This window comes from Microtus oregoni, unplaced genomic scaffold, assembly GCF_018167655.1.
Source record: "Microtus oregoni isolate MIOR12 unplaced genomic scaffold, Mior012 000019F_ref0000042, whole genome shotgun sequence".
NCBI classification, from domain to species: Eukaryota; Metazoa; Chordata; class Mammalia; order Rodentia; family Cricetidae; genus Microtus; species Microtus oregoni.
The window spans coordinates 19315350-19603707 of record NW_024543078.1 but is presented as its reverse complement, the minus strand read 5'-3'; the positions used below and the strand labels follow the sequence as shown (position 1 = coordinate 19603707).

General features: G+C 39.2%; 3 protein-coding genes and 1 non-coding gene across 8 annotated transcripts; 2 read left to right on the top strand and 2 right to left on the bottom strand.

Annotated features, from left to right (window-relative positions):
• Positions 1-36742: 36742 nt before the first annotated feature.
• On the top strand, positions 36743-77310 carry Xpo1 (exportin 1). The gene is made up of 25 exons (XM_041669420.1): positions 36743-37526; positions 43716-43847; positions 50927-51028; positions 54383-54455; positions 58673-58734; positions 59118-59162; positions 60446-60627; positions 60719-60767; positions 60843-60962; positions 63292-63420; positions 64071-64229; positions 65456-65653; positions 66472-66610; positions 66781-66962; positions 67071-67227; positions 67634-67797; positions 68254-68388; positions 69291-69474; positions 69809-69915; positions 70664-70858; positions 72024-72192; positions 74250-74384; positions 74466-74625; positions 75044-75140; positions 76255-77310. The coding sequence occupies exons 2-25, from the start codon at positions 43722-43724 to the stop codon at positions 76399-76401; spliced, it is 3216 nt and encodes a 1071-aa protein (XP_041525354.1). The 5' UTR covers positions 36743-37526; positions 43716-43721; the 3' UTR covers positions 76402-77310.
• Positions 77311-89139: 11829 nt separating this feature from the next.
• On the top strand, positions 89140-275229 carry Usp34 (ubiquitin specific peptidase 34). Its single transcript, XM_041668910.1, has 80 exons — positions 89140-89349; positions 105661-105748; positions 120016-120436; positions 128790-128840; positions 128977-129126; positions 134310-134377; positions 138741-138933; positions 141201-141262; positions 145765-145846; positions 145928-146020; positions 155655-155780; positions 155954-156083; positions 157209-157244; positions 157688-157818; positions 158380-159020; positions 161917-162131; positions 166261-166376; positions 166463-166590; positions 168193-168282; positions 169888-169983; positions 174242-174324; positions 177384-177538; positions 179250-179363; positions 181793-181892; positions 182409-182568; positions 185329-185455; positions 185574-185721; positions 187818-187918; positions 188135-188344; positions 194086-194211; positions 195643-195765; positions 195894-195977; positions 197329-197415; positions 201219-201419; positions 204370-204452; positions 208042-208082; positions 208213-208337; positions 209626-209778; positions 211026-211130; positions 212875-212930; positions 213019-213139; positions 216213-216396; positions 216787-216947; positions 220067-220132; positions 220990-221136; positions 221223-221279; positions 221373-221450; positions 221779-221873; positions 225115-225287; positions 228472-228625; positions 230046-230124; positions 231904-231957; positions 232060-232155; positions 234881-234945; positions 235035-235110; positions 235198-235245; positions 235352-235417; positions 237981-238061; positions 239709-239794; positions 240414-240582; positions 240683-240757; positions 241955-242106; positions 245176-245224; positions 245313-245417; positions 245496-245540; positions 246518-246622; positions 247890-248037; positions 251959-252593; positions 255298-255455; positions 257832-257910; positions 259412-259538; positions 260541-260648; positions 261583-261687; positions 261804-261928; positions 262898-263021; positions 270793-270872; positions 272617-272757; positions 272878-273021; positions 273981-274140; positions 274380-275229. The coding sequence occupies exons 1-80, from the start codon at positions 89307-89309 to the stop codon at positions 274985-274987; spliced, it is 10671 nt and encodes a 3556-aa protein (XP_041524844.1). The 5' UTR covers positions 89140-89306; the 3' UTR covers positions 274988-275229.
• Positions 99142-99245, bottom strand: LOC121459937. Its single transcript, XR_005976006.1, has one exon. It is a non-coding gene; the product is annotated as a U6 spliceosomal RNA (small nuclear RNA).
• A 599-nt stretch (positions 275230-275828) lies between the features above and the next one.
• Positions 275829-285778, bottom strand: LOC121459324 (activator of 90 kDa heat shock protein ATPase homolog 2). 5 transcript variants are annotated; one of them, XM_041668911.1, is made up of 9 exons: positions 285531-285778; positions 284428-284618; positions 280740-280825; positions 279283-279397; positions 278195-278283; positions 277384-277497; positions 276962-277063; positions 276431-276482; positions 275829-276335 (listed from the first exon to the last, which is right to left on the bottom strand). In XM_041668911.1, the coding sequence occupies exons 1-9, from the start codon at positions 285608-285610 to the stop codon at positions 276163-276165; spliced, it is 1002 nt and encodes a 333-aa protein (XP_041524845.1). In that variant the 5' UTR covers positions 285611-285778; the 3' UTR covers positions 275829-276162. The 5 variants fall into 5 exon arrangements, with proteins under 5 accessions (XP_041524845.1, XP_041524846.1, XP_041524848.1 ...); XM_041668912.1 differs by having other exon boundaries at positions 277384-277491; positions 285531-285776; XM_041668914.1 differs by having other exon boundaries at positions 284428-284613; positions 285531-285769.
• Between the last annotated feature and the right edge of the window lie 2580 nt (positions 285779-288358).

Genomic DNA, 288358 nt, shown 5'->3' with positions numbered 1-288358 from the left:
TCAGAAATTAGAAAGGACTAAACGTCATTGGGACCTTGGGAGCTCAGTCCGGTGCTCCAGTGTGGATCTCTGACTCTATCTCCATCCATCACCAGATGAAGGTTCTATGGTGATATACAAGATATTCGTCAGTATTGCTATAGGATAGGGTCATTTCAGGTTCCCTATCCTCAGCTGCCCAGGGAACTAACTGGGGACGTCACCTTGGGCTCCTGGGAGCCACTCTAGGTTCAAGTCTCTTGTCAACCCTAAGTTGGCTCCCTTAACTAAGAATTGTGCTTCCGTGCTCCCCCATCCAACCTTCCTTTATCCCAATCATCCTGTTTCCCCAAGTTCCCCCCATCATCCCCTTCTCACTTTTCTCTCCCCATCTCCCCTTACCCCCATCCCAGCCCACCCCCAAGTGGGGCTGATCTATTGGGAGCTCACCAAGGCCAGCTGGACTGTGACTGAAAAAGCATGGGATAAAACCGGACTCTCTGAGCATGGCGAACAATGAGGGCTGATGAGACGCCAAGGACAATGGCACGGGGTTTTGATCCTACTTCATGTTCTGGCTTTGTGGGAGCCTAGCCAGTTTGATGTTCACCTGCCTAGACATGGACGGAGAGGGGAGGACCTTGGACTTTCCACAGGGCAGGGAACCCTGACTGCTCTTTGGATTGGAGAGGGAGGGGGAGAGGAGTGGGAGGAGGGGGAAAAGAATGAGAGGAGGGGGAGGGAAATGGGAGGCTAGGAGGAGACGGAAACTTTTTTTTTCTTTTTCTCAATAAAAAATTAAAAAAAAAGAAAGGACTAAACGCATGTGTGTACACACACACACACATACACTCAAAAAAACTGGCACTATTTTTTAACATCAGGTGCAAAAAAAAAAAAAAAAGATCAGGTACAACTTCAGGATGAGACTCCAGAAAATTTTTGTGCACTACTGCCCGTGAGTCAGCCCAACGCTGCCTGTGAGACAGCCCACGACTGCCTGTGAGACAGCCCAACACTGCCTGTGAGACAGCCCATGACTGCCCGTGAGACAGCCCACGACTAGACAGCCCACGACTGCCTGTGAGACAGCCCACGACTGCCAGAGAGACAGCCCACTGTTGTGCTTTCCTGTCGCTTTAAGGGACAAGCCATGCCCACTTTCATTACCTCTGACCTGCCCGCTGCCATCTTGGGCCCTTCCTTTTCTGCTTCCTTGACGTACGTGCTTTTTATTATAAGGAAGACCTGGGAATGTTATGGTTTTGGTCTCTTTAAGAGACAAGCCACACCCATTCCCCCTCCCCATCCGCTGAGGCAGGCTGATCTTCAGCTTCCGGCCTGAGCTCGCTTTCTTTTCCATCTTCCTCTCAGAGAGGCAGCTTCGTTTCTGCCTCTCTCCCCACTTCTCTGCTTCCCCCTTCTCTCTCTTTCTCCTCCTCCTTCTCCTCCTTCTCTCTCTCTCTCTCTCTCTCTCTCTCTCCCCCCTTCACCCCTCCTCCTCCATAACCCCCTGAATAAACATTCAACCTCACCCTGCATGTCGTGTTTATCCATGTTTCTGTCTTCTGCCTGCCTGACATGTGTCTCCCTGCCTGGAACCAGCCATTGCTCAGGGACCAGCAGCCATCTCTGCCTGGGGCCCACTGCCTGCTGCCACATGGCCCACCACCACTGCTCTGAGACCAGCAGCCGTCTCTGCCTGGGACTGGCTGCTCCCAGGGCCTACTGTCTGCCTCCACATGGCCCACCGCCACCGGTCAGGCCACCACTCTGGGACCGGCAGCCATTTCTGCCTGGGACTGGCTGCTCCCAGAGACCGCTGCCTGCCACCACATGGCCCGCTGCCACCATTTAGGACCTACAGCATTTCTGCTGCCTACTGCTGCGGGGGATCTTGCTGCATTTTTAAAAAAGAACAACACCCACGACTGCCCTTGAGACAGCCCACGACTAGACAGCCCACGACTAGACAGCCCACGACTGCCCTTGAGACAGCCCACAACTAGACAGCCCACGACTTCCCGAGAGACAGCCCACATGCTCCTGTATCAAGGTCATTGTTATTTTACCGCTCACACTGGAGACAACACCCTGTCTGGACAGCTCAGCGCGGAACTTCTGGTCTGATTTCCCTTTTTGTCTCTATGATCTGCCCTAGCAGCTCAGCTTCATGTTAAATATGTGAAACCTTAACAGAAACGTAGGGAGGCCTTCCTTTCTGCCTGTTCTTGACTGTGAGTGTGCGGTGCCTTCCTGTCTATATCCCTGCCACCTCACTTCCCTTCTGTAACCAGGAATTGTGAGCTAAAGTAGCCATGCCCCTTTAAAAAAACAAGAGGTGCCTAAGAGAACCATGAATGCCTTATAGAATACTCAGGACATATTCTAAGGGGGAAACATCAGCCTAATCTGTTGAGATTAAAGGTGGTTTTGATATTCTTTTTTGGGTTCATCTATAATTTCACATTTTTCTACAGTGAGTGCTGGAGAGATGGTTCAGTGCTTCAGATGCTCCTGCAGAGGGCCTGGGCTCAGCTGGCCCCCGGTACCTACATCAAGGAGCTCATAACTGTAACTCCGATTCTAGAAGAGTTGAGGCCCTCTTCTGGCCTCTACAGGCACCTGTCCACGTGTGGTACAAACACACATATACAAATTTTTAAAAGTATTTTTAAAGCTACAATAACTAAACCTTAAAAAAAATCTTTCTTTTTGAGACAAGGTCTCTATTTATGTAGCTCTAGCTGGTCTGGAACTCACTATGTAAATCAGACTCGGCTGTCTTTGAACTCACAGAGATTCACCTGCCTCTGCTTCTGGAGTCCTGGGATAAAAGGTAAGGGCCACCATCCCCAGCTCAAGTCATTTTTTTTAAGCCAAAGTATTCTCTTAAATTACTTTTATTCTGTTTCTAGTTAGAAAGTTAATTTGATTCATAGATGAGTCCAGTAAGATACCCCATCCCTTTCATTCTGGCACTCAGGAGACAGAACAGACGTGTCTATGAGTTTCAGTCTGGTCTACATAGCAAGTTTCAGGCCAACCAGAGCTACACAGACTCCCTCTCAAAACAACCCTTCCCCATGGCTAGATAAGCATACAGACTCAAGTATGTGCACCCCCACTAAGATTTCGTAATGTAGAACACTTACTGAGTTCTAGGTATTGTTTGCTTACGTTGCCTCCTGGGATCCTCCTGAGAGCCTCATGAAGAAAGTCTTGTCATGGAGCTCATTTCAGGAGTGAGGGAACTGAGAGTCATCCAGAGTAAGAGCATTACTAGCCGGGGCTCCAAAACCAGCCCCTGTCTTTAAAAAAGCAATAGGGCACAGGATGGGGAGACAGCTCAGGACAACCGTGCCTATGCTGAACTGGAGACCGGGGTTCAGTCTCCAGAACTCGTGAGAGGTGGGAGTTGCTCTCCGACCCCACACATGAGCTTGGGCACAAGGCCGTCCACACTCACACACACATTAGTAAATCAATACGACTTTTTTAAAGAGTCATGTGATGTCATGCACGTTACTTCTCTGCCGCTGTGCAGAGAGACAAAGGAAGACAGCCTCGGGGGTTCTAACTGTATACTTTGCATAGTGGAGTTGGGCAGCTCTGGTCACCTCACCAACTGCTCCCAGCACTCCGCTTCCTATTTCTCTTGGTCGTCTACTGACCTGCTTCAGAGAACGGGTGCCTCACCCCCCTGTACCTCCTCTCTGCAGTTCCTAATTCAGGCCTTTCTGGTCAGCATCCCTTCTTCTTCCATCCCACCACAACCTCCACAACATGGCTGGTTTTGGTTTCTTTTCCTCTTCTTTTTTCTGTTTTGGTTTTACGAGACAAAGTCTTTCTGTGTATCTCAGGCTGGCTTTCAACTCAGTGCAATCCTCCTGCCTCAGCCCCTGAGTAACTGGGATTACAAGTTTATACTACCGAGTCTGGCTTATGTTCCTTTATTTTAGCAGTCCTACATAGACTCCCAGCCATCTTTCTCTCTATCTCTGCGTGTATGTATGTGTACCACACGCGTGCCTGGTGCCCTCAGGAGTCAGAGAGGGCATTGAAACCCTATAACAAGTCTTTCTCAGTCCTGCCTTCCAGCTCCCAAATAATTACACAGAGACTTATTATAATTATGGAAGTTCTGCCTTAGCTTAGCGTTGGCTAGCTTGTGCCCCAAAATAACAACACACAAATTGTATTCATTTAAACACTGCCTGGCCCATTAGCTCTAGCTTCTTACTGGCTAATTCTTACATCTTGATTAACCCATTTCTATTAATGTGTGTAGCACCCCAAGGTGCGCTTACATGGAAGATTCTAGCCTACGTCCATCCTGGGTCGGAGCTTCATCACGTCTGCTCCAGAGAGCAGAGCTATCGAGCCTGAGCTCACGTCCTCTTCCTCCCAACATTCTGCTCTGTTTACTCCGCCCACCTATGTTCTAACCTATAAAATGGGCCAAGGCCGTTTCTTTATTAGCCAATGACCTTCCTCCATCAGCTTAGGCTTGTCCCACTCGTTCTTAAACTTAAACCATTTATTTTAATATATGTGGCTGGTTACTTCATCTCCATACTGCCCAAGCTGCTTCCTCTGCCTCTGACTGGAGACTCCTTCTTCCCAGAGTTCTTTCTGCCTGGAAGTCCCGCCTAGTACTCCTACCTAGCTAATTGGTCATTCAGCTTTTTATTACACCATATAGGTGGTGATAATGAAACCCCAGTCCTCTGCTTGAGCAGCAAAATGCACACCAAGGACGTGTGTAGTGCTCATGCCTGTAATGCTAACCCTCGGGAGGTTAATGCAGGTAGATTGCCTTGAGTCTGAGACCAGCCTGGGCTACAGAGTGAGACCATGTCTAAAAATAAAAAGTTAATATAAAGATTGAGAAGGAGGAGAGGAACTTATCCTCACCTAATCTTCTAATCACTGGGCCAGGAGAGATCTATCATGTCAACCACACCGCTGCCTTCTCCCAGAGCAAATAGAGACCAGAAGAGAACATCAGATCCCCTGAAACTGGAGTTACAGTTGTGAGCTGCCTTGTGGACGCCAGGAATCAAGCCTGAATCCTCCGGAAGGCAGCCAATGCTCTTAACCACTGAGTCATCTCCAGCCACCAGCTTGGGGCGGTGGTATTTGGGCCTGGCGTCATCTAGACTCCTCCCTCTTCGTGTCCTCCTCAGAAACTTGGAATAGACATAGAAAGGAACCCTCGCCTCTCTCCATCCTCTGAGTCTGGGCAGCTGAGGTCCAGATATCCCAGAGCTGCAGCAGCCTGTACCCTAGGAGACGCATTGCCCTGGTTACCCATCAGCAGCGTCAGACGTAGCCTCTGCCTGAGGCTGTCAGCACACTTCTCCTGTATCCCTGACACTCAGCCCCAGGGAAAAGGAACTCTACTGGGGCTAAGGGTGGAGAGCTTGCTAAACATGCATGAGGTGAGTTCTGGACTCAGTCCCTCGGACACACAAGAGAATGGGGGAAAGACAGCCACCTATGGGCTCGTTGCCGTTATCAGGGAGGCACTGAGGTCCCCCCAACCACATGCCCACATCCTCTGTACTGTTTCCATGTCTATCTCTCCTGGACTACGGATTCTTTTTCAATTTTTGGCAGGTGCGTGGCACTGTTGAAACAGGGTCTTAGGTAGCCCAGGCTAGCTCTAATTCACTCTCTAGCTGAAGATGTTGGCGATAACACTGAGGTCCTTGTCTTCCTGCCTCCTCCCCGTAAGCACTGAGCACTGAGATCACGGGTAATGAGCTACCACACTGGCGTTTTCCTTTGGTGTGTGTGCTGAGGGATGTCTTTTGTTTTGTTTGGGGATTGTTTTGTTTTTCTTTTTGGTTTTGAGACAGAGTCTTACTCTGTAGACCAGGCTAGCCTGCATTGAACTGTGAAGGTATCCCTCAAACTCTAGGGGCTCCTCCTCCATCAGTCTTCCAGGGACTGGGGTTTCAGGTGTGAGCCACCACACCAACGTCCCAATCCTTTATTTATGAAGGGTTTATTATCTCATTTTATTTTTAGTGAAGGATTAAACCCACAGGCTCACGCATGCTGGACAAGAGTTCTGTCAGTGTGCTAGGCCCCAGGAACAATGGAAGTTTTGTCGCTGTTGTTTTCTGAGACAAGACTTCTCTGTGTGGGCCAGGTTGACCTCAGACTCCACACTGCTAAGATTATAGTCACATGTCACACCTGGATCCCAAGAGAGGTAGGGGGTTTGTTGTTGTTGTTTGGTCAGTTGGTTGGTTTTGGTTTTAGTCTTTGGTTTTTTTTTTTTTTAAGACACGATTTCCCAGTAGCTTTGGAGCCTGTCCTGGAACTCATTCTGTAGAGCAGGCTGCCCTTGAACTCACAGCGATCCACCTGCCTCTGCCTCCCAAGTGCTGGAATTAAAGGGGTTCATCCCCACTTCCCAGCCCTAATAGAGTTTTTGGTATTTTTAGTGTGTAGGTGTGTGGCCTATCTCTGTGTCTGGGTAGGTATTCATGAACGCATGTGCTCCCGGAGACCAGAAGAGGGTGTCAGATTCCCTGGAGCTAGAATTACAGGCAGTTGTGCCACCTCTTGTGGCTGCTGAGGATCAAATTGGGGTTCTTGGCAAGAATATTAAGAACTCTTAACCTCGGAACTGAGTTTTTAATATTAAGCCCCCACCAATATAATGTATTATCAATCCAAAACAGATATGCAATAATAAAGGCATAAAGATAAAAGCTTCCTGAGCTGGGGAGACAGCTCAGTTGCTAAGTGCTTGCCTCTCAAGCAGAGGACCTAAATTTGATACCCAGTACCCATGTATGAGGCAGACTGATCTCCACACACGTGTGTAAACACACAAACACACAAACGTGCACACAAGCACAGTTCAGCTTGCTTAGTGATTGAGAGCACTTGCTGTACAATCATGAGGAACAAAGTGTGGATCCCAGCATCCACTCACATAACAAGCCAGGTGTCCTGCACATGCCTATAACCCCAGCTCCATGGGGGGGCAGGAACAGGTGAATCACTGAGCCTTGCTGGCTCCTAGCCTGGCACAGACAATGTAAGCCCTGGGCTCAGGAAGACATCCTGCCTCAAAAGGAAGAGGTAGAGAGTGGAGGAGGAGGGCACCTGGTGCCCCTTCTGGCCTGCGCCAGTGAGTAAGCATGCAAGCATGTATGTAAAAATAAATAAGGCCAGTGAGTAAGCATGCATGCATGCATGTATGTAAAAATAAACGCTTTTTAGGAAACCCCTCAGTTGTGGTGATATTTTGCTTGTGTTTTAACAAATAAAGCTTGCCTGAAGATCAGAGTACAGAGCTAAGCTACCTGAGGCCAGGCAGCGGTGGCACACACCTTTAGTCCCAGGACTCAGGAGACAGAGGCAGAGGGATCTCTGTTAGTTCCAGGACATCCTAGGCTATACAAAATTGATCCACTCTAAAAGAGAAACAGAGCTCACACCAAGGTGATCCCAGCACTTGGGGTCCCATGCCTTTAATTCCAGTACTAGGGAGGTGGAGACAGGAGTGATATGGCTGGCAGAATATAAGGGGAAGGAGGCCAGAACTCAGTGCAGTCTGAGGCAGCAGTCTGAGGGCAGGATCGTGCCTTTGGTCTGAGCATCGGTAGAGGTAAAAGGTCTCTCGAGTGGCTGGCTGCACTCTGATCTCTCAGCTTTCACCACCTAATATCTGACTCCGAGTTTTTATTATTCAGACCAGCTAGAACTCATGCTGTGCCATTATGCTAGAGAGATGACTCAGCAGGAAAGAACACTTGTTGCTGTTGCAGAGGAACTGGGTTCAATTCTCAGTATCCACATGGAGGCTCACCATCTCTATGACTACAGCTCCAGGGTACCTGACACCTGCTCTGACTTCTCTGGGCACCAGGAACACATGGTACAGAGACATACATGCAGGCAAAACACACACACACATAAAATAAAATAACAAATCTTTAAAAAAAAAAGAAAGAAAGAAAAACTGAAACAACAAAACTAGCAATGCCATACACCTCAGGGTGCCCAAAAGTCCAGAACACGGATGACATCAAATGTACATAAGGGTGTGCAGCAGGGAACCGCTAGTCTAGAAGTCTTTGTTTCCTTCCTTCCCTCCCTCCTCCCTCTCTCCTCTTCTTCCTTCCTTCCTTCCTTCCCTCCCTCCCTCCTCCCTTTCCCCCTTTCCTTCTTTTCTCCCTCCTCCCTTCTCCCTTCCCCTCTTTCCTCCCTCCTTCCTTCCCTCCCTTCCCAATTTCTCTATTTCCTTTGTGTGTTTGGAGAGGTAATCTCAATGTAGCCAGGGTTACCTCACAATTGCTAGCCAGGCTGACTTTGAACTCATGATCCCTCTGCCTAACTGTCCTGAGTAGTTGGGATTGCAGGCTAGTGCCACCAGGCCCAACTCTGATAATTTTTATAAAATGAGATATATCCGCCAGGCGGTGGTGGCGCACGCCTTTAATCCCAGCACTCGGGAGGCAGAGGCAGGCAGATCTCTGTGAGTTCGAGACCAGCCTGGTCTACAAGAGCTAGTTCCAGGACAGGAACCAAAAGCTACGGAGAAACCCTGTCTCGAAAAATCAAAAAAAAAAAAAAAAGAGATATATCCTAACAATCAAATTCAGTAATCATGTTCCCTGTATTCACCAAAATGTATTGAAAACTCATTTCCATAAAATTAAATACTTAAAGCAAAAGTAAATGCCTATTTATGCCTATAAATCATGATTTTTTTATGTAGAAGACAGACAAACTTGTATATCAGACAGTGGGGTCTCATTCATCAGTAAAAGAATCGAAGCATTTGAAAAACAAACAGGGAACCAGACACTTTAGCTCAATGTGGCTTTACTTTTTGTTTGTTTGTTTGCTTGCTTGTTTTTTTGTTTTCGAGACAGGATTTCTCTGTAGCTTTGGAGCCTGTCCTGGAACTAGTTCTTGTAGACCAGGCTGGCCTCAAACTCACAAAGATTCGCCTGCCTCTGCCTCTCAAGTGCTGGGATTAAAAACATGCACCACCACCGTCCGGCTTGTTTGTTATTTTGAGACAGGTTCTCACTGTGTAGTCCTGTGAACTCTTACTGAGTAGGTTGGCCTAGTGATCATCTTTAATGTGTGGGAGAATTTTTCTGGAGAGACACATCTACTCACCCCAGAAAGGAAGCCCTGGAGATAGCTCTGTGGCCCAGGCCCTAGGCTGGCCTCTAATCTGCCTCTGCCTCCTGAGTTTTGAGATTAAAGGCATGCACCACCACTGCCCAGCTGAACCAATGAGGTTATACTGGGGTTACTAATAGGAATATGAAAGAGAAGTTACTTACAGGAGCAAGCATGGCTCCAAAAGAAGAAGAAGAAGAAGAAGAAGAAGAAGAAGAAGAAGAAGAAGAAGAAGAAGAAGAAGAAGAAGAAGAAGAAGCAACTAGAGAGAAGTTTGAGCCATTAAGAGTTTGTGCTGAGCCGGGCGGTGGTGGTGCACACCTTTAATCCTAGCACTTGGGAGGCAGAGGCAGGCGGATCTCTGTGAGTTCGAGGGCCAGCCTGGTCTACAAGAGCTAGTTCCAGGACAGGAACCAAAAACTACGGAGAAACCTTGTCTCAAAAAATAAAAATATAAAAAGAGTTTGTGCTGATTTTGCAGAGGACCTGAATCCAATTCCTACCACCAACATGTGGCCACTGGACACTTCAGCGTATGTGCACATGTGTGCACAGGTACAGACACTAGAAGATGGTATCAGCTGTTCTCATCTCTCACTCATCCTTTTTATTATTATTTTATCTTTATGTGTATGGGATGCTTTTCTTCATGCGTATCTGTTCACCATGTCTGTGCCTGGCACCTGCAGAGGCCAGAGGAGGGCTTCAGATCCCTAGACCAGGATCTGAGTTACAGATGGTTGTGAAGCACCATGTGCGTGCTGAGATGCAAACCTAGGTCCTTTTGAGGAACCGCTGTGCTCTTAACCACATGGCCATCTCTCCAGCCGTTTGGCCTACAAGTGTCTACCTAAACTTGGAGCTCACATTTTCTGCACTTGGCTAGAAGTCAGCAACCCCTACAGATTTCCCAGCTTCTGTTCACTCAGCGCTGGATTTACAGGCTTGTGCTGGATGTACATTATTTATGTGGATGTTGGGATCTGAACCCCAGTCCTCACGATTGTGCAGCAAGCAGTCTTAGCTGTTGACTCGTCATCCCTCTGCCCTCAGCTCCCAACATGATTCTTTCCTCTTTTTTCTTCTCTTTTTTTCTTTTCCTCCTTGGTTTTTCGAGACAGAGTTTCTCTGAGTAACAGTCCTGGCTGTCCTGGAACTCACTTTGTAGACCAGGCTGGTAGCACGAATAATAAAAACCCAGAGACAGATATTGGGTCCAACCTGAAAATCAGAAAACAAAGCAGCCAAGCCACTAGAGAGCTCTTACCTCTAAGAAATCCTCAGACTGAACGAGAGCAAGTTCCTGTCTCATCGCGCCTTATTTTCCTCTCTAGTGCTGGGATTAGAAGTGTGAGCCACCACCACCTGGATCTGTTTCTGCATTGATCTTGTGTAGCCCAGGGTGGCCTCTGCCTCCCACATGCTGGGATTAAAGGCGTGTGCCACCACACCTGAATACTCTGTCTTTTTTTTTTTTTAAGGACTTTCTCTAATCTTTCAGATGTGAATACTTTACTGAGAAAAAGCACAAACCCATGTGGCTAACCATAGATAAGAATTATGGGTTAACTTAAGTTGTAAGAGCTAGTAAACAATAATCCTGAGATAGTAGGCCTAACAGTTTATAATTAGTATAAGCCTCTGTGTGCTTCTCTGGGACTGAATGGCTGCAGGACTGGCTTTCTTTAGAGAGACACTTCTTTGTAGGGGTTAGCCCTGATGCTCTCTTTATATAAGTGTAGTGATTGTTCTGTCCCTTTAAGAGACAAGCCACGCCCACTCCCTCTCCCATCTGCTGAGACAGGCTGATCTTCAGCTTCCAGCCTGAGTTCTCTCTGTTTTCCATCTCCCTCTCTTTTTTTTAAATATTTATTTATTTATTATGGATACAATATTCTGTCTGTGTGTATGCCTGCAGGCCAGAAGAGGGCACCAGACTCCATTACAGATGGTTGTGAGCCTTCATGTGGTTGCTGGGAATTGAACTCAGGACCTTTGGAAGAGCAGACAATGCTCTTAACCTCTGAGCCATCTCTCCAGCCCTCCATCTCCCTCTCGAAGAGGCAGCTTCTGCCTCTCATCTCTCCCTTCTTGATGGAGGAAGGTCATTGGTTAAAAAATAAAGAAACTGCCTTGGCCCATTTTATTGGTTAGAACATAGGTGGGTGGAGTAAACAGAACAGAATGCTGGGAGGAAGAGGAAGTGAGCTCAGAGATGCCGTGCTCCCCTCTCCGGCCCAGGATGGACATAGGCTAGAATCTTCCCGGTAAGCGCACCTTGGTGCTACACACTTTATTAGAAATGGGCTAGTCCAGGTGCGAGAGTTAGCTGAGAAGGGGCTAGATATAATGGGCCAAGCAGTGTTTGAAAGAATACAGTTTGTGTGTTGTTATTTCGGGTAAAGCTAACCGGTGGCGAGAGCTGGGTGGCGGAATGCAACCCGCAGCACCCCACGACACCTTCTCTCTCCTCTCTCCCCCTCTCTCCTCTTCTCTCTTTTCTCCCTTTCCTTCCGTACTTCCATAACCCACTAAATGAATATCCAACCTCACTCTGCATAGCGTGCCTATCCATCTGTCTCTCACCCACTGCCACCATGTGGCTCGCTGCCCGGGACCAGCCACCTTCAAAGACATGAGGCATGGTCTTGTGTGCAGTCCTACTCTCAGCACCTGCTGCCCCCTGCCTGCTACATGATCCACCACCTGCTGCCTCTTGGGGGACCTGCAGCATTTCTACCACTGCAGCTACTTGGGGATCTGCAACAATTTTTATTTATTTATTTACCAGTGGTATTCACATCATACAAAGAGGAATCCCACATCATAAAAATCTATCTAAAACAAAGAACCAGCAACAAATTAATAACCCAAAGCAAACAAACAGTGACAGTTTATTCATACACATATCTGATAATTCTGGGTTTGGTTTTGAATGTTGAAGTAATAAATTGGTATGACTACTTGTTTTATTTTACAAAGTATCACAACAATTCAGAAAGACATGAATTCTAGCTGGCCTTGGTGGCACACACCAGTACTCTAGGCGAAGGCAGGAGTTCCAAGTCAGCCTCAGCTACAGGGTGAGACCCCGTCTCAAAACAAACCAACCGCTGCACGGAGAGCCCAACGCTCTGCTTGAATTCCAGTGTTTATTCTTAGTTGAAAAAGTCCCTGGGGACTACAGAAATGCTCTTTTTGGGGAAAAGGAAGTTTTAAAAATAGGGGTTCAAGAGTATGTGTTGTGAACTAACTGGCTGAGCAGGGAAAGCCCCAGGCTCTTTTTAGACTAGCAGGGAGCAGAGACCGCTGGCTTAAGGTGCCCGGCCAGTGGCTGAGCTGGACAAAGAGAGGAAGCCCAGAACAATGGGTCCCTTCCACCTCTGTTCTGGGAGGGCCTACTGCAGCAAGAGTGGGATTGACTCAGTGAGCTCAGGGATTTGAAGCCACCTTGGAGGAGCTTTCAGATCCCTTCAGATTCTAGATGTGGCTGTGAGGGGAGAACAAGCACCTCTCAGGACCAGGTGCTTCTCCAGGCCCTGCTTTCTGATGGGGTCCATGAGCTGGGGGGGTGGGGGGGGGGGGCGATGAAGAAGGTGACACTTCCAGTAGTCTCTGTTTCTGTTTCTTTTTTTAGTTTATTATTATTTTGTCTTTTTGAGTTAGAATTTCACATAGCTCAGGCTAGGCTGAAACTTGCTATGTAGCTGATTTTCCTGATCCTTTTGCTTCTACCTCCCAAGCACTGATATTTCAGACAATATGTGACCACACTCCATTTCTGCTCAACAATTTTTATGGGGGTCAAATTTGTCAGTGACATAATAAAATCTTTTCACTGAGAAAGTTGCTCTTAAACCTGAATTCCCAGCATTCAACAGTCAGAGAGAGGGAGATTTCTGCAGTGCTGAGGCTGGGCAGAACTGCAGAGCAAGACCCCATCTCAAAAAAGGAAGGAAGGAAGGAAGGAAGGAAGGAAAGAAGGAAGGATTCTTCAGAAAAAGAAAAAAGAAAGAAAAGATTCTTTTTTGTTGTTGCTGTTGTTGTTGAGATATGGAGTTGTTTTTTATTTTCTAAGACAGGCTTTCATATAGCCCAGACTAACCTCAAACTTTCTGTACAGTTAAGGATGGCCTTGAGCTCCTCATCATCCTGTTTTTCCCTCACAAGTGCCAGAGTCACAGGTGTGGCCCCTAGCTAGAAAGTTGTTTTTGCTCGACTTAGTATCTCAAACCTGTAATCCTGAAATTTGGGAGGCAGAGACAATGAGTTCCAGGCCAGCCTGATCTACAAAGCAAGTTCTAGGCTAATCAGGGTGGGCTCCATAATGAGATCCCATCTCAAAAACAAAACAAAACAATGACAGCACAGAAATAGGGAGATGACTCTGTCATTAAACTGCTTCTCACGCACACAGGAGACTAGTTTGGATCCCAGAACACATATAAATGTCTGGTGGACACAGAAGCATCTCTGGAATTCTGCAATTCTGAAGGCAGATATAGGAACTCCCCCAACCCCACCGCCAAAAGCTGGCTAATGAGCTCTGGGTTCACCTGAGAGACACCCATTCAGTGAACAATGTGGAGGATGACTGAGGAAGATTCCTGATATCAACCTTGAGCCTCCACAGGCACGCACACTCATTTGACTCACACACGTGCACACACACACACACGCACAGGCAAACACAAATATACATCACACACACATGCTCAAAAGAAAGAAAGGGACAGTGCTCTGTGTGTTGATTTTGGATTGTTGTTCATCTCATCATCTGAAAAAGCAGTACTGTCTTTCCTTGTCTGGGTCAGAAATCAGGATATTTCTCACTTGAACACCTCATTTAACAGGAATTGGCCCAGACTGCGGCTACCATTGTGCCAATGACCGTACATGATTTCTCACTTACTTTTATCATGTTTACCTTGTCTGCAAAAGGGAGGCGTTAAACAATTTCTCTGCTCCCAAGTACTCAAAAATCTATGATTGATCCCATCTAGTTAGAGTATGATTGTCAAAATGCTCAGAAGAAAGCTGCAGGTCGGATCAACCATATGAATCACTCTGGGAAAAAAATTGACTAAAATAAGTTGTGTCCCATTTGGATGTATTTCAGGCTGAATTGTTTATTCTGGTTTGTTCTCCTGGAGCTATTAGAACAGGATCCTTTGGGTGGATGGAGGGAACTCACTTGTTGGGAGCTCTGTTTGACCTTGGTGGGCCCCTTCAGAACTTAAACCCTCCTCTGCCATTCAGTTTGCTCTATACACACTGTCGAAGCAAAATAGTCTTTCCAGCTCAGGTCTCAGCAATCCTCACAAGTGCAGGACTGGGGAGTACAACCCAGCAGTAGATTGGGAGGATTAGGAGATAACCTAAGCAAAATCTTCTAATTTTATTTTATTTTGGGGTTTTTTTTTAGACAGGGTTTCTCTGTAGCTTTGAAGCCTGTCCTGGAACTAGCTCTTGTAGACTAGGCTGGCCTCGAACTCACAGAGATCCGACAGCCTCTCCCTCCCAAAGGCTGGGATTAAAGGCGTGCACCACCACCGCCCGGCTATATGCCTACTTCTTACAAAGTGCTTAGCCTAGTTCAGTGGTGGTGGCACACACACCCAGCACTCAGAAGGCAGAGGCAGGTAGATCTCTGAGTTTGAGGCCAACCTTGTCTACAGAGCTAGTTCAAAGTAACCCTGTCTCAAAGCAAAACAAAACAAACAAGCATACAAAGAAATGCTTAGCCCAAAATATATCACCAAGTGAAGCAAAATATTTGAAGAGAAGTTTCATAAAATGAAAATCTTTAATGATTGATAAACACAAGAAGAAGGACCTCATTAGTCAGCATAGAAGGAGAATTGAGCAGTGCACAATGGTGAGCTGTCCAGATGGGGCACATCTACAACCCCTTGACAGAAAGAAGCAGGCAGATCAAGAGTTCAAAGCCAGCCTGGGCAACATGAGGCTTATTTCAAAATCAAAACAAGGTAGAGTTGGGCATGATGACTCAGCACTATGGAGGAAGAAGAAGGACACCTGAGAGTTTGAGCCCAGCCAGGGCATCATAGCAAGACTGTTTCAAAAACCAAATACAAAGTCCGGTGTACTAGTGCATGCCTGAAATTCCAGCAACTGGGAGACAGAAACAGAAGGATCAGGAATTTAAGTTGAGCCTTGTGTGCATAATAAAGTCAAGGTCAACCTGAAATACAAGAGACTGTGCCTCAGAAAACCAAAATGAATGCTAGGCATGGCAGCTCACACCTTTCTTTAATCCCAGCAATCCAGAGGCAGATGCTGAAGATCTCTGTGAGTTCAAAACCAGCCTGATCTATCTATACAACATTTCTGTGGTGAGTTTCAGGTAGGCCTTGGGCTACATTAAGGCCCTGTTTCAAAACAAGGACAGAAAGCCAACAAGACAACTCGGTGGGTAAGGTCTCCTGAAGCCTGGAGGCTGGGGAATCTGAACCTTAGAGCCTACAAAGTGGAGGTAAAAGCGCCAACTCTCAAAAACTGTCCTTTGAGCTGGACAGTAGCGGTGCACACCTTTAATCCCAACTCGGGAGGCCGAGGCAGGTGGATCTCAGTGAGTCGGAGGCCAGCCAGGTCTACAGAATTGGTTCCAGGACAGCTAGGGCTGTCGCACAGAGAAACTCTGTCCCAAAAAACCAAAACCAAACCAACCAAACAAACAAAAACAACTTGTACTTACTCAGACCCTGCTAGATATCAGACATCTGTTGTGGTACAAATACACCCCAAATGTAAAAAAAAAAAAAAAAAAAAAAAAAAAAGACCAAAAGCTGGTATTCAGGGAGAGAGAGGATGATTAACATGGAAGCCCAGGCCCAAGGGTTGCCTGTGTGCTACTCAGCATAGGTGGGAAAGCAGGGCTAATGGGTGGACAAGAGGGGGTTGTTTTAGAAGAAGGAAGCTAGGGAAGCTTCTTCTAAGGACTTCTGTTTTCTCTGAATTGGAGAGAGGTCGCTCATGGAGGCAGAAGCAGGACAGTCAGAGGTTTGTGCAGTTCTGAAAAAGCTAGCATGGATCATGGGAAACAAGCGGTCTCATAGACGGGGGCATCGAGCAGGTGGCATTGCAGAAGGGCAAAGGTGCCAGCAGTCGGTTATTCCGATGAGCCAAGAGCAGAGGCTGGAGGAGGAAGAAAGGAAGGCAGAGGGAACGTGATCTGGAGGGAGAAAGGGACAAGAGTAACCTATGGACTCAGTCCCATCTCTGTTGTTAGTACTGTGTAACATTTACGTCCTTCCTCACTGCGTGTACATACGTATTCATTTATTTGTTGGTTGTTTTTTTTCGAGACAGGGTGTCTCTATAGCTTTGGAGCCTGTCCTGGAACTTGCTCTGTAGACCAGGCTGGCCTTGAACCCACAGAGATCCACCCGTCTCTGCCTCCCAAGTGCTAGGATTAAAGGCGCGCACCACCACCACCCGGCAGACGTACGTACTTATAAAATACATATGTGTCTTGGTCCGTATGCATTTACATTGTACATATACCTTTACATAAAAAAATCAAGGAAAGCCTGCCTCTGTCTCCCCAGTGCTGGGATTAAAGGCCTACACCACGACCACTCAGCAACAAAGGTATTTCTTACTGGGTGTGCCTATAATCCCAGCTCTGGGAGTTAGAGGCCGGAGGATCAAGAGTTCAAGGTTACTCTTGGGCAGGCTGATCACAGCTCTAGGAGACCTAGTCTCCATAAACAAAACAATGACAATAACAAAACTCAAGGAACTTCTCAGAAGAGGAATAGAGACGACGCAAACCGGTTGGTATCCCAGGAGGACGGCTATGAATGCTGTCTTCTGGGCAAGACCGCTATCCAGTCAGAAAGACAGAACTAGGTGCCTGCACTAGCACTGCACGATGGATCAATCAACGGTCAGGCGTGGGTGGAGGAGGGCTCAAGGGTCTACACCTCTGTGCCCAATCACACGGATGCTGGGAAAGACATCATTCTGCACAGTTGTGCACCCACTGGTGACCCCATCCGGCTCCAGTGACCAAATATACGGTTCAGGTTAAACTAAATGGGCCACAGCAACAAAACCAAAGTCACGATTCTGGGAAAGGCTGGTGGTGGGGAGGGTGTGACAGGGATGGGGAAGAAAGAAGGAGAGAAGAGAAAGGGGAAGAGAGCAATCACGATGCGCTGCACACATTTATGTAATTGTCAGAGTGGTGTATGTGTGTCTCCAAGTGAGGGCATCTACCTGTAATTCCAGAACATAGACGGTTGAGGGAAGAGGAGTGGAAGTCTGGGCTTCTTGAGATAAGAGGAACTGAGAGAGAGGCTGACTAGAGAGCTCAGGGTTAGGAGCACTTACTGTTCTTGCAGAGGACCTGTAACACACACACACACACGCAAATAACTGTTTTGTTTTAATTTCATTTGAATTGGTGTTTTGCTTGCACATTTGTCTGTGTGAGAGTGTCAGATCCCCTGGAACAGGAGTTACAGACAGTCTGAGCTGCCATGTGGGTGCTGGGAATTGAACCTGGGTCCTTTGGAAGAACATGCAGTGCTCTTAACCATTGAGCCATTTCTTCAGCCCCCACACAAATAAACGTTTTTTTAAAAAGTTGACAGGAGGTTGAGATGTAGGCCAGTGGTAGAGCATTTGTCCTATGAGGCCGCAGCTTTGTGTTAATCCTAGCACTCAGAGACAAAGGCAGGTGGATCTCTGATTAACACCAGCCAGGTGACTAGTGGGACACTGTCTTGGGGGGAATAAAATAAACAAAGAAAAACTTTAAAGCTCTGAGATCAACCTTAGAAACACACATACAAGACTTTGGGGGTTTTTGTTTGTTTGGTTTGGTTTGGTTTTGGTTCTCTGGGTTTTTTGATTGTTTGTTTGTGAGACAGGGTTTCTTTGCGTGTAACAGCTCTGACTCTCCTGGAACTCCCCGCATAGACCAGGCTGGCCTTGAACTCACAGAGACCCACCTGCCTCTAGCTCCCAAGTGTGATATTAAAAGCATGGACCACTACTGCTCAGCTTTGAATCAAGTTTTATACAGTTAACAAATTACTAATCAGATGGCCAATTAAGTGTGATGGTACGCATTTGTAATCCCAGGAGGCAGAGGCAGGCTGATCCTGTGAGTTCAAGGCCAGGCTTGTCTGCAGGTGAAGTTCCAGTTCCAAGACAGCCAAGACAACGTAGTAAGACCTGTCTCAAAACAACAGCTGCTTGCCAGGCAGTGGTGGCAAACTCCTTTAATCCCAGCACTCGGGAGGCAGAGGCAGGATCTCTGAGTTCCAGGCCAGTCAAGGCAACAATCACCTGCTGGTGGTACAATCTAAAGTAATAGCTACAAAGTCCCATGTGAAATTCTATCTGTTCATTCATTCCTTCCCCAAACACTATTGAGCACAGTTTCTTGATCCCAAGAGAAGAACATTGGCTGGGCCTTTAATTAGAACTATAAAAGACACTGTGGTAGAGTGGAAGGAGCAAGAAAGAAAACAAGCAATTAAGACAGTCTGGTGAGTCCAGTGTGGTGATGCCCGCCTTTAATCCTAACCCTCGGGAGGCAGAGGCAGAGGCAGGTGGATCTCTGTGAGTTTGAGGTCAACCAGGTCTACAGAGTGAATTCCAGGACAGTTGGGGCTGTTACACAGAGAAACCCTGTCTTGAAAAACCAAAAATAGAAAAAGAGAACTCTGGTGGATTTAGCTCAGGTCGGGGGTAGGGGGCAAAGCTAAGCCACCCTGGTGGCCAGGAAAGACTGCCAACGGGCAGTGATGCTTCAGCGGTTCTTTACAGATGAGACGGAACTAGCTAGTACCTCAGTGGCAGAGTGCTTGCCCGCTTGACCCTTGATTCAGTTCTCAGGGGAAAGAAAAAAGATAAGTGGGAATAAGGCTTCTGGAATGACATTCTAATGGGAATAGCCAGAATTCCTCCTTTCTACTCTTAGAATCCCAGTCAGTGTTCTAGGGTCTAGAATTGTAACAGCGAACAAGACGAAACGTCGAAGCCCTCCTATGGAGAAGTGTCGCGTAAGAAGAGGACATGGGAATGGCCAGAGAGGATCTAGGGCAGTATTGTTCAGGGGAGGGACTCCCTAAGGATGTAGCATTTGAGTGGAGGACAGGAGGAACCTCAGGAGGGACAGAAAGTGCAAAATCCCTGAGGTTGGTTGTGAATCTAGAAACAAGTGGTTAGACAGAGAACAATTCAGTCAGAGATCATATCCGAGAGCAATCTGGGGAGACACCATGGAGAACCTGGCATTTGTCCCAAGGGACTCTGGGGGGTCATCAAGGAAATGACCGTGGAGTTAGAAGAATATTTCAGAACTGGGACTTATCAATAGATACAGGTTTCGTGCACCCTTGGTGCGCACTCTGCCGCTGAGTTTCTTCATTATAGAGAGTAAGCACCATAGGCTCTGCAGTCAGGTTGTCCAGGGTGAAGATGGTCGCTTCCTAGGTGTCTGTCTAACCTTGAGCAGGTCACTTAATGTCGCCCCTCAGTTTCTTTATCAGCTAAGTTTCACCCGTCTCCTAGAAATGATAAGCTAACTAATTAAACTGAGGGAAACACTGACGTATTTTGGAGTCAAGCACCCTCAGACCTGGAAAGTAGAGGCCAGAGAAGCAGATCAGTGCTGGGGAGATGACTCCATCAGTAGAGTTTGTCCAGCAACCATGAAGATCTAACATCAGCAGTCACATAAAGATAAAAGTCAGTGCTGGGCATGGTGGTATATGCCTTTAATCTCAGCACTCAGGAGGTCAGCCTGGTCGACAGACCAGGTTCCAAGCCAGCCAGCGCTGTCTCCAAAAGCTGTAAGCATTGGCAAAATGTGTGCATTTATATAATATATAATTTACATAAATACTATATATCTATATAAATATATAGAAATACATACACACATAACACACATATATGACCAATACTGGGAGAAGAGACAGCCAGCTCCCCAGAGATTGTTAGCCATCAAATTTAGCCAAAACATTGTTTCAGGATCAGTGAAAGACCTTGTCTCAAGGCACTAATTGGAGAACCATACTGACAGACAGACAGACACATACACACACACACACACACACGCACACGCACATACACGGTGGAGAGCAATAGAAAAATGTACCTGATGTCAACCTCTGTCCTCCAGGGTTGTCTGCTAACACACACTAAACCAAAAACAAACAGAAGTTCAAGGTCACCTTGGTTTCAAGTTCAAGTACAGCAGATCTTGCATCAAACAAACAAAAACAGTCAGGCTTGGTGACTCACACGTGTAATTTGGAGGCAGAAACAAGAGAGTCACCACAAGTCCAAGGTCATTTGTTTTCCTATCAAGTTCACTTGTAGAGGACAAGTTTGGTCCCAAACACCAACGCTGGGAGGCTCACAACTCCAGGATTCCAGCTCTATGAACATTGGAAACCTCTGGCCTCTTGGGCACAGAATTCAAGTGTGCATACCTATGTAAAGACTCACGCATATACAGAATTTGCAATAACAAACAAACAACATCAAAAACTAAGACTAATGGCACATAGCATTCAGGAGGCATAGTGAGTTCCAGGAAAGCCAGGGCTATATGGTGAGACTCTGTCTAATAATAATAATAATAATAATAATAATAATAATAATAATAATAATGATGAAAGAAAGCCAGACTAAGATTGTGCATTCAGAAAGAAGGAAATAAAACCTCCTAAACTGAAGGCAAATACTCAACCTCTTTTATAATGAGAAAAATGTGGTGGTGCCATTTTTTTCTCCTTCAGCTTGGCAAGTTACCAGCAGGTTAGTAAAACTGCTGCCAGGCAGAGGTGGCACACACCTTTAATCCCAGCACTCGGGAGGCAGAGGCAGGCGGATCTCTGTGGAGTTTGAGGCCAGCCTGGTCTACAGAAATAGTTCCAGGACAGCTAGAGGTGTTACTCAGAGAAACCCTGTCTCTTCGGGGGAAAAGGCTGCTGAGAAGTTGTGGGGCAAAGGTGCTCTCACCTAATGCTGATGGGAATGTAAATTGATTTAAACCTTGTAGAGGTCAATTTGGCAATATCGGTCAAAATTACAAATGCATATACCACTTGACTCCTGGGAGTTTGTTCCCGAGTTGTATTTGCGCTCATGCTAACCGATCTATGAACAAGGTTAGTCATCAGAGCAGAGTTTGAAGAAGCAAAAATTTGGAACTAATTTAAAGGCTTCCTAGGAATTGGCTGAACAAATGCTAGTATATCCACTAGATGGAATATTATAGCACCAAGAAAAAGCAGTACACTATAAAAGAGGGGCAAAGGCATATCCAAGAGCCTAGCATGACACAACTCTCTTGTAATCCTAGCACTTGAAAGCCTGAGGCAAGAAGATGGCATTGCCCAGGATAGCGAGGGCAACACAGTTCAAAGTCAGTCTATGAGATAGAGCAAGACCTTCTTTCAAAAAATCAAACAGTGGGATGGTATGATACCTCAGCGGGGAAAGACACCTGCTACCTGAACTAACAACCTGAGTTCAATCCCTAGGACTCACATGGAAGAAGGAGAAAACCAGCTCCCCGAAGCTATTCTCTGACCTTTACAGGAGAACATACACATCACACCACACCACACGGAAATACACACATACTCACATACACACAGACACATACACACACATATACCTACACACACACACACACACACAAATTAGAAATAATAAATGCATATAGTCAGTCTTTCTTTGGATGGTCAGCTCCCAAATAATAGCACAAAGGCTTCTTATTAAGCATGAAAGCTTGGCCTTACCTTAGGCTTGTTCCCAGCTGGCTCTTATAACTTAAATTAACCCTTTTATATTAATCTACGCTTTGCCACATGGCTTGTTAACTCTCCTCTGTATAATACATCCTACTTTCTCTGTGTCTTACAGGAAAGTCACCTCCCCTCCCCAGGTCCTTCCCCAGTTCCTCTCTTGCCCCAGATATCCCGCCTATCTTCTCCTGCCTAGCTATTGACTAATTAAACCAATCAGAAGGTGTTTTAGGCAAGTGAGATAAAACAGAGACACCTTCAAGTGGTTTGATCAAATATACCACAACAAACAAATAGATAGATAAACTCCTGATCCCCCTGCCTCCACTTCTCAGATAGAGTAGAAAATGTTCTTAAGCACTTGAATCATGAGAACGCAGGGTCTACTCAAAGTAAAATGTAGCAAAAGCATGTTTCAATGGCATGCTGGGAGCCCCTTTGGAAGTAGTTACCAGGCCTAGGGAAGTGACTGCACACATATCCACAGGGACTTGCGGAGCTGGTGCTGGTGTGTGCACATGTGTTCTGTTCTGTTCTGGACCCAGAGGGCCTAAATACAACTGGATATGAATATGGCTTTTATTGTTTCTAGGGTGTGTGTGTGTGTGTGTGCATGTGTTGCCTGAATGTATGCATTGCATCACGTACATGTCTTGTGCCTGAATAAGTCAGAAGGTATCAGACAGTTGTGAGCCCTCAGAGAGATGGTGGGAACCAACCCCAGGTTCTCTGCAAGAAAAGAAAGTGCTCTTAACCACAGAGTCATCTCCCCAACCCTATGGGCAGGTATGACGACTATTCTTGGTTGTCAACTTGCCTGAATCTGGAATGAACTACAATTCAGAAATGGAGGGCACACCTGTGATTCGGATCTTGAGGCAGAAAGACAATGTACCTTAAATCTAGATCCTGAATCAGGAAGGCACACCTTTAATCTGGGCCACACCTGCTACTGGAAGCCTACATAAGGACAATGGACGAAGGAAGGTCCATTCTCTATCCACCAGCTTGCCCTCGCCTTGTCTGCACATCCATTCCCTCCCTGGAGCCTCCTTCTTCGGGACTCCAGCATATACAGAAGACCAGCTGAGACACCAGCCTTGTGGACAGAACATTCTGAGACTTTCCATTCACAGGTAGTCACTACTGGATTAGTTGGACAGAAGCCTGTAAGTCATTCCAATAAATTCCATATAAATAGATAATTTATAATTCCATATAAACTCAATCATATATATATGTGTGTAGATAGATAGACAGACAGATAGATAGATAGATAGATAGATAGATAGATAGATAGATAGATACAGACAGACAGACAGACAGACAGAGGAATTCATCCCATAAATTCTGTGACTCTGGAGAACACTAATATAGCTTATAGATAGGGTGGGGTTTTTTTGTTGTTTTGTTTGTTTTTCAAGAGAGAGTTTCTTTGTATATAGCCTTGACTGCCTGAAACTTACTCTGTAGACCAAGCTAAGATCTGTATCTGCCTCCCTAGTTCTGGGAATGAAGCAGTACACCACCACCTAGTTATAATATTTTTAAGTTTTTTTTGTTTGTTTGTTTTTCGAGACAGGGTTTCTCTGTGGTTTTTGGAGCCTGTCCTGGAACTAGCTCTTGTAGACCAGGCTGGCCTCGAACTCACAGAGATCCGCCTGCCTCTGCCTCCCGAGTGCTGGGATTAAAGGCGTGCGCCACCACCGCCCGGCTAAGTTTTTATTTTATATACGAGTGCACTGCCACTGCTCGGCCTGTTGTTGTTCTTAGGATTCATCTTGTTTTTATGTTTGTCATGAGACAAACATAGCCAGAACACGCCTGGAACTCCTGTTCCTCCATCCTCTGCCTCCATGCTGGGATGACAGCTGGGTACCGCCACACCTGACCTATGACATTAAGTTTTCTAAGAATGGAGCAGATATGAAGATATTTTTATCCTGGCTCATTCTTGTCACATTGCAGGTACATAGCTCCTATAGTAGAAGCAGAATTTGGAATGCAGATGTGTATTCATAAAGGTTGTCTTAAGCCGGGCGGTGGTGGCGCACGCCTTTAATCCCAGCACTCGGGAGGCAGAGGCAGGTGGATCTCTGTGAGTCTGAGGCCAGCCTGGTCTACAAGAGCTAGTTCCAGGACAGGCTCCAAAACCACAGAGAAACCCTGTCTCGAAAAACCAAAAAAAAAAAAAAAAAAAAAAACCATAAAGGTTGTCTTGTCCCCTGAGCAAACCTTGGGATTTTGTTGTAAACCCCATTGTTTCAGCTGTTTGGCAGTCAAGGATGCTATGTCATGTACAGTCAAGGATGTTATATCATGTACAAGGATGTTATGTCATGTACAGTCAAGGGTGCTCTGTCATGTACAAGGATGTTATGTCATGTAGAAGACCTTGGTGGTCTTGTGTCAGTTGTCTTCATAGATGTGTCTATGATTCTATTTCTTTCTCAACATTTTAGTTAGTATAGGCAATTTGAATTTGAAACGCCATCACTGTGTCATTCCCCACTGGTTCTTTTTCTGCCCTTTATTTATTTTGTAGTACTGGGGACTCCAAGGACTCCTGCATGCTCTGCCACTGAGTACACTCTCACCTCCTTAAAGGTTGGCCTGTAATTGCTTATGTAGCCCAGGCTATCCTTGATCTCTCCATCTTCCTTCTTCAGCCCCGAGTCCTTGGAGTAACTGTAGCTGTGTCTGGACTCCTTTTGGATCAATTTAATGATTTCCCCCCTATCTTTTCTCCTTCCTTCTCATGCTACTTTTGCTTCAGAAGAAATGTATTTGCTAGCCAGGTGATGGTGATGCACACCTTTAAGCCCAGCAGTCAGGAGGCAGAGACAGGTGGGTCTTTGTGAGTTCAAGGCCAGCCTGGTCCTCAGAACGAGTTCCAGGACAGGCTCCAAAGCTACAGAGAAACCCTGACTCAAAATCTTTCTCCCAAATATATATATTAATCTTTTGGCCCTAGTGTAGCTTTAATGCTTGAAAATATAGAACCAATCCTACTTCATGAGTGAGAAAAATGGGTAGAAGTAACCCTGGTCTCAATATCAGGTTTTATCACTTAAAGGCGGGGATAAACAGATAAGGTGCCTAGGAGCTGCCTGGTAATTACAGTTCTTTGGCTTCATAGGAAAGAGCTCATTTAAAGTGTGGAAAGGCTGTGGTGGGCTGAGCAGGTCACAGCTTATGCAAAAGCAACTCCCACTCCAGGGATTCAGCCAGAGGATCCAGATGACCCTGGTGAGCTCAACAGAGACAGCAGGAGGCTAGAAGCCCAAAGACTGAGTCTACATTCTCTATCCACAATCAGGAGCAGGCGACCCTTCATGATATATGTGGAGCTGTTTAAATGTTCGATTGTATATTGCTAAGAACTCTGCTGGAGGCTAACTTCCGGTAAGGGTTAGATTTGGTATCCTGTATTTTTCTATAACATTAGAGCCCCTGCTACTATGAAGTAATTCTGACACAGCCGAACAGAGATTCCATTGACTTGCTTCTAGGTTTCCTAATAGTGGAAGCAGAAACATGAATTCCTCAGGCAACTCAGGCCATTGGGGACAACTTAGATTCAACAAATGCCGGGATAGACGAGGGGCTGGAAAGATAGCTCATCAGCTACAGCACTTGTTGCTTTTCCAGAAGTCCTGAGTTTGGCTCCTACATCCACATCAGACAGCTCACAACAGCCTGTAACTCCAGTTGCAGAGGGTCTGACCCTCTCTTCTGACCTCTGAGAGCATGTGCATGCACATGTGCATCACACACACACACACACACACACACACACAGACACACACACAGACACACACACACAGAGACACACACAGAGAGAGACACACACACAGAGAGACACACACAGACACACACACAGAGACACACACACACAGACACACACTTTAAATGAGCCTTTGGAAAATTAGATGTAGGACCTTGAAGCTTTCGGAGCCCTGGACTAATCTGTATACCATGAATTTCTTGGCCTGCAGAATCACTCTTCCCCATCAGAAAAGTGAGGCCTTTGTACATGGTAGGGAACTTTACAGTTTGTATCCTGGTATAATAGGAAAAAGTTTGAACTGTTTACATTGATGATATTGATAAAATGGCATTTTAAAAGTTTCTATTGTTTTTTTATTTAAATATAAGTTTTATTAATTCTTTGAGAATTCCATATGTGCGATGTATCTTGATCCTATTCACACACTCACGCTCACTCACACACACACACACACACTCTAAGCAGTCATTGTTATTGCTGGACATGCCTGTCTGAGATGCCAGCTCTTATGAGGCTAATGAAAAAGGACCATGAGTTCCCAGCCTGGGCCTCTGCAGGGGACCAACACTGCTTTTTCGTTTTTTTAGTATTGAAAGCTGCAGGCTTGTTTTGTCCCAGCCTCCTGTGCAGCATATGGTTCTTACTCAGCTGTCATGTTATTTTAGTTATTAAGACAAGGTCTCATATATCTCAAGCAGGCCTGGAGCTTTCTATGTTGCTGAGAAAGATCCTGAATTCTTGATCCTCCTGTCTCTACTTCCCAAGGGCTGGGACTACAGGCATATGCCATCCACTATATCTAGTTATATATATCTATGTCTATAAATAGTTTATAAAATGGCCTTGAAAAGTATATGTTGTTTTTTATTAAAAAAATATAAAAATAACCTTTATTTTTACTTTCTATATTTGGGTGCTGTCATTACGCAGATCTTGTTTAGGCAATCGTATTGTTGAGACTCTTCATGGGTGTAGCTTCCATGTCATGTCTAAAAGACACTTTCTAGCAGCAGGTGTCCTTGGCTTCTGGCTTCTACAATTTTTCTGCCCCCTCTTCTGCAATATTCCAAGAGCTTTAAGTGCAGGGATTGTGTTGCAGATGTATTAACTGATGTTGGGCCTCTGCACTCTGACCAGCCATGGGTCTCTGACCAGCTGTGGGCATTGCACTCTGACCAGCCATGGGTCTCTGCACTCTGACCGGCTGTGGGCATTGCACTCTGACCAGCCGTGGGCCTCTGCACTCTGACCAGCTGTGGGTTTCTGCACTCTGACCAGCTGTGGGCATCTGCCCTCTAACCAGCTGTGGGTCTCTGTACTCTGACCAGCTGTGGGCCTCTGTACTCTGACCAGCTGTGGGTCTCTGTACTCTGACCAGCTGTAGATCTCTGCACTATGATCAGCTGTGGGTCTCTGCACTCTGACCAGCTGTGGGTCTCTGTACTCTGACCAGCTGTAGATCTCTGCACTCTGACCAGCTGTGGGCCTCTGCCCTCTGATCAGCTGTGGGTCTCTGCCCTCTGACAAGCCGTGGGCCTCTGAGCTCTGACCAGCCATGGGTCTCTGCCCTCTGACCAGCCGTGGGTCTCTGCACTCTGACCAGCCGTGGGTCTCTGTACTCTGACCAGCCGTGGGCCTCTGCACTCTGACCAGCTGTGGGTCTCTGCCCTCTGGCCAGCTGTGGGTCTCTGCACTCTGACCAGCTGTCAGTCTCTGCCCTCTGGCCAGCTGTGGGTCTCTGCCCTCTGACCAGCTGTGGGTCTCTGCACTCTGACCAGCTGTGGGTCTCTGCACTCTGACCAGCTGTGGGTCTCTGTACTCTGACCAACTGTGGGTCTCTGCACTCCGACCAGCTGTGGGCATCTGCACTCTGACCGACTGTGGGCCTCTGCAGTAGCCCCCATGTGCTGAGAAAGAAGTTCATCTGAAGAGGGGAAGAGAGCGGCACCGACCCGTGGATGTGAGGACAGCTATTGAAAGCACATGTAGGACTACATTTATTTAGGATACTGATAGCAGTGGGCTCTCTACTGAGGCCTTTAGCTTCTCTAGCCAGATTGGCTGTAGCATGAATTCCCTCCTACTGAGCAGATCCTAAATCCAATTAGACAGCTGTTGGTTAGCCCCAAGGGAAAAGTGCTGCATCACCACTGGGGATGTCTTGCCAGGTTGCTCATTATTGTGGTTCTCAGGTTCAACAACCAGGCAGGACTATTGAGTCCTTGGGCACAACTCCCGATACTATGAGAGCCAGTCCTCAGGGAAGTGGTCAGTTCTAGCTTGATTCCTCCAAGTCCTATGGTGTCTTCAAGAACTTACCTTTAAGCTCTAGGCGACAACCAAGGGCCATGACAACAACCTCTACTGTTTTGATAGCTTGGATTTCCCACTCCTACAAGGAATAACCACTATGATGTGACTTCCAGGAAATTATTGTATGAGACAAGATCTCACCTTTTACGTTTGAACTGGAAATTCTCTTGTGTAGGCAAGGATGACCTTGAATCTCCTCATTCTTCTGCCTCTACTTCCAGACACTGAGATTTCAGGAGGCCTGCAATACCCAGCTTAGCTAAAATTCTAATTTGTTTTGTTTTGTTCTGGTTTTTTGAGACAGGATCTCACTCTGTAGACCAGGCTGGCCTTGAACTCCCAGAAATCCAGCTGCCTTGCCAGAGCTGGGTTTAAAGGTTTGTGCCACCATACCTAGCTCTGTTCAAATTCGCATAGTCTCTGTCTTCATTCTACCCCAGAGGACACTTCATTGGCATAGTCTAGGGGTCTTTAGTGACTAGCATCATCCATGGACTAGCATCAAATTGCCTGAAAGTTTGCTGGAGTGCAATTTCAGGCTTGTGCCAGATCCAGATCAAAATATGCATCCCCACAGGTCTGCAGGGTGGTTCCTGTTTATGGCAAAGTTTGAAAAGAATTAATCCAGTGAGTGGCAGCTTTCTCTTCCCTCCTTCCTTCTCCCAGGGTTAGAATAATTTCAAGCATCCTGTATTTCAATCCAGCGCTGCTGGTAATGTTTTGGGTGGAATAACACGGGATTTTGAGTTTTTGAGGGAAGGGTTGACTCGTGTTATTTTACACCATCACTGGCCTCTATTAGATGCCAGCAGCATCTCCTGGACCAGCTGCAACCCTCTAACATGTTGCCAAGTTAGTCATTTATTACACCTTTTTTTTCGAGACAGTTGCGTCACCACTGCCTGGCTAAAATTGCTTTTTAAAAAACATTTATTCAGCTGGGTGGTGGTGGCGCACACTTTTAATCCCAGCACTCGGGAGGCAGAGACAGGCAGATCTCTGTGAATTTGAGGTCAGCCTGGTCTACAAGAGCTGGTTCCAGGACGGGCACCAAAGATACAGAGAAACCCTGTCTCGAAGAAACCAAAATAAATAAATAAAAATTAAAAAAAAACATTTATTCAATTTATTTTATGTGTGCTTTTGTATGTGTATCTATCTACACACCATACATGTGCTGTGGGGGTTAGAAGAGGGCACTGGATTCCCCTGGATCTGGAGTTAGAGAGGATTGTGAAGCACTGTGTGGGTTCTAGGAAATAAACCCAGGTCCTCTGCAAGGGGAACAAGAGCTCTTAACCACTGAGCATCTCTCTAGCCCATTAGTATGCTTATTCTTCCTTTTGGTTTCTTGACACGGGATCTCTCTACATAGCATCAGCTGTCACGGAACTATTATACTTTCTATTGCTTGTCTTCACTTTTGAATAGCTATCATGTGCTCTGACTCGGACACTGCAGACAGCGTTGGGGGCTTGTTTTTGTACTAAGGACTGAACCTAGGGCGCCATACGTGCTAAGCAGGTGCGCTCTTGCTGAGCATAGCCTCAGCCCTTTTAAAATTAATTAACAATCTGTTTATTTATTTGCATTTTAGAAATCGGGTCTCATGTAACTCAGGCTAGCCTTTCTTTTCTTTTTTCCAGTTCATGGGCAATTTTAATAGAATTTAAAAAGAAAAGCCCCTCGTGCAGGGAAACTGAGGTCTCTGGGGAGAATGGGGAAGGTAGAGCCATGAACTGACTAAAGGCCCGAGGTGGAGAGGAAGCTTCAGAAGGAACGGAGTACAAGAGCTCAGAACAAGCATCCTTGATTTCCCAAAATTGGCCCAACCCAGGAACCTCATGGTGGCTGGGAGGGACTGGCTTTTTATTCTTTTTCTTTTTTCTTTTTTGAGAAAGGGTCTTACTATTTTGCTGTTCTAAAACCCATTACGTAGATCAGGCTAGCCTTGAACTCATAGAGATTAATCTGCCTCTGCTTCCCTATTAAAGAGTTGCATGACTGGGCCTGACTGCCCTGAACCTTTCTACAAAGCTGGTTTTGAACTCCTGATCTTCCTGCCTTGATCTCCTAAGTGCTAGAATTACAATGAGAATGTCATGCTGGCCTTTTTTTTTTCACATTAAAAATTCATGTTTTGTATCTATCAACTGGGGGAGGGCATGCCACTTGTGTATGGAGGTCAGAAGACAACCTTTTAGAGTTGGTCCTTTGTTTCCTACGAATCTAACTCAAGTTGTCAAGTTTTGTAACAAGCACCTTTACCCACAGAGCCATCTTTCCAACATAATTCTTGTTTGTTTGGTTTTGGTTTTTCAAGACAGTTTCTCTGTGTAGTCCTGGTTGTCCTGGAATTCACTCTGTAGACCAGGCTGACCTCAAACTCAGAGATTCACCTGCCTCTGCCTCCCAAGTGCTAGGATTAAAGGTGTGTGCCACCACTGCCTAGCTGCCAACATAATTTTTAGATAAAATTTTAAATTAACTGTGTATGTGTGTATGTCAGAGGAGAACTTGTGTGAGTGGGTTCTTTCTACCATGTGAGTTCAGGATCAAGTTGATGTCATCCGGCTTGGTGGAAGGTGCTGAGTCACCTTGCCAGTCCTTAATTTTTCATTTTTGAAACATTAAATTTTTTGAAAATTGCCGAGTTAGCCTCAAATCTGTGATAACTTCTGCCTCAGACTCCCATATACTGAACTGTGTCAACATTAAAAACAACCACTCTCATCTTAAAGGGAATGAGAGATGGTTTATTCTGCAGCCATTTTGAGTGGCCATGGCCTAGTACACAGATTTTGGTTACCCAAATTTCACATTCCAATGTGGAAGCAGTTTCATGAAGTTTTATAGATTTACAGAACAATGACAGTCATAAGTTAAGGCAAGTTTAAAACACATTAGTAGGTACATCAGAGAGACAGGTTCAGAAAGATGGGGGAAGCTTTTCTAAAGGCCCAAGCAGCTGTCTGACAACATTCTCTGCATTTGAGTTGGTCTAGGCCAGTGGTCTGCTATGTTTAATAGATTCCAAACAGTTTTTATCTACTAGTCATAAGATGTTCGTTTCTTTGCAGAGAAAGATAAGGAAGTTTTGGAGGCTAAAGCTAGCCTAACAAAGGTAGTTAGTTAACTTGGACCTGTAACACTCCAGGCTCTCCACAGCACTGAAATTGCATGCAGTCAACCAATCTCTGCAGACATGGCTTCTTGTTTTCCTTCACAGCTGAAATCAAAGTGTGCACCACCACTGCCTGGCTGGAAATGCTTTACTGATTTTGAGACAGAGTCTCATGGTAGTTTATAATACAATGCTCAGGGGCTGTAGATATGGCTCAGCAGCTAAGAGCATCAGCTGTTCTTTCAGAGGACCCGGGTTCAATTCCCAGTACCCACGGAGTGGCTCACAACTGTCTGTAACTCCAGTTCTAGGGATCTGACACCCTCATACAGACATATACAGGTGAAACACCAGTGTACATTAAATAAAAAAATAAACCTTTAAAAATAATACCATGATCAGCTACTGACTTCTCCTATGGGTGCAAGATGATCCTATATCCAAAAATACTGAAGAAATGGTTACTTACACCTATAATCACCTCTTAGGGTGGGTGGTTACTGGACTAGATGGGTCTATGCAATAAGCTCCAGACCAGCAAGGGTTATTGGGTTACTCCCAGCACCCAGGAGGTAGGCACATCTCTGTGAGTAGAAGCCCCACCGTCTGCATAGTGAGTTCCAGGACCTCCAGATCTATGTAGAGAGACCTTGTCTCAACAACAAATGGTCAGAGCAAGTTATCATCCCTTTCTCCAAATTCCTAATCTTTTATTCCCTGAGCTAGGAAACTTACTTGCCAGTCACGGAGGCACATACCTGGAAACTCAGTACTGGGGAAGCTGAGGGAGGAAGTTTATTAAGTTTGAGGTCAGTTTGGGACTCAGCTCAGTGTTAGGGCTCTTACCTAGCATATTCAAGATTCTGGTTCAAGACTGAGGGATGGTGCAGTGGTCAAGAGGGTGTGACCCTTGGGGTCACAGTTTGATTCCCAGCACTCAGGCCAGATAGCTCACAATTGCCTTTAATTACAGTTCCAGAGGATCTGAGGGGTGCTTCAGGGGACCCGAGGGACACCGCCATTGTCTTTGAAAGCACCCACATACATGTGGCACACACAGAGACACAGATACATACACAAGATCAAAAAGAAAATAAATATTTTTCAAAATCCTCACCAGGTGTGATGGCACACACCCACAATTTCCTTCACTGGGAGGCAGAAGCAGGTGGAGCTCTGTGAGTTTCAGGCCACCCTGGTCTACAGAGTGAGTTCCGGTAAACCCAGAACTATATAGTGAGATCCTGTCTTGGAAGGTTTTTTTCCCCCTCATTCAATGTCCAGTACTGCAGGTGAAAACAATACGAAACAAACCGTCAGGGGACTGGAGGTGGATCTTAGCTAACAGTGTGCTTGCCTAGCGTGCAGAAAGTCCTGGGGTCCACCCTCAACAACACATAACCTGGGTGTGTTAGAGGACACCTGTAATTCGGAGGCAGAAGTAGGAGGATCAGAAGTCAGGATCATCCTTGGATACAGGCAGAAGTGGAGGTCAGTCAGGGACTGTGAGTGCAGAGGTGGTTCAGCAGCTGTGGCACTCATGACTCTTTACAAGCACCCACAAGGCGGCTCATAACCATCTCAGAAAATCCCAGACCCAGGGGATCCAATGCCCTCTTCTGACCTCTGTAGGCACTGGGCATGAACACGGTACATGGAAGATGCAGGCACATCATACATACACAAGTGCACACGTACCCACTCCCGCACACGCAGACATGCACAGGAACATGAGCACAAATGAAATTACCAGAGGCTGCACATCCCTGCGAGCTCAGCCTTTTGGAAGCTGAGATAAAAGGATCAAGGCCATCCTGGCCTACACCGTGAACACAGTCATTTCCAGACCAGCCTGGGCTATGGAGCAATACTCTGCTTTTAAAAGGGGTGTAAGGCCGGATGGTGGGTGGCGCATGCCTTTAATCCCCAGCACTCGGGAGGCAGAGGCAGGCGGATCTCTGTGAGTTCGAGACCAGCCTGACCTACAAGAGCTAGTTCCAGGACAGGCTCCAAACAGAGAAACCCTGTCTCAAAAAAACAAAAAATAAATAGATAGATAAATAGATAAATAAATGACTAAATAAATAGAGGGGTGTAGTAGGGTGGTGGCGGCACACACCTTTAATCCCAGCACCCTGGGAGGCAAAGGCAGGTGGATCTCTGTGAGTTCAAGGCCAGCCTGGTCTACAGAGTTCCAGAACAGCCAGAGCTGCAACTGGGGCTACACCAAGTCACTGTCTCAAAACAAAACAAAACAACCCACCGAAACAAATAAAAAAAATGCTCATTCTAACCCAGTTTGCTGGCACTTTTAATTCTAGCACTCCAGAGGCAGAGGCAGGTTGATCTCTGTGCGTGTAAGATCCCTGTTTCAAAAACAACCAAAAATATAAGGTCATTTATAAGCAATGGAAGACCTTATGTCAAAACTGATATAGGCTTTTAGGCAACACTTTGGCAGTATCTATCAAAACAAATATGCAATGGCCTTTGACACTGTAATTCCGAAATATTTAGGACTTTAACCTAGAGATATGTCCATATTTGTGCCAGAAGGTAAATGTATGGGATTACTAACTGCAGCCTTGTTTGTCACAGGGAGAGCAGGAAACACCTTAATTATCCATTGTGAAGAAACTGTTGAATCATTGATGACATTGAAAAGATGGGAGAGCTGGCATAGTGGTCCATAGCCATAATCCCTGCACTAGGAGGTGGGGGTAGGAAGATCAACAGTTCCTGGCCAGCCACAGGGATCAGCATCTAGATTACTCATGAACTCTTCCTTTACAAGCACCGGCTTGCCTGGGCTACAGGAGACCCTCCTTAAGGGTATGTGGGTGCTACAGAGCTCTAGTAATAAGGCTTCAGTGGACTAGACACTGGGTGGATCAGAGCCAGGCGGTGGAGGTGTACGCACGCCTTTAATCCCAGTACTCAGCAGGCAGATTTCTGTAAGTTTGAGGCCAGCCTGGCCTCCAATTCCAGGACAGGCTCCAAAGCTACACAGAGTAACCCTGTCACAAAAAACTGGAAAGAAAAAAGAAAGGGAAAGAAGAAAAAGGATAGGAAAAAGGCAGATGTAGGGGAGTTTTACTTTTAATCTTTTGCCATTGTCACAAATGTTAACCATGATCAAATATAGTTTTATTTAATTTTTTATTTCAGGCTAGTTTCAAAGTTGCGTGGTAATCTTCAGGCCTCAGCCTCCTGAGCCTTGGGGTTAAAGGCTTATAGCACCTTACTTGGAAAATACTATTTTTTTTTTTGTTTTGTTTTTGGTTTTGTTTCTGAGACAAGGTCTCACTATGTAGCTCTGGCTGGTCTAGAGCTCTATATAGATCAAGCTGGCCTTGCTTCCCCAGTGCTGGCATTAAAAGTTTGTGCCACTACAACCAGCCACAAAAAGAAAACTATTTTTCCAAAGGGCATATACTTGTAATCCCAGCCAGCACTTAAGACAGGAATATCATGAGTTCAAGGTCAGCCTGTACAATTTATCCTGACCCTTTGTGTAAAAGACACTGCAACTAGTAGTGGCATATGGTGGCACTAGGGAGTTAGAGGCAGAATGACCACTGCCAGTCCTAGGCCAGCCAGAACTATACATCAATACCCTGTCTCAGTGGGGCAGGGGGAGGAAGGAAATGACAAATTAACTCAGCAAAGGCCTCTGATTCCTCACCTGTGCTGTGCCGAGTAGCCCCTAATCCAAACAAACAGGAAATCTGGGGTAGTATAAAATTGGGGTGGGGTTGGGGTAGTTCCTGCAAAAAAATAAATTTATGGGAATATAAAGCACTTAATAAAACATTTCACAAAAGATCTTCCATACCTACTGGATAGCAGGCACTCACTTTTCTTTATTTCCGTATCTGTATTCTTGGGAAAGGATTGATTCTAACTATTGAAGGTAATGAAAACTCAGAGACAGTGTCAGATCTGTGTTCTGAGTATTTGTTTTTGTGTATCGAGATAGGATCTTCTGTTTCCAGCTGATGTAGAATTTACTCTGTAGCCGAGAAGGGCCTTGCATTCCTGCTACCTCCTCCCAAAAACTGGGATATCAGACCTGTGCCATCCTGCCAGGACATGTTAGTTTAATCTATATTTATCCTCCTCTGGTGGGCTGCTGGCTGTTTTTTCCTGGAGACAGCTCCTCTATGTAGCCCTGACTGTTCTGGAATTCTCTGTAGACCAGGCTGGTCTCTCTCCATCTCAGAGATCCACCTCCGGAGTACTGGAATTAAAGGTGTCTACCATCACCACCAGGCAGCTGGCTGTTTTAATTAGGGCTAAGGATGGGCGTCAGAGGTGCACGCCTTTAATCCCAGCACTCAGGAGGCAGAGGCAGGCGGATCTCTGTGAGTTTGAGGCCAGCCTGGTCTTCAAGAGCTAGTTCCAGGACAGGCTCCAAAGCTACAGAGAAACCCTGTCTCGAGGGGGAAAAAAAAAGGCTAATCAGCAAAGCTGACCTGGCACTTGGGAGCCACGTGTTTGACTTTCATAGACTGTACTATGTCAAGAAGTGTACAAAGGGAAACTACCAGAAAGAAAAACTGAGCGTGGCAGATTAAAGGCACTAAATTGAAAGAAACTGGCACGGACTGCAGTCTATACGTGTTGTTGAACCAGTAACAGGAATTTCAGTGTTTTAATTTTTAGGATGGACTCCTTGTTGAAGCAGTCTTGGGAGTTAAAATTTTAAGGTAGCTTACCCAGTAACTAGCCACCGTTTCCAGGGCTCTGAGATCACAAGGCGCCAAACTTGCACGCCCTACAGTTCAAGCCAACCTCTGCCCGGGTTTTCCTCGCCCCCCCAGCTGCAGGGCCCATACCCAGGCCTCTCACAATGGATCCCAGGCCCAGGGCCTACGACCCGGAACCTTCGTGCTCCTTTCGATCGGGTCCCTCGCCTCCGCCTATCCTGATATAGAAACAACAGGGTGTGCCCTCCGTGTTCAGAGCGCAGACCCAATCCGAGGGGCGGTAGGGCGGGTGCTGGGGCCCAACGCCGAGGGCCCTTGAAGTTGGCGGGAGCCCGAGGGGGGCGGGCCACCAGGGAACACGAGAAGCCGAACAGAGACCGGCGAGCGCGGCGCTCAAACTCGCGCCGCCTGTAGTTCACGCACGGGCCCCACCCTCTCCGTCACCAAAGGCGCCCAGCCAATGGGCGAGCCGGAAAGGCCGGGCTCGCAAGCGAGGGACCGGGAGGGGGAGCAGCGCGCGGGGGAAGGGAAGGCGAAGGCGGGCTGCGCTTGACGGACAGCTCCCTCCAGCCAATCCTCCTTGCGGCTTCTCCGCTCTCTTCTGTGCTGGGCTCTGTTCTACGTCCCACCTTCTCTTCCTCCTCCCCCCACCCCTCCGACTCACTCCTCTGCGTCCCGCCCCGCCTCCCCTCCCCCACTCTGCGGGCAAATCACTGCTGGAAAGAGGCGGGGGCCGAAGCGGCAGGCTCGTGTGGAGCCTTGAGGCGGAATTGACGGGCGCTCGGACCAATAGGAGGTAGGCTGGTGGCGCGGCTGTGGCCGGGTCCGACCAATGGGCGCGCGGCCTGGGGGCGGAGGCCCAGGTTCCAAACGCTCCGCGGCGCCATGGGCTGAAAACTCAACCGAGATGGAATCTCCCAGTCTGAACCGGTTTCAACCGGTTCCGAGTTTGAGGCACTAGGAGGAGGGGGAGAAGCGGCTGCAGCGGCCGCGGCAGGAGCAGCGGGAGCTTCAGCATCAGCAAGAGCAACAGTAGCTACAGCCCCGGTGGCCGTGCCTGTTCCAGCCTTTGCTGCAGCAGTCGTGCAACCATCCCGAGGGGGAGGGGGGAGCCACCAGCCGCCGAGGAGCACGCGAAAGGGGGAAAGTTTAGGCGAGCCCGGGTGGGGGACCCGGCGCCGGAGCGGCGTGAGCGAGGGAGCCCTGAGTGGTAGGGGGAGCCGGACTGCAACTGGCGGCAGAGCGGCCCCGGCCGTACGGACTCGCGCTACTGCTCCCGCCGCCGCCGCCGCCTGTGGCTGGAGGGTCCTGGGCTCTGTCTCCCGGACTGGCCCGCTCCCCTCCCCCTTTCTTCCCTCCCCAGCCGGGCGGGAGCATTTATTCCTCGGATTAATTCCCCTTTTTGGTGGGGCGCGTGTGTGTGTGCGTGCGCGCGTGTGTGTGCGTGAGTGTGTGTTGGGTGGAGTTGTCCCTGGAATAGTAAATATTGAGCTTTTTTTTTTGCCCTTCTCTTCGTTTTTTAATTTCTTATTTTTTTAAAGGTGGGAAAATTGTGAACCCACCTTGATCTCCTCCCCTCTCCCTCCTCCCCACCATCCCTCGCCCCAAGCCCGGACAAGGAAGGAAGAAGCAGTTGGCTGAATTTCTGGGTAAGTCGGCCGTGTGCTCGGGGCCGAGGGTCGGGCGGCGGCGCGGCCGGCGTGAGGCGAGGCGGGCGGGCGGGCGCGGGGCCCTCGGCGGAGCCTGCGATTGAATGGAAGCGCTTCTGTCGATGGAGGCGGGGAGGCGGCCGCGGGAAGGGAGCGCTTGCTGGGTCATTGGCGTGTGCGGGTGGCGGTGGAGGAAGGCAGAGAGCGTGGTAGTGAGGTAGAGCCCCTGCGTGTGGGTGGAAGGGCTTCCCCAGTCCAAAGGGCTGGCTAGAGTTGGGGTGATTTCAGGAACGTCTCTGTAAATTATTAGGAGTGGAAGTTTCCAGAAATATTTAGTGCAGCAGCATTGAAACGTCCGCCTGCATCACGTGGCCCCTCGGTGGAGAGCTTGGGATGGGGGAGGGAGGGGCTATCGAGTCCCTTCTGGTGGGGAAACTAGAAAGCCTCGTGGGTGGTTTTTTGTTGTTGTTTTGTAGTGGAACAAGAAGTAGGAAAGATGAGTTAAAAAATTTTTCTGGGATCAGTAAGTGGGGTTCCGCGTTGGAGGATTTTTTTCTTTTCCGTCCGGGGCTTGTGTGTCTTGGTGGTGGAATCATTTACAGCATCATCGACTGTGAATGATGCCCTCCCAGATACTCCTTCTAGTCCCTTGAGTTTGGGGTGGAGAAGAGGAAGTGGTGGTAGTAGAGGCTGCACTAAATACTCGCCGAGGCGGGACCTCGGAGCACTCAGAGGACATGCAGCCTTGAGAATGGGGCGGTGAACTTAAGGCGCCGGGTCTGGATGCCTCCTCCGAGTATGGGCGGGGTGAGTGCGTGCTCCTGTGTGCTATAGTTAGAAGTGCTGAGAGTCGTTCGGGTGGGAAGCCAAGGGAGGGCGGGCCTTCCTAGTGAGGCGTGTTTCTGAATGAAGCAGGCGGTTGCCCACACGCCGAAGTAACAGTCTTTTGTAGCGTCTTGTTTTTGACCTAATGTGAAGTTACCTCCAAGCTTTGGTTAGGATTTTCAGATTTTTGGGTGGCAACTGGTAGGTAGTGTGTCGCTGCTTGCTTGAGGTGACATTGAAGGTATATCAGCAATCACTTGTTAGAGTCAAAGCTTTGGTGGATGGTTCCCTATTGTACACAGTGACTGCGAGTGGAATTTAGGATTAGGGAACACCAACAAAAAAGGGTGTTTCTGGTGAACGCTCTCCCTCTATGGCTGTTACTTAGTGCATGGTCTTCGCCTGGTAGTGGAAAGAATGTTTTAGAAGCTGTTTGATTTGGGCTACTAAATGTACTTGGCATTGACCACAAAGCAGCCATTTCTGGGTTACCTGTAGTTGAAGAGAATAGGTTGGTCATTTGGAAGATGACTGGTAGTTCTGAGGATGGCCAGCATCTGTATTTAAGTATCCTTAGATTGTACCCCTCCCCATAAGAGTCTAGTATTGGAACTCTTGCAGATGACCAACTTGAAAATGAAACTTGAGGGGCACTTTGACTAATAATTATTTCATGTAAATTGTGGTAGTGTCGAGAAAAAGTTAATTGCAACTTTTAACCATAAAATTCTGTTTTACTTTGTTATGGCCCTTGAAGGTAGCAGAAGCATAGTTCTTTGTTTATGGAATTTATTTCTCTTGTATATTAGTATTTAGATCTTATTGAGGTACTATCTCGCTGTGTACCCCAGTCTGGCCTTGGTGCTTTCACCTCCTCTGAGGTTACAGATGTGTTTGCCCATTCAATTCTCACAGGGTATTTTTTTTTTTTTTGAGCCTCATGTAGATGAAGCTGCTGGCCTGCCTTTTACCTTAGAAGTGCTTGGTTGATGGCATCGTGTTTCTTTTTTTTTTTTTTAAACTTTTTTTTTTATTTATTTACTATTATGTTTGTTGGTGTGAAGGTGTCAGATCTCATGGAACTGCATTTTCAGACAGTTGTGAGCTGCCATGTGGGTGCTGGGAATCGAACCCGGGTCCTCTGGAAGAGCAGTCAGTGCTCTTAACCGCTGGGCCATCTCTCCAGCCCCGGCATCGTGTTTCTTTAGTTTACATTAATGGTGTTTTTTTTTTTTTTTTCCTCGAGACAGGGTGTTTCTCTGTAGGTTTTTTTTTTTTTTTTTTTTTGGTTCCTGTCCTGGAACTAGCTCTTGTAGACCAGGCTGGTCTCGAACTCACAAAGATCCGCCTGCCTCTGCCTCCCGAGTGCTGGGATTAAAGGCCTGCGCCACCACGGCCCGGCTCTAGTTAACGTATTTTTAAGTGTGTCTTTATCAATGTGACAGAATGTTTGGACTCTAAAAGAGCAACCAGTGCTCTTAACCACTGAGTCATCTCCAGCCTGAAGGTTTGAATAGGGACATAGGCAGTTCTTGAACCTGTTAGCCTCCTCTTGCCTTTATCTGTTGAAGTAGTGTGCTGGGTTCATCCTCTGGACTTCTGTTAGTCTCAGCCTGATTATTAATTCCTTGAGACAGGGTTTCATAGTTGAGGCTGGCCTCAAACTCTGCAGGTGAGGATGGACTGGATCTTCTGATTCTCAAGAATAGTGGGGTTGCAGATACATGTCGTAACCACACCTGGTTCCAAACCCAGAGCTTCATGCATAGTAGAACACTACTAACTGAGCCAAGCCTAATCTTTGACTTATTGCAACTAATTTATATCTCAATAAAACCTTCAGCACAACGGATAAATGTGCAATTAAATAATGCAAAGAAATAAAATGTAGAAACTACTGATCTTATATGTGTTTTGAGACAGGTCTTAACTCTGTAGCCTTGGCTGGGATGAAAGCTGTGGGTGACCACACCTGGCCTTGTTCTTCATTCAGGATCTCTGCAGTTCAAGATGTCCTGAATTTACATCTCCACTTTCACCTCCTAGGAACTGGGTATAGGGCTAAACCACCAAGCCCTGCTTGTATAGGTTTCAAACTACTGTTTTCAAAAGGGATCGTTGAGGGTTTGGACTGAATGGCCCAGCAGAGGACCCAGCACCCATTCTGGGTGGCCCATAATAGCTGTCACTGTAGCTCAGGTGAAATCTGACATCACTCTGGCCTCTGCACACAGCTGCACTCAGGTGCACATGCCCACACAAACACATACAGAACTAAAAAAATAAGATCTTAACATTTTTTCTTACCTCGTTCAGAACCTGTAATTAAATATGCTATTCATTTCCTGGTCCTGGAAGGTTTCCAAACTGTTAAAAGGTGTCATGGATACTTAAGGTATCCTCTTTAAATGCTATGCAGTTGTTTTGTTTTACTTTCATTTTATGTGCATTGCTGTTTTGCCTGTAGGTAAGTCTGTGGGAATTGTTAGATCTTAGAGCTACCGACAGTTGTTAGCTGCCATATGGGATTGGGATTTGAACCCAGTTCCCTTCAAAAAACAGCAAGTGCTCTTAAACACTGACCCATCTCTTCAGCCCCTGCAGAATTTAACTTTGAGCTAGAAGCTAGGTGTGGTGGCTCAAACCTTTAGTCATGGTGTCTGGAAGTTGAGGCAGGAGAATTGCCTCATAAGTGATGTTCATAGGCAGCTCTCTACTTCTAAGAGGATTCTACTGCTGAGGCACTAATACAAGCCAGGCCTGTAATCCCAGGCTGATTTGGTTCTGCGACAGAGGATGGCAAGTTCAGGGTTTCTTGTGCTACAGTGAGTGCCAGCTAGCAACTGGGAAAGTCTTTATCTGAAGATAAAACCAAGGGGTGGGGAGAAATAGCTCTATGTGGTATGCGGGCCTAACATTTACAAGGTTCAGCCCCTCAGCACCACAGAAACAAGAAGAGTTGGCAGTATGTTTTATTTGCTTGTGTGCACTCAAAAGGTCAGTTTGTGGAGGTCAGGTCTTTATTGTGGAAGGGGGATCTCTTGGATTAAACTCTGGTTATTTGGCTCCAAATACATTAGCCACTGAGCCATCTTGCCAGCCACTGTTATCCAGAATTAGAATACTTTTTCTGTTGCCTTACTTATTTTTGTTTGGGGGCGGTGTTCATTACGTGGTTCTGGTTGTCCTGGAGTTGTCTGTGTAGACCAGGCTTCACAGAGCTCCACCTGCCTCTGACCCCCTAGCTTTCATTTCACCAAAGTACAGGCTTAGGTTTTACTTTTTTGTTTATTTGTTTTAGACAAGAATTTGTTTTAGACATGGAATTTACTGTGTTGCTCAGGTTGACCTCCCATGTAGGAGGTATGGTTCTCTGACCTAAACCTTCTAATGCTGCGGGATTAGAGGCATGAACCACAATGCTCCTCTCCCCTGGCTAGGTCTGCAAAGCCAGTGCCACTAAGGATTGACTGGTTAAATCAGTAGTGCTATACATTTTGGTGGGATAGTCAGAATTCCTTATAATCAGGGGAGCACCTTAGCTTTACCACCACCAACCCTTTATTTATTTATTTTTCTTATTCATTTTTATTTTATTATTAATATTTATTGAGCTCTACATTTTTTCTCTGCTCCTCTCCCTGCCTCTCCCCTTCCTCTTTAATCCTCCCCCAAGGTCCCCATGCTCCCAATTTACTCAGGAGATCTTGTCTTTTTCTACTTTCTACTACCTATGTAGATTTTTTTTTCTGCTGTGTAGTACTCCATTGTGTAAATGTACCACATTTTCCTTATCCATTCTTCGATTGAGGGGCATTTAGGTTGTTTCCAGGTTCTGGCTATGACAAAGCTGCTATGAACATAGTTAAGCACGTGTCCTTTTGGTACGATTGAGCATCCTTTGGATATATACCCAAAAGTGGTATTACTGGGTCTGAGGAAGGTTGTTTCCTAATTTTCTGAGAAATCTCCACACTGACATCCAAAGGGGTTGTACCAGCTTGCATTCCCACCAGCAATGCAGAAGTGTTCCCATTTCCCCACAACCAGTCTAATTTTTTATTTTTTGTTTTTTGAGACAGGGTCTTACTCTAGTCCAGGCTAATTTTGGAGGATTCGTGGTAAAAATTATTCTTGGTTTTCACAGTGTGTTTTTCCTCTTGATACGTATGCTTGAAGATTTTGATTTTTGTTTTTTGAGACAGGATCTCTCTGTAGCTTTGGCACTTACTTTGTAGATCAGGCTGACCTTGAACTCATAGAACCTCCTGCCTCTGCCTCCCGCCTGGGACAAAAGGCGTGCACCACCACCGCCTGGCACTTGTCAGTAGATGTAGCCCAGGTTTGTTTCAAATTAGAGACTTTGTCTCAATCTTCTAGTGCTGGGATTATATGCATATGATATATACTATGCTCTTGATGTGGATGGAAAGTAGTAATGTATTTGAGTGGTTTGAATGTAGAAAATAAATTCTGTAGGGGTTAAGGGTATTGGATTCTAATATGTTAGACTGATTCTTAGCACTACTATGTACAATACAAAATAAATCTTTTAACACTATGCTGTTTGAGATGCTTATACTAAGTTATTCAAAAGAATCACATAGGATTTTTTTAATCCTTAAAATCACGTTTAAAATTTGAAATAACTTTTAAGAGGGCTGGGCATAAAGGTGGTAGAGGGAAGGCCTAGCATGCCTTCCCTAGCACTCTGTAAAACAAGAACTGGAGAGGGGTGGTAGTAGAAGTTCAAGGTTGGGAGGTGATGGTGCACACCATTAGTTCCCAGCACTCTGGGAGACAATGACAGGCGGACTTCTGTGAGTTCTAGGGCAGCCTCCCTCCCTCCCTCTACCCCCCCTCCCTCTCTCTCACACAGAGTTAAGTTCAACGTCATTGTTGGCCATGTGGAGTTTCAGGTGAGCCAGGCCTAGAAACCACAAAACAAAAACTAGAAAAGTCAGACAAGCAGGAACCCATAGGTAACCTGGTCATGGTCACACACACCTGTAGTCCCAGCACTTGGGAGACTGGTGTCTTAGATGGTGAATCCCTTTCTGCCCTCCATACTCACACCCTTACCCCCAAAAGGGATTCTGGAATTATGATGGGTTCACCTGAAAATTAGATTGGTATAATTTTATAAATGTAAGTGGGAAATGTAACTAGGAAAGTTGAATGGGTTTATTAATGCAGTTATAGAATAGCTTGTTAATAATTTTGTTTTACTAATTTCATAATAATTAGGTTAAAATGTCTTTATTCTAATTGTTTGTGTGAATAGTGCTGAAGTGAAATTACTCGGATAGATCGTGTGTTAGCTGATGTCCAAACTTAAGTAACTTCACTTTTTTTTTCTTCCAGTAATCTATGCCAGCAATTATGACAATGTTAGCAGACCATGCAGCTCGTCAGCTGCTTGATTTCAGCCAAAAACTGGATATCAACCTCTTAGACAATGTGGTGAATTGTTTATACCATGGAGAAGGAGCCCAGGTAATGTAGATGATTAAAACTTTATGAAGTTATTAAAATGTAACAAAGTAGTTGAGTTTTTCTCCTTAATATAAAATGTATGCTATAATTTATAAATTTGGAGTTATTTACTAATGTGAATCAGTCTGGAAAAAGTATTATTAGACTGGTCAAGAAGGAGACTTAGGAATAGACTTGTCTTTTTTTTTTTCTATATTTTTTTTCTTTTGGGACAGTCTTAACTCTAGAGCAGGCTGGCCCCAACTCAGCAGAGATCTGCTTATATGTAGGCGTGAGGGCTAAAGGGTTAAAGGTATTTGCCACCCATCCCAGCTTTTGTTGTTTTTTCCCTAGGTTTTCTGAGACAGGTCTGGCCTTGAACTTTAAGAGATCTACCTGCCTCTGTCTTCGGAGTGCTGGTATTATTTATTGTGTTTAAGTGGGTGTAGGGGTGCCCTTAAAAACCAGGTATCCTGGAACTGGAGTTAAAGGCAGTTGTGAGCTGCCCGATTATAGATGTGGAAGTCAGGGAACTACTTGGTTCTGTCATGGATTCTGGTGGTGAGATTCAGATTGGACAGATTTGGCCACTAGGCCATCTGGCTGTTAATCTACTACCAGTTTTTTAAACATTGAAATTGCAGGTGTTTCAGATACTTACCTGAAATTCGATTAAGAGCCAGATGTGGTGCACTCCTTTAATTCCTGCACTCAGACAGAGGCAGGAAGATCTCTTGAGTTTGAGATGACCTCAGTCTGCATAGTGAGTTCCATGCAATATGAATTTTAGTTCGTTTAATTTGTGTGGTTGTAAAAGAAGTCCTGTTAGTGAAGTTAATTATCTCACAGTAAGCTATATTTTGAAGATTTAAGACTTAATTATAATATAGGTGTTTGTTCTGTGGTCCTATCACTTGTGAGGCAGAGGCAGGAGGATCTTGGGTTCGAACAGAAGAATTTTGAGTAAAGTTCTATGCAATTGGCCTGCTGATGTATAAACAACCTGAATTAGTCCCTGGGGCCTGCCTGGTAAAAGGAGAGAACCCACTTTGGAAAGTTAATTGTCTTCTGATTTAAATGTTCTGAAATTAGCAAAAAAAAAAAAATCCTTTTATAATAAAAGTTGGCCACGGTGGAACATGGTTTTTTATTTTTGTTGTTGGGTGGTCTTTTGTTTGTTTTTTGTTTTTGGATGTGTGTGTGTGTTTAAATCTTGGCACTAGTGAGACAGGAGGATTAGAATTAAAGACGGTGTCTTGTGCGTGCCAGGTTCGGAAACTATCTCAAACATGCTTTTGACCCCACAGTCTTGCAACGACCACATGTAACAGAGCAAATATTGTTTCCAAACGTTTGATTTCTTGGACAGTTTCTGCTGGAAGTTAATTGTGTTTTGTGTGGTTTTTTTTATGAGGGTAGAGAGTTGGGGGGGGTTGAGACAGGGTCTCACTGTATAGCCCTAGCTGTCCTGGGACTCACTGTATAGACCAGGCTGTCCTGGAACTCCCAAGGTATTCGGCAAGTCTGGCTTGTTAAGATATTTTTGTCTGACCTTGGGTACTATCACACAGTTTATAAACTTTATATAAAGAGAGGGAAGGCTGGAGAGTTGTCTCAGCAGTTAGGAGAAAGAGCGTGTTGCTCTTGAAGAGGACCTACATGGTAATTCATTAACAACCTTGAACTCTAGCTCTAGGGGATCTGATGCCTCCTTCTGACCTCTGAGGGCACAAGGCATGAGTGGTGCTTATTTATACATGTAGGCAAAACACTCATACACATAAAATAAAACTTACTCTAAAAAATTTTAGGACTTAAAAACATATGAGCAAAGATTAAAATTTGCCATGGGCTTTTTTTAAAAAAGAGATTCATTTATTTTACATGTATGAATGCTTTTGTACTTGCCTATGTACATGTATGAACCATGTGTGTCCCTAAGACAAGTTACAAAGGATTGTTAGCTCCCATGTTGGTAGGTGCTAGTAGTAGCAACAGTGCTTTTAACTGTGAACCATCTCTGCAGTGCTATGCCCCTGCCCCTTATGTTTTGAGACAAAATTTTTGCTGTGGGTGTTTTGCTGGCTTGAACTTCTGTAGCCCAGACTGGCCTAATCCTTCTAAGTACTGAGGTGACACACACCTTTAATCCTGAACTGGAGACAGAGTCTCTGAGTTCAAGGCTAACGTGGTCCACAGAGAGAGTGAGTTCCAGGATGGCCAGGGCAACAGAGTGACCCTGTTTTGAAAAAGAAAGAAAAGGTAGAAGCAGGGACATCAGAGTTGAAGGCTAGCCTGAATCACGTGATAACTTAACCGCAACAGAAAATCTCATCATTTTTTTGTTTGTTTGTTTGTTTGGTTGGTTGGTTGGTTTTTTAGACAGGGTTTATCTTTTTTAACAGCTCTGACTATCCTGAAACTCACTTTGTAGACCAGACTGCCCTTGAACTCATCCACCTGTGTCTGCCTCTCTGGAATTAAAGGCTTGAATCACCACTAGTCCCAGCATAAGCTTTTTCGTTTATGAGAGCAATAGACTAGCTTTTCTAAGTAAAGGACTTTATTTCCAGTAATAAGCTGACAAGTCAAGTGTAGAAAATGTAATCTATCACATGACTTAACTGTTTTTTTTTTTTTAATAATGGGATCTTATACCATAGGATAATGTGAGAATAGACTACAAATGCAGCTCTGGGTGACCTCGAACTTCTGGTTCTTCTGCTTCCGCCTCCAGAATGTTAGGGTTACAGTGACGTGACACCATGCCAGGTTTATGCAGTGCTGGGACTGAACCCAGGGCTTCTGCAATAAGCATTCCACCAACTGAGCATTATCTCCAACATTTTATTGTTTTTAGGAGGCAAACTTGGAAGATTCCTTTAAGTTGCTCTTGAATTCATGATCTTCTGCCTCCACCTACAGTAGTGAGATTGCACGCAGATGTCGTTTATCATGCTCTGCTTTGTTAATTAATTTCTTCATAGATTCCCTAGTTGTATCCTTAAAACTCCATGTATAAAATGTTGCCTATATTACGAGATTTTTAGTGATAAAGTCTATAAAGGACCTGTTTCAGACATTCTGGTTAAAAAGAAAGGTATTATTTAAGTCACTTAGTGGTGTATAGACCTATAATCTCAGCTCTGAACGCTGAGGATGCCTGTGTAACTTAGTGAGATCTGTCTCATAGTTTAGAAAAATCTGAAAATATTAATTCAGTGATATGAATTTGGTTCAAACCCCAGTGTTGTAGAAATGGAAAAGGAAAGATGCATTTTGGCATGTATTCTCAGAGAAAGGATTTAAGCATGGTTTGATTTGATCATTTGCTTTCTTCATTCTTGTAATAGGTGGTTAAGTAATGTAAAATAAAATTTATGCACTTTGGAATATGGATCCTAGCTTGTAATAAGCATTGTTTAAATGACTTACCTTTGATAGGCTGCTGGTACTAATGCACCATTCAGACCCTTGTCAGTGCTGTGCACAATGCAATTAGCTATCCCTGTGAGGTGTCCCATGTAACGATGCCCTTGTCCTCCCTCAGAGGACAGAAGTAGGTCACTAGGGACAGGCCTAGAAAGTTACATGTCTGTTTCTCTTTCTCTCTTTTTTCTGACAGTTTATGTAGCTCTGGCTGGCCTGCAACTTGCTTTGTAGACCATAAACTCGAATCAATGTACCTCTGCTTGTGCATGCTGGCATTTAAGGTAGATGCCATTGTGCCCAGCAACACAAAATATATTTTTCAAAATAAATGGTCAGAACCTACAATTTTTTTTTTTTTGTAGCATGAAATAATTTATAGACAGAACCTTTGCCTGTATGGGGATTTTGGTAAGATTCTTAAACTGTAATGGTTGGAGACTGAAGTGTTGGCCTAGCAACCAAGAACGTGCTATTCTCCAGAGACTGAGTGGTTCAGAGTGCCCACTTTCGGCAGATCCCTGAGGGAATCCCGTGCCCCCTTTCTGGTATTCACTGGTTACTGCACTAAATGCAACCCCCCATATACACATAATTTTAAAAGTACTAAAATATTGGGTATTTTTCTATTTTTAGCCAGTTAGCCCAAAGAAAAAGAGTGAAGAGTGGGTGTGTTTTCCAATGTTGTGTTCTGTTGGTTATTTTGAACTCTTCTATTACTAAGGAGTAGAAATGCTTTTGCTTTTACTAGAAATTTGCTTTTACCTTTCCTCTTTTTGTTACTGTTTTGTTTAAACCCTTTTGGGATTTTAGGGTAATAGAAATCTATTAAAAGAAAAATGGGAAATAGGGCAAAATAAAGAAGATAACTATGGTACAAACAGTGCTGTTAACTTGGAAGCGTGAGGTTATAACCAGTAGCAAAACACATGTTATCTGTGGGGGCTGGAACCAAAGGTTATAATGTGGAAAGTGCTCTGCACATCAAATGACCTGACTCACCTGAAGCTGGTGTGACTCAGGAAGGAGACTGAGGCAAGTGGACCTTGACTTCAGGCCATCCTAAAGAGCTGGCAGTAGTAGGACCAAGTAAGTTTTACTAGGTAAAGATTCAGGATATGTACTGTTTTGTTACAAGTTCACACTCAGTTATTCTTAGGGAGAACATTAAGATAGATACTACCCAACGCGGGTGAGGTAAAGGTCATCTATAATCTTAGGCAGAAGCAAGAGGATTGTTGTAGCTTCATTTGTTTTTCATAATTTTTCTTAGGACAGGCAGCTGTATACCATGGGAAATGTACATAAGTGGCTGGGCACCATGGTATATCTACCTGTAATTCAGTACTCTGGAGAATGAGGAAAGAGGATCCACAGGGACAATGCCAACATAGGCTATGCAGCTAGACCCTGACTTGAAAAACAAAACAAGGGCCTGGCGGTGGTGGCTAATGCCTTTAATCCCAGCACTCAGGAGGCAGAAGCAGGCGTATCTCTGTGAGTTTGAGGCCAGCCTGATCTACATAGCAAATTCCAAGTCAGGCTCCAAAGCTACAGAGAAACCCTGCCTCGAAAGACAAAAAAAAAAGGGGGGGTGGAGGTGTTTGTTTTTCTAGACTACCCAGGTTCATTCCCAGCACCCATTTGAAAGCTCACAGTCATCGATAGCAGGCAGAGAGGATCTGCTGCTTTCTTCTGCCATCAGGCACACAGTATGCTTGTGGCACACATAGACAAAACACTCAAATACCTTACCAACAAATAAAAAACTTCTTCAATTTTGCCTAACTTCTAACCCAAGATCTTCATGGCAGGATATAGGTAACTTAGTTCTTCCTAATTCCACAGTTGCTTTTGGGTGAGTTTTAGAACCACAATGTCTGTTGAGTATATTTGGTGTGTGTGCACATGCCCTCGGGCTAGAAGATGTGCCTAGAGTTAGAGGCAGTTGTGAACTGCCTAATATGGATGGTGGCAACTGAACCTGTAACCTCTAAGCCATCTCTCCAGATGCTAAAAGGTGGTTTTGGTTGTTTTTGTTTTGTTTTTCAAGACTGAGTTTAACAGCTCTGGCTGTCCTGAAACCCACTCTCTGAGGCTAAGAGCACTAGTTGTTTTTCCAGAGGACCCAGGTTCAGCTTTCAGCACATACGTGGTGGCTCCCAACTAGCCCAGGGATCCAAAGCACTCTTCTGATTACTATGTGTACCCCCCCCCAATTTCTAGGATTACTGCTATGTGCATTTTGCTTGGTTCCAAAAGTATATATTGATTAGTAAGATCATAATAAATAATGGTTATGTTTGCTTACTTCAAAATAAACCCTCTCCCTTTCTTTTTCCCCTTTCTCGAAGCAAAGTCTGTCCCCGTGTGGTGGTCCAGGCTGGCAGTCTTTCTGCTTTAGCCTTTTTTGTTGTAGATTTATTTTTACTTTATTTGCCTTTTGAATGCTATAATACAGGTTAATACCACCATGCCTGTCTCATGCATATAGATTTGTAGAAATGGAGGAAGGATCCAGTTTAACTACAAAATAACAAAGTCAAAAAATGTGAAAAGAAGCCTGGCGATGGTGGCACACGCCTTTAATCCCAGCACTCTGGAGGCAGAGGCAGGCAGATCTCTGTGAGTTCGAGACCAGCCTGGTCTACAGAGCTAGTTCCAGGACAGGCTCCAAAGCCACAGAGAAACCCTGTCTCAAAAAACCAAAAAAAAAAAATGTGAAAAGATTAAGTTGATTAAGTTGTCAGTAGACTACAAACTTTGGTGAAATGTATTATGAAAATGGGTTATGGTTAAACCAAAGAAACTAGACATAGTAATGTTTACATGGATAGATCTTTAAAACCACATTAAACGCAAAAGACAAATTGCAGAAGACATTACATATTCTGTTTATTTGAAACTCTGGTAGCCCAGGATGGACTCAGAACTCACAGATCCTCTGCCACTCCTGCTTTCCTTTTGTGATATTAGACAGTGAATCTGGGGCCTTGTTTTATTTTAAACTTGTGTTTTGCCACATAGTTCTTACCAAACCCCTCCTTGATTGAATGCAATTTAAGTTTAATAAACCAGATTTGTGAAAAAGGCTGATATATTTCAAATTAAAGCCTTCCCTCTCTCTCCCTCACCTTTCTAAAAATCCCTCCTCTCCCCCTTTCCTTATAAGGTCTCTGTAGCTTTGGCTGTCTCTGAACTCAGAAGCCATGTATCTCAGTGTTCTTAGAGTTAAACTTGGAGACATGCCCTGTGACTTTTTAAAAAAAGAAAAAAGTGTCTATCTTTTGTGTCTATGTGAATTTGAAGGTCAAAAGACAGCCTGCAGGAGCCGATCCTCTGTACCATATGGGTTCTGGGGATGAATATGTGCCATCAGGCTTGGTGGTAATGCCTTCACTTAATGAGTGCTCTCCAGGGCATGAGCTCACTAATGGAGTGGTAATAGAGAACTAGGGAATCTTACCTTGTCCTATCCTCCTAAGTACTTGGGATTACACCCTGTACCCCAAAGCCTGATGAGCTTTTACTTCTGGAATAGTTCATCTCTCAACTGTTTCCAGAAGGTAGAGGTATCACTGTGCTGTTAGGTTTGTACCTTTCTCTGTACTTTACATTTTAATGAATTCTAAAGAGCACAGTATCTTAATTCTTTTTGTATAATGTTTTAGCAAAGAATGGCTCAAGAAGTACTGACACATTTAAAGGAACATCCTGATGCTTGGACACGTGTCGACACAATATTGGAGTTTTCGCAGAACATGAACACGAAAGTAAGCAAGTGGTGGTTTTAAAAATCTGTTATTCTTTTCTTCCAGTCGTAAACTTTGAGGAAGGTATCTCATTTTTAGTATTAGCATATGTTACCAAATCATTTTATATTGCTAACTAATTTCAAAATTATTCTAGACCTTAGAATTAATTCTTGCAAATAGTCCTAAGAATTATGGATGAAGTTTTTGTAATTGGGACTAGTATGCAAGGTGTTTTTTTTTCCTTTTGTGGGTGGGAGTTTTTTAGAGCATGTATATAGGTCTTAGTAGCATAAGTTTTAAAAGTTATTCAGAGATGAGACTTGACAAATTATTTTGGGCAAGTAATCAATATAATACAGGTTAGGCACCATCAACACCCAGTAAGTGTGGACAGCTTAAAACCCTTAAAACTCCATGGTACCAGTGTTTTCAATGAGACAGCACTCAGTTCTTATTTGCAATTGAAAATGTTATAACTCAGGGCTTTTTTTTCCTTGCTTTTTTTTTCTTGAGTTTGAACAGAAGGGTTGATCAAAATGTGTTTTGACTGTTTAATGCTTGATGATTCACGCTTCTCTTTAAACGCCTTAAAGTAATAAAATACCATGGCATTCTGTTTAATACACAAAAGGCTTCTACTTGATATACATTGTGTTAAAACAGAAAATAGCCGTGTGCACATCTGTTTATGAAATCAGAATGTGTTAGTTAACAGTTTAAAAATATTAATTAGTTTTGACATCTTGGTAAATTTTAAGGCAAAAATACAGCCCAGAACTTCCTCAAAGTGCTAACCTTAAGTAACATAACAGTGTTTGCCTGTTTGCTTGCCTGGTAAATTTTGCTTTTTATACTGACAGACATTACTAATGTTTAAGTTGATTTATCAACAGTATTTTTAAAAACTCAAATTTGTCTTGTGAAAAATGAGATGATTAGAGGAACAGAAAGAAAGCAACAGGTAAAGAATTCTTCAATTTACATAAATTACAAATGATTTGGTGCTAAATTTATGCACTATGACATTTGGCTTTTATGCAATCATTTTTTTTTCTTTAAAGATGTTAACACTACCTGATATTAATCATAATGTTCCATTATGTTGATTGCTTGTAATAGGAAGAAAAGGGGTGTCTTCCTGTGCAACTACACAGCTAGGCTTTGACGGCAGGCCTCCACAAGGTCTACCCTTTTGATTCCCTTTAACTGAATTCTGTTCATCAATTGTTTTTGTTTTATGGGTGGTGGGAGGGGAAGGGGGACTCAATGCATAAAATAAGTATTTCTAAGGGCTCAGAAATTTCTGCCATAGGGATCATTTCATGCGTTTGTTTTTTCATGTAGTCTTTGCTGTTATCTGTCCCTCATCTTCATAGCTCAGCATTGGATAGCTCAAGTTCTGAGATTTAAAGTAGAAGTAGGTGTTTAATTTTTTTGTTACTTTTTTTTTTATTAAGGACTGGCTGTTACTTCACATTTATGAAGAACATTATTTTCCCAAAGGAACAAGAATTCTCTTTCCAAGTTTCATACGCAGAGTTGTTTTTGATGAGGAGAAGTTAGAGCTTAGACTGTAGGATGGACACACCGTGTGTGTTCCTTTGACCACGTGTGTGGGATGTTTTTATTTCAAACTCTTTGTTAGGGAGTTTTAAAATATGAATTGTGTGTTCAGCAAGCTGATCCTACTTTTGTAATTGTAGAAATGACTGGAGCTAGTAAATCAATACAACATAACGAGAATGTTAGTAAAGGGTGAATAAATTAATATGATAGTAATGGAAGGGGGCTTTTTCAGTTGAGAAATAAAAATTAGGTCAAGTATATCTTAAAAGTCTTTTTTTTTTTTTTTAAGTCTGACTATGTTGTTTAGTTCCTTGGTGCTTTGTGAGTCTTTTTAAATTGGTTATTAGCAAGAGGACATTTTGTAGCACAATGGTGTTCTGCCTTGATTTTTTTTCTTTTTTTCTTTGGGTCCTTTAGGGAAATAGCTTTTATGCTAACTTAGAGAAACTTTTGTCTTTTGTATGCATATGAGCACCCGCTTTCTGCAACTAATGACCAGAATAGTGAGCTTCACTACTGCTGATTGGGAAATACTGTAGGGACATTTAAGTTCTTAACATCAGAATTTGTTTTGGCCTTGTTCTTATTTTAGAAGACTTTAAGGAATGTTCTGCAAATGTAGAGTTTGGTTAGATATTACAGAGGAATTATTTTTGTAAGGTATAAAATATTAAAATGAGAGAAAACAGCAAAAACATTTGAACACAATGTAGTTTGGGACAGTCTATATTGTGCTTTGACTAAAATGAGCATTTATATGATCCCTTTGGTTGAAATACTAATGCTCCTATTATTGTGTAAATGACTAACAATTTTAAAGATGAACTCTTATTCTCAGCCAAAACTTGCAATCTGAGGCTATGTCTGTGTGAATGAGTTTACCTTTCAGGTATTAATAGCCAGTTTTTAGAATCCCTAATTCTTGAGGTGAAATAAAATGCATTTTGGTTCCTTTTCTTCCTCCTGCCTATTTACACTAATTGGTAATAATAATAATAATGATCAATAATAATTTAGGTAATAAATCCTAGAGTATTATAAATTCTCAAATGTTGACTATTGTCCATAATCAGCAGAAGGGATAAAATGGATTCAAAGTGGTCTCTGTTATTTAACTTTTTCACATATGTAGTTACAGCTTCCATGTTTATAAAGGGATACCTGAAAGGTAGACACAGATTGCAACATGGATTTGTATTTTATTTTGACTGTGCACAAAAGTTTATCTTTAAATTAGTAGAAATAGAAACTGCATAAGGGTGGGGCTAGAATGGAAAATGAACCTGTGGGTTTGTCTTGCTGCTCCTTAAGTAACACACCAGAGACGCTTACACTTGTGTAGAAAGTTATCTGTGGCAACACTTCATGTATGGCTGCAAGCTTGTAGCTCCTAGAGGAGAATAGGGAGCTTGACAGCATTCAAGTTACTAAATTTAGGAGCCTGGTTGTGTTAATAATGTATGCAAGCCTATGAGCAGTCTTATGCTGAGAATTCATATCTGGCTGTTATTTTTCCTTCTACAGATAAGCCCATTTGGCTGCTAAAGGGCTTTTTATTTGGTTCTTCCTGGTGTGAGCATGTATAAACAGCAGGACGTTACATAGAGTAGTAAACAGTAAAATGAGGAAAATGCATGAAATTTCAGCTTATGGGTGAATAGATCCTTGTTTAATATGTGTAATTAAACTTGATAGCATAATGTTTTTGAAATATTAGCTATAAATGTGTGTCTGTCCATTTGTGAGCCCTGAAAGGTCCTAGTCCTATGACAAGATACTCACATAATTCTATTCTCCAATTTTCAGTATTATGGACTACAAATTCTGGAAAATGTGATAAAAACAAGGTGGAAGATTCTTCCAAGGAACCAGTGTGAAGGTAGGAAAATAAACAATTCAATTTTGGGTCATGATACTTACTCTTTTACAGTTGAGTTTATTAATGTTGCATGGCAGGGTTTTTGTGTAGGGAAAGAGGAGTCGGCTATTTTAGAGGAAAGAGGCAACCATCACTTTGAGCAAACCTTGATTAGAAAATAAGAGATTATGCACACGGTTGGGCAGGGTGATAAATCCCCTTAGTTCCGGCACTCAGGAGGCAGAGGCAGGTGGAACTTGGTAAATTTGAGGATCAACCTGGTCTACAGAATGAGTTCTAGGACAGCCAGGGCTATGTAGCGAGACCCTGTCAAAACAGAAAGAAGGGAAGGAAAGAATGAATGGACATAAATACCAGGTTGAGATGAAGAACTGGAGTAGAGTGTTTGCCTAGTATTTGGAAGTGGGAGTCACTGGGCCATCCTCAGTTTCACATGCGCACCAAATTAATACATACCACTTGAGCTACTTTGGGGCATTGCTTGAATTGGAATGTTTTAAGATCATGAGACGAGTAACCAAAAATATTGTTTATGTTTAGCAGCTTGATTGGATTAAGGGTGGAAAGCATCGAATCAGGGCTTTTTACCTTGCTATTTCTGAGGTTGCTTTTTATGTTTTGGTGCTGGAGGTATTAGTGATTCTGAAACTTACTAAGTCAGTACTAAGAACAGAGCACAGGTCCTCTGTAAAAGTAATAGGTGTTCTTAACCCTTGAGTCATCTTTCTAGCCCTGTTCCTTTTTATTTAGATGGTGTCCTCTGTAGTTCAGGTTGTTTTGTAGGTAAGAATGGTGTTGAATTTTTGGTTCTCTTGCCTCCATCTGAGGACTGGGAATACTGACCAAATTCAGGACTTTAAACATAGTAGACAAGCACTCTACCAACTGAACTAGTCTTTCCCCTAAAATTGGATTGAAAATGAACAAGAATTCACTGTGTGTAGCCAGGTGTTAGGACTGAATCAGCATACTTGGCTGAAGTTTAAGTTTTAAAAGAATATTTCTTAGTATTTTAAAATAGTAATTAAGGCCGGGTGATGGTAGCGCATGCCTTTAATCCCAGCATTCGGGAGGCAGAGGCAGGCGGATCTCTGTGAGTTCGAGACCAGCCTGGTCTACAGAGCTAGTTCCAGGACAGGCTCCAAAGCCACAGAGAAACCCTGTCTCGAAAAACCAAAAAAATAAAAAAAAAAATAGTAATTAAGTTTACTGTTTGGCACTTTTTAAAAGTTTATATGCACAAATTTTATTTTCGGGCAGAGGTATATTTTTAGTATGTAAGAAGCTTATGAAATTAATGGTAAAATTATCATCAGAAACCTACAGAACAATGAGTATAATGTGAACAAGCCAAACATGGTGGTTCATATCTTTAACCTCAGCAGTGGGGAGGCAGAGCAGGTAGATCTCAACTAGAAGCCAGCCAGGGCTACAAAGTAAGACCTTGTATTGATTTTTGAAGATAATATAGGACTGGAGCACTGGTTCGACAATTTTGAGCATTTGCCAAGGACTTGTTTGGTTTCTTCTAATATGTATAGACAGTGGGTGGGTGACTCCGACTCCAGTTCCAGGGGATCCAGTGCCCTCTTCTGGCCTCTGAAGGTACTTTGGACACATGTATACATTTAGGCAAACACATGCTCTCATAGGGCAGAAAAGAGCTTTGTTGTTTGATGTGGTGCTAAGAGCCAAACTTGGGTCCACTTCTAACTGCTACTCCATCTCTCCACCCTCTAAAAAGCCATCTTAATAATGAGAAAGACATTACAAAATATGGGACAAAAATGTAAAATGTGTTATGAATTTTCTGCGTTACTATGATCATTTAGCCTGGGGCCAAAAAAATAACAGCTGTATGTTTATGGGTTTATGTATTAATGATTATTAAGTTAGTGATTTGCTAGTAATGACTGAATTATTTTTCGGGTTAATAGGTTTCTCTCAATTCATTTCTTTATATTAAGTGCTGTTTTGAGAAACTAGCCCAAGGAGACCAAGAAGTTCTTATGCTCTCTCCCCCCTCTACCCTCAGCAACCATCTCCTTCCTTAAAAGTCCCTTTTCCACATCGACACCATTGTTTGTGACTCACTGAGTTAATCTTGAGCTAGCCAATGAATGTGGGTGGAGCTGTCATTGGAGACTCACGGGCTCAACCCATGAAGTTCCCCCAGTGACAATCAATGGCCAATACTTTTTTGTTTAGTTGGTTTTGTATGCATGAAAGTGAAGGTTAAGACAAAAACAGAAGACCCAATAAAAGTAGATCTATTTGTGTTCAGTGTTTCTTTATTATTAAACTATAGTTTTAACTGGGTTTCTAGCACACCTTATTCCAGCTGCTTCAGTACAGCCAGGACTGCACACCTGAGACCCTGTCTCAGGACAAAAAGGAAAAAACATAAACATCTTATTTTTAAATTAAAAGTTTAGTTTTTGATTCACCAATCCCACCACCATTATCTCCCCCTTCCCAAGGTAGACAGGGCTAAATTTAGGGGGTTTTACCATGCCCAGCTTCAATCCAGTCGATCCCATAGCACAAGGTCATTCTTTTTCTCCCTTTCCGTTTCATTTTTCCTTTTCCTTTCCTTTCTTTTTTTGGAGACAGGGTTTGTCAGTAGCTTTGGAGCCTGTTTTGGAACTTGTGTAGACCAGGCTGGCCTCTAACTCACAGAAATCCTCTTGCCTCTGCATGAGTGGCACCACCACTTAGAAATAGTGGAGACTAGCCTGAACTTAAAACCCTGTCTCTCAGAGACTAGAGGCAGAGAGTGAAAGGAAACAAGAGTGACTTATCCCAGAACTTGGGAAACTGGTGCGGAAAGATCATCAAATTCAAAACCAGCTCAGTATACTACAATGTTTATAAGACTAGTTAGAGACCCTCAAAGATAACTTTGGAGGTAGAAGCAGAAGGGTGAGTTTTAGGCCAGTCTAGACTGCAAGAAACACTGTCATTCACTTACTAGGCAGAAGTCAAAGTGATTATTTTAAGACCCTCCCCCCTAAAAAAAAGAATAAGTGCTAAAAACAGTAAGTAATCCTCTGGAGAAAATGTACCTACAGTTTTAAATGATATGTATTTTATTCACAAGATATATATCAGTTGCAAAGGAAAAATCCTGGATTGGAGATGACCTAGCAATTGCAAAACTCGGTGTACTTAGAGAGATTCTAAGTTCAGTTCCCATCATCCATATTACCTTGCAACTCTGGTCCTCTGATCTCACTGGGCATTTGCACACAGGAGATAGTCAATCACGAACACACATGAATAACAATGTAAAGACTAAAAATGTGTAATTTAGTCATGCTTTTACTCCTCTATACTCCCAGGACTTTGGGGGCAGGATCAAAAGTTCAAGTATGTATAGTTCAGTGTTTATATAAGATTGATATGGTGTTAGATGGGCATAGTAGTGCATGCGTATAATCTTACAACAAAAGAATAAACGGGATTTAGGAGGATGATAGCTTATTGTTAGCATGGGACTACTGGTTTCTGATTTTTCCCTTTTGGTTTTGATTCCTCCCCCCGCCCTCCCTTCAAGACAGGGTTTTCCTGTGTGTCTTTGGGTGTTTGGGAACTTGCTTTGTAGGCGAGGTTGGCCTCAAACTCAGATTCGCGTGCCTCTGGCACTGAATGCTGCTGGGATTAAAGGTGTATACCACCACCATTTTGCTTGATTCTGATTTTTCAAAGCTTAAAAAGTTCAAAAGTATAGAAAGCATGGTATGTTAGGCAAGAATGCTACAACTGAACTACATCTAGAGTCCTATTTGACACTCTTTGAAATTGCCAGCACCTGTGAAGGATTTGGAGCCTAAATCTGACTGATTACTCTGCCCTCTCCTGGGTCCTGAATGTTTGTTAGCCTGTTGTAAAAATATGGCTTTCTTTTCTTAAATTGAGTCACATTCTGGCCAGGTGGTGGAGGCTAACTAACACCTTTAATTCTAGCGATCAGGAGGCGGAGTCAGGCAAATCTGTGTTCCAGGACAGCCAGATCTCCACAAGGATACCTCGTCTTTAAAAGCAACAACAAAAAACCAAAACAAAACAGGAATGATAATGTCTCCTTCTAGTTTGGGATGTTGTGACAGTTCCTTTGCCTCAGGCTCTGAAGTGATGGGATTATTTATAGGCATAAATCACCATGCCTATTTTTTTTAAGTTTAATTTTTTATGCATTATATATATTTTTTTAATAGGAATAAAAAAATATGTTGTTGGCCTCATTATCAAGACATCTTCTGACCCAGCTTGTGTAGAGGTAAGAAAATTCTTAATTTTTAAACTTTATTTTCTTTGTGTGCACATTTTTTTTGACACACATGAGAGTGCCCGAGTAGCACAACATGAGTGTGGTGATCAGAGAATACTAGGGAGGGAGTCAGTGCTCCTCTTCTTCTTCCACCCTGTGGTCTGGAGTCCATATAGGCCCAGAGAATTGGCACTTGGATTGTTAGGCTTGGTGTAGCAGTTGGCTTTTCATGCTGAGCCACCTCCATGGTCCCCAAAGAATGTGTTCAAGAAAGAAACACTTAAATTTAGTCTACTCTTAATAGTCATAAAAACATATATTATCTTTTTCTTTATGTTTGTGCTGTATGTTTGAGGTACTTGTTTAACCTGACCCCTTTTCTCCTTTCCTAGAAAGAAAAGGTGTATATTGGGAAGTTAAATATGATTCTTGTTCAGGTAAGCTTTCTAATATCATCTTCCTAGGAAAAATTAAATGATTGTTAACACTTAACATTTCAAACTTCCTTTATCCCTAGATAAAAATATTTGTATTTTTAACTATGGGTAGGATTGGGGTGTGTGTGTGTAGGTGTGTGTGTCTGTGTCTTCCAGTGGGTATGTGTATGTGAGTGAAGGTGCCCACAATGGCCAGTGGTATTTGAAATGCCTGGACCTGGAATTACAGGTGGTTGTGATTGACATGGGCTCTGGGAACTGAGCCTCCCCCGAGACAAGGTTTCCTTGTAACAGTTCTGGCTGCCCTGGAACTTGACTTCTAGACTAGGCTGACCTCAAACTCAGAGATCTGCCTGCCTCTGCTTTCCAAGTACTGGGATTAAAGGCGTGTGTCACCACACCCAACCTGAGCTCAGCTCTTTATTTAACATCTGATATGAACCTGTGGTGGTAAGAGTCAACAATTATCTTAAGACTTCAGTTTATATGGCTTTAGTGTAAATTGGACTGCATACTGGAGTTGGATTCTTAGACTCTTATTTGCTGATGCTGTGCTTTTCCCTTCCATGTGGCTGGTCCAGTTCCAGTTTATATATCCTTACCTGGAATTAGGCCTCCTAGATAGATACAGTACCGACCTGTTTTCTTTACTGACCCCCAACAGGTCATTCATTTGTAGAATGTTTGGAATATTCTTGGCTATGACAGTATTTGAACTTCAGAATTTTAATGTATTTCATTAGGAATTTAGTAGAAGATTCATTCCCTGCTTGTGCTGTCTACTTCAAGCTTGTAAAATATCCACACCCTACTGTAATTCAAGAACAAGGGCTCAGTGGCATCAATTTAATTTGGAGGCCCAATTCAACTTCACTGCGTTAGCAAATTTGAGATAATATAAGGACTGGATTATATCCAACAGAAAATGTCTTTTGTTAGCTTTGGAGTAGCAGGGATTGATTCCAGGGGTCCATATACTAGATGAGCATTCTGGTTAGCCCCTAAATCTGTCTACTTAATCTCACCCTTTATCATTTGATTAGATTTCAGATGTTCTGCCAGGGAAATATTAATATTCATACATTCTAGAGCCATATTTAGCCATCAGGGTGACTGAGTGGGTCTGTGAGTATTGAAGCACCATTTTTTGTGTTTGTGTGGTATTGAGAATGACATATTTCTGCCTTAATGAAAAGGGTAAAGTAAGTAATATTTACTCTGGTTTTGAAATTGTTTTGTCTTTGTCAAATGAAGTGAAATGGACATATCATCTTTAATTTTAGATACTTAAGCAAGAGTGGCCTAAGCACTGGCCAACATTTATCAGTGACATTGTTGGAGCAAGTAGGACCAGTGAAAGTCTATGTCAGAATAACATGGTGATTCTTAAACTCTTGAGTGAAGAAGTGTTTGATTTCTCTAGTGGACAGATAACCCAAGTGAAAGCAAAGCATTTAAAAGACAGGCAAGTAATTATCTTTTGCTATATGGAGCTCTATGTGTAAAAGTGTTTGTGGTCAGCAAGTTTTCCTAAATCTTTTTTTTTTTCTCCTTAGCATGTGCAATGAGTTCTCACAAATATTTCAACTCTGTCAGTTTGTGATGGTAAGTGGTTTCAATTTTCTTCTTTCTGAAATAGAGTGAGAGTAAAGTATATTCATGATATGCTTGCCTTTGCAGGAAAATTCCCAAAATGCTCCCCTTGTACATGCAACCTTAGAAACACTGCTAAGATTTCTGAACTGGATTCCACTGGGATACATCTTTGAGACCAAGTTAATCAGCACATTAATTTACAAGGTAAAGCCAGTACACTTCAATTTTGTCTCTGGATAGGCACAAAGAGTTTTTCTTCGCTGACACTGCTGTCAAGATTTTTATATGAATAGTATTTGTTTGAAATGATTCTTTAAATCCTGGTTTTTTGTTGTTGTTTTAAACTTAGAGATAGTGGTATATGTGTATGTAATTCCGGTACTGCAGGGTCAGAAGTAGGAAGTTTTTTATTTTTTATTACATCTCTTTGTTTTGTGTGAATGTGGAGGGGGGGGGTCAAAGGACGATTTGTTTGAGAGTTGATGCCCTCTGCCATACAGGTTTAGGAGATTGAACATCAGGTGCTTCTCTACTTGCTGAACCATTTAAGCAGCACCAAGTACAATGATTTCAAGGTTGAGGGGTGTTCTAAATTACTTACCTAGGAGGGTTTGTCTAAGAAACCGACAACTAGCTAGGTCAGTTTGATTCAAGAATCAGGTATGAATGTAATTTAAGATCTGTGTGAAAGCTTTTCTTTTTTCGGTGTGACAGCTGGAACTTACTTTGTAGAAGGTTGGCCTTGAATTCATATAGGAGGTCCTCCTGTCTCTGGAGTGCTGAGATTAAAGGTGTTACTACATTGGGCTGCAAATTGAAAGCTTTAATACCAACACATTTGGAACCTCTTAACCCAGTACTGCAGGACTGGGGGGGTGGGGTAAAGTGAAGGCTGGAGATTATAGCTCATTGGGGAAGAGCTTGGCTCCTTGGTGTTGTCAAAAACAAACAATAATGCTATGTTGGGTATATCTCTAGTGGTATATTTCTTTCACTTGAGTTACAGTGAAGAGATCAAATGATCCCATTTTGTATGCAATTGGCTGCGCGCCCCCCCCCCCCCAGGATCAGATGTAATGGCAAGTGCTTCAATACTGAGACCATGAAAATCTATTTTGCCTGAAAAATTTGAATGCTATGCACTTCCTATTGTTACTCAGTCATAGATAATTGCTGTTATGAGTAGGTGGCATATTTCTGTCCCAACTCCCTGCTCCCAAATAACTGACTCAGAGACTTAATAGATATTATAAATGATCTACTGATAGATAGCTCAGGTTTGTACTAATTAACTTACATTAAAATTAACTTATATTTCTCTTCTATGCTTTGCCATGTGGCTCATGACTTGTTACCTCATTTTCTACATGGTTCTGCTTACTTGGTGGCTGGCTGGGGTCTCTTGATTTTGCCATTCTCCTGTTCAACTATTGGCTTGTCAGCTTTTCTATTAAACCCATCATAGTGACATATATTCTCGTAGTGTACAGAAGGATTATTCCACCGTAGTTGCCAGTGCATTGTGTGTTGTATTATCTTGATGAATGTTACAGAGGTGTTTATTGAACCTTAGTAAAGATAAATTACTAACACATGAACCTTGTAGATCAGTTATTAATATTTCCCAAATTTACCACCAAGGGTATACAGAATTTATAACTGAATTTCTCCATAATATATTAATCTCAGTTTTGTTAATTGTCTCCTAAAGACCTTTTTTCGGGGAAGAGTGGTAAAGCTATCTTGGTTTAAGTTCGCCTTAAATTCAATGTAGCTGATGTGGCATTGACTATTTTTCAGCCATTGTTTATTCTCGTCAGAGTAGGTTTTGTTTTGATGTTATTGGTTTATTATTATTATTAAGACAGGGTCTCAAGCCAATCAAACACATTGTAATGATTCCAAGAAAGCTACCAAACAAGTTTTATTATTACTATTATTTCAGATGTCATGGGAATGTAGCTCACTGTTTGCTTAGCATGTGCAAACCTTAGGTTTAACCCCAGCGTCCCTTATTACATACCTATGATGCAAGCAGAGGGATCAGAAGTTTGAGGTTATTCTCAGCTTTATAGCTGCTTTTGTCTCCTAAGATCCCATCTCAAAAAGCACAAGCATATGTGCTTTGAGTATATGGTGTTTCTTCAAAATGTATATGCAAAAATAAAAATCTGTTATTCACTGTTTTTAGACTGTATCCTTGTTTATGATTGTAAGTCTCCTTTATTTGTAAATTTTTTTGTTTTTGTGTATGGGGGGTGAGTTTACTGTGTGCGTACCACGTGTGTTTATCACATGAGTGTCTGGTGCTCTTGGATGTCAGAAGGCATAGACTTCAGAGGGTTTGAATCCCCTTGGAGTAGCTACTTGTGAGCTGCCATTGGGTGTTGTTGGGAGTAGATAGAACCTGGGTCCTCTACAAGAACACCAAAAGCTTTTAACCACAACCAACTCTCTAGCCCCCATACATACTCCTTTGTCATTTTTAAAATAAGATGTTTCTTGAGATTAATTTTGTTTTCTCTTTTAATAGTTCCTGAATGTCCCAATGTTTCGAAATGTGTCGCTGAAGTGCCTCACAGAGATTGCTGGTGTGAGTGTAAGCCAATATGAGGAACAGTTTGAAACTCTGTTTACACTTACAATGATGCAGCTAAAGCAGGTAATTGATAGACCACTGCCTTGAAAATGAATGATTTTAATGCACTAGAAATGGTTACATTCATGATCAGTAACATTGCCAAATAAACAAAAATGGTTGAATTAAGTTAAACTATAGAACAGTTAATGCACATTAGTTATAGTGTGCTTATGTATATTATATACAATCTTAGGTAGAAGTGGTTTTTTAACTTTCTTCCTTGTAATATTAAGGTTTTATGGGTTCCATGATAATATAGTTCTAGAAATTTGAAGGCTGGATGATGTGGAGACTTGATCACACAATGGGGTAATTGAGAACCTTCTAGGACCAACCTCCTTTTTCCGTCTAATTTAACATTGCTTGTCCAAACTGGCCAACCTCTTTTCTAGACTAAGGTCTGTTGGTACAGGTGTGAAAGAATTGTTTGAAGACAAAATTTGATCATCTAGGCAGTTAAACATGATGCTATATTACTGTTTGCCATTTGAGTGCACCTTTATATTTTTCCGTGTCTTGGGAAAAATCTGATAGCAAAATTCAAAGAATATATATGAGGCAGTTAATAGCTGTTCTTTGTATGTTGGTGTTAGCAACTGGGTCATTTTAGAGTTCAGAGTGTTTTGTTGTTGGTTTCGTAACGTTGATTGATAATGGTTTTCAACTTCCAGATGCTTCCTTTAAATACTAATATTCGACTTGCATATTCAAATGGAAAAGATGATGAACAGAACTTTATTCAGAATCTCAGTTTATTTCTCTGCACCTTTCTAAAGGAACATGGTCAACTTTTAGAGAAAAGACTGAATCTCAGGGAAGCACTGATGGAGGTAGGTTTGGTTCCTGACATTTTTCTCTGAAAAGGGAAAAAAAAGGGTTCTTAAATATGTGCTGTTCTGTATGTGGATATTGAGACATCTTGTTTGCTCTCCACCTGTGGCTTTTGTTTTGTTTTGAGGAAAAGTGCCTTTATTTTGCCCTGACTGTCCTTGAAGTCATACTAGAGAGATCCCTCTGCATCCCTGATACTGGGATTAAAGGCGTACCCATCCACTCTTTTGTGTTTTGGAGAGAGTGTCTCCTACCATTCATTTCCTAGGTTGGTGTGAAACTCTGTAGGGGCATTCTGGTGTTGAACTTGTGGCCAATCTGCATTCTTTAACTTTCCGGTTCTGAGATTATACGCACGAGCATACTTTGTTTCCAAACCAGATTTCATTTTTGGTTTTTGGGTCTCACTCTGTCGATGTGTTTGACCAGGCTGGTCTTGAACACACCGTGATCAACCTGCCTCTGCCTCACAAATCCTTGGACTATGCCTGACAAATTCTTTTAAATTGGAAAACTGTTAAGATCCCAGAACAGATAGAAAAGTCATACATTATAGTGTTGTACATTTGAACCCACACAGGACCACATGATATAAATATATTGGGACAGCCTGAAGAAACCTAGTTTTGAAACGTGCTTGTGCTATAATCTCAGCACCTGGGAAGCTGAGGAAAGAGGATTCCCAGAAGTTCAACATCAGAGTTCCACACCAGCCGCGGAAATAGTTTTATTGTTTGGATATGTGTCTGAATGGTATAACCAACACCAATTTGGTTTCTGAACATTTTGTCTCCACATCAAATTCTGTACCAGTGTTTTAAGATCATGTTCTCTAGTCCTGGTTTGCACTAAACTTGTTTATACCAGGCCATCCTCAAACTTGTGAAGATCTTGTATCTGGCACCAAAGGGCCCATTTATGTTGTGGAGGTTTCTGACTCAAAGTGATTACTTGAGGATGACATGTAATTCCTGGTCCTCTCGCCTTCCTAAGTGCTGGGACTAGAGCTGTAGGCCATGCTTTCCAGTTTTAAAGGTCTGTTCAAACAGACTTGATTATAACTCGGTTATGTATACTGGAAACATTCGTTTGCAGAGCACTCTGTTCAAGGCATGAGGATCCTGATGTATTTCAAACTAATAATTTTTAGTCCTGATTTAAGTGCTAAGAGCCTAACTTGGAGATTTGGTGGTAACATTTTAATTTTGCTGGTTTTAATGTGTAGGCCCTTCATTACATGTTGTTGGTATCTGAAGTGGAAGAAACTGAAATTTTTAAAATCTGTCTTGAGTACTGGAATCATTTGGCAGCTGAGCTCTACAGAGAGAGTCCATTTTCTACGTCTGCTTCTCCATTGTTATCTGGAAGTCAACATTTTGATATTCCTCCTAGGAGACAACTGTACTTGACTGTGTTATCGAAGGTAATGATCAAGGGGTTGGTGAGTGCTGTTTCTTACTGTAATGTTGATGGTTAGTAGATATTGGAAGTGGGCAGAAGAAGGAGAGGTTTTATTAGAGTGGACTCCCCTATCTAGTCAGTCAGTGAGGTACATGAAATCTGTAGGCCAGAGGTTGATTATTTATTGATAGTGTTAACAAACAAAAACCCAGATCAGGTAGGGCTCTGAAATGCAGGGTTGCAAAGTTAACATTCAAGTTACGTTTTCCTTTTTAGAATTTTTCATTGTTTTGGAGACAAGATCTTGAATCTAGATCTTTCTGCTTTTCCAGTGCTAAAATTAAAGGTGTGTGTCATCATTAGACCTAGCTTTTTTAAATTGAAACATTTGATAGGTCTGACCTTGACTTCTTGATCCTCATAAATCAGCCACCCAAGTGTTGGGATTATAAGCATGTATGACAATACCTTATTTGAAAGTTTGTTTTTGGGTTGGTAGCCAGTCCTAGCATCTGACTAGTAATCACCCAGTATTCTCAGTCCTGAAACTACAGGAGTGTGCCACCATCCATGACTAGCATCTTAATTGAGTATATGCTTTTAGCTGGGAGGTGGTAACACGCTTTTATTCCTAGCACTGGGGAACCAGAGGCAGGTGTCTTGAGTTTAAGGCCAGCCTGGTCTACAGAGCAAGTTCTAGGACAGCCAGGGCTACAGAGAGACTCTGCCTCAAAACCGAAACAAAAAAAGTATGTGCTTTTAAATGTCTTCCACTGATTCTATATTTGGCATGGGTGTCAAATGTCTTAACAGTTTCTTTATTGGTTCATTGATATGTAGGTCCGTTTATTGATGGTTAGTCGCATGGCTAAACCAGAGGAAGTACTGGTTGTAGAAAATGATCAGGGAGAAGTTGTAAGAGAGTTCATGAAGGATACCGATTCCATAAATTTGTATAAGAATATGAGAGAAACATTAGGTGAGTTAATAAATGACAATGATTTATTCTGTAATTTTTATGTCTTGTGAAAATACTGTTTGATCAAAGTTCCACAGTTAACTGAATCTTTAAGTAACTATACTTAATAGTATAAATCATTCAAGTTTTGGGTGTCAAACATCTGTGTTTGTGGTTTTTTTTTTTTGTAGTTTATCTTACTCATCTGGATTATGTAGATACGGAAATAATAATGACTAAAAAACTTCAAAATCAAGTGAATGGTACAGAATGGTCATGGAAAAATTTGAATACGTTGTGTTGGGCAATAGGCTCCATTAGTGGTGCAATGCATGAAGAAGATGAGAAGCGGTTTCTTGTTACTGTTATTAAGGTATGCAGCTAATAGGATGAAATAGAACCATAAATAAGTATGTCTTATTTAACAGTATTTAACCATAAAAACATCTTTAACAATAAATACATTTGTCGTATTTTACAGGACCTTTTAGGATTATGTGAGCAGAAAAGAGGCAAAGATAATAAAGCTATTATTGCATCGAATATCATGTACATAGTAGGTCAATACCCAAGGTTTTTGAGAGCACATTGGAAATTTTTGAAGACAGTAGTAAACAAGCTGTTTGAATTCATGCATGGTAAATCACATTTACTCGTATTTGTTGAAGGAGGCCTGCTTGTTTATTCCTGGCTGCTCAGTCCCGAAATAATCACACCATATTATTTAGATCACTGCTTGGCCCATTAGTTTCTTATTTGCTAACTTTTACATCTTAATTTAACCCATCTCTATTAATCTGTATATCACCACGTGGCTGTGGCTTACCAGCAAAGTTTCAGCATGTTTGTCTCTGGTAGCTCCCTGGCTTCTCTCTGACTCCACTCTTCTTTATCCTAGCATTCAGTTTAGTTTCCCCCACCTAGCTCTACTCTGTCCTATCAGACCAATGGTATTCACAGCATACAGAAGGGAATCCCATATCACGTATTTAATTTTTGTTGTTTTGTTGAACAAAAAATAAATAAGTGTATTTATCTTGATAGAGACCCATGATGGAGTCCAGGACATGGCTTGTGACACATTCATTAAAATAGCTCAAAAATGTCGCAGACATTTTGTTCAAGTTCAAGTTGGGGAAGTAATGCCATTTATTGATGAGATTTTAAACAACATAAATACTATAATTTGTGATCTTCAGCCTCAGCAGGTATGTAAGCCACTGTGCTGATTATTTGCTGTGTTTCGGGTTTTTACTTAGATGTATGTGTGTCTTGTGAACCTCCTCTTTTCTGGTTTCTGCAGAAGCCAGAAAGTGGGTACTTGTGCTAGAACCTGAGTCTCTGGGAGGATAGCCGGTCCTCTTACCACTTGAGTCACCTCACCAGGCCAGGCCTTAAAAGTGTATAAAACTAGTATGTACATGGATGGAAAAGTGGCTCTGATTTTTCTGAGGATTGTAACTGGGATCCCAGCACCCATATCCTCAGGCTCCTACACTTGAATTCATGTGCCCCCGTCTCATTCTCACAGAATCAAAAATACAGGAACAATTTTAAAATGGGGGCATTAATCAATACTATATTAATATATTATCTGCTTACATGTGTTTTCCATTATTGATGTGTGAAACCATGAAAATAAAAATGCTTGCATTTTAAAACAGGTTCATACATTTTACGAAGCTGTGGGATATATGATTGGTGCACAGACAGACCAGACAGTTCAAGAGCATTTGATAGAAAAATACATGCTGCTTCCTAATCAAGTATGGGACAGTATAATTCAGCAGGCAACCAAAGTAAGTTTTGAGTGTTTTGTGGGGTTTTTGTTTGTTTTGAGTTTTAATGGGGTTTAAAGTATAAAATCAGTCTTGGTGCTTTTGAAAAATGTATGTTCATATATTTTGTGTACCTATTGCACACATATAAGATAGATAGCCTCTGCTGTTGGTCCTTCCCTGCAATATTGTTTGAGGCAAGGTCTCATCACTACTACTTACCTCGGAGTGTTTATCCTGTGACTTTAATGATACTATTGTCTCCCTATGGGTTCCCTGGGAGAAAGCATTTTTGCTAAGCCCAGCTTTACTCCTAGGGATCTGAGCTTAGGCCTTCAAGTATTGTGTGACAAAGCCCTTGCCCAACACAGCCATTTTCCTTACTCCGTGAATGCTTTAATGTGAGTTTGGACAATTGAAGCATTACAGAAGACAGGCATGGAATTATATGTAATTCTAGCAGTTAGAGGCAGGACTAGAAGTTCAAGATCACCTTTGGCAACACAAGTAGTTTGAGGTCAGCTGAGACCCAGAAGCCCCTGTCACAGAACAAAAAAAAAGAGCCATTATAAGATCTTTTCTTTGTGGAGGCATTTGCCTGTTTGAGACAGTTTACGTGTGGAGCCCTAACTGTCCTGGAACTTAAAGATATACCTCTCAAGTGCTGGAATTAAAACCTGTGCCACCATGGCTGGCTTTAGGATATCTTTGTTCTGTTTCGATCTTTTGGTGAGACTATTAGATACTTTTTTTAAAATGTGGGTTTTAAGTAATTTAGTTTTAGATCTCATTGGGTTCTAAGAACTAAACTTGGAACTTCATGTATGCAGCACATACTCTGCTACTTAGCTGAAGCCGAGTTCCAGTATTTGTCTTGAGATGTTTTGAATAAGCAAGATTGTATTTTGTTGTTATAATTCCAGAATGTGGATATCCTGAAAGACCCTGAAACAGTCAAGCAACTGGGTAGCATATTAAAAACAAACGTGAGAGCCTGCAAAGCTGTTGGACATCCATTTGTAATTCAGCTTGGGAGAATTTATTTAGACATGCTCAATGTATATAAGTGCCTCAGTGAAAATATTTCTGCAGCTATTCAAGCTAATGGTAAGTGATTCTGGCTTCTGGGGAAGTGAGAGAATTTTAAGTCCACCTGAGTATCTGGGGCATCAAAGTCCATGACCATTTCTCAACAACTCTTTGCCCTTTGCCCTATTAGTATTATTCTTGCCTACAAGTATAGTTTATTGACAGTGGCTGCTTTGAAAATACGCAAAGCTATGTTGTTTAGTCTTGCATATTTTGCTGTTCCCATTTTATAACTTTGTCCTGCGTTAGTTAGACTCTTCATAAATGGTAGTGGTAACATCTGAGGTAGACCTTATCACTGATGTCTGTCTGTCAAGTTAGTTTATATTTGATTTTTTTTTTTTTTTTTTAGGTGAAATGGTTACAAAGCAACCACTGATTAGAAGTATGCGGACAGTAAAAAGGGAAACTTTAAAGTTAATATCTGGTTGGGTGAGCCGTTCCAACGATCCTCAGATGGTAAGTTTTTCTCCTTTTTAGTCACATTAGCCAGGTGGTGGTTGCTCACGCCTTTAATTCCAACACTCGGGAGGCAGAGGTAGCCCTGGTATACAGAGAGTTCTTGAACAGCTGGGCTTCACAGAGAAGCCCTGCCTCAAAACCAAACAAACAACTTGGTCACAAAAGGTCAATGGAATTGATGTGATATGGGTCACATTGAAATCCAGGCATATGGTTCCTAAGTGGGTAGGACTATCATGACTTTGACCTTGTAAGTTAAAGTTTTGAGCCATCTCAACAACCCCCATCTTTGATATTGAGATTTGATGGTCAAAGTAAGAAAATGCCCTTACTTCCAACATAAAATTACATGAATAACACATACATATTCAGTAAGTCAGAGTCCTAAATTGGCTACAACCAAATACTACAAGACCAAATTTCTTGATGTGTACTGTAGAGTGGACTTTAAGATTCTGACTCACTGAATATGTATGAAGCTGGTGTGTTGGCATACACCTGTTTGTTTTTACAGCTCTGGTAACCTGTGGCAGGATGAGTGCCAACCTGGCTATATGACAAGATTCAAGAATATATTCAACTTATTTCATGTCTGAACTGTTTGTGTATGTTCAGTTATATTACTATTTATTTTAACTTTACTGGTTGCTAAAATTTTCAGCACGGTATCTCAGCAGATAATCTGAATTTAGACGGGAGTGACCCATATCTTAAAAGTAAGGACTTTTTTTTTCCTTCCCAACAGGTAGCTGAGAACTTTGTTCCTCCTTTGTTGGATGCAGTTCTCATTGATTACCAGAGAAATGTCCCAGCTGCTAGAGAACCAGAAGTGCTTAGTACTATGGCCATTATTGTCAACAAATTAGGCGGACATATAACAGCTGAAATACCTCAAATATTCGATGCAGTTTTTGAGTGCACATTGAATATGATAAATAAGGTAAGTGGTTTGTGTTTTATTACATAATGAAAAAATTTTAAGGCACTAGAATTAAGTTGTATTATAGTATAAGTAATAATTGTCATCTTAATAACAAAATCTTGACATCAAGCAATAAATTAAGACTGATCATGGAAAAACACGAGGCAGAGATGGGTGGATTTGGATCTTTGTACATTCAAGGCCAGCTTGGTCAACATAGCTGGAGCTACACAGTGAGACCTTGACTTTAAAAAGTGGATAGGGTGGGCATTAATGCTGGGCTGAGGCTCAATATGGTGTAGAATTTAAAAATTAGGGGCTATCAGATATTCTGTTAGTTTATTTCATTGGTCTCAAGGTGTAGCAGGATGTAATTTAGTGATGAAGTTTTAAAAACTTTTTCTTCTTCATGGATTATAATACATAGACCAGGGTCTTTAGGGGGGTGGCCTATTGGTAGGGAAAACAGCATTTTGTTGAAAAGTACACTTTGGCCTCGGAATTGGAGCCATACACCTTCCCCAGGCTTCTGAGTACTGAGATGATAGGCATTCACCACCCAACCTGGTTATGTTTCCTAGTTTAGTTATTTGCAGAGCATGATATTTTATTTGCAGAGCATGATATTTAAACCTTTAAAATAGGAACCCTAAAATGTGGGGCTGCCAGCCTGCAGATAAATTACGTTGGAGACTTACTATTAGTTAGGGAAGCCTGGCCTTAGCCTAGGCCCTTTCCCAACTAGCTCTTATAAGTTAACCTGTCTTTATTAATCTATATTAATCCATGTCATTCAGTTAACCTTTCCTGTATGGTATGTTCAGCTTTTTCTGTGTCTTTTCTTCGCAGAGAGCTCTCTCTCCCTGGAAGTTCCACCAGTTCTCTCCTGCCTAGCTAGCTATTGGCCATTCACCTCTTTATTAAGCCAATCAGAAGGCACCTTTGGCAGAGATACAGTTTTTTTTTTTTTTTTGGTTTTTCGAGACAGGGTTTCTCTGTGGTTTTGGAGCCTGTCCTGGAAAGAGATACAGTTTTCAAAATGATTATCCCACAACATGTGGGTTTCCCTTTGGGGGCAATAAATATATTTTACAGGACCTGTGGGTAACTCTGAATGTGTGTGCAAATACAGGCTTGCTATTTCCCTCCCCTGATAATGTAATTTTGTTCTCATTTCTTTTAGGATTTTGAAGAATATCCAGAACACAGAACAAACTTTTTCTTATTACTTCAGGCTGTAAATTCACATTGCTTCCCAGCATTCCTAGCTATCCCACCCGCACAGTTTAAGCTTGTTTTGGATTCTATTATTTGGGCCTTTAAACATACCATGAGGAATGTTGCAGATACAGGTAAATACATAGAAGAAAGTAGTTTAACTCATTTGCCTCATGAACCAGAAATATATACAAAGTTCCACTCAATACCTCTTTAATTTCTGATGGTTCACTTACCAGAGGTTAATGAAGTTTCTAAAATACTGAATAAATTTAAGGAATGAAAGTTTATTACTTTTAAATCTAACCATTCTAGCATCATTACGAAAATCTGGGCCATGTTTCGTCATCCTTTATAGAGCTCATGCATTTTGTGTATGCTCTGTGTCCATTAATTAGATTTCAGTGGCTATTTCATAAAAACTAGCTTATAATTATGATTGTTGGTTTTTCTTGCTCTCTTTTTGTTTTTTTTTTCTAGCAGAGTTTCTCTGTGTAACAGGCGTGGCTGTCCTGAGTGTCAGGATTAAAGGCATGTGCCACTATTTCCTGCATTAACTTTTCTTACGTGCCTTTTTATGGTGGTTTTGTTTTGTTTTTGCTTAATCTCCACCCTCCCTCATTTCTGTGCCTGTGAATGCAGGTGTGTGTGTGTCATGGCTTGCATGTGCAAGTCCTCACCGTCCACCTTGAGTAAGACGAAATCTAAAGCCTGGAGAATGGCCCAGAGGTTAAGTGTCCTTTATTGCTTACCAGTGTACTCTCCAAGCTAGAGGACCTGCTGGTTTCTTGGCATTCTCCTGTCCTACAGTCTGGATACTTATGAGTAGTTACATAGGTGCAAGAATTTTTTTTTTTTTTTAAAGCTCTTTGCGTGTCTTAGAGTAAGTTGTGTTTGTAAAGCTAAAGTGGCCTAAAATGGTGGTTCCATAGCTGTTTTGTCTTATTTAGGTTAATTATTAAGGAAGATACCTGGTCAGTCATCTTAGACTTAGACCATGAAACCCAACATGGACAAATTGGTTCAGTAGAACAGCTTCGGTATTACCAGGGCATAATTTTTTTTTCTTTTTTTCTCAAGCTAATTTATTATTATTATACATGTGTTGAAATTGGTTCTCAGAGACCGTTCTAATATTGAGACTCTTTGATACAGTTTTTTGTGTTGGTACAACCGAGCATAAAATTATTTATTTTGGGGGGCTGGAGAGATGGCTCAGCAATTAAGAGCATTGCCTGCTCTTCCAGAGGTCCTGAGTTCAATTCCCAGCAACCACATGGTGGCTCACAACCATCTGTGATAAGGTCTGGTGCCCTCTTCAGGCATGCACGCAGACAGAATATTGTATACATAATAAATATTTTTTAAAAATTAATTATTTTGCCGGGCGATGGTGGCGTACGCCTTTAATCCCAGCACTCGGGAGGCAGAGGCAGGCGGATCTCTGTGAGTTCAAGGCCAGCCTGGTCTACAGAGCTAGTTCCAGGACAGGCTCCAAAGCCACAGAGAAACCCTGTCTCAAAAAACCAAAAAAAAAAAAAAAAAAAAACTAGTTCCAGGACAACCTCTAAAGCTACAGAGAAACCCTGTCTCGAAAAAAAAAAAAATTATTTTGTTTGTTTTTTGCTTATGGCATATTTTGGAGTTTGTAAGCTCTATTACTAATCCAAGGTTAATACACAAAATAAAAGTAGATGGTAAAATATTTGCTGGGGGATGTGGGAAACACAGCTAGGCATGATTGTGCACTTAATATCAGCACTGGGGCGATAGAGGCAGGAGGCTCTCTGAGTTTTAGGCCAGCCTTGTCTACAAAGAGAAACCCTGTTGGGAGGCTGGGGTGAAATTAAGAAGTACTTAGGAAGGGACATTAAGTTGTAACCTGTGGTGGTAGCCAAACCATCAGTCAAGAAAGGAATTGCCACGAGTCAACATTAGCCATTAGCTATTTTGTGAGGGACCACATATTTAGAACATATGTCAATGTATATCTGTTATCCATTATAAAGGAGATTAATTAGATCTCATCACCAAGACCCCCTCACATAAGTCAGTCTCTCTCTTAATTAGATCTCATCACCAAGACCCCCTCACATAAGTCAGTCTCTCTCTTTTTCTATTTGTTTTAAAGAATATCTGTAGTCATTTTAAAGCAATCTATCAGTCTGTAACGCTGTTCTATTAACTTTAGGCCTACAGATACTTTTTACACTTTTACAAAATGTTGCGCAAGAAGAAGCTGCAGCGCAGAGTTTTTATCAAACTTATTTTTGTGATATTCTTCAGCATATCTTTTCTGTTGTGACGGACACCTCACATACTGCAGGTAAGAATGAGACCCACGAAGCTACGAAGTCCTGGTGTTTAACCTTCATCTTTGAATTAATAAATTTCTTCTATTCAACAGGCTTAACAATGCATGCGTCAATTCTTGCATATATGTTTAATTTGGTTGAAGAAGGAAAAATAAGTACACCACTAAATCCTGGAAATCCAGTTAACAACCAAGTGTTTATTCAGGAATATGTTGCTAATCTCCTTAAGTCTGCATTCCCTCATCTACAAGAGTAAATACTTTTATTACTATATGGGGGAGGGGTTTGTGCATGTGAGCAGGTTTGTGTTAAGACGAGAGAAATCCATCTTCCTGGAGCTGGAGTTATAGACAGTTGGGGGAAGGGTGCTTCGGTTTGTTTTTAATCTTAAATTTTGTGTGTGCATGCATATGGTTGTGTGCACTTTGTACATGTATAGGGTCAGAAGAATACATGGGAGTTAGTTCTTTTCCTCTACTATATGGTTTCCAGTAATGGGTCCTAGACTGCCAGGTGCTGCAAGCACTTAAACCTCTTCCCTCAAGTTCTGTATTATTAAATCTTCCCAAGTTTTGAATTTGGCAGATGTGCTGGTGATAAACAAATAGTCTTAAAAACTTTGCTTTAAGTGTTCAGTTTTTAAAAATGGTTATTTTGTTTTGCTTTGTAGTGCTCAAGTGAAGCTCTTTGTAACAGGACTTTTCAGCTTAAATCAGGATATCCCTGCATTCAAGGAACATCTAAGGGATTTCTTAGTCCAGATAAAGGTATGTTTATATTTTTATTTATTTATTTTTGGTTTTTCGAGACAGGGTTTTTCTGTAGCTTTGGTGCCTGTCCCGGAACTAGCTCTTGTAGACCAGGCTGGCCTCGAACTCCCAGAGATCTGCCTGCCTCTGCCTCCCGAGTGCTGGGATTAAAGGCGTGCGCCACCACCGCCCGGCAGGTATGTTATTAAGTTAAGGTTTTTGGTTTTTTGAAACAAGGTTTCTCTGTACCTTTGGTGCCTATCCTGGAACTCCTGGCCTCCAACTCACAGAGATCCGCCTGCCTCTGCTTCCTGAGTGCTGGGATTAAAGGTGTGCACCATCACCAACCGGCTAAGTTAAGGTTTTTATTTTGGCTTTTTGTGACAGGGTTCCTATGTAGGTGAACATCCACTTGTCTTGTTCATGCATCTGGACTTGATTTTAATTGGTATACATTGATGTTTAGCCTGCATGTCTGTTTGTAAGGGTGTAAGATCCCCGGAACTTGTTAAGGACAGTTGTGAGCTACCATGTGGGTACTAGGTATTGAACCTGGGTGCTCTAGAAGAGCAGCCAGTGCTCTTGATGCTGAACCATCTCTTCTGATTAAATATTTAGCTTATTTTTTTTATTATTTATTTATTATGTATACAATATTCTGTCTGTGTGTATGCCTGTAGGCCAGAAGAGGGCACCAGACCTCATTACAGATGGTTGTGAGCCACCATATGGTTGCTGGGAATTGAACTCAGGACCTTTGGTAGAGGAGGCAATGCTCTTAACCTGAGCCATCTCTCCAGCCCCTAGATTATATTTTGTGTACATCCAGGCAAGCTACATTCCACCACTACCTCCATCACCACCCACGCCTGGAACTGAAACAGTTCCTCGCTGTTTTGGAACTCAGTGTATAGACCAGGCTGGTCACTAACTCACAGGATTCATAATCCTCTGCCTCTTTAGTGCTGGGAATAAAGGTGTGCAGCACCACTACTTGGCAATAATTTATATTTCTATTGCAAATGGCAAAATGGTTACATAACATGTCTGCACACAGCTCCTCCCCACTCCAACCCCCACCCCCAGTCTGGCAGCAACTTGAAGTTTCATTATGTTTGACCTATGTTCACAGGAGTTTGCAGGTGAAGATACCTCTGATCTATTTTTGGAAGAAAGAGAAACAGCACTTCGACAGGCTCAAGAGGAGAAACATAAACTTCAAATGTCCGTACCTGGGATTCTTAATCCACATGAGATTCCAGAAGAAATGTGTGATTAAAATCTGAAGTCATGCTCGGGTTTTTTTCTCTCTGCAAGATATGTACACAGAAGAAAACAGCATATGGATTATTTGTCGACCAAAATGATGCCATTTTGTAAATTAAAATGTCACCTAGTGGCCCTTTTTCTTATGTGTTTTTTGTATAAGAAATTTTCTGTGAAATACCCTTACATTGTTTAAGCTTCTGTTTGGTCATCTTTAGTTTGCATGAAGTTTGAAAATTAAGGCATTTTTTAAAAACTTTTACTTCATGCCTATTTTGTGGCAAGGCTGGGGGGAGGAAGTAAATTAGATTTGAACATATACTTGTAAATTCTAATGCAAAATTAATTATAAAATTCTTTTCCTGTAAACAATGCCAATTTTAATTAGGGAGCATTTTCTTTCTAGCCTGTATTTCGGTCTAGAAGAAAAGTAATGAGTAAAACCAATTGCGTTAAGAGGGTTGTAGAGCTGCGTTGTCTGGAGTTGGCACCTCGAGCTGAATTGTCTGTCTCTAGACTTACATGTATTAGAGTCTGTGTGTCGAGTTTGCAGCAAGATCATGTGCATATCATCCCATTGTAAAGCAACTTAAAAATATGGGAACAGTTAGTTATTTTTACACAGTTCTTTTTGTTTTTGTGTGTGTGTGCTGTCGCTTGTCGACAACAGCTTTTTGTTTTCCTCAATGAGGAGTGTTGCTCATTTGTGAGCCTTCATTAACTCAAAGTGAAATGGTTAAAAATATTTATCCTGTTAGAATAGGCTGCATCTTTTTAACAGCTCATTAAAAAAAAAAAACAAAACAAGAAAGAAAACAAACCTCTGGCTTTTGAGATGACTTATACTAATTTACATTGTTTACCAAGCTGTAGTGCTTTAAGAACACTACTTAAAACGCAAAATAAACTTGGTTTACATTTATTTTTCCCTTCACTGGCTTAAAATTATTCCTACATTACGGAAGGTAATTTAATTTAAAAACTGTAATATTTTTATCTGAAATTTTGTTCTTGTCTTACAAATAAGATTGGTAGCTTTGTGTGGTGGTGGTGCGTGTCTTTAATCCCAGCACTCAGGCAGAGAGGCAGGTGGATTTCTGAGCTGGAGGATAGCCTGGTATACAAAGCAACATCCAGGGCAAGCGGGGCTACATAATAGACTCTGTCACAAAAACAAAGCAACAACAAGCAAGATGCCCAAAGCTACTGGTACCAACCCACAAGTGTGTCACTTGATTTCTGAGGTGTGCCTCAGGTTGCCCACATGCATGCACAAACACTCAAATGTTTTAGAAGACAGTACTGAAGGTGAACTACTGGTGCTGTAGCCCGATCTTGTACTTACCACAATAGTATTGAGGGAAAGAAGCTGGTGGTAAGCATTACTAAATTCAGCGCTTAGGATTTAGCAGTTAAGACGTCGTTCTAGTTCTAGCCAAACACCTTAAGTACCAAATCATATGCTAGTATACACCATGTGTGAGGCGTGAAGGAGGGGCATTTAATTCATAAGGCAGGTAGCAGGACTTTGGAAATCAAAGGCATAATGTCACACACCTGTCATGCCAGCACTAGGCTCCTTAAACTGAGGTACTTTACCAGACCAATTCTAATCTCCCCAGATCCCTGAATTTCCAACTTGTCCATACAAATAAAGTTTCTAGGAATGCAGTTTTAGCTTAAATTAGTAGAAAACCACGGTAAAAGCTCTCTTTATAGACCCAGCTGACCCAGAATTGTACATTAGTCTGACCTTCAACTCCTAGAACTCTGCCTCTTGAGCAGTACCACCGTTTCTGCAGTGGGTCGTACAGATAGGTATTGGGGAGCTTTGTTGCTGCTGGGAACTGAACCAGGGTCCCCTGCAAGAGTGGACCTCCAGTCCGGTGAGTCATGTTTTTACAGGAGCATGTGATGGTATTTCAATATTAATCCAATCACAAGATTATACTTTGAAAAGTGGGCTACATGTCAAGTTAATGGTTTTTAATACTGCCCTCTGAAATAAGCTCATATTCCTAAAATGGTTTATTTTTCAGTAGTGCTGGGGTTCAAACCCAGGACTTCTCAAATAAGAGGCAAGTGTTCTCTATCCTTAACAGCCTTGTCCAAGTTTTCTTGTTCGAGACAGTATCTCTAGCTCCATCTGTCCTCAGTGCCTTATAGAGTGGAGAGAGAGGGTGGTCTTGGCACTCCTCGGCAGTTGTGAAATTTTGGCTTTATTTGGTGCTCAACATGCTAAGCAGGCACTCTCAAATGAAGTCAAACCCTCAGGTCAAAATAATCTGTACAACCTAGTAGGAAGCTGGGAGAAGGTTGCTCAGGGGAAAAGAACAATTGCTTGCTCTTCCAGGGGATGTAAGTTCAGTTCCCAGTACCAACTCGTGTATGGTGGCTCACAAACATGACTCCAGTTCTAGGAAATCTAGTGCTCTTGCTCCTAACCTTGGGCACCAGGCACATATGTGGCACATAAATATGGGGATGCTGCTAAATATAGACAATGTCATTGTTTTTTGTCTATTTTGGGTTTTTTTAAAAGATTGATTTATTATGTATACAGTGTTCTACCTGCATGTCAGAAGAGGGCACGAGATCTCATTACAGATGTTTGTGAGCCACCATGTGATAGCTGGGAATTGAATTCAGGACCTTTGGAAAAGCAGCCAGTGCTCCCAATCTCTAAGCCATCTCTCCAGCCCGTATTGGTTTTTTGAGACGGTATTTCTGTGTAGCCCTGGCTGTCCTGGAACTTGTTTTGTATAACAGTCTGGCCCCAAACTCAGCAATCCTGGGAGACCTGGGATTAAAAGTATGCAACGCCACTGTTTGACCCTTTTTTTTTTTTGTTTGTTTGTTTGTTTGTTAGGCTAAAATTTTGATACCAAGTGTGGCTAGGGTGGGCATAGTAAGCTGAAGACATAAGATTTCTCAATGGATAATGGTGTTTGCTACCAAGACTCATAAATTGAATTTAATCCTTGATATACACATGGTGCAAATTTAGAAGCATCTCCTGAATAAGCTCTTGGGTGAGGGGCAAGTATATACCCACATACAGGTGAATAAATAGATGTAGAATTATATTCTAAAAAGGCTGGAAAGATGGTTCATCAGTTAAGATCACTGGCTACTTACTCTTCCAGGACTCAGGTAGGTTTAACTCCAGTTCCAGGAGATCTGATACACAGACATAAATGCAGGCAAAACACAAATGAACATAAAAAGTAGCTGTTAAAGGGGGAGGGGGAGGAGATGGTAGTACTCTAGTTAGGGCTTGGGGGCACTGATCCCTGGAACTTAGTGGCCAATCAATTTAGCCAATTTGTCAGTGCCAGGCTTAGCAAGACATTGTCTGAAAGTGGAGCGTGGTCAGGAGAAACACCTGGTGTTGACTTCTGACCTCTACATCTATAGCCACATAACTACCTGCATGTACATGTGCATGTTCCCACAGGAACGTGTCACACACATAGTACCTAGGGTTTTAGCTCAGAAATGCCTGTGTACTGTTTGAGGTCCTAAGCTAGATCTTCAGGACAGAAGAATCTCAATCATTATGGAAGTGTTTTTATTCTTGTATGACACACCTGTGATTACCTATCTTGGCAGATCCCATAGGAATTCAGTGCACACCACTTTCATTTCACCGTCTTCAGCTGGAAGGGAAGTACTATCCTGAATAACAAAATGGAACTATTTCCATTTGGTTCCTGCTTTAAGGGAGTCCAAACCATATGCTTCTCCCTCACTTTGAAACAATCTTCCCGGGCCATCTTGAATGACACAGTGATAATCCAGACCAGGAAGTTTATGACTCACCATATACTTGAGAGGAAGCAAACACCAATGTCCTTCACCCTGGGAAGGCAACAGTATCAAAGGTAGAATTGGGAAAAGCTAGCTGCCTTGTACAAGATCACACCAGGACACCTTTCAGAGGCTACAAGAATGAGCCTAACTAAAGACTTGTAAGACATGGTCCTTAGGAGAAGAAAAAGACCTCCAGAAATCAGGGAGAGCAACAGCAGGGTCAGTGGACAGCAAAAGCTGGGGCTGGTGACTGCGATGACTCCTGCTGTGATGTTCCTAACTGAAAAGAAACAGGACCTCAGCGGAATGGTGGCTTTAGCAAACCTTTAATTCCAGCATTGGGGAGGCAGACGCAGGCAGTCTCTGAGTTTAAGGTCAGCCTGGTCTACAAAGTGAGTTCCAGGACTGTTACACAGAGAAACCCTATCTCACAAAACCAATATAAATAAATAAAAAGAAGCATAACCTTTGTTAGTGTTACAGTGGCTGTCCTGAAAATAGGAGGTGGGAACCACTGTGTTAAATAGGATAAAGGCGAAGGACCTGTGACCATTGCAAAGGTCAGTCTTTTGGAGTCTATTGCTTTTGCTTAAAAATAATTGTAAACTCCATTTGTTTGAGCCCCTCCCCCTTTGTGGTGTTACAGAGGGACCCAGAGTCTTTTTTTTTTTTTTTTTTTTGGTTTTTCGAGACAGGGTTTCTCTGTCGCTTTGGAGCCTGTCCTGGAACTAGCTTTGTAGACCAGGCTGGTCTCGAACTCACAGAGATCCGCCTGCCTCTGCCTCCCGAGTGCTGGGATTAAAGGCGTGCGCCACCATCGCCCGGCGGGACCCAGAGTCTTAATTATACCAGTGGACTATAGTCTCAGTCTACTGATTTGGACATCAAACCCTGGGCCTTACAAGTGCTAAACAACGTTGCTGGAGAGACGATTCAGAAGTTAAGAGCACTGACTGCTCTTCAGAGTCCTGCATTCAATCCTCAGCAACCATATAGTGGCTCACAACAATCTATAACGAGATCTGGTTCTGTCTTCTAGCCTGGCTAAAAGTGTTTTTAAAAAAAGTGCTGTAGCTCACGCCTTTAATCCCAGCACTCGGGAGGCAGAGGCAGGCGGATCTCTGTGAGTTCGAGGCCAGCCTGGTCTACAAGAGCTAGTTCCAGGACAGGAACCAAAAAGCTACGGAGAAACCCTGTCTCGAAAATCAAAAAAAAAAAAAAAAGTGCTAACCAAATTTCATGAGCTTCAGGCTGGAGAGATGGCCTGCAGGTAGGCATACAGGCAGAATACTGTATACAAAATAAATAAGTAACATCTTTAATAAAAATTTTGTGAGCTTCATACTGGCCTCTTTTTCTAATATTTATTTATTTATTATGTGTACAATATTCTTTCTGTGTGTATGTCTGCAGGCCAGAAGAGGGCACCAGACCGCATTACAGATGGTTGTGAGCCACCATGTGGTTGCTGGGAATTGAACTCAGGACCTTTGGAAGAGCAGGGAATGCTCTTAACCTCTGAGCCATTCCTCCAGCCCCATACTGGCCTCTTAAGACATTCTTTAGTGAGTTCTGGGATAGGTCTTGCTATGTAGCACAATCTGGCTTCTTGCTCGTCTCCTGTGCACTGGGGTTATTTTACAATGCAATCAACTGTTCATTTCAGGAAGGGTCTACAGCTGTGGGAAATGTTCTTATACACTGTAAAGATTTGTCACTCATACTGGTTTCATAAAATGCTGATTGGCCAGTTGCTAGTGGTAGGGCAACCATGCTAAGATAACTCTGGGAAGAGTAAAGGCAGAGTCAGAGTCAGTCTGCAGCCAGATGCAGAGGAAGCAAGATGAGAATGCCTCCCTGATAAAAGGTACCAAATCACATGTCTGAACATAGACAAGAATTATGGGTTAATTTAAGTTGTAAGAGCTGGTTAGTAATAAGCCTAAGCTACTAGGCTAAACACTATAATTGTTATAAGCCTCTATGTGTTTCTTTGGGACTGAATGGCTGTGGGACCAGGTGGAACAGAAACTTCTGTCTACACTCTAACTACCATACAAACCTTGAATTCTCCAAATTTCCTTGCCGCAGTCTCCTGAGTCCTGGAATTATAGGTATGCATAATGACATTTGGCATAAAGTGGACTGCTCTCTCGCTCTCTCTCTCTCTCTCTCTCTCTCTCTGTCTGTCTCTGTCTCTCTTTCTCTCTCTCTCTCTCGACAGGATTTCTCTGTTTAACAGTCCTGGCTGTCTTGCAACTCACTGTGTTGACCAGGCTGACCTCGAACTCAGAGATCTGTCTACCCAAGTGCTGGGATTTAAGGCAAGTGCCAGGAGCGTAAAGGAGGAATGGGATGGAGAAGGGAGAGTGGGAGGGGAGTTGGAGGGAAGGGAGGAAAACTTGAGGGAATGGGATAATCCGAGATGGAGGAAGGATAGAGAGGAAGAACAAGGAAAGAAGTTTTTTTTTTTTTTTTTGAGACAGGGTTTCTCTGTGGTTTTTGGAGCCTGTCCGGGAACTAGCTCTTGTAGACCAGGCTGGTTGGTCTCCAACTCCCAGAGATCCACCTGCCTCCCAAGTGCTGGGATTAAAGGCGTGTGCCACCACCGCCCAGCAGGAAAGAGATTATTGATTGAGGGAGCCTTTCTGGGGCAGCATCAAGGAAATTCCCAGGAATCCACAAGGATGACCTCAACTAAGACCCTAAGCTATAGTGGAGAAGGTGCCTAGCTGTGGATCTCTGCATCTGCTTCCATCAGTTGCTGGATAAAGTTTCTATGATGACAATTAGGGTAGTCATCAGTCCAAGAGCAGGAGGAGCGATGAGTAAAGGGGACAAGACCATGATGGGGGACCACAGAGACAGCTGTCCTAAGCTGGTGGGAGCCCCCTGACTCTGGACTGACAATGAGGGAACCAGCATAGGACTAAACTAGGCACTTTGAATGTGGGGGACCGTTGAAAGCCTGGGGCGGTCTGTGGGGCCATTGGCAATAGGACAAGGATTTATCCTTACTATTTTTTCCAGTCCATTCTCTTGGGAGGGATACCTTGTTCAGTCAGAGGAGAGGATCTTGGTCCCACCTCAAAGTGATCTGTAAGACTTTGTTGACTGCCGGGCAGTGGTGGCGCATGCCTTTAATCCCAGCACTCAGGAGGCAGAGACAGGCGGATCTCTGTGAGTTCGAGGCCAGCCTGGTCTACAAGAGCTAGTTCCAGGACAGGAACCAAAAGCTATGGAGAAACCCTGTCTCGAAAAAAATCAAAAAAAAAAAAAAAAGACTTTGTTGACTCCCCATGGGAAGCCTTACCCTCTCTGAGGAATGGATGGGGAGTGAGGTCAGGGGAAGGTAGGGGGAGCAGTAGGAGGGCAGGGACTAGGATAGGTATGTAAAATGAGAAAAAATTTCAAAAAATAAATTTTTAAAAAATTCAGCCTAAAAAAAGGCATGTTCTCCCCACTGCCTGGTTTCCCTCTTTTTAAAAAAAACAAAAAACAAAAAACAATTTTTATGTGTATTGGTGTTTTCACTGCATGTATGTCTGTTCTGCCCTCTTTTTTTGTTTGTTTTGCTTTTTTGAGACAGGGTTTCTCTGTTGTTTTGTCCAGGATACTGTCCTGGAACTCACTTTGTAGACTAGGCTGGCCTTGAACTCATGGATATCCATTTGCCTCTGCTTCATGAGTGCTGGGATTACAAGCATGGGCTCCCAACACCTGGCATGGCATGTTGTGCACTTCTTGTGTGCCTCCTGCCTGCAGAAGCCAAAAGAGGGCATTGGGTCTCTGTGAGCTGCTGTGTTAATCTGTATGTGTGCATGTGTGTGCTGTGAATTAAACTTAGGTCCTCTACAAGAGTGGCAAATCCCCTTAATCTCCGTGTGTCATCTCTCCAGCACCTCACCTCCTTTAAGATTAATGCTGAGGGCGGAACCAAAGAGGTGCCCCTTTTTAAATTTATATGTATAAATATTTTCCTGCGTGTATTCACACCACATGCATGCCTGGTGCCTAATAGGTCAGAAGAGAGCATCAGATCTGAACTGGAGTTATAGGTACTTATTAACCACCATTTAGGTGCTGGGAAACAAACCTGGAACCTCTGTAAGAACATGCCTGTTGGACATGGTGTCACATGCAGCAGAGGCAGGTGGATCTCTGTGATTTTTGAGGCCAACCTGGTCTACATAATCAGTTGCAGAGAGCCAAACAAAACAAATAAATAAATGAAAAACAGGGTCTTATTAAATGTTTAAGTCCTATTTCTGCCTTCCAAGTGATGGGATTACAGGCCTGAGTCACTTTGCCTAGCAGGAAGCCTTTTCTTTTACAACAGTGTATCAGGTATTCCAGGCCTGGCTGGCTTTGAACTAGATACTAAGGATGCCAACACAAGGTACTTGGGATTGAACCTAGGACTTCATCCAGCATTCTATCCATCAAGCTATATTCTTTTTTTTTTTTTTCCGAGACACGGTTTCTCTGTGGTTTTGGAGCCTGTCCTGGAACTAGCTCTTGTAGACCAGGCTGGTCTCGAACTCATCAAGCTATATTCTTTATGGGTGAAAATGATTTCTTTTTCCCTACACATTTCTATTAAGTGTATACTGACCTGCGTGGGCACATGTGCCATAAGTCTTGTGTAAAAGTCCAAAGACAGGGGGCTGGAGAGATGGCTCAGTGGTTAAGAGCATTGCCTGTTCTTCCAAAGATCCTGAGTTCAATTCCCGGCAACCACATGGTGGCTCACAACCATCTGTAAAGAGGTCTGGTGCCCTCTTCTGGCCTGCAGACATACACACAGACAGAATATTGTATACATAATAAATAAATAAATAAATAAAGTCCAAAGACAATTCCTGTCAAGTTAGTTCTTTCCTTCAACATTTATGTTGGTTCACTGTCTCAAATGTTGGTGTTCAGGATGGTGTGGTAAGTGCCTTTACACACTGAGTCATCTCAGAAACCATTCTTTGTGTTGCTTGTTTTTCAAGACAGGGTTTCTTTGTGTAACAGTCCTGGCTGTTCTGGAACTCGCTTTGTAGACCAGGCTGGTCTACAGAGATGTGCCTGCCTCTGCCTCCTGGGTGCTGGGATTAAAGGTGTGTGCCATCACCGCCCAGCTATAGTTACTTTTATATTGTGTTGAGGCCCAAATTGTCTTGTGTCTGTATGGTTTATACATGTGTGCTAGATTTTATTTTTAAATATTTATTTATTTTATTATGTGTGCAATATTCTGTCTGTGTCTATGCCTGTAGGCCAGAAGAGAGCACCAGACCCCATTACAGATGGTTGTGAGCCACCATGTGGTTGCTGGGAATTGAACTCAGGACCTTTGGTAGAGCAGGCAATGCTCTTAACCTCTGAGCCATCTCTCCAGCCCCGTGTGCTAGATTTTTTTATGTGTGGAGGCCAGAGGTTGATGTCAGGGTGTAGTCTTCACTCACTTCATCAATTGTAGGGCCCATGGGTCTACCCCGGCTCCTGGGGTTCATGTTGAAGACAGTTTCTGGTCAGCCAGCTAAAACATTCTGTTTGTTCCTGTGCTCGCTCTGCCCCACCTGGTGATTAGCTGTAGGGCATTGTTTACTTCATATTGGGTGTGGCAATTTCCCACCTGCCTGGGGGGAATTCCTTGTGCAGCAGCTAGGTATTTAAGGATTTCCCCAAAGTTGAATAGAAGGCGTTCTGCTGGTCTCCTTTCGACTGACCCGGGTCGCTTGTGTGTTCCTTCAATCTCCAGGTACAGTGGCACGGGAACACCTGTAATGCAGGTGTTACAATCACTGTTTTTTCCCTAAAATTTATTTATTTTTTTTTTGAGATACAATTTCTCTACGTAACAGACCCAGATGTTCTGGAACTCGATCTGTAGACCATCTTGGCCTGAAACTCAAGAGATTCACATGTCTCTGCCTCCCGAGTGTTGGAATTAAAGTGTGCACCACCACACCTGGCCTAAAATTTATTTATTTATTTATTTTTTTAAAATATTTATTTATTTATTATGTATACAATATTCTGTCAGTGTATATGCCCGCAGGCTAGAAGAGGGCACAGATCTCACTACAGATGGTTGTGAGCCACCATGTGGTTGCTGGGAATTGAACTCAGGACCTTTGGAAGAGCAGGCAATGCTCCTAACCTCTGAGCCATCTCTCCAGCCCTGACCTAAAATTTATTATGTGTTCTGGATGTTTGCCTACAAGGCTCTAAGTACAGATCAGGAGGTAGCATAAGACCCCATGGAGCTGGAGTTACAGGGGTTGTATCTGCCCTGTCAGCTCATGTCCTCCAGCTCATCAGACAGAGTTTCTGTGTAATTGTGGAGCCTAGTGTACAACTCGCTCTGTAACCAGGCTGGCTTCGAACTCAGAAGCCTGCTTGCCTCTGCCTCCGGAGTGCTGAGATTAAAGGTTTGAGCCACCACCACCTAGCCAGCCCATCTGCCTTACAGTTGTCTGGCTAAGCAATGAATTTGAGGAATTTTCCTGTTTGGTGCCCTGTGCATTTATATGGGAGCTGGGGTTCCACACAAAGGTCATCACGTTTGAGCAGCGAGCACCTTAAAGAGCCACCTCCCCAGTCCTTGTGCGCGTTTTGAGATAGTGTCCTTTATACTCAGTCTCCATACTACTTGATTGGCAGGTTTGTAATCACTAGGGCCCCTATTTTCTACAAAGTCTAAAATACCTTTACTATTTGTACCTGCTACAGCGTCTGCTGAGCCCTGATGTAGATAATGGAAGAATGATCACTTCTGTGACTGCCCAGATTCTCAGAGCGTTTCTGTCTGTATGTGTATTTGCAGGATCCGAATCGGGATGTGCGCGTGCTGATCAAGGTGAACACTAAACTACACCCTCAGCTCAGGTTGTGTTTTTTGTGGTTGTGTGGACACTGGGTTTTGTTTGAAGCCTTGAATGTCCTTGAACTCAGTAGGTAGGCCAGGCCCACCTTAAAGGTGTGACAATCCTGCTTGCCTCTGTTTCCCAAGTGCTGGAATTATAGTTGGGATCCTAGGCTTTGTTTTCCCCACAGAAGCATGTGCTACCAGACTTGTCGGAAATTTCTATTTTTTTCCCTCACATAAGCAGTCTAAGAATAGACCCTTGGTCAAGGAAAGCATCAGGGACCCAGATTTTTTTTTTTTATTTTTTGCATTTTTTTTTTTTTTTTAGTTTTTTCGAGACAGGGTTTCTCTGTGGTTTTGGAGCCTGTCCTGGAACTAGCTCTTGTAGACCAGGCTGGTCTCGAACTCACAAAGATCCGCCAGCCTCTGCCTCCCAAGTGCTGGGATTAAAGGCGTGCGCCACCACCGCCCGGCTATTTTTTGTATTTTTGAGACAGAGTTTCTTTGCATAGCTCTGGCTGTCCTGGAACTTGCTCTATATTCTGGGCTGGCCTCGAACTCAAGTGCTGGGATTGAAGGGGTGTGCCATCCCTGTTTGGCAGGGGCCTAGTTTTTATTAACCTGTATATCAATTTCAAGGGTAGCTCTTATCCTATTTGTAATTTTAAATGTTAGGGGTGGGGATGAAGTATAACTACAAAGTGACACACAGCTGTAATCCCAGTTCCCAGAAGGCAGGAGCAAGTGGAATTCTATCCCAGTCTGGGCTAACACAGCAAGAACCCCATCTAGTTGCGTACTACATGAACCCTACAAAATGTTTTTTTTTTTAAATTATCTTCTATATCTAGATCATGTTTCAGGCAAAGAGAAAGGTTAAAATACACGTTGGTTGAATTAATTCATTTATTAGAGAAGGGTAATTCTTCCCCCAAAGACTCAATACTGCAGACTTGTCAATATCATAGGTAATAACTTAAAAGTCGTTCGGACTGCCCTCGAAGTCCAAGCCATCCTCCTGCCTGCGTTTAGGGATTAGTGTCATAAACCATCACGGCAGGTTTCGTTCCTCACGCTAATAGCTTTGAGGTCTGGCGCTGCTGAAAATGCCGAAGCCACCATTTCCGATGAGGAATCGGAAGGCATATTGTGAGGAGACCTCGAGGGTAAAAACGAGATGTCATGGAGGCATTCTGGCGCGCCATTTCTAGCCCTGTCAAGGTGTCTCCCTGCTGGAGGGCAGGCGTGCCTCCCGGAACGGCACGAGAGCGCTCGACAGAGACTCAGGTGAGGACGCGCCCTGGGCTGTTCCATTCTCACGGACCCAGGTGGGGAGAGAGGCGCGCGCCCGAACCCGCTGACCCTCCGCCGTCCGCACGCCCCAGAGCCCGAGTGGCCGCCACACTCGGACCTCGTCCCCTCGAGGGGCCACGGGGCGAGAGGCCGAAGCGTTGCAGCGGCGGACACGGCGGCGCTCCCGTCCCAGCTCTCGGAGAGCCTCCCCGGAGAGCGCAGCCGGCCCGGGGCGGGAGAGTCCGCGTAGCCGCGACCCGCCCGCAGCCTCCGCCATCTTCTACTCACCCGACTCCCCCCGCGGTAGCGGGCGGCGCGCTTCCCTTCCGGCCTCTGACAGAGATCCGGGCTGGGCGGGGTGGGCGAGCGCGCGGAGGGGGTGGACCGAGGGCGGGGAGGCTGGACGGAAGAGGAAAGGGAGGGCGGCCAGCGGCTCCGGCTAGGGTGTGAGGCGTGCGGCGTGTGTGCGGAGAGAGGCGGAGGGCGGGAGGAGCCGGGAGGGAGGGCGGAGGCATGAGAGCGCGAGGCGCCTCTCTTCGGCTCCTTCGCCTGGGCGGAAAGAGCCGAGCGCAGCCCGAGCGCTCCATTAAAATGGCGGCGGCGGCGGCGGTGGCCGCGGCGTCTGGTCGGTGGTGAAGTGACTCTGCTGCTTCTCTCCCCACCCGCCCCTCCCTCCTCCCTCCCCCGTCCTTCCCCCGCCGCCTGCGCCTCGGCGCCCCTGAGGCCTGCACCTCCCTCACCCCCCTCCTCGCCCCCGCCCGCTCCCGGGCCCGCCGGCCCCCTCCCCCACCCTCCGCTCCCCGCCCCGTCCTCGCCGCCGCCCGCCCGCCCTCGTCGCTTCCCCGCCCCGCCGGCAGGCCAGCCCCCTCCCCTGCTTCTGTCCCCTCCCCCCCCGCCGGTCGGGATCAGTCAGCGCGATCCTCAGCGGGGGAGGGGGGGGCGGCGGCCGAACGATGTGCGAGAACTGCGCAGACCTGGTGGAGGTGTTAAATGAAAGTAAGTAGCCGGCTAGGGGACCTGTCGGGGTGCACGGTTTGGGGGTCCCCCCACCCCGCACCGCTCTCCGGCCTCCTCCCCCGTCTCCCGCGGCCTGCGGACAGCGCCGAGCCGGCCGGCCGGCGTGCGAGCCCGGGAGCCCGGGGAAGGTGCGCGGTGGCGGGGCCGTGGCGGCGTCTCGGGCCCAGGCCCGCCGGGTTACCTGGGCGCCCGGGAGGGAGGCCGCGGCGCAGCCCTGGCCCAGCCTGGCCTGGGCGGTCTCGGAAAGTTTCCTCATTACAGGTGTCAATTAACGAAGGCACTAATGAGCCCTTCCGCCCTCGGCCCCTGCAGAGCGGCGAGGGGAGGTGGGGTCGGAGGACTGGCCTTTCCTCCGCAGTCCGAGTCGGAGGGCCGCCCTCTTTGATTTCCAGCGTGCTGCGGAGGCCTGGCTTACCTGCTAATTTTCATTAAAGTCCCCGGGAGAAGGGTGGTGATTTTTCCTTCCCTTGAGGGTGTGTGGGTGTATTAAATCCATCTGCCAGCCCTGAAATAGCAGAAAATGAACTGCACTAGTGATGATTGGGGCCGTCTTACCTTAATTAAAAAGAAAGGCGATAGTATTTCTTCAGCGTACCACTCGTCGTTTAAGGAGTAAAATCTATTATGAGGAGATCTCTGTACCAAAGACAGCCATCTCGAGTAGTCATGGTCTTCTATCCCCGAAAATCATAGGCCTAATTCTTTATTATAGTACATATTTTATTTGTGGCCGTTGCAAGATTGTGTTTCTGCTTTAAAAAAAAAAAGGGTATATTGCAAGTCAGCTGCTTAATGGGTCCAGAGGCCTAGGTAGGGAGAGGTGATCTTGATGAAATGATAATTTACAAAAACTTGATTCATTTGAAGTATTGGAACTCACATTCAGTGTGATCTGTGATACTTTGCCAGATTTCCAAACTGCTTATTCTTTTTTTAATACATTGTTTAAATAGTGAGTTTATAGACTGCAATGCCCTTTTTGTGTTTAAATTTTACTTTATTATATGCTTGGATTTTACTTTAATGACTAAAAAATCTGTAATTTATTTTTAGCTATGTATTTACTTTCGGACAGATGCAAGTGTTTCCATATATTCAAATTATATTTTCTCATATTTGTGTCATCGTAAATTTTCCTAGAATTTTAATGTTATTTCTATTTTGACATAAGTTTCATTTTTGGTGCTGTGATACGGTAAACATAAGTTTTAGCATTTAAATTTTCAGTAAGACATTTTGTATCTTAGAAATACATTGGTTATTGTGACTTTCTTCTCAAACTTGAAAGCTACTTTATTGTTTAGTATGCATTAGAAAAATGATTCGGGTGGATTTGAAGATTCATTTTTATTATTTTAATTGTTTGTAGGTGTATGCATGTCTGGGTATATTCTTGTGAGTGCAGCTGCATAAGGCCAGAGACATCTGATCCCAGGAACTGGTGTTTGAGACAGTTGTGAGCTGCCCCATGTGGGTGCTGAGAACTGAACCCAGGTCCTCTGGGAGAGTAGAAGTGCTTTTAACCACTGAGCCACCTCTCCACCGATTTCTTAAGATGTGATTTAAAATATTTTAAGTCTAATTAGGAATGTTGTAAACATAGCATCTAAAGAGTTTATTTGTAGAGAGATGGTGTTTGTATGATAGAGTCTGTTTTTGGGCCGATGAGAGTGCTTCCGGGGTACAGGTGATTTACTCTGTAAAAGGATGACTTGAGTGAGCTTATTTCCAGACCCACCCATGCTCACACACATGTGCATAACTAATAATAATAATAATAATAATAATAATAATAATAAGTGCTGTTTAAGATTATCTGTGAAACTCTTGAAACTTTGCCAGTGGTCTCCAAAGGTTTTTACACTTTAATGTTTTCTTTAAGGTTCATTTGGAAGAAAAAAAATGTCTTCAGTCATCTCATAAGATACTTTATTCTTTCTTTCTCTCTTTTTTTATTTCTTGAAACAGGGTTTCTGTGTGTGTGTGTTTCTGGTTTTCTCTGTCTGTCCAAAACTTTCTTTGTAGGCAAGGCTGCTCTCAAATTCAGAGAGATAAGCCTGCCTCTGCGTGCACCATTACACCTGTCTGTATGTTTCTCTCTCTTTTTCTTTCTCTCTCCCTCCTTCCCATCCTCCCAACATTGTAGTTTTCCTAAATGTTTTCATATGTAGTGAGACCCTGTCTCAAACAGTATTTTCATTTGTACTGTTCTTAATTCTCTGAGAACAAGGCAGGCATATTTCATTACTGATGATAATGTTTGCCTATGCACACGATGGAGGAGCTTCATGATTAGCATGGTGGTTGAACTTTGACTAAAACTTGTTGAATTAGCCTGACCTGGTGGCGCAGGCTTGTCTGTAAACCAAGCTACTCAGGAAGCTGAGGCAGGGGGATCACAAGGTCAAGGGTTTTCCTAGGTTAGAAGATGAATCCAAGGCCATTGTGAGCAGAAAACACAAAGTAAAAAGCATGCTGGAATTAGAGTTAGTGGTAGTGTTTGCCTAGTGTGAAGCATGGCTCTGGCTTTAACCCCCAGGAATGGCTTCCCTCAACAAAAGCAGCGGAAAAGAAAATAAGCTGTTTTGAAACTTTAGACCTTTAAATTTAATTTTATGTGTATGAGCGTACCACTCTCATCCCTTGTGCCCTCAGAGGTCAGAAGGAGGCATCAGATCCCCTAGAGCTAGAGTTCTACAAAGTCAGCTTTTTAAATTGAAGTAGGTTATGTCTTTCTTGTAGTTGTTGTTTTTGTGTTTTTTCGAGACAGGGTGTTTCTCTGTAGGTTTTTTTTTTTTTTTGGTTCCTGTCCTGGAACTAGCTCTGTAGACCAGGCTGGTCTCGAACTCTGCCTCCCGAGTGCTGGGATTAAAGGCGTGCGCCACCATCGCCCGGCTTCTTTCTTGTAATTTTATTTGGTAATTATGTATTGGTGATCTTTTCCTTCCCTATAGATTATGCAAAGATGAATATTCAACCCTGACTTAAAGTTCAGAATTAAATTCCTCAAACCACGTTCTGCTGCCTTTTTGTTTGTTTGTTTGTTTGTTGTTTTGAGACAGGGTTTCTCTGTAGCCCTGGCTCTTGAAACTCACTCTGTAGACCAGACTGGCCTCAACTCACAGAGATCCACCTGCCTTCTCTTGTGTGCTGGTATTAACGGTTGCAGCGGCTATTTATTTATTATTAAGGAACTCAAATATTTTTTTCTTTGGTTTTTCGAGACAGGGTTTCTCTATGGCTTTGGAGCCTATTCTAGAACTAGCTTTTGTAGACCAGGCTGGCCTTGAACTTACAGAAATGTGCCTGCCTCTGCCTGGGATTAAAGGTGTGCACCACCACTGCCCGGCCAAATATAAATATATTAAGGAAAAGAGAACACTTGGAATTTTAAGAGGCTCCAAAGGAGGAATACTGTGGAACATTTAAAAAAATGAAATGAAGTGAGACTAAGACTGAGAAGATGGACCTGTGGTTAAAAGTACTTGCTTGTTTTTGGAGAGCATGAGAAATGGGTTTCTAGAACATATATGGAGTGTCTCTCAGCTGCCATCTTACTCCAACTTGAGGGGATCAGAAGGTCAGACACTCTCTTTTGACCTTCAAGGTATGTCAGCATACCCACTCCCACACATACAATTAACAATAAAAACAAAAAATTGGCAGAGAGCAGGGTGTTGTGGCACATACATGTCTGTGCTTGGGAGTCTGAGTCAAGATCCTGAGTTTGGGGCCAGACAGGCCGTAGTGAAACCTTGTCTTAAAACCAGGCAAACATCTGGCAGAATGTGTAATATGTCTGACAAAAAATTAGCAGTAACATTTTCTGAACAGTTTACTTTGTTATCAGTATTGGCTGCAATATTAATATCAGTTGTATCTGTAGTCTTGTAGAGGTTCTCAAACTGTAAATTCTCACCATGGAAACATATATTATGTAACTATGCACATAAATTTATAAATAAGTGTCTGGAGCAAGACTAAGGATCAAGAACTTACCTGTAGAGCCTTGACAGTTCAGGGCTGGTCTTGAAGTCCTTCCTGGTCCTCTTGCTTGAGGCTCCCAAGTTTTGGAATTATAGTCAGGAACTAAGTCTGACTTTAAATAGAGAGGAGGCTGGGGGGGCGGTGAATGACAATGTTTTGCCCTTTGCCTAGGTTGGCCTGGATCTTGCAAGTAATATTACTGTCTCAGACTACCAAGTATTGGCATTATACATGAAAACTACATACCTGCCTGTCAGTACAATTTTTTTGTTGTTGTTGTTGTTTTTGATTTTTTCAAGACAGGGTTTCTCAGTAGCTATGTATGGAGCCAGTCCTGGAACTTGCAGAGATCCACCTGCCTTTGCCTCCTGAGGGTTGGGATTTAAAGGCTTGCACCACCACCCAGCAGTACAGTCTTTTTTTTTTTTTTTTTTTTTTTTTTTTTTTTTTGGTTTTTCGAGACAGGGTTTCTCTGTGGTTTTGGAGCCTGTCCTGGAACTAGCTCTTGTAGACCAGGCTGGTCTCGAACTCACAGAGATCCGCCTGCCTCTGCCTCCCAAGTGCTGGGATTAAAGGCGTGCGCCACCACCGCCCGGCCAGCAGTACAGTCTTAATTACAGATTTTTTTTTCCTGCTTGGTAAATCTTGTTATTTCTTTAACCAATTAATATTTGAAGTACTGACTAACAGATAAAATTATTCACAATTTCCATCCAAATTCTATTATGTTTTGAGCCTTGGTCTTCTGTAGCCTAGGCTATCTTCAAGTAGTTCTGCTTCAGCCTCCCAAGGAATAGGTTACAGGCATGAACTGCCATGATCAGCTGTAGTTCAAATAGCTTTATAAAGTAGCCTCTATAGGCCGGGCGATGGTGGCGCACGCCTTTAATCCCAGCAATTGGGAGGCAGAGGCAGGCGGATCTCTGTGAGTTCGAGACCAGCCTGGTCTACAAGAGCTAGTTCCAGGACAGGCTCCAAAGCCACAGAGAAACCCTGTCTCGAACCCCCCCCCCAAAAAAAAAGTAGCCTCTATAAATGATGAAGTATTATACAGATATGTAGTATATTAACCTAGGAAAGTATCAGTATTGTCTCTGTAATGAACACTGATTATTATATAGCTCTCCTGTCCTGGAACTTACTATGTAGACCAGGCTGGCCTCAAACTCCCAGATGCTGGTAATAAAGGCATGCGCCACCACATCTGGCATATTAATGTGTGTGTGTGTGTGTGTGTGTGTGTATTTAAAAATGTTAATAGAGAGGCTAGAAGAATGGCTCAGTGGTTAGGAACACTTGTTGCTATTGCAGAGGACCTGGGTTTGTTTCCCAGCACCTACATGGTGGCTCACAAACATCTGTAATTCTAATTACAGGAAATCTGATGCCTTTTTGACTTCTGGGGGCACTAAGCACACATACCTACCTGCAGGCAAAACACTCATACACAAAAACAAACCTAAAAATGATTTATTTAGGTGTTAAATGTATGGGTGTTTTGTCTGCATGTATGCCTGAATACCAGAAGAAAGCATTGTACCCCAAATGTTTTATGTGGTTGTGAACCATCGTGTGGGTGCTGGGAATTGAACTTAATACCTCTGGAAGAGCAGATAGTGTTTTAAATAGCTGAGCCATCTCTTGAATTCCCAAATATAATTTTTTTTTTTTATTATTGAGATAGGTTTCTCTATGTAGCCCTGGCTATCCTGGATCTGGCTCTGTAGATCAAGCTAGCCTCATAGATCTCCCTGCCTATGTCTCTGGATGTATGCCTCCACACTACATTTAAAAAAATGTTTTTAGCCGGGCAGGGTAGTGCACGCCTTTAATCCCAGCACTGAGAGGCAGAGGTAAGCAGATCTCTGAGTTCAAGAGAACTCTTATTGATTTCCAGGACAGACTTCAAAGCTACACAGAGAAACCCTGTCTTAAAAAAACAAAACAACAACAAAAAATACTGGGGCCCAGCAAGATGGTTCACCTGGAAAAGCATCTCCCGCTAAGTCTGCCACCTGAATTTGATTCCTGAAACCTACTTGGTAGATGGAGAAAACCCAGCTCCTGCAAGTTGTCTTTCTGACTTTGACATACTTGCCACACACACAAAAATAAATTAAAAAAAAAAAAAAGAAAGGTGATGAGACTAAAGAAGATTGCTCAGTGCTTAAGAATATTCCTGCTCTTGGAGAGGACCAGAGTTTAGTTCCCAGTATCTACATTGTACATTACCTTCTGTAATTGTATTTTAGGGGATCTGGTGTGTGTGATGTAGCTCAGTTGTTAGAATGTTTGTCTGACATGTGAAACCCTGGGTTTGGTCCCTAGTATCCCTTAAATTGGGCTTTATGATGGACTTCTGTAATCCCAGTACTTGGTAGGTGGCAACAGGAAGTTCAAGGCTACATAGTGAGTTGAGACTAGACTTAGCTGCATGAGATCCTGTAATGGATAATGATAATATCCTCTAACCCAGCTTTTTGGAGGTAAAATCTGATATCTCCAGTTCAGAAAATCACACATAGGACTTACTGAAGCCACCTTGCACATCAACAGATCTCAAACAAGTGCTTGGTAAAAGCTTTTCCATTTTTACAGGTAATTTCCCTCTGAACTCTGTACCTGAATACTGAAGCCAGTCTTGGGCCCCCCTGGCAGCTGAAAAGTTATAGCCATCCTCAAGAGTGCTCCAGGCAAGGAGGAGCTTGCCACTCAGGAGCCAAAAGTAGTATGAGTTCTTGCAGAATCCATATCTCTTTACTAAAAAAATTATTGTCAGAACTTTATGTTCCATTTTCATTCAACAAAGGAACAGAAAGAGAACATTCTCTCCTTGGAAGTACTGGGGAAATGAGAAAACTTTGAGGGATGTGGTCTCTTTTTTTGTGTAGTGGATTCAGAGTGTCCTTATTGATAGAGCAGTTATCAAAGAAGAAATTACGAACTGCCAAATTCTGGGGCGTTGAGGATGCTGTGTTAGAAATGTAGGAACTGTCGTTATTCATTTTATGGGAATTTTAAAAAGAACTGCGTTTTCTTAGGTTTTAATTAGGTACTAGTTCTAGTAAAAAGTGTCAGACTCTTCCTCCAGTCACTTTGAACTGTGTTTTGGTAAAGTGTAGTATCCATTTATCTAACTATTTATATCTATGTACAAACAATAGGACAAGTTTTCCCTGGAAAACAACTATGTATTAGGTGTATAAACTCTTAGGTTAGTCAGAAAATGATGAACCTAACCAATTAAGAGAATAGCTTGGATTCTTCTAGACATCCAGCACTTTATGTTATGGTTAAAACTGGCTTTAGTCGTTCACTGGAAAGCTAGAGCTTGTTCAGACTCTTAGAGGATCCCTGGTCAGAACCTTTGGTCTCTATCCTTCCACTCTCTAGCAACGATGCCTCTCTGGACCATGGTCTGTCACTAGGTCACAGACTGTTTCTTTTTAAAATATTTATTTATGTTTTATGTATACAGTGTTCTGTCTGTGTGTATGTCTGCAGGCCAGAAATGAGCACCAGACCTTATTACAGATGGTTGTGAGCCACCATGTGGTTGCCGGGAATTGAACTCAGGACCTTTGAAAAGCAGGCAATGCTCTTAACCACTGAGCCATCTCTCCAGCCCCCACAGACTGTTTCTTGCTTAGCTGTATTAGGCCAGCCTTTGATTACTTCGTTGGTTTATAAAAGCTCACAGCTTTCAAGGAAGTTATGCGAAGGTAGGATATGCAGCTTTCTCTGGGTGTTTTTGTGGATCCCAGGTACATGGCCCTAAAGTGTTAAATGATTGATTCTCAAGCAAACCTGTGGTAGGAACATGGAATATCTGTTGAACAGTAGCATCTTCGTCATAATGTGAGGTCCTAGTGCAGGTAGGCACAGAAACATAGGGGACACTTAGCATCAACAGCATGATTGTTGGCTTATCTTTCAGGATGGGGTGAGAGTGTGCATGGGTATAGCTGTGTCTTAGAGAATTGCTCTCTTGTCTGGTGGCGGCGGCGCATGCCTTTAATCCCAGCACTCAGGAGTCAGAGGCAGGTGGATCTCTGTGAGACCAGCGTGGTTGACAGAGCAAGTTCTAGGACAGCCAGGGCTTCACAGAGAAGCCTTACTTATCTTGAGGGGGAAAAAAAGAAAAGAAAAGAAAGAAAATTTCATGAGTTGATTATATAGCTCTGTTGGTAGCAAACTTGACTGGCTTGCTAAACTCTAGGTTTGACCCAGTATCCCATGAAGACTTTTCTAGTGGTATACACCTGTAATCTTAGCACCTGGAGGTGGGTGTAGTAGGATCAGAAGCGCATAGGTATCCTCAGCTACACAAGGAAGTTGAGGTGAGTCAGCTATTTGAGACCCTGTCTTTTCCAAAGTAAGAAAAGAAAAAAATAGTCATTGGATGTGGGACCACAGACGTGGAAGCTTATTCTTCTGTTTTATTGGATATGGAGGAAATGTTTTCCAGCAGTTAAATAAAGGATAGTGCCATAGTATATCACTGAATTTATAGAGCCTGGTTCTGGGAGAACAAGAGAGGAGGTCAAGGACAGGACTAGGACGAGGATCATCTTGTTTGTACGTGTGTGTGTGTGTGTGTGTGTGTGTGTGTGTGTGTGTGTTTTTAAGACAAGAGATTAACTTTCTTAGCTTTTCGAGACAGGGTTTCTTTGTTTAGCCCTGACTGCCCTGGAACTCACTCTGTAGACCAGACTGGCCTTGAACTCACAGAGATTCTTCCTCTGCCTCCGGAGTTCTGGGATTAAAGCTGTGTGCCACCACTGCCTAGCAAGAGATTAACTCTTTTGATCTAGACTTGAGTGGAATTCAGTAGCCCTGATTGATCTCACTCACAGCTATCCACCTGCTTCAGTGTTATAGTGATAGGGTGACAGCGACAGCATGAGCTAGCATTCTTTGCCAATAAAGTTTTATATGGCTACAGATGACATTTTCTTTTAATTTTTTTGTGTACGTATATATGTAGTGCCTGAATTTAATAAGTATGTATGCGTGTATACGTATTACATCTGTGCAGCAGCCAGCAGACATCAGATTAGGGTGTCAGAGCTACTGGAACTGGAGTTACAGGTTTTTGTGAGCTGCCACATGGATGTTTGGAACTGATTGGGTCCTCTGCAGGAGCAGCAAGTGGTTTTTTTTTTTTTTTTTGGTTTTTCGAGACAGGGTTTCTTTGTAGCTTTGGAGCCTGTCCTGGGGAACTAGCTCTTGTAGACCAGGCTGGCCTCGAACTCACAAAGATCCGCCTGTCTCTGCCTCCCGAGTACTGGGATTAAAGGTGTGCACCACCACCGCCCGGCTTCGCAGCAAGTGTTCTTAACTGCTGAATCATCTCTTTGACCCCCAGATTATATTTTTGCAGTTATATTGACAATACTTCTAACAGTTGTCTATGAGAACTTGATATAGAAAGTTGATGCTGGTTATTTGTATGTGCAAGTGAGTATAGTCCGGGTTTCTAGGAGATGGGTGTTTTTATTTGTGTGTGCCAGGTCTGCATGTGGAGGTCTCAAACAGTGTGAGTTGGGTCTCCTTCTGTCCTGTAGGTACCAGACATTCAATTCCAGTTGTCAGGCTTGCTGGTAGTCATTTATTTGTTTGTTTGCTTATTTACTTATTGAGGCAAGGTTTCTCTGTAGCTTTGGAACCTTTCCTTAGGACTCGCTCTGTAGACTATACTGTCCTAGAGCTCACTGAGATCCACCTGTTGGGATTAAGAACGTGCACCACCACTGCCTGGCGCAAGTGATCATTTTTTTTTTTTTTAATATGGAAGGCTTCACGAATTTGCTTATCATCCTTGTGCAGAGGCCATGCTAATCTCTGTATCGTTTTAATTTTAGTATACATGCTGCCAAAGCGAGCACGCTAATAATCATTTTTACTTGCTGAGCTAACTTGCTTGCCTGGAGATTGCTCACTATGTTGCCTTGGCTGGTTGGAACTAGATATATAGATCAGGCTGGCCCCAAACTCAAAGAGCTGCTTTCTTCTGCCTCCTGAGTGCTGGAATTAAAGTTGTATATTGCCATGGTTGGCTAGATTGCTAATATTTCAACTGTAGTTCTAGTGCTATGTACACTAATCACAAAGTTTTATGTATTTCTATATGTTACTTAAAAATTTTTAAAATTTAATTTTTGAAACATTTATTTTGTTATTTTGAAACAAGATCTCCTATAACTCAGAGTTGTCTCAAACTTGAATGTACCTGAGGAGGACCTTGAATTTACTCGAAGCCTTTTAATTATGTATAGTAAATTATACACCTTTACAATGGAGGTACAGTTTCAACAGCCTTAGGTAAATACTGAGTTTCTCTTCAGAATGTAAATAAAAATTTATCTATTTTTCAAAGAAATATGTGTGTGTTTATAGATTTTTCTGTTATGTGAAATTGATTCTTTGTTTCTACCATGTGGGTCCTAGGAATTGAATTGATTGTCATTCTTTGGGTACAGATACTTTCATTCACTGAGCCATCTCATCAGCCCTGCATTTTTCTTTTTAAATATTTATTTATTTATTATGTTTACAATATTCTGTCTGTGTGTATGTCTGTAGGCCAGAAGAGAGCACCAGACCTCATTCCAGATGGTTGTGAGCCACCATGTGGTTGCTGGGAATTGAACTCAGGACCTTTGGAAGAGCAGGCAATGCTCTTAACCACTGAGCCATCTCTCCAGCCCAGCCCTGCATTTTTTAACAATAGATTGAATTACCATATCCTATGCTATTAACTAAGTAACACCCAGGATTACATTTTAAAAATTTCCTTTTGTCTTTAATGAGGTCCTGGATTTATATCTAGGATCACATGTAAACCAAAACAATAAAACATCTGGGCATGGTGGTGCGTGCTGAAGGCAGGCGGATCTCAAGAGTTCTAGGCCAACCTGGTCTACAGAGTTAGTTTCAAGACAACCAGGAATACACAGAGAAATTCTGTCTTGGAAAACCAAAACCAAGCAATAAAATTAAAACCCAGGGGAGGTAGGAGAAAACCAATATTACTTCTTAACCCCTCAGCTGCTGACTCCTGATGTGATTCTTCGAAATATTTTCTTTTCCATAGACGTTTACATTGAAAACAATGTTTATGCAGTATAAGATTTAGCTAGAGCTGGATGGTGGTGGCACACCTTTAATCCCAGTGCTTGGGAGGCAGAGGCAGGTGGATCTTTGTGAGTTCGAGGTCAGCCTGGTCTACAGAGCTAGGGCTCTGTCTTGAAACCCTGTCTTGAAAAACAAAACAAAACAAAACAAAAAGATTTAGCTAGCTTCTTCTACCATTGACAGTGGCTTTTTTTGTCTTAAATTTTATTTAATGTGTATTTTGCCTGCATGTATGTCTTTGCGATATTTGTGCAGTGCCCAAGAAGGCATGGAATCCTTTGGAACTGGGATTACAGATGGTTGTGAGCTGCCGTGTATTTGCTGGGAATCAAACCAGGTCCTCTGGGACAGCAGCCAGTGCTCTTAACTATTGAGCCATCTCTCTGGTCCTCTTGTATTTTTTTTTTATTAACAAAGTAATATTTCATTATGTCATTTTAGTACATAATTTGCTTTTTGTTGATTTCTTTTTCACTTTACACCATGTGTGTTCTATACCATATCTTCAAAACCTATTACCTTTTTTTCTTTCTTTTCTTTTTTGGTTTTTCAAGTCAGGGTTTCTCTGTGAAACAGTACTGGCTTTCCTGGAACTCACTCGGTAGACCAGGCTGACCTTGAACTCACAGAGATCCTCCTGCCTCTGCCACCGGAGTACTGGGATTAAAGGTGTTGGCCACCAGCCTGGCCACCTCAGGCTTCTTAGTTTAAATAAGCAAATTTTGTATGTTGTCTTATGTTACTTTCTTTTGATGACAGAGATTAACTCAGAGTCTCTGTTCTACCATTGAGCTATACCTATCTCTCTTAATATCATTTATTTTGTGATGACTGAACCACAGGGCTTTGTGTATAATAAGGAAGTACTCTGTCATTAAACACACTTCTAGCCCTCTAAAATTACTACTTTTTTCTCCTTTTGTCAGTGCTGTAGATTGAATCCAGGTCATGTACATGCTAGGCAAGTGTTCTACCACCGAGCTACAACTCCTATATAATGTTTTTTTATTTATAGTATGTGTATGCCCTTGAACAAGTGTGTATGTGGGGGAGGGGGAGGTTAACATGTCGGTATACATGTAAAAGGCAAAGGAAGAAATTGGATGTTTTCCTCTGTTGTTTACTGCTTTATTCGCTTGAGACAAAGTCTGTCTCAAACCTGAAGCATGAGGTTTTGGCTCCCAAAATTTGCCTCCTTGCTCCAGATGCTGAGGTTAGAGGCCTTTGTGGCCATGCCTGTTTTTTGCCTGTGGGTATTTCAATTTAGATCCTCATGCTTATACATAAATGTTCTTATCTGCTGAATTATCTCTCTTTATCTATCTGTCTGTCTACCTACCTACCTCATTTTAAAGACAGGGACTTATGTAAGACAAACTAGCCTAAAATTTACTGTGCTACCTGGCTCTTAATTATGTTTCTAAGACACAGGTTAAAGCTGGATGTGATGGCATATGCCTGTAGTCCCAGCAATAGATAACTAGGGAATCTAAGGGCTACCCTGGACTACATAGTAAGACTGTTGACAAAAGCGAAAAAGATACCAGCACCTTTTCCATATTAAGTATCCAATTAAATTACACCTTTTATAGTCTTTTTTTTTTAAAAAAAAACCTATTTATTCTGTATACAATATTCTTTCTGCGTGTATACCTGAAGGCCAAAAGAGGGCACCAGACCTCATTACAGATGGTTGTGAGCCACCATGTGGTTGCTGGGAATTGAACTCAGGATCTTTGGAAGAGCAGGCTACTACTCTTAAATGCTGAGTCAACTCTACAGCCTACTCCCTCCCCCCAATTTATTTTATTATTACTTTGTTTTAAGTACAGATATTTTACCTGCAGGCATCTGGGCATTATGTGCATGCTTGTGCTCACAGAGGCCAGAAGAGGATATTGGACCCCATGGAAATAGAATTTAAAATGGTTGTGGGCCACCATATGCATGCTTATAATTAAACTCCTATCTTCTGTGCTATTAACCACTGAGCTGTCTCTCCGTGCTGACCTCCTACACCCCCACCCCAAGAGGCAGTTTCTTGTTACGAAGCAGTGTGTCCTTGAACTCAAGATCCTCTTATCTCAGACACCCAAGTATTGAGATTGCGGGCTTGTACCATTGGGCAGTGATGACAGTAGGGCCTTTGGAGTGCATTCAAAGTAAAAAGATAATGAGATGCTACTCATCATTACTTGGTAAAGTGGTTTAATGTGGCCAACAGAATGTTGTTTTATTTTATTTTCATTCTTTTGTTTTTTGAGAAAGGGTTTCTTTTTGTAGTCTTTGTTGTTCTGTAACTCAATCTTTAGACCAGGCTGGCCTCAAACTCACAGAGAGATCCACCTGCCATTACCTCCTCAGTGCCAACACCACCCGACATGTTTTATTTTAATGGTATTTCGTTTCCATCTTTCCTTTCAAGGTGAGTTCCCCCAAATAGCAATACAAATCCTATCTTAAGTGAGATAATAACTTCTAATCTAGTGTAGAATTAGAGGTTGATTATCACTAAACCTAAAACCTGATGTCTTCTAGTTAGTGTGATGCTAGAATTTAAATTTTGAGTAAAAAAATAAATTTAAAAAACATTTATTGACTGTGTGAGTGTGCATGCTTATGTGCGTATACATGCATAGCAGGCGTGCATGCCATGGAACATGTGTGGAGCCCAGGTGACAATTTGCAGGATAATTTTCTCCTTCCACCGTGTGGGTTTTGAAGATTGAATTCAGGGTTTAGGACTTGGTGGCCGTAATATTTACTTCATGAGTTTTGCCAGCTTCATTAAAAAATTCTGTTTGTTATGTGTATACACGTGTGTGTCATAAGAGGGTATTTTATCCTCTGACATTGGAGTTCCAGGTGTTCGTGAACTGTCTGACGTGGATGTTGAGAGCCAAATTCTTGTTAGTGTTCTTAACCACTGAGTCATTCTCCAGCACCAATCCCCCACTCCCAGCTTTAACTTTTTTTTTTTAAAGATGGCATATACAACTAGTAAAATCTGCACCATTATTTTAAATTCTGAAAAATTCTGAAGTCTGAAATAGTTCTTATTCCAAGCATTTCAGGTACAGAATACTGAGCTTGTAATGAGAAAATGTTGATGGTATCCAAATTTAAATCCCCAAATCTTGGGAATAAAAGAATACTGAGTTTGGCATTTTTTATTTGATTTTATTTTGTGAGCTGGGTTTCTGTCTGCAAGTATGAGCACCACATACATGCAGTGTCTACAGCCTTTTAAATAGTACTTTGGCTCACCTGGAACTGGAATTAGAGACAGTTGTGAATCCTCATGTGAGTACAGGGGCTTGAACCCTGGTCCTCCTGAGGAGCAGCTAGGGCTCTCAGTTGCTGAGCCATCTCTAGCTCAGTGATTCTCAGCCTGTAGGTTATGACCCCATTGGGGTCACATATCATATCCTGCATATCATATATTTTTGATGCATAATAGCAAAATTACAGTTATAAATAGCAAGGAAATGATTTCATGGTTGAAGAGCACTACGAGGGGATCTGTATTAACTGGGCGGTGGTGGCGCTCACCTTTAATCCCAGCGCTTGGTGGGGGCAGGCAGGTCTCTCTGAGTTCAAGGCCAATCTGGTCTACAGAGAATCTAGGACTTGCAAGGCTGTTAAACAGAGAATCTCTGTTTTGAGAAACCAAAAAAGGGGGGGGAGGGCTGGAGAGATGACTCAGCAGTTAAGAGCCTGACTGTTCTTTAAGGGCATCCAGGTTCATTCCCAGCACCCACATGACAGGATACCCTCACACAGAGATACATGCAGGCAATACACTAATGTAAATAAAATAAAGAAAATTTATATTAAAAAAGGATCTGTATTAAAGGGTCTTTGCATTAGGAAGGCTGAGAACCTCTGTTGTAGCTCCTTTGAATTTGAAGCTTTAGTTAATGATGCCTCTGGAATAGCAAGAATTGACAAACACTGTTTTAGATTGCTGCCCCTTTCTTTCTCTTTAAAGAAGAAATGTTAGGGCTGGGGAGATGGCTCAGCTGTGGATAAGATAGTTTGATGTTAAACCTGATGACTTGATTTTGATTCCTTGAACCCACATGGTAGGAGGAGAGAACAAATTTCTGCAAATTGTTTTCTCACAACTTAAAACACATATACACAAAATAAATTCAAAAACAACAACAACAAAACAAACTTAAAACACCAAAACAAAAACTGAACCAGGTATAGTGGAACACACCTTTAATCCCAACACCAGGGTCAGAGGCTTGTGGATCTCATATTTGTCAGTTCAGTTCGAGGCCAGCCTGGTCTACAAAGCAAGTTCCAGGACAGTCAGGACAGCTACACAGAGAAACCCTGTCTCAAAACAACAATGAAAAAATGTACAACAAATTGGAAATCTAAGTGGAAAATGCATTCAGTACTCGTACACTGCCAGACAATTTATTGGATACACACTGTATTTGTTGTTGACTTTCCTGATCACATGACTTGCTAGAAGCTAGGATTTTCTGCCCAGGATTATGAGATTTTCATAGAGCATATCTATAGTGTGGGAAAAGAGAAGTATGGAATGGCTAGCTGTGTACTTCTGTAGCATTTATAATGCCGCATACCTTAGAGGAGTCGTGATTTGGTCTAAATAGGACAAAGCAGCAGGAGGTGGACTAGAGTTAAATTATTTTTTTTTTAAAATACATCATTTGATTGGAGAGATAGTCCAGTGGTTTAGAGCACCTACTGCTCTTGCAAGGAACCTGTATTCAGCTCCCAATACCCACAAGGTAGCTCATAATCACCTGTAACTCTAGTTCCTGGGAATCTTGCTGGCACATGATACACATGTACTCACATAGCGTCACACACATACACATACATAAAAAATCTAATCCTAAAAATACTTTTATTAAGCCTTTCTCTCCTTTATTTTTTTGAGATAGGATCTATTTAGCCCTGGACCTTTAAGTGAAATAAACCCTTTCCTCTCCAAGTTACTTTTGGTAATAGTCTTTGTTACAGAAATAGGAACTACTACAGTCAGTAATCAAAGATTTTATTTCCGTAGTGAAAGCAAAAGAATTAACTGATGTGTGTATTCATGTATCTAAACTTTATTTTTGAAGTATTGACTTTAATATTGGTTTAACATTTATTCATACTTTTATCCTTCTATTTCAGTATCAGATATAGAAGGTGGTGATGGACTGCAGCTCAGAAAGGAACATACTCTCAAAATATTTGCTTATATCAATTCCTGGACTCAGAGGTATGCAGTTGTAGGTATTTTGAAGACTAACTTGGTGAATTGTATAAATTGCATTAATTATCATTAGATTTTCTTTTAGGATGTTTTATTACATGTTATTCTTTGTACTAATGGTAGTTATATTCAATCATTTTACCTTTTCCTTAATCATGGGCTTAATTATGACATTGTTTTTAAAACAACATAAAAATTGTTTTGTTTTGTTTTTTCTTTTTTTTTTTTCTTTTAAGACAGGGTTTCTCTGTGTAACAGCCCTAGCTGTCCTGGAACTTGCTCTGTAGCCTTGAACTCACAGAGATCCACCTGTCTCTGCCACCCAAGTGCTGGAATTAAAGGCGTGCGCTGCCACCACTGCCCAGTTTATTTTTGATTTTCTTTCTTTTACCTTTCCCTCATTTTTTTTTTAGGAATGAGTGACTAAAATTTAGAAAGATATTTTGAGCTGTCTGTCTGTCTGTCTGTCTATCTATCTATCTTTGTCAATTATTTTGAGAGATAAGAGATTTTTTTTTGTTTGTTTGTTTTTGTATTTTGAGATGGGGTTTCACTGTGTAGCCTTGGTGTCCTGGAACTTGCTCTATAGACCAGGCTGGTCTTGAACTCAGAGATTGTTTTACCTCTGCATCCAGAGTGCTGGTATCAAAAGTTTGTGCCGCCACCACCCTGTCGATAAGAAATTTTTTATAGAAAGCTCAAAGCTTATAGCAAACTTAAATTAAAACTATCTTCATTGTGGTAACATATTTTGAAGCCATTTGCTGCTTGTTCTTTTTTATTATGCACATTAGTTCAATTTTTATGTAATATGTAAGTTGGGAATAAATAGAACAAAACTCCAAGAATTATAATTGTTAATATAATCAATTTGAAAAAAAAAACTAAATTTCTGTTTCTGTGATTTTAATTGGTGGTGGCAAACAATCTTAACAGTGATGAAGTTCAGTGCCAGTCTATTAACTGCTGGGCTTTACCACTGAGTTATACGCCCAGCCTTCTAGTAGTTTTTCAGGGGAGATAAGGGTTGACTTTAAATTCAAGGCCTTGTATATACTAAACAACTATTTAGTGTATGTCCTCAGCCCCCCACTAAATATCTTTTCACTTGTGTGTTTTGCCTAATTAGAACTAGTCTTCTTTAAAGTTTTATGAGTTAGAAAAATGTTGGATGTGGGACAGAGAGCTGTTTCAGGGGTAAAAAACTTCTGCTACCAAACCTGATAGCTAAGGCTCAGATCCCAGGGACATTGGTAAGGTAGAAGAGGAGAACTGTTCCACAAGTTGTTCTGACTTCCATACATGTGTATGGCACCTGTACCTGAATGCACACATGTGCAGGGACACACCCAGTATATGTACATAAACTTTTTTTTGAGACAGGATCTCACTGTGTAGCTGTGGCTATCCTGGAACTCACTATATAGGCCTACTAGCCTTGAACTCACAGAAATTTGCTTATTTCTGCCTCCTAAGTGCTAGGATTAAAATTGTATGCCACCACACTGGGCAATAAATAGAATATTTTAAAAAATATTTGAAGGGCCGGGCGGTGGTGGTGCACACCTTTAATCCCAGCACTCGGGAGGCAGAGGCAGGCAGATCTCAGGAGGCAGAGGCAGGCCAGCCTGGTCTACAAGAGCTAGTTCCAGGACAGGCTTAAAAACCACAGAGAAACCCTGTCTCGAAAAACCAAAAAAAAAAAAAAAATGAAGTATTATAGTAAGGATCAGTAAGTATGCTACATCTTATAAAAATATAAAGTTTGTCTGATAATAAAGAGTTTAAGCTGGTCACTGGTGGCATATGCCTTTAATCCAAGTACTCAGGAAGCAGAGGGAGATGGATTTCTGAGTTCAGACCAACTTGATCTACAGAGCAAGTTCTAGGAAGGCCAGGGCTATACAGAAAAACCCTGTCTTGAAAAAGCCAAAGGGGGAAAAATTTAGTTTCAAATTCCAGCTATTCTGCAATGACATTTTTACAGTATTTTTCTTTTAGTAAAATCCGCAGTTTTTGGGAAAACTTAGTGGGTTTTAAGTACTTAAAACTTAAATTCAAGGTTGATGCTGACATCTCTTCTGAATACCAACCAGATAGATTGTTTCGGACTAGGTTGTTATTGCTTTCATTATGAGTAGACTAGATGTATATATATTTTATATTGATATGTTAGTTTAAAATGTAATAATTGAAGATATTTGCTTAGTCATAATTTTGAATCTGTTGTAGCTATAGCTAGATGCCCACATAATAGGCATCTACTAGAAAAACATAGAACTTATAATTTCAGAATGTATTGGGTACACCTGAATAAGGTGAAATCCATAGAAGTAATATAGTTTTCCTAATATCTTATTTAGAGTTATTAATGGAGCTGGGGTTGTAATTACAATTTCATGTTTTAATTCATACTAGTAGATATTAGCGATATTAGTATTTTTTAATGTAGAGTCTGTGAACAAAGAAATAGTTGGGCGGTAGTACTGTACTCCTTTAATCCCAGCACTCTGGAGGTAGAGGCAGGTAGATCTCTGAGAGTTTGAGGCCAGCCTGGTCGACGGAGTGACAGCTAGGACTACACAGAGAAGTCTTGTCTCAGAAAACAAAACAAAAAAAAAGGTTTCAAAGAAACTTTATAAATGGGGCTGGAAAGATGGCTCAGGGGTTAAGAGTTTTGCCTGCTTTTCCAGAGTTCCTGAGTTAAATTCCCAGCAACCACATGGTGGTTCACAACCATATGCACTGAGGTTTGGTGCCCTCTTCTGGCCTGCAGGGATACACGCAGGCAGAATACTGTATACATAATAAATAATTTCTTTTAAAAAAATTTTATAAATGAAGAAAAAAATAATGAAATTATAAAGGAAATCTTGATATGTGCAACTATAAGCAATAATTAATAGGCTTTATCAGAATACCTAAATTTGCCCTCAAATTAATGGGAACCTCTGCTTGATCACCTAAAATACCTGGAGGGTGGCTTTGGAGCTAGATAGGTATGGATGAAAGTTTTGCTTCATCATCTATGAACTGGGTAGTGAACAAATTATTTCACTTCTGTAAGGTTGTTTTTTTTTTTTTTCAAGACAGGGTTTCTCTGTGGCTTTGGTGCTTGTCCTGGAACTAGCTCTTGGCCTCGAACTCACAGAGATCTGCCTGCCTCTGCCTCCTGAGTGCTGGGATTAAAGGCGTGCGCCACCACAGCCGGCCCACTTCTTCATTTGTGAATTACAGTGATACTGTTGCTTAGTTAGAAAAAAAGAAAAATCCCACAAAATGCTCATTTAGCACTGTATTTAGAATTTTATTTCCTTGCTGGGTGGGGTGATGCAAACTTTTAATCCCAGCACTTGAAAGGCAGAACAGGCAAATCTCTCTGTGAGTTTGAGGCCAACTGAGTCTACATATAGCGAGTTCCAGGATAGCCAGAGCTGCACAGTGGGACCTTGTCTCAACAAAACAAACACAGAAGTTATTTATTATTTTATGTAAATGGATGTTTTGCCTGTGTGTATGATGAATACAAAAGAGAGCAATGAATTCCCTGTGACCGAAGTTACAGCTATCAGCTACCATGTGGGTGCTGGGGCTTTTCTGGAAGAGCAGCCAGTATTAACTTGTTTATTATTTTTATTTTATTTTATGTTTGATACATTGTCTCACTGTGTAGCCTTGCTTGGCCTAGAACTCACAGACCTGTCTTCTTCTGTCTTCTGGGATTAAAGACTTGACCTGCCCTCCCTGACTTGTTCTTATACTCTTAATTGTTTATGCTAGAGAAGGGCTAACAGTAGCATCCAGTCGTTTTCTACAAACTTTACTCATTCTTCATCCACTTTTTTTGTTTCTTTTTTTTGGTTTTTCAATATAGGGTTTCTCTGTGTAACAGCTCACTGTCCTGGAACTGATTTTGTATAGCTGGCTCTGAGCTCACAGAGATCCCCCTGCCTCTGCCTCCCAAGTGCTGGATTTAAAGGTGTGCATCACCACCACCTGGCTTGTTATTTTCTTATACTTAAATGTTATTGACTAACTTTAAGATTGTGCTTCTTTCGTGCGGTAAATACCTTTTAACAATTAGCCTACAAAAAAGATTAGGTTGAGTACAATAAAAAGATAAATTGGTAATAATTTGGTGACCTTTCGTGGAGAAAAGTGTTTATAGCCTTCATATAATATCAGTAGAATGGGATGGACATAATATAACTGAGTATGTTCAACATTTGTGAGAACCCTGGGTTTGATTTCAATCACCACATACAACACAAAATGATAGCAGATGCATGTTGTGGAATTCTAGTACAGTCCTAGGAAGTTATCTTACTTGTCTTATAGTTCTTCATGAGTATTTACTTACTACTAAAATTAAATGGAGCTGCATGTTTTATGCTATCACTGCATTCAAAAGGCTTATTAGCATGTGTATGTCTGATGTGTTCGTGAGAATATGCAAGTTTTGTCATCCTTCTATGGTTTCAGGGATTGGACTTTGGTCGTTAGTATTGTATTGCAAGTGCTTTACCCACCAAGCTTTCTTACCAGCCCTCACTACATGTGTTTAAGTATAAATTTAGATTCAGATGGGAAGCATATCATTTACTTGGGTAATAAATTCATAACCAGGCTGGAAATACTAGATGTAGGATGGATAAAAAGGTAGGAAAGGTATGTGTGATGCAGAAGAATAAATACAAGAAATCTATATGCGTTTCTTTTTTATTCATTTTACAACAACCACATTTTCCCCTCCCATCCCTCTTCCCCCTCACCCCCTCCCCCCCCCCCCCCGCTGCATGAAGGCTGATCAAGGCATCCCAAAAAGCCAGCTCATGTACCTGGGATAGATTCTGTTCCCAAATCTATGCAAGTTTTATAAGTCAGTGATGCAGGCATGGTGGCACATGTATATCAACACAGATAGGTAGGTCTGAGTTTGAAGCCAGCTTGGTCAATGGAGCAGATTCTAGGCTCAAGTCTAAAATGTAACTGAAAGAGAAAGTATATAGCATTTTTAGTTCCCTTCTCAATCCTTTTCTATTTGCAAGTAAAGGTTTAATATTCTGCTTTCTGAAATTGTATTATCTTGTAACTCTTGCTTCAGTTATCAATTTTAGGTATAACTAACCTTTTTATGATACAGGATTTCACTTTATCAAGTCCTTTCAATATAGTTGCTATCGATTCTTAGCATACTTGTAAAACTAAAAATGCTGTTCAAAGATGTGCCAGAATGTTATATGGAAAACATGGTTTTAGACCTGGCATGTCTAAAGTGACTAGCCTATATGTGTGCTTTTGTTATATATGCTTTTGTTGGATACAGGATTTTGGGTGGAAAGTTACTTTCTCTCAAAATTGTGGAGGTAGTGCTTCATTGTATTCCAGGGATCCAGTGTTGTTTTTCTGAAACACTGTCTTTGTAGCTCTAGTTGTCCCAGAGTTGGGCTAAAACTTGGGCTTCTCCTACCTCAGTCCTCTGAGTGTAGAACTATAGGTGTATGTCATGATGACCAGCAGTTTTAGAGCCTGTCCTGGAACTGCTTCTGTAGACCTGCCTGGCCTGAAACTCACAGACATCCACTTGCCTCTGCCTCCCGAGTGCTGGGATTAAAGGCGTGAGACACCACTGCCCGGCAGTTTTAGCATGTTTTTTTTTTTCTTTTTCTTTTCTTTTTTTTTGGTTTTTTTCGAGACAGGGTTCCTCGGTAGCTTTGGAGCCTGACCTGGAACTAGCTCTTGTAGACCAGGCTGGAGATTGCTTGTAGACCAACGCACAGAGATCCGCCTGGCTCTGCCTCCCGAGTGCTGGGATTAAAGGCGTGCGCCACCACCGCCTGGCAGTTTTAGCAGTTTTTATCCCTTAAGTTTTCTCTATTTAATACCTTGATTTTTCCTCTTATACTTAGAAATTATAAGTGGTGTGTGTTTGGGTATGTCTTCCTAGTCTTAAAGTGGTTATCATAGAAGAACTGACAACAAAAGCTGGAGAGGGTCTGAAGCCTTGGTGGGAATGTAAACTGGGGCGGCCTTGATGAAATCATTGCGGGTAGTTTCTCAGTAAACTGCAAATAGAATTGCTTTTTTTTTTTTGAGACAGGGTTTCTGCCTGTAGCCAGGGCATGACTGTCCTAAAACTCACTCTGTAGATCAGGCTGGCCTTGAACTCAGAGATCCTTCTACCTCTGCCTCCAGAGTGCTGGGATTAAAGACTTACTCCACCAGACCTGGCTAAATAGAACTTTTATATGATCCATTTGTACTGCTCCTGGACATCCACCTGAAAGACTACATCCTATTATAGATACTTGCTTGTCTATGTTTAATGTTACTGTTTTCATAATAGTTGGTAAATATAATAAACTTAGATGTCCATCAATAGAAGAATGAATAATGAAAATGTATATATACATGATGGAATTGTGTTCATCTGTAAAGAAAAATAGAATTATCTGGGTTTTGGTGGTGGCACAAACGTCTTTAATCCCAGCACTTGGGAGGCAGAGGCAAGTATATTTTTGAGTTGAGGCTAGCCTGGTTTACAGAGAGTTCCAGTACAGTTAGGACTACACAGAGAAATCCTGTCTCTGAAATCTTTTTTTTTTATAATTCTTTTTTTTAATATTTATTTATTAATTAATTATGTATATTCTGTCTGTGTGTCTGCCTGCAGGCCAGAAGAGGGCACCAGACCCCATTACAGATGGTTGTGAGCCACCATGTGGTTGCTGGGAATTGAACTCAGGACCTTTGGAAGAGCAGGCAATGCTCTTAACCTCTGAGCTGTCTCTCCAGCTCCCCTGTCTCTGAAATCTTAAAAAAAAAAAAATAAAGTGAAAAAAACAGAATTATGCCATTTGAAGGAAAGTGTATTAAACTGGGAAATATTACATTAAATGAGGTGACCCAGACTCAGAAAGACAAATATCACTTATCTTCTCTCATATGAATATTAGAACTTTTTATGTATGCATATCTATGTGAGATGGAGACCAGATACCAGAAACCATTACTTCTAGCAAAATTACTCTAATTAAATCTCAGTAAGTGATATCTAAGCTTTACTTAAGAATCCTAAAAGCTGTTGTTGATTGGATTAGCATATGGCCATGTATGAAAAATCCTAAACTGATTATGCTGTTAGAACTAGTGTTTATGATGCAGATATATTCCCTCTTCTGATTAGTAATTTCATTTTTGTGCATTTTGTACATTTAAATATTTCTGTTGAGTTTCACTTAAATTTTGATCTTGATGCTTTTTTCAAAACCAAAGACCACCCGGCAGTCTTGATGCTTTTTATCTTTAATTAGTTCTTTTTATATGAATTTAAAATTTTCAGTAATGCTGGGCGGTGGTGGCACACGCCTTTAATCCCAGCACTCGGGAGGCAGAGGCAGGTGGATCTCTGTGAGTTTGAGGCCAGCTTGGTCTACAAGAGCTATTTCCAGGACAGGCACCAAAAACTACAGAGAAACCCTGTCTCGAAAATCAAAAAAAAAAAAAAAAAATCTCTTATGGGGCTGGAGAGATGGCTCAGCGGTTAAGAGGACCTGAGTTCAATTCCCAGCAACCATATGGTGGCTCGGAACCATCTGTAATGAGATCTGGCGCCCTCTGGCCTGCAGGCATACATGGAGGCAGAATGTTGTATACATAATAAATAAAAATTTAAAAAAAAATTTTCAGTAAGTTGAAATAAAAATACTAAACACCCTTGAGAATTTTTATTTCCTCACTTTCATCTGCCCTTTAAACCTATTACTAGTTTTTGATTGGTTGCATGCTTTTCTTTTTCTCCCCAGTATCAGTCTTTGTCTTTCTTTCTGGGGAACTGTTAGACTTTCTGTTATGTATTAAAAATGATAAATGATGTATTTATTTAAAAGGCATTCAACAAGCAGGGCAGTGATGGTACAGTCTGGAGGCTGTTGGACCTCTGTGAGTTCAAGGCCATCTTGATGTACAGAGTGAGTTCCAGGACAGCCAGGGCTACACTTGAAAAACCAAATCTATGTACAATTAAAGAGCTTTTTATTTTAAATGGTGATTAGTGTTGAACCCAGGGCCTCATACATACAAAGGCAAATGATTTAATATTCAGCTCCTTGATGAACTTTAAAGGACCCAGTTTTTGTAATCCCTATTTTGGTTTTTATAATATCCACTCTTCTTTCAATGACCTAATATCTGTTAGGTTCTAAGTATTATAAAGTACAGTTAAAATTTTTGCTTTCTTGTGATTGTGTTGGTTAGTGTTTTTTTATTTAATTTTTAAACTAAGCCCTATTTACTTTTTAATTTCTAAACCCATTTAGAGTTTCTCAAAGTGATATTGCACATAAGTATAATATGTACTCTCACTAAAATAAATATAAGTGAATCATCTACTGCAACATTAATGTAGTGCTTGCTAAAAATGCAGTGTTTATATATATATATATATATATATATTTCTCTCTGCTCCCTTCCTTTCCTCTTCCTCACCTTTTATCCTCTTCCATTTAATTTTTAACACCTTTAAATAATATATGGTCATCTAGGAAGAGTTAACCTCAGCTCAGAAATTGCTCCCATTAGATTATAGAGCAATTCTTGAATGGTGATTGATGTGGGATGGCCAAGCCTATGGTGGTAGTGGATCCTGAAGCAGGGATCCTGAAGCAGGAACAAGCCCTAAGGAGCAAGCTAGTTAGCAGCATTGTTCTATAGTAATCTTTTTAGCTCCTGTCTTCAAGTTCCTTGGCTTTCCTCAGTGATGTACTGTGGATCAAGAAGTATAAGCCAAATGAAATCTTTTTTTTCTTGAGTCACTTTTGGCCACAGTAACAGATAGCAAACTGGGAAAGAAATTGGTACCAGACACCTATTGTAGCTATTGTGGTGACAGATATTGCATGGAGTTTGGGAAGATTGTGGAAGTGTTGGGAACTTTGGATTGGAAAAGCCATCACTTAAAACTTAATGGCCTGTTCTATGGAGACTTGGACAAGAGTGTTGAGAGAGCAGTGCAGATTATAGAGGCTTGCCTTGTGGAATTTCATATAGAGAAGCAAAAACTCTGTCAGGGTATTTGTGGTGATTTATTTGAATTAGTAATGTGGTTTCTGGTCATCTGCAGCTAAAGAATCAGCTCTGAATAGGAGGAAAACACACTGAAATGAAACCTTTGCTTTGCTGGGACAATTGATGGTTGTTTGGTATGGCTTAGAAAGCATCCGTGAATTACGAAAAGATCGGTATCATAGAGTTGAAATCTTCTGTGGAGTGTTTCCTCGGGGCCAGCACACCGAAGTTGTGGTCCAGAGGAGCCAAGGCTGTTTCTCAAGTTGGCAGTTGAACTTGGTAATGTTAAGAGTCTTCTTCATGGTGCTGATTTTTTTTTTTTTTTTTTTTTTGGTTTTTCGAGACAATGGTGCTGATTTTTGACTGTGTGAAAGTTGCTTTTTTTTGTTTGGTTTTATTTTGAGACAGGGTCTCATTACGTAGCCCTGGCTGTCTTAGAACTCACAATGTAGGCTGGGCTGGGAACTCAGAGCTGTGCCTGCCTCTGTCTCTTGAGTGCTGGTCCCTGAAAACTTCCTTTTAAGGGATCACAGGGAGCTTGGTATTGTGAGAGGTCAGGAAAGAAAGCTCTTTGGTTATAGTATAGCATCAGCTGTGGTGGAAACCCCAGGATTGAAAGGGTCATGGAGAGAAGTTGAGGACTGGCACTATGGTACAAAGTTGGAATCCTTGAAGAGAACACAGGAGATGTCATTAGTGAAGGTATAACTTTAGCCTCAGTGGAGACCCCAGCATAGCAGAGATTCCAGGACTGTGACTATTTTCTTTATTAATAAGTGATGTTGGAGGGCGTGGCCGGTGGTGGATGGTCTTGGGTTTTATCACAAAGCAAACTGAGCAAGCCATGGAATATGCTAATAAGGAGCCATTGTTTTCCATGATTTCTGCTTCCAGTTCCTACTTCCAGAATGACTATATGTCTTGTCTTTCCTCAGTGAGGAATTGTAACCCAGAGTTGTAAATGAACACTCTCCTTCCCTGATTTGCTTTTGGACACTGTTTATCAAAATAATAGAGAGGAAACTAGAACATTCTGTGTTGTATTTATTTTTGAGTCTTTTTAAAAAAATTATATTATTATTATTGTTGTTGTTGTTATTTTTATTTGGTTTTTTGAGACAGGCCTGCCTCTGCCTCCCGAGTGCTGGGACTAAAGGTGTGCGCTACCACCGCCCGGCAAAAAATTATTATTATTTTAAGTTTTTATCGATTCTTTGTAGATTTCACACCCCCCCCTTTTTTTTCTTTTTTTGCTCTTACAAAGATTTATTGTTGGCTGTCCTTTTATGGTTAAGCCAAAGACACAGCAAAGTATGTTGGATATTCTCTGTGGGTGGGCTACCTTAAAATGGACGGCAGAGGCAGGCGGATCTCTGTGGATTCGAGGTCAGCCTGGGCTACAAGAGCTAGTTCCAGGACAGGCTCTAAAACTACACCGAAACCCTGTCAAAAAAACCAAAGGAAAGGGCTGGAGAGATGGCTCAGCAGTTGAGAGCATTGCCTGCTCTTCCGAAGGTCTTGAGTTCGGTTCCCGGCAACCACATGGTGGCTCACGGCCATCTGGGATGAGGTCTGGTGCCCTCTTCTGGCCTTCGGGCATGCACGCGGAGAGAATATTGTGTACATAATAAATAAATAAATAAATAAATAAAAAACCAAAGGAAAAAAAAGATGATTTATACTATATTAAATAAAATGATGAGCAGGCTTTTTTTGTTTTCAGACAGGGTTTCACTGTGTTGCTTGATTGGCCTAGCCAACCTTTTTGTAGAGCACACTGACCTCAAACTAGGATTTTTTAGTCTTTACCTGTGATAATTTAACTATCGAGCAGGGAAGTTACTTGATAACCTTTTATTGAATCCTTTTTTTCTGTCCTGCTTCATCCTTGCCTTAGTCTCTTAAGTCCCAAGTCTTTCCTCTGTTTTTCCTCTTGTTTTTGAGATCGGGTCTTACGGTGGACCTCTTGTTGGTCTGGAACTCGTAGATCCTGCTGCTTCTGCCTTCATGTTTGTAGGATTAAAGGCATGCACTGCTACTTACCTTAATTCTCATTTCCTTTTTATTTTTCCCTTTTTAAAATTTTATGCTTATTGTCCTTTGCCCACATGAACCTCTTACATACAGTGTCTGCAGAGGCCAGAAGAGGACATTGGATCCTGTGAACTGAAGTTATAGACAGTTGTGACCCACCATGTGGACACTGGAAAAGCAACCAGTGTTTTTAATCGCTAAGCCATCTCTCCAACCCCAATTCCTATTTTCTGACAACTAATTTTGAAAGTAAATTTGTCTTTCCTATTCTAAGTCTGAGTCAGGATCTTTAGGAACTCAGATTCTGGCTTTACTAAGAAAAATGTCTAAGTGTGCAGCTTCTCACTTTAAAGATAATTTTCCATTAGTATTATAGGAAGAAGCTGAATTTGGAGTGGTGGTGCATGCCTGTAATCCTCAAATTTTGGAGTCCTTAAGGCAAGAGGATTCTGATCAGCCTGGATCCTGTCAATGTAAAAAATGACAGGGATGTGGCTCAGCAATTAGAGGACTTTCCCAGTCTGTATGAAGTCCTGGATTTGATCCCAAGTATTGGAGAGGCAAAAAAAGAGAGATAGGAAATAAGAGGTATGCAGACTATTTTTCAGAAAAACAAAATAAAACAAAACATTATGACTAATTTGTTTTGTGTGTGTGTTTTCAGCTTTTGTGTGTGTGTGTGTGTGTGTGTGTGTGTGTAGCTCTATTCTAGAATTTGTGTGGTAGTCCAGGCTAGCCTTAACTCAGAGAGAGATTCTGCCTTTGCTTCCCGATTGCTGGGGTTAGAGGTGGCTGTCACCGCCACCCTGAGTAATTTTTTTATGTTTGTTTTAAGATTAGGTGAGAGCATCTCTTTGTAGTCCTAGCTCACTTTGGAATCACTCTGAGTTCAACTCACAGATCTGCCTCTTCATTATATTTGTTTTTTTTTCCCTCATTCAAATTATAATTTGGACTGGGGGGTGGTGCTGGAGAGATGGCTCAATGATTAAGAGGACTTTTTGCTTTTCTAGAGGAGCCATCTTCAGTTCCTTGTCTGGTGGTTCACAACTGCACATAACTGCAGATCCAGGGGATCTGCCCTCCTTTGGCCTTTGAGGCACATGCACATATAAACACACATACACACACACACTAGGTGAGTGTTGTGACATAATACATATACCTTTAATCCTAGCATTTGGGTGTCAGAGGCAGGCAGGTCTCTGAGTTTGAGGCCAGCCTGGTCTACATAGTGAGTTCTCAGCAATCCAGAGTCACATAGTGAGACCTTGTCTTAAAAAAAAAAAAAAAAGAACCCTTAAAAATACTGGTAATAGCCGGGCGGTGGTGGCGCATGCCTTTAATCCCAGCACTTGGGAGGCAGAGGCAGGCGGATCTTTGTGAGTTCGAGACCAGCCTGGTCTACAAGAGCTAGTTCCAGGACAGGCTCCAAAGCCACAGAGAAACCCTGTCTCGAAAAAACAAGAAAAAAAAAATACTGGTAATATGGAATTTTATAGCGGCAGAGACCTTTGAAGTAAAAGCCCTTTTATTCCACCATTGTAACAATTTCTTCCAAAAATAGTATTTAATTAATTAGAAACTGGATGACAGTCGGATAGGGATTTTGGAAACTTATAGTTGGTTAATTCTGTGTTGGATTTGTCATTGGATTTATCATAAGGATTTAGTTAAGGTATTATTATCATCTTGGAGGCTTACACGGGGCTAAAGGATCGACATTAAGTGTTTGGGGGAGGTCTTAAGTGTTTCCTATATACTTTTTCAATAGGCAGCTTCAGCGTTATTAACAGATCATGGTTGTAATGTCTTTGTGACCTATTCTTAGATGTCCCATCCTCTAATTTCCACCACAGTCTATTCATCAGAGAGTCTCTTTGACACTCGAGGAAAAAAGTTAGGGTTTGCTTCTCAAATGAAAGTATGTCAGTGGTTTTGAGGTCAAGTTTATCATACCTATAAAAATGAAATTATTTTTCTGTGTGGTCATACAGGGTGCTAGTGATTTATTTGGAATATGTTGGACACATTTTGCTAATATTCGAAGACATAAATCATGAGTAATAACTGATTAACTGTCATCAGTCTTTGGATTATGCTAATATAATTTGAACTAGGTGGTACTTGTTCATATTGTTTAGTTACTTAGTAGCAAGATTTTTAATTACCCGAAGTATGGTAGGCATTGTGCTATTAATTGAATTTTTTAAATATTTATTTATTATGTATACAGTATTCTCAGTATTCCGCCTGCATGTATGCCTTCATGCCAGAAGAGGGCATCAGATCTCATTACAGATGGTTGTGAGCCACCATGTGGTTGCTGGGAATTGAACTCAGGACCTTTGAAAGAGCAGGCAGTGCTCTTAACCACTGAACCATTTCTCCAACCCTTAATTGAATTTGTTTAAGAGAACTAGATTAGTATGTTCTTACTTGACACTTCCTGTTTTTTTTTTTTCCTTTTTTTTTTTTTTTGAGACGGGGGTTTCTCTGTGTTAACAGTCTTAGCTATCCTGGAACTAGGTCTTGTAGACCAGGCTGGCCTCGAACTCTCTGAGATCTGCCTGCCTCTGCCTCCCAAGTGCTGGGATTAAAGGCATTTACCAACACCACCTGGCTTATTAATAAAAAATTTTTATTCTTATTTTTTGTTGGTTGGTATTTTTATTTATTTATTTTTTGGTTTTCTGAGACAGGTTCTCTATAACCCTGGGCAGTCCTTGAACTCACAGAGATCCACCTGCTTCTCTGCTTCCCAAATGCTAGGATTAAGGTATATATCACCTGCCTGGCCTGTGATTCTTTTGTTGTTTGTTTGTTTGTTTTTGTTTTTGTTTTTGAAGACAGGGTTTCTCACTAGTTATGGAGCCATGTCATGATGCTTAGCAGTTTTAAAGCCTGTCCTGGAACTTGCTGTGTAGACCAGGCTGGCCTCAAACTCAGACATCTGCCTGCCTCTGCCTTTTATGTGCTGGGATTAAAGGCATGTATCACCACCGCCTGGCTGGCCTGTGATTCTGTTATAAAATCAGTGTTACCCTAGCAGAAGGGGAAAATTGATGCTTTAAAAAGTATTTCAGTATTTGTTTTGTCTGTGACTTATTAAAATGTATAATTGTTTCTTTTCTAGGAAGCATTTATTTATTGCATTTTATTTTCTTTTGTAGGCAATGTCTGTGCTGCTTCAAGGAATATAAGCATTTGGAGATTTTTAACCAAGTAGTGTGTGCACTTATTAACCTAGTGATTGCCCAAGTTCAAGTGCTCCGGGACCAGCTTTGTAAACATTGTGCTACCATTAACATAGATTCCACGTGGCAAGATGAGAGTAATCAAGTGGAAGAACCACTAAATATAGATAGAGAATGTAATGAAGGAAATGCAGAAAGACAAAAATCAATAGAAAAAAAATCAAACTCTACAAGAATTTGTAATCTGACTGAGGAAGAATCTTCAAAGAGTTCTGATCCTTTTAGTTTATGGAGTACAGAGGAGAAGGAAAAACTATTACTGTGTGTAGCAAAAATTTTTCAAATCCAGTTTCCCTTATATACTGCTTACAAGCATAATACTCATCCTACTATAGAGGTATGTAAAAATAGGTACTGTGACTCTTTTCTTATGATCAAGTCCACTCCTTATCTGTGAATGACTGAAGCTAGTTATTTTTGATGGTAACCTTTCTGACTAAGCTACCCTGTTGCATTCCCTTTCATTGTATAGTCTTGTAGTCTGTAGGCTTTGAGCTTTCTGTGTATCCTTGGGCTGGCCTGGAGATTTAATTCACTTGCCTCAAATTGAGTATTTGAATTACATACAGGTGTGCACAATCATGTCCCAGATTGATGGAAATTTTTCTAAAAATTACTGGTGTTGTCAAAATTGTTTTCTCTAGATCTTTTTATAACAGTTTGTGTTGAAAATTTGCATATTATTTGTAATTGAACTCATAGAAAAATTTTAAGTGACTTAAACATTTTTATAGTCTGTTCATTATGACTTTAGAAAATAATGGCTGGGCGTATACTTCAGTGATAGAGTGCTTGCCTATCATTTGCATGAAGTCTCAAGTTCAGGTCCCAATTCCAAAATAAATAAAATTTATAGTTGCAGTGGACCCAGGTTCTGTTTCCAACGGCCATTCATTGGTCCACAGTTGTCTACAGCCCTAATTCCAGGGGATCTGATCTGACTGACCTTTTTAGGTTCTTACATACATGTGATGGGAAAACATACACTTAATCATACACTTATACATAAGATTAAAAAAAAATAGTTGTGGTAAGAGAACCACATAGAGTTTTTAATTTCATTTTTATAAACAGATGTCAGACTCTAGAATTTTAAATCATCAAACAGGGCTTAGCAAATTATATACATTTTAAAAAGTATTTTTTTTTGTAAGCCAAACTGCTTAATTCTGCATTTGTTATTTTTATAAGCATTTTCAGAAACTTAGTAATATAAGATTTGTGTCTTATCAGTTTGGCTGCTCTTTTTAGGTTCTTCAGTTTTTTTCCATGGCTACAGCTTCTACTCAGGTGGACTAGCTTCCTTACATTTTTGATTTAGGAGTGTTTGAGGGAGGCAAAGGTAGAAGCTGTAAGATTTCCTCTGAAATCGCATAAAATAATTTTTTTTTACATTTTGGTAATTGATATAATTCATAAGGGCATTCAGCATTCAAAGGGGTTTTGAAAGTCTCTAGGTGGGGAGGAATGGTAGTGGTGTTATTATTATTATGACGATGATGATTATTAACTGGGCTAAGGTTGGCCTAAGACCCTAAACTACTTCCTTCTCTACATCCTGGGTTCTGGAATTACAAGTATAAATTACCATATCTGCTTATGCAATTCTGGGGATCAGACATAGGACTGTGCTTACTGGGCAAATTATGCTGTCAACTAAGCAGTATCTCTAGTCCTCATTCATATCTTGGACAGTTTGCTTCCCCAAATGTTGAGATGTTCATCCATCCATCCATCCATCCATCCATCCATAGAAAGGGTTTTACTTTGTAGCCCTAGCGGTTCTGGAATGTGCTATGTAGACCAAGCTTGTGTCAAAGTCAAAGAGAGCTGTGGCTAGCTGTCCTGGAGCTCCCTCTGTAGACCAAGCTGGCCTTTACTCAGAGATCTACCTGCCTCTGCCTGCCAAATGCTGGATTAAAGGCGTGTGTCACCATAATCAGATGGCTTTATTGTTTTTTTCATGTCTGTCGTTTTTCAGTTTATATCTTTTGTAACCTTCATACTACCAACTTTTCTTCATCTGAAAAGTAATAGTCCTTCATTGGAATATTTCCACCTTGTATTGAGTAAAGAAAGCCCATGAAATTATTATTATCCCTATTAGAAATATTCATAAGAACATTTTGAGATAGATTGTGCTTTCTTCTATAATTTAGTGTATTGTTTCTGTGTAGAAACTTAGTAAAGAATATTATGAGATACATTAAAGATACCAAAAAGTGTCAAGAGTTTTTTTTTTTGGTTTGTTTGTTTTTAAAAACAAATTACTAAAAGTGTGATTTTTCAGGGACTAGAGAGATGACTCAGTAGTTAAGAGCACTGGCTGCTCTTCGAGAGGATTCAGGTTGGATTCCTAGCACCCATGTTGAAGCTCACAACTGTTTGTTCCAGGGGATCCTTCTAGGGGATCTATACTCTATTCTCGCCTACAGAGGTATTGTTTGTACATGGCACACAGATTTATATGTAGGCAAAATACCTATATACATGTATAAAATTAATCTGATTTTTCCTAAACATTCGTTAGAATGCAGTGTAAATTATGTTTTCATGCTTCAAATTGTTATTGAAAGATACTAGAAATATTTTCATTAGGAACCATGTGAACTTTATTCAGAAATTAATTTTATCCAATTAATTTTTTTTTTTGGTGGGCAGAACCTCAATTATCTTGCCTGGAGCTTGCATTGTAGATAAGACTGGCCTGGAAGTTACAGATCCACTTAGTTCTTCTTCAACACCCTGTTAGTTAAAAATTACTTAATGAAACTGGATGTTGTAGCTCATGCCTTTAATACCAACCACTTCTCAGGAGAGACTGAGGTAGGAGAATCATCATAGTTGGAGGCCAGTTTGGGCCAACCATAGTAAATTTTAGAACAGTTTGACCTTCTGAGTCAAACTTGACCTTGCCTCAAAACAAAAACCAGAAACCAGAAAAAGCATTCTTTGTAAGAGTACAACGAGTCTGCATCTGTTATTTTGTCCTTTATTTTTTTCTTCCCAAGATTTATTACATATACAGTGTTTTGCCTACAGGCCAGAAGAGGGCGCCAGATCTCATTACAGATGGTTGTGAGCCACCATGTGGTTGCTAGGAATTGAACTCAGACCTCTGGAAGAGCAGCCAGTGCTTTTAACCGCAGAGCCACCTCTCCAGGCTTTGTTCTTAAAATAAATTTAATCATTAGTTATTTTTGTTTTCTTCTTGGATTCTAAAAATGATAACCTGTAAATGTTATAGTTACTGCATATACTTTTTATTTTTGGAGTAAAAAGCCTTATTTTTTTTTCAAGACAATTTCGTATGGTTACACGGTTGAAATTAACGGTATCATGAAATGCTTGAGGTAAAATTATTTTATTGAAATTTTATTAAAATTTTGATTTAAAAACTTTAAAATTTTTTATAAACTTCAATTTTTTTTTCTGAAAAACCATAAGAAGAGTTTTCTTACTGAATTAACTGTTAATTGTAGTTTTCAGAAGGTCCTAGATCACAGTCTTTTTTTGTGGGGTTTTGTGGAATTTCGTGGAGTTGGGACAGGGTTTTTCTGTATAATAGATCTGACTATCCTGGAACTCACTTATCGACTTGGCTGGCTCCTTACTCTAAAGGCTAGGATTAAAGGTGTATGCCACCATGCCCGGCCCTAGATTGCAAGCTTCATATAGTCTATATATATCCTAGAGTTAGACTATATGTATTTATACATATGAGTTTGTTTTACAGTGTTTAATGAGCAGTGCAGTGACACTTAATTTCTAGTTTATCCTTTTGTTGTTTACTGAGACAAGGTTTCACCCTGTAGCATACATTAGCTTTCAACTCACAGTCCTGACACCGTCACCTGTTAAGTGCTGGGTTTGCAGGTGTGTACCACCAGGCCCAGCTTTCTTTTCTTTGAATCATAGGCCATTTACCTATTATCTTACCTTTTATTCTTGTACCACCCTTTCCTGATCAAGCCTTTTACTTGAATTTTTATTTTATTATTATTATTATTATTATTTTTGGTTTTTCGAGACAGGGTTTCTCTGTGGCTTTGGAGCCTGTCCTGGAACTAGCTCTGTAGACCAGGCTGGTCTTGAACTCACAGAGATCCGCCTGCCTCTGCCTCCCAAGTGCTGGAATTAAAGGCGTGCGCCACCACCGCCCGGCTTTGAATTTTTATTTTTAAGAGATGTAACTTGATAAAGTCTTTTATAACAAAAAGGTTAAAGACTCCTGTTATTATTTTAATAGCAATGACTAGAGACCTAGTCAGTGCCCTTATTAGATAGAGGACAGATTTACTTGGCTTATAGACATTAAAAGATTTGGCAAGATTTTTTTCTTTTTTTTTTTTTTTTGCTTTTTTTTAAATTGATATTTATGAGCTCTACATTTTTCTCTGCTCCCCTTCCCCCTTTCAGCCCTCCCCCAAAGTCCCAATGCTCCCAATTTACTTAGGAAATCTTGTCTTTTTCTACTTTCTACTTCCCATGTAGATTAGATCTATGTAAGTCTCTCTTAGTGTCCTCATTGTTGTCTATGTTCTCTGGGATTGTGATTTGTAGGCTGGCTTTCTCTGCTTTATGTTTAAAAACCACCTAGGAGTGAGTACATGTGATAATTGTCTTTCTGTGTCCGGGTTATCTCACTCAAAATAATGTTTTCTAGCTCCATCCATTTTCCTGCAAAATTCAAGCTGTTGTTATTTTTTCCTGCTGTGTAGTACTCCATTGTGTAAATGTATCACCTTTTTTCTAAAATTCTTTTTTTTTATTTAAATATTTATTTATTTATTTATTATGTATACAGTATTCTTTCTGCGTGTATGCCTGAAGGCCAGAAGAGGGCACCAGACCTTATTTCAGATGGTTGTGAGCCACCATGTGGTTGCTGGGAATTGAACTCAGGACCTTTGGAAGAGCAGGCAATGCTCTTAACCGCTGAGCCATCTCTCCAGCCCCCATCACCTTTTTTCTTATCCATTCTTTGGTCGAAGGGCATTTAGGTTGTTTCCAGGTTCTGGCTATGACAAACAATGCTGAGCACATTGCTGAGCACAAACATTGTTGAGCACATGTCCTTGTGGCACGACTGAGCATCCTTTGGATATATACCCAAAAGTGGTAGTACTGGGTCTGGAGGAAGGTTGTTTCCTAATTTTCTGAGAAATCACCACAATGGCATCTGAAGGGGTTGTACCAGCTTGCATTCCCACCAGCAATGCAGAAGTGTTCCCTTTCCCCCACAACCTCTCCAGCATAAGTTTTCATCAGTTTTTTTGATCTTGGCAATTCTTATAGGTATAAGATGGAATCTCAGAGTTGTTTTGATTTGCATTTCTCTGATGGCTAAGGATGTTGAACATTTCCTTACGTGTCTTTAAGCCATTTTAGATTCCTCTGTTGAGAGTTCTCTGTTTATGTCTGGACTCCATTTTTTTTATTCTATTATGTGATTTTTTGGTGTCCAATTTCTTGAGTTCTTTGTATATTTTGGAGATCAGACCTCTGTCTGGGGTTAATGAAGATTTCTGCTGTAATTCTTTCTTTTTTTTTTTTGGTTTTTCGAGACAGGGTTTCTCTGTGGCTTTGGAGCCTGTCCTGGAACTAGCTCTCTAGACCAGGCTGGTCTCGAACTCACAGAGATCCGCCTGCCTCTGCCTCCCGAGTGCTGGGATTAAAGGCGTGCGCCACCATCACCCGGCTCTGCTGTAATTCTTCTAAAAAAATTTATTTATTTATTTATTATGTATACAATATTCTGTCTACATGTATGCCTGCAGGTCAGAAGAGGGCACCAGACCTCATTACAGATGGTTGTGAGCCACCATGTGATTGCTGGGAATTGAACTCAGGACCTTTGGAAGAGCAGGCAATGCTCTTAACCACTGAGCCATCTCTCTCTTCCCTTCCCCCCCCCCCCCCCCTTTTTTTTGAGTAGTCTTGTCCTTTCTTGAACTGGTTCTGTAGACCAGGCAGGCCTCTGCTTCTGAGGTGTTGGGATTAAAAGTTTGCTCCACTATTTCCCAGCAACAGCAAGTACTTTCAAGAGCTGAGCCATCTCTTCATTCCGCCTGACCCTTGGGGCTCAGTGTTGTGGGCCATACCTTTTATTCCAGCACTTGGAACGCATAGGCTTGCCTGGCCTTCATAATGAGTCCCAGGACAGCTAGTACTATAACTTCAGACAGTCTCACACAAACAAGAAAATTATTTGATAATTTTAGCTCATGTGCAGGGTTCCAAGAGTGCTGTGATTTGGCAGTCATTTTCAGCCTTACTTGAACAATTCTGCTTTATCTGAAATAGGTAATTGTAAAGAATGAATGAATGAGTTTTCTTGGTATCACTTTCAGTTGAATGTATTTAGTGTGACAAATTGATAACAGTACACAAAATAAAAACTATAAAACCCTTGGATCTCATCTTTCTTTCAATGCTTCCTCAGTGACAAAACACAGCCTTTTAACCTAATTACTAATTAGTTAATATCTTTCTTGACTTTAAAAAAATATATATTGGTGCACACCTATTATGTCAGCTCTTGGCAGATGGTGGTAGGAGTTCGTGGTCATCCCTAACTGCTTTGGGAATTCAAAGTCAACCTAGGCTTTATGAGACCCTGTTTCAAATCTTAGACCATTGCACGCCTAAGGTGTGATCAGCAAGGTAAGATTTCATACTGGAATCCTTAGCATTAGAAAGCCAGCTTCATGAGGATTGTAAATTTCAGGCCAGTCTGTGCTATCCAATAGAATGATTGTGTTTTAAAATAATTTTTTTAAAAAATATTTATTTATTTATTATGTATACAATATTCTGTCTGTATGCCTGAAGGCCAGAAGAGGGTGCCAGACCTCTTTACAGATGGTTGTGAGCCACCATGTGGTTACCGGGAATTGAACTCAGGACCTTTGGAAGAGCAGGCCATGCTCTTAACCACTGAGCCATCTCTCCAGCCCCGGGCCTATTTTTTGGAAGGGGGGTTTTGAGATAGTGTTTCTCTGTATACCTCTGACTGCCCTGGAAATTGCTGGCTTGGCAAGGGTGGCCTTGACCTCAGAGACTCTTCTGCCTTTCACTGCCTACCTTTTTAATAGGATCTTTTTGTTGTTGGTTTGTTGGTTTGTTTGTTTTTTCTTTTTCTTTTGCTTTTTTTTTTTCTTTGCTTTTCTCTGTGAGACAGTTCTAGCTGTCCTGGAACTTCCTAGACCAGACTGGTCTTGAACTCACAGAGATCCACTTGCTGGGATTAAATGCATGCACCACTACTGCCTGGCTTCTTAAAGGTAGAACTTATAAATCGTATGTCTGCAGTTTAGTAGGACAAACTACCACACCTCAGTTTTTAGAGTATTTTCTTTTTGATAGGTGATCTAGGATTGGGTGTTTGTACTAATGTTTACTTACCTGATCAGTGGCTATTAGTTTTATTTAGATTTGTTATCAGTTACTGTGAACATGATCATACAAACATTTTTTCAGCATTTCTCTTGATAATCTTTAGACTGAAGCATTCAAAAGATCATCTGCAATTCTAAACCAGATACTTATATTTTAAATATTGAAGGTACTATTTACTTACCCCATAGAGACCATATTTGCCTATATGGTTACCAACAATGTTTAAGTGTACTTCAGGCAGTTTAAATTCATTTATTTATTGGTTTCTTTCAGACAGGGTTTTTCTGTGTAGCCCTATCTATTCTGGAACTTGCTCTGTAGACGGCTGGCCTCGAACTCAGATCCACCTGCCTCTGCTGGGATTATGTATTATCATTGCCTGGTACAGTTTATATTTGAGATATGGAGTTATACATTAAGGAACTCCGGAGTCTTTTTCTAGCAAATTACGGAATGTAGTTTGAAAATCATCTAAGTTATATTTTTATGAGACTCAGCCTGACTCTTTTGAGGTATGCCCCCCCCCCCCCCCATTGTTAAGATTCAACCCAGGAGCCGGGTTGTGGTTGTGCACCCTTTTAATCTCAGCACTTAGGAGGCAGAGGCAGGCAGACCTCTGTGAATTCAAGGTCCTCCTGGTCTACAAGAACTTGTTCTAGGACAGGCTTCTAAACTACGGAGAAACCCTATCTCGAACCCCTCCCCCCAAAAAAAAAATCCAATCTACCCCAGGGTTTTTTATACATGTTAAGCAAGTATTCTAACACTATACAGCAATTTACGCAGCCCAACTGCGCCATGATTGAAAGGACAGCATATATTATTAAAATTGCTTTTATTTGAAAAGAAAAGATAAACCCAGTGTGGTTGTGCACAGCTGTACTGTCAGCTCTGTGAAGACAGACAGAAAATACGTGAATTCAAGGCTATTATTCTGGGCTCCTGCAGGGCAATCCTATCTCAAACAAAAGCCAAAAAACAAACAAACCAAAAAAAGAAAAAACCAGAGTGTAGTGGCGTAGCTCAGCTGTAGAGCACTTGCCTGATGTGTGCTAAGTACTGTGAAAGAAACCTAACCAGGAGGACAATGGTGTGGTGTGTCCTAGAGGAGAGTTGCCTTCCGAAGGCTTTAAGTATAGTTCAGAGCTGGGTGACTGTAACTTCATAGGCGATGTTGCTGTTAATCGCTATAAAATACTTCTTGAGATTTCATAAGGTCACTTTGAGAAAATTTAATGTATTTGATTATCATTTAATAATGACCTAATATTTACTTTTTTTAAAATTAGGATATATCGACGCAAGAAAGTAACATATTAGGGGCATTCTGTGATATGAATGTAAGTGTTTTTATCTTCTTTAAGGTTTATGGAAAATGTTTTCTTTAGAATTTGTTTTTATATTTTTTTATGTTTCTTATAATTAAAAATTATTTCTGATACGTTTAAAACCTATACACTTTTGTTTGTTTTATAGGATGTAGAAGTTCCCTTGCATTTGCTTCGTTATGTCTGTCTATTTTGTGGAAAAAATGGCCTTTCTCTCATGAAGGATTGCTTTGAATATGGAACTCCTGAAACATTGCCGTTTCTTATAGCACATGCATTTATTACAGTTGTTTCTAATGTAAGTATTATTTGGAATTAGTCTTAAACTCTTTTAGCTCAACATCCTGTATTTCAGTGTCACGAGTTTTTGTTTTTTGTCTAGAAAATGGCAAGTTTTGGGTGGTTTGCAGATGTAATCATCTTTTACATAATTTAAAAACTGAGTATGTTTGTTTTAAAGGGGCAATAAAATTAAAATCTGAACAAAATTAATTTTTAAATTTAAAATAGTTAAAGATTTACCCTCATCATTTGTAAAATCAAAGGTAGGTGGCTTTCATTGAAATTAACTTTCTTTGTCTGGGATTTTTGTTCTAGCAAAACTTCGCTTCTTAGTGTTTTTTGTTATTTAAGTAATGGTTGTCTATTTCACTGCTGAAGTATGTCTGACTTCACTGTACATTACATAAAAAGGTATAATGTTTCTTTTTCCCTTAACACTGTTAGAACTGTGAGGTACAGTAAAAATCGTCTGAAAGAAGTAATTTTATTACCTATATATTCAATCTTTAACTTACTGTGGACATTTCAGAAAGAGCGTTGCTAAAATTAAATGTAATTTAACTAAAACCTGAGATTTGGTATAAGTATTTATACCAATTACATTTGGTATAAACTTATTTGAATATAAGTTTAAAAAGTAAAAGCAGCTTGTGAAAAGCCTTTGGTCAGCATTGTGCGGTTGTGCTTCCTGTGCGGTCTTTGCAGTGTCAGTGCTCTGGGACGGGGTGGGGTGGGCATCTTGTGTTCCTTAAATTAAACTCTTTTAGCTCACCATCCTGTATTTTAGCGTCAGAGTTTTTTCTAAGATTAATTTTAAATCCATAATTCCATGTTTTCTGATATGTTGAAAGTTTAACCTAATAGAAGTATATATGCCATTTAGACTTTGTGTGTGTTACGCAAGGCCTGCTTTTGGCTGACCTCGGCCCCTTTGGTTTTATAGCTGCTTTTTTTTTTAAGTTTAAAATGTTAGCCATTGATCTTAAAGTGAGAATGATGATGGTGTCTTCCTTAGAGGATTCTTTAACGTTGAGTGGAGTTTAACAGTAAAAGCAGTCTTGGCCTGGCGAGGTATGAAGTGCTTGAAGACCTTGAAGTCTTGAAGAGAACACACTCTTGAGTTATCCTTTGACTTCCAGCCGTGTGCTGTGGCATGCAAGTGTCTGTGCTCACATAATAACTGAAAAAGAAAATATGCCTGGCAGTGGTAGCACAGTCCTTTAATGCCAGCACTCGGAATTCAGAAGCTGGTGAATCTCTATGAGTTCAAGTCTACAGAGCGATTTCCAGGACAGATTCCAAAGCTACATAGGGAAACCTGTCTTATCAAACCAAAATCAAACAAACAAACAAACAAACCCTCAATTTAAAGTTGTTATGGTAGCACTTGATGTCTGTGTAACCGCTTAATTACTATATTATTATACATTTTAGCTATGAAGCATTTAACTCAGTACTCTTATTTTGCATATAGAAATTCTATTCATTTTGGCTTAGTCTTCTGGCCCTACTTCTTCTCTTGAAACTTAACCTAGTCTCTAGCCTTGGGTATAAAGCAGGGTTGAGTTCAGACTGGGCAACATGAACCTTTCTGAGAAACCAAAATCAAATGCAAATCAGCTCATTTAAATTAAAATCTTATACATTCCTTATATCCCAGCACTTAGGAGGCAGAGGCAGGTAGTTCTCAGTTTAAGGCCAGCCTGGTCTATAAAGTGAGTTCCAGGACAGTCAGGAGTGTTTCAAAGAGAAAACTTTGTTTTAGAAAAACAAAACAAAACAAAAAACCAACTTATAAATATTAGAAGTTTTGACATTTTTTTAAACCTACTATTGGTGCTTTGATCTCACCCTTCCTGAAGTTTATAAGTAAATAGGAAGTGATGCTGGGCGTAGAAATTCATGCCTTTAATCCCAGTGCCATAGAGGCAGATGGGTCTCTGCGTTCAAGGATAGTGAAATCCTGCCTCCAGCACAGTGTCTTAGTCAATTTTAATGACATTGTAAATTTCAGAGTTTTTGTAGGTGTATCTTGCCATCTGGAACACAGTAATTTTTCTGTTAGTCATTATGTGAACTATGGTTTGTTGTTGGCTTTGTCTTTTGTTGGAAATTGTTATTTAGCCTACGTTGACCTCAATCTCTTTATTCCCCTGGTTTATGTGATTCACTATCCTCACACTGTTAATGTCCATTTCTTTTATTGAAAATAGCCTCTCTTTGGGAATATGCAAATTTACATGAATTTTCACACAGAGTGAAATGACGGATAATCAGCTCCTTTCCTATAAAGAGAAAGAAAACTGAATCCTAATATATGATCTAGCACAGATAGACTGGCCTTATCGAGTACTTATTTCTCTCACAGTGTGAGACCACATGTCCCATAAAAGAATAGTTATATTTTTGGGGGAACTAGATTTTAATGCCTGTGAAGAGTAGCCCTCTCTCTCTTCCTCTCTCCCTCTGTCTGCCTGTCTGTCTTTTGAGACAGGCCTTTTGTTTTGTTTTGTTTTTTGAGGCGGGGTTTCTCTGTAGCTTTAGAGCCTGTTCTGAAACTAGCTCTTATAGACCAGGCTGGCCTGGAACTCACAGAGTTCCCCAGTGCTGGGATCAAAGGCGTGCTCCACTACCGTTCAGTGAGACAGGCTTTCATTATTCAGTCTGGGCTGTCCTGGAACTATGTAGACCAGGCTGTCCTCTAGCTCAGATATCCACTTGCATCTTTTTCCAAAGTGCTGGGATTAAAGGTGTGTACCACCACATATGACTATCTTCAGCAGTTCCTAGTCTCATTGTTAGTACATTTCTCAATTTTGCACAAATAGCTGACTTGTATGGATACATTCATAGAAATAGTAGCTAAAGCTATTACTATTTTTCTTTAAGAAACGAAACCTTTTTAAAAATAGTTATTTTCTGTTGATCTTTAAGTCTTTAGGAAAGGCAGTTTATTAACATTCATTATAGATTAGAGCAGTAGAACATAAAAGGAGGTTTCCTCACTAAGACCCAGGTAGTAGTTCATCTTTTCTTTTTTAGGTTAACATTTGTAGGCAAAGGCTGCTTGCTCGTTTCCTTGTTGCCGAAACCCAAAATAATCACACAGAAACTGTATTAATTACAATACTGCTTGGCCAGTTAGCTTAGGCTTCTTATTCACTAATTCTTACATCTTAAATTCACCCATTTCTATTATTTTATATTTTACCATGAGGCAAAATTGGTTTTATCTTATAGTACTCTTCCTCAGCTCTTACCTCTTATCCAGAGTTTTCTTGTCTCAAACATAATATCTTTTATTAATAATATGTTAAATATGGTATAGAATTTAAAAATTTTAGTACGTTTGGAGAAAAGTTGAAAGACAATAAACTATAAATAAGATGCTTTTGAAAATAATGTAGATTAGTTATTAAAAATATAATCAGATAAGTTTTTCATAGTGATTTTAGTAATGCTACAGTGGACAAAATAAATTGAACTGTCTTAATACTGCTTTTACTAGGTGTGTTGGTACATCTTTTCATTCCAGTACCCTGGAGGCAGAGTCAGGTGGATCTCTGAATTGGAGGGGTCCTGATACAGAGTTCCAACCAGCTGATGATACATAATGAGATTCTGTCTCACCCACTCTCCGTGTTTTTACAAGAGGACTAACAGAGCCTTTTTTTTTTTTTTTTTTTTTTTTTTGGTTTTTCGAGACAGGGTTTCTCTGTGGTTTTGGAGCCTGTCCTGGAACTAGCTCTTGTAGACCAGGCTGGTCTCGAACTCACAGAGATCCGCCTGCCTCTGCCTCCCGAGTGCTGGGATTAAAGGCGTGCGCCACCACTGCCCGGCTAACAGAGCCTTTTGAATATAAGAAATTAGTTTAGGATTATGTATTTTCACGTATTTCCGTGACAGGTCAGAAAGCTGACAGTTTTGTAAAAATTTTATTTTTCTACTTTATGAAAAAGTGAGATTAAGCAATTGGGAGCAGTGAACATTTCTTTCCCAATTTAATGTGTGGTTAGAGTCTTACTAGAATTTTATTAGTACAAAGGTAGCCAAGGTAAACCTGAAAAGCGTATTCATATCTAACATCATCCTTCAGTTTGCTTGTTTTCTTTGCTAATCTCTGGAGCTGGTAAGAAATATTGCTTTCGGGTAAAGCAGACAGTATGCCATTTTTCTTGGAACATTTGAGTTCGTTTTGATCTTTGCACTCGGAGTCACTTTTTAATACTTTGCATGTAACATACACCTCATTTGGTTTTGGTCGCATTGAGTCTTCAGCTTAAATTGGTTTAATCTTTACAGTGTTAGTGTCTTCTGTAAGTGGGTTTTTTTTTTTTTTTTTGAGACAGTCTTGCTCCATAAACCAGGCTTTCTATGAACTAATTTGAGATCAACTTGCCTCTGCCTCCCAAGTGATGGGATTAAAGGTGTGTGCTACCACCGTGGGACAAATGTTTCTTTAAAAAATTTTTTTGGTTTGTGGAGATGCCTTAGTGGTTAAGTACACTTCTTGCTTATGCAGCGCACCTTGGGTTGCTTCCCAGCATCCACAAAACAATTCTCAGTCATACAAACTCCAGATCTAGGATGCACCTGAAGCACAGAGGTACTGATAAGCTAAATATTCACAGACTTAGAATAAAATAAGCAAATCTAAGGTTTTTAAAATTATAGTTTGTGTTTTTAAGAAAGAGAAAGAGAGGAGAGAGACAATGAGCTGTCTTTTCAGCTCGTACTTCACACGCATACAGTTTGTTCATGTGTATATATATATATATATATGTATATATATATTTGCTGGCACAAAGAGATGGAAAAGCGTGGTTTTAGTATTTTCAAGTTATCTTTATATTATTGTATATAAATTAGATTAATTGATGAATTATAGCTTTTTTCTAGCTTATCCTATTCAGAATGTATGAATGAAAGGTTGAAAGGTAGGGTTTAAGAGGCAGCCAAATATTAATTGCTCTTGTTTTTGTTTTGTTTTTTTTTTTTTTTTGGTTTTTCGAGACAGGGTTTTTCTGTGGCTTTGGAGCCTGTCCTGGAACTAGCTCTGTAGACCAGGCTGGTCTCGAACTCACAGAGATCCGCCTGCCTCTGCCTCCTGAGTAATTGCTCTTGTTTTTAAATTAAGTGGAAGGCAGTAACATTTTTCACATCTTACTTATACGTTGTTTGGTTTACATTTACTTATAGATTAGGATATGGCTCCATATCCCTGCTGTCATGCAACATATTATACCATTTAGAACGTATGTTATCAGGTAAGTTCGTAAAATTTCTTCTCTCATTTATTAAATTTATAACATAATTAAACAATTCATAACAATTCTGTTGCTTTTGAAAGACCCTTGTAGATATATTCTAGGGACGATTTCAGTTTATAGATCAGTATATAGTAATTTTTATGCATGTGTATGAGTTTATGTTGATATATACATTTTAAAAAATTCTTTAACCTTGTTTTTTGCATGAGTTTAGGAAGAGTTAAGTAAAGACTTAGTATGGTTTTACTGACTTTATTAGTGAATAAGTAATTTTAAGTGCTTTGTTAAGGAACACCTTATTTAAAAAGTAACTTGATATACACAATTTATAAGAAATCACAACTATTAATAGGATAATTATCAGGAAAGAAATAAGAGTATGAGAGGGTGGACTATAATTTTACATGCCCGGTTTGGTTGAGTCCTGAGGAGATGGCTTTGTTGAAAAAGCATGTACACAAATGTGAGGGCCTGAGTCCACATAAAGACTAAACACCCAGGCGTGACACTTGTTACGGGGAGGTGGGAATTGGAGACTGGTCCTGGAGGCTCACTAACCCTGTTTTAGTTTACTTGATGAAGTTGCAGCAAATGAGAACTTTACCGTAAAAATGATACCTTCAGCCCAACATCTGTACATACACTCTGGTACACATGAATACACACAAAAGTTAGAGGAATGAGAAAGGTCTTTTTGAGGAGGAAGTAAATTTAATTTTTTTTTATTGTTCACCTAAAAAGAAAACCTAAGATGATGTATTGTATAGCTTAGATATGAAGTGTGAGACTATTAATTTATTTTCTTGGTTTCAAACAGGAGTTCTTTGCAGTTTTTCCTCATTCATATATTCAAGTTTTGACTGTTAGAGGTGTTGCAGAATGTCAGAATATCAGGATTGCTTAGATGTGTTGGGTTCCTTGTAAGTAAAGCCGTATGATGGAGAACGGCTGTGAACCAGCTACTCATGTGATGTCAGGGCAAACGTTCTAGCATGCATAGAGACATAGAGTATGATGAAGAAGAGGAAGTGGAGTGGTGTGAGCCTATTGTCAGGGATGGTGTTGTTATGGTACACGTTGGAGTGCTCAGCAAAGGCAGATTATTCAGATCTTTGTAGGCTTCTGTGAGTGCTTGGGTTTAGTTTTAGCAATGGTGACTCTATTGTAAAGTTTTTTTATTTTCTATTTTTTTAAGACAGGATTTCTCAATGTGGCTCTAGATGTTCTGGAACTAGCACTGTAGACCAGGCTGGCCTTGAACTCACAGAGATCCACCTGCTGGGATTAAAGGCCTGCATCACTACCACCTGGCTCTGTTGAAATTTTTAAGTAGATGAATCTTAATATTTTTAAAAGACCAGTTTGGATTTTAGTAAAGTTCATGTTTTAAATACTATAAGACTTTATTAGAAGCCAAGGGACCAATTAAAAGTTCATGCCATGTCGTAGTAGAAATTACATTAGCTATACCAAGATTATTGATGGCTAGATTAGAAATAGGCATATTAAGTTGTCGGAGACCTGCCTTGACAAAAATACCTCCTGCCAGGGTAAAGGCGTGGGGGTTAGAAATATAGAAAAGAATAAGAAAGCACGAATGAAAATAATAAAACAGAGAAACATATAGGATAGTATCAGGAGGGGATTTTTCAGTGAGTACTTGATTTCAACTGCTTAAAACATCCCTGACCCCAAAAGGTAGGAGTAAGACAATAAACTGCATTAACATGATACAAGGAAATGAACATACCAATTGAAAGTCTCGGGCTACATTCATAGTTAAACATTCTGTTGCTAGAACAAAGCAAGTCGCCAAGTCACTCTCACACCCTAGATTAAACACTCTGTTGGCAAGGAATCCCAAGTTATTTCCACAAAAGGGAATTGGAGCTTAGTTGGATCCTTGGAGTTTTGTTTGAGGTAGGAGCAAACTACTTCTCTATTCCAGGAGCAGAAGTCTGACAATTAGCCATACTTGTTGACACTGTTGACAATAACCTTGAGAGAATAGAGCTCTGATTTACAACTAGGTGGGACCTTTGTCTGGGGCACAAATAACATCGGAAGGAACTAGAAACAAGTCCCAAACTCTGTGACTTTTGGTCAATTTGGAAATAGGCCTTTTTGGGCCTCCACATTAAGTGAAAATAGAATCACTAAGACTAGTAATTATGTGGCTGTAAAGAAAAAGGTAACATTACAGAGGCTGGAGATACCTCAGTGATTATGAGCACTAGCTGCTCTTGCAGAGCACCTGAGTTCAATTTTTAGCACCCAGGTGGTGGTACAGCAGTCTACTGATCATCAATTTTAGTTCTAGGAGTTCCATTCCTTCTTCTGCCCTCTGTGGGCACCAAGCATGTGCATGGTATGTATACATACATACAGGCAAAACACACATAAAATGAGTAAGTCTAATTTTAAAAAAATTTAAAGAAAAAAAAAGGTAACATTGCAGATGAGACCAATACTCATACCTTCTTAGTTTCCCTTTAGCTGTGGTTATCATTAACAGTGATGCAAAAGTCAGAGAAAACATAGGTGAAATTTTGTGTTCCTTGTGAGACATTAATGTGGTGTGGGCAAATTGAAATGAACTTCCATCCGGTTCCGAAGAAAATCATTTAGTTTTCAGCATAAGGACTGGGGTATTTGTTTTGTGGGTACAGTGCTTGCTGCATAAGCACGCAGACTTAGTTCAGATGCACAGTTCAGATATAAAAAAGAAGTAGAAACAGGAGAGTCCAAAGTTTTCTTGGCAAGCCAGCCATTCAGGGTGCTGAATTTAATTCCCATAACTGTGTGTAACTTCAGTCCTAGGGAAATAGATGATTATTTCTTCTGGCCTTTTCAAGCACTAAGCATACAAGTGGTACTCAAATATACATGCAGGCAAAAAAATAAATATATATTTAAATAATAAAACAATAAAGTTACTATATAAAAATAGAAATAAGATAAATAATAAAATAAAAACAATAAATAAAAGTGATGGAGAGCAATTGAAGAAGGTATCCCCCGTTTACCTCTGCTCTCCATACACATGTACACAAATCACATATAACATACCACAGACATACACACCAGCAAAACATGAACAACAATCCCATCAAATTATCATCATGAAAACAGTAGTTAGAAACTAGTAGAACATATGAGGTCACTTAAAGAGAGAACAAAGAAAGAAAATATAGGTGAGTCTATGGTGAAGCCTTATATCAGTTGCTTTTGCTATGTAAGCAAATAGCCCCCCTTCCACTTAGTGTTTAAAGTAATGGGCATCTATTATTTCTCATTGTTGGTAGGATAGATATTTCAACTGATTTGGACTTGCTTGACTGAAACTGTGTAGTTGAGGATAACCTTACTTATTCTGTGATTACCGGCCTAATTGGTGTTGGCAAATGGATATTCATTTAGGTTTGACAGTTGGCTTCTCATGAAGTGCTCTAAATTGTGTCTCTTAGTGGTGGAAGTAGAGGAAAAGCTGAATGCCTCTCCATTTTCTTATGTTAGTCATGTTTGTTAATATCTTCTTTGCCAAAGCAAATTATCTGTCAAAAGTTCAGACTCAGTAGGGTAAAAAAACACTTTTTGGTGGGAGGAGTACTGGAGTCACATTTCAGGTACTTTTACATCTAGCACTGCGAGGAATATGTGGCATATGTGGCATATTTACAGATCCTGAGGTGTTGGAAGGATAGATAACAGAGAATTAGCACTCAGAGATGTAAATCAGGGCCTGAGAAAATTTTTTTAAATCACTCTTTTATTGGTTTTTAGAAAAAAAGTAAAAAAAAAAAAAACAACCCACAATGATTTGTATGCATACCATGACAAAGGTTTCCCTGTGTCCCAGAAGGAAATTTGCTATTTCTTTGAAGTCAGCTGATAATCCCTAGAGTGGGGATGTTAGAGGATGGTACAGCATTATGGAGGAACAGACCACTAGGATAAATGACCTGGTTTTTTGAAATAATCAGTTCAGATTGAACTCCCAGCAATGACACATTGTTACAGTTCACTTTTTTAAAAAAAAATTGTTAATTAGAAATAGTTTAAATTGTACCTACCTAGATGATTTAGTTCTATCCACAGGATCCATGTAAGTAGTAGTAGAACCAACTCCCATAAGTTGTTCTGATTTCCACATCCATATTGTGACACCCCACATGCCTACACACAAAATAAATAAATAAATATATAAACAATTAAAACATAAAAGGAAATTTTAAATTAAGAATATATATTGTAATATATAAAATGGAGATTTGGAGCAAAGAAATGTTGATACATTTCTAATGGGATTTTTAGAATTATTTAGTGAGTTTTGTGTATTTTCTGTTTTTGACTCATTTAGATATTTATGCAAGCTCTCTGATCAGGAGTTACGACAGAGTGCAGCTCGTAACATGGCTGACTTAATGTGGAGTACAGTGAAAGAACCATTGGATACAACACTATGCTTTGATAAAGAAAGCCTTGATCTTGCATTTAAGTATTTTATGTCACCAACTTTGACCATGAGGTTGGCTGGATTGAGTCAGATAACAGTAAGCAATGTTTCCTTTATTTTTGATGACTGTTTTGTTTGCTTGCTAGACAAACATAATACCAGTGAAGGGCTTTATGTTCCGCTTAATGCTGGTTTACACAGAATATTTTATATTGCCTTCACCATTTTTTTTTCATTTGTAAAAATAAGATGAGTGAGAGTTAGAGAGATGGCTCAGTGGTTAAGAGTGTTTGCTGCCTTTCCAGAAGACTTGGGTTTGGTTCCCATCACCCATATGTAGGCTGACAGCCTTTTGCAACTGCAGTTCCATGAAATTTGATGCCTTTTTCGGATGGTATTTTTTTTATGTATGTAGGCAAAACACTCATACACATAAAATAAAATAAAAATAAATCCTTAAAAATAAGACTGAAACTTTGATTTATATTTTAGATCTGTTTTGTTCCAGAGTCTCATTATTGCTACATGGTATATTTTGTTTCTGTTGAATTTCTGCACTCAAGCGTTAGCTATCTGCTTCACCCTGGATTACAGAGAATTACCACTCCACCACACACATATGTGTATAGTGTAATGTGTTCATGTGTGTGGAACTTTGAGGTTGATATTCATGATTTCCTTAGTTGCTATCTCTCTCTCTCTGAAACAGGTTCTCTTATTAAACCTGAAGCATATATATGTGACTAGACTGCTTAGCCACTTCTTTTCAGCACTGTGATGATAAGCATATGCTGTTATACTCAGCTTTTTTATTCTGAGGATGCAAACTAAGTGTCTCATGCTTGCATGATAAGCACTACTGAGCCATTTCTCTTTCTCCCCCCCCTTCTTTGCTCTCTCTCTCTCTCCCCCCCTTCTTTGCTTTCTCTCTCTGTCTCTCTTTCCTTCCCTCTCCCTCCTTCCCTTCCTTTCTTGTTTTATAAGACTATGTTATATTATGTGGCCTCAGATAAACCTTAAATTCACCATGTAGCCATGGCTGATTTTGAACTACTGATTCTTTTGCACTTTTTTTAAAAAAATATTTATTTATTTTTTTATTATGTATACAATGTTCTGCCTGTGTGTATGCCTGCAGGCCAGAAGAGGGCACTAGACCTCATTACAGATGGTTGTGAGCCACCATGTGGTTGCCGGGGAATTGAACTCAGGACCTTTGGAAGAGCAGGCAATGCTCTTAACCACTGAGCCATCTCTCCAGCCCCTCTTTTGCACTTCTTGATTGGTGGGATTTCAGGAGTGTACTGCCACACCCAGCTATTTTTAAGTTTTTATTTTATTGTTGTTTGTAAGAAACATGCTATCATGAATTTGATCCTGTTTGTGCTTACTGGGTACTTGAATTTAAGGGGTGGATACAACCATGCCCTTGTTAAAAAAGAAATCTGCACTTAGACAGTATTTTAAGACAGAAAAATAATTAGCAGTGATTATCCAGAGTTAATGATAATCTTAATGGAAGTCCCATTTGACTAACAGCAGTTGTTTTGTACATTATTAAGTACTGTTTAAAATGTGGGAGAATGAAATTAAAATCTAGATGTTGGAGTGTCTCAAAGTGGGAATAGGTGAACAAACACTTTGTGTGTTACATGAATTATTTGCTGAAGACAAATGGTTGACTTTCGTAGTTTATTCTGGTTCTCGGTAGCTTTTGCTTCTTTCTATTATTTACTTTTTGTAATGTTAGCACACTAAAAATCCAAAGTGATCTAATATGACTTAGGTGTTGGTTTTTATAAATAGCAAAATGCTTCTTGACATTTTCCCAGATAAATCACAAGTAAATTTTACTAGGAAGCCTAATGACATATGATTTTCTCCCTAAATTGTATTTACCTTTTTTTCCTTACTCAGCTTTATTTTCTTACTTACTTACTTACTTACTTTATTTATTTATTTATTTATTTATTATGTATACAATATTCTGTCTGTGTGCATGTCTGCAGGCCAGAAGAGGGCACCAGACCTCTTTACAGATGGTTGTGAGCCACCATGTGGTTGCCGGGAATTGAACTCAGGATCTTTGGAAGAACAGGCAAATGCTCTTAACCACTGAGCCATCTCTCCAGCCCCTCAGCTTTATTTTCTTGAGTGTGTTTAATGAAATAAATCATAATTTTTTTGCAAAGAATTTTAGTATTAACATGATAAAATAATGTACTCGTGGTTTTATGTATTACATTTTATTATTGCAATCTTATCAGTTGTGATCTGTGTAACAAGTTTATTGTGTTTCTTGCCATTTGCCAACAGCTTTCATGTTTAAAAAAAAAACCCTTAACTTCTTTTCTTTAATCTTAGAATCAGCTTCATACTTTCAACGATGTGTGCAATAATGAATCATTGGTATCAGACACAGAAACGTAAGTGGGATCATTAGTTGATATAGAGTTATACTTTTTTTTTTAAAGACTTGCTTTGGCTGTTATGGAATTCACTGTGTAGGCAAGGTTGGCCTCAGATCTGTCTGCTTCGGACTCCTGAATGCCTCCATTAAAGTTGTATGCCATTATGCCTGGCTGAAGTATACCATGTTGTTACTGGTTTTATAGCAAATATAGTTGTGTTTTTATTTGATTTGAAGAATTTATTGGAAATCTTTATCTTGTGGCTTCAGTTTGAATAAAAAATATATATTTCAGTGTTGGCGAGATGCTTAGTGGTTAAGAACAGTAGCTGCTTTTCCAGAGGACTCAGGTCAATTGACTCAGAACTGCAACTCTAATGCTCTCATTTTCTCCTGGCCTCTATGAGCAGTACTGTGTATATCTGCACGTGCATACATTCACACATACACACACGCATGAATATGAATATAAATATATATATATATATATAAAGTTCTTTTAAACAACAACATATATTAGGTTCTGAGAGACCTAGTCATTAAGACTTCTTGCTTCCAGAGGATCTGAGTTCAGTTCCTAGTACCCTTGTTTGGTGGCTTTCAACCACTTTAAACTCCATGCAGTCAACACTCTTTTGGCCTCTACAGATCGGCGCACACATATATTAACCTGACAAGAAGCTCAACTACATGAAGCAGAGCTGGGTGTGGTAGTAAACACCTGTAATTCTTACATTTAGTAGGTAGAGAAAGCAGGATTAGGAGTTTAAGATGATTCTCAGCTTCCTAACAAATGTGAAACAAAACTGCTATAGAGCAAGATTGACTGAAAAAAAAAAAAATACAGGGGTGTGTGTGTGTGCAAGACTTATTAAAACCACAGTGAAATAATAATTGGTCAGTGTAACAGCTATAATAAAAAATGTAGTAATTGAGTATAAGTGCTTTCAATCTTAGTACTTAGTGTCTATTATGAAAAATAAGAACATACAGTCTAAAGACCTGCACATGAATGTAACTAGCAACTGAAAAGTAGAAAATACACTGATAACCCATCAAAAGTAAGTGGTGAATCAGAATGATACAGCATTGCACAATGTAATGGTATTTAATAATAAAAAGAATGGTGTATTAGTACAAGTACAAAATAGATAAATATAATAATTGGATAAACACTGTAGTGTATTTGAATGATGTAATACTATTAGGAAATAAAAAATACACACTACTAGTCAGGTGATGGTCGCGCACGCCTTTAATCCCAGCACTTGGGGTTTAGAGGCAGGCGGGTCTCTGTGATTCAAGGTCAGCCTGATCTACAGAGCAAGTTCCAGGACAGACTCCAAAGGTACACAGAGAAACCCTGTCTTGAAAAACCAAGCCAAGCAGACGCACAGAGGCGGAGCGGCGGCGGCCAGACGCGGCGGAGCGGCGGCGGCCAGACGCGGCGGAGCAACACCGCATACAGGAAGAGGCTTTCGGGGACCGGCGCAGAGGCAGACCCAAGCGGCGGGAACAGGCATGCAATAAGGAGAGCAGATCGCCCTACTACAATCGAATCAAAGAGCCAGAACCTGGAAACAACCTAGATGCCCTTCAACGGAAGAATGGATGAAGAAAGTATGGAATATATACATATTAGAGTATTACTCAGCAGTAAAAAACAAGGACTTCTTGAGTTTTGCATACAAATGGATGGAAATAGAAAACACTATCCTGAGTGAGGTAAGCCAGACCCAAAAAGAGGAACATGGGATGTACTCACTCATATTTGGTTTCTAGCCATAAATAAAGGACATTGAGCTTATAATTCATGTTCCTAGAGAAGCTAAATAAGAAGGTGAATCCAAAGACAAACACATAGGCATCCTCAGGAATATTAACCTTCATCAGGCGATGAAAGGAGACAGAGACAGAGACCCACACGGGAGCACCGGACAGAAATCTCAAGGTCCAAATCAGGAGCAGAAGGAGACGGAGCACGAGCAAGGAACTCAGGACCACGAGGGGTGCACCCACACACTAAGACAATGGGGATGTTCTATTGGGATCTCACCAAGGCCAGCTGGCCTAGGTCTGAAAAAACATGGGATAAATCCAGACTAGCTGAACATAGCGGACAATGAGGAATACTGAGAATTCAAGAACAATTGCAGTGGGTTTTTGATCCTACTGCACGTACTGGCTTTGTGGGAGCCTAGGCAGTTTGGATGCTCACCTTACGAGACCTGGATAGAGGTGGGCAGTCCTTGGGCTTCCCACAGGTCAGGGAACCCTGATTGCTCTTCGAGCAGATGAGGGAGGGGGAATTGATCGGGGGAGGGGGAGGGAAATGGGAAGCGGTTGTGGGGACGAGGCAGAAATCCTTAATAAATAAATAAATTTAAAAAAAAAAAAAAAAAAAAAAAAGAAAAACCAAGCCAAACCAAAACATAAAGAAAACCACATACTGCCATGTGAGTAAACCTAGTAAATGTATAAAAAGTTTGGATTCTTGTTTCTGGAGAGAGGGCTCAACAATTAAGAGCACTTACTGCTTTTTTTTTCTTTTCTTTTCTTTTTTTTTGTGGTTTTTCAAGACAGGGTTTCTTTGTTTACCAGGCTGGCCTCGAACTCACAGAGATCTGCCTGCCTCTGCCTCCCAAATGCTGGGATTAAAGGCTTGCACCACCACCCAGTGCACTTACTGCTTTTCTTGAGGATCTATTTGGTTCCCACAACCCATATTGGGTGACTCAACACCACTTGTAACTCCTGCTTGAGAGATCCAACACTCTCTTCTGTCCTCCTTAGATACCAGGCCGGTCTGTATAGTTTATCTATACAGATATACCCACATACTCATAAATAAAAGTATTGTTAATATTTTATATATAATTTTATATATTTATAAATAATTTATATATTTAATATATATTTAATTTATGTATAATCTATACAATGAAACAGTACTATTCAGCAGAATAAAAGAAAAGTTCTGTGATAGAGGCCTTTCCTCACATGAATGAAGTCCTATGTTCAATACCTATTATGAATATAAATAACATTATAAATAGGTAAAGTTTGGTATATATTACAACAGAAATAAAACTTAAACAAAAAATGTAGATCTTAGAAGCTGGCTCTGTGGGTTTATTACTGGCCATGTAAAGTCAAGAATGTAATTTGGATTTCCAATCCACATAGAGTGCAAAGTGGACCTTGCTAGAATCCCAAGGCTTGGAAGGCAAAAACATCGCTGGAACAAGCTGGATAGCTAGACTAATTGAATTGGTGAGCTCTTGGTTCAGTATATAAGATAGAGAGTAGTTATGGAAGACACGCGGCATAAGCCTCTAGTTTCCACATCTACCTACCTGATTACAAATACAGCACAGCACAGTGTAGGTGTACAAGCTTTGAATATGGCATGCACAAAGGCCATAGGCTCAATCCTTAGAACATATCTGTCTGCTTTCCCCAAGACCCAATGAAAAATAACATATAAATATCATACAATTCCATTTACTTGAAATCCTTATGAATTGATAAATTATGTTGACAGAAAATAGACTAATAAAACTGGAAATGAGAACAAGGACTGACTTATTGCAAATGGGAGATAGCAAATAAGATTTTTCTGAAGGGATGGAAATATTTGTTAAAATGTGTTGTAAGCATTTCATTCAAAACAGGTGAACTTTGTGTAATATGTATATCTTAAAGTTTTAAAAAATACTCAATTTAGTCTCCAACAGTATTCACTCTTTGCTGTATTTTTTTCATGCTGTTTATACAATATCTTACCTACTTGTAAATGGTCATTCTAAAAATGACCCACCTTGGCCCTAAACAAACATGTTGTTTTTCTTTTGCTTTCCTTGAGTTAAGTGTCACTGTGTAGCTCTAGATATCCCAGAATTGATTACTAAAGAATGTGATGGCCTCGAATGTCAGGTGATCCTTTTGCTTTTGCCCCTAAGTGCTGTGGTTGAGGTTTTATTTTATTTTGTTGGATTTCATATAGTAATTATCAAAATTAAATCTTACAGATCATATCTTGAGTAGAACTACCCAGAAATAGTTAAAATATATAAGTATTGTTTTTGTGATTTTCTTCTGTACATAACTTACTTCATTCATTTTGAAGCTTCATTAGTATTAGGAAGGAGACATGCAATTTGTTCTTGGGTATAATTCTTTATGTTTTCAACTCTTAGGTAACTACTTCCTACTTTGCTTAATTCATCATAGAAGTGGTGTTGCAAAATCTTCCCCAAATGCTCCAGTGCCTATTGTGGAAATTAATGCCTGGGAGCAAAGTCTAAGGACTTGGTAGCTGCTGTTGTTACCTTAACTTTTCAGTTGTTAATTGTTTGTAAATTCAGGGTATACTTATTTTAGTTATGCTTTGTAGTATTGTGAACAATTTTTTATAATTCTTTGTATTGTATGGAAGCAAATCTAGGTTTTCTTTTGTGTCTTTTTTGACATGAGAAAATTGCTTTAAAAATTATTTTTTCAATCATTTTATCCTAGGTCTATTGCAAAAGAACTTGCTGACTGGCTTATTAGCAACAATGTAGTGGAACATATATTTGGACCAAATTTACATATTGAGGTTTGTGGACAGCTATATTGGTTATCTATTATATAAAGGCACTTTAAATAAAAATAACTACACCAAGTTTTCCTTTTTTAGATTATTAAGCAGTGCCAAGTGATTTTGAATTTCTTGGCAGCAGAAGGACGACTGAGTACTCAGCATATTGACTGCATTTGGGCTGCAGCACAGGTGATACTAATGCTTCATATTTATTTAATGCTTTTTTTAATGTTCTAAATGCTACTGTTATGAAAGATAACGAAGACATGAGGAAGATATGATAGGGACCTCTAAGGTTTGGGTTGAGTCCATGTGTTATTATGTTACTGATAGAAGGCAGGCTGTTAGAATCACTAAACTTACGGAAACTACTCAGTTTTAATAAAGACATTTTCCTGTTATTTATAAAATCGACACTACGATTGTTACATGTTTCTTTTCTGTGGCAGCCAGCCTCCTTGCCTTCCTTTCTTCTTTGAATCAGGCTCTCACTATGTAGATCTAGACAGCCCATCCACTGACTTCTGCTGAGTGCTGGGATTAAACGCTTTGCCAGCATGCCTTGATGTTGTGCTATTTTTTTTTTCTTTAACTTTTTGAGTAGCCCTGTATCCATCTGAAAGATTCAAAAATCTAAAACATGAAAGTATAATATGACTGGAGAGATGGCTCAGAGGATAAGAAAACTTGAAGTCAGAGGACTTAAGTGTTGGTTCCCAAGCTCATGTCAAGTGACTCACAAATGCCTGAAAGCATTTACACACGAAATAGAAATCCACATGTACATTTTTAAAAAAGAGAGAGAGCACCAAATACCAGTGGGTCATGATACTGGCCCTGGAATCCTCATAAATACCAGAAGTATTTATCATTTTTCTTGCACCTTAGTCTCTGAAGCAGCTTTTTTAGTCCCTTGTAATAAGTCAAACATAAACATAGCTCAGTATATATATTTTTTTCTCTTTTGTTTTCATAAATAGTGCATTCCCATAGACTTGTGTTTTATTATTTATTTTGGTTAGTTTCATATTCTGAAAACATGCTGCTATGTAGATTAGGCTACCCTGGAATTTATCTTCCTGAGTGTTGGGATTATAGGCATGAACTAACAGTTTAAACCCAGCCGTCTGTCCATCTAATCTAATCTATGATTATATAGCTTTCAAAAGATTTAGACGTAATTTATACATATGTGTGAGCTTCTATATGCGCACCATTTGTGTGGGGGGAAAAAACAACAAAACAAAATTCCTATGTCAGATATCCTGGAACCAGTTGTGATGCAGTTTTGAGCTTCTGTGTTGGTGGTGAACCCAACACAGTTATTCTGCAAGAGTACTATGTGATCTTGATCAGGGAGTCGTCTCTAGCTTGCTTAATACTTTTGTTTAAGACTGTGGTATCATCATTTAGATGTGAAATAATTTTAAAAAATCCATTCATGGGCATATTTTCTCCTGGACATTCTATTATAAAGGATACTGTTGTAGTATCTGATAGTTATTACTTACTCATGCAAAACTTTTATGTAGGATTAATTCCTACTGAAGTAGAATTAATATGTTAAAACAGAGTGTGCTTTTCTTGTGATTATTTATAGGGAAGTGCCACTTTTTTCTCAGCTTCCTTTATGTACTGTCATTAAACTTGATTCTTACTCTTTTTTTGCTAATTTGGTGAGTGAAAAGAGAGATTAGTATTTTATTTTGCATTTATTGTATTATGAATGGGATTGAGATACTTTTTATATCTTTTCTGGGAATATCTGCTTATATTCCTTGTTGTTTATTGATTGCTTTATTGTTTATTCTTTTTTTAAACATTTATTTATTTGCGGTGGGGCTCATATGCCATGGCATCCACGTGAAGTCTGGACAAATTGTGGGAGTTGATTCTTTCTGCCAGCTTAGTGCTGGGAATCAAACTCAGATAGGCTTGGAGACAGATGTCTTTACCCACTGAGTCATCTTAGTGGCCCTTTGATCTTTTTTTTTGGATTGTGTGTTTATCTATGGTGTTCATATTCAAGCCCAGTACCTCTCATGTATCTGAACAAGTTGGGTTTTTTTTTTTTTTCGAGGCCGGGTTTTTCTGTAGCTTTGGTGCCTGTCGCGGAACTAGCTCTTGTAGACCAGGCTGGCCTCGAACTCCCAGAGATCCGCCTGCCTCTGCCTCCCGAGTGCTGGGATTAAAGACGTGCGCCACCACCGTCCAGCCTGAACAAGTTTTTTGTCACTTAATTTTTCCTTTTAAAGTAATCCATTATTATTATTTTAGTTATGTGTATGTGTGTGTGTCTTGTGTGTGGGTAATGTGCCACATGATTGCTGGTGTTCGAGTTGGCCAGAGTCATTGGATTTCCTGGAAGTACAGTTATAGGAGGTTGTGAGTTATCTGACATGTGTGCTGGAAATGGATCTTGGGTCTTGTGGAAGAGCAGTGCTCTTAACCTTTGAGTCATATATCCAGACACTATGTATACATTTTATTTATTTAAACATGCACAGTGATGGCATTCATTTTAAAGTATGTGATTGTTTTTCTTGCCTGTGTCATAAAATACTTTTATTTTTCTTAGATTATAAAGTAATTAAATTACCCTTTATATTCTTCCTGTGTATTTTTTGTTAGTATTTTATATTCTCATCTTAGATTCAACTAAAATTTATCTTGGTTTAAGGATTCATACATTCTTTTTTTTTCTATCATTTATTTTATGTATTTCTCCCAGATTCATTTGTACAGTAACTCATCCTTCCCTCAGTGACATTTAATTTTGGTGGTTTTGTAAAGTTAGTACTTTATAGACTGCCTTACTTCTTTGTTTGTATAGTCATGATACATAGCTGGAATTGCTAACTTCATGGTCTATAGTTGGGTCTTTTTCTTCCATATTCACATTCTTACCTAATCCCTTTTGCTCCTTAGAGTAGTGGTTCTCAACCTCTTATGCTTTGACCCTTGAATATAGTTTCTCATGTTTTGGTGACTCCAACCATAAATGATTATTTTTTTTTAAATCTTTTTTTTTAATTTTTTTTTATATATTTATTATTTATACAGTGTTCTGCCCGCATGGGTGCCTATACACCAGTAGAGGGCACCAGATCTCATTACAGATGGTTATAAGCCACCATGTGGTTGCTGGGGATTGAACTCAGGACCTCTGGAAGAGCAGGCAATGCTCTTAACCTCTGAGCCACCTCTCCAGCCCCATAAATTATTTTTGTTGCTACTTTATAACTAATTTTGTTACTGTTATCAATTGTAGTAGAGAGATAACCCGTTTTTTAATGGTCTTAGGTGACTCCTGTGAAAGGGTTGTTTTGATCCCCAAAGGAATCCTGACTCACAAGTCGAAAATTTCTACATTATGTTTTATATGTTTAACAGCATCTTTTTGTTTGTTTGTTTATTTTTGTTTTTGTCAAGATGGGATTTCTCTGTATAACAGTTCTTGCTGTTCTGTAACTCTCTTTGTAGACCAGCTGGTCTTGAACTCACTGAAATCTGCCTGCCTCTGTCTTCCCAAGTCCCAGGACTAAAGGTATGCACCACCACTACCCAGCTATTTAACAGCTTTTTCTTTTTATATATAGACTTGTCTGCCCTGGAACTGACTATGTAGAGCAGGATGCCTTCAAAACTTAGAGATCTGCCTTCTTCTGCCACCATACCTAGATGAAGTAACCTTCTTTGTCTTTTTTTATCAGTTAGGGTTAAAGTCTATTGTGTCAGGTACTGTAATATAAATCCTTACCTTTCCCGGTTGTATTTGCTTAGTAATACCTCTTTTTCATTCTTTCATCCTAAAATAGCTTTTTTTCTGTGACGGTGAGGTATGTTTCTTGGAGACACAAATAGATGGATCCTGTCTTTTCATCTAATTTGCTTGTCTCTGTCTTATATTTTTTTAATGATTTATTTGTTTTCATTTTATGTGCATTGTTTTTTTTTGTTATTTTTTTTTTCCCTGCATGTATGTCTTTGTGAATGCATAGATTTCCCTGGAGGTAGTTACAGGTAGTTGTGAGCTGCCGTGTGGGTGCTAATAATTGAATCTAGGTCCTCTGGAAGAATGGCCAATGCTCTTAAGGAATGAACCATCTCGTCATTCCAGCCCCCTTCCCCCTTTTTAATTTTAAATTTTAGCCTCCCAGTGTTGTCTTACACCTTTTATTTCAGCATTTAGGAGGCAGAGGCAGGCAGATCTCAGTGAGTTTGAGGCCAGCCTGGTCTACAGAGTGAGTTCCAGGGCAGGCTCCAAAGCTACAAAGAGAAACCCTGTATTGGGAAAGAACAACAACAACAAAACCATAAAACCAATATTTTACATCCATGGTTTTGCTTGCGTGTTCTGTCTTCATTGTGTGCATCTAGTACCTATGGAAGTCAAAGAAGGTATTGATTCCTGAAACTGAAGTTATAGGCAGTTGTGAGCTGTCATGTGGGTGCTGGGAATTAAACACAGGTCCTTTGAGGAGCATCTAGTGCTCCTAACCATTAAGACATCTCTCAAGCTCTAGCCTGTGTCTCTGTTTTTACATTTATTTATTTGTTTCTTTGTTTGTTTGTTACATACCAATGCCAGTGCCTCTTCCCCTCCCCCCCCATCTGATCTCAGAGAGGATAAGCCTCCTCTGGGAAGACACCATCACCTCCTTGAGGCAGGACCATCCCTTACCCCACCCTGGTGCCTAGTGCCTAGGTTGAGTAAGGTATCTATCCATAGAGAATGGGCTCCACAAAGTCAGTTCATACCTTAGGGTTAGATCCTGGTCCCACTATACTGTCCAGGCCACACCATTGTCACTTGCCTTCATAAGGCCTAGTTCAGTCCTTTGAAGGTTCTCCAGTTGTCTGTCTGGAGTCAGTGAGATTCCAATAACTTGGGTCAGCTGATTCTGTGGGTTTCCCCATCATGGTCTTGACACCTTTGTTCATAATTTCTTGCTCCTCTCTCTCTTTGACTGGACTCCGGGAGCTTGGTGCAGTGGTTAGTTGTGGATCTCTTCATCTGCTTTCATCTGTTTGTGGATGAGGGTTCTAGCTTCTCTGGGATTGTGGACTGGTTATCCCTTTGCTTTATGTCTGATATCCACTTATGAGTGAGTACATACCATGTTTGTCTTTCTGGATCTGGTTTATCTCACTCAAGATATTTATTTATAGTTCTGTCCATTTGCCTGCAAATTTCAAGATGTCATTGTTTTTTTTACTGCTGAATAGTACTCCATTGTGTAAATGTACCACATTTTATTTATGCATTCCTCTGTGGAAGGGCATCTAGGTTTCCAGGTTCTGGTTATTACGAATAATGCTGCTGTGAACATAGTTTAGCAAATATTCTTATATTATGAGTGTGTATCCTTTGGGTATAAGCCCAAAAGTGGTATTACTAGGTCTTAAGGTAGATTGATTCTCAGTTTTCTGAGAAATGCTGTACTGTTTACCAAAGGTGCTGTACAAGATTGCATTCTCTCCAGCATGAGCTGTCATCAGTGTTTTCGATCTTAGTCATTCTTTTTTTTTTCTCATGAAAGAACAATTTATTGCTTCCTCCTATTTCTTTTACATTCATTTTTTACAGTACCCCAACTAAGAGCTAAGTTTAGGGGTTTATATGTTTGCATCATCCCCTAGACTATCAATTGCATAATAATAAGCATTATGTTCAATTTAGTTCTGAGCTGAAAATCCGCAGAGTACCTGACTCATTGTTTGCACTAAACTGTCTTTTGAGTGATTAATGAATTAATACACAGGCACAAAACTTAGATTTGGAACTTGAGATGCTTGATTCTCTCAAGCATCAAGGAAAACCATATCACAATCAGAAGTTTTCCTGAATAATTAGAAGAAAAGTGTGTTCAAGGGTACTTCCACTTTCTCTTCTATGAGGTTTTGTTCATGGGGATAGATACAGATATCTATTTGCGTTCTTCTACATGTTGACATCCAGTTATACCAGCACCATTTGTTGAAGATGTTTTCTTTTTTTTTTATTTTATATTTTTGGCTTCTTTGTAAAAAAAAAAAATCAGTTGTTCATAGGTGTTTGAGTTAATATCAGACTCTTAGATTCTGTTGGTCCACCTGTCTATTTTTGTGCCAATACCAAGCTGTTTTCATTACTGTAACTCTTATAATAGAGTTTAACATCAGGGATTAGTGATGCTGCCTGATGTTCTTTATTGTACAGGGCTGTTTTGGTTATCCTGGGTTGTTTTTTTCAAATGAAATTTAGTATTGTTCTTTCAAGGTTTATGAATTGTGCTGGGATTTTGATGGGGATGTCACTGAATCTGTAGATTGCTTTTGGTAAGATTGTCATTTTTACAGTGTCAATTCTACCTATCCAGGAGAATAAGAATAGGAGATCTTTCCATTTTCTGATCTTTCAATTTCTTTCTTCAAAGACTTAATTTTCTTGTCATACAGGTCTTTTGCTTGTTTGGTTAGAGTTACCCCAAGATATTTTAATGTTTGTGACTGTTATAAAGGGTGATATTTGTTTGATTTTTTTTTTCTCAGTCTGTTTATCAGCTGTATATATGAGGGCTACAGGTTGTGTTTTTGGTGGGGTTTTTTTGGTGTTTTTTTTTTAATTTTTTTTGAGTTAATTTTTTATCCTGCCCCATTATTAAGGTATTTATCATCTGTAGGAGTTGCCTGGCAGAATTTTTGGGGTCACTGAAGTATACTATCATATCATCTGCAAATAGTGAAAGTTTGGCTTTTTTCTTTCTAATTTTTGTTGTCTTAATGCTTTAGCCAGAACCTCAAGTACTATATTGAATAGATATGGAGAGAGTAGACAAACTAGTCTTGATCCTGATTTTAGTGGAATGACTTAGGCTCTCCATTTGTTTGATGTTGACTTGCTGTATATTGCTTTTAGTGTTTAGGTATATTCCTTATATACCTGATATATCCAAGAATTTTATCATGAAGGGATATTGACTTTTTTCAAAGACCTTTATTCAGCACCTAATGAGATGATCATGTGATCTTTTTTCTTTTAGTTTGTTTATATGGTGGATTACATGGACAGATTTTCATATGTTGTGAACCATCCCTGCCTCTCTGGGATGAAGCCTACTTGGTTGTGGTGGATGATGTTTCTGATGTGATCTTGGATTCGGCTTGTCATTGTTTATTGAATATTTTTGCTTGAATGTTCATGAGGAAACTTGGTAGTGGCAGATTTTGGAGAAGTGTGCTCCTTACCTTCTTTGAACATGCTCTGTTTCTGTGTTTCAAGTAGATTTGGAGTTTATTATTTCAGTTAATGTAAATTCTAAGCCTAGGTTTAAGAGAAAGAAAAGTGGTAATTAGAAAGTAAGATATACTTGAGAATCATGAGTATGGAATTCTCAAAGGTGAGTTGCCTCCTTAGACAGTAGCAATTTTTATGTGTGTGGATGTTTTACCTGAATGTATGTATGTTTACCACTTGCATGCCTAGTACCTGCAGTGGCCAGATGGAAGTATCTGATTCCCTGGAATAGGATTTAAAGAAGGTTCTGAGCCACCATGTGGCTGCTTAAATCCAAACCCAGGTTTTCTGAAGAGCAGCCAGTGATCTTAACCACTGAGCCCTTTCTCAGCCCATACTTTTTAATACTTTTGACTTCTTTTCTATGGAGGTTACTAATGTGTGCTAATAATTTCGGGCGGGGGGGGCGGAGTCTTTTTGCCTTGGTTTTTCAATTATTTGCTTTGGGGACAAGTTATTTGGGATTCAGTCATTATTTGATTTTCTTTTGTTCTGTCACATATTTGAGTATATACATGTTTTTCTTTCTGTAGTTATGCACAAGGATGTGCATTTGAAGGCCTTAGGTCCACATTAGGTATATTTCTTACTCATGCTCTACCTGTGGCTTTTGTTTTGTTTTTGTATTTTTTAGATGCATGTTTTCTCGTTTAACCTGGAGGTCACTTAGCTAGACTAGCTTGACCAGCAATCCCTGGAATTACTCTGTCTTTTTATGTGTTACAGGATTACAGGTGCACGACCATGCCTAGTTTTTTACATGAATGCTCAGTATGTGAATCATGGTCTCATGTGTTTGTGTGTTTTATTGACTGGATTTGGCAAGGGTTGCAACTGCTTTTAACCCACTGAGACATCTCTCCAGTCTCCTGATATTTCTCACAGTTCATACCTAGGTTTAAACCCCTGTGGTGTATATTTCCATTTCAAATATTGGACTTTTCAGCTTTAGGTGGTTTTTTTTTAACTTTGTTTTTTAAATTTTTCTATTCATGATCTTTTGTTTAGTCATTCTTTTCTTGAAGGATTTCTTTTAACCCCTTTTAGATAATGTGGAAGTCAGAGAACAAATTGCAGAAATCAGTTCTTTCCTTAAGCCATATAGGTATAAGGTATAGGGATTGAACTCAGGTATATTTTTAGCTGCTGATCCATCTTGCTGGTCTTCTATGTCATGTACTCTTATCTTCTTATTTGTCTTAAAGTGTTCTTTTTGTCCCCATATCTCTGTTTCTGTCTGTCTGTCTCTTTGTGTGTTTGTGTGTATGTGTGTGAGTGAGATGAGAGACAAGCAGGCTCTTTTTATTGCTGTGTAGATCAGGCTGGCCTCAGAATGACAGATTCACCTCCCTTTGGTTTTCAAAGTGTTGGGTTTAAGGATGTGTACTACCCTTGGGCCTTTGAAAGGTTTTTGTAATGTACAGGGTTGAAAATCCTTTTCCAGTTTGTCTGAAGATGGTAGTCCTTCTGAAACATTTGTTATCTTTTCCTCTTTCTTTTCTTTTTCTTTCTTCTTCCCCCTTCTTTTTTTTTCTTTTCCTTGTGAGGCAGTATTTCTTGTAGCCTAAGCTGACCTTAAACTCAGCAGTCGCCACGACTCACCTTACTCTTCTGTCTCAAGTGCTATGTTATTGTCCTGTTTCCTAATATCCTGCTACTCTCTTCATTGTAAGGGGATCTATCTACCTTCTGTTTCTTTGTTGTCACGGAATACTAGAGCCTGGTCCATCAGTCAGCCCCTTCCTCCCTCCCTCCTTCCTTTTTTCTTTTCTCTTTTTTTCCTTTCTTTTGTTTCTCCTTACAGGGTTTCTGTCTTTTTATGTGTTGTAGGATTACATGCTTCATCACCACCCGGCTATTCTTGGTTTTAATTGTCTACAGTATAGTCATTTTTTTAAAGATTGGTTTATTATGTATACAGTGTTCTGTCTTCAGGCATGTCTGCATGTCGGAAGATCTCATTATAGATGGTTGTGAACCACCAAGTATTTGCTGGGAATTGAACTCATGACCTCTGTGAGAGCAGCCAGTGCTCTTACACCTGAGCCATCTCTCCACCCATATAGCCATTATTTTTAGCATTGATGATCATACCAAGGTTTCACACTGTAATACTTCATCACCGATCTATTTCCCAAAGCCCGTTACATTTTTTTATATTAATGATATTGGAATTCTCTTTACTAGAATTCTGAAAGCTTTTATTTGCTTCCCTTTTCTTACTAGAAATTAGCTTGTTTGTTTGGCTAAGATAAATCAGTTAAATTTTGTTTTCAATTTTCAAAAATAGTGCCATTTACACTATAAATCAGTATTTTACCAGTATATAAAGTTTTTGTCGATTTTACAACCTAGTTTTTTCTAATTTTTTTTAAAAAATAACAAGAAAAGCATCATTTATTATATCCCAACGCTTAAATGCAATAGAGGATTATAGAGGAGTCAAGCTGGACTGGGAATACAGCACAGTGGTACAACCTAGCTTTTTCATATCAATAAATTTCCTTGGGGGAACTTGTTAAACTTTTGTTTCTTATTTTATAGCTCAAACACTGTAGTCGATATATTCATGACTTATTCCCTTCACTCATCAAGAATCTGGATCCTGTGCCACTTAGACATTTACTTAATCTGGTCTCAGCTCTTGAGCCAAGTGTTCATACTGAACAGGTAATACATTGAGAATAAATTCATATGTTTTGTTTCTTGCATGTTAGAATTTTGCATAATTGTTCAAATAGCGTAAGTTATAATTTATGTACTATTTAAATTCATTTAGAATTTTTAAATTTCTTATATGTCTGCCCTGCCCAGAGGCTCTAACCTTAATGTTTCTCTTTTAGACACTGTACTTGGCATCCATGTTAATTAAAGCTTTGTGGAATAATGCACTTGCCGCTAAGGCCCAACTTTCTAAACAGAGTTCCTTTGCATCTTTATTAAACACTAATATGCCCATTGGAAATAAAAAAGGTTAGTCAAATATATTGTTGTTGGAAATAACTTGTATTGGATTTTGAGTTTATTAATAAGGTGTCAATTATTTCCTTGTAGTGCAGTTTGAACACTCCTAATCTGAAAATTCATATCACTCCAAATCCAACATCTTTGTTGAATAAAGACATACACAGAAAGTCCTACATCTTTTCTAACTATTGCCATCTCGTCATAAGTGCACTACAGATAATATGTAAAATTATTCTTAGCCTGGAATGGAAGTTTTATATAAGACTTGCATAAATTGAGGGGCTGGAGAAATGACTCAATAGTTAAAGATTACTGACTGCTTTCCCAAATGTCCTGAACTCAATTCCCAGCAACCATTTTTAATGGGATCTAATGCTGTCTTCTGTCATGCAAGCATACTTGCAAGGAGAGCACTCATATATATAAAATACATAAGTAAATCGTTAAAGAATTGTATGAGGGGGGCTGGAGAGATGGCTCAGAGGTTAAGAGCATTGCCTGCTCTTCCAAAGGTCCTGAGTTCAATTCCCAGCAACCACATGGTGGCTCACAACCATCTGTAATGAGATCTGGTGCCCTCTTCTGGCCTGCAGGGATACACACAGACAGAATATTGTATACATAATAAATAAATAAATAAATATTAAAAAAAAAGAATTGTATGAATTAAAAATAAATTTTGTGTTTAGACTTCTAAAATCTTAGAGTAAACACAATCTGAGACACATTAAAATCCTGTGCATTTTTACATAAGATATTTAAGAGGTAGTCAGAAGTTTGCCTTCATTTTAAGTGAGATTTGGGACAGGATTCCTATTTGGAATGGGAAGTAGGCTTTGTATGAAATGATTAAAGATTAGAACGTAATAATGGTTCTTTTTAACTTTGCATATCAGTTTTTCTAACTTTTTTATTGCATGTATGAATTATTTTGAAGGAATTTTTAAAACTTTATGCACTTAAACCCAGTTTTCTTTTGACATCATATACTACTGTCTTTCTGTGCAGATACCCACAATAATTGACAGGTTTCCTTATCAGTATCTTACATACATAGACAGCGTCTGTATTGTCTCAGAGAAGGTCAGTCACTTAGAATGTTTTCCTCCTGTTTTTTTCCTTTTCCTTCAGAGGAAGAAGAGCTGAGAAGAGCAGCTCCTTCACCTTGTAAGTCGAGCCTTAGAAATGCATGACAGTGTAACTTGGAGTTTTTGTGATCTTTGAGCTTGTGGATCTTATGTAGTGTATATATTTATGCAGTGTATGCTCGAGTCACAATTTTATTTGAGAAAAAGACATTATTAAAATACTCATCTTGCCTTTTTGTTTTGTTTTGTTTTCAGCACTTGTAGTCTTAAACCTGCTAGACAGCAAATGACTGCACCACTGAGCTATAGCCCCACACCTCATCTTAACAGTTTTGCTTAAAATCATTAGTATCTAGATTTTAATTGAGATTATTTTTACCCTTTTTAGAAACAACAAATTTAGAGCTGTAGTTTGGTTTCTTAGCATAAACTTTGATAAGTAACTCAAGGAATCAGAGTGTGGTGTACTATCAGATGCATGTTAATTTAAATCAGAAATAAGAATTTAAAAATCGATTTTAGGGTCTCCTGCAGCAAGTCCTCAAAGTAGTGACAACAGTGATACACATCAGAGTGGAGCCAGTGACATTGAAATGGATGAGCAGCTTATTAATAGAACCAAGCATGTGCAGCAACGACTTTCTGACACCGAGGTAAGTGATACGGAGGTCTCTTTTCATAGGATTTAGAAAATCTGTTTTAATTTGACCTGGGGATAATACCACTCTTCAATTTCTTTATGTAGGACTTTGGACATCCTTAGAGTTTTATATTTATTTTGTAGTTTTCAAAGATAATAATGCAGTACTATTGCCAACATTTTCAAAAAATTTGCTGTGTTGAGGCCAGCCTGGTCTACAGAGTGAGTTCCATTTTCAGGACAGTCTGCACAGAGAAACCCTGTCTTAAAAACCAACCAAACAAACAAACCCCAAAACTTGTTGTGGTACTCAAAAGATGCTCAGATGTAAAGGCACTTGCCATCAAGTCTGACAAACCAAGGACCCGTAGGATCCCCAGAGGAAGAAGAGAAGCAGCTCCTGAAAAGCTGTCCTTGACTTTCACGTGTACTCCACATGTCATAGCACATGTTCATAGAGACACTGGAAATAAATAAATGTAGTAATTTTTTTTAAATATTAACAAATATTATCTACATGCCAGTTTCTCTCTCACTGTTCTGAAATTTTAAATATATTTATTTATAAATATAGGAATCCATGCAAGGAAGTTCTGACGAAACTGCTAACAGTGGTGAAGATGGAAGCAGTGGCCCTGGTAGCAGTAGTGGACATAGTGATGGATCTAGTAATGGAGTCAACTCAAGCCATGCGAGCCAGTCAGCTGGTAGTCCTGGAAGTGAGGTGCAATCAGAAGACATTGCAGACATTGAAGCCCTTAAAGAAGAAGAAGAAGATGATGATCATGGTCACAATCCTCCCAAAAACAGTTGTGGTACAGAACTTCGAAACAGAAAGTTAGAAAGTCAAGCAGGCATTTGCTTGGGGGAATCCCAAGGCACATCTGAAAGAAATGGGACAAGCAGTGGAACAGGAAAGGACCTGGTTTTTAATACTGAGTCATTGCCACCTGTAGATAATCGAATACGAATGCTAGATGCCTGTGCTCACTCTGAAGACCCAGAACATGATATTTCAGCGGAAATGAGTTCTGCACACATAGCACAAGGTTCTCAGGAGTCTTGTATCACACGAAGCGGAGACTTCCTTGGGGAGACTATTGGGAATGAATTGTTTAATTGTCGGCAGTTTATTGGTCCACAGCACCACCACCACCACCACCATCACCACCATCACCACCACCACCACCACCACCACCATCACCATCATGATGGGTAAGAATGCTTAAAAATAAATGCTGTATTTGTGTTTCTTATAGTGAAATACTGCTATTACTTTTTCAGTTGCTATTTATTTTAGTTGAGTACTATTTAATTCTCAAATAGATAATGATAAATTTTTTTTGTTGTCAATTTAAGAAAATGCAAAATGTAAGGTAATGTGATTGCTGCTAGTGTACCTCAAGGCCCTGGGTTCAATCAGGACTGAAAAAAGTAAGGTTCACTTTGATTACATATTTTATTTAAGCAAGTAATACTTAAAGATCATAACCACATTAACTGATATAAAACCTGAAATACTTTTCCTTTTCTATTTAAGTATTCAATAAATATTACATGTATTTTTGCCATTGCAGAGCTGGCAATTAAACCCAGCACTTTGCAAATGCCATGCAAGCATCTGCTACTAAGCTATATCCTTGACTCCCCTCAGTTTATATTGCTAAAGTCACAATACATCTTTGTAATGGCCACGTGGGCATAGCAAATGGTGTACTAGGCAGCATAAATTTGGATCTTCAACTCTTCTGTTATAGCTGTTGCCTAAAAGCACATGTAGGATTGCTTGTAGCGACTTGAGTTAAATGTTGATGAAAAACACTGCCTTCTAATTTTAGGATTACTATTGTAAGGCTATCTGTGGTAAAAGATTTTGTGTTTGTAAAGTATATCTATTAATAACTGCTTCTGTTACTTATAGAAATAAGAAATAAGTAGGACTAAGTTTTTCTCTGTCTATTTTTTTTCTCTATCTTTTTTGTTTGTTTGCTTGTTTTTTTTTTTTTTTTTTTTTTTTTTGAGATCTGGTCTCACTGTCTTCAGACTCACAGAGATCTGCCTGCATCTGCTTGGAATTCCAGGCTTGTGTCAGACCTATGCCTGTAAACCTCCTTTTTAAAAAATGAAAACCAAAACAGTCATGGCCAACATTCCTGAAAACCCTCTTTTTCGTTAAAAAGCAAAACAAAAATAAACTATCAGGGGTTTATTGTGAGAATTTCATGGGCTACCTTGATTACTACAAATGTGTAACTAATTTTTAACCTGTTATTTATTGTCAGTATAACTAGTTAAAATTTGGGTTTGTGGTGAAACAAATGTTCGGTTTATCGGGATGAATTTTCTACGAAAGACTTGCTGTTTTGCTAAATTTTCCAAAATTTAGTTTAGTTACATGAACTAGCTATAAATGTATTCATTTTAATGTTACTTCCTTTTTATTCTTATCATAAGGGCATTCAAGTTTTAAGGGCTTGTTTGTTTTATCTTTATAATGATTTATTTTTATTTTATGTGCATTGGTGTTTTGTCTGCATGTCACATCCCCTGGAACTGGAGTTACAGACAGTTGTGGACTACCATGAACCTGTGTCCTTTGAAAAACAGGCAGTGCTCTTAACTGCTGAGCATCTTTCCAGCTCAGGGCAGTGTTTCCTACTCTTGACACTATTGATGTTTTGAACCATGTGATTCTTTGGTTTTGAATTCTTAACTGTCTGAATACTTCCTTGATATTGTTCATGGTTGCAACATCCTCAGCTCCTATCTGTAGATGCCAGTATCCCTTCATTTGTAACAATAACAAAAATAAAAGATGTAGTTAGACATTGTTAAATATCACCAATTTAGCCAAATCACTTTTAATTAGAACATTTGGCTAATACCTCACACTCTAGATGGTCCCTAGCAGCACTCATGATAATGACAAAGTGGTAGCATGTGGATAACACGAAGGTGCAGAGAAGTGTATTTAGTTTCAGAGACTGGATGTCTTTTATAGTACTGATCCACTCTCATAATAAATTAAACACTCAAAATTAGTAGACCTTAAAGGTCTACCCCAAAAGTATTGATAATTGAAATTTTCCTTATGGCTTTTCCATATTCTGTATATACATATAGTGAGTCTTTGTATCAGTCCTGATCTTTTTTTTTTATTTCATCATCATTTTGTCTTTGCTATCTTGAAATATACCCAGTGTCGTAATATTTAGAAATGAACTTAAGCAGTTCATTTTTGAGTTGAAGGAAATATATTTGGAGACTCGAAGTTTTTTGGTGGTGCTGAGGATTAAACGCAGGGCATTGTTCATGTTAAGTTTGTGGTATACTGTTGATCCATACTTTGGGTCTTGTTCAGTTAACAACAACTTCCTAGATTGCTACCTTAAATTGGAATATTTTGTATTCTCTACGATATCATTTGATAATGTACTTACATGAACAAATGTAAAGAAAACTTACGGTTTCACATTTTATGAAAATGAGTTTATGTAATAGTACATAACATTTATTACTAATATTACCTAAAATGTTTCTTTTTGAAGTTGTAGTGAGGTATATTAATATTCATATATTATTGAATATAATACTTATATGTTATAAAATTAACTTCCATATATTAGAGTCTTTATAGTATTCATAAATGTCTCAATATTATATATTGTTAAAATGTTTTCAACCCAATTTCAACTAAATGCCACATTGTTTAGTTTCTGAGTATGGAATAATTTGTGCTAAATGTTAACGAAGAGATTTTTAAAAAGAAAAAGCTTATAGCAAAGCATAGTATCTTTAATCCCATAGTACCTTAAATCCCAGTACTCACGCTGAGGCACGTGGATCTCTGAATTTGAGATCAACCTGATCTACACAGTGAGGTCCAGGACAGCCAGAGCTACATAGTGAGACCCTGGTTTTGAAAAAAACAAACAAACAAACAAACAAAAAAGGTTTCCAATTAAGTTTATAGTTTCAAGGGCTAGGATACAGCTCAGTAGTAGAATGCTTGCATAGCCTGCAATGGGACCTGGGTTTAATCACTAGCAACAAATAAATAGATGAGTAAAAGTTGGTAATTACTAAGTTTATGGTTTTCTGTGTGTTGTAGACATATGGTTGATGATATGCTAAGTGCAGATGATGTCAGTTGCAGTAGCTCGCAGGTCAGTGCAAAGTCAGAAAAAAATATGGCTGATTTTGATGGTGAAGAATCTGGATGTGAAGAGGAACTAGTTCAGATCAATTCACATGCAGAATTAACATCTCATCTTCAACAACATCTTCCCAATTTAGCATCTATTTACCACGAACATCTTAGTCAAGGTAAGATTTTAAGTAAGTCAGTATTACCTTGTTCAAATCAGGACTAATTTAATTGCATGGTTAAAAACAATAAACTGCTGATCTTATGTTTAAATGGTTGTGCCAAAATAACTTAAGCAATAGCTTTTTTTTTTTTGTCAAGACAATTATTATGTACACTCCATCATGAGAGTAAATGAGGCCTTTTTGTTTGTTTGAGGTACTGGGGTCTTGGAAGCAAGGGCTTTTTGCATTGTCAGCAAGTATTGTGCTATTGAGTATTTTTTCATAAAATAATGGTCACCTAGCAAATGATCTGTTAGACATTTTGGAAAATGTGATTATGATAGATTTGAATTTTAGAAATTTATGATAAAAAGATATAAAAGAACGTGAAAGATCATCATATAGCATATAATTCAATTTATGTGAAGTGTGTAGAGTGATTAGATTTATAGAGACAGAGGTACAGATTGCTTGGAGTTAGGGAGGGTAAAGTTTTTCTTTATTTTGGTAATGAAAATGTTTGAGAAATGGTTAGTTACATCACTTTCAGTTGAATATAAGAAGGTAATAGAACCAGACCAGTTTTGAAGGAATCGAGACTAAAGTTAAAGAATAATAGAGCCATGCCTGTAGTCCCAGTATTCAGTAGGGAATACTAAACTTGAGGCCAGCCTGTACTATATAGAAAGCAAGCCTCTATTTCCAAACATCAACATAACAATAGATGGTGATGATGATGAAGTAGGAAATAAGGAGGAAAGAGAAAGAAAAGAAAAAGGGGAAATAATATTTAGAACTGTCAATTTAAAGACATTTAACCCCTTTCTTGATTATAAACCATCAGCACATACCAGGTTAGGTTTTGGAGTGATAGAGTGTTACAATAGAAAAAAACCTGGTAGATTGGGTTTTTGGTAAAAGATCAATGTCAGACTAGAGAAACAGTATTATTGTGAGTGTGTTCTTTCAAGGTAGTTTGAGGCCACCAGAATTAATTTGATGCCATGTTAATCAAGTTGTTACCATTCTTTTTTCACCAATTTTTAAAAATATTTATTTATTATGTTTATAATATTCTGTCTGTGTGTATACCCGCACGCCAGAAGAGGGCACCAAACCTCATTACAGATGGTTGTGAGCCACCATGTGGTTGCTGGGAATTGAACTCAGAAACTCTGGAAGCGCAGGAAATGACATTAACCTCTGTGCCATCTCTCCAGCCCAAGTTGTTACCATTCTTTTGTCGTGTATTTTCCTTTTAATTTCTAGTTTTTACACTTTTACCTTATGAAGGTAGAAATTAAACCAAATTGTTGTATAATAATGTTCCAAACTCATATTAATAAAAGTATTAATATTCTAATGAATCCCTTCAACTCCATTGAGATAAGCAGTTAAATTTGCGTATGGAAACCAAACCAGGTGTCATGTATGCTTATATTCTCACGTAATCAGAAGGTTTATACAGAAGGATTTCCGTAGCAGAATAATCTGAGATTAGTTTGGGCAGTATACTAAAACACTTTTTCCAAAACAACAACAGAAAACTTGGACAAAATTTATGAACAGTTTCTTTATAAAAGAAGAAATGATAATAGTATATTTTACATGTGTTAGTACTATACATGCATCAGAAATGGGTAAATTTGAAGAGTGATATTAAAGAATGTACAGTGATGGGACTGGAGAGATGGCTCAGTTAAGAGCACTGACTGCCTTCCAGAGGACCTAGATTCAATTCCCAGCACCCAGAGGGTGTTCACAAATGTCTGATACTCTAGTTCCAGGGGATCTGATACTCTATCGCATGCATACACACAGACAAAACGCTGATACACATAAAATAAAAATATTTTTAAAAAATGTGCAACAGTTGAAAGTTTATGAAGAGTATAAAATAATGGCTGCTTTGGAGAATTGTTTAGGAAATCTGATTTGTTATATTAGAATCTTTTGATTAAATTGTCTATTTGAAGTAAATCATCCAATATATTTGTTTTATTTTTTGAGAGAGGGTTTCTCTATCTTTCGGAGCCTACGCTGGAACTCACTCTGTAGACCAGGCTGGCCTTGAACTCACAGTCTCTGCCGAGTGCTGGGATTAAAGGCTTGAGCTACCATTGCCCATCCCAATACATTTTTTAAAAACAGATTTTTATTTATTTTTATGTATACTGATGTTTTTCCTGCAAGTATGTCTGTGCACAATGTGCATGCAGTGCCAATGCAGACCCTCAGGGACTGGAGTTACAAAACAGTTGTGAACTACTATGAGCGTGCTGATAATCAAACCTGAGTCCTCTGGAAGGGCAGCCAGTGCTCTTCACTCTTTTTCCCTTTTTGTCCAGGATCTTTTTGGGGGATGGGGTTAGCAGGGTCTCACCAGGTAACATTGCTGACCTGGAATTCACAGAGATCCCACCTGCTTATGCTTCTGAGTGCTAGAGTTAAAGGTATACAATATGCCACTATGCTCAACCTTTTCCTCTTTTTTAAAGAAAGAAAAACAAAACAAACAAAAAAACAAGTGTTCTTGTGGTATGATGAGTGTCTTTTGGGTATATGCCCAAGAGTGGTATAGCTGGTCTTAAAGTAGATCGATTTCCAATTTTCTGAGGAACTGCCATATTGATTTCCAAAGTGACTGTACAAGTTTGCACTCCCACCAGAATTGAAGGAGTATTCCCTTTGCTCCGTGTCCTTGCCTGCTGGAGCTGTCACTTGTGGTTTTGGTCTTAGCCATTCTGACAGGTGTGTGAGAGTCATTTTTACTTGAATTTCCCTGATGGCTAAGGATGTTGAGCATTTCTTTTAAGTGTTTCTCAGCCATTTGAGATTCTTCTGTTGAGAATTCTATTTAGATCTGTCCCCGTTTTTTTATTTGTGTTATTGATATTTGATTTTTTGAGTTCTACATATATTTTGGAAATTAACCCTTTGTCAGACATGGGTGTGACGAAGTTATTTTCTCGCTCTCTAGGCTCCTTTTTGTACTTTTGACAGTATCTTTTGAGAACCTTTCAGTTTGATGAAGTCCTGTTTTAGTGCCTTCGTGTTCTGTTCAGGAAGTGGTCTCCCATGCCAATGCATTGAAGGCAATTCCCCATTTTCTCTTTTGTCAGATTCAGCGTATCTGGTTTTATGTTGAAGTTTTTGACCCACTTGGACTTGAGTTTGATTCATAGTGATAGATATGGAATTTTTTGTAACTCCTAAAAGTGGGAGCTGGAGCTGTCTCTGACTCTTGTTCCAACTTTTAGAACCCTTACCAACTCTTACTGGTTTGCTTTATCAAGCCTTCAACTTGATATGCCATGTTTGATTGACACCCATCTCTGAATAGAAATGGAAGAGGAGTGGATATGGGAATATAGAGTGGAGGTGAGGTTGGAGGACTGGGAGAAGGGGAAACAGTAGTCAGGCAGCAAAAATAAATAGATAGATAACAAAAAACTAAGGATTTTTTTTTTTTTTGTGACAGAGTTTCTTTGTAGCTTTGGAGCTTGTCTTGGAACTTGCTCTGTAGACCATGCTAGTCTCGAACCCATAGAAATATGCCTGCCTGTGCCTCCAGATTGCTGGAATTAAAGGCATAATCCACCACCGCCCGGCTCATTATTAAAGTCTTATTTACTTATTTCAGATAAGTTATCTATATGCTTCATAAGAGTTACAGGAATTCATACAGTTCTCTTGTTATGATATATTTATATTTATTACAATTATTAGAGACAATAGAATGAAAACTTATTTTACTTTAGTCTTCATTATAAACAGACCTATTGATGTTTTTTTTTTTTTTAATATTTATTTTATTTATTTATTATGTGTACAGCATTCCTTCCATGTGTGCCCGCAGGCCAGAAGGGGGCGCCAGGTCTCATCATAGATGGTTGTGAGCCACCATGTGGTTGCTGGGAATTGAACTCAGGACCTCTGGAAGAGCAGTCAGTGCTCTTAACCGCTGAGCCATTCCTCCAGCCCACCTATTGATGTTTATTCATTAGTGAAGTAATTGCTAATATTTTGTAATCTCAAAGTTTATTTCTAAACTTTGATTTGGATTTGCTCATTTACAAATTCTGTCATTTCTGATTACACTCCACTGTCATCTTCTATAATGTTTTATCTTTTGTTCTTTTAGGACCTGCAGTTCATAAGCATCAGTTCAATAGTAATGCTGTGACAGACATTAATTTGGATAATGTCTGCAAGAAAGGAAACACTTTATTATGGGACATAGTGCAAGATGATGATGCAGTAAGTTGTATAATAAATCCAGAAGGACTTAAAAATTACAGCAAAATGCAGTCAAAATAAGTAATAACTATATATTTTTTTTGTAGGTTAATCTTTCTGAAGGATTAATAAATGAGGCAGAGAAACTCCTCTGTTCGTTGGTTTGTTGGTTTACGGATAGACAGATTCGAATGAGATTCATTGAAGGCTGCCTTGAAAACTTAGGGAACAACAGGTAAAGAAGAAATACAATTTTTTCTTGTTGAGTAACAGTTCTTTCTGTGCCCTTGTATAGAATGGGTGTGTTGTTTTCATAGTGTTTACTATATAGATAAAGTCACCTCTCAGCTGTTGTGATTTCCATGTTCTGCTTAGGGATATTTTTTTTAAAAGTCAACACTGTCTCTCAGTGGTAGTTCTCTCTTTATTCAACACCCAGATCAGCTACTCTCTACCATAAGCAAAGGATTAATAATACTATGTTGTATTTTTTTATTAATTTATTTATTTATTATGTATATAATATTCTGTCTGTGTGTATGCCCACAGGCCAGAAGAGGGCACCAGACCCCATTACAGATGGTTGTGAGCCACCATGTGGTTGCTGGGAATTGAACTCAGGACCTTTGGAAGAGCAGGCAATGCTCTTAACCTCTGAGCCATCTCCCCAGCCCCCTATGTTATATTTTTTTTAATGATTAGAGTGCATTTATTTTCTAAATAATTGGATTCATTATGATACTTCCATACACAACTTACCTTTGATACTGGCAACACAGTGTGGTTATTTTGTTCAAACTGCATCTAAAGTTCTTGAACGTTCTTATATTGTATATAAAGAAGCCGAAGAAGTGAAATTAACATATCTAAAAACAATCATTCTAAGGAGATAAGGGTTTTTTTGTCTCAACTTCTAGCATGTATAAAAGAATGAAGTTAGGAACTCATAGAGTTGAGTACATAGAATATATAAAGTTTTCATGTCATTTATATTGCAGTAAAACAGATTTTACAAAGTAGAAAATGTTACTTATTGTCAGACATATCTATAATCCCAGATCTTGAGAGGCTAAGAAAGGAATTGTAAATTTGAGGCCAGTCTGAACTAAATAGTAAGACCTTGTTTCTGCACAAGTAATGAATGAGACCAGAAAGAGGGCCCCTCTGTGACATGATTGCATGTTTCTGTGACGTTTGGCACTAAACCAGTCCAGTCATAGATGGCCTGTTTCTGGGTAGTGATTTTGTAAGTAGCAGAGCAACTTCCTTGTTGCAGTCTTTTGAACATCAGCTCTCCATACAAGGTTTATTTTGAAAAGAAAGTTCAGGTAGGTAAAGGTGCTGCTGCCAAGACTAAAAATCAGAGTTTGTTTCATTTGACCAACAATAGGAAAGAGGAGAACAGACTTTAGAGAAGTTATCTTCTGACCTCTACATGTGTCTTGCGGCAAGTGAGACACACACACACACACACACACACACACACACTTTTGTTTGTTTTTTTGTTTTCATCAAAACGGTCTCTCTGTAGCTTTGGAGCCTGTCCTGAAACTCATTTTGTACCCCAGGAGGATGGGCATCAAACTCCAGCCTTCTGAGTGCTCGGATTAAAGACGTGCATCACACCACTGCTCCCTAAGTCTTAGTTTAAGTCTTGGTTTGAAAATTTTGAAACTAAACATAAATAGGCATTATGAACAAAATTACTTTTGTAAGGATGTACTTCTATGTAAAGTACATTAAGAACGTTTATGTTTAAGATTCTTAAGGACTGGATTTCTGTAATATTTAGGAGTTACTTGTTTTATTCTATGAATATGTATTTTTACTGTTTCAGATCAGTAGTGATTTCACTTCGTCTTCTTCCAAAACTGTTTGGTACTTTTCAACAGTTTGGTAGCAGTTATGATACACATTGGATTACAATGTAAGTGAATAAAAGATACAAAATACTTTTTAAGATTTTTTTGCAAATTATATTATCAGATTTTGTAGTAGCTTTTTCTGTGCCTAAGGAAAGAAATTAGGTTTTATAATTTAAATATTTTGCTACTCTTTTCTGTCTTTTCCCCATATGAACATTATTTATTTATAGGTAAACTTGTTTTCTTTGTAGTTTGAAAATGATACTGTAGCATTTGATGCTCTAATATTAGGGAGAAGGTTTATATTATATGTGACCATTGCAGAATACTGAATATGATCTGTAGTAAAATAAATATTCACTTTGTCTTAGGTTTTCCTTTCACTAGAATATGGTACAAAATTGCCTTATAGTGATAATCTTAATACTACTTTATCATTCCCTTATACCTATGGAGAGTTATGATTAATGAATGTTAAAATAATTCCTTGAAGGGTAGTCTACTGATAGGAAAAAGCTCTGTGCTCCTATGCTTAGTAATTACCCGGTACTCAGCAATTGGTGTATCATGTATATCTCACACTCTAATATCTTAGGCTTTTTTATTTGGTTTATGTATTGTTTTTGATTTAAGACAATCTGACTTTGTTGCCTACTTCACTTGGTGCTTGCTCTGTAGCCAGTTCTTGCTCATAGTGAGTTCATCAGATGGTCTCCAAAACAAAGGGAAACCAAATAAGTAATTTTGTCCCTCCACGAGTGTTAGGTTTTTTTTTGTTTTGTTTTTTTGTTGTTGTTGTTGTTGTTTAAAACCCTAATTATTGGGTTGGAAAGATGAATCAACAATTAAGAGTACAGGTGCCATTTCTAGGATTTGATTCTCAGCATCCGCATGGCAACTTAAAACCACCAGTCTCAGTGGAGCTGACAGCCTTTTCTGGCTTCCTTTTGGCACTGCATGCAAATGGTACACAGATGAACACTTAAGCAAAAACAAACCTACAAAAAATCCAAAAAAACATGAAAAATAAAGTAACAAATTAAAACTTTTTAAATTCTTACTTTAAGTTTATTTTATTCATTTAATTAAATTTTATGTGTTTGGGTGTTTTATCTTCATGTTATGTGTATCACACGGGTCCAGTGCCTGTGAAAGCTAGAAGGTATTTTACCCTCAGGAATTGATGTAATAGTGGTGAATTGCTAAGTGGGTGCTGGAACTTGAACCTGGGGCTTCTCTGGGAAAGCAACCAGTGTCTTTACTACCAAGCCATCTCTCCAGCCCAGGAGGAAAAATTATGAGGGTTTGTTTGTTTGGGAACAGAGTCTATTAATACAGCGTTGGCTGGCTTGGAACTTGCAAAGTAGACCAGCATGGCCTTCATAGAGATATACCCTGCCTCCCTTGTGCTGGGACTAAAGGTGTTTTGTTGTCAGCTGGACATGCTGACTTACATCTTTAATCCCAACAGTTTATGGCTAGATTGATCTACAGAACAAGTCCCAGGACAGCCAGAGCTCCACAGAGAAACCCTGTTTTGAAAATCAGCCAAGCCAAATCAAGACAAAAACTTACACATTTGAAGATGTCTTGCACTTTATTCTTTTCAGGTATATCTTTTGTTCTCTTTCCCTTTTAAAATTATTATTTTCTTGTAATTGGGCCAGGTGGGCAGAAAAAGAACTGAACATGATGAAGCTTTTCTTTGACAATCTGGTGTATTACATTCAAGGTCTCAGAGAGGGAAGACAGAAGCATGCGTTGTAAGTACCTCTTTGAGTAGGTGAAATGATTTCTAGTCCTCTAACAAATAATTTTCTGCTTTCCTTTTTTTAATATGTAAACAGTATAACTCTTTATGTAAAATTGTAAGAGAAAATAAAAAACATTATGTTAAATTTTCATGATATTAGTCCCATAATTCTTAGTAAAGGTAGGTTGTTTAACTTGTAACTTGGTTAACTTAAGCTACTGAAATTATTTAAACTCCTTGTAGTTAGTTAAAAGTAAACATTCTCCAGAAAGTGTTAATATTTTCCTAATGTAGTAGTACTTTTATTTTAAAATGTAAATATATTTTTAAGGTCTTTATTTATTTTCCTTTATGTGTTCCCATGTTTTTCCTTCATGTACAACCATGTTGTTTGTCTTCATCATTTTCATGCCAGCTCTGTGCAGAGGCCAGCAGTGGGCACAGGACTCCCTGAAACTGGAGGTACAGACAGATAGCTGTGGGCTCTACCATACGCATGCTGGGAATTGAATCCTGGTCCTCTGGAAGAGCAGTCAGATCTCTTAACCAGGGAGCCATCTCTAGATGACCATCCCTAGAGACCTTGTCTAAACAAAATAGGGTGGAGAGTAATTGATGAATATGCCACTTAGTGTCCTCTGTCCTCTTATAGCTACGTGCGTGGTGTGCATTCATCACCCTCCTTTCCTTACACTTGTACACAATTATCAATAAAAGAATTAAGTGCTAACCTTTTAAAGTTAAACAGCAACTCATTTGAGGAAAACAGTCTTATTTTACAAATGATAACACTAAAGATAGGAAACAATCGATTTAACTGACCCAACGTCACACATACAGTAAAGAATGGAGCTAGGATTTATGTTTAATCCTAATTTAATGTGTTTCTAGCACTTATAATTATTTTTATTTACTTTTTAAGCAGGATTTTGTTGGCCTGGATCTTACATATTGAGCCTGATTTGACCTTAACCTTAGAATACTCAGTGGTGAAATCTCGCCAAATTATACCATAAGAATATTCATTCATGCCGGGCGGTGGTGGCGCACGCCTTTAATCCCAGCACTCGGGAGGCAGAGGCAGGCGGATCTCTGTGAGTTCGAGACCAGCCTGGTCTACAAGAGCTAGTTCCAGGACAGGCTCCAAAACCACAGAGAAACCCTGTCTCGAAAAACAAAAAACAAAAACAAAAAAAAATTCATTCATAGTCAAAGTAGAGACTGCCTTGGTGTACTTTCTTTGATTTTTCCAGACTGTTTCATAATACTCATTTTCTGATACACACTGATCTCATGAATTTGGGGCATTTTTCACCTCTCTCTGGCAATTATAATACAGAAATGCTGAAGTTTGGCTTAAGAAAAACATTCTGTTGGAAAGAGAATTCATTTCCTACAAGAGCATGTTAGAATATTTCCTGAGACCCACGGCTCTTTGGATAAAAGACTTAGCTGTTTTGGTGGTAAAAGTACAATGGAAGCGGTTCCTGTTACTTGTTAAATAAAAATAAAAAGTATTTTTTTTTTTAAGTGTGAATGTGCACTTTAACATATGCGGGGGGGTGCACATGCGTGTGTGGGAGACAGGTCAGCCTCAAGGATTGTTCCTTAGGAACTGTCTACTATATTTTTAAGATGGAGTTTTGCTTGTACCTGATGCTTTTTAAGTGGGTTAGAATGGCTCAGCAGTGAGCCCCAGGCATTCTTTAGTCTTCACCTCTTCTGCTCTGGATTATAATTTCATGGACATAGATTGTCTGGCTTATTTTTGTCTTTCTATGTTTGTTTGTTTGGGTTGGTTTTTCAAGACAGGGGTTCTCTGTGTATCCGTGGCTATCCTGGAACTCACTCCGTAGACCAGGGTGGCCTTGAACTCAGATTGTTTGACTTTTTACCTGGTTGTGGGGGATTAAAGTTGAATCAGTTGAATCAAGTTGACATCATGCTTGCATGATGATGATTCAAACTGAAGTGGTTTGGTAAGAAGGAACCTGGCTTAGAAGTTGTTTTCATCTGATTGGCCATTGGACATTTTGCTGGAGATACGGGGTTCTTCAGTGAGTGATGTGGAAGGGCCCAGCCCACTGAACATGATGCCATCCCTGAGTGGATGGTTCTAGGGTGTATAAGAAAGAAGCTTAAGCAAACCTGTAAAGCAAAGCCTATAAATTCTTTTCCTCTTTGCTCATAATCCTACTACAAAATGCCTTTCTATTTAAAGGCTAGAAGGTACTAAAAACCTTTTAATTTTTTAAAAATTTTAAATTTATCTTGATAACACATTAGGTTGTGAGTTGCTTAGTACTTGTCTTTTCTCCTAATCAAGCTATTTTCATTCTCACAAAAAGCACTAATACATTAGATAGCCACTGAAAAACAGAAAAGGTACCGATGATCTTCGTCTTTAGAACAGCAGTTTTCAAACTGTGAGCCGTGGCAACTCCTGGGGTTTGAAGCACTCTTTCACAGGGGTCTTTTAACATAGGGAAACATAGACAATTGTGATTCGTAACAGTAGCAAAATTATAATAGTGAAGTGACAATGAAATAATTTTATGGTTGGGGGTCACCACAACATGAGGATCTATATTAAAGGGTTGTAGCATTAGGAACTTTTAGAACAGAGTTCTCTGTGTAACAGCCCTAGCTGTATCGGAACTTGCTTTGTAGACCAGGCTGGTCTTGAACTCATAGAGATCCTCCTGCCTCTGCCTCCTGGGTGCTGGGATTGAATATGTGTACCACCACTTCCTGGCTAGAATAAAACTTTTAACTTTTGATCTCTTGTAGTAACATGTCACTTTACGACACTTTTGAAATTTTGCACTTAGTAGAAAATTATAAACATTTCTATTAGAAGGTTGTCAGAATTATCTGTTAACTATGATATAGATTAGAGATTAGGTTGGTGGCTGCTATATGTTGGCAAAGCAGTTTGAAACTCAATGTGTTTTTTATTCTGTAACAGAGATAAGAACTCATGGTTTAGTTTCGTATCACAGAAACTGATCCTTCAAATCATAGTTCAGTGTGTTGCTGGAGTGTTCTTCAAACGGAAATACAATTGTTACTCTCACTCCCTATCCTGTCAGTGTCCTTTCAGTGACTCCTTTTTTATCTGTAACATACAGACAGAACTCTGCTTTCTGGTATTCAGACGATCACATTGGGGTTATGGTCAAATCCTTCCCTTTTCGTAGGATATGGTGCTTTACAGATGCGTATAAACTCGGTTCCTAGAAAATTATGTGAACTAACTAATTTACTGAACCAGGCTTATAACAACTTTTATGTTACTATTAAATTTTGTTCAGGTAATTATTTAAGTTTGAAGTTATAATCTTAGCGCCAACTTTGTATAGGATATTTTTTATGAACTAAATTTCCACTGTGTTAAGTTAAATAACATCTACATGGATAGTGATATAACATGTGCATTACAGATTAACATATTGTCTTTCATTTCTTTTTTTTAAAAAATATTTATTTATGTCTGTGTGTTGCCTGCAGGCCAGAAGAGGGCACCAGACCTCATTACAGATGGTTGTGAGCCACCATGTGGTTGCTGGGAATTGAACTCAGGACCTTTGGAAGAGCAGGCAATGCTCTTAACCTCTGAGCCATCTCTCCAGCCCCAGTCTTTCATTTCTTAACTTTTATTTTATGTGGATATAATATAATTTTGAAATAGCTTACTGATGATTTTTCATACCTTCGGTTTTTATCGAGTTGTTTTTTTTTTATTTACATACTTAAAAAACTAACTTGAAGGCTGGTAAGATGGCTCAGTGTTTAAGAGTACTGGCTACTCTTACGGAAGACATGGGTTCATGGTGCCTTATAGAGATCTGTGTGTCCAGATTGAGGGGATATGATGCTTTCTAACTTCTGTGGACACAGACAAAACATTTATGTACATAAAATAAATATTTAAAAAATTTTGAAGGTTTTAAAAAAACTTGAAAGTAAGTTTCATTATAGTCAAAAATTTTCATGAACTTGTAAATGCATATAGTTGTATAATTAAGGCGGTGGGGTAAATTGTATATACTTTTTTCCCCCTATGTTATGATTAAGAACATTAAACATCTTACTAAATGATGTAGGATCTTGTTGGGTGTGGTAGCCTAGACTTGTAGTCCTAGTGCTTGGTGAAGCAGGATGGTTGCCTTGAGTTCAAGGCCATTCTTCATTATCAAAAAAATCATGAAAAAAGAAGAAAGAAATAAATGGGTTTTTCGGTTAATTATTTGAATGGTTCTTTGTAGGTACAGCCATAGTGCCGAAGTTCAAGTTCGACTTCAATTCCTAACTTGTGTGTTTTCAACTCTGGGATCACCTGATCATTTCAGTAAGATTTTAATTTCTTTTAACTTATTCGTGTGTTTGTACACATGTGCTTATTAAGGGTATATGAGGAGACCATAGGACAATTTGAAGGAATCTTTCTAGAGCCATGTCAGCTCTAGATACCTGACTTATCAGGTGGCAGTACTTGAACCTATCTAGATACTGGCATTAGAAATTTCATGAAAATATTTTTGATACACATTTCAAATAAAACATCCTCATGGCTTTTCATAATAATTTTAAAAGTAAAACACAACATCTTTTTATAGCATGTTTATGTTCTGTTTTATTACGTTATTGTACCCCACTTGACTAAAAGCAATAAGAAACAAAACATAACATCATATGGAGATAGGAAAAACAAATACTAGTATAAACAATGTCTGATAGCTGCTGAGTTTTGTGTTTATTTTATGCAGTATAGCTTCTCTACAAAAAATTTACTGTCTAGATAAAACCACCAACAAAACCCCCAAACCACTCCACTCAGAAGATAATATTACAAACATAGTATAGTTATGTTTAATTATGCTGGGTACATTAATACATTAAAAAACGAACAATTTTGAAAAATGTATAAAAATAACCAATGCTAATACCTATTGAATGTATTTCTGTGGTTCAGTGAATTTTAGCCAATCTAATTACATAATTCACTATAATTAGCCACAATACTTTTTATTGTGGAATCTTTTAACTATTATCTTATTCTTTTTAAAACATACTGAACATTACTTATAATTTATGTTACCTTTTATCTTTTAAGATTTATCTTAATTTTTATTCTCTTTTTTTTTTTAAATTTATTTTGAATTTTGAGACAAGGTTTCTCTGTGTGTAGCCCTGACTGTTCTGGAACAGTCTCTGTAGTCCAACTAGACCATACTGGCCTCAAACTCAGAGATCCTCTTGCCTCTATAGTGCTAGGATTATGGGCGTGCACTACCAACACATTACTATGTGTGTGTGCGTATGTATGTGTGTGTCAGTGTCAGAGAGAAAGAGATGTGTGCTCAAACTCAGAGATCCTCTTGCCTCTGTAGTGCGAGGATTGAAGGCCTGTACCACCAACACATGGCTGTGTGTGTGTGTGTGACAGAGGGACAGAGAGATGTGTGCTAGTGCCCACCAAGATTAGAATAGGATATTATAGGATATTAGATCTCCTGAAGTTGAAATTAGCGGCAGTTTTGAACTGATTTCTGTTTCTCTAAGAGCAACAAGCACTCTTACCACTGATCCATCTTGTCAGCCCTCAGGTTGGCTCTAAGCAGCACATGCTCTTTTTAGAAAATAATCTACAACACCACATATTACTTTTGCGACAGGGTCTGACTTATGGCTCTGGTTGTCCTAAACTACTTGGAAAGCATTATTTGGCTTTGAACTTAAAATTCTTCAGACTCATGGTCTGAGGGCTACGATTATAGTTACTGAAGTCATAAATCCTTTCATAGAATATTGATACTTAGGTGAATGTTTTCTTTTGTGGAATGCCATTTGATTTTTCAGTAACGGGCTTTTTGGTTGTTTCTATAATTTCATGACCTCCCAGAGTGTAGGAAACCACAGTAGGCTTTGGAATGAACTCAGGAAGTTAAAAATCCTTTGCCTTGTCTTTTATAAATTTATATTTAGACTTGTGATTGCCTGTAATGTTTTCTATTTCATTCTACAGAGTTGTTTTTTTTTTTTAATCTGTTTTTCTTTGTTAAATTTGGGAATCTTTTGATTTTTGGGTCAGAATACTCTGTATATGTCATCTGAATCTGGTGAAGGGAATCCTTTGTATTTCATCATTTCCTGCACTTTTGCTTTGTTCTTCATAGGGATTTCTTCCATAGTTTATAAAAATGTTTGTTATCCTCTGTCTCCCATGGACAGCCTTTGTACATGCTTTCTACTCTTGTAATCCTCAGCTTTAGAATTGAATCCTCAAAATTTTTGTGATTTTTCTCCAGGTGGACAGGTAATCCACCTGTCCACAAGATAGAAGAATTTTAAGCTCAAAGCCTGTTGTCACTGTAATACAGTGATGTATTTACATTTAAAGACCATGACACTATCCTTTAGACCTATTATTGTAGGTCTAAACCCTTTAAGAAGGCTTTCCTTTTTTTTGTGTGTGTGAATGTGTGTGTGTGTATGTGTGTGTGTTTCGAAAGATTGTATTCAGGGGCCTCATCATTCACTAATGAACTATATCCCCAGCCATACAACAGTTTTTGTGGTTTTTATAGTCATGTTAGATTATGCATATGTAATATCTTGTTTTTATTTCATTTTTAATTATGTGTATGTTGCATATGTCTTTGTGGGTATGTTATCCAAGTGTGAGTTCCCACATTGGTCAGAGATGTCCTCTGGAGGTATAGGTGTCTGTAAGCCAATTAATGTGTGTTATGGGTCCTCTAGAAGCATAGTACATGCTCTCAAACGGCTGCATCACGTCACTAGCTCTGATATACCTACTTTGACAGCAAAACTTAGTGAAGTTTTTTAAAAATACTATTTTGTGATATTCTGTCAACTATCCAGTTGGTGGCAGCATTCACCTTTAATTCCAGCACTCGGGTGGCAGAGGTAGGCGGATCTCTTGAGTTTGAGGCCAGCCTGGGCTACTGAAGGAGTTCAAGATAGCCAGGGCTGCACAGAGAAACCCTGTCTTCAGAAATAATATGCTTTCAGTCAGCTCCTTTATATACATAGTTGGTTCTAGCTGTTTTTAATATAATCAATTAGGGCCACAATGGTTTATATAATCCTGATTCAAATTTTCAGACAGAAAATCATAAGGAATTAGTACTAGTAATTAACAACATATGTATTTCATGAAAAACAAACTATATATACACATATGTTCAAAAGGAGATGCACAGTTTTTTTTTTAATAATTTATGAAACACAAGTCAGATGTGGTAAGTCACCAATATTTCATCACTTGGCAGATGCAGGCAGGTAGAATACAAGTGTAGGCCAGAGTGAGCTATGTAGCAGTAGTGTATATCACACCTTTCCCTCTAAAATCAATAAAGCATAAAATTTATCATTTTTGTTTAGGGTTAAGTTTAGAGCAAGTCGACATTTTATGGCATTGTTTAGTAGAAGATTCTGAGTGCTATGATGATGCACTTCACTGGTTTTTAAATCAAGTTCGAAGTAAAGATCAGCATGCAATGGGAATGGAAACCTACAAACATCTTTTCCTGGAGAAGGTAATTTTACATCTTTGAAGTTCTTTTTGTTTATTTTTAAATCTCTTGAAGTATGACTCCTGCAGTAGTCCCTGTCTTATTTTTCCTGTCTCACATATATCTTTCAGAGTAAACAAATGCATCAGGTTTTGATGATCCTTATATAACTTTTCCAATTCAGATTTTCCTGTTGTGTTACCTTTTATTTTGAACTAAATGTAAATTTAGATTATATTTATAAGTCTATTATTTATTAGAGTAATTAGAATAATGTTAAGACTGGCACTAACCATAAATGTTGGTCTTTCGGTCTTTAATTTTAAAAATGATTCTCAGTTTTAAATGTGTGCCCACAACAACAAGTATAGTTCCTAAGTCCAGAGTCTTCTTGAGTTAAATTTCCATAATTTCAATTTGTCTTTTGTCTGACTATAAGCTAATATCCACATTTGTGAGCTTCTTGAGACAGACAGCCTTGTAAGAAGTATAGTGGTGATAGTAACATACATGTTTCTGTTCACCATAATCAGATGTTGCAGGTAGCTACTATTATATAAACTATAACATTTGAATCAATGTTTGTTAAAAAAAGATGTGTGTAGGTTGTGGTATTACATGCCTATAATCTCAATGTTTGAGAGGTGGTGGGAAGAGGATCAGGCGTTCAACAACAAGTTGAGACTGAAAACTAAGGGTTTCTTTCCTTCATGCCTTTTTTATTTACGTATCTTATCTCTCTGTCTATCGTTTTATTTATTTATTTATTTTGTTTTCTTTCGAGACAGGGTTTCTCTTTGTTATAGTTCTAACTGTCCTGGAGCTTGCTTTGTAGATCAGGCTGGCTTTGAACTCGGCATGCCTCTGCCTCCCCGAGTGCTGGGATTAAAGGCATGCACACTACCACCCAGCTGGCTGGCTAGTTTATCTTGTCTGTCTGTCTGTCTGTCTATCTATCATCTGTCTAACCATTCATTTAATTATTTACTTAATCATTTATTTATTTAATTTTGTTTTTGCGAGACAGGATTTCTCTGTAGCTTTGGTGCCTATCCTAGAACTAGCCCCCCCCCCCCCTTTTTTTTTTTTTTTTGGTTTTTTCGAGACAGGGTTTCTCTATGGTTTTGGCGCCTGTCCTGGAACTAGCTCTTGTAGATCCGCCTGCCTCTGCCTCTCGAGTGCTGGGATTAAAGGTGTGCACCACCACCGCCCAGCCTTAGAACTAGCTCTTATAGATTAGTTTGGGCTAGAACTCATAGATCTCTGCCTGCCTTTGCCTTCCAAGTATTAGGATTAAAGGCATATACCACCACTGCCCAACTTATTTATTTATTATGATTAGAAAGGTTCCTTGCTAATTCACAATGTCTCTGGGTTACAGTATAATAAATGAGTTTTACAGCAAGGTACAGATAGAATTTATTTTTATCATAACTTTTGTCCTTCAATACAAACTACATTTAGTTAGATATCATAAATGTATATAGTCATATTTACTAGATGACAAAACATTTTTATTTACTTTTTTGATTTGAGTGTATGTTTGTGATTGAAGTAAACATCAGTCAGGTGCACCTGATTGAAGCACACTTGTCTTCAGGCTTTGCATGAATAGGATTTTTAAAAATTATTTAAATGTTTACATTATTGCCAGATCTTTTCTGATGTTTTTCCTTCTATATTGTCTTTAGTAAAATTAATAATCTAATAAAATCTGTTAACATTTTTTTTTAAGATGCCCCAGCTAAAACCTGAAACAATTAGCATGACTGGCTTAAACCTGTTTCAGCATCTGTGTAACTTGGCGCGATTGGCTACCAGTGCCTATGATGGTGGCTCAAATTCTGAGGTAAGGTTTTAGACTTAGTGTTCTGTCAGATAAAATTTGAGAGATTTTTTTCTTGTCTTCAAATTAGATTGCCAAGTTATCTTTCTATAAACTTTGCCTTTATTATAAAGATTAATTTTATTTCAAGTGTCTCTCCTTCCTTCTCAACAGGGTTTTTTTTTTGTATGTGTGTTTGTGTGTGTAACCCTGGCTGTTTGGAACCTGCTCTGTAGATCAGGCTGACCTCAAACTCAAAGAGATCTGTTTGCCTCTGCCTCTGAGTGCTGGGATTAAAGGCGTGTGCCATCACCAGCTGTTATTTCAAACTTTAAATGCTTTATATTTGCATTTTGGTGTTGTGATTTTATTATATTTGCCAAAGGAAAGTATGCTTTTGCCTTAAAATGTCTCATTATTTGCTTTGTGATTTGTTTAGAAGGATAGGTGCCTGTTCTGTTATTTTTCTTGCCGCTTCTGGAAAACATAACTATTTTATGGAAAACTTAATTTGCATGAAACAATTTTTAAAAACTTTAAATATTTGTATGTGAGCACAATTGTGCTTCTGTGGAAGTCAGAGAACAGCTTACAGAAGTCAACCTGCTTCTACCATATGTGTCCTGGTGTGTCTAAGTCAGCAAATCATATTTGACAGCAAGCACTTTTTTTTTTTTTTTTTTTTTTTTGGTTTTTCGAGACAGGGTTTCTCTGTGGTTTTGGAGCCTGTCCTGGAACTAGCTCTTGTAGACCAGGCTGGTCTCGAACTCACAGAGATCCGCCTGCCTCTGCCTCCCGAGTGCTGGGATTAAAGGCGTGTGCCACCACCGCCCGGCCGACAGCAAGCACTTTACACTGAGCTGTTTCCTTGACTCTGAAATTCAATATGCCTGCCTTTTGCTATAGCTAAGATTTTAATTATAGCTAGGATTTTATTTATAGCAGTATATACTAATATATAATGTAATTTGTAGTGATTTTTTTCTATGATCTACATAGATTAGTCATTATAATTAGCTGATTAACTGCACACTTCTACAAATTTCTAGTTTACCTTTGGCGTTAAAATATTTTCCTTCCCCAGACTGGGTGACTGCAATGTATTTGGATGATTGTCACTATTCTTCTAAAATAAAATGTTATTTAAGGTCTTTCTTGTTAAACATTCTTCTAGTTAGTGAATTGGTAGCTTTTTTATTTTTATATTATTGTGTGTAGTTAATTTTGTTTTATATGAGGAGGATAAAATTGTTAGTAATCTGTATTATAAAGAATAATTTTAGAGCTGGTGATATAGCTTAGTTTGTTGAATGGTCTCTCAGCAGGCACAAATCCTTGTGTTTCAGTACTAGTGCCCCATAAACCTAGTAATGAAAGTAGTCCACACCTGTAATTTCCAGATTTGGGTTTTGGAAAAAAGAGGATAAGGAGTTCAGGTTAATTCTTGACTACATAGTGAGTTCTAGACCATTCTGGATTTCATGAGATGTTGTCTCACAAAATAATTTTGCTTCTAACAGCTGTGTTCTTTCCTATCTTCCTAGTGTGCCTTTTCTTTATATAGTGATATGGGACTTTTTTTTTAAAAGATTTATTTATTCATGTACATGTAAGCTCCATCTTCATGCACATAAGAAGAGACAGCCAGATTCCATTATAGATGATTCTGAGCCCCCATGTGGGTGGTGAGAATTAAACTCAGGACTTCTGGATGGAAGAACAGCCAGTACTCTTAACCACTGAGCCATCTCTCCAGACTGTGGGGCTTATTTTGTTCTTGTTTTTTAAGTTTTAATCTTTGCACCAATATTACTACATTTCTATTTAATAATTTCAAGACAATCAGACAATCTTTAGTTGCTACTTAATAACTATGTTCTGCTAGCTGGTATTTTACTGAGGCTATCCAGTTATCCCTTGGGAGACCGTCTTTCTTCACTCTGTCCACATCTTGAGGACTTTCACTTGAGCTGTTTCTGTGTAGCACTTAGCAGAAACATTTTTTTGGTATCTCTAGTTAACATCACTAATGTGAGTAAGAATTTGGTTACTGTGTCCACTAAATTATGATGACTGCATTAGAGTGATAGCTTTATCAGTGTAACTTGATGAAAAGCATTAAAGTATTTTGTAAGTTATTATAATTTGTTGGTTTTATTCCTTTGCAGCATGTTTTATATTATTGTGTTTCATGTAATGTATTAAGCATCATTTATAGTTTTCCTGCTTTATAAATAAATTCAATTGATTTTAAAAGTTCTTCATTATCTAAGGAAGTATGTAAACTTTTCTTAATGATGATTATTATATAATGTCCAATTATATAAACTACACTTTTAGTACTTTGTAAAGTATTAAGTTTACTGTTTAACTCCATATTTGTTATTTTAATCTAATAATCTGTCTTCATTTAACAAACAAACTTTAAAAATGTCTTTGTCTTTAATCCTTAGCTGTGTGGTATGGACCAGTTTTGGGGCATTGCATTAAGAGCACAATCAGGTGATGTCAGTCGAGCAGCTATTCAGTATATTAACTCCTACTACATTAATGGTAAGTAATTTGAAATACTGTTTAAAAAGTAAAAATTAATTTTTGTAAAATTTCAAGATTTCTCTTTTTGTTTGTTTCTTTAAAACTTTTTGGGGACTTTTGATTTTATTTGTTCGCGTGTTTGCCTGAATTTATGTATGTGTGCCACATGTGTGCAATGCCACAAAGGCCATAAGAGGACATCAGTTTTCTCGGAACTGCAGTTATAGATGGTTCATGTGGGTACTGGGAATTGAACTTGAGTTCTCTGTAAGAGCAGCCAGTTATTTTTATTCTGAGCCATCTTACCATCTGTATTTATTTTTTCTGAGACTCAGTCTTGCTATCCCTAGTTGGCTTAGAATTCTCAATCCTTCTGCCTTAGTTTCCTTAGTGATGGACTAACCCACCACTTCCAGTTCTTATAAGTATTTTTTTTTCCCCAGGGAGATTTTACTAAGCTTCAGTTTGGCTTATTTTCTTTAATACAGGCAAATAAAAATGTAAAAGTGTAATGAACATGCATCTGGGTTTCAGGTAAAACGGGTTTGGAAAAGGAGCAAGAATTTATTAGCAAGTGCATGGAAAGTCTTATGATAGCTTCTAGCAGTCTTGAACAAGAATCACACTCAAGTCTCACAGTTATAGAAAGAGGATTACTTATGCTGAAGACACATCTGGAAGCATTTAGGAGAAGGTAATTTTGTTACATTGTACTACACAAATCAGTTTCAGTATTTTTATTGATAGCATCTCTATATGTATTCTTAAAGTTCTTGTCGTGGGCACATAGGAAACATAATTTACCAAAAATAAATGGATTGTAATGAAAATTTTTGCTATAGAAACTTAGGTATCATTTTCCTATTGAAACAGGCAATATAATATCCTCATAAATATACAGATTTGAAAATCTTAAGGCGTTCAGCAGTTATGCATGAATAAGAAACTGGACAGAATTCCATTTCTACGGAGGTGTTAATTATGACCGTAAAGGCAGGAACACAACACTGAGACAAGTTACACTGCCACTCTCCCCAACAACATCATATAATCTTTCATATTTTATCAAGTTGAATCATTTGTTTCATTTGCTGTTTTTTTTTTTTTCTTCCTGGACTAGGAGAGAGTATTTTAATTTTGAATTTCCATTTACCATGGAAACATGACCAAAACTTTCTGTGTTAATGAATATCTATATAATTAATTTAGACATACCCTGTGTAATACAGAAATAAAGCAAATTAACATTTATGAATATATCAACCGAAATGAAAGGTGAGTAGATAGTTTTAATTACAAAATTCTGTTTGTTAAAAGTCATTTAACGATGAGTATTAATGTAAAAGTACTAAGAACTGTGTTGAAAATTTGTTAAAGTTATAACTTCTTTCAACCTCAGATCTTAGTTTGAAATTTGTAAAATCACATGCAATTCATATTTTTGACATTTTAGTGAACTGGTAGGAAATAGTAAGAAAAATACCCCTATACATTTTTTATATGTATACATGATTTGAAACATTTGTGTAGTGCAAGATTCTTTTATCATTAGTTTGTAGAGATTTACCTAAATCTTTCTTGTGTTTTTAAACAATGTGTAAGAGAACTCTTGAATTTTTGCACAGAAACATCAGAGCCCCTGAACCTGTACCACATTAGAAAAATTAAAATAAAGCAGATGTAGTGGTCTCATTCAAATTAATTAAAAAGTCAATCCAAACTTGTTGTATAACTCAAACATTACACTAAAGTACTATTTATAAGTCTGTAATTTCTGTTTCGTGTTAGACATACTTGCCGTTAATGTTATACTGAATTATTTATGAACAAATTTTGTTATGTGAAGAGTAGTGAACTGGTACGTTAGCACAAATCCATAGGTCTTGTACATTGTAATTTTACCAGTATTTAACATTAAATACAAAAGTACTTTTCATTTTCAAAGGCTCAGTAGTACTTTTCATGAGTTTATGGAGTTTAAACCCTGGACTCCTTCTCATCCATACTAGTTTTGTGATACTGTGAAGAAATATCCTGTGTCCTTCATATGTATCTGATTCATTTTATGCTAAAGTTGATCTTGCTATCAAATCATATGAATATCTGTGAGTAACTAGTAGACCATTAATTACATTAAATTTACTAAACAAAAAAAACCAAAAACCAGAGCAGTAGCTGAAAAGTTATGTATTGCCCAACATGTCTTGTCTCCCTGTATATCAAGTGCTCATTGTGGCTATTATAAATTTAAAATTATGTAACATGTAGATAAAAATTCGAGATAGCCGGGCGATGGTGGCGCACGCCTTTAATCCCAGCACTCGGGAGGCAGAGGCAGGCGGATCTCTGTGAGTTCGAGACCAGCCTGGTCTACAGAGCTAGTTCCAGGGTAGGCTCCAAAGCCACAGAGAAACCCTGTCTCGAAAAAAAAAAGCAAAAAAAAAAAAATTCGAGATAGCTTGTATTATAGTGAATAGTAGTATTATCTTAAAGAATTTACCTTTTAGAGAGAGGTTTAATTTCAGAAGTGCCCAGCGGCGCCAGTAGGGTGTGTCAGATCACCTGTCCATTTTCTCCAAGAATAATAGAAATTATTGAAATCAAAATATTGGGAAGCACGGTTATAAAAACTAAAACTTGAAATATGTAGTAGAAGGCATTCTTTTAATTACTCTTTTATTCAGTCATAGCCCAGGGTATTGTTTCACTTGAAGGAAAAAAGTTAATTTCTTTTTATGTCAGAACTCCCGATTAGTCTTAGACATCTATCTCTCCATCCATCTATATTGTAGATATAAATATATAAACACAGATATAAACATGTATAGGAATTAAGGAATTTGGGGGTGGGTAAAGAGTACTTTGAAGAATTTATTTCATTTTCTATGCACAACTGTTTTGGACACATGTATGTATGTGTACCTGCTGTATGCCAAGGTCAAGGGAGTCTCATCCACTGGAACTAGAGTTATGCTGGTTATGTGCCACCGTGTGGTTGCTGAAAATGGAACACCAGCTCTGCAAGAGCATCATTACTCTAGCCAACTAAAATTAGTCTTTTAATCCAGTTTACTTTTGTGCTTGTGGGTAAAATCCAATCTCTTATTCTGTTAAACTGATTTACATAACTTGAATATATTCTTATATCTCAAGAATATTTCAATGGATATGTCTTTCTTTGAAAGTATTTCTTAACATCTTTTTTTAAAATGTAAAAATGATAAATTGATACGTTATTATTAGATTAATGTTGAATTCTGTTTTACTTTCCTCCTGCTTCTCCTCCTACTCCTTTAACGATTTATATAATGTAATTTTCCCTTCCAATAAATCATTCAATATGTTAAATCTAAAATTGTTGTAAGCTTTTGTGGACTTTCTCTATTTTTAAAAACTTTTGTAATATTAAAGTGTTCAAAATTGTTTCCTCTTTGTGTGTTTTGTGTTGTTTTAGGTTTGCATATCATCTGAGACAGTGGCAGATTGAGGGCACTGGTATTAGTAGTCATTTGAAAGCACTGAGTGACAAACAGTCTTTGCCTCTAAGGGTTGTATGTCAGCCTGCTGGACTTCCTGACAAGGTAGTTACAAGGTTTTAATTCCCAAATTTGGTAACATTTATCTTTACAAATCTTTGCTCAGTTGATCTGGTCTGGTACATTTTTTGTAACTTTTAACTGGTTGCATCTTATATTTCAGATGACTATTGAAATGTATCCCAGTGACCAGGTAGCAGATCTTAGGGCTGAAGTAACTCACTGGTATGAAAACTTACAGAAAGAACAAATAAATCAGCAAGCTCAGCTACAGGAATTTGGTCAAAGCAACAGAAAAGGAGAGTTTCCTGGTAGGTTAAACAGTTGACATGTTCAGTACAGTTTTTAGCTTTATTATATAGCAGCTCTCTTGGTCCGTCTTGTGTTGCTATAACAGTTGCTTTAATGGAAGGTTTTATTGTTGGTGGTGTTTTTTTGTTTGTTTCTTCTATTTTAATTTTGAAAATGGGATTTTAACTCTGGAGTCCAAACTGACCTAGAACACACTGTATAGCCCCAAGCTGGACTCAGACTCTCAGGAATCCTCCTACCAGGACTTCAGTGTTCTAGAATTACAGATGTAATCTGTAATGAGCCATTAGGCCTGCCCAGACAGAGTATAACCTGATACTTGTTTTATTCGTCCTGCAAAATATAAGATTAAAGTAACAGAATCTGGTAAGGGTTGCTTTCTGTTTCAGTACAATGCCTTCAACTCTCAAAAGGTCAGAAAGAAAGAGAGCTCCTGTGTCCAGACCTTTGTACAGGTATTAATGCATCTGTAATGGCTTTGCCCTTCTGTCCTAAAGTCCTCCCAACAAATCTCATCTCCAAACACTATTGCATGAAGGAACCAATGTCATTTAACATATTTGTATGGGAACAAAGCATTCAGACCATCAGCAGTTTTAAATGTTTAAAGATCTCATGGCTGCTTTCCTGGTCTTGGTATCATTTTATTAGGTATCAGTAGAACAGTGGTTGGGGTATTGTTCACAAACATCATTTGTTTCTCACAGGATTTTTTTTAGGCTTCTAAAAATATTTTTTTCTTTTTTGATTTTCGTTGGTTGGTTTGGGTTTTTCTTCAAGACAGGTTTCTCTGTAGTTTTGGATCCTGTGCTGGGACTAGCTTTTGTAGACCAGGCTGACCTTGAACTCTCAAAGATCCACCTGCATCTGCCTCCCAAGTAGTAGAATAATTCCTATGAAAATTACCTTCTGAACCCTTGCAAAGACTACATGTTGGTGTGACTACATGACAGTTCTACTCTAGGGACTATAATGGCCACAATCAGTCTTGTTGTGAGAAATGAGTTGTTTTCCTATATTTTCTTGGTGTGAATGGGAAAGTAATTTAGAGCTTTGATGTGTCATTTTTGGGGTTGTGACTCTAGTTTATTGGTAGAATACTTGTCTGGTAGCCATGCGCTGGTGGCGCACGCCTTTAATCCCAGCGCTCGGGAGCAGAGGGAGGTGGATCATTGTGAGTTTGAAGGCCAGCCTTATCTACAAGAGGTAGTTCCAGGACAGGCTCCAAAGCTACAGGAAAACCATGTCTCAAAAAACTTTAATTAATTAATTAATAAATAAATAAAATACTTTCCTGGCATAGTCAAGGCCCTAAGTTGACCCTGCCTTGCTGTCACATGCAAAATAGAAATGTTATGTCATTATGTAAAGAATTTTCCTGCTTTACTCATTATTCCTGAAAATAGTTGCTTTATCCTCACTAAATAGATTTTTCTGCATTAATAAAATTCAAGGTTGGGGTTCACTCACTGGTACAATTTTTGCCTCACATGTGAAAAATTCTTGGTTTTGATCCCTGAAGCTGTGAGCAAGAAATCATAAAATTAGGCACTGACAGCTGTGTGTGGTGGCATTTGGTATAATCCCCACATGTAGGAAGCTGTTACAGGAACCCTAGCTTCATAGTGAGATTGAGATCCTCCTTAATTTAAAGACGAATCAAAAATGAATAATGTTTGATTAATTTATTTCATAATAATTTTATTCATTTCCCAATTAAGCACTTCTATTATTATTGCTATTACTATTATAATATCATCCACTATATAGTAAATAATTTGGGCATCTTACTATGTTTTAGTGGCTAGAATCCCTCAGTAAGTTTAAAAAAAGAAACACGCACTTGTTGGAACTGAAGGTTTGTTTATGTATTTTATTGAAGAAAGTTACATATACTAGTGGTAAAAAAAGATAGCTTGTTACTTTTAATACATAATTTAAGAAAATAGAAAACATGCAGGAAGCATGCTTGCTATTATTTTCTGTGTTTCTCAGGAGTTACATTTAGGTTTAATGAACAGTGAATTTATTGGCCCATTGCATTATTGTTAGCAAATGGCATTAACAGTTTATTCCCTATTCTGGTGATTTTCAGGTGGCCTTATGGGGCCCGTCAGGATGATCTCATCTGGACATGAATTAACAACAGACTATGATGAAAAAGCACTTCATGAGCTTGGTTTTAAAGATATGCAGGTACATACATAAGTTGTGGTTTAGTTTTAGTCATGTGTTGGCTCAGCAAGTTAATAACTGAATAGTTGGAAAATATAGTTAAATACTTCTTACGACTATGTATTGAAATTATAAGTAAAGTTAGGTTGTACTTTAATTTTATTGTTTTATAAATAAAATTCTATTTTTTTTCTTATTTCTCTAATTGTTTTATGTCTATCTTTTTTGTGTTTGTAGATGGTATTTGTATCTTTGGGTGCCCCAAGGAGAGAACGTAAAGGGGAAGGTGTTCAGCTGCCTGCATCTTGCCTCCCACCCCCTCAAAAGGACAACATTCCGATGCTTTTGCTGTTACAAGAACCTCATTTAACTACTCTCTTTGATTTATTAGAAATGCTTGCTTCATTTAAACCACCCTCAGGAAACGTGGCGGTGGATGACAGTGAGGTAATGATCAGATTTCTTTTCCATATATTTTGTCATTTCTGTTGAGATAGTAAGAAATAACTTTCTAATCTCTTAATATCAAAGAACCACTTTTTGTTTCCTTTGTTTTTGTTTTTTTGAGACAGGTTTTTCTCTGTGTATTCCTGGCTGTCCTGGAACTCACTCTGTAGACCAGGCTGCCATCATAGTCAGAGAGATCTGCCTCCCTTTGCCTTCCAAGTGCTGGGATTAAAGGTGTGCACCACTATCACCCAGCCTAAGTAATTTTTGTTTGTTTGCTTGAACCATTTGTGCTTAAGATGACCTAGGCATACTGTAATAAAAGTATTCTTTACAATGATGAAAATGGACAATTTAAGGCAATTTAATAGGCAGTTTAAGCTGTCTTGTGTAAGACAGCTGGACATACCTTGTAAGTATACCAACAAGCAAATATTTTCGGGTAAATTAGTTTTTAAGGATGAACTGTGCTATTCAATTAATTTTAAGGGGAACATAAGTGGGAGAAAAATCACGTGATAATTATTTGGTTTGGTATGGTTTCTGTGAGACCATCTCAAATCTGAATTAGAAGGATGACAAAGAAACAGTTATGAGGATAAGAAATATGATAAAAATCTCAACTTGTAGTTCTCAGTCTGTACAACTTATAGCTCAATCTGTACCCCTGTTTAGATTTTCTGAGTGCTCTCGTTACAGGTATATGTCACCATTTCTAACAGTTGTTTTAGTCATGTTTGCTTGTTCCTTTTTTTCTTTCTTTTTTTTATTGATATTTATTGAGCTCTACATTTTTCTCTGCTTCCCTCCCTGCTTCTCCCCTTCTCCCTTCAACCCTCCCCCCAAGGTTCCCATGCTCCCAATTTACTCAGGAGATCTTGTCTTTTTCTACTTTCTACTTCCCATGTAGATTAGATCTATGTAAGTCTCTCTTAGTGCCCTCATTGTTGTCTAAGTTCTCTGGGATTGTGATTTGTAGCCTGGCTTTCTCTGCTTTATGTTTAAAAACCACCTAGGAGTGAGTACATGTGATAATTGTCTTTCTGTGTCTGGATTACCTCACTCAAAATAATGTTTTCTAGCTCCATGCATTTTCCTGCAAAATTCAAGCTGTTGTTATTTTTTTCTGCTGTGTAGTACTCCATTGTGTAAATGTACCACATTTTTCTGATCCATTTCTGATCCAATCAAGGGGCATGTAGGTTGTTTCCAGGTTCTGGCTATGACAGACAAAGCTGCTGTGAACATAGTTGAGCACATGTCCTTGTGGTACAATTGAGCATCCTTTGGATATATACCCCAAAGTGATATTACTGGGTCTTGAGGAAGGTTGTTTCCTAATTTTCTGAGAAATTGCCACACTGACATCCAAAGGGGCTGTACCAGCTTGCATTCCCACTAGCAATGCCGAAGTGTTCCCTTTCCCCCACAACCTCTCCAGCATAAGTTGTCATCAGTGTTTTTGATCTTGCCCATTCTTTCAGGTGTAAGGTAGAATCTCAGGGATGTTTTGATTTGCATTTCTCTGATGGCTAAGGATGTTGAACATTTCCTTACGTGTCTTTCAGCCATTTTAGATTCCTCTGTTGAGAGGTCTCTGTTTAGGTCTGTACTCCATTTTTTTTTATTGGATTATGTGATATTTTGGTGTCCAATTTCTTGAGTTCTTTGTATATTTTGGAGATCAGACCTCTGTCTGATGTGGGGCTAGTGAAGATCTTTTCCCATTCTGTAGGCTGTCATTTTTTCTTGTTGACTGTCTCCTTTGCTTTACAGAAGCTTTTCAGTTTCAGGAGGTCTTATTTATTAATTGTTTCTCTCAGTGTCTGTGCTGCTGGGGCTATATTTAGGAAGTGGTTCGCTATGCCAATGCTTTCAGGTGTACTTCCCACTTTTCTCTTTTATGAGGTTCAGTGTGGCTGGCTTTATGTTGAGGTCTTTGATCCATTTTGACTTGAGTTTTGTGCATGGTGATAGATATGGGTTTATTTTCATTCTTCTACATGTTGATGATATCCAGTTATTCCAGCACCACTTGTTTTTTCCAGTTGATATTTATGCTTCTTTATCAAAGATCAGATGTTCGAGGTTGTGTGGATTGATATCTGGGTTTTCTATTCGGTTCTATTGGTCCTCCTGTCCTTATGCCAATAAGAAGCTGTTTTCAGTACTGTAGCTCTGTAGTAGAGTTTGAAGTCAGGGATTGTGATACCTCCAGAAGTTCTTTTATTCTATAGGATTGTTTTGGCTAGCCTGTGTTTTTTTGCTTTTCTAAATGAAGTTGAGTACCATTCTTTCGAGGTCTTTGAAGAATTTTGCTGGGCATTGCGTTGAATCTGTAGATTGCTTTTGGTACGATTGCCTTGCTTGTGTTCTTTACTTGCTTGTTGGATGGTTTTAAGGCTCAGCTTTACATCTCAACCTTGTGACAATCCTTCTTGAGAATTATCAATCTTGCCTCTTAAGATAGGTATAAACAGTTGTTTGTGCCAAGTATAACTAATGTAGAACCTGGAAGGTGATGGAAGAGTAGGCTAAAAGGAGCGAGAATGGAAAAGAAGGCAGAGCAAAATAATGTAAGTCTTTTGGGTCGTGGGAGTAGTTTCCATATTACACAATGTAAAGTGAACAATATTGAAAGATTTTAGTAGAGGCAGATGCATATATTTTAGTTTCTGTTTTAAATGTAGTGTGTTTGCTTGGCAAGTGTCAGAGTTGGTAAGGTCCTTAACACACTTGTCCAGGTAGGAATTGGTAGTGCTCTAGAATAGGATGGTGATGGTAGATAAAATGTGATGGAAACAAGATCACCTTTAATAGGTTTAAAGAAGAACAAAGAGAAGATTTAAGCCGGAGGACATAGAAATGGCACCTGGTTTCTGATTTGAGCATTTAATTTGGTCCCATTTGAAATGAAGAATGGGTGTTTGTTGGAGAGATACCAGTTGAAGATGTCAAGGAAACAGTTTAAATCTGGATGTTTACCTCCTTTCTCACTCCTTGTTTTGTAGCCTAGGCTAGCCTCCCAACTCAGAACCCTACCTCTTCCTCCTGAGTGATGAGATTACAATACTCTCTGGAGTTTGTTTTAATTCAATGATTTTTGGTAATGACTATCCTGAGGTCTTCTTTATTCATGTATCTCAATTCAAAAGTCACATTTTTAGATTTTCAGAAAAATAGTGGTAAAGTCATGGCCTTCTTGTTAGGTAACAGTGAGTGTTTGTTTGTTTGTTTTCACTTTTTTGAGTTAGGGTTTCCTTGTTTAACCCTGATGTCCTTGAACTTAGTATATAGATTGGCCTTGAACTTCCAGAGATCTAACTGTGTCTTGTCTGTGTGGAATTCTAAGCATGTGCCTCCCAAAACCTGGCTATATAAACCAGGTTTGACCTCCAATTTACAGAGATGAGCTTACCTCTGTCTATAATGAGTCTTTCTGTTTCACCAGCCAATACTCAAATAACAACACAAAGATTTGTTATTAGTTATTTTTTTTTTTTTTAAGATTTCTGTCTCTTCCCCGCCACCGAGTCCTGTTTATTCCCAGGCCTTTTCAGACCCAGGCCAGCTGGCCTTGGTGAGTTCCCGATAGAACATCCCCATTGTCTCAGTGTGTGGGTGCACCCCTTGCGGTCCTAAGTTCCTTGCTCGTGCTCTCTCTCCTGCTCCTGATTTGGACCTTGAGATTTTTGTCCGGTGCTCTCCAATGTGGGTCTCTCTCTCTGTCTGCTTTCATCGCCTGATGAAGGTTAATATTCTGGAGGATGCCTATATGCTTTTCTTTCGGTTCTCCTTCTTATTAAACCTCATTGTTCTCATTGTTAGCTTAGGCTTGTCTCACTAGCTCTTTAACTTGTTTACCATGTGGCTTCTTACCTTTCGTCTTTCACTCCTTGTTTCCTCTCCTTTTCTCCTGGACTCCTTGATTATCTCTTCCTACTTACTCTCTTGCCCTGAAGTCCTGCTTATACCTCCTGCCTAGATATTGGCCATTCTGCTCTTTATTTAAATAATCACAGCAATATATCATCATACAGTGTACAAATATCTCACAACATCTGCCTTCCTGGGTGCCGGTAGGCTCCTCTCTTCTACTGAACTATCTCACCAGATCAGGATTCAGCTCTAGTTAGTGACAGTATACCCACAGATCCTGGAGAATAAATCTGGGATTGCCTCAGTTTTTTCTTCTGTCCTGTCAAAAGGCCAACTTTACCATAGATTCCCAATTCTAAACTCCCTTGTCCTCAAAATAGAGTTGCCATATTATATTTTCCTCATTTACAAACTCACCCGAGCAATGAAAATATCTAAAAACATGAAGTTGGGGCTCAGGTTATCAGGCTTGTGCAACAAGCACATTTATCTGCTAATATATTTTACTGACTGTTGTTTAGGTTTTTGAGAATGGATCTCTATAGTCTACTCTGTTTTCACGTTTGCTATGTAGCTGAAGCTGGTCTTGAACTCCTGATCCTTCTGCATAGGTTATCCCCCACCCCATATGCCCCCGGAGGGATTCCTAGATAGCCCAACTTGTCCTAAAACTAAAACTGTTCTTCTTTAGCTTCCTGGCTGCTAGGGTTATATAGGCAGCCCCCACATCACACAAGCTTTTCCATAACTTTTATATAATGGGTTTATGAAACACAGATATTGGTATGTTTATTGGTCCTAGATAGATCCAAATCCCCACATGTACAGAAGAATCACTCCATACAAGGTTAGAAAAATGATTATGTCAATAGATCTTAAGTTCTTATTTATAGGCATAGAATATTTTTTGATATTCCATGCAACTTTTTTTTTTTTTTTTTTTTTGGTTTTTTGAGACTAGGTGTCTCTAGCTTTGGTGCCTGTCCTTGGAACTAGCTCTAGTAAACCAGCCTGGCCTTGAACTCACAGAGATCCACCTGCCTCTGCTGGAATTAAATGCTACTCCATGCATTTTATTAGCCCAGGGAATCATTGTAATTGAACAAGTGGCAGTAAAATAATAGATTTATATTCTATGGAAAATGCCAGCGCAGTAGATTTTATCTTTTGCTGTAAATTTTCTTCTTAATTGGACTGAGAAATAAATGAAAACTTGCTTTTAAGTGTACTTTAGGAAATATTCCTTTTTAGTCATTGTTTTAATTGCTCACCTTATTCAACATAAGTTCTAGCAAATAATAATAGTAAAAAGCAGGTTCTTTAAATTTCTGTGCTTTTCTTTAATCTTTGCTCACTTGTGGGTCAAAAGTTAATGTTCCAGTTTTATACTTGAATGATATTCTGAAAAGAAGAAATAGGAATAGACTTGAAACAGATGGTTAAACTTCTAGTTCAAAAGTTGCTTGAGGAAAGTGATCAGCCATCATAGGAAATGGAGATGAAAAGTTGAAGAATTGCTGCTTCTACATAACTACTTACTTTCTTGATTACAATTACCTTGAGAAATGTATTCACTGTTGAAATCTCAGACTTTGTTTTTTTCAAAATAGGGTTTCTCTGTAGCTTTGGAGTCTGTCCTGGAACTTGCTCTGTAGATCAGGCTGGCCTTGAACTCATAGAGATCTACCTGTCTTTGCCTCTCAAGTGCTAGGATTAAAGGTGTGTGCCACATCGCTGCACGGCTAAATTTCAGACTTTTCCAAAAGTGAGGGTAGGAAATTTTGCCAAAACACTTGACCTGAAGTTTAAAATTTTATTTCTTAAGATCTATCTTGATAAAATGGTTGTTCTTCTTTATGTAGAGTTTAAAATGTGAAGAACTTCATCTTCATGCAGAAAATCTGTCAAGGCGTGTGTGGGAGTTGCTGATGCTTCTTCCTACATGTCCAAACATGTTGATGGCATTCCAGAATATTTCAGATGAACAGGTGAGCCCACAGTCTTTCTACTTCCTTGTTTGGTGGTCGTTGTGTATATGTATGTAGAGGCCAGAGGTCATGTTGGATTCCCCTGCCATTTTGCCTCCTGGTCCTTCTGATTATCTTGTTAGTGAATTTGTAACTGATTAGGCTAATTGAGTCAAATGTGTCCCCCTGTTTCTGCACTGCCAGTGGTAGTAAGTACAAGCATGTGATAGATATGCCCGGCTTTTTCTAAGGGTGCTTGGGATCCAAACTGAGATCTTTATGCTTGTGTGGAAAGTATGTTACTAAGTGAGCCATCTTACCAACCCCTCTTTTGCTAATATAAAAATGGTATCATTTAAATACTCATTTATTTTTAAGGTACATAACATACTAAATAAAATGCAAAGGTTAGAAAAGTAGGGATTTGCCTTTTTAAAAAAGATTTTATTTTCTGCGTGTATGAGTGTTTTGCCTACATGTATGTCTGTGCACCATATGTTTGCCTGGTACCTACAGAAACTAGATGAGGGTGATAGATCCTCTGAGACTGGAGTTATGGATGGCACTGAGCTGCCATTTGGGTTTCAGGAATTGAATCTGAGACTTCTGCAAGAATAATAAGTGCTCTTAACCAGTGAGCCACCTCTCCAGCTCTGCATATGCTATTTATTGATGAGGTTTTAAAAAATTATGTTTGTGTTTTAATCTCAGCACTTGGGAGGTAGAGCAGAGGCAGGCAGATCTCTGTGAGTTCAAGGGCAGCCTTGTCTATAAGAGCTAGTTCCGGGACAGGCTCCAAAACTATTGAGAAACCCTGTCTTGAAAAACAAACAAACGAAACAACCAAAAAAACCAAAAATAAATAAATAAAATTAAAAAAAAAAACAAAACAGATTTTCTTTCCTCTGCCAAGTGCTGAGATCCTAAGTGTGTGCATCACTATACCTGATCCAAGATTTTATTTTCAAAGCTACACAAACAAGGCTTTTCTCTAAGGAAGATCTACTATAATGCTCACGTAATTAATTAAAAAACAAATGGTTTATTGTTTTGCACCACTTATTTGACTCGATATCCCTTTATATGAGTTGAGGACATCTGACATCTCAAATTGCTTGACTATAAAAAAAATGGCTCTAGAATGTGATTAGTGATTCCTTTAGTAATAGCATTTTAAAGCTGCATGTTCTGCAAACAACATTAATTTATATATTGAGACTAAAATAGCAATGTTCTAATTTAATTCTTTTTGTATACTTATTTATCTTAACAATTTTTAATGAATAGTTTTGCTTTCAACATGCTATTAGTACCATTTCTTCAACTTCTTAAATGTTTTAAATTACACACAGTGTTGTATTTTATACTAATGTTCAGTTCTGAGTTTTGGAACTTTAGAGAATTGTCTTAAGAAGGTGTCTTGATAAATCATTTTTCTTTTTTTAATTTAAGAGCAATGATGGACTTAATTGGAAAGAACTTCTCAAAATTAAGAGTGCTCATAAGTTGTTATATGCTCTTGAAATTATTGAAGCACTAGGAAAACCCAACAGAAGAATAAGGAGAGAGTCCACGGTAATTACAGTTCCATTGTTCTCATTAAAGGCTGCTTTATTCCAGAAGAATTCTAAATCTTATTTCATTCTAGATTGATTTTTTTTTCTTCTGAAATCTCCCTTATTTATGTTTTGCCTTCCCCACAGGGAAGTTACAGTGATCTTTATCCAGATTCCGATGATTCAAGTGAAGATCAAGTGGAAAATAGTAAAAATTCTTGGAGTTGCAAGGTTTGATCATAATTGTTTTGGAAAAGATTGAGAAAGTACTTTTTGGGTTCTATAAATCGTTATTTTAAGGTTAATTTTCAAGATTTATTTTAACTTTCTGTTTTTTGAGTGTTTGCCTGCATATATGTATGTGCACCACTTGCATGCAGTGGAGACTAATTGAGGACTCTCTGGATTCCTTGAATTGGAGTTAAAGATGATTGTGAGCCTTTCTGTAGGAACCGGGGTCCTTTGCAAGAGCAGCAAGTGCTTTTATAATCATTAACCATCTTTTCAGTCTTGTGGGGGAGCTAAATGCGGGCGTGGGGTTGTGTGTGTGTGTGTGTGTTTGTGTTTCAGAGAGAGAGAGGAATGAGAATGAATAAATAAGCCAAAGGACATCTTGTAGTGTTATCCTCACCCCTCCTTTGAGACATGGTCTCTCATTAGTTTAGAGCTCATCAGTTAGGTTGGACTGATGGACCAGAAAGCCTTTTATCTCTGCCTTCCCAGTGCTGGCGCTGTAAGAACAGCACCATGTTTTTAGGTGGGTTACACAAATTGGATTTAGTCCTGTGCTTTCAAAGCAAGAATTTTCAGGTCTGAACTATCTTTGTTTTTAGCCCTGTCTAATTTAGTCTTTACATTGTAGATAAAAAGTTACATTTTACTCTGAATCATAATGTAAAGATTATTTAATGCTTTGTTTCTTCTAATTTTAGCACCAGTGTTTATCCCATTTCACTGTCATTATTGTATCCCATTCCACCAACACATATTGGAATACTGTATCAGGACAGCCTAGTATCTGGGCTTAAATGGTTTACTGAAATAGTAAAGTCATTCTTATATACTTTTAACATGACTTTTTTTTTTTTTTTTTTTTTTTTTTTTGGTTTTTCGAGTCAGGGTTTCTCTGTGGTTTTGGAGCCTGTCCTGGAACTAGCTCTGTAGACCAGGCTGGTCTCGAACTCACAGAGATCCGCCTGCCTCTGCCTCCCGAGTGCTGGGATTAAAGGCGTGCGCCACCACCGCCCGGCCTTTAATATGACGTTTTACAAATTTTTAAAACATTTTATATAGAAATTATTTTTATCTGGGTGTTGGTGGTGCATGTCTTTAATCCTAGCCCTTGGGAGGCAGAGGCAGGTGGATTTCTGAGTTAGAGGCCATCTTGATTTACAGTGAGTTCTGGGGTCAGGGCTACACTGAGAAACTTGGTCCCAACCCTTCCCCAAATTTATTTTTTATTATTTGTAGACATTGATTTCTATAAAGCACACATTTTCACAAATGCTTTTTAAGTCAACAGAGCAGATTGTCATTCTGTGCAGCTGATATTCCTTATCACCACCCCCACAATTGTTTACAGTTTGTTGCTGCTGGCGGGCTTCAACAGTTACTGGAAATATTTAATTCTGCAATTCTAGAGCCAAAAGAGCAGGAATCATGGACTGTGGTAAGTAAAGACTTTTTTCAGCTAATTATATTTTATTATCTTCTTTCAGTCACTTTTGTTTTATTGGCAAAGTAACTTACTATATACTTGATATAATAAGGTTAAGACATAGTAGAAAATAAAAGATTTGATAGATTGATAATGGATTGCAAAGAGGGAGTGTTATTTTTGGTTCGAGAGGATGGATTAGTAACTTAGAGTATTTGCCATGAAAGCATGATGAACTATTCAATCACTGGCATTAAGGGGTGAAAGAAAAATGACCTCCACAAAGTTGTCTTCTGATCTTTACATGTGATTGCTCACATCTAATCTCTACCTACACACAGGCACACACCCGTAATAAAAAGATAGCTATGTAATTTTTCATTTTTTTGTTTTTTACCTTTCTTGAGATGAGGTTTTTTTGTGTAGTCTTGGTTTTCTAGAACAGCTTCTGTAGGCCAGGATGGCCTTGAACTCGGAGATAACCTGCCCCTGCTGAGTGCTGGGATTAAAGACACAGCCACCATCACCTATCCAGCTATTTTTTTAATACCTTGAAATGAATAGTACTAAATTTAATTACTCAGAAATAATAAGTTCACAAGAAGTTGTTTCTCTCTTAGGTTTTTAAATCATTTAATATTACTCATATGGTTTTAATGTTTTCCTGCTCTCTTTGGGGTTGTAGTAGTTTGTCTTTTAAATCATGGTTTCTCTATGTGCCCCAGACTGTAACTTACCTGATGCTGGTTTCAGATTCCTGCCTTGGATTCCTGAGTGCTCAGATTATAGGTTTGTGGTACCATGGCAACAGTTGTTTGCTTTTAAAAAATGATTCCGTTCAGGATGGTGGTGCATACCAGCACTTGGGAGGCAGTCGCTGTCAGATCTTTGAGTTCAAGGCTAGCCTGTTCCATAGAGCACGTTCCAGGACTTGCAGGTCTACACAGAGATACCCTGTTTAAAAAAATAAAATAAAAATGATTAATCAGAGACTGGAGAGATAGCTCAGGGTTGAAGATCACTGTCTGCCCTCCCAGAGGACTCGGACTCAGACTCAGTTCTCAGCATCCTCATGGCAGCTCACAACTGTTCGTAACTCCAGTTCTCACACAGACAAAATGCAAAACCACATAAAATAACTTATTTTTTTAAAAATAATTTATTCATATATATTTTAAGAATCAGCTTAGCAGGTCTAACATTTATATTCCAACCAGCACTGTATATCCTAGATTTCATACTAAGGTTATTTACTATTTTCACAGCCTAGGTCCTGTGAAGTTAATATGTTGAATGTTTGTTTATGTTTTTGATTTTAAAAGCTTTCTGTGTGTTTATTGGCCATCTTGAACCTCATTTGCATATACGTTGATTCAACTCTATTGTACCTTTTTATTATTGAGTTTTGAATGTCCATTGTGTATTTTGGATACTGATTTCTTAGCAAACAGGCTGCTTTCTGCCAGCAGCTGAATAACTTTCCCTTTCTTGCTGTGCTATATATCCTAATACAATATATCCTAATTTTGGACAAGTCATAAATCTCTGATGCTCATACTTTTGTGGCATTGTGTAATTATGGTATTGAAGATTGATGATCATTTTCTTGTTTTAATTTGTATTTAAGGCTTTCATTGATTTTAAGTGAAGTTTTATTTATGCGAGTCATAATTCAGTCATTTTAAGAGAGTTACAGTTTTAGAAGCCTCAGTCCTTATGAAATGCTTATACCTGCTTAAGAATGCAGAATGCTTTCACCTCCAGAGTTCTGGTTGTTTTTTTAAATAGTCTGCTTCCAACAAAGCAGCTCTAAGAAACTTAATTTGCTTTCTCTTACCATATATTAAATTTTGGTTCATAAACATTTGTAATTGGAGCAGTACTTAAGTACTCTTTTACATATGCATGTGTCTTCTAGTAGGCTCCAATGTACCTGTATGTGGAAGCCAGAGGTTGACCTCACTGTTGTTGTCCACCTTAGTTTTTGAGTCAGGGTCTCTCATTGAACCTTGACCTCACTATTTCATCTAGTTGGTTGTACAGTGAATCCCTCTGGATCCACTTTACACCCCCACTCCAGCTGGGTATACTGTAACATGTCATCACACTTGACTTTATGTTGGATCTGGACAGGAAACACTCACCTGATTCTTTCTAGCCCTCTATCCAGTTCTATAGTTTTCTTTGCTATAGTCAGTGCTTGTGGTATTGCATTTGAGTTAGCTTTTGCATGGAAAAGATAAGGTTGAATTGGTTTATTTATTGATATAAATATCTATTTTTTTAACACCATTTGTTGAAACTAATTTTATTTTTTAATTTGAATTATATTGATGACATTTTGTAGTAGCATGGTATTGTTATTACTCAGGGAAGGATACTTTTTTTTTCTGGTAGATTGATGTAAGTGTACCCATTGCAACCAGTAGACTACGTGGCCAAGGATTTATTGTAGTGAAATTTCTGAAATTCTTCTGCTGAATATAAGTGATGTTCCAATTAGCTTGTTCAAAGAAAGTTTCTTGTTGCTATTAGATCTTAAAATTCATTGTAAATTTTATGTTTTATACTAATTATTCTACTCAATAAATATTTATATTAAATCCATATGTGATAAATGTAAGATTTTCAGTTGAAGTATCCTTTAGAGTAGTGGGGAATCCCTATGGTCTGAAAATATTAATCCTGGTCTACATAGTTAGTTCAGGTTGGCCTTATCTACATAGTGAGACCATTGTTTCCTGTTGTTATTTTGAAATGCCTTTTTCCTGACTTGTGTAGATCAAGCTCTAGCCTTCAACTCAGAGATGTACCTGCCTCTGCCTTCTAGGTGTAGGGATTAAAGGTGTGCACCACCATGCCTGGCCCTTTGTTAGCATTTCTAATAGTTTTGAAAAGTGCAGTCTTTGCAGTAATCCTGTGGATATCCTGGGAAACAAATGTGTCATTTCTAATTTATTATATATATTCTGTTAAAATTTATATTCAAAAAAGAAAATTAAAGTAACACTAGCCATAGCTTTTGAATGCAAAACTTTCTGTAGTGATCACTGTATTTAATTGAGTCCATGGCAAGTGTCTAGAACCTGGAGTGAAAATTGGTTGCAAATCAAAATGTAATGGATTAGCAATTCTTGCCTTGTGAATGTATGTAGGAATTAGCTGCCTATGATGAGAAGACTGTTGGAGTACTATATGTTCTTTTATCACTCTTTGTTCTTTTTGTTGTTGTTTGTTGGAGTTTTGTTTTGTTGTTGAGACAGGGTTTTTTTTGTGTAACCTTGGCTATCATATAACTAGTTCAGTAGACCAGACGCTTTTGAGGTCTCTTTCAGGCTTTATTCTTGTAGGATTGAAACTAAAGTATACCCATGGGGTATGCTCAGCTGAAAGCTCAATTAACTTATGAACCATTGGATTCAGATACTAATGCCCATTTGCCAATATTACGCTATATACAAAAGAATAATTTTCTTTCTGGTGTGTCACATATGGTTTACCCCTCTTAATTAAGCAAAGGCTTTGAGTTATAAATTCTAGAGAAATGGTTGAATAAACCTCTTGGTGATTGAAATAATTCCTATGAAAATTTCATTTTAAATGCAGAAATTCCTGTGCCCTTCACATTTATGATCTCAGTGGGAAGAAGTTTATTGTGAGAGTTTAATTTAATAATGGAGCATTTTTTAAAGTTGCATAATTTTTAAAAGTCATATAGCACATTGCTTAAAAACTAGCCAATTCTTTTTGTCTTTTTATTTCAAAGTTATATAGTGAATGAAAATAGAGAGCTGACATTGCTTTCTCCTTCACAGTGGCAGCTAGATTGTCTTGCTTGCTTGCTGAAATTAATCTGCCAGTTTGCAGTAGATCCATCTGATTTGGATTTAGCTTATCCCGATGTCTTTGCATGGTCTGGCATAGCTGAAAGTCACAGGAAAAGAACCTGGCCTGGAAAATCAAGAAAAGCTACTGGTGATCATGCCAAGAGTCTTCATATACCACGATTAACAGAGGTAATATTCAGAAATCAAAATTAAATTGTCCTAATGATTTCTACTTAAGTTTTAAGAAAGCATATGGTTTAGTTTTTACAAAGAAATATACTAACACATAAATACTATTCTAGATTTTTATACTACTACCTAGCAACTACAGCAGTGTTAAAATTTAAAATTGTCGTGATGTATTGGTAATAATTTTCAGTTTTTCATGTGCTATTTTAATAAGTTGTCTAATCTTACACTTACATGTGTTACTAGAACTTTGTAACTTACATTCGAAGTGTACCAGAGTCCATTCAGAAAAATAAGGAAATCATACTAGGTATTTCAGCACAGGAAATATAATAAAAAGATGGATTTCACAACATATGTGTTTCAACATATATGTTGAAGTGCTAAAAAAAATCAAAGTGTGCTGAAGAAATTTAGGTAAAGGGGCTGGAGAGATGGCTCAGTGGTTAAGAGCACTGCCTGCTCTTCCAAAGGTCCTGAGCTCAATTCCCAGCAACCACATGGTGGCTCACAACCATCTGTAATGAGGTCTGGTGCCCTCTTCTGGCCTGCAGACATACATACAGACTGTTGTATACATAATAAGTAAATAAACAAATAAAAGAAATTTAGGTAAAGATCTGTTCACCTCTCCTAGAGCTGGATGTAGATCATTTTTGGAGTTATTAGAGTCAGAAACTTACCAAAGAAAACCTGTTGAAGTGATTTAGGCTTCTGAAAAATGGGGTTTTGCTCAACTATTTCTTGATTCTCAGAGGATACCAGATAAAAGCTAGTAAAAGGAATCCTTTAGGTAGTTGGAAGACTGGAGCTGTTGAGATGGCTCAGTAGTTAAAAACACTTCTCTTTAGGAAGTCTTTAATTTGGTTCAGTACCCCGACCACACAGCTCACAACTGGCTCCAGGGAGAGCTAGTCCACTTCTGTGACTTTTTTGTGTTCCTGCATACATGTGATGCAGACATTTTTTTTTTTAAATGAAGCTTTCTGGATAAACACCTGGAGCAAACCTCACAAGAAAAACATGCAAAGCTAAAATCCAGTGTGACAGGTCATAGTAGGAATCCAGCTGTCAAGGGAAGACTCTTGCTTGTTATGTCCTAGTTTTAGCATTCTTCAGAAAATGTAGAGGATGCTAGATTTAGAAAAATTAAAAAGCTAGCACATCCTTCATTACAAATAGAGTTCATAGGCCAGGTGTGGTGCTCATCTAGGATTCTTGCACTCCTGACGAAGAGACAGGCAGGCAGAACTTGGGAGATTAGCCCAGCCAGAGAAGAACAGAGAGATCCTGTCTTTTTTGGGGGGTCGGGGAGAGAGGAAAGGATATCATTTTGACCATTCTTTGTTCAGGTATTCAGATGTATATCCTTCACCATCTCTGTTTGTTATTGGGGAAGTGGAAAGACTAAGATTGCTTTTTAGTGAAATCTCTCCTCATCCTGTCACCCTTTGAGAGGCACACCTCATTTCATTACCTGTCAAAGAACACAAGAGTAGTGAATTGTTACAGATAGAGGAATTTGGTGGTGAATGTTAAGATTTGGAAAACATTGGTATTACTGGGAACCTAAAACATGTTTCACTTTTGCAATGTTATGGTTAATTTGGAAAATTAATCTTTCCTAGTATTGTAGATTATTTGTATCTCTCTATTTTTTTTTCCTTTTTTCTTTTTAAAATGTGCATTGATATTTTGCCATGGGTGTCTGTAGTAATAAGGGCGGCGGGGCTGCGTCCCCAGCACCCCAGCTGCCCGCACGGCTAGCTTATGCCCAAAATAACAACACACAAACTGTATTCATTTAAACACTGCTTGGCCCATTCTCTTCTAGGCTAATTTTCACATATTAATTTAACCTATTTCTAATCATCTGTGTATGGCACCCCAAGGTGCGCTTACCAGGAAGATTCTAGCCTATGTCTATCCTGGGTCGGAGCTTCATCCCGGGAGCCAGGCATGGCGTCCCTGGCACCCCAGCCGCCTCATATTACTACAGGTGTCGGGTTCCCTGGAACTGGAGTTACAGACAGATGTGAACTGCCATGTGGGTGCTGGGAATTGAACCCAGGTGCTCTGGAAGAACAGTCAGTGCTCTTAACCCCTGGGCCATCTTTACAGCCTTATTTGTATTCCTTAGATATGAATGTTTCTTGAATTCTAAATGCATTCCAAAGTATTACATAGTGAAAGATACTACTTGACAACTTCTTTAATGTTTCTGTTATGTATGTTTTTACCAAAAGAAGCCTTCCACATTATAATATGGTCAAGTTGACTATGATACTTTCCATTAACAACTCCTGAATTTCCTTTAAAAGATGGTTTACTTTTATGTGTATCAGTGTTTAACCAGCATTTAAGTATGTGCACTACATACTTACCTGGTGACTAAGGAAGCCAGAGAAAGAGTATGGATTCCCCTAAAACTGGAGTTGCATACAGTTGTGAGCCTCTGTGTGGGTTCTGGGAACCGAACCTGCATCCCTTTTACAAACTGCAGGTACTTTTAAGCCATCTCTCTAGCCTCTCACCAAATAATTTCTATGTTTATTGATAATAGTAATTTACTTTTTGAGATTTGAATACTATAAATGTATGCAAGTATTGATATAAAATATTGTTAGGGAATTTTTAGAGTGATTTGTTTTTAAAATATATGCAACTTCATGGCTGTTGAAAGTTGGAATATGTAAATGAAACTTGCATCTAGTCAGATAGTATATCCTTCTTTTTCAGAGTATTTTCATTAGATGTAATACAGCTAGGAAACATGTATATATTTATTAATTTTTTTATCAAAACAACTGTAGCTTAGTATGCGTATCAAAGTCACGAGAAATAAAACTTGCTGGTGCATGAATTTAAAGGAGGTGGGGAAATGAAAGTACTCTTTGTATTTTGCTCTATTCAAAGATTTTTTTTTCTCTTGATGTTTTTATTTTTAAAGGTGTTTCTTGTGCTTGTCCAAGGAACCAGTTTGATTCAGCGACTTATGTCTGTTGCTTATACGTATGATAATCTGGCTCCTAGGTATGCATTTTATGTGTTTTATATGTATGTATATGCAGTTATTAAACTTCATTTTTGCACTGGTCTTGGTGGCACACACCTTTGAGTATTCTGGAGGCAGAATCAGGTGGATCCCTATGTATTGAGTTTCATATTTCAAGAAAGGGAAAAACAAAAATTAAAAATCTTTCATTTCGGGGCTGGGGATATGGCTAAGTGGTTAAAATATTTACATACTTATGTTTGAGAACATGAGCTCAACTGCAAGTACCCATATGAATGTCAGGTGCTGTGTTGCATACTTATAGCCCTAGAGCTGAATGAGAGGGATAGAAGGATCCCCAGAACTCAGCCGGTCTACTTAACACAGCAAGACCCTGCTTTAGTAAAAGAGATACCCTTCTTAAAGATAAGGTAGAGAATAATAGACGACGTTTGACAGCAGCTCCGGCCATGCTTGCATCTATGCCATGAACATTGAAACAGTTTATTTCGAACAAATGTTTAGCAGAAAAGTTATTAGGATTTTTAAATGTATTGCCCTACTTTTTACCCAAATTTTCATATCTTGTTAACAGTTGTCAAACTTATGTATTCCTGAGCATTTCTGTGTTTGTAAATTCTAAGGAAGTTTATGAATGTAAGGTCTAGACAGTATGACTATCTAAAATACTTTGATATTTGTTTCTTAAAATTAAGGATATGTTCTTAACATCTAGATTTGTGTGTGTGTGTGTGTGTGTGTGTGTGTGTACACTAGTGAGTGTTGGGGTCAGCAGAGATCTGAAGAATACGTCTAGTCTCCTGGAGCTGAAATTACAGGTGGTTGTAAGTTGCCTGATATTTGTCCACACTTCCTGATTTCCTGTGAAAGAGTACCAAGTGCTCTTATCCACCGAGCCATCTGTCTAATCCTGAGTAAAACCAAATTAATTTATGTAATCCAGCATTGGATTTGGAGAGATAACTCAGTGGTTAAGAGTAAGTACAGTTATTGTGGAAGACTGGGATTTGATTCCAACATCCACACTTAGACATTCACAATTGCCTGTAATCTAAGTCCAAGGATATGATAACCTCTTCTGGCTTCCATGAGCATGTGCACACACACAGATAAATTTTTAAGAAATTAAACATTGATATGTTTGATTTTTTTTTTTAAAAAAAGAAATAGTGCTAGGCATCAGACAAACATTCTACCATAAACCAAATCGCGAAACCCTTGATAATATGGGTAAGTTCATGCAGAGGCCACCAAGGTGTTACTGTCTTGCTTTGTTGCTCTCCATCATACTGCTTTGAGGGAGAGTATCTTACTGAGACAAAAACTCACCTTTTCAGCCAGGCTGGTTTGTCTACAAATTCTGGAGCTCTGCCTGTCTCTGCCTTCTAATGGCTAGGTGCATCCATGCCTTTCATTTTACTTGTTTACTTGGGATTCAAATTCGCATATTCATGCTTGCAAAGTAGCGATGGTTACCCATCGAACCATCTCCCTAGTCCCCTATTATCTTGTTAATTTATTCTTGGTTCAGCATCATGTGAACTATTTTTTGCTATTAGTTGTCATACTTTTTTCTTTTTCTTAAGTAGAGATATGTTTCTAACCTTTTCTTTATAGTATTGATATTTTAGTAGTACAGGCCATTCTTTCTTCTTTTTCCCTCCCTCCCTCCCTCCCTCCCTCCCTCCCTCCCTCCCTCCCTCCCATCTTCTGTCCCTATGTCCTTCCCTACCTTTTTTGTTTTTTTGAGATAGCTCTGTAACAGCTCTAGCTGTCCTGGAACTCACAGCAGTTTACCTGCCCCTACCTCTTCCTCCTGAGTTTGGAAGTAAAGGTATACAGCATCATTGCTTGATATTTTTTATTTTGACACATGATCTTGCCAGGTCTGCCTGGCCTCTGTCTTGAAATTTTACTGCCTCAATCTGTAGAGTACTGAAAATCCAACCTGGTACAACTCTGCTTGTTTTTGTTTTGTTTTAGAACATTTTCATTTTGGGTCTTTCCTTTTTAGTAGTAATAGTCCAGAAGTGACATATTTTTTCTAGTCCATTATGATGATGTTATTTAGTCTATTGATGATGCTAATTTTAAAAGTTAATCCGGTTTATTCCCATTTTCTTAGCTAAAAATTTCATTTTTAATAATCTGTCAATGTGAAGATATTATGAAGGTATAAGCCTACTACTTTCTATAAAACCATAAAACTTAAATTGACTTGCACTTTTATTAGTAATTTTTTCTTAGATAATTGTTAATAAAATTTTTGCTAAATGTTGATTTTCCTAATTATTGGTATTACTTCAATGTCTATTGTTGGACAACCCATTACATAGAGAAACGTTTTCTTTGTTATTCATCTAGTTTAGTATTAATTTCTATTCATGAATCTGAAATGTTTATTTTGCTGAATGTGGTAGTGCATACCTTTAATGTCAGCACTAAGGAGGCAGAGGCAGGTCGATCTCTGGGTACAAGGCCAATCTCATCTATATAGAGTGAGTTCCAGGATAGTCAGGACTGTTTACACAGAGAAACCCTGCCTCAAAAAATGAATGAATGAACAAACAAACGAATGAATAATTGAATAAAAAGAAAAAAAATCTTGAAGTTGTGGGTGTTTGGTAATTTCAATATTTATGTTTCTTTCATGCACAGAACTAGAAATAATGTATATAAGACCACAAAAGCTGAAGAGGTGACTTATTAGTTGAGAGTACTAGCTGCTTTATCATCAGGACATGTGTTCCAATCTCAGTACTCACTTATCTGGGCAGCCCACACACACCTGTTTCTTAAGTACTGAGTGGACAGAGATAGGAAGGCCTCTGGAGTGTCTTGACTTCTAGAGGATCTGAACCTTATAAGTCCCACCTTAGAAGAGGAAAGTGACCTCCACACCTGAATAAGCATGCATCATATATGCAAATGCATTCTGTCTGTCTGTCTGTCTGTCTCTCGCTCTTTCTCTCTCTCTCTTTCTCACACACACACACACACAAACACATATAAATAAGTGAGCTGTGACACCATTAGAACACAGTCAGTAGGACACAGAACTCAAACAAATATATAAATAAATTCTTTGTGTGTGATTTTAACAAACAATAACATTCTGTTCATTTGGACTACTTTAGAAACTTGGAAAGGCACAAATTTTTTTTTTTACAATACTTCAAATAAAGATACGGGTTCATCTGTGTAGTGATGGTGCATTCCCTGAACTGGAAGACAGAGGCAAGTGAATCTCTGAGTTCCAGGATAGCCTGGTCTACACAGTGAAACCCTGTCTCCAAAACAAAATATGAAATAGAAATGGGTAGGCTAATAAATGGAGACCTAGTTATATGCCTCTCTGAAGTTTCTTACTCTTTGATAACAACCCCTTTTACTGCTCTCCTCCTCTATCCTATCCTCTGAAGACCATCTAGTTGCTTTCCCAAGAATTTCATTTACTAGTAGTTTTAAAAAAAAGTGAAATCATATTAGTAATTTTCTTAAATCTATTTGGAGTGAAGTTATAAACGTTAAAGGATATGTAGTCATTATTTTTTTTACTTCATTGCCAGTTTTAATTAGTAGTGATAGCATATTTTTGTTTTACAGGGTTTTGAAAGCTCAGTCTGATCACAGGTCTAGACATGAAGGTAAGTGCTCAACAAAGTTATTTGTATTTTTAAATTTAATTTTTAATATTTTGTATTTAGTGATGATAACTCTCTCTTTTCTTTCTTAACACAGACCTGTATAATGCTTTTATTTATTTATTTATTTTAGTTTCACATTATTCAATGTGGCTCTTGGTGAGCTGGGCTCATTGCTGCTCTTTAGTGAAATCTAGCCTTGCTGATAGTGATCATTTACAAGACTGGCTGAAGAAATTGACCCTCCTTATTCCTGAGGTATGGTGAAACATTAAAGATTTGTGCTACTCCTTTTAAAACTTTTTGTATTATTAAGATTGTTAAACAAGATCCATAATGGTAAAGAAATGTTCATGATTATATTCATTATTACATTACCTATTTACCTTAGATATAGAATGTTAATTTAAAAATATGACTATTATATATTCTGTGTCATTACTATTTGTCATTTTTAAATTTTGTTCTGTTCTCACTGTTACAAGTAGCCACTGTAACATCTGGGTAGATCACTTGGAATCTGTGAAATGTTCTGACTTAAATACTTTCATTAGTTGTTTCTGGTTCCAAAAATATTTTGTCCTGTAATTTGTATTGTAAATAACATAATTATGAAAACCTTCTTTTATCCTAATATTTCCTGTATATTTTTATATTTGTTTCTGCTTTATAGCCATAATTAGGCATTTGTTAACAAGATGTTAGCATACATTGCCATACGAAATTGACTACCTTGTATGTTGTTTATGTACATATGTATCATCAGAATATTAAATTTACAGTATTTTGCTAGGGTTGCTGTTGTAGTAGATCACTTGCTCTTATACATGTAGCATGCAAAATTCTGCAGTCCTAAACAAAACATAAAACACCTTGCTAAAGAAGTAAACTGGCTTTGTGATCATGCTCACCTGTAGTTCCAACACTTGGAAGGTATAGACAAAAGGATAAGAACTTCTTGGCCAGTAGTTTTGGGTTACCATGGACAACCTGAAACCCTATTTCAAACAAACACTTTTTTAGAGTTTTTTCTACAAAATTATCCTTCTTTCCTCTACTTTTTCTTCTCTCATTTCTTTATCCCCTTTACTTTTTTCTTTCCCATTTCTTTCCCTTCGTCTACACACACATACCCTTCTCTCTTGTTCATATATTTTTCCATCCCTCCTAACTGGTCTCAAACCCAAGGTTTTTCACATGGAAAACCCCTACTCTACTTCTGTATTACACTCCCAGGGATTCTGTTTATTTGTCTGTCTGTCTGTTTGAAAACAGGGTCTCATGTAACCCAGTCTGATCTCAAGATTGACAATGCAATTTAGGATAAGATTAAACTCTTGAGACAGTGTGGTCTCCAATTCACTGTGTAGGTGAGCATAATATTCCACTGATGGGATTGCAGGCCTGCTACATCAGATATGTCACTGCTGCCTGCTGGGTAAAATGCTGAGGATCAAATTCAAAGCAAACTCATTATCACTTGGGCTATTTCCCTAGCCTGAGAATAGCTTTTTAATTCTCAAATTGTCCCTTTTTTCCTCTTTAGACTGCAGTTCGTCATGAATCTTGCAATGGTCTCTATAAGTTATCTCTGTCAGGCCTAGATGGAGGAGACTCAATTCATCGATCTTTTCTTCTTTTGGCTGCCTCAACCTTGTTGAAATTCCTTCCTGATGCTCAAGCTCTCAAACCTCTAAGGGTAAAATTTTACCTTGCTGCAAATTTATTATTGTGCATTGTATTCTTGTAGTTAGCTCATGAATTTCTCGTTCTCCTTTCTCCGCTTCTTAAGTGCTGGCATTATAGGTTCACACTATGATGTCTGTTTAATCTTAACCATTCTTATCGTCAACATTACATCTACTAACATCTATGTGATTTGATTTCAGCTTTGTGTTGTCTGTCATAAGAATGCTGTTTTGGAAATACAGTTTATTCCTACCAAGTTGAAAAATTATGATGTAGCTTCCTTCCTGACTTAGTAACATATTTGATTTTTTTCTTTTTTACTTTTTATTCCTCATGATATTTTCAAATTTTGAGTTTTTTTTTTTTAATAAACCCAGTGTGACACTAACTTTGTAAAAGTTTTCACCACATCATAAATTCGGAGGGCTGTTAAAGTATTTTTAATGATATTGTGGGTTTTTTGTTTTGTTTTTGGGTTTTTTGAGACAGGGTTTCTCTGTAGCTTTGGAACCTATCCTGGAACTATGTCTTGTAGACCAGGCTGGCCTTGAACTCACAGAGATCCACCTGCCTCTGCCTCATAAATGCTGGGATCAAAAGTGTACACCACCACCGCCTGGCTAGTATTTTGTTTTTTAAAATATTTATCTTTATTCTATGTGTATTGGTGTTTTGTCTGCCTGCATGTCTGTATGATGATGGCAGATCTTGAACTAGAGTTACAGACAGCTGTGAGCTGCCATGTGGGTGCTGGGAATTGATCTCAGGTATTCTGGAAGAAGAGCCAGCGTTCTTAACCACAGAGCCATTTCTCCAGCCCCCATATTTTTAATAATTTATAAAACTGTTTACTGTAGCATTTGCATATTTTCCTTGATTGTGTCCTTTCTAGAAAATTGGAAATTGTTTTTCTTATATTTTTGTTGTTTTTTTTTCCTTTCCTTTTTTTTTTTTTGTTTGTTTTATTTTTGAGACGGGGTTTCATTCAAAACCCCAGTCTGAGTTTGAACTGAAGGATGTCTGCCAGCCTCTGACTGGCACCATCACCCCAAGTTTGAGATTGTTTTTCTAAAGTTGTCTTCTCTTTTAGGTACCTTAATAGTCTCATTTTCCTTTTTCTCTGATTTTATGATTTGTTCGTCTTTTCTTGGAGTTTGAATACTATTTGTGTAGGCATTTAATTTCATAAAGTCTGAAATTGCTTAAGTACATTATACTTCTAAAAATGATTTCAAAGTGTAAAATTTGTTTTAATAGATAGATGATTATGAAGAAGAACCTATGTTAAAACCTGGATGTAAAGAATATTTTTGGTTGTTATGCAAATTAGTGGACAACATTCATATAAAGGATGCTAGTCAGGTATGTTCAGAAAATTACCTATTAATTTGTTAATGGATCCATGTTATGCATGTGGATATTCTTGGTTTTACTTGTCCTTTCAGGAGAGGGCATGCTTATTAATGTGTAAGTAGTGAATACTGACCTAACTTTTCTGTTACACTAATACTTCTGTGTTCTCTACTTTTTTTCTCATTTTTACTTTGATTTTAACTGTCAAAGTATATCTTCATTTGTAAGCATCTGTAAGTACTCTTGACCAATCTAGTATTTGTAAACTTTAATTGGAAAGTGAAATATGTATTGTAACCTCTTTACTTTTTAAATTATCCGTTAGCATATGTGCAGTGCCCATAGAGGCCAAGAGAGGGCAGCTTAGTCGCTATTGCTCTGGTTCTCTTTGTGCAGTCATACAAATCAGATATTTAGATTACGAATCCATAACAGTAGCAAAATTACAGTTATGAAGTAGTAACAATATCTATGCTTGGGAGGGTCACCACAAAATGAAGAACTGTATTAAAGAGTCTCAGCATTAGAATGTTGAGAACCACTCTAGGACCTAGAGCTTCAGTTTCAGATGATGATGTGCTTTCTTATTGTGGTTCCTGGGGAACAAACTGGGGTCCTCTGGAAGAACATCGTGTTTACTTCACCCCAGAGCCATGGCTCCAGCCCTGAAATTTGTATTTTTTAGTTTCACGTGTGTGTCTGTGTCTGTCCGCCTGTTTGTCTGCCTGTCTGTCTTTTGGGTTTTTTTTTTTGTTTGTATGTTTGTTTGTTTTTGTTTTTTGTTTGTTTTTTGAGGCAGAGTTTCTTTGTAGTTTTGAAGCCTGCCCTGGAATTATCTTTGTAGACGAGGCGAGTCTCAAACTCATAGAGATCTGCCTCCTGAGTGCTAGGATTAAAGGGATGTATCATCACTGCCCAGCTTTTATTTATGTGTCTTTTTATTTTTATAATGACATGTGAGTTTAGAGTCCTGATATGTAAAATGAAAAGTTTATGTAACTATGTGAAGATCAAATACTTTTTTTAAATCTGGCATTATCATTTACTTATGTTAATGAACAAGTTTTAATTCTAGTCAAAGTAATTTTCTCTTAGAGCTTCAGTTTCTTTGAGAGCTCTCTTAGGCTAAGTTCTATTTATGAAATCTTTTTTTTTTGTTTCTATAGTTATAAATTAACTGTTGTTTATTATTAAAGCTTAGGTCAAAGATGTTAACAATAGAAACAGTCGTTAGAACTGTGGACAATATACAGTGTTATACATCACTAGCCTATATATAATCTACATCTTGATAAATGTAGTTTAAAAAAAGCTTTAGTATGATCTCAGTTGATTACTGGTTTATCATAATTTACTGCTGTGGCTATCATAATCTATCTTTGTTGTGTGTGTGTGTGTTTTTAAGACAGGATTTGTCGGTGTAGCTCTGACTATCCTGGAACTCGCCCAGGTGGCCTTGAACTCATAGAGATCCATCTGCCTCTGCCTCTGCCTCCCAAGACCTGAAAGCAAAGGTTGTGCTTATCATATCTCCTTGCTTATCATAATTTTTTTGATGGGACTGTTAATGGTACATTTAAAATGATAGTTTTTTTAAATTTATATCATTTAGAAGAATAGGTACCTTGAGTGTATAACTTAATTTGCAAAATACAACTTTTATTACATATAAGGAAATAATTTGTGTTTCTAATCTGTTTAACACCAAAAATAAAAGCCTTATTTGAATTTTGTATTTTCTTTTTGTCTTAAGACAACACTCCTCGATTTAGATGCTTTGGCAAGACATTTGGCTGACTGTATTCGCAGGTAAAGTCTGATACAGAATTAACAATTACATTATTGAGCAAAGATAAAGAATATCTTTATCTTTTGCTTGTGATCTTTCTTTTAATAGTAGGGAGATCCTTGATCACCTAGATGGTCATATAGAAGATGATGGGCTTTCGGGACTTCTAAGGCTTGCAACAAGTGTTATTAAACACAAACCACCTTTCAAGTTTTCAAGAGAAGGACAGGTATGCTTCAAAATACATGCATGAAATACAACTGAAGCTTCTTTTTACATTGTTAGTGTTTTGTTGTTTTGGAGCAAAATATCCAAACAAGGTTTGCCAGAGCTTGATGATGAAGTTTGAGTAAATTAACCACATTGGTTCTAGAGTTTAAAAGATGAGGTTTGGCAGCAAATGCCTTTATTCTTGAACAAGTTATAGGCCCTCTATGTACATTTAAGAAATATTGTTTATATAATAATAATTATAGTGGGAAGAGTTATGTTTTTTTTGTTTGTTTGTTTGTTTTTGCTGTGGTTTTTTTGGTTGCTTTGAAATAAAGGTAACCCAGGCTGACTTTAAACACTTTTGTTATTCTCTGTGGCTAATGACGGATTTAAACTCATGGTCTTTCTACCTCTACCTCCCAAGTGCTGGCAATAGTGGCATGGGCTAGTATGGCCTTTCAGTTTTTTCTGCATTGCATTGTGGTTTCTTACCGAATATTATTTTGAATATTGAGGCAGGGCGAGGTGGCACACACATTTAATCAATCCCAGCACTTTGGTGGTAGAGACAGGTAGGACTTTGAGTTTGAAGTCCTTGTGCTGTAGACAGTGAGTTTCAGGTCAGCCAGGGCTACATAGAGAGACCTGTCTCCAAAGCTCAAAACCAAACAGAACAATTCTCTTAGGTAGCAGGTTGAAGGAGTTCTATTTCAGCTAGTTAGTTACCCACTTTTTCTAGTGGGCTCAGGATAAAGAAAATAAAAATGTTCATTTAAGCATTTACTGGCTCAGTATTTCTGTTAAAATACTTTGATCCCAGGCCTTAAGTATAGTTTTTCAAGATCTCTATAGCAATAGAGCTCATTTTCTTTTTATGTAAGTTGGTTGGAAAAGGTAGTTTGTTTAGAATCAGTTTTTACCAAATTCAGATTTGCTCTTGGAATGTTTGTTTTCTTCACATAAACATGTTGCTTTGTTTCTCCTTGATGATAATCTCACTTCTGAATCCTAAAATAAACAAAAACCATGTCATCTGTATGAAATAAAACTCATCACTTTGCATACTTTTTAGCCAACCTTGTTTTTTTTTTTTTTGTTTGTTTTTTGTATATCCAGAAAGTAAGTTTTACATTCTTTGAAAATAGTAAGAAGAGGACAACATGGAAAATATTTGTCCTTTTGTTTTCTTTTGGGTTTTTTTTTTTTTTAATTCCTGTGACTGAGTTTCCAGTACCATCACAGGTTGACTCATTAGGCCTCACAGGCCTAAGTAATGAGCTCATGACTAGTTTTTATTAGAGTAGAATTGATCGATTAATTAATTATTAGAGAGTGGAATTAATTCTCCCAGTGGTTACTGTTGCAAAGCATATCTCCTACGTTTCCAGTGACTGAAATTCAAGATTCCTCAAAGGAAAGGTTTATGTAGTTAGTAAGTACAGTGAGCCACTTCTGTCTTTTAGGCAAAGTCTGATATTACAAGTCAAGTTTTCAGACTTCAGCCAAAAGGCAGTCTTATTAAAGAGTGATGATACTTGCATCTTCATATAGTACAGTTTTTCTGCTCAGTACTCTGTGAGGTATTATACCCCGGGCTAAATGGTAATGTTTGGGTAATAAGAGACAATTAGATAAAAGAGCAAAGGAAAAATAAATAGAAAAGATTAAGTGAATATGAGATTTCTTTCCCAGCTTAGGAACTTTCAGAAGTTGATGGCTGGTGTTGGAGGGATGGCCCTTACCCATGTCCACAGGAACAGCATTATTGGATTCAGTGGGGGTATTAAAATGAAAAGATAGAAAGAATATAAAATAGGGCAGGGTACATGTTGCAAGATGAGTAAACATTGATTAGGGTAGAGAGGGGAGTAAGATTATGATCATAATATATTTATACAGATATGTAGTTCTCAGAGAATAAATTTTAAAATTTTTTTATGAATAGAAAAGACAATCTGGCCGGGCGGTGGCGCGTGCCTTTAATCCTAGCACCTGGGAGGCAGAGGCAGGTGGATCTCTGTGAATTCGAGGCCAGCCTGGTCTACAGAGCTAGTTCCAGGACAGGCCCCAAAGCTACAGAGAAATCCTGTCTCGAAAAACCAAATAAATAAAATGCAAAAAGAAAAGAAGAAAAGATAATCTGGTCGAGTTCCTCTTTGAGAAGCTGATAGCCATGCTCTTGGGTGTGTCTTTTTTTCCCCCAGCACCTCTTTTTCTTTTAATTTAATACAGTGCTTTAGTCTGTATTAAAATGTGCTTAATGAAGTCTTCAACTCCACTTTATAACTAAAACATTGCACAGTTTAAATTTAGGATAAAAGTTTGTTGTAAATGAAGATCTGAAAACTGATTCCATTAAAACAATTTAGATCCATCTCATGGTAAAACATGTTTCTATTATTCACAAAATTAAGAAGATAGTTGTAAAGTCACATCTTTCATTCCAACTGTGGCATTTGCCACAATTCTGACAACTAACTAGTGAGGTTCTTAATGTTAGTGAATTTTGTGCTGTGGACTTTGAGGAGTGGCCGTCCCTCAGTGTGGGTGAAGTGCTGTTTGCTATTACCCATGTGGAGAAACACCTATAGGACTTGGCAAATAGGAAATAACAAGGCCTAATAGAAACTTTTGGTAATTTTCAAATGAAAATAACAGTAGTGTACATGATTAAGGATAACTATGAAATTTGAAGGGGGGGGGAGAGTAAAAGGTGGGTCCCTTCTATTTTCCTCACAAAAAATAACAGTAAGTTTTTCAGATGATACATGTCAAATACTGTCAAATTTTTTTTGTTGTTTTATTTTGTTTAATTGAGACAAGGGTTTCCCTGTAGCTTTGGAGCCTGTCCTGGAAACTTACTCTGTATACTAGGCTGGCCTTGAACTCTCTGAGATCTGCCTGCCTCCCCCTTCCAATTGCTGAGATTAAAGGTGTGTGCCACCACTGACCAACTTATGCTATGAACTTTGAACTAATATTTTAGTAAATTATAGTTAGTCCTTATCCATTTTATTTTGTGTGTTATTATATTTAGAATATAATTGATATCCAAGTTATGTAACACCTGTTTTCTTCTTGTCCCCTAGGAATTTTTAAGAGATATCTTCAATCTTCTGTTTTTGTTGCCCAGTCTAAAGGACCGACGGCAGCCAAAGTGCAAATCACACTCTTCAAGGGCCGCTGCGTATGATTTGTTGGTAGAGATGGTAAAAGGGTCTGTTGAGAACTACAGGCTAATACACAACTGGGTGATGGCACAGCACATGCAGTGTGAGCATTCTTTTCATTGCATCTTTATGAAACTCAACCCTGAAAATCTAGGGGTATTGTTAAATGAATCCACTTTCTACATATTTTATTACACACACATTGTTGATGTGTGTAATAAAATATGTAGAAAGTGGATTCATTTGTTTTAAATAGAAAAATGTAGAAAACCTTTAGATAGTTTAAATAATTGGACCTTCTTTGCATCTAATAATGTAATACCAAGGAAAATATAGCATTGATGGTTCTTTTAAATTTTACATAATTAATATTTTAAGTTATAATATTCCATATATCTTAATTAGGTAATTAATGGAGGAAGTAACTTCAAATCAAATCAAGATATGTTTAAGTTTGTTTGGGGGCATCTTCTCTTCCCTCTTGTATCAGCAGCCCATGCACCTTATAAATGGGACTACTGGCCTCATGAGGATGTGCGTGCAGAATGCCGATTTGTTGGCTTGACTAACCTTGGAGCTACCTGTTATTTGGCATCCACTATTCAGCAACTTTATATGATACCTGAGGCAAGGCAAGCTGTCTTCACCGCTAAGGTAGAGTTTCAAATTGTAAACCAAATATGTATTCCTAAAAATTAATTAACTTAATATAACCATATATTGCTTAATACCAAGGACATATAAAAATGTTATTATGTCATGGCTAACTATTTTAGTGTATTTTAATTTTAAGTTTCATTATGTGGAAATAATTTGTTTCAATGTGCAGCATAGTTTGGACTTTATATGCTTACTATGCACAGGTAATACTGTATTTCAGTTAAAATGAATACAGATTTTAATCACATAAAAATAAGTAAAACACTCGAACAAGCAAAGTAATAATAGATAACTGAGTTTGTTTCCTTTATTCCAAGCCAAAAATAAATAAGTTTGTGAACCTGCGTTGAGTTGCGTGTGCTTCGTGGTTTTTGTGTTTTTACATCTGATTTTATACTTTGTTGGTTAATGGCCTTTATGTATTCTTTCCTTTTTCTATAATGTGGTATAAACCTTGTTTGAATTTTTTAATTTGTTGTACTCTTCAAGTTATCTAATGTATATTATACTCATATGAATTTGGGTTTTTACATTTAGTTATGTTGGTTTCAAAATGTGATGTGCATATAGATTGATGATAGTTAAAAGTAGTTCTATAATGGGTTTACTTTGTAGGAAAAGTCTTGTAACTAAATTAGTTGGACCCATCTGCATTGTCTTCTGAAAGCAGTAATTACCAAAAAATTATGTTTTTAGTGATTCCCCCCCCCTCCCCAATGATTTTGTTATACCTCTTGGTAGTATTGTTCATATTAGTGAACACCTTAAACTTTTAGTATTGTCAGTAATTAGCAACAACAGAAAGAACACAAGATGTGCTTTTTTTAAGTAGATCTAAGTAACCTTTTCAGTTAAAAAACAATCCTCAGGACTAACGATAGATATCATTTCCTGTTCTTCCAAACGACAGATGTTCAGTTCCCAGCACCCATGTCAGGCTGCTCATAGCTATCTGTAATTCTCACTCTAATGGATCCTACACCCTCTTCTGGCTTCCACAGGCACATGAACACACAACAGAATAAATTCATTCCTCCTTTTAATTAAATTTTGATCTACATAACATTTTCTATTTATTTATTGAGCTCTACATTTTTCTCTGCTTCCCTCCCTGCTTCTCCCCTTCTCCCTTCAACCCTTCCCCAAGGTTCCCATGCTCCCAATTTACTCAGGAGATCTTGTCTTTTTCTACTTTCTACTTCCCATGTAGATTAGATCTATGTAAGTCTCTCTTAGTGCCCACATTGTTGTCTAAGTTCTCTGGGATTGTGATTTGTAGGCTGGCTTTCTCTGCTTTATGTTTAAAAACCACCTAGGAGTGAGTACATGTGATAATTGTCTTTCTGTGTCTGGGTTATCTCACTCAAAATAATGTTTTCTAGCTCCATGCATTTTCCTGCAAAATTCAAGCTGTTGTTATTTTTTTCTGCTGTGTAGTACTCCACTGTGTAAATGTACCACATTTTTCTGATCCATTCTTCAATCGAGGGGTATGTAGGTTGTTTCCAGGTTATGGCTATGGCAAACAAAGCTGCTATGAACATAGTTGAGTACATGTCCTTGTGGTACGATGAGCATCCTTTGGATATATACCCCAAAGTGATATTACTGGGTCTTGAGGAAGGTTGTTTCCTAATTTTCTGAGAAATCACCACACTGACATCCAAAGGAGCTGTACCAGCTTGCATTCCCACTAGCAATGCAGAAGTGTTCCCTTTTTCCCATAACCTCTCCAGCATAAGTTGTCATCAGTGTTTTTGATCTTGCCCATTCTTTCAGGTGTAAGGTAGAATCTCAGGGATGTTTTGATTTGCATTTCTCTGATGGCTAAGGATGTTGAACATTTCCTTACGTGTCTTTAAGCCATTTTAGATTCCTCTGTTGAGAGGTCTCTGTTTAGGTCTGTACTCCATTTTTTTTATTGGATTATGTGATATTTTGGTGTCCAATTTCTTGAGTTCTTTGTATATTTTGGAGATCAGACCTCTGTCTGATGTGGGCCTAGTGAAGATCTTTTCCCATTCTGTAGGCTGTCTTTTTTTCTTGTTGACTGTGTCTTTTGCTTTACAGAAGCTTTTCAGTTTCAGGAGGTCCTGTTTATTAATTGTTTCAGTGTCTATGCTGCTGGGGTTATATTTAGGAAGTGGTTCCCTGTGCCAATGCGTTCAAGTGTACTTTCTATTTTCTGTAAGGCTCAGCGTGGCTGGCTTAATGTTCAGGTCTTTGATCCATTTTGACTTGAGTTTTGTGCATGGTGATAGATATGGGTCTATTTTCATTCTTCTACATCTTGATGATATCCAGTTATGCCAGCACCACTTGTTAAATATGCTTTCTTTTTTCCATTTTATGTTTTTTGCTTCTTTATCAAAGATCAGGTGTTTGAAGATGTGTGGATTGATATCCAGATCTTCTATTCGGTTCCATTGGTCCTCCTGTCTGTTCTTATCCAAATACCAGGCTGTTTTCAGTACTGTAGCTCTATAGCAGTGTTTGAAGTCGGGATTGTGATGCCTCCAGAAGTTCTTTTATTGTGCAAGATTATTGTTTTGGCTATCCTTTGTTTTTTGCTTTTCCAAATGAAGTCGAGTACTGTTCTTTTAAGGTCTTTGAAGAATTTTGCCGGGATTTTGATGGGCATTGTGTTGTATCTGTAGATTGTTTTTGGTAAGATTATTTGGATTATTTGTTCTTTTGGTGTCCAATTTCTTGAGTTCTTTGTATATTTTGGAGATCAGCCCTCTGTCTGGTCTGGGGATAGTGAAGATCTTTTCCCATTCTCTAGGCTGTCGTTTTGTCTTGTTGACCGTTTCCTTTTCTTTACAGAAGCTTATAAAAGCAATTTTCAATAAGATTTCTTTGTTGCTGTTGCTGTGGCTCTCGCTCTCTTTTGCTGTTTTGTTACCCGCCATAATATCCATCACTGTATTTAGTGTAATGGAAAAATAGTCTGATTTTTCTAAGACACAATGGTAATGAAAGAGTGAAATGTGAGGTGTTTTCTAGCATAGAGCTGAAAGGATAAAGAGAGGGATAAAGAGACCATTGTGGGTCTACTGGGAAGTCCAACATGCTACCAATAGTGTTATGACCAAGTTTTTCTTGACTTTCAGTATTCAGAAGATATGAAGCACAAAACCACTCTTTTGGAGCTTCAGAAAATGTTTACATATTTAATGGTATGTTTGAAAAGTGTGAAGAAAAATAATTTAGATTATCTTTTAACAAAAAAAAATCCCACTAAGACAGTGACTAAAGATTGTAGTATTTTTGTTAAGGCTTACTGTTTTCAAATTGATTTGTTTTTAGTTATCTCTCTTCTTTGTTATAAAGACTTTAACAATCACAGCTGAGTTATCTATCTTTTTAATTTGTCCTTTATTTCTAGTTGTTTTTCCTCTCACTGGTTGTCACAGGGTTTCTCTTGCTGTGATGAAATGCCATGACCAAAAGCAAGTTGGGGAGGAAAGGGTTTATTTGGCTTACACTTCTACTTTCTAGCCCATCACTAATGGAAGTCAGGACATGAACTCATACAGAGCAGGAACCTGGAGGCGGGAGGTGATGCAGAGGCTATGGAGAGTGCTGCTTACTAACTCATTCAGCATGCTTCCTTATAGAACCTAGGACTACAACCCAGGGATGACCCTCCCCCATCAGTAACTGATTTAGAAGATGTCCTACAGGCTGGCCTACAACCTGATCCTTCTTGTATAAGAGGATCATTAAATTAAAAGTGCAGTTCAGCTCAAGTAAAAATGAAGTTAAGAGAGTATCTGGAAAAACATTGCTTAGCTGGGTATAGTGGAATACTGCTTCAGTTTTTGTTCTCAACTTTTTGAGTAGGGTCTCTTGTAAACCCAGGAGTTTCTGATTCTGTATAGCCAAGGCCAGCCTTGAATTCCTAATCCTTCTGCCTTTACCTTCCAAGTGCTGGGATCAGTGTTGTATTCCACTCTGTATGACTTTGTTGTTGTTCATTCAAGAATGTATTGGCCATTTCTTATTTGATATTTCTTCCCCTCTTCTCTCTCAGGAGAGTGAGTGCAAAGCATACAACCCTAGACCTTTCTGTAAAACATATACCATGGACAAGCAGCCTCTTAATACTGGGGAGCAGAAAGATATGACAGAGTTCTTTACAGACCTGATTACTAAAGTTGAAGAGATGTCTCCAGAACTGGTTAGTACCAGAATACTGAAAGATTTGTTTAAAGTTTATTCAAATTTGAATTTTAATCACTGACTTTGATTTGTTTTATTCTAAAGAAAAATACTGTCAAAAGCCTATTTGGAGGTGTAATTACAAACAATGTTGTGTCCTTGGTAAGTATATCTGTTTTGTTGTTGTTGTTGTTATTTTATAAGGTTTTTAAAGATTATAACAATTTGCTAATTTTTGTTTGTCGCTTCATCTAGGATTGTGAACATGTTAGTCAGACTGCGGAAGAGTTTTATACTGTAAGGTGCCAGGTGGCAGATATGAAGAATATTTATGTGAGTGATACCGGACATGACTTGAGATTGTTTTATGATTTCTGTATGTATATGTTGATAACAAATTCATTGTCTTGAGAAGAAATAGTTATTTTCATGTATTTTCTTTCTTGTTTTGCTATTTAAATAAGTATTAAAGATAAACCACAAACCAGTAATTTTTCAAAGTATGAATATATTTTATAAGATAGAGTATGTTCATAAGAGGAAAAATTAATTTAATTTGAATTTACTTTTTTTCAAAAAAGAAATTGATCTTTTTTTGTGCATTTTGACCAAATTTCATGCTATAAATTATGTCAACTTCCCAATGTGGGTTTATACACAGGAATCTCTTGATGAAGTTACTATTAAAGACACTTTAGAAGGGGACAACATGTACACTTGTTCTCATTGTGGAAAGAAAGTCAGAGCTGAAAAAAGGTAATGCTTTTTGAAATGTAATTTTTATCACTTAATCCACCCAGTCGAACTAAAAGACGTTTCATAATTGTTTGTAAATGTGATGTAAGTAATGTGAATAAATAATACATTAAAGTGACTCAGGTAATAGTAGCTGTTTGAAGCTCAGTATTGATTGCTTAGTAACTTTTTTTTTTTTTTTTTTTTTTTTTTGGTTTTTCGAGACAGGGTTTCTCTGTGGTTTTGGAGCCTGTCCTGGAACTAGCTCTTGTAGACCAGGCTGGCCTCGAACTCACAGAGATCCGCCTGCCTCTGCCTCCCGAGTGCTGGGATTAAAGGCGTGCGCCACCACCGCCCAGCTCTTAGTAACTTTTATTATCCAGTGAGCTTGAATGTTTAGGGTTGAAAGTAAGAATCTCCAGAAATCTGTGTTTCCTAAGGATAGACATGAAAGACAAGAAGAGTGATCCTCTCGTCAGTCTGCACTGATGCAGATGTCTTTGTATAGTGACTAGTTCCTAAAGAATAATAGCTAACTTTACAATATTTTTTATTTGGGAAGTACTTTCAGAATTTTACATGATTAAATTCACTCAGTATGACAGCATGTTGTAGTTAAATATAATTACTAATATCAAAATTATTTCTTGTTACAGAAAGATCAGAGTGAGTTCCAAATTCTGAAATTCTTGTCTCAGATATTGTATTCAGATGAGCAGATACTGGGTGGCAGTGTAGTCTGGGTGGAACTGAATTCTCTCTCCTGAGAATGTGTAAGCAGTTGACTCTTAACTGGATCTTTGAAAGCGATATGAATGGAAGCTGGATTTGGGAGCTAAAATTTCAGTTTAGAAGTACTATTTTTTTTTTTTGTAGTTATTTCTCTCTCTTTGGGGGGGGGGGGCATTGGTGTTTTGTTTCTCCGAGACAGGTTTTCTCTGTAGCTTTTGAGCCTGTCCTGGAACTAGCTCTGTAGACCAGACTGGCCTCAAACTCACAGAGATCCGCCCGCCTCTGCCTCCCAAGTGCTGGGGTGCTGGGATTAAAAGCGTGAACCACCACTGAGTACTTTCAAAGTGTGTTTTTTTTCTTTTTACATCACATGTATTGTCATTATTTTGGATTGGTCATGTTTTAATGCATTTATCATAAATTCTTTTACAGTTCTTTTTAGAATTTCTTAGAAAATAATAATTGAGGTGCTGAAGAGATGGCTTAAAGGTTAAGAGTGCTGGCTGACTTCCCAAGATCTTGAGTTCAATTCTCAGCAACCACATATCTGGTGCCCTTTTCTGGTGTGGAGGCATATATTTTGACTGAACACTGTATATATAATAAATAAATAAATCTTAAAAAAAGTAGTTGAACTGCCCTCATATTTAAAAGAAGGGAGCAATAAGTGGCACTGGAGAAATGGCTTAGTAAAGAGTTTATAATGCTCTTACCAAGGATTTTTGTTTCCTTCCCATTATCCACATTGAATGGGCCATATCTCTGTGTAACTCTAGCTCTAGGTGAGCTTTTGAGGGCACCTATATTTATGAACGTGCCCCCCCCCAACACACACATAGACATACACATTCAAGCAAACAATTAAAAATAGCATAGAGAGATGACTCAGTAGATAAGAGCACTTGGTGTTCTAGAGGACCTGAATTCAGTTCCTAGCATCCACATCCTCTGGCTTTCAGTTGCCTGTATGTAAGTCCTGCTTTAGGGGCTGAGTATGCACTTCTTTAATCCCAGCCTTGTCTACGTAGTGCAGTTCTAGGTTAGTAGGTGGTATATAGTGAGACCTTGTCTTCAAAAATTTAAAACCAAAAACATAACTCTAGCTTCACGTTATCCAACGCCCATCTGGCCCCATGGATACCCCCACATTTGGCTTGCATACATACATACACACTGAAATACATATAAATAAAAATGAGTTATTAAAATAAATCTTAAAAATCTAAACTACCTTTACCAATTTAAGGAAACAATTTTATAGTCTCAGTTTTATGCATTTCTCTTCTTTCATGATTCACATATCAGTTTAGATGTATATGGTTTGTGAGTGTACCATGTGTAGGGATACACATAGACATGTGTACTTGTGTATGTGGAAGCCAAAGGTTAATTTTGGGTATCTCTCCATCTTGTGTTTTTTTATTTTATTTATTTTTTATTTTTTTTTATGACAAGTTCTCCCATTGAACATGGAGTCTGTTGATTAGGTTCCAAGGATCCTTCTCCTGTCTCTTTCTTTGCGGTGCTGGGAATATAGGCCCATGGCACTGTACCAGGGTTTAATGAATACTGGGGATGTGAACCTGAGACAGGTCTTCCTGCTTACAGAGCCTTACCAACTGTGTGATCTTCCTACCGCTTCGTCTTCCCTTTAATATTTAATTCCTTGTAGGGGGCAGCTAAAAGCATTTCTAGCCAAGTCTTAAAAAGACCTGGATTCAGCCACTAGAACCCTCATAATGACACTGAATATAGTGGTGTATACATCTCTCATCTCAGCACTCCTAAAGTAAGATAGGAGGAGATGGAAGAGATCCTGCATCAATAAGATGGACAAAAATCAGACTCTTGAAATTTGTCTCTCATCCTCACACACATGCATGAATGTGTACATTTATACATACATAAACTGAGCTAGCAGCCACATGAAAAACCATCATGTGCATGTGCGTTTGCTACCATAATGCTGTGAAGCTGAAACAGGACAATGGCAGTGGGAAAAACAAGCCCTAGGTTCATTGAGAGACCCTTTCTTTAACAAAACGAAGGTGGAGGGCCTTCAAGGTACTCCGTGAGTAAAGGCTTTTTTTTTCCTTGACAAGACCTACAACCCACGTTTGATTTTTGGGACACATCTTGTAGAAGTAGAAGACAAGCGCCAGCCAGTTGTCCTTTGCCCACCACATTCATGTCATTGCACGTGCTCTCCCACACACATAAATAACAGTGTGCAATATGTACACAAACTAAGATATTTTAACTATAAAAGAAATAGAATTGAGAACAATAGATGACACCCAACATCAACCCCTTGCCTCCCACAGGTGCCTGAATGGGTAATCAACTCCAATACACACAAACAGACACACACAAATTTGGTGATTTACACACACACATACAAATTATGTGACTTAAAATATTATTACTTTAATTTGAATATTAAAATAAATGTAGCACAAATATAAATAGATCTAGGATATTTTTGAAATAGTGTATTTAACAAGTTTGTTTCTCTCCCCCCACTTCTCAGGGCATGTTTTAAGAAATTACCTCGTATACTGAGTTTCAATACTATGAGATACACGTTTAATATGGTCACAATGATGAAAGAGAAAGTGAATACACACTTTTCCTTCCCTTTACGTTTGGATATGACACCATACACAGAAGATTTTCTAATGGGAAAGAGTGACAGAAAAGATGGTAAGTTCATTTTTCTCAGCTCTCTGTTTATTGTTAAGTCTCTACCAAAATTAATCACCAAATTAATAAGGGAAATTGTTTGAATGGAGAAAATGTCATTAATGTTAATTGTGTGAATGGGAAACTCATCAGTGTTAAAGTCAGTTACCTGATTCTCAACATTTAGGAAATATAAGAAAAAATTTTTTCCTAAGTATATTCTTTGGACTTTTTTCCCCTGTTTTTGCTTTTTTAGACAGGTTTCTCTATAGCTTTGGATCCTCCTGTCCTGGAACTCTTTCTCTGTAGACCAGGCTGGCCTCAAACTCAGAGATCCACTTGCCGCTGCCTCTCAAGTGCAGAGATTAAATGCATGCACCATCAACGCCTGGCAGAAAAAATTTTTATTGAAAAGGATTTTTTTTATATGTATAGGTGTTCTGTCTGCATGCATATCTCTTTACTATATACATACAGTACCTACAGAGGCCAGAAGAAGGCATCAGATTCCTTGCAACTGGAGTTATAGATGTTTATAATCCATGCTTTTGGTGTTGGGAATCCAACGAGGTCTTCTGGAAAAGTAGGTTCTCTACCCCAGGAAAGAAAATTTTGGTAGAGACAGTGTAATATATTTACTCACTTAGCTAGAAAATATTAGGACTCTTGATGGACTATATTCTAGGCATTTTTTTCCCAGTCACTGTTTATGCCCTAGGAAAACTGAGGTCTAGGTGGTAAGTCTTATATCAAACCTGAAATTGTAATATATTACCATATGCTATCAGTGTGTCAAAGGTCTTGAAGAATTAAGACTTCCATGAGAAAGTAGTATTTACACAGAGATACAGAGTTGAGTAAGAGATTGAGAAGAACGGATAAATTCTTGAATACAAGGGTAGCATAATGGTCAGTGAGACAGCCTAAAGGCAGAATATTTTTGGCTTTGGGCAATATTAACAATTTTGTTATTTGCTTATTATTTATTGTATGGCCATTAGATTGTTTTTTGTTTGTTTTGTTTTTAAAGACAGTTTCCCTGTGTCCTAGAGCTGTTCTGGAACTCTGTAGACCAGGCTGGCCTCAAATTCAGTCTGTAGACTTTGCTGTCCTTGGAGTTCTGTCTTCTAAGTGCTGGGATTAAAGGCATGTGCCACCATGCTCAACTGGACATTAGGGTTTTAATCAGAGAAGTTTTAAAACAGAAAGCTGTTTGGATGAAAGGACAATGACTTATCTAAGGGGATGCAATTCTTGTCAACTACAATGAGTTGGGATCTTAGATGAAAAAGTACCAACAGATAGGTGGAATTTATGAACTTAATTAACTTTTTTGTGTGTGTGCAGAGAATTGAACATAGGCCTTTGTAGATGCTAGCATTCAACCAATATAACCCCATAATTGGATGAATAAATGAATTATTATCTCTTTGTAGTATAGACTATTCTTAAAGCAGCAGTAATAAGATAATGACAGAACCTGAAATGTTGGCTTCCCCACATATTTTAACTAGAGAGGGGTGAGGAATCATGGAAGACTGAGTTTTAACTTCAACAGTAGTTAAGAGAAATTTGAATTTATATGTTAAAGTCTCCACAAGGAAAAACTCTTAGGAAAGAGTAGGTCCAAAAATAATTGGTTGAAAACTTTATGTTTATCAGAGTAATTTGTTTTAAATGTTGAAGTAGAAAATTGGGATTTTTAGTGAATTAAGTAGCAGTGTCTTTTTTTTTTCACAAGTAGAAAACCACCACACTATTTCAAGCTTAATGATATATGCCTCAATAGCCATAAGGCTTTTTGGGTTTTTGTTTTTTTGAGACAGCATCTCATTATGTAACCCCTGCTCTTTGGGAAATTTCTGTCTAGCTGAGATTGGTCTCAAACTCACAGAGATCTACCTGCCTCTGTCTTTCCCAAGTCCTGGAACTAAGGACATCATCCATCCTACTACATGGCTTTTTAGGGCATGTTATAAGAAGGAAGAAGCCTCTTACATATGTACTACCAAGTTCCTTGTTACATAATAATGGGTAGGGCAATTTTATATTTAAAATTTAATTTAAGAAATCAGTATACCATCCTAACTTTTGGAAAGAGAATCCAGTTTAATCTTTAACTCCAGTGCCTAGCATTTTAATGAATATACAGTAAACATTTAGCCTCTCAGAATGAGAAATGAAAAATGTAAACCGTGAGTTATAGTCTATTTCTTCAAGGGAACTTACTAATTCTTCAGAGATAGGAGAGGAGAATACAATTACAGGTATAAAGAAATAAAAAGTTAGGGACATAACTTTCATTAAGATTTGTATGTTTATAAGTTCCAGTAAGTGGGTCACATAGTAATACATTTGAAAATGCCAACAAAGTAGTCATTGTTATACACATCCTATTTTTTTTAATCAGACTGTTTTGAAAATCACAGTGAGACTTCATCTCAGCCCTGCTTCTTTGTATTTTCATGTGATGTTTTTTTACACGCATGGAGAGATCATTTATTTATAAAGGAGGTTTTTAGGACTTGGGTGATGTGTTGTACCTATTGCCAGTCTTAGCATTGCCTACATGAGCATAGTAAGGCTTCTCCGCCACTGATTTAACACTGTGGCCAGTTTCTCTTTACTGCAGTTTGCTTTCTGATTTAGGCTATGCACTGAAGCAAATATTCTCTGCTTTGCTCCTATATTTAGTTTTTCTTTTGTGTGTGGGGGGGGCGAGGTAGATATAGATCTCTAGACTTCTCAGATCAACTGTCATCTTTTTGCTTAGTATCTTCTGTTACCTTTTGACTTTAAAATTGTTTAGATTAGAGTGATGCCTTTATTTCTGTTGACACCAAGTTCCTAATATGTATCAATACAGTGGCAGGAGACTAAAAGATTGAGCTCTTTTTAGGTCTTGGGATTTTGTTGTTGTTTTTTTTTCTGTTTATAAAATTAAAAAATTTCAAAAAGCAGGCATACTATTTTAAAGGACTAGTTAAGTTAAACACATAGTTTACATATCACATTTTTCAAAAGTTAATTGTATAGTATGTTCCTTGAAGCAATAATAGGCTGTGGCCTTGCAAGTAGTTTTTAATATGCCTATTTTATATATAAAGTTTTTATGCTTTTTTCTATACATAATACCTTGTAAGAAGTAATTTTAAAATGACATTGTTGTGTGTTTTTATAATAACTTCCATTTTATGTAAATTAGGTTTTAAAGAAGTTAACGACCATTCCAAAGACACGGAAAGCTATGAGTATGACTTAATTGGAGTGACCGTTCATACAGGAACAGCAGATGGTGGGCATTACTATAGTTTCATCAGAGACATAGTCAATCCACATGCTTATAGAAACAATAAGTGGTAAGTCTTAAATGTTTTTTCCTTTAGTTTAGAAAAAATTTCTCCCTGCTTTAAAGTACATATGTTTATGGTAGTACTTTCTTTTAACATTTTGTCCTTGTATATGTGTCTTGTATGTTTTGGTAGGCACATTGATAGGTGGATGCATAGCGGTCTGAGAACAGCTTTTAAAAGTTGGTTCTCTCATTTCCCCATGTTGGTTCCAAGGACCCAATTCAGGTTGTCATACTTGGCAGCAAGTACCTGTACCTGTTGTGCCATCTTCGTGGCCCAGAAAAAAAAATTTTTTCATTGTAGGTAAATTTCAAAAAGTATATATCAGTTCTTAAATTTATGTATGGGCCTTATATTTTGAGAATTTGATGAATGCCTTCCTTTGGAAAATGAGCTGGATAGTAACAGTCTTAGAGCATGAGTCAGACAAATTGTACCCAGCGAATCTGCACCTTCCTTTGTTCATTTTTCGAGGTGCTCTTTATTGAGTGCCTTCTATTTAGAGATTACAAAGGTTCTTGGACTGCTCTCCATTCTGTTCACCTACCTTGTTCCTTCCACGTGTTTTGTTTTATCAAGTTAGTGTCAGTCACATAGTGACTGCTTTTTAGATTTTAGCTGTCTTTAGGAAGCATCCCATGCATAGGGACTGTATGTGTGCTTAGGTCCTCTTCTAATTCCTTAAAACTGCTTTGAACAGAATGTGTAGCCACTAATACAATCTCCAGGCAGTTAGTAGAATAGTTGCATTTTGCTCTTGTTTCTGATTCTCTGAGACATCGTGGCCGAAAGTGTCCTTTTTTTTTTTTATAGAAATAAAAAAAAATAGTATCATTTCCACCCTTTTGTTTTTCTCCCTCCAACCTCTCCCATGTAGTTTTTTGTTCACTTGATTATTTTTCCTTGAGTTTATTGAGTTATTTTGTTCATATATTTTAAAATGATGTCTGTATCTTAGTGTTTTATCATATTTCTTAATCTTTCCTATCTAATTGTTTTAGGTGTTAAATTCTAAGCATGCCTTCTTTATTTTTTGCTAATATCCATATATATATATATTTTTTTTTTTCTTCAAGACAAGGTTTCTCTGTAGCTTTAATGGATGTCCTGGAACTAGCTCTTGTAGACCAGGCTGTCCTCGAACTCACAGAGATCTGCCTGCCTCTGCCTCCCAAGTGCTGGGATTAAAGGCGTGCGCCACCACCTCCCGGTCCAGATTGTATATTCTAGCATGTGTGTGGTAAGGATGGAACTCGGTACCTCACATATGTGAGGCAAATCCCAATTTCTAGACTAGATATATAAAAATAAGAATTTATTAGAATTTACCTCATCTAATAATATGACTAATACATCTAAGTCTTTTTTTTTTAAGGAGTAGACACTATGCAGAGATTCTAGTACAGTTACATGTGTTCTGTTGTAGGTATCTTTTTAATGATGCTGAGGTAAAACCTTTTGATTCTGCTCAACTTGCCTCTGAATGCTTTGGTGGTGAGATGACGGTAAGTTTGATTTAGTAATTGTAACTGGTTTATGAATTTGCAGTTACAAAATGAAGTAGCAGACTCACTTTACATCATTATACCTGCTTTAATTCAATCTAAGATTTATTTGTGGGCTGGAGAGATGGCTCAGTGGTTGAGAGCATTGCCTGCTCTTCCAAAGGTCCTGAGTTCAATTCCCAGAAACCACATGGTGGCTCACAACCATCTGTAAAGAGGTCTGGTGCCCTCTTCTGGCTGCATACATGCACACAGACAGAATAGTGTATACATAATAAATAAATAAATATTAAGAAAAAAGATTTATTTGTTATGTGTTTGCTGTATATATATCAGATACTAAGAAATATTTAAATTTATTATTTCTGCCTTCAACCATAGTTTTATAAAGAAGGTAAGATGATAAGATTAAATCATAAGCCAGAAATTGAATTACAGTGGTAGAATAATTAGATTAAACATACCAGGTATTCAAAAAGTCCATGGTATTAGAGCGAAAAGAATTTACCCTTTACTGACATAATCTGGAAAATCTTTTGGTTTCTTTGTTTTTGTTGGTTGTTTGGGTTTTTTTTTTTTTAGATTTTTTTTCGAGACAGGGTTTCTTTGTGTAGCTTTGGAGCCTGACCAGGCTGGTCTCGAACTCACGGAGATCTACCCTCCTCTGCCTCTCAAGTGCCAGGGTTGCTGGGCAGTGAAGAAACAATTATTTCAAATTATTGGAAATAAACTTCCGTGTGTAAGATTTTCCAGACTATAAACCAGGCAGTGGTGGCGCACGCCTTTAATCCCAGCACTTGAGATATAAACCAATTATTTCTCTTCTGATATCTTTGTTTAACATCTTTTTCATGTATATACCGACATGTATATACTTTATGTATATACTGCATGTCTATTTCATATTCAGAAAGTTATAGCTTTGAGGCTCAAACTTGATTTTCAAAGTATTTTGAAAAAAAATTAAGTTTGAGGGTCATATTATTTGGTTTTGAGAAATTATATAGCAGGCAAGCAGTGGCAATCTTGGTATCTGCAAGAAGGAAGGCAGAGATGACAAAGTCATCTTCTGAGCCCTTTTGAATTTGTGTCAGCGGCGGACATCTGCAAACAGCCATGAAAACAGGGAATGGGGAAATGTTCAGAGAAAACAATGTCAGGGTCAGCATTCTTAACACTTTGACTAATATTAAAAGAAGAGATACAAAGGAGAAAAGGTATTTTTTAATCAAAAATATTTTTGGCTATCATATCCATAATTATATTTTGTACTTATTTCCATTTAACATATTCAGAAAAAATAGGCCCATACTACCTGTCTTCTTGCTATGTTTTCACTTGTTTTGTTTTATTGTTGTTACAACAACATTCTTCATGACAGTTTTGTGGTATTCAACATCTTAAAAGACGTGTACAATCATGTTAGGATATGCCAGCTAAATTTGTGCAGTTCATGGACCTGTTTTTGGATGGCTGTGGTGGATCAAACCATGACTTTGTATGTGCTAGGCAACTGCTTTAATACTGCGTTGTATCTGTACTTCCAGGTGAATGGTTTTGTTATTGTGTGTGTGTATGTGTGTTACTGGTTATTAAGAGGGCCTTGTACATGTTAAACAAGTTCTCTAGCACTGAATTATATCCCCATCCCATGTACATAGGATTTATATGAATTCATTGTTATTTTAAAGTTATTTGCAAGCTTACTTTGAAGTATTACATAAGTGTTTACAAAATAATGTATGTATAAATCTTTCTAAGTGATTTTTTTTTTCACAGACAAAAACCTATGATTCGGTTACAGATAAATTTATGGATTTCTCCTTTGAGAAGGTGATCATCTTTTTTCATATGGAATAATTTAATGCTGCATATTATCTAATTCTAAATTATAATTTGTTAAAAATTAAAATGTTTTCCTTTTGCTTCATAAAGACACATAGTGCATATATGCTGTTTTACAAACGCATGGAACCAGAGGAAGAAAATGGCAGAGAATACAAATTTGATGTTTCATCAGAGTTACTAGAGGTAAAAATTAATTTGGTTTTTAGCAACAGTTTAAATTTGTGTTAGGTGTTTATGCAATAGACACTTCGATATGAAAACAAGCAGTGCAACATTAATATCTACAATCCCAGTTAGATCTTATATTTACAAAAATGTCAAGGCTATACTGACTTATGATTGAATGAAAAAGTATATATGAGGTGCTAGAAGAAATGGCTCAGCAGTTAAGACTGCTTGCTGCTCTTGCCAACGATCCACCATCCTTGACAAGGAGCTACAGCTAGTAACTGAAACTCCATGGGTTCCAACACCTTCTTGTGGACTCTGAAGGTATCTGTACTTGTACGTACACACTGCCTCCAAACGTACTTACACATACATACATACACACACTCACACTCATAACACACACTCCAGCCCCTCAAATTTTCTTAAGCAAAACATTGTTTATTGGTATATTTAGTAGCTGAAAGAAGACATATTGCTGTGATGTTTAGTGAGTTGAGGAAGAATCTTGAACTTGAGATTAAGTAATTATTTATAAAAACTATTAGGGAAGTTTTGAAAAATGCAGTTTTAATATTGAAGCATAGAGTTAAACATGGTTTACTGATGAAGTACAAAAAGGACCATCAAGGAAATAAGGTGACTGAGTTATGAAGCAGAAATACAAGCACTGACTATTTTGGATCTAGGAGACATACTAGGCTTATGTCCAGAGCATAGAGTTATGACAGAGAGCCTGGCTCTTTGTAGATAACTAGAAATAAAAATGGATCTAGAAAGAAATTTGAAATGGGACTTTGTTGCTGTTAAGTCTTTTAATAAGACAGGTATGTCATGACTCTTTAGCTTTGTAGACTCCTTAGCATTGTAGGGTCTAGAGATGCTCAAAGCCTATGAAGTACTAGGTATTCACTGAGCAAACCTGAACAAGAGCCCTAAGAAAACAGGCTAGGAAGGCGGTTAGAGATAGTTGAATAGTGGAGAATTAATGACACTGTCAGTTCAGACTGAGCCTACCCACTAAATACGGTGCTATAAGCCTGTAATACCAACACTAAGGAGGATGTGAGAGGATTGCTGTGATTCTAAGGCTTACTACAGTTTCAGATCCTGTCTAAAATATTAAAACCAGAAAAGAAAATGAGCATGCCATCTTTAGTTTCAAGATACTTATAGAAGCACATGGCTAAAAAAGACAGCTAGTAAGAGAATCATATATCAAACAGAAGTTTGTTTTATATAATTTTGTGAAGCTGAGGGCATGAGCTCAGTGGTAAAGCACATGTATAGGATGCACAAGGCTGCTACCACCAAAATATACTGTTAGTGTGGAGCTGTCTGACAAAGGCTGGAAGCATTCTTAGAGTTTCTAAGAAATAAGGGTATGCAAAAATAGCAGCATTGTTCTACTTGGCTTCATATCAGAAATAGTTGTTTGTTTGTTCTTAATGTCTAAATTTTACCACAGGGTTTTTCTGTGTAGCTCTGGCTGTCCTGGAACTGGCCTTCAGCTCACAGAAATCTGCCTGCCTTTGCCTCCCGAGTACTGGGATTAAAGACATATGCCATCACTACCCTGTTACTGTCAAATTTAAACATTACTTCCTCTTATTTATTTATTTATTTATTTATTTATTTATTTATTATGTATACACTATTCTGTCTGTGTATATGCCTGAAGGCCAGAAGAGGGCGCCACACCTCTTTACAGATGGTTGTGAGCCACCATGTGGTTGCTGGGAATTGAACTCAGGACCTTTGGAAGAGCAGGCAATGCTCTTAACCACTGAGCCATCTCTCCAGCCCCTGCTTGCTCTTTTTTTGAGACAGGATTTCTCTGTAGCTTTGGAACATGTCTTTGCCTCCCAAGTGCTGGGATTAAAGTCATTTGCTACTACCGCCTGGCCATTGCTTGCTCTGAAAACCTAGCTTTGTCAAAATGTGGCATGACGTATGTTTTCTTACTTTTATGTATTTGCTCTTTAAACAAGATTTCAGAGCTCATACTTCTAAGTCCTTATAAATAATGTTAAAAACCTGTGATCACTGACATGGTCAAACAAATAACAGCTTTTTAAAGGGCAGGTTTTGGGGCTAGAGCAATGGCTTAGTGGTTAAGAACACTTTTTACTGTGAGTTTAAGGCCAGCCCAGTCCACAAAGTGAGTACCAGGACAGCAATGGCAATTACACAGAGAAACCCTGTCTTGAGAAACTAAAAAACAAAACAAAACACACTTGTTGTTCTTACAGAGGATCTGGATTTGGCTTTCAACACCCTCTATTGGCATCCATGAGCAAGAAGGACACAAATGGTGTACATATATGCATGAGTATACACACAAACAAAATAGAATAAAAAAATTTTTTAAAGGGGGTTAGGTTTAGGAACCACCCTAAGATTTTTTAAAATATTTTTATGTCTGTATTTTGCCTGCATTTTATTTATGTATGTACCGTGTGTGTACCTGGTGCCTATGGAGGTCAGGAAGCATTGGCTTTACCAGAACTGGATTTATGAATGATTATCAGCCACCAGGTTCCTCAAAAGAACAACAAATGTTGTTAATGGCTGAGCTACCTCTCAAACCCTAGAAAGTCAACATGAATTTTAAATCCATATTTTTTGTTTGTTACCTTTGTGGGTTTTTGGATTATATTGTTTCTTGTTATTAAATTAAAATATTAAAATACATTTAATAAACTGCTTTCTGATAAATGCTAACTTTTTTTTCCTCCAGTGGATTTGGCATGATAACATGCAATTTTTACAAGACAAAAACATTTTTGAACACACTTACTTTGGGTAAGTTTGGATAAATTTTGTCTTCTTTTTTTCTATTTCTAAAGAAAGTCTTCTGTAAGAATTTAAGTAACACATTTTTTAAATTCCAGGTTCATGTGGCAGCTGTGCAGTTGTATTCCAAGTACATTACCAGATCCTAAAGCTGTGTCCCTAATGACAGCAAAGGTGATGATAAACTTAAGACAACTTTGTTAGATTTATTGCTTTGCAGTAATTGACTGTCTTGCTTAATTGAATTTTTTTTTTTTACAGTTAAGTACTTCTTTTGTTTTAGAGACATTTATTCATTCAAAAGAGAAGGTATGTGTTTTTGTTCTATGGATTTTTATGTCCATTACATTTTAAATTATGTTTGGCATTTATTATCATTGGTTAAAATCTTGGCTTTTTTCTTTTTCTTTTTTAGCCAACAATGCTTCAGTGGATTGAACTACTGACCAAACAGTTTAATAATAGTCAAGCAGCCTGTGAGGTAAGATGACAACAAACATTGCACAGTTTAAAAATCTCTTGATAAGGAAATTTCTTTTTTGTTCTTTTTATTTTTAATTGAGATGATGCAGGAAACTTGTTTTTATCTGTTGTGAATCTTGAGTGCTCCTTGTAAGTTGTTCCTAATATTTGTCCCTTAGAAAGTTATAGCTTATATTTCAAATCTGTTATAAAGACTGAGTATTAATTCATTTTTATAGTCTTTGATTTTCCCTTTAGTGTTGCATAAATATAAAGATAATTTTATTCTGGGCGTGATTGTGCACAACAGTAATCCCAGCACACAGCTGGGAAAAACAGGACAATAATCATGAGTTAAATCCGGCCTGCACCCTATCTATCTTTATCTATCTATCTATCTATCTATCTAATCTATCTGGTGAGTTCAGCGTTTACATGAGTTACATCACAAGACTGCCTCTCTTTTTCTGCCTTCGCTGTACTGGGGCTATAGATATACACCACCATGCCTGGCTGATGATTGTGTTTTGAATTCTGAGCCTAACATGCTATACAGATGTTCTGAGCTAAACTCTCATCCCCAGATAGTCTTTTTACCCTTTTTGGTCTTAATTCAATTTGTATCCCCTATCTTGGAAGTATAATTGATAAATACAAAGTGTACACAATTAAGATGTAAAATACAATGGTTTATGATACATATGTACATTGTAAAATATTTACCACAATCAAATTAATAAATTGATGACCATGTAGATAATATTTGTGTTATGTATGAATGAAAATACTTTAGGTATGCTTTCAGCAAGTTCAAGTATACAATTCAGTGTTAATAACCCATTATCTCTACTGTATGTAGCTCCCCTAGAATTTATTTTTTCTATAACCAGAACTTTGCTCACTTGAGCAGAAACCATTACATTTTTTTTTCTATCCCTCACTTAACTTGCTTTTTTGTTTATTTGATTGATTGGTTGATTTATGTTCTTTTGTGTATCTTTTGCTGGCTTTGAACTAAAGGCAATCATCTTCTCTTCATTTCCTGAATCCTGGAATTATAGTTGCTTCCCACCACACTGAGCCCTTAACTACTTTGAATTTTAATATAAAATAACATATTTAGGAGCTAGCAAGATGGCTAATGGCACTTGCTGCACAAGCCTCAGGACCTGATTTCAATCCCAAGAAACCACATCAAGATGGAAGGAAAGAACCTCCTCCTTAGCCCATCTGACTCCCACATCTCTGCAAACACAGCATACACACATACATGCAGAATGGTAGTATACACACAAAAACCCCATATGTGTCCTGGTAGATCAAGTTATGCCCACTCTTATTTCCTCACCATTGTATGAAAACTGTGTTCCTGGAGATAATTTACTAATAGCACTGAAGTGCCATCTTAATATAATCTTTGGGGCCTGGGAGAGATGGCTCATCAGGTAGAGAGCACCAACTCCTTTTCTGGAGGACCTGGGTTCAAATCCCAGCACCCATACAGTAGCTCCTGTCTGTAATTACAAGATCTGACACCTTCACACAGACATACATGCTGGCAAAAAAACCTAATGCTTATGGAATATAATAAAAATAAATAATATAATCTTCTGTTAACAACCAAAAAAGTATAAACCTTCCTAGAAACGCAAGGTTTGGTTCTTTTTTAGATATGCGATATAGTGGCATAGTGCATATAAGATGAAATTAGTTGAAGACTTTTGCTTTCTTATATCCTCTGTAGTTTTAGCTTTTATTAGTACAAAAGACAACCTGATCATCAAATTTCAAAAAAAAAAAACATTTTAAGTAAAATATGGGGAAAATTCAAAATGAAAGGTTGCTTTGCCTGCTACCCAACTTCCACAAAGAGTAACTTTACATTCCAAAGCTCTTCTTTGATGTCTTCTTTTAGCAGATATGTTTACACATCAAACTCAGAAATCATATCTTTTGTTTTTGGTTGGTTTTGGTTTTTCTAGACAGGGTTTCTCTGTGTAGTCCTAGCTGCCCTGGAACTAGCTCTGCAGACCAGGGTGTCCTCAAGCATAGAGATCCACTGTCATCTACCACTTGAGTGCTGGAATTAAAGGCTTCATATCTTTAATAATTAATATTCAGTATATGTGTCTAACAGATGGGAACGTAAAAATCTCTAATCATAATTCAGTTTCTTTCTTTAATCAGAATTCAGCAGTTTCTTTACTTTCAGCATTACATTTTTCGTGATTAGTTTTCTCTGTTGGCAACAAAGTGTGTTCAGTTAGTTTGAATTTGTGTTCTGACAAGGCCTACATTTTACTTTTCTCTTAAATCTCCTTTTATCTATTACAGTTACTTTCTCTCCATGCTGCTTTCTATTCCTTTTCTTTAAGTACCTCAGATTGCCTTCTTGTACAATAATGAATTGACATCTGTGGAGTCCTATAATGAAGTCATCCTTAGTATTTTAGATTTAACATTTTGTAATAATTTAATAAGCAGTTAAAATCATGGAATCATCAAGTAAATATCCTTATGTGGGTTTTGCTTCATTTAATAAGTATTGTGTAGATATTAAATCATGTTCTATTGTTTTACAGTGGTTTTTAGACCGCATGGCTGATGATGACTGGTGGCCGATGCAGATACTAATTAAATGTCCTAATCAAATTGTGAGACAGGTAAGGAAAGATATCTTTAAAAAAGAAGTTGCTTTTAGTTTATTCAAAATTGGCATATAAATGACATTGAAAATAATTTACAAACTCCTATCATAGAAGTCATTTGCTTTTGTTTTCATCAGCTCTTTTAAGACTAATTGCCACTAAGAAGTGACAGGAATTGTCCTTTATATAAGACCAGCTATTACTGCCAGCTTTTCTCATCCTTACAGAGTCTGCCTAGAATATTGTAGTGACCTACAAAATTACATGAATAGGATAAATTAATTCTTGTGCCAAAAGAATTGCAAAATGGATCAATTTTTTTGCTTTATTCATGAATATTTAAACATTGTTTTATAGTCATGTTTGGTATATGCAAAGATTAATCTGAACTATGCCACTTGACAGTTGTTATTAATGATAGTTCTTTTGTTATGAGTATTAGCAGTCTTCTGTGTAGTCAGAAAGTTTCCTAGTAATGAGCTTTAAAAGTATAGTTTTGACAAGTCTTATTCTGTAAAATTCACTCAGAAACATCCATCACCTTCAAAGGAATCTCTAGTGGTTTCCTCCTATTTTGTCTTCATGATTTCGGCTTATAACTACTGCTCTGCTCTTCATTCCTATGGATTGGCCTGTTTTCAACATTTTCTATAGAGTCATGGTGGTTTTTTGTATTACTGGCCGCTTTGACTTAATCTTCTTAGTATCTGTCAATGTTAAAATGTATGTCTGGAAGTGGATATGCTGACTCCTGCCTCTAATGGTCACAGGAGGCTTAGTTAGGAGGATTGCCATGAGTTTGAGAGCAACCTGGGCTACAGTGCAATTTCTTAACAAACAGAAAAAAGTATCCATACTTCATCTCTTTTCCCCCCACCAGCAAATAGTCCATCAACTACATTGACATATTTTGTTTATCTGTTCATTAGATGAACATTGACTGCATTAACATTGTCTTTATCTATTCATTGGATGCACATTTGAGATTTCTTTTTGTTTTATTGAGCAGTCCGACCTGGAACTCACTAGGTAGATAGACCAGGCTGACCTGAAACTTGCAGCAGTCCTTGTGTTTCTGCCTACAGAGTGCCAGGGTTATAAGGGTGGGGCACCACATACAGCTTTATTGCTATTTTCTGACTATTTTGGATGCAGATGTAGCCGTTTGCCTGTAAGATTTTGTTTTGATATGTATTTTAATTTTGTTCTCCATATCTTTGAAAAATGGGTTGCTAGTAACATTCTTAGATTTAACGTGTTTAGTTTTACTACAGAGGCTGCACCTCTCCACTGTATTCTTTCTCTCCACTGTATTCTTCTCCTCATGTGCCCCAGCTGGGAAAGTATCATTATCTATATTCTTGAAACCAATAGTTTGAATTGTCTCTCTTATCATAAAGCTGAATTTTTAAAAATAATTTTCTGATGCTGAGGAATTGTACCCAGGGCCTGGTGCATAGTGAGATTCACTTCACCTTTGAGCTATCCCTGCAGTCTCTGTTATTGCTCAAATAAGGTCTTACTACCTAAAGTACAGAGTGGCTTCAAGTGTACGGTTCTCATGCTTTTGCCTCCTGTATCCTAACATTACATGTGTGTGCTAACACCTAGACATGCTTCATTTGTAGTGTCTGTTACCTAATGTGAGTTTCTTCTTTAAAGATGTTTCAGCGTTTATGTATCCATGTGATTCAGAGATTGAGACCTGTGCATGCTCATCTCTATCTGCAACCAGGAATGGAAGATGGGTAAGAAGTCCTTTTAGAAAAAAGACTGTTCAATATCTATAAGGTTATATTTGTTTTGTGCTATAAAAAAATTTGTCTCCAATAATGCATGTCAAGAAAGGAACACTATTTGTTGAAATTTTCATTAAGTGTGTCTTTCATAACTACTTCCATAATTGAAGTTGGTATTTGTTTCACAATTTTTTTGTTTTGTTTTGTTTTGTTTTGTTTTTCGAGACAGGGTTTCTCTGTGGTTTTGTGCCTGTCCTGGAACTAGCTCTTGTAGACCAGGCTGGTCTCGAACTCACAGAGATCCGCCTGCCTCCGCCTCCCAAGTGCTGGGATTAAAGGCGTGCGCTACCACCGCCCGGCTCTATTTGTTTCACAAAATTAATGGATGTAAATTGCGGTTTAAAGATTGTTCTCCTATCATGGTGATTAATGCTTTAATCCCAGCATTAGGCAGAAGCAGGCTAATCTCTATGAGTTTGTGCCAGCCTGATCTATAAAGCCATTTCCATACTAACCAGGGCCACACAACCAGACCTTGTCTCATAAAACAAAAAAAGAGTAGTTTCATCCTATATAGTATCTGTCTGCAGATTTATTGTGTTCTATAAGGTGTATTTGTTTTTTTCAGGTCAGATGATATGGATGCCTCAGTAGAAGATATTGGTGGTCGTTCGTGTGTCACTCGTTTTGTTAGAACTCTGTTGTTAATTATGGAACATGGTGTAAAACCTCACAGCAAACATCTTACAGAGTATTTCGCTTTCCTTTATGAATTTGCCAAGATGGGTGAAGAAGAGGTAAGGCTAATTCTTTTTTGTTTGTTTGTTTTTAATTATATACCCTTTTAGTATGTTCAATTCGTTGTTTTATTTAAAAATATAAATCACTTGTTTTTAGAGCCAGTTTCTGCTTTCATTGCAAGCCATATCTACAATGGTACATTTCTATATGGGAACCAAAGGACCTGAAAATGTAAGTACAGTTTTGTTATATGTCAGTGCAACAGAGGCCCTGCGTCTAGTCATTCACATCATGCAGAGTCACAGTCCTAGAAACCTCTAAAGTCCCTTCTGTCTTTTTGTTTGGTAACGTTAAGGGTCTTAACTTAACTTAAAGTACTGGTACTTTAGTGCATATACCAAGTAGGAAAACAAATTTCATTAGTAGGTGTGGAACAAAGTAATAGACTTCATCCTGGTAGCCACAATTTAACCATGGCATCTGTGAAGCCATGTGTTGTTTGCATTCATGGTTTTGGTGGTTGTGCTTCACTTTTTTTGTCAGAGTTTTCTGAAAGTTTAAAGTATGGATGGATTTCGTATTGTCAGCTACATTCTATTGTGACTGCTACATTGGATTGGATTTTGTGACCTACTTGTAATATGTCATTTAATCCTTCTCATATACTTAAGAGTACAGTTTGTTTCACCATAATACATAAGAGGCAATTGAAGTTTAGAGAATTTGGCTTGTTTTAGATCACAGTAATTTGGGTTTTGATCTGTGGTCAAACTGCTGTTTCTTAAAGTTCATGAGTTGGTTTTAATCCAGTTCCAGCCTGTATGGCTACCTGTTTTTACTGTTTTTCTTCTTCTTGCCCGCCCGAACGCCCGCCCGCCCGCCCGCCCTCCCTCCCTTATTAAGACAGGATCTTGTTATGTATTCTAGACTTACCTCAGATTTATTAATCTCCTGTCTTAGACAATTGACTACTACCATTCCTGATAGCCTCTTGAGTTTCAGAGCTGGAGTGAATTTCTCTCTGAAATATATGCTACTTTAAATCATCTAGAAACTACAAATTAAGATTCTTTTGTATGTGTGACTGGCATTTTATTCAGTAGGAAATACTCCTATTATATTCATAATTTTTTATATTAATTAATCACCCAAAGAGGTTGATTGAAATAAAACAAAAGTTATTAAAGGGTTTATCTGGGATGAATAGTTTTGAGAACTATTGTTCTGTATAGTTCCTCCGACCTATCTAAAAGTGTCCTGATTGTCACTTCGGCTGTATCATGTTAGGTTTTGACCTTCAAATGATTTTTTTTCCCCTTATGCATGCTCTTGCCATATCTTTCTGGTAGTTATATTAAAATAAGTCAACTGTTTTCAATATGATATTAAGACTAATAGCATATTAAAATTAAATTTTGTTCCAATTAGCCTCAAGTTGAAGTATTGTCAGAGGAAGAAGGGGAAGAAGAGGAAGAAGAAGAAGATATACTCTCTCTGGCAGAAGAAAAGTACAGACCCGCTGCCCTTGAAAAGATGATAGCTTTAGTTGCTCTTTTGGTTGAACAGTCTCGCTCAGAAAGGTGAAATGTTTCAACATTCAAAATGCTTACAGCGTGTTTGGTTTTATTCTTTATCCATAATTGTTCTATAACTTCGGTTTTTATTACATAAATCTTTTTAAATAATAATATCACTTCAACTCTTGTGGCTCACGAATTTCAGTCCTTTCTATCTAACTCGTCTGAGTCGTGCTAGAAACAGCTATTGAAGAAATCTGTAGTAAAATATCTGGCAAAATTAAATGGACTTTGATTCTTTATCGCAGCACCTATACTCAAGGGATATACCCCAAACAGAAAGATATATATGGAGAGGTATTTATTAAAATGCCATTTCTAGTGTCAAAAAAATTGGAGACAGCTAAATGTTCATCAGAAGGGGACTAGTCATTGAAAAATCAAGAAATTCACTCAAGTCCACTGTAGTTTTGTTTTTTTTTTCCTTAATGAAATGTGGAATTCATCTGTGTTTCCATGTAGAAATTATTATACACAAATCCTCCCTTTTCCTCTGCTCCCTTCAAAAGACAAGGTAGGGAAGATTGTATATATTATGCTACACTTAGGAAAAGGGAAACTAAGAAAGCGAATGCATGTGTATATAGACAATCTTGATTCATGCATTTCCTATTTACAAAGGCAGATGCTTGCTAAATTTTTCTATAATGCCAAAAATCAGTACTGTGAGGAGCTATCCCAGTTATCCACTGACACATAGGTATTCAGAATGGTGAAAAATTGGAGTTTCCTGACACATGCTTTCCCAGTCGAGGTCAGACAAGGCAGCTGTCTTGTTTTGATTTTCATGTTGTAAACAAATGTACTTTTCATGATGTATGCCACATTTAAAAACTATTTGTGCTTTTCCTTTGGTTATGTCACTGTTTAAATGATTCCCAAGAATAGTGCTGAAGTGCTGTTTAGTGTTCCTGAGCATAAGGAAGGCTGTGATGTCCCTCAGTGGAAATGAATATAGTAAAGTTTCATTCAGGCATGAGTCCAGTATTGTTGGTTGTAAGTTTAATGTCAATTAACTAGTCATACATTTTAAATAAGGTGTCATTAAACAAAAACACCTGTAAATCATGGTACTGTATTGCTCTATTGATAACTTTGTGACAACATGTTCACAGGGGCCTAGTTCTTTGTTTTCATTCCATAGCAACGATGATTTGGTTTTTGGTAATTCATTGTTTGTACCTTCATAGAATGTGACTACTCAAATATCAAGAATTAGCTATAAATCAAATCATCGATCAATAATATGGTTTTGAGAGAAAACAAGATGGAGGGGCACAGAAATGGAAGGTTGACAAAACCATACGATTTTGGTTTGTAGCTTTAGTTTTTGAATCCTGTAAATGTTCTGTATAAGTAAGTATATAAGAAGCGGTATTTTAAATCAAAGATGAAGGGGATCTAGCCACTGGAGAGGAATTAAAGAACATGTTAACTGTCAGTTTCTAACAGGATGTACACGAAAGACAAGAAGGAATTGCAAAATTATTTTAAGCTGTCTTAATTATGTTGTTGCTTATAAGTAGAATTATTCTGAAAGTATTTTGTGCTCAGGTTCTGAGCAAGAAATGAGTGAGAATCTTGGAATGTTTTTTATTTTAAGAAGCACAGAGACTAAATAGACTACTCTGGGGTCATGTTTAAAGAACTCAACAGTGTACTTTAGGAGTTTCTGTTGCTCTTATGTTGGACAAGGTACACATCAAAAGTAAAAATACCTGTGATGGAATGTAAAACACATCAAGATGTTTACATTGATAATCTCAGAATGATACAGTAAAAGAAAATTTGAAAAACGTGTTGGCAACTTTTGAAATATACTGAGAAATCAAATCTTTACTTTGAAAACTGGAAAGGAAATGGTGTAAAGGATATGTTTCTCTTACCTGCAAGAAATAAAAGTTGATGTCAACTGATGGTGGATGAGGGCAAGTTCATCAATACAGAGCTGTCTCAACTAATAAATGAGCAAGGAGTGTTGGAATTAGAAAATCACTCTCTTGTGACCCTGAGTGAAATAATGCTTCCAAGGTCATCACTGGTGGAAAATGTCATAAAGACTAACCCTTCATTATGTGTCTCCCTGAGGAAAAGCCACATCACCATCTACAAAATACCCTTGATTACAAAGTGAAGCCTAGATCTGATCAAGTCTTTAGATCTGCCTATCATTTTACAGGAGGAGAGGAATGTGATAAAACAACACCATCAGGATACAATTAGCAAAACATAAATATTGGAATCGCTACAGGACAAAGCTGCTTTCTTCAATGGATAAGTTGCAGTGAAGTGCCAAGGGAAACAAGTAGATTTAAAAATTTAAAGACATTAAAACCAATTGTAACAAAAGACTTTCATTCAGATCCAGATCGAAACAAATTAACTATAAAGTATTTTTAGACACCTTAGGAAATTTGTGCACTGATATTGTAAGATAGTAAGGATTTGTTGTTTTACTTCAGGCATGAATAATGGTATTATTGGTTATGCTTTTTTTTTTTTTGGATTTACCTGAGATATGTATTGAGATTTATGGATTAAATGCTAAAATACCTGGAATTTGCCTCAGAATAATGCATATTGAATGGCTGTTGGTAAAAGTGAAACAGGATTGGCTAAGATTTGGGTAAATTTGAACTTGAGTGATGGGATACTTGCCACTATCCTATTTTTTTATCATCTGAATTTTTGTATAAGTTAAATGTATTATTTTTAAATTACATGGAAAAACAATATTTCTTAGAATTTCATTTTATTTTAAAGACTCATGTTAGAAAAACAGCTGTCAAAATAAAACTAGACCCATCCTAGCATTTTTAATACAGTAATTCTATGGATTTAATGAAATGGAAATAAAGTAGTTTTTGGTGTTCCATATTCCAATCTTGGAAAATTACCTGAGATGCTTAGCAAGCAAATCTAGCCATCAAACACTTCCCTTCCCCCCAAAATTTATGATGGCAGGTTGATATGGTTATAATAGAATTAACAGGGTTCATGCATGTCATGCTGTTAATAGCTTCAAAGTAGTACACATGGAAAAGATTTATTTCCACTAATATTTTCTTTTAGGCATTTGACATTATCACAGACTGACATGGCTGCATTAACAGGAGGAAAGGTAATACCTTGACTAATATTAAATAGTTTAATCATTCTAAAAATCATAATATGACAGTTCTTAAATGAATAATTTTTGTTTTTAACAGGGATTTCCCTTCTTATTTCAACATATTCGTGATGGCATCAATATAAGACAAACTTGTAATCTAATTTTTAGTCTGTGTCGATACAATAATCGACTTGCAGAACATGTAAGTACTAAAAGCAGTCTTCAACGTTTTTGATAATTTTTAAAAGAATATTCTGAAATCCTGCTTTTTCTGTTTCAGATTGTATCTATGCTTTTCACTTCAATAGCAAAGTTGACACCTGAGGTATGTAAGAGTTTGCTAATAAGCATAATAACTGAACTAACAGTTAATTTTCTTTTTATAGTGAATATAGTTTTCCAACTAAATAAGAATTTATACATGTAAATTCAGTATATCTGAGTGTTACTTATATTCCAAGTTCAAAGTTGTTTGGCTTAAAGCATATATCATAAACTGTCCAAAATTCTGTATTTATGGAGGAATATATGGATGGTAAAGTACAGAATCATGAATAATATTTTTATTGAACAGAAGCATTTAACAATCCCAGCACTCAGGAGGCAGAGGAAGGTGGATCTCTGTGACTTCAAGGCCAGTCTACTCTTTATAGTGATTTCCGTGACAGCCAGAGCTACATAGAGAGACCCTGTCTCAAATTCTACCTCCCATTACCTGCCAACAGAAACAAGTCATTTTTTCATAAAATTAGAAGTCTTTTGCTACTTTAGTCCATGTTTAAGAGCAATATAAGGGCTTTCTTTGGGGATCAGAAATTGCTACAGGTAGAAACATACTTATTTCATTGATAAAAATACTTTGAAAGTTAGACAGGAGAAGTGAATTCCAGTGATTACTTTTACAATCTTGAACTTAACAAATAACATACTGTGCACATAAAAAATGCTTTTGAGGATAGATTTCTGTTTTTACTACAAAATAAGATAAATATGTGAGTTAACACATGTATTTAGCCATTACATAGAGTGTGTCTGTATGTATTTCAAAATATCACCTATACCATAACTATATAATGATTAGTTATAAATTTATAAACAAATTAAATCTTGAATTACTTTTTTGCTAAGTACATTTGACACCAGAGATAGCTATTCAATTGCCTCTATTTAATTGATTGTATCTTCTGACGGGACATTCTGTGGTAGTTTTAAAAAAGTTCATATTCAGGAGTGCTGACTAAGCTCTGCCAGCTCAGAAGAGCAGATTTAAATGAGACTAAAAGAGTGATTTGTGTCTTACAGGCAGCCAATCCTTTCTTTAAATTGTTGACAATGCTAATGGAATTTGCTGGTGGACCTCCAGGAATGCCTCCCTTTGCGTCCTACATTCTGCAGAGGATATGGGAGGTAAGTTTTGAAGTACATGCTTCCAATCTTTTATTTTCCCAGAGATTTTCTTTTGTTGTTGTTTTTTAATTTTTTTCTTTTTTTAGAGTAATTTTCCTTAACACAAAACAAAATATAGCAAAATTGAATGGAAGGTACAGATATTTTCCATCCAGCCTTGCCTTCATGGACTTTGCTTTTTTATACTGTGACCACCATCTTCCATTTCTATTTCTAATTATTTGGATCAAATTACTTTACACAGTATGAAGTTGTTATTAAGAATAATCTTCCTCAAGAAAATTTCATAAAGCAGCTAGAAGCTCTCAAAACATAAACCAAATATTTTTAGCAATTGATACAGGCAGAAGAAATACCAAATACTACTTCTTTTCTTCCAGAGTCATTGCTGTCAGAACAGTTTTCTTGGTGAGGACAGTAAACCCTTTTTTTGGTCAAATGTTTAAGCTTTAATAGATTGCACATTTCTGTTAATAGTGTTCAACTGTGCTATTGTGACCTAAAGGTCATTCATGAGGCAATAAATAGTAAGCTTAGCAATGTTCAAATAAAATAACAGAAAAAAACAGCCATAGAATTTAGCCTATCTTACAGAGAGATTGCCATCCATTGCTCTAAATGGCTTCGCTTCCCATCCCTATGGAAAGAATCCCCATAGCAATCCAGTGAACTCTTTTGCATTCTCATGTAATAGTAATAGTCTGGACATAGACTAAGAAAAAGAAGCAGATGAAAAAAAAAATCCAGGATTTAGTTCATGCTGTGCCAGTATTCTATCACCAACCAAATATGTTTAAGAAAATAAACTTAGCAAGTTCATTGGATTCTCATATTTGTCCTGGGTTATTTTAAACTAGCAACAAATTTTCCTGAGCTTTTCCTGCACTTTGAGCATAGTAGGAAAACATGTTAAAAATTCTGTAAAAACTAGCTTAAAGGAAAAGAAAAAAACAATTGGCCTGAAGAAATGGCCCAGTAGTTAAGAGCATTTCTTGTTCTTGCAGAAGACCTAGGTTTAATTCCCACCACCTACATGGTGGCTCACAACCACTCATATAACTAGTTTGAGGGGATCTGAGACCCTCTTCTGTCTCCTCAGGAACAGGCACACATGGTGCACGTGTATGTACGTAGTCAAGACACTTACACAAATAAAATCTAGAAAGAAAAAGTCAACTAAATACTTAATGACATTTACCAAAAGAAAGTAAAAAATCAGGTGCTTATTCTGTTATCTTATGTCCTGTTTTTGTTATTTTATTCATAGGTTATTGAATACAATCCTTCTCAGTGTCTGGACTGGTTGGCAGTGCAGACACCCCGAAATAAGCTGGCACACAGCTGGGTTCTTCAGAATATGGAAAATTGGGTCGAGCGATTTCTTTTGGCTCACAATTATCCTAGAGTCAGGACTTGTAAGTCAAATGTTTAAAATTTAGTCAATTATTTATTGTTCCAAACTTTAGGTTTGTTTTACTGGTTTTTTTTTGTTTTTTTTGGGGTTTTATTTTTAGGTTTTTCTGGGTGGGGTGAAGGTAACTCAGTGATAATGCCCATTATTATGTAAAGCTCTGAGAAGTATCATAGAAGGCCAGTTTTATTTTATTTTGTTTTCTTAATATTTGGAAATCATAGTGCTGTGTTTATCTATTGTATTTAAGTGTTACTGAAGAAAGTAAAATATAAGAAAATTCTTTCTTAAAAGCAACTCTTGATTCCAGGACAACCTACATACATTCATAATGAGACCCTGTCTCTAAAAAACAAAGTAACTCTTGAATAGGCTAAATAAGATTAAAATGGAATTAGGACAGAAATCATGTATTTAATTATGAGAGTTAAGTAATATACATCTTGTGTATAAGCCATTAGAGAATGAATAGCAATTCTTAGAAGGTAGGTGGACATAGCACAAAGAAGACATTTTACAAGGCAGGAAATTGTTTTTTGTTTTTCTTGTGTTTTGTTTGTTTGTTTTTTTGAGACAAGGTTTTTCTGTGTAACTTTGGCTATCTTGGAACCTCATCTATAGACCTGGTTGGCCTTGAACTCAGAGATCTACCTGTCTCTGCCTCCCCTAATGTTGGGATTAAAAGTGTGCGCCGATGTCATCCAGCAGGAAATTGATTGTTCATAAACAATGTATTCACTTTTGCTAGTTCAAAGAAATGAAATCAAAGTAATTTTGGAAAATTTTTCAATGAAAAGCTGTTTCCCAGTTGAGAGGACTAGCGTCAGTGATATACAGATCTGATATATACATATGTTGTTTTCTAAACATCGTTCCCCAATAAAATACAGATTCATGGCTCTGTAGAGAAAAGACCAATTTTAGCACGGATGATAATAAAGCCAAGCTGGTGCCTTAAAGATGAGTACAGTGCCTTAAGTGAGGAAATAATATGCTAAATAACATGACCACACCAAAGAGACAGAACTCCTGAGAGAACTCCCAGTTGCTAAAACCATAACAATTTCTGTAACAAATAATTACAGTACTCTGTGTTCCTATCCGAAGTATAAAATGACATTTACAAACTCTGATTCCCAGCACTCATGTGGCAGCTCACAACCTCCTGTGACTCCAGTTCTGAGTGATTTGATACCCTACTGTTGCCTCAGAGGCACCAGGATCCAACTGGTGCACAGACAGAAAGGCAAGCAACACACAGCTCAACAAATAAAGATAAACAAATCCATAAAAGAGAGTAGTGAATAATTTGTATATACTCTCCTTGGGGCTAGCTTAGTGATGTAGTAGAAATGAGTGTTAAAAGTAACCTGTTTTCCAGGCAAATGGTCAGGGTTACTATCAAAAATTCTAGTTGAAGAGTGTACTTCTGACGTGCTACAGTCTGTGGTCTTCTTCCAAACTCCTAACCCTGAGATAATCTGTCTTAAACATAACCTTGGTTTGAGAGGCACTCTGTGAACTTCCTATTACTCATCAGAGCTATCAAAGTTATCAGGGACAAGAAGTCGGAGAAACTTACCAGAACCAAGAAGAGCTTAAGGGGATATGCTAGTTAAAAAATGTTGTGTGTCCAGACAGGATCCTGGAAGCAAACAAAAGCACCATTATGTCCTTAATCATATTAATTTAGCATAATAAATGTTAATGGTAGTAGAAACTTGGTGAGAGTTATATGGGAATTGTGTGTTCCTCCCGTGTGAAGTCAGAGGTTTATTTGAGAAAAAAAGCCTTTCAGTGGAGGTTACCAGTGGATTTGCATTAGTACTCTGCCCAGAACTTTGCTTCTCTCCCTTTGATACTTTATTTACCCAAATGTTACACTGATTTTCATGATAGTACTGTGGAAATGAACTCTTCTACATAGTACTGATTTTGTGATGTTAATATCACAAAAGGCCATACATAGCACTTTGTGCCACACCTTTGATCCCAGCACTCAGGAGGCAGAGGCAGCTGGATCTCTGAGTTTGAGGTCAGCCTGGTCTACAGAGTGAGTTCCAGGGTAGCCAGAGCTGCACAGAGAAACCTTGTCTCCAAAAGAAAAAATAAAAATTTCCCACAAAGATCCTTTAAGATAAGCATGTGTCTTCCCCTTTATAATGCCATTTTAGGACTTGTATGCAAGTCCTAAATGCACATGTCCAGTGGCATTACTTTTACACCTGCTCAGTGAGCATCTTGACATGGTAGGATGTGCTTACAGTCCTGTAGCTTCAGGGATTGAGGCAGTGGAACAGCTTAGCCAAAATCTGTCTCTTAAACAACAAAAAAAAACGCCTTTAGTTAAGAAACAAATTGTTGGGAACCATTTTAAAAGTTACATCATTGAAAACTGAAAAATTGTTTTTAATATTAGTGTCCAAATATTTGAAAAGAATGGCTGTTTTAAAATAACATAAACTAAAGACCTTATAAAAACTACAAAATAGCTTTAACAAATAGCTGATTATTGAGAAAAGAAAAATTGAGTCCCCGAGTACTAAAATAAAATAGTTAAGGGCTTGACATAGTGGGGCACACTGTCAGCATCAGCATTTGGGAAGCAGAGACAGACAGAGATCTATGAAATCAAGGACAGCCTGATCTACATATTCATTACCAGAATTGGCCGTGGCTACACAGAGAAACCCTATCTCAAAAAACATAACAAGCAAAATACCCCAAAAGCTGAAGATTTACTATGTAGCAGTAGAAGTAGATTTCTTCCACATTTCAAAGTATGAAACAAGACCTGATAACCAGCTCAATTCTTAGCTTGTACGGATGGACTCATCTAATAAGTCACCAGCAGCAGAATGATGATAATAGGCCTAATGACATGCTTAACGTGGGAGTCTCTGAGTTCTAGTTAGCCTTTAGAAGACTGTTGGCAAGGAAGAAGGGGCAAACAGTTTCATTGAGAAGCAGTTCCCCAAAGCAGGGAGGAATCTTAAAAATGAATTGCCCTAGAAGACTTGCAAAGGACTTTGTAGCCAGCAGTGCCTTAAATCCCAGGACGTGACATACCGCAGCAGCTCCAGAAGATGAGGAGCAGCCTGCACTACACAACTCAACCCTCTGTCTCCACAGAAAGTAGGAAGGGAATCTCAAGAGTTAGTGACATACACAGACTAATATATTTATTAAATATGTCATATGGCATTATCTTTAAATTATTACAAAGTAACTTACTAGGGTGTTTTTAAAGTAACACTTAATATCTAAAACATTAAATGATTCCATGTATCATTTCATTTCATTCTAAATGTTGCCTTTTTTTCTCCTTATTAAGTCATTTTTCAGAAAAAATAAATGATAACATAGAATTCAGCAGTGGTGACAGCCTTTAATCCCAGCACTTGGGAGGCAGAGGCAGGTAAATTTTTGTGAGTTCGAGGCCAGCCTGGTCTACAGTGAGTTCAGGACAGCCAGGGCTACACAGAGAAACCCTGTCTTGGGAAAGGGGAGAAAAAAAAGATATGAGAATTCTATATTGTGGAAGAACTGAACAAAATAGGTTGAAAACCAGTTCTGATAGCTAGTGCTTAGTAGATGAAGGAAAAGAGTCAAGAATTCAGGTTTAGCTTGAGTAGCATGAGAGTCCGTCTCCAAAAAAAAGAAAAACAGTTTTCGTAATGGTGATTATTGTTGCCACTTAAAATACAGCAGTGGCAGAATGGGGGGAACGTTCTACCTCCGTACCCTGTGGGAATCTTTCTTCTGGACCAAAGGTAAATCAGAAGCATATTTAAAAGATGTCATGTCCCTTAATTTTTATTCATTTTTATTGATAAAGGGAAGAGTGGTTTTGTGTTTTAATAACTGCTCTTCAAGTCTACTTAAATCTTACAAGGATCTGACAGTTTTGTTTTACATTTTATAGCTGCAGCTTATCTTCTGGTGTCCCTTATACCAAGCAATTCATTCCGCCAGATGTTCCGGTCAACAAGGTCTTTGCACATCCCAACCCGTGACCTTCCACTCAGTCCAGACACAACAGTAGTCCTACATCAGGTCTACAACGTGCTACTTGGTTTGCTCTCAAGAGCCAAACTTTATGTTGATGCTGCTGTTCATGGCACTACAAAGCTAGTGCCCTATTTTAGCTTTATGACTTACTGTTTAATTTCCAAAACTGAGAAGCTGATGTTTTCCACATATTTCATGGATTTGTGGAACCTTTTCCAGCCTAAGCTTTCTGAGCCAGCAATAGCTACAAATCACAATAAACAGGCTTTGCTTTCATTTTGGTACAATGTGTGTGCTGACTGTCCAGAGAATATCCGCCTTATTGTTCAAAACCCAGTGGTAACCAAGAACATTGCCTTCAATTACATCCTTGCTGACCATGATGATCAGGATGTGGTGCTTTTTAACCGTGGGATGCTGCCTGCCTACTACGGCATTCTGAGGCTCTGCTGTGAGCAATCGCCTGCATTTACTCGACAACTGGCTTCTCACCAGAACATCCAATGGGCCTTTAAGAATCTTACACCACATGCCAGCCAGTACCCTGGAGTGAGTATAGTTAGTACTTTTATTATCTGTTGCCTGAGCTTGGTTAGCAGTATATTTTTCCCTATTTAAGAAATGATATAATGCAGAATAGTCAAATCATTCACCTATATTGTCTTTCAGTGCTGGAAATTGAACCCAGGCTTCTGTTCATGCTAGGCACATGCTTAGAACCTGAGCTATACTACCTTCCAACCTTTCTTTAAAATTTCATCTTATGTGTATGGGTGTTTTGTTTGTGTACCACATTCAAGCCTGGTGCCCACTGGGGCCAGAATCCCTTGTACTGTAGTTGTAGGAGGTTGCAAGCTGCCATGTAGGTGCTGGGAATCACCCACTCTGAGCCATCTATCCAACCCCATACTAACATCCTTAAAACCTTAACATTGTTTTCTTAAATGCTCTCATATAATGCAATGTAATTAATAAAACAAGTGATTATAATTTCTTATGCTGACGCTAAATTTTTGTTTACAATGGCATGTATCCTTTTAAATTTGTGATTTTCATTTGGCAATTCTGGGGAACAGGCCCAGGGCCTTGGCCATGCTAAGCAAATATTGCCAGCTCAAATTTATGCTTGTATATGCATCTTTAATGTGTGCCTACTGCAAAGGTCAATATAGCTTTAGGGAATATTACTTTATATTTAGGCATTCAGGGACTAGAGACACAGCTCCACAGTCAAGAGTGGCTTTCCAGATTTCAACACCAGGCCGCTTGAAACTGCCTGCAACTTCAGCTCCAGGGGAATATGACACCTCTGGCCTTCATGGGAACCTACATGCACATGCATGCGAAAAATGCATATACATAATTAAAAATAATAAAATTAATTAGGTATTCATTATCAAGATCTGCATACTTTGCTAAGGTGTGAGTTGCTCAGATTTTTTTAGTAGTAGTTTGGTATAGAGATGTTTCTCCATATCTCGGGTGATTCATTAGCTCACAAGTACATACAATTCCAACCTTATCTCCTTTTCTATTTGTAAGTTTCATATTATGTTTTCCCTGTTATGTTTCACTTTTGTTCTGTCCTGTTGTTCCTTTATTAGGTTAAACTCTTCTTTGTCGATGGTGTAGTGAGTTTAGAATCTCTTACCCAGAAAAGGTAGCATAATTTCCAAATGTAAGAAAGAAAATATGTTCATTCAGTACCAGAAAGTTTCAAGCTAAGGCTGGAAAATGAAGAAAATGCATGAGCATGTCTCTCAGAGGCTGAAGAGATCTTGTAGTATTTATTTTCAGTCACTTTGTTTTCCATCATGGTCCCATAAATAACCTTTAACTTAGTTACTGTGATACCCAGAGTTTCATAAGGCAGTGGTAAGAATTGGCTGAGTTAAAATGCCCATCTCCTTGAGTTGGTTTCTGTTCCAGATGTCAGTTAGATATAATCATCTTTTTTTTTTTTTTTTTTTTTTTTTTTTTTAGAGAACTTGGCTCTTAGAAATTTTTATGATAATTGTTTTCCCATATGAAGTTGAGTAATTTTCTTTCAAGGTCTGTGAAGAATTGTGTTGGGATTTTGATGAGGATTGCATTGGACCAAGATGCCTTGCTCAGCCTTGATGCAGGGGGCAGGGGTTTTCAGTGGTTTGGTCCTGCCTCAGCTTAATGTGCCTGGCTTCGTTGACTACCCATAGGAGCCCTTACCCTTTAGGAGAAGTGGATGTGGGATGGGTTGGGGGGCAGTAAGAGGAGGGTGGGAGAAGGAACTATGGTTGGTATGTAAAATGAATTTTAAAAATTCTTTAAAAAATTAATAAATATTGCATTGTAAAATTTTGTCAAGAAAAGTATCAAGCTACACAGTTTAGTTCATTAATAAATATGTTAGAAGCTCAACTGTTACTTCACATTTATATAAATTCATAAAATCATAGTTAAGAATTTCACTTTATTTCCGTATTACATTACTAACCATCAGTCTAGAATGATTGTTTTAAATGTTGATAGAAAGGCATGTCTCAGAAACAATATTAATTCAAACTTGATTTAGGTGTTCAAACTCTTTAAAACAAAGCAAGTGAGATAGATGCCTTTGAGGGTAAAGCCATTTGCCACCAAGCCTGATGAATGACTTCAGGGTGATCCCTGGGATCCACTTTGTGCAAGGAAAGGATTAACTTCTGAAAGGTGTCCTCTGACTTCTATTCATATTTGTTCCCCTCCCCCAAGATAAATAACACGTTTAAAAAAATCTTTCTAACAAATTGATGGTTTCTTATATATTAAAGGAATGGAACAGAGAAAGGATAAGTATAGACTTTTGCTACGTGACCTTTGAATTTAAAATGCTAGTGTTTTAAACAGCATTAAGACATATCTTTGTGAATGTTAACTTTAAGGATCATACAGGTGTGTCCATGTGCAGCTACATAACTCCATGGTAGTCATAAATACTGCCTAGCACTAAGGAATGAACATGGCTAAAACATGAGGTTTTTATTTGAGTAATTTGATTGCATAACTCACGGATCTATCTGAGCCTCATAATAGCAAAGGTTAGACTTAACAGATTGTAGTATATTATGTATTCAAATTTTAAGTAGATTTCATTACTGACTTTACTAGTTCCTTTAGTTGTGTGATCAGTCTATGATTTTAGTAGCTGGCTAATGAATATTGATTCAGAAATGAGGAACAGGTATTCTGAATATTGAAAGACTGAGAGATCATTTTGCATATTTGTCTCTTTTAGGCTGTGGAAGAACTGTTTAACTTAATGCAGCTATTTATAGCTCAGAGGCCAGACATGCGGGAAGAGGAAATAGAAGACATTAAGCAGTTTAAGAAAACAACTATAAGCTGTTATTTACGTTGCTTAGATGGTCGCTCTTGTTGGACTACTTTAATAAGGTAAAAAAGATAATTTGTAATTTTTTTTGGTTGGTTCTTGATTGGTTTCCCAAATAAGAACATGGTACCTTTTGACATGAAAAGAGAAATAATTTTTAGTATTTATAATTAAAAGCTGTTCTTTTAAAATAATAAGAATTATTATTTTATAAATACAGAGTCTGATGTAGCCTAAATTGGCCTTTTACTTGCTTGCACTTTGTAGCTAAGAATGACCATGAACTTCTGATCATCAGACCTCTACCTCACAAATTCTGGGATTACCGATATATATCCCACTATTCCATGTTAATGTAGTTTTGGGATCAAACCCAGGGCCCCTCATGAATGTTAGCAAGCCCTCTACCAGCTGAACTACATAGACCATAGAAACCCTATTCCTCCCAATTTAGAAATTCTTCGAGGTTATTGGTAAAACATTTCTGTACTTAGGAACAATGTTTTTTTTTTCCTTTGGTTCATAGTATATTTTCCTATCTTTTATTAGAATCAGATCTGACAATTTAAAGGGACCTTAATGTTTGAAGGTCATGTTTATGATCATACATCAGACTACTTGGGTGGTTCCAGTCTAGAGACCCCTGGAAACAGCTTTTACATCTCAAGATGAGTCTGACTGTTAATCTCTTCCATTTTTCTTGAATCCATTTGGCTTTCTTATCTTTAGGAATTAGCAAAAATAATAGAACCATCTATATAATAAATTGTTCTGAGCCATAGAACTGAATGATTTAAAAAAAAAGAACTGCAAATTACATTTTATTTGATTTAAAAAAAAGAACTGCAGATTACATTTTATTTCCTTTACCTCTATATAGAAATAAAATTCTGCTCAATGTATCACAATGCTGAGAAGGAATGGAGAAATATGGGGGACTGGTTGAGGGTCCTTCAGTAGGCGCATAATTTTGTCTGTGTTTTCATGAAGTCTACACTATAACATTAAACTAATGAACCCAAGAGAAAATTCTTTTAGGTTATTTCCTTCAGAAAGCTTTTGTATTTGAATCTTTAGTAGTCTACAAAATGAAATAAATGTTCAGTAGTCTACAATTTTTTCCCCCCCGAAACCTGTTAAAAGGAAATGTTGGGCATTCAGTTTGAATACATTGTTTCCTAAAGGTTAATTATTTATTTTTTTAAGTGTTAGAGTTTTGCTGCTTGTTGAGTAAAGAAAGGAAGCTTGCAATGGAAGTAAAGGGTTTTTAGTTGTATCTTTAATAGCACTTTGCCAGTTCTGAGCACAGCATTAACTCAGATAAACCTATCCTTAGGATTTTCAAGTTTGTCCCCTTCATGGTACCCTTTCTTCCCCAAGCTGATGAATGCTTTTGGAATGTAGAATAGTTTACTATTATAAGAACTTAAGAGATGGAAAGATAAACTCATTGTTTCACTTTGTTTTTATGTGCATTAGTGTTTTGCCATTGGGTTTCAGGTTCCCTGGAACTGGAGTTAGAGAAAGTTATAAGTTGCCATGTGGGTGCTCTCAAAGAGCAGTCAGTATTCTTTAACCACTGAGCCATCGCACCAGCCCAAACTCATTTAAAAACAAAACAAAACAGCATCGTTATACTGAAATTTAAAAGTGCTCTTATCATACCGTCCTCTTACCATTGTGGATGAGGAATTGATTAGACATTGGTAGACATGCTTTTCTTTGAATTACAATGCAAAATATTTTATTTCCCTTTTCAAGTTGAATGTCCCTTCCCTTAGTATGTCCAGAGTACTTAGAAATAGAAATGTTTCTGATTTCAGAGGATTTTTTTTTAACTTTGGATAATTTGCGTCAAAGTTACCAGCTGAACATCCATAATCCAAAAATCTAAGATGTCCCACAATTGAGTAACAACTGATGGATTAATAATCTTGAGATTTCAGAGTGTTCTAGATTTCAGATACCGGCTGTTCATTCCATTGTGCACTACTCAGAAAGAGTGTACATGCTTGAAATTTCACTTAGTGAAGTCAAGGCAGGAGGATTGCACAAACTGGAAGCTAGTCCGAGCTATATAACAAAATCTCTTAAAAATTAAAAAACAAGGGGCTGTGGAGAGGTGGCTCAGTGGTTAAGAACATTGGCTGTCCTTCCAGGGGACCTGGGTTCAATTCCCAGCACCCACATGGCAGTGCACAACTCTGTAACTCTAGTTCTAGGGAATCCAGAATCCTCACGCAGGCATACATGCAGGCAAAACACCAGTGCACATAAAATAAAAATAAATTATTCTTTAAAAAATTAAAAAAACAGCAACAGATGTAGCCAGTTTTTATATATGATAGGAAAACCAGAAGCTTAAGCCAATTTTACTCCTGTTTTTCATCACCAGATTGTTCTGTTCTTTTCTAATTGGACTGTTTCTATTTCTCTAGTGCCTTCAGAATACTATTAGAGTCTGATGAAGACAGACTTCTTGTGGTATTTAATCGAGGGTTAATCCTGATGACTGAGGTAAGTATATAACATTGCCTTTTATTGTGACTGTATCTCATTTGAATACTCTTTCCATGACTTCTTACTGCATATATATAAAGAATGCCTGCTGAACCGTTTCCCGGGTGGCAGGACTTTATTTACATAGATTACACCTCATTTTGTATTTAGGTTTATTTGAAATAGACTAGTTTTATTTATTTCACTTAGTACATAAAAATGAAAATCATGTGATTTGTAATCAAGGTTACACATTATTTCCCAAAAGCTTTCTTATTTGGCAGAACCAAAACAGAAGGCCGAGAGATTTGCCCAGGACTGAAATTTGCATGACATTTTTCATGGTTCTTAGTTCCCAAGTGGGAGATGGTTTAAAGCCACCAGAGTCCATCATACTTTTTGGTCTATGCTGTAGATAACATTATACACCTAGAAAGTACTGCACAGGGGCTGGAGAGATGGCTCAGAATTAAGAGCATTGACTGCTCTTCCAAAGGTCCTGAGTTCAATTCCCAGCAACCACATGATGGCTCACAACCATCTGTAATGAGGTCTGGTGCCCTCTTCTGGCCTGCAGGCATACACACAGACAGAGTATTGTATACTAAATAAATAAATAAATATTTTTTAAAGGAAAGTATTGCACAAATTATGATGTAGTGTTGATGTTTTAATTGATAGTATTATAGAGCAGGAACAGAATACGAAACTATACTTTGAAGCATTTGGACTAGGCAAGAAATGAGTGGGAAAATATTCAAATAAATGACTTCTGAGCTCAAAGGCAAGAAAGTTTTGACTCTGTTTTAGGCCTGACATGTCTACTCTGTGCTAAGTATTGCACCAGGCAAAGGATTATAGCAAGAGAGATGTAGTTCCTGTCCTGTCAGTTTACAGGTTAAATATATTTGATACAGCCTTCATATTCAGCTACAGAACCTAGGCTCTGAATTTTGAACTGTGAATCAGTATGAACTGTAATAAACTGACTTGGAGCCCGGTGCACGCCTTTAATCCCAGCACTAGGGAGGCAAAGGCAGAGGCAGGAGGATCTCTGTGAGTTTGAGGCTAGCCTGGCCCACAAAGTGAATTCCAGAACACCCAGATCTGTTACACAGAGAAACCACGTCCCCAAAAGCCTAAATAAAAAGATAAATAGGTAGGTGTTAGATTGATTGATTGATAGATAGATAGATAGATAGATAGATAGATAGATAGGTGTTGGATAGATAGGTATTAGATAGATAGATAGATAGATAGATCAAAAGATAGATCAAACACACACACACACACACGACATAAGAATCAATGAACATGCACACGTGCTTGCACCTACACATACACAGTAGCTAAATGGAGCAATTTGATTTAGAAAACAAGTAATACCTGCTGTGTACACACCTGTACACACATAGTCCAAGTCTGGAAATACCTTTAGAAGATAAGCATTTCCGTTTTGTGTCTAAAGTAGAAATGAATTTAAGGGATTCTGAATTTTTATTTCCTAAATCACTTGTAGTCTTTCAACACACTGCACATGATGTATCATGAAGCTACAGCTTGCCATGTGACTGGAGACTTAGTAGAACTTCTGTCAATATTTCTTTCCGTTTTGAAGTCTACACGCCCATATCTTCAGAGAAAAGGTTTGGTTGGTTTACTTTTTATTTTTGTTATTATTTTGATGCCAAAACAATTTTTTTGGTTTTTGTTTGTCTTACTAGTTTCTGTATGGATGGTTCCTGAGCTAGCTAATATTGGGCAATGTTTATCATGCCCTCATAATGTAAAGGTGGGATATTCTTATATATGCTTATATACTTATTTATGCTAGTAAACAATAGGTAAGTGTCCTATAAGAGTCATGATTTGGTCAGGTGGTGGTGGTGCATGCCTTTAATCCCAGCACTTTGGACAGGCTTCAAAGCTACTGAGAAACCCTGTCTCCAAATAAATAAACAAACAAACAAACAAACAAATAAAAGATTCAAAATTTACGAGATGTTGAAAGCTTCCACACAGTAATAAGCTGATTTTTTTTAAACCTATATAGCTCCGATTTGGTCATTTTTATTTGTGGGTTTTTATTTTATTTTATTTTATTTTATTTGAGACAGGGTTTCTCTGTGTAACAGCCCTGGCTGTCCTGGAACTCGCTTTGTAGACCAGGCAGGCTGGCATCGAACTCAGAGATTTGCTTACCTCTGTCTCCTGAGTGTTGGGAGTAAAGGTATATGCCACCAACACCTAACTTAAAACAGGTCATTTTTAATCTTAATAGAAATAAGTGTAAAAAATAACTTTTATGATTCTAGAAAGTGCACCATATTAAGATGTAACATGTTTAGCACATACTTGTAATCCTCACCCTCAGGAGGGTGACCCAGGAGGACTGAAAGTTCTAGGCGAGCCTGGGCTATACTTAGCAAGACCCAGTTTCCCCTCCTATTTCCTGGGGGCAAAAAAGAGCCGTTTAATGTTGCAATCTCATGATCTCATGAAATTAACCACTTAGCTTTCACCAAGCATGTTTTTATGTAATTAATTTGAAACTTAAGGTGTTTCAAATAGAGGTTACAAATAGAACAAAAATTGTGGGGAACTGTGCTCATTCAAAAGTCCATTTATATATACTTTTATATTTGCAGATGTGAAGCAGGCATTAATCCAGTGGCAGGAGAGAATTGAATTTGCCCATAAACTTCTAACCCTTCTTAATTCCTATAGCCCTCCAGAACTAAGAAATGCTTGCATAGGTAAGTTGCTTGAAAAATAAAAGTTGTAGGCAAATATTTCTGGTGTTTGTTTGTTAGGTTTTTTTCTTTTGTTTTGTTTCTGTGAGTTGTGAGGTTACATTTATAGTGTTTGGAAGACAGTGACTCGTCTGTATAATTCATACAGAGTAGCAGGTCCTAAGAAAAGTTGTTTCTGAACATGCTAGTGTTAAATGTGTTTGTGGGCAGACTATCTGGCTCTCTATTGTAGGTTTCATACAACTCTAAATAAACTGTGATCCTGTATGAACAAGGTAGAATCATGTTAATATTTACAAAGTGCTATTCATAGTGTAAAAGATAGTGCTAGTTTCTTCACAGTGAGTTTTGGCCTTAAAAACATTTCTCAGTAACTTTTTATAGACTCTTGAGTATAACACCTTTGTGACTGATTGCTTACAGAATGTATAGCTGTCTTCATTTAAATATAGAGTGAAGTTTTTTACTACCTTAGAAACCACTTGAAGTAGTGAGCCTTGTAGACTGTTAACTGTAGTTTCTCAAAATAGCATAAACAATAGTTTTCGAGCATGAGATTTACTTTTGTGTGGTTAGTAAGTGAGAATCACTCTAGCCAATATCGTAAACTTCAACAGCAGAAAGCAGATTATCAGCTGTTGTGATGGACTTTATAAAGGGTATTGCTATATGACTAGACTGTATCTACAAGTAAGCAAGGCAAATAGGGAGATTAGTGACAGTGTTTTAAATTCATGTTCTAAGTACATTAACCCTCTGCTGTGGTTATCACAGCTCTTGATCCAGAGTTGTGCATTAGGCAGTTTTTCCCTTATGTTAGAAGCTCAACAGTTTGTAGTACTCAGGACACTACAACTTCATCAGGATTTGAGAGATCAAAAGTAGTGGGTAACTAACCCGCAGTGTTTTGATAATGTTAAATTGTTTTCATTTTCAGATGTCCTCAAGGAACTTGTTCTTTTGAGTCCCCATGATTTTCTTCATACTCTGGTTCCCTTCCTGCAACACAACCATTGTACTTACCATCACAGTAATATCCCAAGTACGTATTTATCTAACATAATACTTGAATATGGTTGGCATGTAATCATTCTGCACACTGAAGCTTGGAGATTTATTTTTTCCATTTATTCTTATTGTACACTTTTAATGTCTTAGTGTCTCTTGGACCTTATTTCCCTTGTCGAGAAAATATCAAGCTAATAGGAGGGAAAAGCAATATTCGGCCTCCGCGCCCTGAACTCAATATGTGCCTCTTGCCCACAATGGTGGAAACCAGTAAGGTATGTTGGGATGCCAGGAAAACCGTATTTCTATAGTACAAGGTAATCTGAGATTTCCCCCTGGCGGTCTGTTAGATTTATGTGAACGATTCATTAATCCTATTATTAGATTCATTTGGATTTTTTCCTTTAAGTGCTCTGAAATGTTGATATTTTCAACACTAAGCACAAGTTAAGATTTTTTTCTTCTTTTTAAAAAAAATAGCTTAATAGTAAACCTTAGTTTGTTACTAGGCTAAATTATAGCTGTGTCCTGCATCTAAATATACAAAAATCAAATTAGGTACTTGGAATGTTTTCAATTTGGCAATATAATCAAGACCTCTTCTACTGTCCCTTTAATCATATTCTCCTTAACTTACCCTAATGTAACTGTTTGATAGATTTATCATCTGGTTCCTGTTCTCTAATGCTTATTCTAAAATAGTGTCAATCCTAAATTACAGAGACAAGCTATATTAACATAAGATATCTTAGTTTTAACTTTTTTTAAAAAAACATTTTTCCCCTTCAGCTTTCTTCACCCACACCTTTATCCACACTCTCTCTTGCCTACTATTTTTTGGATCTGAAGTATATTTGAACAATTCTTCATGATAAAATATTAAAAATAATTAACATTGTAGTTACCCTTATAGAAATATTCTCAAATCTTTCAAAAATCAAATATAACTCATTCTTCTTGATATGTTTATAGAGCTAAAGTGTCACATGCTAAAATCTCAGTACTTTTACTCTATTTAAAGTATATAGAAATGATGGGTAATTATAATTGATAGCATTTGCACACTGACAATAAACCTAAGACAACTATGATCTTAATAACACTAGAAATTTGGAATTTAAAACTAGATTCTTATAGAAGTTAAAGATTTAATTAGATTTTTACTTAATCTTATTACATTTGCACAAAATATGCTCTTTATTATACAATTTAAGTGCAACCATTTTATCATCTTTAACCTTCAGGGCAAAGATGACGTTTATGATCGTATGCTGCTAGACTACTTCTTTTCTTATCATCAGTTCATCCATCTATTATGCCGAGTTGCAATCAACTGTGAAAAATTTACTGAAACATTAGTTAAGCTGAGTAAGTATAAAAGATGAGCAGTAAATTCCACTGAATTATTTTAAGCCCCTAGCCATTCAGGAAGGGGAAAAATATATGACAGTCCCTTTATATTTTTCTTTTTTAAAGTGAATGTTTAAAAATATTAATTAGTGTCCTTGGGAATATTTTAATTTTTATTAAGAAAACACCAACTTACTGGTTTCCATTGGATAGTTCTGCCCAGAGTTTCAACTGGCCTATTATGGAGCAGGAGCAGGGCTGACCATCACTCTGTACCCAGAAGCCCGGGTCCACCATCTTCACAGCAGAATTCAAACAAAACTGTTGCTTAGGGAGAAAAGTTTAGAGACACACTTCCCTGGCCCTTGAGGGTGAGTTGAAATCTTTAGTGCCAGCTGTGCTTTGGAGCTGGTGGTGCCAGAAAAGCTGAGTGGGCTTGGCAGCGTGAAGCAGAGGTGCATATACGAGTGACTAGGCGGTAAGTGTCATAAAATGAGAAGATACATTTGAAAGGAGCATCATGAGCAACAGAAAACAAATCCTTCAGTGAGTTATATAGGGGAGAAAAAAATTTGACAGATGTCTAATACCTCTCTCCAAGGTCAGGACCTAGAAGTTCTGAAGCTCTATATGTCCTGCCTTCTAATTTTATCAAGGATGGGCCAGGATCCTCTCCGGTCTCTATAGTTTCATTTCAGAATGTGGGGAATAATACTTATGAAACTACCACTTAGATCAAGATAGGGTATTACCATACCCCAAAGTCCTTTTTGTGTTACATCTCAGCAACAACTCCCTTTTCTATGGAAAAGATATTGGTCCATTCTAGGTAGGGCAAAAGATAGGATCCAACCATAGATTTCATTACCCAGGAAGAAGGAAGTGGTTACAGCTGTCAGGGATAACTCCTCTTCAAAAAAAAATCATCTTATTGGTAAGTCATCAGAGCATCTTCAGATTTGAAAGGCTGTTCTGTTCCTTCATTAGCTGATCATACCTACGTGTCTATGGGTGAGGCCAAGATGTGGGGAGGTAAGGATATCTGCAGATTCTGTTTCAGAATTGTGCGTCTGGGCTCTGACACTTGGTAAAAGTCTCAGTCTAGCAATAACAACTGTCAGGTGTAAAAGAATACTCAGGAGTTCTGATAGTGTAGCCTTTGTGCTCAGATGCTAACTTTTGGAGAACTTCCAGGTAATCATGTTTATATAATTTATAACAAACTATGTGAAGAGCTGTTCTTGATAGTTGGACAGTTTTGACCAAGTAATGAATGTTCTACCATTTTTGAGTTTCTCTTTCGTCAACACAAATATATACTTTCATGGAAATTGAGAATGGAGAAGGGTAGCTGGATATGGTAGCTCATGCCTGAATCCCCACACCTGTAATCTCAGCAGTCAGGAGGCTGTGGCAGGAAGATGGCCAGACATTTAAGGTCTACGTGGGCTACAGAGTTAAGCTGTCTACAAAAACAAGCATAAGTAACAGGGAGGGAGAAAGAACACACTTATCATCATACACCAAATCAGCGCTACCATAGCATGGAGCACTATTCTACCTTAACGTCGTTTTTGTGTAAGTGTGATGAATGTTTTCGGGAGATGCACACATTCCCAACTGTGCTGTCATTCAGAGCATGGTGGTTAGCCATGCTGGAAGGGTTAGAAATGCAAACTGTGACCAAAGGAACTGTTTTATGTAATTCCAGCCAAACTAAGTTTAAATAGCCAAATGGTGACTGTTACAACAAAGCTAGCTACAACCCAAACCACAAAGCAAGAAATTGAAAGTTTATTGGTCCATTCCTAACTAATGCAGAAAATTGATTATCCTCTTAATGTACAGAGACTTAAAAGCAATGATGTCTGGGAAATTATGCCTCAGCGTTTGACATTAATTACTCTTATAGCCAAGACAACTATTTGCAAGGAAAGGGACCTAGGAAAGGGCTCTAGAAGACAAACCACATTGGTGGTGACAGCAGTGGTGAGGAGAGTTGGTAATTTTTGATATATATGACTCTTTGAGGAAAAGTTTAAGCTGAGACTTTGAAGTTAGATACTCTGAAGATCAGAGTATTAACATATTACTACCATATGTGAGATCTTTCTCAAAACCTATGTTGGATTGCAAGTGATTGCCAGTTTTGAAGAAAACACTTGGATCCCTGTACACTACCACAATTTCATTCATCTCTTTGTCTTTTTACTTTCATTTTGTAAATATATTTTCTTTCCTTTTACAAAAGTAAACTAGAATGATTCAAACAATGGCAAAAAAGACCAAACAAAAGCACATATTTAGTAGCTATTAAAGATAATATCCAAGCTGGGCAGTGGTGGCGCACACCTTTAATCCCAACTCAGGAGGCAGAGGCGGGCAGATGTAAGTTTGAGGCCAGCCTGGTCTACAAGAGCTAGTTCCAGGACAGGTTCCAAAGCTACAGCAAAACCCTGTGGGGGGTGGGGGGGTGACCAAACAAAGAAAGATAATATACAATTAATAGAGTATTGGTGGTATTAACAGCATGGTGGTCCATACTCTTGGGAGCTCAGGCAAAGAGACCGAGAACTCAAGATAACTACATAGCAAGTTTGGTGACAGCCTGGGCTGCTTGAGACCTTGGCCTCATTCGAGGGATGACAGGAAGTGAGGTGAATAGAGAAGGACCCCTAGCAGCCTCCTCAAAAGCACGTGCACTTGCACCACACATATATGCAAATGTGTGTGTGTGTGTGTGTGAGAGAGAGAGAGAGAGAGAGAGAGAGAGAGACCATATTTTGCAAGACATAAAAACCAGGAACAGTAAACTTAAGAAATTTTGAGCTGGGCAGTAGTGGCACACACCTTTAATCGCAGTACTTGGGAGGCAGAAGCAGGTGAATCTCTGTTAGTTTGAGGCCAGCCTGGTCTACAGAACCAGTTCTAGGAGAGCCAGAGCTACACAGTAAAACCCTGATTGAAAAACAAAAACAAACAAAAAAAAAGTTTTTTTGGTTACATAATGTTGAAATTGTTAATAGTAGTTGTGAAAACATTGTAAATTAAAATATGAACTAGCAGCCTAGCATGGTGGCATATGTTTTTAATCCCAGCAGATATCTATGAGTTCAAGGATAGCCAGAGCTATATGGTGAAGCAATGTCTCCAAAACACAAACAAAAATCACAAAGTAGCTAATGGGAAAATGCTGTCAGATAAACACAAACACAAAATCAGTAAAATGGAAACTAAGCAAAATCAGGACATGAATAGTTATGTCATACACACACACAAAAGTGTGTGCCAACCATGTGAGAAGTTGCCTGCTTTCATTAATGAAAAAGCAGCTGGCAGGGGTGGTGCACTCCTTTTAATCCCAGCACTCAGGAGGCAGAGGCAGGTAGATCTCTTGTGAGTTTGAGGCCAACCTGGTCTACAGAGCGAGTTCCAGGACAGGCTCCAAAGTGACAGAAATCCTGTCATGAAAACTAAAAATCAAAAACAAATTATTTTTAAGATAGGGTCTCACTGTATGCTTTAGTTACCAACAAACTCACAGTGTAGACTAGGCTGGCATCTCAGAGAGCTCCATCTGCTGCTGTTGTAGTACTGCTGGAATTAGAGGAGTGTGCCATAACATGTATCCAAAACTGTGTGAAGGTCACTTTAAGATTTACTTATTGTACTGTATGTGTATGATCGTTTACCTACATATTTCTTGCACCAGTGTGTTTCTGATGCCTCGGGGAGCCAGTAGACAGAACCCTGGAACTAGAGTTACAGGTGCTTTTAAGTCAGCATGTTCATAGTGGGATGTTGCTCTGAACTGCCAAGCCATCTCTCCAGCCCCTAAAACTAATTTCTTTAATTGACTAAATTAAACATTCAAATTCATAATATCCATATACAAATCCATGATATAGAAAGCACACTGATTTCTGCTTCTCTTTAGGGTATAGTGTTACTGACTGAAAATGGCTGTTTTCCCTCAAGGCTTCCAAAGCTGAATGTATTTCAGACCACCTGATATCTAATGCAGATCCACAGCTGGCTTTACCAGTCCACAAGAATCAAATCCATATGTTACACATAGTAATCACATGTAAAACAAACCTCAATTTCAAACTGCTTGCCAGTTTGTTCATCTGCCTGAAGAATTGACATGGGTGTCTGAATATTCCAGAGTTGGGCCATCACATTTTCTGTAACCTACAAAGAAGGCTACAGTAGGTTAGCTAGTAGGTATGCAGTTAGAAGAATAATTTGATTAGATATTGGTATTTATAGCCTACGGCATCTTGATTATTTCATAGTAGAGCATTATTCATGGGCGTTTATCCACTAGCTGTTGCCATAACTTCCCTAAGATAATGATGGGTGGGAATAACACTACTATAGAAAACCACGAAACTGTGACTGGTTTATATATACATAAGAATATATGAACTGGACAGTGGTGGCACACGCCTTTAATCCCAGCACTTGGGCACTTGGGAGGCAGAGGCAGGCAGATTTCTGTGAGTTCGAGGCCTGCCTGGTCCACAAGAGCTAGTTCCAGGACAGGCTCCAAAGCTACAGAAAAACCCTTTCTTGAAAAACCAAAATAAGTTTATGAAATATTTTATTTTCATAGCAATCTTGGAAGTACTAAATATTCTGAAACAACATTTCCCTACAGAAGCAGCTTGAAAGGTGTTTCTTTTACTGACAAACCATATAAAAGCTTCTACAGTCTCAGGTTCTCTGACAAAAGATAGATGTTTTTGAATGAGGAATGGGACAAAGTATGAACCTTGCTTAAAGATGCCTGAGGTCACAGGATAAAAAAATTTAAGTGTTTACAGAATCCGTTGCATTTTAGATGTGCCATTCTATTTACTGAGGGAAAGCCTAGAAGTGCACCTGAGACTGTCAAAAGTGGCTCAGCAGTTAAGAGTGCTGCAGAAGACTGGATCTGTTCCCAAAACCCACTCCAGTTGGCAGCTCACAACCATCTGTGACTCCTGCTCCAAGAGATCTGATGTCTACTTCTGTAATGTGGGCAGGTGCACACATACACACACAAACAATAATATAAAAGATAAAGAAGTATATCTGAGAGTTGGGCGACTGCTTCTCCGTGTGCTTTATACCCAGTGTATGACATAGGTATTGAGGAGGAGTATGTACAGTTAAGAGAATATTGGCCTCTCACTCATCCCCTGTGCTTTGTGAAATTGCAAGAAAAATCAGAAACCCCGGTGCTTCAGAATAACCTTCTGTCCAAAAGGAAACAACTTGAGAGGGAATTCGAAGGACTGGAAGGTGACTCAGTTCCCCCTGGTTGGCATAGCGTTGTCTAGAGCTTACTATATGAGCTGGCTTAGGAAACATTCTTGGATTGGTAATTATCTATGTTCATTGCTGTATTACATAGTATTTTCAAACTAATTCCCTCGGTGCTGCACTGCCTTAATAAAGCTAATATGCTGCTAGTGTTGGTGAATCTAAAAGTAACAAGGCTCGAAGTAGTTCAGTGGGAGAGCATCCCACATAGCATGCTAAAGTCTCTGGGCTTGAGCCCCTGTACAGTGTGGCAGGGGAAGTATTATGTTAATTAAGCAACGGTACAGGTAAATGTGGAGGTCATAAAATGATACCAGAGGGTTTGAGTAAATGTAAATTAATGAAAAGAATATTAGTGTTAGAATTAGATAAATGTGGGATAGATGTAACTAACAGGCTTTGAGATAAATTAGGAGACTATTACAAACTCTGTTCAAGGAAAAGAAACAAGCTGAGCATGGTGGCGTACACCTGCAACCCTACCACTTAGGAATCGGAGGCAAGGTCATCAGGAAGTCGAGGGCAACTTTGGTTGCATGAGAACATCTTAGAGCAAAAATTGTCGCCCTGCTTCTCCACCAAAACAATAACAACAACAAAAGAAAAAAGAATTAAAGTAATACTTTTCAAAGCTGAGATATTTTAATGTGTTTATCTGACATACCTAATATAGTAGGTGTCAATAAATGTTCCTTTCCCTCTTGTTTTTAAACATGGTTTAATATCAAGACATCACCAGGGTTGCTTTGTTTTAGGGATTAATGTTGGCTTTTTGTAGCTGTTAAAAGGAAGGAGGATTATCTTACTTTGAGGAACAATTGAAGAAAGAAAAAGTTAAGAAAAACTTTAGTGATGATACAGACTTTTATATCCGAGCAGCAGTCTGGAAACTGACTACTGGCAGACTGAAGAGCTGGATATAGTAAGAGGCTCTGCATCTGTAGGTCACGTGGTCTTGGGCTTGAAAATGTGGAAACTTTGAGGTTTAGGAGTTCAACACCTGTAATCCCACAGTTCTGAGGCAGAGACAAGAGAATTGTGGGTTTCAAGACCAGCTTTGGCTATGTGTCAAGAGACCATGGTGTCGATGTTAAATAAAAATAAAAAGCCATTCCCAACTCACCCAACCATAAAACAGGTGGCGTCAGACTTGGTCCAAGGGTGAACCCTTATTTTGTGACCAGTTACAATGAAAGAATATGTGATTAAAGAAACCATTTCCTGGAACCGTGGCACACGCCTTTAATCCCAGCACTCGGGAGGCAGAGGCAGGCGGATCTCGGTGAGTTCGAGACCAGCCTGGTCTACAGAGCTAGTTCCAGGACAGGCTCCAAAACCACAGAGAAACCCTGTCTCGAAAAAAAAAAAAAAAAATCTCCAAGCCTTGGTCTAACCCAAGAGCTGGCAAACTACAACCCACGTACTAATAGTTCTTAAAAGCCAGCAGCTACCTACTAAGAGTAGTTTTCATATTTACATACTAAGGAAATTAGAATGTTTTATAACATGTGAAAGTTGTGATTCAAATTTTAATATTTGTTAAGATTTGCTTGTAGCTAGTCAACCTTAGTTGCTGCTCTATCTGCTACTTTGGCATTGCCTTTACAGCCTTGAGTAGCCACAGTGCTTATACTTACTGTTTGCTCTCTATAGAAAATCTTGTGAACTCCTGACCCAGCCCATACTTTTTAACTGGAAGATACCTTATATCCTGTTTCTTCTCTGTAGTTACGTTATTCTTGAAAGTGGAGAGATGCAGAAGTAGAACATTTTATGGAGGGAGCTGACACTGTAGTTTCTGTAAGAGAGGCAGAGAGGATGGAGGGGAGGAGGAATGTATGAAAATCTATCTGACACCTAGAAGAGGTTGAAATTAGAAGTTTCAGGACTTGGGCTATAGCTGGGTAGTAAAGTCTTACCTAGTTTATGTGTCTGAGCCCTTAGTTTTACACCCCAGGGAAACACACACACACATGCATGTACATACACACACGCACGCACAGAGAAGTACTGAGGACGAGGCAAGAAGACAGTAGTTGACTCAGCAGTATTTACTTCATGGCACACAGAGAAACAAAAGGGGAAGAGATGAAATGTTTTAGAATGTAGTTCTCATCACCTTCTCTCCCACCCCTGTAACAAGCCTGGAAAATTGTCTAAAGATTTCCTTAATCCAAGAAAACTTTGAAAACCCCAGATAAGTTCAGTACTCAGAAATAAAGAGCTGGCTGAAGTTGTTGTCTTAGATACTTCTGGGAATGAGGTGTAGGGTGTATAAATAAATTCACAATTCTGCATTCTCAATTTTTGCAGTGTTTAAAACATTGCAGTGAGTTCTCTCGTGTTGTATATATTTCTAAGAATACAGAGAAGATGCAGTTGAAACCAGAGATAGCTGACAGTATTGTACCTGCAATTCAGTAACTCAGCTGTATAACATAGTTATAACCTGTTCTGATTTTTATTTTTCAAATATTAGGTGTCCTGGTTGCCTATGAAGGCTTGCCACTTCATCTTGCACTGTTCCCCAAACTTTGGACTGAGCTATGCCAGACTCAGGTAAAGCAAATGGGTTCACATGATTGATCTCATCCAGCCAGATTACTGGGAATTTTTAGAACAACTGAATAAAAACTGAATGTTAGAAATTCGGAATGTTGTAGAATTAAGGGAATTACTACCTGCTGGAATTTCATTCAAACTCACGCTTTGTATAGGGGAATTCCAAATAAGATGTTTATGTTGGATTTCTTATCCATAGCTCATAGACTGCAGTTTCTGGGAAAGTCTAAAACCCTGAGGTAGTGGAGGAAGCAAGCTCATAGCCCTCCCAGCTCCTTCCACCCTACTCTTCACACATCTCCAACAGAAACCATGGTGCTTGTCCTTTAACTCTGCCTGGTTGTGATTCTCAGAGTCTCACTGAGAACAGGACAGTTTTAGCTAATACCAAATAGAACAGGAACTCCCTCAGCCACTTCATTTCAGAGTGACCTCCAGTCAGGCATGGTGATGCTTGCCTGTAACTGCAACCCCAGCATATGCTGGAGCACGATAGCCACAAATTTAGGGCCAGCCTTTGGCTACATAATAGGACCCAAGTCTTTAAAGCCAACACATCAACACTTAAGTATTGCTTGTTAAGATGTTGAAGAATTTGTGAAGAAAGCCAGATTAGCCAGGTTAGTCTAATCTGAGGTTTGTCTCAGTTCTTGTATATGGCCTAAAAGATTCCCACGAACATAAACTCTGGTTGTATCTTCAATTGTTTACCATGCAGTACCATAATAAAGGTTATTTCCTGCCCCAAACTATAAGACTGTATAGAGCATCATCTGTTCCCTTGAAGAATGTCAGTTTTTGTGGTAGTACTTATGACTGCTGGGCAAAAGTTTCTGAACTATTGCTACAAAGAACTTTATTATTATACAGGAAAATATAATAGGAATCTGTGAAAGCTACTGATCCCAGTCTGCTAATGTGACTGGCATTCAGAAAATGACTTTCTGGTTTATTTTTGAGTCAGGGTCTCCCTTTGTAGTCCTGGCTGTCCTGAAACTCACTGTATAGACCAGGCTGGCCTCAAACTCAGAGATCCACCTGCCTCTGCCTCCTGAGTGCTGGTATCAAAGGCCTGTGCCACCATACCCGGCTGTATTTTAATTCTTTTTTTTAATATTTATTATATATACAATATTCTGTCTGTGTGTATACCTGCAGGCCAGAAGAGGGCACCAGACCCCATTACAGATGGTTGTGAGCCACCATGTGGTTGCTGGGAATTGAACGCAGGACCTTTGGAAGAGCAGGCAATGCTCTTAACCTCTGAGCCATCTCTCCAGCCCTTGTATTTTAAGTCTTAAAATTTGACTTTTCTTGGTTATCTATTAGTCTATCCATTGATTGTCCCCTTAAAACATTCATGTTCTATTCTTTAAGGCTTGTTCTTTAATCCTTTTTAACTCTGTGCTGGGTGGTAAGGCTACATTAAGTATATGTTGTTTGGGTGGGGCTGGAGGAATGGCCAGTGCTAGGAGCATTTGCTGCTTTTCCAGAGGACCCAAGTTCAATTTCCAGCACCCATGTGGCAGCTAACAACTGTAACTCCAGTTAATGGGAATTCCAACACCCTTTTCTGACCTCTGACATGGGACAGGCACATGTGTATGCAGACAAGTACACACACAGAACACGTTGAGTTTTGCCATTGTCTTTCTCTAGCAAATTGCTACAGTTCCACCTGTAACTGAACATTGTCCAAGTCCCCAGCTGCTAACTGCAATGTTTCTTTTCTCCACTTTAGTCCACTATGTCAAAAAACTGCATCAAGCTTCTGTGTGAAGATCCTGTTTTTGCAGAGTATATTAAATGTATCCTAATGGATGAAAGAACTTTCCTAAATAACAATATTGTCTACACATTCATGACACATTTCCTTTTAAAGGTATGTATGTAGTTCTGAAATGCCTTTTCTGCTTAATTAATGTGTGCTTATTATGTTCGGCTTGAATTTTAAGACTTGTCCGTGCATGTGTGCATATGCAAAATATGTGTTCTTTTCTAGGTTCAAAGTCAAGTGTTTTCAGAAGCAAACTGTGCTAGTTTGATCAGCACTCTTATCACAAACTTGATAAATCAGTATCAAAACCTACAATCAGATTTTACCAACCGTGTTGAAATTTCAAAAGCAAGTGCTTCCTTAAATGGGGTAAGAACTGTGCCAAGAAGTTCAAAACTCACATTAAAATCAGCTCTCGTATGCTTCCTCTTTTTAACCATTATGACTTTACTGTTTAAAGGACCATGCATGAAGAAAACTATTTCAATTAAGTGTTCATTGTATTATGTACACTTAAAGCACACTTTCCATTATTGAGAACATATAACCAAATGGCATTCGATATATTAAGGGCAACGAGATCAGTAAGAACTGATTATAGGCACATACTTATCATAGCACTTGAGAAGCAGTGGTAGGAAGATCACTGGCAAGTTGGACACTAGTCTTAGAATACAAGTTCAAGCCAATCAGGGTCAGCATGACTATCAAAAACAGGATAGGTCCCTTATCTCTGCTGTGTGTGTGAGAGAGAGGGAGGGGGAAAGAGGGAGAATTATCTATGGCTCCCAAGTAATCAGATCAGTCACACTTATGATTATAAAAGCAGCACAGACTAGAGAGTATGTTTATGTAGATTCTGACAGCCATAGAATGGAACATGTTGGAAACATGCAGACTTATCATTCAGCCGCAGGCCCCTAATGAACAAGATGTTTACAAGCTATGCAGGGTTTTTTTTTTTGTTTTGTTTTTATTTTTATGGAGACATACACCAGAACCAAGCTTGAGAAACTATGACTCCTATGGAATAAAATCCAGATTTTATTTGAAATTACAGTATTATTTGAATCACTATGTAAGCCTAAGCTGCATTATTTGGTTTCTGTTTCAAGAGTCTTTATTCTTTCATACTTGACATAGGCACAAAATGAAACAATGCTATAAACTGATGGAATACTGTAATGTGCTAATTCTGGTTTTAGATTTATTCTGCATTGCCAGAGAGACCAGAATAGATTCCTGGGAAATAAACATCTTCATTTAACTGTGAAGTTGTCTAAATGTTGCCTTTAGAATTTGAACTCTTCCTGTCTGGGTTTCTGTAGGACCTGAGGGCACTTGCTTTGCTCCTGTCAGTGCACACTCCCAAACAGTTAAACCCAGCTCTGATCCCAACTCTGCAAGAGCTTCTGAGCAAGTGTAGGACCTGTCTGCAGCAGAGACACTCACTCCAAGAGCAAGAAGCCAAAGAAAGAAAAACTAAAGGTTAGATTTGTCAACTAAGTCATTGGCTGGGGCTGGGGCTGGAAGGATGATGACAAGCTGGAGGTATGGCTCAGTGGTTGCTCTTGGCTAGTATTGCAAGCCCTCAGCTTCGACCTCCAGTACTACAAAAAAAAAAAAAAAAAAAAGACTGAAACAAAACACTGGCTTCTCACAATTGTCCCCAGTAGGATTTTAATCTTTTGAGGAAGATTCTGTTTTTATGTATTTTTCCCCCACAGATGATGAAGGGGCAACTCCTGTTAAAAGAAGGCGTGTGAGCAGCGATGAGGAGCACACTGTAGACAGCTGCATTGGCGACATAAAAACAGATACCAGGGAGGTCCTGACCCCCACTAGCACCTCAGACAATGAGACAAGAGACTCATCCATTATTGATCCAGGGACCGAGCAAGACCTTCCTTCCCCTGAAAATGGCTCTGTCAAAGAGTATCGGATGGAAGGCCTATCTTCGTTTTCAGAAGACGGGTCACATATCCGGTCGCAGCATGCAGAGGAACAGTCAAACAGTGGCAGGTTTGATGACTGTAAAGAGTTTAAAGACCTTCACTGTTCCAAGGATACGACACTAGCTGAAGACGAATCCGAATTCCCTTCTACTTCCATCTCCGCAGTTTTGTCTGACTTAGCTGATTTGAGAAGCTGTGATGGTCAAGCTTTGTCCTCCCAGGATCCTGAAGCTGCTTTATCACTCAGTTGTGGCCATTCCAGAGGCCTCTTTAGTCACGCGCAGCAACACGACATTTTAGATACCCTTTGTCGGACCATTGAATCAACAATCCATGTGGTCACAAGGATATCTGGCAAAGGAAATGAAGCTGCTTCTTGACATTAGACGTGGCATGTCTACTTTCAAGTGCCCCCCCTTCCCGTTTGTCTAAATTTTGCTCATTTGTTTTGTGCTTCAGTTTGTCCAGTGCTCTCTGCTTGAATGGCAAGATAGATTTATAGGCTTAATTCTTGGTCAGGCAGAACTCCAGATGAGGAAACCTTGCATCTTCTGTATACTTTCTAAAGGGCAATCAGATAATGGATATGTTTTATGTAATTAAGAGTTCACTGTAGTGGCTTTCATTTAATAAGGCTTTCTGGGAGAATCGGGGCGCTGACCCTGTACAATGTAATTTAAACTTACAGCATTTTTACTGTGTATAATATGGTGTCCTCTGTGCCAGTTTTGTACCTTAAAATAAGAGAGGCAGATTGCCTCTGATCGCTGTGGTTCTTATTATCAAAATTAAGTTTACTTGTATACGGAACAACCACAAGAAATTTGATTCTGTAAAGAATCCTCTTTAGCTGTGGCCTGGCAGTATATAAATGGTGCTTTATTTAACAGAATACCTGTGGAGGAAATAAAGCACACTTGATGTAAAAATAACTGTTTTATTTTTATTGAAATGACTGCCTCTTCTGTGTACTTAAACTGACTGTGATGCCTTTGTTACATAAGCTGTTTCAGTTCCCTCGGACGACAGCCAGCCCATGAGCAGACTGAAGACAGGAAGCATATAGCCTTCTGCTTTGCTGTTTGACAAGTCCCTCAGCAGTCCAAAACAGGAACTGACCATGTGGATGTCTCACCAAGGAAAGCCAGAGAAGCGTAACAATGCAGCCAACTAGCCCTCACCACAACAACACTCCTAAGAACTACACCTTGAAAACTGGAGTAGAATAAAATAATAGTATAACATGCCATTTATTTGTCTTAAGCTTAAATCAACTGTAGCAATGAAGTAGCATGTTGGGACCAGCTTTAGCTTGGGGAACTGGACTTCACTTACTTTCCAGAAAGGAACACCCATGGAAGGTGAGACGACACCTGATTTTACTCAGTGCAGAGTCTAGAATACGTCAATCAATGCTTTTATATTCTGTAGTTTCATGAATTTCATCCAATATAAAATAAATTAGGGACCTTGGGGGTCTTTTGAGGAAGAAAGAGGTAAGTAAACAGGCCAGGTTTCTGCTTACAAAAGGAGGTCCTTATAAAACCTAACTAATTCAAGCATTCTGGGTGGTGAGCTGAAGTAAACCTTTTATTTCTTCAAAGTGCTGCTTCTGCCAACAGAATTTTGTATTCTCTTCTTTACAGACAGGAACTCCTTTACAGTCCAATTGTAATTCTGTTTGCCCTGGAGCAGGCACAAAATTCAATGCAACTGTTGCATAGTGTTCTGGGGGAATAAAACCAGGAGCCTTATTATACCAAGAAGAACAAACTGTATCCCAGCTTTAGTTTGCTGGTATATATAAAGTGCACACAGCATACCTTCTGGCCAGTTCCTGCACCTCCATTTCATGATGATCTTCCTGTTTGTTAACTGAAAACAAAGACAATTCTCAGAAAACATTTATTGAAACTTGCACAATACAACAGAAGAAACAAACCCTTTTCAAGTTAAATTCCTCTTAATACTAGAACCAACAAGTAGCATACAATTCTGTCTTCCAATTTACACATCAAGGACAAAGCTATGGTAATAACTGGTAATACAGAACTGATTGAAAAGACCACTGATATCTGGCAGTTTGGACCCTAATAATGTAGAATGCGGAGCTTGAAGCCTCCAAAACAATATGAGGCAGAATAGAGAGTGTTACGCTATTTTTGCAGAATTACTATCAAAGTAAGGCTTAGACTTTATCATTATTTATAAATATATATATTCTTTTGTTCTACAATGAACTTTATTAAAGAATTTGAGACTGAACTCACCAAAAGCTTTAAAACAATTAAAAATAACGAGTGAAAGGAGCAACAATTGCCCCATATCACCATTGTAACCTTGTAGTTACTTACCAGTTCCACATATTCTCCAGTGATGTTCCCATCAAACATCTGGAATTTCCCTCCCTTTTCAGCTTCTAAGACAGCAGGAGATTTGGAAAATTTTTGCACCAACTAGCCAAACAAAACAAACATGTTATTCTAACACATGCTGTCACCCTGTGCATGTGGTGAGGAACATACCAGCATCTTATATGCCAGGTCTGCATTTTTCAGTGGTGTGGTTTTGCTTAATTTTGTTAGACATCAAAGCTTTCTTTTTTTTATAGAGGAGGGAAATTTACATAAAATCCCCTAATTGCTGATACAGCCCACAAGTGCTCATTGTTGTTCCCTCAAGTTATTCAATCACCAATGTCCCTGAAGCCCTTCCTCAAAAACAGACTTTGTTCTTTGTGACATGGCTACAAACCTCATTTGGTAGAGTTACTTACGTCCTTCACGGTGAAGATACTGTACAGCTGTTCTACTGTGGTGTCAAACAGCTCAGTCAAGTGCAAAGCTACAGTGGGAATCCTTACACCCAGTGCCACTGGAGAAGCCTGCACCTCAAGATGAGAGAGATTCAAGAGGATGGGGAGCATATCGGAAGAGAACCTCAGGGTTGCTATGAGGTCAAGCCTACAAGCTGCACACTGCGCCTCCACTCACATAAGAACAGCACTAAAGTTCTTTGCTCCAGCAGTGCTGGCTTTTATGCTAGGAGCCGTTTAAACACCTCTGATCTCAGTTCTGTACAAAGGGACCCAGCACAAGACAACAGGGTCAAAGATGACCAGACCATAAGGTTGTGAATTCCATGCATATATTCCTGCTCACCAATTCTAAATCCTAATGTCAGGACAGAACTTATTCCATCACAATATATGAGCTTAAATGTCACTTGGCTTTTGCTGGCTATGATAGCTCACACCTCCACTCCTAGCAGTCAGAAGTTTGAAGCAGAATCACCATGAGTCTAGGCTAATCTATCAACCAATGACTTAAAAACAATTTTGATGTTTAGTGTTCTCATCCATCAAGAATTAGAACCTCAGGCTAGAGGTTAGTTCTGTGGTAGGGAGCATGCCCAGCATCTGACAGCCCTCACACTTAACACAAAAAAGCAATCCCATAAAATGATGTCACTATCTTAAGGGGAAATGCGTAAATCAACACCCTTTCCTCATCTACAACCCAGTATCAAAAGAGTGTCTGGAAAGTCATTAAGGCACCCTTACTACACTTTAGACACCAAGCTCATACCTGCAAAGAGTTCTCAGCCAGTGTCCTCTCAACAGTCAGTTCCTGGGTTGTTACAGCTTTTGTTGGTAAAATCATTCCTGCTGTAAATTCTATAAGTAAATAGGAGGATTTTGTTAACATACTTCCTTTTATCTAAACTGGCATTTTTCAAAAGAACATTTTGAGGCCTTGAAAATAACTCCCATGTTCTTACACGTATTACTGGTACTTATTAGCAAAGGCCCTTTTATTCATGCTCCAATGCCTTGCCTTACCGCATTCCTCAAAAATGCTAATTTTTTTCACAAGTTCTTTTCTAAATAGGTTGTACATTAACTGTTAGTAGTTTATGGTCTTGCCTACTCTGCACTACCCCTTAAAATCTTATTCTCACCCAGTCTTCATGCCTGGGAGGTCTTGTGGGACTAGTGCTGACCCCAAACTTGTGTATGCCAATACCTGGACAGTCAGTGAGCAAGCTTAAAGGATGAGTTGCAAAGAAAGCCCTGCCGGACACTGCCCAGCTCTCATCTCTAATATGAGAAAATAATAGCCTCATTTCCGTACAATATAGAGATTATCTAGGTATTATCGATACCTGTAATATCTGGTCACTTTCATTCATACATTCATTCACTCAGCAAAGATTTATTAAGCACCTACTATGTGCCAGGCATTGTGCTAGATGCTGGAGATACAGCAGTGAACAAGAGAGACACCTTCCATGCCCTCATGGAGCATATAGTCTAGCAGGGAAGACAGACATTAAACAAGTAATTACACAAAAACTATTCCGTTGGGGAGGGGGTTTCTTTTTTGAACAAGGTCTCACTATATAGCCCAGCCTAGCCTCAACCCTGCAATCATCCTCCTACGTCAGCTTCCCAAACGCTGAGAGACAGTAAGTGTGCCATCATGCCCAGCTCAGGAAACTGCTGACAAGTGGCAGTTATTAGTCTTACCCACAAATAGCTTCCAACACCCAGACTATAACTTATTCTGCAGTCTAAAGGTGTTTCAGGAGCCTGCCTTGGGAGTCCAGCCCTCATGCAAAACATAATTGGGTAAACAGCAAGGGACCCTGTGGTTCACAGGAATGCCTTCTTTACCAGTCTTCAGTGCCTTCAGGTACTCTCCCAGGGCCTCCCTGACCTTGGCGGTGCCTGTAGTTTTCATAAGATCCTTCAGTATATCCCCGTCTCCTTTCTTTTTACTCACGTTCACCTGCAAATCAGAAGAATAAAAACCTAAGAAGAAACTGATGAATGTATTCTTCCAACACTGGATCCTATTGAGAACTGAACTGTGGGAGACAAAGGAAGTGGTCGCAGTCACAGAGGAGTTAAGAATTTTTAGGTGAGTACTGGCCGCCATGTTGTAAGCGAACTGTACAGAAGATGAACATTTAACTTGCTTTGAAATTGTCTAAATACAGGAGTTTATAAATAAACTGCTTGTGGCTTTATCTAGAGAAGGTCCGGTATGGCAGCTACTTGTGGCTGAGCATTTAACAAGTGCCTGGTCTGAACTATGTTATAAAAACTAATACACCAGACTCCAAAGACTTAATACAGAAAAGAAAAGGTAACATAACTCATCAATTATTTGCTAATTACATGTTAAAATCATATTAACTCTCTACTTGATACTGGATTAAAATTTTCTAATTATTCTATCTGGTTTTTAATGTGGCTACTAGAGAAATTAAATTGATTATGTAAAGCAGCGCTTGTCTACAAACCCAAATCCATCACCCAAGAAAATCAAGTTCGCATATAACTTGACCGTGGGCCCTTGGAAGAGGAAAGCAACAGAAAGGAGACAGTGATGCGTTAAATGGTCTGGACATTCTGATAGCAAAAAGGTGTTGGTCTCAAACTACAGCAGGTCCCTGTAATTCTGGAGTGGGCTGCATCTGAATCTGGCATTGGCTTGGCCAGATGCTACTGTAGGACAGACCTTTAGATCACCAGGAAGCTGAATTGTTGACCCCTATGTGGTGAGACTACAGCACCCAAGTGGAGCGAGCTAAGTCTGAGACAGATCCACTTTATAAAGCTGAGACAGGGCTTTGCCAGTGTCTCTAGCTTTGGAAATTACAGCTGCTGTGCAACAGCGACAATGTGAAGAGTCAAGTAGCATGGGAATGAGCCAGCTCCTCGTGGGGGACAAGAAAGCCAGCAGTTCAAAAGTAAGTGGTTCATTAAAAGCAATGAGGGAGTATAGCTAAAGGCTGAGAACTGTCACACTCAGCAAGTCATGCAAGTGGTCTGAGCACTACCTGAATACATCCCTGAAGGATAAATTAACTACACAGATGAGAAAGCCAGCTGCTGCAGTCAGGTACCTGCCCAGGCATCACACCCGGCCCTGGGTGTATGAAGCTTCCTAGGGCTTCCTCCTTTCCCCACACCTCTGTTCCACCTCTTATACACCCAGAGTGCAGTGGCAGACAGCCTCCACAATTCACACCTACACAATAGACCCACACAGCCAAGGGAGTAGTCTGCAAATGCCCACCACCTATAGCAGAAGCTTGACTAAAAAGGAGAACTCCAGCAAATACCTCAGTGTCATCAACGTCATTCTCTTCAGAAAGATTGGGTATCTCAATCAGTCCCTTGTGTTTTGCGCCAGATTCTTTAACTGTACCTAAAATGAGCAAAATGGGCACAGTTAATAACTAGTTTTATTTAAAAGTCCTCTGCCTGAATGAATAGCCCACATGTGGTTCCACCCCTCTTATGCGGTGTTATGTTGATGTTAGGGCCACATCAGAGACAACCAAGAAAGGGTGGCTGCCCTAACAGGTTTCTCACCCATTTCCCTTGTCTTCCAGTGCTCTTTGCCATGTCAAGCAAAAAAAGGCTATTTTGAGGAGAATAAGACACTAGAGGACCCAAGTGGGAGAAAGGGACATGTGGAGAGAGAGGGACAGAAGGAAAATGAGCTCTGACCACAGAAAGCTTCAAAACCTATGGCTTGGCAAAGCCTTGGTGAAGTTGGATTTCTTCCCACACTAAAGCCTCAATATCCTCGAAGACACAGTGGGCAGTTCTTGCAGCCAGCTCCTGGTTAGACCTGGAGGCCTCCTCTTGTTTGAACCGCGTATCACTCTTATTATACTGGTTTGGAGAAGCAGAGAGTACTTAATTTTACTCAAAGTGAGTACCAGGCTCACAGGCAGGGATATGCACCTGGAACAATGTTTAGAAACAGCCACACTGAGACACACTAAGCCACACTTAGGCATAACCTAAAGAAATTTCATTGCTGCCACCCATAACAGGCTGCTTTCCAGTCCTTTATGAGCTGAGTTATGTCACACAGGCATTAAAAATGACTGATTTTGTGAGGCCTGACCATATATGTAACAACTTCAAATGCTTGGAGGTTTGTTCTTATTTGTTGGTTGGTAAATCTCATACATTAACTTAATCCAGAATTCATGCCTTCTGGGGCCTGGAATACTTGTTTGTTTGTTTGTGACAAGGTTTCTCTGTGCAACAGTCCTGGCTGTTCTGGAACTTATTCTGTAACTTGACTAAAAAAGCTGGCGAGGCTGGTCTCAAATTCACTGAGATCCACATACCTCTGCCTCCTAAGTGCTGGGACTAAAAACGTGTACCACCACTGTCCAGCTCTTGTTTATTTTTCAAAGCACAACACATACCACACTCATCAAAGTTGTGAGACATGGACCTGACTGCAGAAGGGTGCAGACCAACTTGCAGTACACACAGGCTCTGGACATCTTCCTCAGTGTTAGCAAACACTGGCAAAGCCTTCTAATATCAGAAGAGCCCTCCCTTGGCTTGGACAGAGAGTCGAGGTTCCAGAAGTGCTACTCTGATTAGATTTTCTGAAGGGAGTGGATGTAAGAGACAGAAATGCCAAAATGCAGAGGTCAGCCCCAGATCTCCATCTACCTCTTCAACTTGAGATGCCCATGTGATTGGTGCTGACTTGCAAGGGAAGTGCCAGGGAGTAGAATAAGGGTGATGAGGTCCTTAGGACAGTGGCCTGCCTACTTGCCTTTACTTCCTGCCCTTGCCCTTAGCAGCCATAGGTTCCATGGCTTCATGCCCACTTTGGTTTCTATACCTCACCCCACCCCCAAGGAACTGCCCAGGGATAATGAGCTTCAAGAAGGTCTTATTCCACACACAGACAACAGGAGCACCAGTCAGCAGATTAAGCTCCATGATGGCCACTTCAGAGAGACCTTCAAGATGCTTGATTCTGCACCAAAGACTGTTTCCATGGCAGCAATAGATACTTCTTAACCCTCCTGGATCTGAGGATTTTCTTTTCAGGGAGAAAAAGGGGTTGTCTGGGCCAAGGAAATGAAGAGCTACATACAGGTCATGAGGCTCTTTGAGACTCCTGAGTCCTGCTACAATCCAGCTAGCAGCAGCCAAAGCAAAAGAGTTGAGGGCAACTCCCAACTGGAACCAACTTTAATAGTCAGATGCCTAAGATCTAACCTAGAGCCTCTGTACACTAGGCAAGCATTCCATCACAAGCTACACCCAAAGTTCTTGGCTTTTATGAAGTAGATCTATGTAGCTCAGGCTAGCCCTAACTTAAATTTTCTGGAAATGCTTTGATGTTTGAAAACCTCCTTGAAGCCAGGCAATGGTAGTGCACGCCTTTAATCCCAGCACCCGGGAGGTAGAGGCAGGCTGATCTCTATGAATTCGAGGCCAGCCTGGTCTACAAGAGCTAGTTCCAGGACAGGCACCAAAGCTACAGAGAGGGGGCTGGAGAGATGGCTCAGTGGTTAAGAGCATCGCCTGCTCTTCCAAAGGTCCTGAGTTCAATTCCCAGCAACCACATGGTGGCTCACAACCATCTGTAATGAGGTCTGGTGCCCTCTTCTGGCCTGGAGACATACACACAGAAAGAATATTGTATACATAATAAATAAATAAATAAATAAATAAAGCTACAGAGAAATCCTGTCTCAAAAAACCAAAAAAGAAAAAAAAAAAAAACTTCCTTAACTCCTGCACAATTACATCAGCCCAGCCTAATGAGCTCCTTTTTGACACACACTACACAGACAGGAGCCAACTCCAGGACAAGACACCCAATGTTTTTCCTCCTTTTTGTGTGTGTGTGGGGGGGGGGGGGTGGAGGGTGAGATTTAGACAGGGTTTTTCTGTGTAGCTCTGTAGCCTGTCCTGGAACTCGTTCTGTAGACCAGGCTGACTTTGAATTCAACAGTGATCCGCCTGCCTCTGCCTCCTGAGTGCTGGGATTAAAGGTGTGCACCACTACTGCCCAGCAGAGACCCAAATTTTTAGCATAGTGAAGTCTTCCATAACCAAATCTCTTGTTTTGTCCTCTTCCTGATCCTGAGTCTGATTCAACATGTATTGACCCAAAAGTTAAGTGTCCTAGTAGAACTTGGAAAAGATAAGAAAACCGCCAACAGAAATGCCCCCGACTGGTGCACAGACAAAATGTGGTCTATGCACACGATAGATACAAAAAGCCTAAAATACTGAAACATAGTACAACATGGAATGAAAATAGAGTCAGGGAACTTTACATATGATTGCATTCTAGCTATATGAACTGTCAGAGGCAAATCCACAGAGCCAAAACTTAAGCTAAAGACCCCAAGGGATGGGCTGGCAAGACAACTCAGTGGGTAAAGGAGCTTACTGCTGGAGCCTCGTACCTGAATTCAGTTCCTGGAACCAAAAAAAAAAAAAAAAGGGTGAGGAAAAGAGCCAACTCCACAAATGTGTCCTTGGACCTCATATGACCCACCACGGCACACATGCCCACGCACACATTGTATGCATACATATAATTTTTAAAAAGACCCAAGGGTGGCCTAGCAAGGAGGCACAGTGTGTAAAACCACTTGCTATCAATCTTGCTAACTTCAGTGCAATCCTTGGAGAACAAACACATGGTAGAAAAACGTATTTTTCCAAGTTGTTTGCCTTCTACCCATATGCTGTGGCACACAACTCTTTGTGCGCACACACACAAATAATTTTAACGTTTTTCAATAATTAAGAATTTTTGGAGCAAGCATTTGTGGAGGACAGGTGCTGCAAGCAGCAGCACCAGGACACCCTAGTCACAGCAGCTGGTAAACCAGGGTTCAGCTGGAGTGCTATGTAAAGTGCAGTTTCCAGACCCACCAACTCCAAATGCACCTGAACACCAAGAACTTCAACTGCTAACTAAATGGAAAAACTGCCCAGCCTGCCTCTTGCCAGGACCCCCATTACCTTTCCAGGACAGCTTGATGTTCCACTCATAGAAGAAAATTAGCTTTCCTTTGCGGCTGCTACAGGAAGCCTCACCTTCCACCTGCTTCAACTCACTGATCTCACACCGGCCAGCCTCATTCTCCATAGCAATGCCAACCAGGAGCTCCCGGAGCTTCCCCTTGGACCAAACGGTGGCATCCCGCTCTGTCCTGCCAGAGAACAGAAAGACACGGGTGAATGACCCAGGTGAATTCCATCTGCCCAGACAGACGCCATCCAGACCAGGTGAGCCCTGTTACTTACACAGCCTCCCACTTGCAAATGGGCTTCTCCGACTAGCTTTCTATTAGGTATATTCTAAGCCTGCTGCTCTGTTTCTTAAGACACTATTATTCATCATATTAAATGGGCAATCTTAAAAACAATGATCCCGGGAATCAGAGTCCAGCAGTCTCATCCACAGGAAATAGATGGGCTGAGGCCATCTGTAATGGTGGTAGTCATTTAAATAACCTTAATCACAGTATCAATTACTGAGCTTTTCCATATTTATCTTATGCACTCTCCCTAATGCTCCCATCTGAAGGGATGGATAGCGGCTGTGAGAAGTCAGTGTCCTAGCCAAGGAGCCTAGCCTAGAATACTAGACATTATTCTTTCAGGATAGCCAAGTCATCTATTGGTGCGGTCCGGGCTCTGACCTGGGAATTGCCTCAGCTTTTCCTAAAGCCCGTCAGAGAAGCAGGCATCTCCCGGTATTCCAGAGACACAAAGGGGGCAAGGTAGCTAGCGCAAACAGACAAAGCAAAGAAAGTGCGATCCAAGTCCCTGCCCTTCCAACTGCACACAGATACATCCCTCGGCACACACGCACGCGCACTACGCAGCTCAAGCCCGAGGAGGGCCCGGAGAGGGGCGACCGAGGCACAGACGTCGGGCGGTGAGGCAGAAGTCCCTCGTGGGGCTTGGCCCAACTTTCAGGAGGATCCTGAAGCCGAAAGGCCAGGGCAGTTACGAACCGTCTCTCGCCAGGGGCAAGCGTGCTGCAGGGCCGCGCGGCCCTCCCGGAGCCCGCCCGCGCCCGAGGCCCAGCCGCCCGCCCGCCCGCTCGCCGGCCGCACCAGTGCCAGTTGTTCACGTTGGTCCCGTCTTCCCGCTCCTCCACGATCCAGCGCGGGTCCCCCTGGCCCCACTTGGCCATGGCGGCGCAGGCGGCGCAGGCGGCGCAGACGACTAGGACGCCGGTAGCGGGTACGCGCGGGTTTCCGGCCTGAAGGTTGACTAGCCCCACACCCGCAGGTCCCAGAAAGTGCCAGAAGTCCCCGCCCCGGGCCGCTCCAGCCCCGGCCTGCCCCGCCCCCTGCTGCCCGCTCCCCGCCGCCTGCTCCGCCCCACATCGACTCCACCCACCGCCGCTCCGGCTCGGCTCCGCCCCGGACCCCGTTACGCCCACAATATGCCACACCTCCGGACACCGCCTTCTGCCCGGCTCCTCCCCCCACTTCGCTCCGCCCCGCCCCTGATTCCGAGTTTCCCCTAAGGCTCCGCCCCGCCCCTGGCTCGGTCCCTCCCCTAGGGCTCTGGCCCGCCCAGCAGCTCGCCTCTCACTGGTGCGCTGGGGACCCGCCCCTGGTTCCCGCAGCCGACCGAGCGTCAAGCCTGGGCCGCTTACAGACGGCCGAGACTCCACCCCGGGCTCGCACTTGCACTGGGTTTCTCAATTCCGTGAAGGCCCGTGGGCCGCGAGCGAGCTGCTCAGTTCTCTAAGCCCACCGCGGGGTTACTGAAGGAAAACTTAACTTTATTCAAGCAGTACTCTTCTAAAGACCGGCAAGGATTGTGCTTGCAAGCACATGGGATCAAGACACAGTTATAATTGGGTTTATTAATTATTTTCATCGTCTAACCAAAACTGCAACAACCATCTGGAAAGTGTTACTTAGGCGATTTATTTAGCAAAGGAAATAGGTAGTTCAATGAGAAGTTGAAAAGGACCTGGCTGTGCTTTGAAAAATTACAACACTCAGACTGCTGAAGCGACGCTGTGACTCCCAAATCAAAATGACATTGTGAGTTCATCTGATCCTAGCAAAGCTTGGTCCAGCTGACCTAAGGCATCAGAGACTCAAGGGGTGATTGGCGGGTACTTTGCGGCTTTCTTTTTATCCAGATCCGATTGCTCCTAATAAAACATTATTTGATAAGGTTTAGATAATCATTTGAAAATAAGACTTCAGAGGCCATAAGCTGCTATGATCGGTAAAATGTGTAAACTCCAAAACTGTACAAGAGCTGATACCAATGGAAATAAATTCATTAAAATGAGTGCGACTCTAGGCTGGAGATACTCAGACCGCTGGACCCTGAAGCGCTCTTCAGGCCTGCAAGTTCCCAGGTGCATTTATAGACTGGGACAATATTTGAGACCCTGAAGAGAGTTTTAAACTGTCCCGAGTTAATCGATGTTTTTCTCCATTTTCAAGAAGCTGGTAAAGAAAAAGATAAAAAAAAAAAAAAAGGAGAACCCTTACATGACAGTAAGCCTGGAGACAATAGATCAAAGGCAGCAGGTGTGTCTGCAGACGTGAGAGACCTAACAGTCCTGGGCAGCGGACTGCAGAGAGCAGCCACGTCTACGTGACGTGGAGGGTGGAGCTTTAGACAGGCCAGCTAGATGCCGGCCGGTGGCCAAAGGGACGTGTCCTCAAACTGTAATTATTTCGTGTAGACAACGACCTAGCATTCTTGTCCTTGTCGGAACATGACTTTGATAACTGTTTACACTGTGAGTTTTTTAACGTCTTGTTTATTGATTGTGTTTGTTTGTTCACACTAACGCAGAGGCCACAGCACAGGCATGGAGATCGGAGGATAGCGGTCCACAGTCAGTTCTCTGCTCGCGATGTCTGCAAGTCCAGTCCCAGGGGATCCTCGTGGACCCCAGGGATGGAATAATGTCATTAAGCATATATGTGTGTGTGTGTGTACTTATGTATATATACATGTGTATATATATAATGCTTACATAAATATACTTAATATATAATATAATCTGGGTCTTGATTTTTTAAGTGCTAGTAACAAAAAAGCAAGTTTGGTATGTCATTTTGAAAGTAATGACAATTTGTATGTGTCCGTGTGTTATATGCATGTGTATGCAAATAAGTGTGCAGGTTAAGACGTGCCTATACATGCCAATGCAGAGACAAGAGCAGAGGGCCTTTTTCTCCCTTTCCCTTCTTTTTTTATGGATTTTTATTGAGCTCTACATTTTTCTCTGCTCGCCTCTCTTCCTCTCCGCTCCCCTTCAACCCTCTCCCAAGGTCCCCTTATGCTCCCAATTTACTCAGGAAATCTTGTCTTTTTTTTTTTTTTTTACTTCCCATGTAGATTAGATCTATGGATGTCCTTCTTAGGATCCTCATTGCCATCTAGGTTCTCTAAGACTGTGATTTGTAGGCTGGTTTTTTTTTTTTGTTGTTTAATGTTTAAAAACCACTTATGAGTGAGTACATGTGATATTTGTCTTTCTGGGTCTGGGTTACCTCACTCAAAATGATGTTTTCTAGCTCCATCCATTTGCTTACAAATTTCAAGATGCTGTTATTTTTTTTCCACTGTAGAGTACTCTGTTGTGTAAATGCATTACATTTTCTTTATCCATTCTTTAGTCGAGGGGCATTTAGGTTGTTTCCAGGTTCTGGCTATGACAAACAATGCTGCTATGAACATAGCTGAGCACATGTCCTTGTGGCATGATTGAGCATCCTTTGGATAGATACCCAAAAGTGGTATTGCTGGTAGTTTCCTAATTTTCTGAGAAATCGCCACACTGACATCCAAAGGGGCTGTACCAGCTTGCATTCCCACCAGCAATGCAGAAGTGTTCCCTTTTCCCCACATCCTCTCCAGCATAAGTTGTCATCAGTGTTTTTGATCTTGCCCATTC

Bases quoted from the DNA above. Each gene is read 5' to 3' on its own strand.
- Xpo1 (XM_041669420.1), top strand. From the start codon at position 43,722: ATGCCAGCAATTATGACAATGTTAGCAGACCATGCAGCTCGTCAGCTG. The intron at 65,654-66,471 runs GTAATGATCAAG...ATTGATATGTAG, and splicing joins ACTTGACTGTGTTATCGAAG to GTCCGTTTATTGATGGTTAG. The intron at 69,916-70,663 runs GTAAGTTTTTCT...CCTTCCCAACAG, and splicing joins GTTCCAACGATCCTCAGATG to GTAGCTGAGAACTTTGTTCC.
- Usp34 (XM_041668910.1), top strand. From the start codon at position 89,307: ATGTGCGAGAACTGCGCAGACCTGGTGGAGGTGTTAAATGAAA. The intron at 238,062-239,708 runs GTAAGGAAAGAT...TCTTCTTTAAAG, and splicing joins CTAATCAAATTGTGAGACAG to ATGTTTCAGCGTTTATGTAT. The intron at 261,929-262,897 runs GTATGTTGGGAT...TTTAACCTTCAG, and splicing joins CAATGGTGGAAACCAGTAAG to GGCAAAGATGACGTTTATGA.
- LOC121459324 (XM_041668911.1), bottom strand. From the start codon at position 285,610: ATGGCCAAGTGGGGCCAGGGGGACCCGCGCTGGATCGTGGAGGAGCGG. The intron at 279,398-280,739 runs GTATTTGCTGGA...TCTGATTTGCAG, and splicing joins ATGACGTTGATGACACTGAG to GTGAACGTGAGTAAAAAGAA. The intron at 277,498-278,194 runs GTATGAGCTTGG...TCTCATCTTGAG, and splicing joins TGGCTGAGAACTCTTTGCAG to GTGCAGGCTTCTCCAGTGGC.